The sequence below is a fragment of the Dermacentor andersoni genome, chromosome 9 (genome assembly GCF_023375885.2).
Source record: "Dermacentor andersoni chromosome 9, qqDerAnde1_hic_scaffold, whole genome shotgun sequence".
In the NCBI taxonomy this organism is placed as follows: Eukaryota; Metazoa; Arthropoda; class Arachnida; order Ixodida; family Ixodidae; genus Dermacentor; species Dermacentor andersoni.
The window spans coordinates 93,913,672-94,202,029 of NC_092822.1; the positions used below are offsets into that span (position 1 = coordinate 93,913,672).

At 47.2% G+C, this 288,358-nt stretch overlaps 2 protein-coding genes, 2 non-coding genes and 1 pseudogene across 9 annotated transcripts; 3 read left to right on the forward strand and 2 right to left on the reverse strand.

Moving 5' to 3' along the window:
• Positions 1–82,947: 82,947 nt before the first annotated feature.
• On the reverse strand, positions 82,948–219,176 carry mahj (LisH and WD40 domain-containing protein mahjong). 6 transcript variants are annotated; one of them, XM_055069298.2, is made up of 34 exons: positions 218,798–219,176; positions 213,492–213,701; positions 207,968–208,044; positions 202,755–202,828; positions 202,508–202,615; positions 196,559–196,747; positions 190,175–190,393; positions 188,032–188,208; positions 184,239–184,397; positions 175,293–175,333; positions 173,860–174,267; positions 170,270–170,647; positions 164,714–164,816; positions 160,145–160,264; positions 159,422–159,493; positions 158,052–158,133; positions 154,152–154,291; positions 153,559–153,640; positions 152,553–152,668; positions 149,236–149,328; positions 147,908–148,203; positions 145,209–145,346; positions 142,680–142,746; positions 140,102–140,173; positions 133,276–133,332; positions 132,452–132,534; positions 131,888–132,185; positions 127,612–127,813; positions 120,029–120,102; positions 117,256–117,348; positions 103,994–104,057; positions 103,774–103,794; positions 95,897–96,027; positions 82,948–83,106 (listed from the first exon to the last, which is right to left on the reverse strand). In XM_055069298.2, the coding sequence occupies exons 2-34, from the start codon at positions 213,668–213,670 to the stop codon at positions 83,098–83,100; spliced, it is 4,422 nt and encodes a 1,473-aa protein (XP_054925273.1). In that variant the 5' UTR covers positions 213,671–213,701; positions 218,798–219,176; the 3' UTR covers positions 82,948–83,097. The 6 variants fall into 6 exon arrangements, with proteins under 6 accessions (XP_054925273.1, XP_050032227.1, XP_054925272.1 ...); XM_050176270.3 differs by lacking the exon at positions 82,948–83,106 and adding an exon at positions 94,050–94,305 and having other exon boundaries at positions 218,798–219,175; XM_055069301.2 differs by lacking the exon at positions 82,948–83,106 and adding an exon at positions 103,050–103,117 and having other exon boundaries at positions 95,942–96,027.
• LOC140213176 (piggyBac transposable element-derived protein 4-like) lies at positions 136,780–138,188 on the forward strand (annotated as a pseudogene).
• On the reverse strand, positions 208,820–209,002 carry LOC126528670 (U2 spliceosomal RNA). Its single transcript, XR_011890317.1, has one exon. It is a non-coding gene; the product is annotated as a U2 spliceosomal RNA (small nuclear RNA).
• Positions 219,177–248,037: 28,861 nt separating the features above from the next.
• On the forward strand, positions 248,038–248,250 carry LOC126528687 (small nucleolar RNA U3). Its single transcript, XR_007599076.2, has one exon. It is a non-coding gene; the product is annotated as a small nucleolar RNA U3 (small nucleolar RNA).
• Positions 248,251–256,391: 8,141 nt separating this feature from the next.
• LOC126527871 (uncharacterized) lies at positions 256,392–276,382 on the forward strand. The gene is made up of 6 exons (XM_072284570.1): positions 256,392–256,409; positions 257,981–258,099; positions 264,864–264,904; positions 267,990–268,075; positions 269,309–269,441; positions 271,863–276,382. Exons 1-6 carry the CDS (start codon positions 256,392–256,394, stop codon positions 275,468–275,470), a joined length of 4,005 nt encoding a protein of 1,334 aa, XP_072140671.1. The 3' UTR covers positions 275,471–276,382.
• Positions 276,383–288,358: the final 11,976 nt, after the last annotated feature.

The window sequence follows — 288,358 nt, forward strand, 5'->3', positions numbered from 1 at the left end:
CGCGTTTAGACATGCTGAATTCACTAATGTTTGATCAGCTTCAGTTGAGACAGCACTGCACTGTTTCCTTTTTTGTTTCTCTTTCAAGCTGTTTCATGTTAACACACCAACTCACTGAGCTGTTCCTAGTTTTGCGTACCCAGACATCTAACCACTTTCATGGGATGATCTGCGTGATAGCGCAGTCTCAACATTTGGACCAATATCCCGAAAGTAGTGAAGCCAAAAAAAAATTTGAGCTGATTCCGAAGGTCATCATCACCATCATCAGCCTGATTACGCCCACTGCAGGGCAAAGGCCTCTCCCATACTTCTCCAACTACGCTGGTCATGTACTAATTGTGGCCATGTCGTCGCTGCAAACTTCTTAATCTTATCCGCCCACCTAACTTTTTGCCGCCCCCTGCTCCGCTTCACTTCCATTGGAATCCAGTCCGTAACTAATAATGACCAACGGTTATCTTCCCTCCTCATTACATGTACTGCCCATGCCCATTTTTTTTTCTTGATTTCAACTAAGATGTCATTAACTCGCCTTTGTTCCCTCACCCAATCTGCTCCTTTCTTATCCCTTAGTGTTACACACAGCATTCTTCTTTCCATAGCTCGTTGCGTCGTCCTCAATTTAAGTAGAACCCTTTTCGTAAGCCTCCAGGTTTCTGCCCCGTAGGTGAGTACTGGTAAGACACAGCCATTATACGCTTTTCTCTTGAGGGATAATGGCAACCTGCTGTTCATGATCTCAGAATGCCTGCCAAACGCACCCCAGCCCATTCTTATTCCTCCGATTATTTCCGACTCATGATCTGGATCCGCGATCACTACCTGCCCTAAGTAGATGTATTCCCTTACCACTTCCAGTGCCTCGCTACCTATTGTAAACTGCTGTTCTCTTCCGTGACTGTTAAACATTACTTTAGTTTTCTGCAGATTAATTTTTAGACCTACCTTTCTGCTTTGCCGGTCCAGGTCAGTGAGCAAGCATTGCAATTGGTCCCCCGAGTTACTAAGCAACGCATTATCATCAGCGAATCGCAAGGTACTAAGGTATTCTCCATTACCTTTTATCCCCAATTCTTCCCAATCCAGGTCTCTGAATACCTCCTGTAAACACGCTGTGAATAGCATTGGAGAGATCGTGTCTCCCTGCCTGACGCCTTTCTTTATTGCGATTTTGTTGCTTCCTTTAAGGAGGACTACGGTGGCTGTGGAGCCGCTATAAGTATCTTTCAGTATTTTTACATACGGCTCGTCTACACTCTGATTCCGTAATGCCTCCATGACAGCTGAGGTTTCAACAGAATCAAACGCTTTCTCGTAATCAATGAAAGCTATATATAGGGGTTGGTTATATTCCGCACATTTCTCTATCACCTGATTGATAGTGTGAATATGGTCTATTGTTGAGTAGCCTTTATGGAATTCCTGCCTGGTCCTTTGCTGGACAGAAGCCTAAGGTGTTCCTGATTCTATTTGCGATTACCTTAGTAAATACTTTGTAGGCAATGGACCATAAGCTGATCAGTCTATAATTTTTCAAGTCTTTGTCGTCCCCTTTCTTATCGATTAGGATTATGTTAGCGTTCTTCCAAGATTCCGGTACGCTCGAGGTCATGAGGCATTGCGTATACAGGGTGGCCAGTTTCTCTGGAACAATCTGCCCACCATCCTTCAACAAATCTGCTGTTACCTGATCCTCCCCAGCTGCCTTCCCCCTTTGCATAGCTCCCAAGGCTTTCTTTACTTCTTCCGGCGTTACTTGTGGGATTTCGAATTCCTCTAGACTATTCTCTCTTCCATTATCGTTGTGTGTGCCACTGGTACTGTATAAATATCTACAGAACTCCTCAGCCACTTGAACTATCTCATCCATATTAGTAATAATATTGCCGGCTTTGCCTCTTAACGCATACATCTGATTCTTGCCTATTCCTAGTTTCTTCTTCATTGCTTTCAGGTTTCCGCCGTTTCTGAGAGCATGTTCAATTCTATCCATATTATAGTTCCTTATGTCAGTGGTCTTACGCTTGTTGATTAACTTAGAAAATTCTGCCAGTTCTATTCTAGCTGTAGGGTTTGAGGCTTTCATACACTGGCGTTTCTTCATCATATCTTTCGTCTCCTGCGATACCTTACTGGTATCCTGTCTAACGGAGTTACCACCGACTTCTATTGCACACTCCTTAATGATGCCCATAAGATTGTCGTTCATTGCTTCAACACTATGGTCCTCTTCCTGGGTTAAAGCCGAATACCTGTTCTGTAGCTTGATACGGAATTCCTCTAGTTTCCCTCTTACCGCTAACTCATTGATCGGCTCCTTATGTACCAGTTTCTTCCGTTCCCTCCTCAGGTCTAGGCTTATTCGAGTTCTTACCATCCTATGGTCACTGCAGCGCACCTTGCCGAGCACGTCCGCATCTTGTATGATGCCAGGGTTAGCGCAGAGTTTAAAGTCTATTTCATTTCTAGTCTCACCGTTCGGGCTCCTCCACGTCCACTTTCGGCTATCTCGCTTCCGGAAGAAGGTATTCATTATCCGCATATTATTCTGTTCCGCAAAACCTACTAATAGCTCTCCCCTGCTGTTCCTAGTGCTTGTAGCGGCCTAGGAATGCGGCTGTAGCGGCCGGGATTTGAACCCGTGACCGCGTGCTTTACAGCGCAACGCCATAACTGATAAACTACCACAGCGGGTGGCTTGCATAGTTATCAGATATTAATTCTGCCCGATTTTTTAGAAAATATAATATTTACAACCTTAGCAGTAGAAACAAATGCATATTTGCAACAGTTTGTATTCACAAATGGACGGCATCACTAGAGCACAGCCAACTTGTGTAACATCATTGCGGCACTGTCCCGGCTCCTTTCTCCCGATCTGTCGGTCAAGTCATCTCCCTACGCGGCAAGAAGGTTAGGGGCCGGCCACAATTTTATTCTTCTTATTCAGTCGTATTCGCTTTGTATCTACCCACTCGAGGGATGTAAAGGGCTGAATATACGACGTAAGCGTGCGCACTGGAACTTCCTTCGGCGTATTTATTTTGTCCCCGTTGTTGGACATCTCGCTGACCAGTTCCACACCGCACATTATGTTTGAATTAGTTTGTCTCATGTTCCTTTCCACCCTCTATATGTACACCACATATTTGTACCATAACCATTATTCGTATGTATAGTATAACACAGGCTGCTTTTTTCAAGCGAAGGTTGTATTCGCTCACAGGTTTTGGTGGCGATATGTTCACGCAAAAAACTCAGTTAATCCCCGAGCAGAGCAGCTGCGGGAAAGGGCACTTTGATAAGTATACAGCTGCGCCGACACCGGAGCGTGAGTCACTAGCAAGCATTCCAGCTGTATAGGTGCACGCTGACGCCAAGCGCGCAACCAGTCAGAGCCATTTCCTTTCCACCCGAAAGGGAAAGGGAAAGAAAGGATTTCGCACGCGCTGTGCCGCCTTCCTTTCCGTTCAGTTCATTGTCGGACAACGGATGAGGTGGTCACGCGTTGTGCGTTCCCCTGAGGAACTGGCAGCCTTCGGCGAGCGGCGGCGAGAAGTCGCCCGTGAAAGCACTCGCCGTCGGCGCACCGATCTATCCGTTAAGGCCTAAATATAGCCCGACGTAGCGTGAGCGCACGCGCAAGTTACATATCGTTGGCGAGAACAACAGCGTCTATTGTTCGACCGGTGGTTCGATGCACTGGGGTCGCCCTCGTGCCGATACTATGAATGCGCCTTTAGAGCCACCCGAGACCAGACAATCCGACAACAACGAGAACTTCACGAGCTGAGTGAGTGGAAGGCCGAAGCAATCCGGCACCGTTACTTGCCGGTTACTTGACCGTGACGAAGGTCAGGTGTAGGCAGGACAAGCTTGGCCCATCCCCCCCCCCCCCCCCTTTTTTTAGTAGGGGAAGAGTTGCTCGTTTTCTTAAGCTGCCTGTGGCATGCACCACAATTCTAACACTTGATCTAAATTACTCCATGAGGCGGCCATTAAATCTATGAGAAATAGAAATGCTAGATTGAACAATTATTTAATCACAATTTGAAAGAATAAGCTTACGGTACATATTTTAATCTACGAATTGTAACTAGTGGCTATGCAAGGCATATCGACTTCTGATTATTTCTGTATACTGAGCCAGTTTCGAGCGAATACTTTTTAAAGTGTATCAAGAAATGCATGAGCGTTGCAGTGACTTAGAAATCACGACCTCGTGTTATGCAGCGCAATGACATAACTACTAAACTACTACGGCAGGCAGCTTAGATAGTCATCAGAGCTTATTTCTGCCTGATTTTTTTAAAGTAATACATTTACAACAATAGCAGTAAAATATAAGGGATAATTAAAGCAGACGAGTTACGAACGACTGGGTTCACTAGGGTACAACCAAATTCTGTGACGTTATCACAGCACTATCCCGCCTCATTTCTGCCAGTCTGTTGGTGAAGTCGTCCCTCTAGCCACAGGCAGGATGGGTGCTCGCCGCAGTTTTCTTCGTCTTATTCAGTCTTCTTCGCTTTGTAACTACCCGCTACAAGACAACCGGAAGTAGACGGCACGATGTTCCACCATGACGCAGAACCAGAGAAGGCAGAGCTTGAACCCGTTCATTCGGGGAGTTGAGGAGAAAAAGCTAGCAATGGAGGAAGGTGACATCAAATCGTCTGTAGCTCCCCTAATATCAGACGATTCGCACAAATTGTGGTGCGAATGATTTACTGTAACTGTAACCTACACTTCTTCAAAGTTTTTGCGAACCATTTCAGGGAAGCCTTAATTGAAAAAGTCATATTAAAAGGCCACAGCAGTGGTCTTTCCGGCTAGGTGCCTGGATGAGGGGAATTGTTTCGTCCTTAATAGGTGCAGCTTAGCCGTCGCATATAGGTCTGCAGTTTCAGCATTTTCTCTTAGAAGGATCCATTCGTTTAGTGAACCGAAGTGTAACAACAGGGAATATTTTGCGGGAGCTTGACGGAGCATCTGTCGACACCCGTGGCGTCCTCAGAATTCGTTTTAAGTCGACATATCTTGCATACTCACTAGCTACTATTTGTAGCTTGAAATATCTGCCATGAAGTAATTAACTTAACAAAATAGTGTAAATATTTTATTACTCAGTTAAGCATTTCCATTTCTTGCTGAAATAATGACCCCTTCATCAAGTAATTTATATCGATGCTTAGAATTCTACTATCTCCCACTGACAATTTTTAAAAATTTGGGGCAGCTCAAGAAAAGCCCTCTTATGTATATACTATAGTAATCATGCTTATGAATGTGCAGGCCTCTTTGCTTTCCAGCTTTACAACGCTTCCCGAGTGTAGATATACACTGTATAACCTCCTCACTAATAACCGTTATGGAGCCCGGTAAGATTGTCGATAAATAATCACCTTGTTCAAGACGAAAATGATCACGTTCACAAGTGCAGAGAGCTGCGTCATCCCACCCTGGAGAAATCCTCCCTCACGGCACACATTCACCAATATGCCAAATGCTCCTACCGAAGCTGGAGGACTAGACACTTTCTCGACCGCATACGATTCGGTATAGATCTTGTTCACTCACGCATAGGTGCAAGCAGGACTCCGTACACATGTGTGCGTAACGAGGCGACCATCACCAACCTCTTGAAGGCTTCGATGTTCTCCCTGAGAGTCTGTCCATCGCCTGCCCCGATGGAGATGTAGGTCCTCGTGTCTTCTTCCATCTTGGCCACGGCCAGGCGCTGGATATCTGCTACTGTGGTGACTGCCATGACCCGAGCTGTCGCAATTTCTTGATAGTTTGTCTTGCTGCAGTTGAAAGCAATTTACCACTGCAATGTTGCCTAAGCCAACCGCCTTCATCAGTGTGACCCACTTATGTCAGTCTCGGACTACACGTTTCTCTTTTGTTGCGAGACAGGAGTTTAGTTACATATGAGTATGAGTGTGGAGTAAGCAAATTATGAGGGAAGTATGCCTGAAAATTATTAGTAGCAGGGGAATAATCGGCAGAAGATTCTTGAGGACCTCGGAGGCCTCCAGAAATTCCTACATTACCAAACAGCACTCGAACAGTAGCGCGCGAAGAGAATATTTGCGCACGAGCACAACCACAGCTTGCGGAAACGCTTTATTATCTGGCTGAAGTTCTTGCGCTAACCCCCGAGCGTTTCGGACGAAACTATAGCCTTTTGAAATCGCGAAAATTTCCAGAAAGGGGCCACGTTAGCAAAGAACATATCTTGCGCAGCTGAACAGCAAAACACCCATACAACCATACACTAAAGCGCCTGCTTTTGTTTATTTCAAACAGCGTGTTTGTAAACTACATAAGTGCACTTACCAAATTTAAGTTTTCGAAAAATAACTGGTCTAACAAAGTATAACTTTCTTGATTTTGGTCCAACAAGGTGTTTCTCAGGCCGGAGCTTCACGTCTCCTGCTGTAGCCAAGCAGGAGCTTGAGACAAGAGGGCAACTGTTTCCTTCGCAACCATTATATAGCTTGGTTTCCGCTAGCAATAATGATGCAGGACAATAAACTGCTGCGTGGAATAGGGTGTTCCTTGCAGTTCCCTGTAACGTGTGGTGAGGGAAGTCAAATATTTTTTTCTGTTCGGGTATGCTGCGACAGCGAGAAAAGGATAGGGCGAAAGATAAGGGGTTCGGTTGTTGCTAGAAGTATGACTGAACTGTTAATTACGGACAATAACTTCTGCATATCGCTTATGCAGATGCGTGACGAAGAACGGCTACATGCATTTGTTCAACGATAATATGCCGTATATCCAACCGTGTGGCTAAAAAGAAAGTGCAGGGGCGGCAAGAACAGAAAAGAACTGTTCATCATTTCCAGTCGCCGTCTTCCTGTGAGCCTCTGCCTTGGTTAGTTTCCTAAGCACTCGACTCGTATTACTTATCGCGACTATCAGATCGGTGCCAAGAAGCGCTCACGCAAGCGACGGTCTCTACCACATATTTTCGACTGCCACAGGTTTACTGTTCTGGCGCTATTGATTTTGGCACTCTCTTGTGATGTCATTACCGCGTCGCCTCTAAGGTTCGTAGCGACTGGTCTGTTACATTGCCTAGCTTCAGGGTTTGTGCATTTAGTGGAATTTCGACTTCACCGGATAAGATCGGTGGTGCACAGCGGGGGACCGAGTTGCTAGTTTAAACAAGATGTCCCGCATTCATCCGTGTGATTTGCGCGTTCACAGCGATGACACGTGTCCCCCCTCTCTTCTTTATCGTGCTGGTCTAGCAATGCCAGGGTCGGTTCGACTGAAGTCGTTACAGACAGGTATCGCTCGAAAAGTAACTGAAGAGAAGGATGAAAGGAAACATACTAACGAGTACAACGTCCAATTTCAATCGGTGTTGAAATTTCGAGTTTATTTCTCTATTCAGGATATTCTCTTTTTGCAAGTATCCTCCCTTGGATCTTCTCGCGTGAACGCTCGCTGAGTCGTGGAGTATTTTCTGCTTGTTTCGAGCTGATTATCTTGATAAATTTTCTGCATGCTGTGCTACGTTTAATTTGTCTGACTCTTGAAAAATGTTTTAAGCAAGAACTAAACCCCGTTTTGTAATTCCATCTGACTATTGGAAAATGCCCCCACAGTGGCTCTTATACGCTATAGTTTAAATAAAGCAGAACAAGAACAAAACAACATATGCATATTTGTAAGAAAAAATGAATATGTTTACGAAGGTTTCCTGTTCAACTGAATGACGCCGTTGGTGCAAGTCGATCCACTTACCGATGGTGCCGTTTCGCATGAACAGAGTGTTCTGATATGTTTAGTGGGTATGTGGCAAACAAGTGCGCATAGCTCTGTCATGAGCGAAAGCTTTTCGTCCCTGCTATTAATACGCCTGATGTTTTAAACGCAAGCTATATGGAATACTCAGTATATACAAAGCCGAGCTATTGCCATGGTAGCAGCTGCATTTAATGACAGCTGTCTCGCTATGTTCATAGCCAGACAGGAAACGACGCCAGGAGAATTTTCGCCGTTTTACAGGCCAGTTGGTTCTCGTTCGTAGGCTTTGGGCAACACAGAGTCAAATGACAAAGCAATAAGCCCCAAAACAAAGTACCTGTTTTCCTAAAACCAAGTCTTTATTCTTTTCTTTGCCGAGTACGTTCCTAACCTCTAATGTATGCCGATCTCGGAGATAGCACAGTCTGCGTATTTGGGCTGATATATGCTGCTGGGGCCACTGGCGACCGTGATGGTGTGAATACTTATGTGTATGTTTAAATAAATAAGTTTGTTTGTCAGCCGCATTCGAATAGGAGCCCCCTACTAGAATTATTACGCCACGGGCACTTTTCCCATTTTAGAGGCAGCCTTCTGTTCAGATCGCAGTTTTCGTAGTTCCGGCATGCAAAAAACCAAATGTTAATTGAAACGAACGCATCGTCATACATCCAGTTGTTGACCAATCCCGAACACACTGTAGTCAATAAATTTATGCAGCGCGATGCTCCTCCAACTTCCATCGCGCGAGGAGTGGCGCCATAGAGTGCCGTGGGCAGTCAATCCGCCCCATTCTCATCCCAAACTTGCTGAGAATGACTTTGTCCTTCGTCGACTACAACTGGAAGTTGCATCGTCTTGCAACATTTTTGTAATTCTAGTTATTGGCGCATTGCCAGCGTAGCTTCAATAAAAGTTCATTTTGACCGTCCCACTAGAACATTCTCCCGTTTTTCAACATTGACCTTGAACACAAGATTCATGTGCATATTCAACGTTCCACTAGTATGTATGTTAATGATGAACTCGTACGTGAACCGTATGACATTTCGTATCGCAATGAACCACATTTCAATCTGGGCTTTGCTACGCCTCGCACTAACGCGTACCTTGATTATTTCAAAACCCGCACCAGCAGCGGATGCAGCCGCTTTCGCTGCATCCCAGTGGCGCTGCCGCATTCAGAAATGTAGTTTCGAAAATTTTCGGTTTGTGATTTAGGCATAATTTATTACTTTATTCACTTTATTGTCACATTATCTACCTCAACGCAAAAGTGCGGTAAAAACTGTTCTCGTAGTACCACCAGAGTAGTTTGGCCTATCTCCTGCACTAGACGCGGGCCATCTTTTAAAGTCATCATCATCATCATCACACCAATATAACCACCATCATCATCATCACCGTAATTCGTTCGCGCAGATTTTGCTAGAGTCGCTTAATATTAAAGGACTCTGGTTGCGCATTCAAACTGCGAAAGAGCAAATTCTTGAAGAGGGCAGCTTAACTGATGGAGGAGAAAACAGTTCCATTGGCCGCTGGTGCGGAGTATGAAGAAATCAAGGTACGCTCTAGGGCGACACGTAGAAGCAGAGACATTGAAGCGATGTTCGCTGCGATAAGAAATGCAAGTGTGTTCCAGTATGGGTTGGTTTTTAACAGACAAATGCGGTTACATTTATGACGCGATTATAAAACGGAAGGGTTAAAGGAGGAATGTGATGCGCGCACGTGGTTGATCGGTTGTGAGAAAATGAAATAACACTCATGTTTGCCATGCATGAAATACCGTCGCGCCATATTTCAAGCTACAGCTAAATAATAGCGCAGTTAAATATTAAAAACAAATAACAGGCATTCGTAAATGAATTGACTATACAATATGGTAATCCCGAACATTCTGATCGAAATAAAAAGCCAATTAACAAAAGCGACTCTCAAAGATAGCTCCGCCAACTCTGAATCGATCAACGCGTGTCTGAGTGTGAGTGAGCCTGAGGTGTCAGTGAGTGCACATGAATCCAAGCGAGTTTCAGTGAAGTGGCGTGAGTGGGCGTGAATCTTAGTGAGTACATTTTAACTGGAGTTTTCGTTGGTTTGAGTACGTCGCAATACATATGCGATTCTCTATTTTCGTGTCCAGGCAACTACATGCGACAACGACTCCGCATGATCTCTAGTCAATGTAACTGTGTAGGCCGTTTATTCATAGAGGCCTCCACATAGATGGACGGATGCATGCTTTGACCATCCTCGTTGGAACGCGGCGGTGAGTTGTGCCACCAAGATTTTTTTTTCGTTATGTTGCCTAATGTTTTCCCTATTTTTAAACAATGAAAAGATTCCCAGCATCACACTTTCTGAAGCAAGATTGCGAACTTTGTTTTTGCACGTTTCCGCTGTTTGTATGGTATGGTAAAACTTTATTGAAGTCCGGCAGATCGTGAGTCTTCACGAAGCGGGCCGCTTTCACGTGGGAACCAGAAGGCCAAGCCTTTCGGCCGCATAGTGGGCCTGCTAGACAGCCCAGACCTGGTTACCCAGAAGAGGGCTGCGGTGAACCGCCTCCCATCTGGCCGAGCTGTTATCGATGATAGAGCGTAGCCGGTCACACCGCCAGAGCATGTGTTCTAACGTGGCTATTTCTCCACAGTCGCGGCAAGTATGGTGTAAGTATATAGATAGATTTTATGTAAGAGCGACGAATTGGGATACGCATTCGTTTGTAGTAGACGGAGCGTTATTGCTTGAGCTCTATTGAGCCGCGAATGAGAAACAAAGTATGTTCTACGGCTGAGATAGCAGTGTTTAGTAACCTCGTTGTAGGTGGAGGACGCGTCCCTGTTCTCTGGGGAGTCGGCTCCCGAGTGGTCGATGGTAGCGCGGTGGGCAAGTTCACGCGCAGACCCGTGAGCCGACTCGTTTAGGTTGAGAGGAGCACCCTTTATCTGACCCTGATGTGCGGGAAACCAGTGACCTGGACATCACCTCCGATGGTCCTCCACGGACCCGATCTGCCCAAGTGGGGCGGCCTTCCTTGTGAACGACCTGCTGCTGCTGTCCCCTGGCTCCGGATCTTGACCTGGATCGGCTTCTGGGCTTGAAGAGAACCATGGAAGCAGATCGTCTCCTGGAGCGACCACGGGAACGGCTCCGGGATAAACTCCTGGAACGGTGGCGACCCGTACACCGCGATCTGGAGTGACGGTGACCTCCCTCGGGGGCTGGTTGCTGGTCTCCCTACTTTTCTGTCACGAAACCTACAATCGGCTTTTACTAATCTCCAATGCGGACGTGTTTCATTTCTCCTTGCAAATCCGTGATGCCAAGAGCTTCACAGAGGCCGGCGGAGCCAGAGCCCACTGCTCAGTAGATATATTCACATTCTAATACAATATTGTCACGTGGTCATGACGGCAAAGAACACAGTAGCAATACTGTGAAAGGGTAAACTAGCTTTTATTGGGCGAACCTGTGCCCACAAAACAGGCTACACTTAAAGCACAACGAGAGCGGCGAACACAGTCGGCGATCGTCGAAAATCTGCTCAGCGGGTCTAGCGCGTCGGCTTTTATAGAGCAGTCATCGAATGTTCCAGACTAAACGTTGGGACCCGCATGCCTTCTACAAAGATCTACACCATTCGTGTCAAGCGATCAAATCAGATAACACAAGGTTCGAAGACAACAGACAGCGGATAGAAGCATCGATAACTATCCAGAAACTTCGGATACATGCATGCGCGTCCCGCGCTGTGCGATAACATTTGTTAGGCGGCAAAACGTGTCGCCCGATAAAGACAAGCACACGTGTCAATACCCCCCTCTTAAAAAGCATCGACCCAATGCTGCAAACAAACGAAAGTAATAAATAAGCACTCGTAGCAAAGAAAAAACAAAAACAAAATAAGGAAAGTTCGTTAGCGTCCGTAAAACGGTTTAAGACGCACCACGTGGACCACTTCAGGTCGTGCGCGACGTCGCTGTGAATGCGAAATGCCGTCTGGCACGACCTCATAGTCCAGTGCGCCAATACGTCGGATGACCTTGTAGGGTGCGAAATAGCGTCGCAATATTTTCTCACTCAGTCCTCGTCGGCGTATCGGGGTCCATACCCAAACACGGTCGCCGGGCTGGTACTCGACGAAGCGTCGTCGGAGGTTGTAGTGTCGGCTGTCGGTCCTCTGCTGGTTCTTGATTCGCAGGCGGGCGAGCTGTCGGGCTTCTTCGGCGCGCTGGAGATAGGTAGCGACGTCAAGATTCTCTTCGTCAGTTACGTGCGGCAGCATGGCGTCGAGCGTCGTCGTCGGGTTCCTGCCGTAAACCAGCTTAAACGGCGTGATCTGTGTTGTTTCTTGCACTGCCGTGTTGTAAGCGAAGGTTACATACGGCAGGACCGCATCCCAGGTCTTGTGCTCGACGTCGACGTACATTGCTAGCATGTCGGCGAGGGTCTTGTTCAGGCGCTCCGTGAGACCATTCGTCTGCGGATGGTAGGCAGTTGTCCTCCTGTGGCTCGTCTGGCTGTACTGCAGAATGGCTTGGGTGAGCTCTGCTGTAAAAGCCGTTCCTCTGTCGGTGATGAGGACTTCTGGAGCACCATGTCGCAGCAGGATGTTCTCGACGAAAAATTTCGCCACTTCGGCTGCGCTGCCTTTCGGTAGAGCTTTAGTTTCAGCGAAGCGGGTGAGATAGTCCGTCGCCACGACGATCCACTTATTTCCGGAAGTCGATGTCGGAAACGGTCCCAACAAGTCCATCCCGATGTGCTGAAAAGGTCGGTGAGGAGGCTTGATCGGCTGTAGTAATCCCGCTGGCCTTGTCGGTGGTGTCTTGCGTCGCTGACAGTCTCGGCATGTCTTGACGTAACGGGCGACATCGGCGGTTAGGTGCGGCCAGTAATACTTTTCTTGTATCCTCGATAGCGTTCTGCAGAAACCGAGGTGCCCAGCGGTCGGATCGTCATGTAGGGCGTGCAGTACTTCTGGACGCAGCGCCGACGGAACAACAAGAAGGTAGTTGACGCGGACTGGTGAGAAGTTCTTCTTCACGAGTAGGTTGTTTTGAAGCGTGAACGAAGATAATCCACGCTTAAATTCCCTAGGGACAACGTCGGTGTGCCCTTCCAAATACTTGACTAGGGCTTTTAGCTCCGGGTCCCCTCGTTGTTGTTCGGCGAAGTCTTCCGCGCTTATTATGCCAAGGAAGGCGTCGTCATCCTCGTCATCTTGCCGCGGCGGGTCAATGGGGGCGCGTGATAGGCAATCGGCATCTGAGTGTTTTCGTCCGGACTTGTATGTTACAGTGATGTCATATTCTTGTAGTTTGAGGCTCCACCGTGCCAGCCGTCCTGAAGGGTCCTTTAAGTTAGCTAGCCAACACAACGCGTGATGGTCGCTGACCACTTTGAATGGCCTGCCATATAGGTAAGGGCGAAATTTCGCTGTAGCCCAAACGATGGCGAGGCATTCCTTTTCGGTTGTAGAATAATTGCCTTCCGCTTTTGACAACGACCGGCTAGCGTAAGCTATCACGTGTTCATGTCCATCTTTTCTCTGGACTAGGACGGCACCGAGGCCTAGGCTACTGGCGTCAGTGTGAATTTCGGTATCGGCGTGCTCGTCGAAGTGCGCAAGTACGGGCGGCGACTGCATGCGTCGTTTGAGTTCTTGAAATGCGTCGGCCTGCGGCGTTTCTCACTTGAACTCGACATCACATTTGGTTAGATGTGTTAGCGGCTCCGCGATGCGTGAAAAGTCCTTGACAAAGCGCCTGTAGTAGGCACACATGCCAAGGAATCTACGCACTGCCTTCTTGTCGATGGGCTGCGGGAACTTTGCGATGGCAGCTGTCTTCTGCGGGTCGGGGCGGACTCCAGATTTGCTGATGACGTGGCCTAAAAATAGAAGCTCCTGGTAAGCGAAGTGGCACTTTTCCGGCTTCAGAGTAAGTCCTGATGACATGATGGCCTCTAGTACTGTTGCAAGCCGCCTAAGGTGATCGTCGAAATTGCCGGCGAAGACAACGACGTCATCCAAGTAAACGAGACAGGTCTGCCACTTCAATCCTGCTAAAACCGTGTCCATCACCCGTTGGAACGTTGCGGGCGCCGAGCACAGTCCAAATGGCATAACCTTGAACTCGTAGAGGCCGTCCGGGGTGATGAAGGCGGTCTTTTCGCGATCTCTTTCGTCGACTTCTATTTGCCAATAGCCAGACTTGAGGTCCATCGACGAGAAGTATTTAGCGTTGCAGAGCCGATCCAATGCGTCGTCTATCCGTGGGAGGGGGTATACGTCCTTCTTCGTGATCTTGTTCAGACGACGATAATCGACGCATAAACGTAGGGTTCCGTCCTTTTTCTTCACCAGGACAACAGGGGACGCCCACGGGCTTTTCGACGGCTGGATGATGTCGTCGCGCAGCATTTCGTCGGCTTGTTCTCTGATAGCTTCACGTTCTCGCGGCGAGACTCGGTAAGGGCTCTGGCGGAGTGGTCGAGTGCACTCCTCAGTGATTATGCGATACTTGGCGACTGGTGTTTGTCGAATCCTCGATGATGTCGAAAAGCAGGCTTTGTATCGTCGGAGCAGACTTCTGAGCTGTTGCTGCTTGCCCATGGGGAGACTTGGATTAATGTCGTAGTTTGGTTCGGGAACCATGGTCGTCGGGGCAGATGCGGCGGAATCCGAGAGGAAAAACGCATTACTGGTTTCCAGAATTTCCTCAATGTACCCGATCGTCGTGTCCTTGTTGATGTGCTTGAACTCCTGGCTGAAGTTTGTCAGCAACACTTCAGTTTTCCCTCCATGCAGTCGAGCGATCCCTCTTGCGACGCAAATTTCACGGTCTAGCAGTAGACGTTGGTCGCCTTCGATGACTCCTTCTACGTCAGCGGGTGTTTCTGTGCCGACCGAAATGACAATGCTGGAGCGAGGCGGGATGCTCACTTGATCTTCGAGCACACTCAAGGCGTGGCGACTACGAGGGCTCTCCGGCGGTGTCGCTTTATCTTCCGACAGCGTTATAGACTTCGACTGCAGGTCGATGATTGCGCCGTGTTGGTTCAGGAAGTCCATACCGAGAATGACGTCTCGTGAACACTGTTGGAGGATAACGAAGGTGGCAGGGTAAGTCCGGTCATGAATGGTTATTCTTGCCGTGCATATTCCAGTCGGCGTGATGAGGTGTCCTCCAGCGGTCCGAATTTGAGGGCCTTCCCATGCAGTCTTAACCTTCTTCAACTGGGCGGCGATGTGTCCACTCATGACGGAGTAATCAGCGCCTGTGTCCACTAAGGCGGTAACAGCGTGGCCGTCGAGAAGCACGTCGAGGTCGGTGGTTCTTTGTCTGGCGTTGCAGTTAGGCCTTGGCGTCGGATCACGGCTGCGTCGTGTTGAACTGAAGCTGGAACGTCGCGTCGTCAAGTCGTCTTTCGTCGGTATAGTCTTGGCTTCCTGACTTCGTCGGGACGGCGGCGGGTCCTTATTATGTCGTCGAGGTGGTTCCTTCGTCATTTCCGTCGGCGGCGGAGGATCTTCGTCAGTTCGACGAACAGCAACCGCACCTCCATCGGTTGCTGCTTTTAGTTTTCCGGATATGGGGTCGCAGACCGGCCCCGGGCTGGGCCAGTGTATGGTCGGCGCTGCGGCGACAGGTAACGGCCTGGTGACGGCGAACGGGACGGTCGTCGAGGGCTCCACTGAGTGGCGGCGAGGTAGTCGGCGATATCGCGAGGTCGTTCGCCAATCTGTGGTCGCGGCGCGTTCACGGCGAACCCTCGGAGTCCCATCTCCCGGTATGGGCATCGGCGGTAGATGTGCCCGGCTTCTCCGCAGTGATAGCAAAGCGGGCGATGGTCAGGGGCGCGCCAAACGTCAGTCTTCCTTGGAATGCCGCGTGGGGTGACGGGTTGGCGTGCTGGCGGCGGGGTTGGTGGTGGACGACGGAACTGTGCCGTCACTGGGCCCTGCCGTGGACGCGGAGGGGGAACGTGACGGCGGGCTACAGCGGCGTATGTCATCGCCTGCGGCTGAGGCTGCGGCGATTCAGGGGCTACTCCGAGTTTTTGTTGGAGCTCCTCACGTACGGCGTCGGCAATCGAAGCCACTTGAGGCTGCGATGACGGGAACAGCTTTTGTAGTTCCTCCCGCACGACCGCTCGGATAGTCTCGCGCAGGTCGTCGCTGGCCAGTGACTGAATTCCTATGTAGTTGGTAGAGTTCGTGCGGCGGTTGAATTGCCGGTTCCGCATTTCGAGTGTCTTCTCGATGCTGGTGGCCTCGCGAAGAAACTCTTCTACGGTCTTCGGTGGACTTCGTATCATTGCGCCGAAAAGTTCTTCCTTCACGCCACGCATGAGAAGGTGGACTTTCTTCTCTTCGGGCATATCCGGGTAGGCGTGGCGGAACAGGCGGTTCATTTCTTCCGTGAATATGGCGACGTTCTCGTTAGGTAGCTGCACTCGGGCGTCCAGCATGGCTTCGGCCCTTTCCTTGCGCACGACGCTCGTAAAGGTGCGCAGGAAGCTGCTACGGAACAGGTCCCACGTTGTCAAGGTCGATTCCCTGTTCTCAAACCAAGTTCTGGCGGCGTCTTCTAAGGCGAAGTAGACATGCCGCAGCTTGTCGTCGGAGTCCCAGTTGTTGAACGTCGCGATGCGTTCGTAGGTCTCCAACCATGATTCCGGGTCTTCAGTCGCTGCTCCATGGAAGGTCGGTGGGTCCCGAGGTTGTTGCAGGACAACGGGGGACGCTGGGGCAGCCATTGGGGTTGTCTTGGCCACGATCTTCTTTGTCTTCGCAGGTAGAAGTCCGTGTTCCGGGGGCAGCTGTTGTAGACGACGGCTTACTCGATGGTCCGTGACTACGTTGGTGCTCTCTTTACGGTCCGGGCTTGGATCACGGCTTGTCGGGGGCGTCCGGTACATGGACCAAAAGCACCTCCACCAGATGTCACGTGGTCGTGACGGCAAAGAACACAGTAGCAATACTGTGGAAGGGTAAACTAGCTTTTATTGGGCGAACCTGTGCCCACAAAACAGGCTACACTTAAAGCACAACGAGAGCGGCGAACACAGTCGGCGATCGTCGAAAATCTGCTCAGCGGGTCTAGCGCGTCGGCTTTTATAGAACAGTCATCGAATGTTCCAGACTAAACGTTGGGACCCGCATGCCTTCTACAAAGATCTACACCATTCGTGTCAAGCGATGAAATCAGATAACACAAGGTTCGAAGACAACAGACAGCGGATAGAAGCATCGATAACTATCCAGAAACTTCGGATACATGCATGCGCGTCCCGCGCTGTGCGATAACATTTGTTAGGCGGCAAAACGTGTCGCCCGATAAAGACAAGCACACGTGTGAATATGTTCCATCATTTCTTGCTGACGCCGCCCCAGCTGCGTGGGCCGCCGGGGACCTTCTCCGTAGCCGTCACCGTCGCCGCCGCTGGCAGGCGTCTGTCAAAATTTTAGAGTTGGAAGACCAGTTCTGGGCCGTCCAGCAAGTCAAAGATGCCGCCCGAGTTTAATGAATTGGAGCCCCTACCTGACGCCGCCACAACCGACACTACCGGAGCATTCTTTTTAATAAACTTTATTTTCTTCTTCTGTCGTTTCCCTATCTATACCGCAGCCAAGTACGGGCTCCTTCTTCCTTGGTGCATCTGGATTTATAACTGAGCAATCTAGAGAGCCCTGATCTCGCTCGGAAAAGTAAACAGTATCTCTTAGAGGTATGATAAATTGTTTCTTTCCTGATTTAATTTTTACCTCTTAGGTAGCTACTAATAGCCGGTTCCATTTCCATTGCCGCTGACCTGGAGATTGTCTCAGCCTGTTTAAAACTCTTCGTAGCCATGTTATTATACCGGTCGCATGCTTGCTGGTAAGCTTCCTAGTTCTTTTTCTCCACTGTGAGTCAACGTTTATCCTCTACAAATACTTCAACGCTATCGGAACCCATTTAATTTCTTTCATATTCCTCAGTGGCTTCACGTACTCCCACAGCCGCTGATAACGCTCAGCCATGATTGGCACAGCCACGAGAAATTATCGCATATCGTAGCTACTGCTGCAGCCGGTTGTTCGATGACCTCCTATAAACTGACACCACGGAAATTTCGCGGAGAATGTATGAAAAAATGGCAAGAAAGAAACTAGAAGGCAAAATCTGCACCCTAACACAAAGGTCGGCGCCTTGCTATTTGAGACTCGAGCTGGTTGTTGCCTAAGGGCGAAACCATACCGGAGAAAATATTCGCAACACGGTGAGGCATGTGTCTGCTGCAAATATCGGAAGATGGTGGCTAAGACCACATGATATAGCTCCTGCTGTGATGTCTGTATTATCAAAATTTGTCACAAGAAGGCCTAGCAGTGTTTTATTGTATTTCGTAATGCGGGTCGGTAATGTGATTGCATTATCGCAACCGTTTGATGTAATCAGCATTTTCATGTTTCTCTGTTCGTTAGAATTTGCTAACATGTCTATATTACAGTGGCTGGCTGACGTGACAGAGTAGCTATTTGCAGAAACAAAATCGAGAAACTGCTCGTAAAATAAAAAAAAGCTCGACATATTACCATCTGGAGTCCGGTGACAAACAGAAATCACATGCTTATTTACACGAACTGACAATATTTCAAAATCATCACATAGCACAGGTAAAGAAAGAAGCAATTCACAGTTTACATTCGGCTTCATCAATAGCATGACTCCGCCACCACGACGATTTTTCGGATTTAAGCGGAAGGATTGATAACATGAAAACCGAAAGTTATCCTGATCGTCTTTGCACCAAGTTTCAGTTAACATGACAGCGTCGAACAAAAAAAGAAATACTAGAGATAAGACAATCCATTTCTGCTTCCTTGTTGCAAAGTGAGCGAACGTTTAAATGAAGGCATTTTAGTGAATTTTGGTCCTGGTTCGTTGCAACTGCGTTTACATCCTTTGTAAGAAGGTAGTTGTCATTAGCCATTTCAAACTACGACAGCAAATTTAAAACCCATTTGTTGGAAACATTGGAATGTGCTGTGACGGAAGGTCACGCACACTGCGCACGACAAATGCCGACTGGCCATCTGTTTTGGGCATGAAGACCTTTCCACTCCTGTGCGAGACATACTGATATGCATTTTGTTTTGCCCAGTCCTTCGCCAGTCGCAACAGGTGTCGGTTATGACTAGTCATATTTTCCATAATGGCACTGTTGCTCTTTTCGTCCCTCAGTTTATTCCTTTTCTCGAGCCACTCATATCTGACAGCTTGCATGGTGCGTCTAACGATTATTCCTAGGATCTTATCGGGCTTTGCAGGTAGCCCGTGAACTGCAACGACATCTGCGCTCGAAAGACTTCAAACTCCTATCGTGTCAGCCACAGAGTTTACTTTATCTAGCAGATTTTCAGGTTTGGTGGACTGAATGCCATGCAATTGAAGGTTCAGCTTTCTGCACCTCCATTCAAGATCATTGACTTCCTTTCGCAACGTTTCGTTTTCTTTTTTTTTTGCCCTTTCTCTCCAAAATTTCCAATCTCTTTTGAATATCCTTTGTGCTTTTTTTCCTGCGTAGTTAGCCTTTCTAGAACTTCGTCATACTTTTCTGACATTAGCTCTACAGTTGTTTCAATGCTGGCTACAGTTTCTTTAAGCAGCATCATCTCGTCAAATTTTCCATTTATAGTAAAGAGTAGGGCTTTAACGTCGGCGATCTCGTCACCTGCCAGCTTTGCACCTTGATTGTCTCCTTTGCTGTACCCATTTTCGCATGTGGGGCATGCCCATTTCTGCTTGGCTGACTCCAATTTACTTTTGTACTGCTTTACGGTCAGCCCAGCACGGGGTTCCGAGATGGTACAATTGGTTGCATACATTTGGCAGAGATTTCCTCGCGCGTAAACTTGCTATCGCATGCGCAACAAAAGTCTGTCGATATCGTGCGTTACAGACAGCAGTTTCCAAGCAAAACAACAAGAAAGGACGATAGTAGTATACTAGGGCGGCCGCAGTGGCAGCAAGCAGCACATATTGATGTAAGCAATCACAAGAAACGACACCAACCTGCGAAAAAGCAGAGCGGCGTTCAAGCGGTGGTCTTTCGTGCTACCGCTGCCACCGAGTGCTGGGAGATCCGAGCAGCCCGTCTTTTATCTTGAAAGATGGTCGCTTGTCGTGCCGCGGGTGGTTGCGGGCAGTCCGCAGATCTGGGCAGTTCTGCCGCACTTGCGCAGTCGGGTTCCCTCGTCACCACCAGCGCGGGCAACTAAGCCGCGGTGGAGGCGAAACATGGCGAAACTGCGAAAAAGCAGAGCGGCGTTCAAGCGGTGGTCTTAAAAAAAAGACCACCGCTTGAAGAGACTGCCATTGCCGCCGAGTTTCTCCCCTTCACTGTTATTGTTTTCTTCGCGAGTGATGGCGGCCTTGCAGCCATGAACAGCTGCTGCCCATTTGCTACGCTGACTTTCAGTTCGAATTTTTTTTTATGCGCAGCGATGAGCGGTGATGTTAGCGATACCAGCGACGCCGCAGCGTCCGAGCGGCGAGGCACGTTCTATACGATGACGAAGTTAGAAAATAAAATGGTTAGTTAAGAAATGCGGCCTATTAACACGTGCCGTTCGGTGCAGAGAGCTCTATGTTACGCACAGCGGCTTCTGCAGAAGTATGGTGCTTCACTTTTGCGAAGCAATGTAGCTATTCCTTAAGCGGTACACATGTAATATTTGCGGTATGGCAATAATGCGCGCTCTCTTAACCTCTGTAGGAGGCTATGTGCACTCGAACGTTGTTGGGTATTTTGTACTGCGCTGAAGATACGCGTTTTCATGTTTTAATTGCGTATGGAGTCCTTACCGTAGAAAGCATCTTGTTTCTTGGCATTTAGAATAGTGCTTCCTTGACTTTAGATCAAACAAATATGCATTACGCGAAGCAACGCAGTATCTCCATTCTGAAGCTTTGAAGGCTCCAGTATTGGTTATACGAAGGAACGTAGCGTCTACGTTCAATTGATTTCAAGCCTCCAGTATCGCTTACCTTCTGCCTGTCATACTACGTATTGCAGGAATGGCCACTGTTTCCTCAATATACATTCTACAGCCAAAAGACATCATGCGTATTCAAGGACAAAGTTCCAAGTATCAGAAGACGATTGCAAGGCTTCGAAGACAGCAGGTCAAGAATCCCAACACAAAGTGCTTAATTGCAGCTGTTTAATGACGGACGCACTGTCTTACAGATTCGAGATGAGCATGTTGGTGCGTGCCGAATGATTTTTGTAGCCATTTTATTTCGATACGCAACCATTCACATAATTTTTACCTTAATTCACCCACCTTCGCAGAAGTACAAGAAAAAGCGTCATATTCTTTCTATCTAAAACAATCCCATATTGAGCGAATTAATTCCTGGCGTGTCTGTGCAGTATATTTTGTATTTTTTTGTTTTTATTACCTGGATAGCTGCAACAGATCTTGTGTATGTTTTTCTTGTGTAATGTTATTGCCATCAGGCCATTCATTTCCCGCTATTTGCCATTAAACTGGTGTCACACGCGCACACTCGATCGCGATCAAGCCCGATCCGGACCTAAATTCTCGACTGCAATTTGCTCCCTCGCCCAGCTTGCGCAAGATAACCAATCGCGACCGAGAAATTCAAATCGGATCGGGCTTGGTCGCGATTAAAAAGTGCGCCGTGTGACACCCGCATTACTTGCATTTCGCAGTTTCTTCCCATTTTCATGTATCTGCTTCTTACAATCTTGCTGCAATAAATTGTCTGCTATTTTCGTGTTTCTGGCTGTGCAGCTAGTTGATTTATATTTCAATAACAAGGCACATTTATTTATGATACTCCTTCTGGCGTGACTTACTAGACGTTCAATATCACAAGCGATAAAGTTCTACTTCAACAGTTGGCATGATTGTTGGTCTAAGTTACAGCATGAAACAGCAAATATAAATTTAAATAAAACTAGCATAAACTGAAACACCTTTGCGCCATCGTCGTCGAAACATTTAAACAGCGGCGCAAGCGCCTGCATCAGTACCTGCATCAGTGCCGCTTCAGAAATAGCTACATTCTTTCGCAAAAGTGAAGCACCATACTTTTTCAGAAGCCGCTGCGCGTAGCATAAAGCTCTCTGCACGGAATGGCATGTGTTAATAGGCCGCATTTCTTAACTAACCATTTTACTTTCTAACTTCGTCATTGTATCGAACGTGCCTCGCAGCTCAGACGCTGCCGCGTCGCTGTTATCGCTAACATCACCGCTCAGTGCTGCGCATAAAAAAAAAAAAAAAAATTCGAAATGAAAGTCAGCGTAGCAAATGGGCAGCAGCTGTTCATGGCTGCAAGGCCGCCGTCACTCGTTAATGCGGCAAACAGTGACATGGCGAAATACGAAGAGAATAAGGCTTTAACAGCGTACAAAAGAACTTCATGTGGCCTCACCATGAAGCGGCGACGAAGCAGTAATGCCAGACGCTGGCCGAAGAACCCAACATCGATCCTCGGGCGCAGTTTACGGAAAGAGCCCGGGGTCGGAGCCTGGCTAGGTTTCGCACGTGTTGGGTCGTGCCGCCTGTCAAGCTGCTAGCCGCAGCCGCAGCTACAGCCACATTTCTCTTGATGTGCTCTGCCACCTAGCGGAATCGGCGAAGCTCCATAGCTCGGCCGCGAAGCGGCACGAGTGTCCAGTCTTGTCGTTTACTATGTTACTCTATGGGCCAGACATTGTTCGCCGCTAATCCTGTCGTGGTTCTTACGTTCAACGCACATGGCGCAGGTTAAGGCAAGCAGTGACGACGTGACGAAAAAACGCTGCGGTTCTTATCTATGGTGGGCTGGCCTGGAGGACACTGATGCAAGCCACCGTTCGAATGTAATTATAATAGGCGCGTTAGTGACTTTTGTTGGCGGAAAGTCGGCGATAAAAAAAAATACGAGTCACCAGAAGATACAGTCGCCAGAGCATTGCATCATTGGTTTCACGTCCGTATGACTGCATTACATCAGACAGATCTAAACGTCGTAGCACAAAAATTGTTTCGCTGACTGCAATGGTGTAATGCCTGAGCAACGAACCTTGATTTTCTGTCGTGTTTTTGCTGTTGCATAGTGCGACGTAACAGTAGCCGTCGAACGCGGTTCCACAGGCTGCTTTGTCATTCACGTGAAATGTTGCATAAAGTGGTTCCTTTTTTACGGTGAAGCTGTTTACCTCTAGCTCCAGTACGCATCCCCCGCATGCGTTTCCAGGGGGTGTACCCTGGCCGCCTTATGTCGGTGACGTGGGCAGGAATGCGTGCGACCGGGGGGCCGACCGATGGCGGAGCTGGAGCAAGCTTCAAGCACTCCGCCAGCAACTTCCAAAAGTAAGTTTACAACCTGGAGTCCAGAATGAACCGCTTAAATGAGGCATCGCCAGAGAAACAATATATATATATATATATATATATATATATATATATATGAAAGTGCACACTTAGAGTAGAAAGTTGTCCTTCGGGCGCTTTATTTGTTTTCAATCCTGTTTGAAGAATAATGAGAGGGAGAAAGAGTGTGGCAACGGTCCCTGCGCACATGACCGGGGCGTCTGTGCATCCGTCACGCTTAGTCACTGATGCATCGTTTGCCACTTCCTTCGTTTTTTACCTTCTAGCGATACCGCACCACATCACGCCGCTCGCTGCACGTGCGCGAAGTTGTCCCTCCGCGATGGCACCCAGCTGAGGCTACGCGCCGTAGTGTCCCATTCAATAATGGACACCAGTTGCATTCGAGAGCTCCGTCGAATGACCGTGCGACGCAGATAATTTCGCGCACGACATGTCGAATAAACTGGCACGCAGAAGCGAAGAAGCGCAACTTACTTGACTCTGCCAGCAACAGCAGTGTTGCCCAGGGTGACCACCCGTCCCGCGACACGCGGCCGCCGCCGCTAGCGTCAAGAAATTGGGCTCGTCTCGCACGTCGGAGGTCCCTGTTCGATTCCCACCCATACTGAAATTCACCAAATTTTATTTTCGAAGCCATTATTCTATCTTGTTTACCGGAACCTGCATGAGAAATTCGACGCCAGTCCGAGCATTTTCTGACGTGTTTTTATCATTATTACCATCATTATGTCACGCCGATCACGCCGACGTATTTTCGCGTAATGGGTCATATAATAATTTCCCATTAAAAATGACATTCACACTACGTAAGCGAAGCATTGGACATATCAATGCCGCACAAAATGCCAGCGCCTTTCTTTTTTTTTTTTTCTTCTGCTAAGCAAAAGTAAGTTGATGCAAAGCAACATTCATGCGAGAGCACTCTGTGCAAATCCCGCGAAAATCCGTCGTAGGCCGTGTGACCGAAACATGGTACGAAAAATGGCCGACCACGCAAAGAGTAAATACACGCCAGAAGATTCCCAGATTGACGTCAAATTTCTCAGGGACGTTCCTGAAAATAACGTAAATTAACGGCTCCTAAAATAAAATTTGGCACATTTCGGCCTAGTGGGAAGTGAGCTTGGGCCGCCGGGGTGCGAAACGAGCGCTCTTCCGCATCGCCACAGCGGCTCCACGGATGCGGCTTACAAAAGGTTGCCTTTAGAGCTCGCGTCATTCGGCCCGTGATGGCCCAGCCAATGGGGAGGAGGTGGCACACATCAAGCGTGTATAAAATGAGCGCATTCATGACGTTCCCGGGTGAACAAGTGGTTTGTGATTTCGCATTCCCACAAATGAGTAGTCTCAAGCGTCTGCCGAATTTTCTCGAGTTTACAGCGGTTAATCATCTTCAAGACATTTCGCGCGTCTCTACATCTCACGCGTCAAAGTAGAACGAAATCCTTTCCGACAGCGCCAGACACGCTGTCAGCAGAAACGGCATGCTGCGTTCGTCACGAAGGAGAACGCCACACGGCAGCCATGCTGTAGACGTGGCGACGAGCGATGCTGGAATGCGATGCCACCAGAACGAAACGGGCGAAACTATTAGCGCTGAGCCCGTGGCCCCGGAGCAGGCCAACGTTACTAGATTATTTTCAGTTGTCAAACTCCGCCGCGACACCTGGCCCCTTTCTGTCGCGCCCGCGGGGCGTCGCGCGCGACACTGTCGGCCCGAAGGCGGGCGGTGCGAGCAACGTTTGTGCGGTCGGACAGAGACGCTGATGCGTGCAGCAACATGGCACGTTTTGCTCGTGTTTCTTATTTGTGTGTCAGGAAAATGCTGCTTGTCTTGTGAGCAAACATGCCTGCAATGAAACAATGAAACGGCAATGAAACCAGAAAAACCACGAGAAACAAAGTGATAGCTAGGGAGGGTGCAGCGCCCTTCCTAACTATCACTTTGTCAGTTTTTACTCCTGTTTTTTTGTTTGTGTTAATAAAACCTTGCAAGCATTCTACGACGAAATAGTGTACCAGACCACCGCCTTTCAACTTCGTGCGCATTTCCTGAGGGCTATAAACTTGTTAAACTAATCATTTCAGGTCATCAAAGATTTTTTGGAACTGCTAAACTTGACAGAACAGAACGCAGTTCAAAAGAACCTGAAGCTTTTTGCATCATAAGAAACGACAGAGTCGCTGCGAGTAACTCTGATGTCGAGTTTAAACACTGTCGATAATCTGCTGCGTCAAGGTTCGCTCTATGTTTTGACAGCCAAGTTAAATCAAGATCCATTGGAGGTACACTGTTCACATTTGTTGCGACTGCATTCACATTACACTGTTTGCTAGGAAATTCACCCACTCATGTTTTTTCAGTGACACTTTGGACTAGTGCGTTCCTTCGGTGGAGGTGAGTCCCATCCAACTATAAACAACTTCACGCAGATATTCCGCCTTCTAAGCCTGTATACACCTGTTAAAAGCTTGTATACACCTGGCGCTACGTGGGAGTGTGGAAGGTGTGCCAGGCTCTGTGCTCGTCGGCGTCAACGACACAATCAAGCAGACCAGAGAAGCCTGCAAGTCAAAACATAGTCTTCGCAATGCCATTGAGGCGACGTTGATAAGTTGCGTGGAGCCAAGCAGCTCACCAGAACGTGCTCGCAATGAGCACATTTATGCTCGAGGAAACAGAGGACATTATCTGTGTGGATATGTCATTCATAAAGTCAGAAAGGGCCCACCATGTGATCTATGCATAGCGGACATAAGCTCTGAAATCCCAGCAGTTGGCTGCGACAGTTACTTAATTGAGTACAGAAGTCTCAAGCAAGGTTCCTTAAAGTACCCGACGCCGAAGATGCTGGGCTTTATGATGACAGCTAACAGAAGTGTGTCAGCTTCCCTGGATGAGGCAGGCCTTTACGGAGAGATCTTTTGGAAGGTTTTAGATGATCTAGAGGGGTGCTACCTCCCTCTTCTTGGTTGTGCAGAGCATATGTCCGCGTTCACGTGCAAAGTACTGAATTTCTTCATTGTTATGCAGATCCATTTTTACTCCAGGGATACAAACTGTCAACTAGAAAGCAGTAGCTGTAGCAACCAAGAAAGCGCATCTTTTGTGAATATCGATGCAGCATGCTTAGATTCATCAATCCGGCGTTGTACCGGTCCTATTCTTTTTTTCATGCGTACATAAAACAACATGCCACAAACGAAAGGCTTCGCTCTCCTCTTCATTCACCTATTAGCTGCTTTTTATAGAGTGCACAATGTATAAAGCCTATTCTTTGAATATTTAGCGCCACGAAAAGCAGCAATAGAAAAAAAAAAACTGGCATTGAGTCGGCGGCGCGCTGCTGCCTTGGGAATCTTCCGTAGCCAACCGGGCCAACCGTGGCGGCAGCGCCACCTCGCGAGAGGAGACGGCAGAGGGTCACGTTCGCGCGCCGCTCCCAGGCGGAGTTTTATAACTGAAAAGTATCTAGTAGCGGTGGGAGCAGGCATCATCCCAGAGGCCGCGCCGAGCCTCAGCTACTTCCAATCCATAACTACAGATGGCGGTAGTTGCCTGCTTGGTCTATGGTCTCCGTGGTCTATGGTAACTTGGCTCGGCCTCCGAGAGGAGACGAGACACATCGAGGCTGTGCCTGGCGAACGTAGTCTGCCAGGCACAGAAAACGGACATGACTCGGAGGAACATGGTTATCGTTAAAATAATATCGCGGGCACGCAACAGCGTGGGCGGTGCGGAGAAAACAGCTAGCAGTGTACTAACTCCGTGGCTATCAGACGCACGAAACCTGCTCGTAGATACACGGGAACAGCGCAAGGGCTCTATTCTCGACACCGTATTGGAATGAAAACACTGAGAGGGAGCGTCACATGACTCCGATAGCCTCGGCCATAGAGTTACTATACTGACTCTAGAGGACAAGCTACCCATAGGGCCCATGCATTGAAATCGGGAACCGCAAGAGCGCCGCCATGTTGCTACGCGCCGAGGTTGCCAGCTCCTGAGACGCTTGCTAGACTTGGTGACAGTAGTCAGTTTTAATCCGGCAACAGTAGCAGCGTAGCAGCATCATAGCAGCATGGCGTCTCGCTTGTAGTGTCGTGATGTGTGCGTGCAGCCGTGTGTTTGGGCTTATAAGTTGGTTCTTTATTCTATGTTGCGGGACGGTGTGCGTGTGGTCCATGTTGGCCGTACAGGTGGCAGTTAGGCAACCGAGGGATGATCCTGTTGAAGTTTCCGGCGGTATGCGGTTTTCAGCGGTCACGCCTGTTGCAGGAGTGTCACTCGACGAGTTTACGAGCTCGAAGCTGTAGTCAGATTCCTCGTTGGCGTTCCGTAATTCTCTTCGCACGGGCGCGGTATGTTGCAAAAGCCGCTTTCGCGATCTAGCGTCGCGACGCTAGATCGGGTTTTTTTATTATTATAAGTACTGATCCAGCTGTAGGGCACATGTAACCGACAAACGGAAGTCTCAGGAGAGCACCTGAAATTATAATAAAGCAGGCGGCGCAGGAACTCCAGGGCGCCCAAGGGACAGTGGGGGGATCAAAGCTCGAAGCAGAACGGTACGTAGGTTGGGGCCGCCGAGACAGGTGTGTGCCAGGCAGTGTTCACACGGACAGCTCCCCTGGCACGCGCTGCAGTGCCTCGCAAGGTCGAGATATCTTAAAGGCACCTGCGCCCATGATCTTTCTTTTGCCTCGGTGCAGTGAGCACGATTAACGAGAATAATATGGAGGGCATCCGGTGCAGTCGTGTGTGCGTCATGGCAAATGTAGCTCGCGTCGCCTGGCGTGTGTAGTAATATCAGAGTTGGTTGTATGAACTTTATGCATAATACGCTTTGTTACGGTACCTTAGCGGAATGGGTCTAGAGGGCGGTGTTGGTATATTTTTTCGTACCGCCCTAATCCTATACCCCCCCACTACAAACACACACACATACCCCCCCCCCTTTTTTTTTTCTTATGTATACATAAAATTCCTTGCCATGACGGATCATAGCCTCCTTTATTTTTGAAAAATAGAGGAGGCTATGGACGGATTGACCAGTTCAAGTTGTCAGCTTGGCAGTAACTGTCATAGGAATCACTGTAACAAACACAATTCCACGATCGGATTGTTTACTTTCATTTTTTGTTGTATAACACTGAGGACTACATAGAACTTTATTTTGTATATGTGAGAGAAGTATGTGGATATCACGAACTTAAGCCAATGTGCCATACACAGAAAAAGCAGCTGCTACAACATGAACTGCATTGAGGGCCACACAACACGTACGTAATTAAAGGTGCAAAATATAGGGGGAAGCTTCAAAATACGCTCTGTAGCACTGCAAAGTATAACATATATTGTATGTGTACAATAAATGTTCAAAAAAACAATGCATCAATGTCCCATTTGCCTTCAAGTTTATTATCAAGTTCAAGTTTACTCTAGTTTATTATGAGCATATGTACAACAGGAATCTACTGACACACCCGCAGTCAAGGTGGCTGTTTGAGGTATGCTGGCTGCCTCAGTGTAAGAAAAAGAAATTGGGTGAATGTCGACACCAGTGCCACTGCTTCTTGCCTCTACCTGCACGTGCCTCCGTGGCATCTTTGTGCACAAGTGTGCTGGCGTGGCGTAGGAGTCATCCGAGAGAAAGAGTATCGTTTACATGGAGAAGTGGCTGTTCACATTGCCTGTCGCTTTCCCTCAAATGTTTCCTTGGTGACTAGGGTGACACATCTGCAGTTAAGGTGGCTGTTCGAGCTGTGTTGGCTGCCTAAACGAAAGAAAAAGAAAGAAATTAGATGAATGTCAATACCAGTGCTATTGCTTCTTGCCTCTTACCTGCATTTGCCTCCACGGCCTCTTGGCTTGCGGAGTCTGTATGAGGGAGCTGCTGTGGCTAGGCGTAGGCATTGTCTAAGCAAAAAGAAAAGGCCATTCAAATGGGGAATTATGGAAATAAATGCCGTTATGTCTGCTTCTTGCACTCTTCTTGCCTAAAAGTTTTCAAACATAGTGTCCAGTACACACCAGCACTTTGACTGCGTCTGCTTTTTACCTGCAGGTGTTGCTGCGAGATCCTTAGTATGGCTGCGTGCAGCATTGTTACACTTGGTGGAGGCATTTGAAGTGGTAGCCAAAAATATAAAGAATCATCCTTGTCTGCATGAATGCTTTCAATTTCTAAATGCAGTGGTAACTATCACTATTAGTGCAAGGCCCCCCACATCTATGCGGCAAGTGCCATAGCTCGAAACGGAATTTTTCCTTTAGTGTTTCACAAGGCGTCTGATATGTCTACATTAGATGTGATGTGTTTGTTTTTATTTATCCCAGTGTGGAGAGAGCATCAATAAATTGTTTTTTTATTATTGCATGTCTTGTTGTTTGGTTTATTTCTGAATTTGCAGAAAAACAACGCATTTCCTGACCCATTGTTTGACATCCCCTCACTCGCATAATTTTGCAGAGTATTCTACCTATATTGACTTGCTTGACCTCCACTAAAGAGTCTTGCATTTTTAAATACGACTCTTTCCTTAAAATCATTCGACACTTCTCATAATTTCTGTACCTTGGGCTTCTGATACTCTGCATTCACCATTTTTGCTTGTTTCTGACTAGAAATGTCTTCTTTAATTTAGAGCTTAAATTTTACCTTTGGAACACACGGAAGGGCTTGCCATTGCAATCTGCATCAAAGGGAAACATGTTTCATTAAACATTTGCAAAATCCAATTGAAGATTGATGAATGCAGCTTGCAGTGTGATATGACTAAATGAGCCATAAAAGTAACTCATCTCACTTGATAAATGAAAGCACATATTAGTGTGATGTACAAGATACGTTACACTAACGTGGTGGGTTCTCTTGCTTATACAGCAAAATAATCGGTGCGCGAGAAAAAAATTATTTTTGCATACCCCTTGTACACACTGATTTAAGGAAAATGAGGTGGAGCTGTCAACATGATCTACTTATTTTACCTGCGAGTATGGTCAACAGAAATGTGTCCCAGCTGCTTACGTGGTACTTGAGATTATGTCAGTATTGCATATGTGCCTGTTGTCTAAAATATTTGAATTTTGAAAATCCTCGCAGGGATCTGATGTGCATATCTACAGTTTATGGATACATGTAAAAGACTCAGCATCAAGTGCAAGTGAACGGTCCCACAGGCCCGGAGTCGATCATGCAAATAGATTCGCTGCACAAATCTGTGACCAGAAAAGATATTCCACATGAAATAGCATGCAAGGAAGTGTTGAAAATATTGCACAGTTAATAAAACGCCTACGCTATTAATATGTGGGTTGATGCACTGGTTATGCAAAACGGAGGTGAGGCGTGCAGAAGAGTATTTACAAGCAAACAATACGAGCGCCGCCCACTTCTCTACTCTTGTGTCCTGTCTGCACGCCTCACCTCTGTTTTGCATAATGCATCCTTACCAACTAGCTCGGCTTTCTGTCGTTCTAAGTCTCGATGCACTCGATTTCGTCCGCATTAGGCACTCACCTCTTGATTACTTCGTGGCACAGAAATACTCGGCATCACGCTGTTTTTCTGCTGTGGCCTTTGTAGAAGCATGATTGTTCAAAGAGCAACAATTAAACAGATTCTTTGAGTTGCTTGTGGCTTTGCCAGTACAATCCCGGTGCGCTGGTCCGCCTGTCCAGCAATTTCCTACTGAAGGGAAACCTGCAAATAAAAACACCGCTCCGCATGTAGAAAAATGCTCTACTGTGACGCTTCTCAAACGATTGTGATGCACCACAAGAGCTGCCTACTCGCGTGATATTCTCAACAAGGAGATACATTCGTTTACTTACATGCGAAGGTATACGCCAGAGTACTTCGGGGCTTCGGTGGCACATAAGGTACGAGTGTACCATAGCGTCCGATGTCGACATGCGATCGCATGTCAAACCTAAACTGTACTAAACTACTACGCATCCAAAACACAGATTCGAAACCGAAACTCGCGTCATCCTTTATTGCATGAATGCGTACATCGTAATTTACATAAGTCACGGACTTAGCGTTCGCTTTCTGTAAACTTGATATTAACGTACCACCTTCATAAAGCCATCAGGTAGGCGTTTTTAGATGACAAAGTATAAGGTGACTTGTAGTTGTTTTCAGCTCTTTCAATAGTAATTGCGCTGGCCACATTGACCAGTAGCAACAGGGCGGCGCCCTAGAGGTTCCCGCTTTTCTGGCCCAGCTTTTCCTCTAGAGTTGTTCTACTAACTCTATGGCCTCGGCGAGCCAGTCTCCTCTGACGCCGCCAGTGTTGCCAGGTCGGACAACACGGCGTAGCCCAAAGCTAGAGAAACTGTAACCCAAATGTAGCCAAACACAAAAAGGAGCAAAACAAATTTGTAGCCAAATATAGCCATTGTTATTTTCAGTTTTATCTGTATATAAATTTTTACATTATACCACGGTAATCTCTTTTTGTACAACCCGTCGTAAAAAAAATATGTCCGTGATGCCGTGATGGTCGACGCTCTCAATTTGCAACAGCTACATGATGCTTGCACAAAAAAAAATTAAATTCTGGGGTTTTACGTGCCAAAACCACTTTCTGATTATGAGGCACGCCGTAGTGGAGGACTCCGGAAATTTCGACCACCTGGGATACTTTAACGTGCACCTAAATCTAAGTACACGGGTGTTTTCGCATTTCGCCCCCATTGAAATGCGGCCGCCGTGGCCGGCATTCGATCCCGTGACCTCGTGCTCAGCAGCCCAACACCATAGCCACTGAGCAGATGCCTGCACACAGAAAACTTTTTTGTTGGCCCTGGAAACTCAAGTTCCAGCGAATCGCTGCTGAGGGAGAACCTATCGAAATGAATCTAAAATGTAAGCACGAACAAAAAAACTCGGAGGATGCTTGAGGACAACTGGCAAGAAAGTGTTGTGAGATGATGATGGAAATGAACTGATCATGATTTACGTGATAGAAATAGGCACGTTGTTCGGGATTGAAGTAGGGATTATAATTTTAAATTGGCAAAGAAAATGTCAAAGGCCAGTAAGTGGCGAGGCCTGGCAATGAAATCTTGGTAGTTCGGATGTAGTCTATGAGATCACTGTAAGTCGGCTGTTATTAAGTACAAGATAATTATTGCTTAAAATTGCAGTTGCTGTAATATTAGACACTTGCGCTTTATTCTATGCTTCGTAAATCAAAACCACACGCATGGCTACGGCAACACGCTGAACTGCGTATCACGTGTAAAATCGTCGTTTCGTTTTAGATCCGATTGGTTTCGCTTTGGCTGTTTAAACACCAAAGCAGTTGGACAGGAAACAATGAAAACACGTAGCTATTACCACAGAAGTACTTAACAATTCGGAAAACATGAATCGCAGGAACGTCGAATCGCTAGATAAAATACTTTGTCACAATTACGGCCGCACTTGTCTGCCTCCCACTAATGCCGGCGTAGAATCACTATCGCGCTCACCTATCACTGCATTCAGCAAACTGAGAGTGAAAGACTACATCCTCACTGCAGATAAAAACATTCTAATAAAAATGTTCCACGGCGTTTTCCGCGTTACCACTTCTTGATAACACACTCTGACCGGTGAACTTCCCATTGCATTAAATACAGGTACCATGATAATTGGTTCTCAGCTCTTTAATGTTCACATTTAAGAGTGGAACGTGATAGCACTCAAAGATCCCTGACTGCTTCTGACGCTTCCCGGCAACTGCAGCTTATGCAACCTTAATGTTTACCTGCAAACGCTGGAGGAAAACAATATGCACGAAGGCGAGCTTTCTGGTTCTTTTTCTTTCATTCCATTCGCACGGCAGGCGCCGCCGCTGCCACGGAGGCGAGTGCCATCTGGATGGTGTTGTATGGAACCGAGGGGGGCGCACCGCTCCTACTTGGCAGTAAGCGCTTGTCCTCGTTTTTTCCTGTGTCCCATTTCCCGCTTCGCGCTGCACGACACATTCTCATGGAAAACCAACAAGCCCAAATCATTGCCCTCCTATTAAGACGTCGAACGGCAGCTGGAAAAGGGGTTTGTGTTCGAGGTTCCGCGTAACAAAAATATGTTTTCTCGTATATTCAAATTACAATTCGACGCTACCATTCTGTAGGTTGAGTGTAGGTCGTACTTTACGAATTTTCTGACGCGTTTAACTTTGAGAAAATCAATTATTTCAGTAATGCATATCGCCAGCCAAAGGCCTACGTCATTCGGGATCATTTTTCTCACACAGACAACGGCGCCGACGCAGGATGTTTTGCGACACGGGGCCCTTAACGCTATCGCGTTCAAGTTCATTTCGCACGCAAAGGAAAATAGCAGTATAAAGCTTACCGTGAGATACGCGGACTAGGTCGAAAGCTGTGCCCAGCGCGATACTTCAACGAGACACCTTCGCCATGGACGCACTGGAGCGTGTCACCTACCCGTGCTTCCCTTCTTTCATGCCGGCGCCACGATCACCCGACTTTATTGCTCTCCGTTTCTGAGCTTAACCATGTTAGTACAGTGTACTGTGGAACACCCTCCACTCCCAGGCTCATCCCGATGCCCGGTGATTGGGTGTCGCGATAAGACGAAGATGAAAGGGCATTGCTGGCGAAAATGTTAGCATGGTGAAGCGCGGTGTAAATTTAAGTGCGTCAAGGATAGAACCATCGGCTCAGAGAACGATACACTGAGGGGGAGGGGAGCGGGGCATTTCGCGCACACACACCAAGACGCGCTGCCGGCTCAGCCAGCTAAAACATAGCCTTCGAAATTTGTTTTACCGTATGAGAGTCACCTCTCGAGCGTGGATTAAGGTGCCACTCATAGCCTAAACAAAGCCAAGTCGCAGATTTTCAGTAGCCCAAATATAGACCGTTTTTTCGTAGGCGCCGCCATATTGTGAACGCAGTGGCGCCGCCTATGAGCAGCGCCATACTGGCTTGGGTGAAAGCGGTCGTTTGCATAGCAGGTATACGCTCGGCGGCAGGTTCTGGCGTTTGTTTTCGTGGTCGTGAGGTCTGTTTAGTATGACGCGCGTCTTCTACATGGTAAACGGTTCTCTGAGACTTGCTGAAGTGGTTTAAGGCGTCATGGCCGGAATTTCTGCTGGCGTTGAGGTGTACGGAACACGCAGCGCGATGGTGTGCTCGCATATTTGAGCCTACAATCAGCCTCGGAGATCAATTGTGTATTTCTAAATGTTCCAATCACTAATGTGACCTTATTGCAGTATTATCCTCTATTTCTAAGCTGCGGTTTAGGAGCCATAAAACATACGCGACGATCGTAACAGCATGGGTACTGTTCTGCTACGATAGGAGCTGTGCTGTTTGACAAGCGTTCAAACTGTTCACTGTAGGTTACATTGCGTGACTACTTGGTTGGATGGATGAGGTTTCCACCCATTAATAAAATAGTTTTGGCTAGTAATAGCAGCATACCTTACAGTCTGAATTAAGCTTGTCCAGCAAAGCGACCGTTTACGAACGGCGCGAGCGTCCTAAGCAGTAGTAGGTGCTGGATTACAGATATCTTTGTTCTGTATAGCGCATGGTCCAAGCATGCGGCATCAGCGGTTATATATTTACAAACGTTGTGCGGCGTTAGCCCGTTTTCTCTTGCTTTTTCGGGAAAGAGGATGATAACCGAATTTTTTTTTTTTTCGGTTGTGTTCGTTCAGTTCTCTACGACGCACTCACACGTATTACGGAAATTTTGCGCTCAAAAATAGCCATCGCATTCTTTTTATGCGAACTCTCTCATATATTATGGCTGTATACAGGCCAAAAAGGCAATGCCGAAGCACACAGCTTATATGTGTATCGTGCTGGCTCACCAACCGCAGTGGTCGCTGTGTTGAGCAGCGCCATGGGCCTCATGCAGCAAGGCTAGCGTAGACATATGGTAATTTCAAGCATACTAGACTTGAAATGCGTGAGAACGATGCCAGTGTATCAAAAATATTTGATAGCGCCTGCCGCTCAGATGTTTCGTGGTTGCCTTAGGTTGGCCGTGCACGAGCATGCGCTCTTATGTTTTATGTTTTACTGCCTACGCCAATCCATCAGACAGTGAGCTGATTTACCATTTAATGTTGGTAATACAGAGACGTCGGTTTTCTTTGTTGGATTAAAATCGATATAAGCAAAATAGTAAACAACACATACACGCACCGCGACTGATAATGCTCGTACACCGCGGCTGATTATGCGTGTCACATTTTTGCGCCCCCAAGACATATTTCTGCCTACAGTAGTTACCGATGCACCGAAAGGCTTCCCTGACGACCTTGTATCAACGAACATGGCGTAAATTTCACAAAGTAAGATCTAAAACATCTCGAAATCGTTCCGCAGCACGCGACAGCAATACTTTCAAGCAGCGCCGCGCCGGATCGCCCAAGCCAGAGAGGAGGAAAGGCTCTCCGCGCGCCCTTTCCTCCTCGCCCGATGAAACGGTCTATAGCGACGTGGCCAACTCGCCCAAGTCGACGCCAAATTTTTTTTTTTCTGTAGCCCAATTTGGCTATATATAGCCAAACCTGGCAACACTGTGACACGCCGCCCTCTCGCTCTCCGAGGCGTGCATGTCGTACAAAAATCCCTCACGTGACCTGATCCTAGGTGCCTAGGGACAGAATCGTTTAGGGATTTTTGAGAAGGCATGATCGTGGCGCCGAGCGACGCCGTGGCGTGTTCGTTCTCGGCGTGATCGTTCTCTGGCCAGCGCGGACCGCGCGTTGTTCAATGTTGCTTAGGTGATTGTGCTTGCGTTGCTTGTGTGTTGGTTGTAGGTTCTGTGTTACTTGGCGGAAAGCCGCGAGTAGTGGTGGTGCGACAGTGCGGCTTTCGCCTCGGTGAGCTCTGGCAGTATAGAATCTGCGTTGTGTGACCCGTGCTTCCTTGACAATTGAAATGTCGAAGTGGCCTAGCACCTCGGCATCGAAGTTCTGCGAACCGCGATGCCGTGGCGCGCGTTGAATTTCTGGCCCACGCGGACCGCTGGTCGTGTGTCTCCGCAGTGGGCTCAGTATTTGTTGGCTAAAAGTCGTGCAGCAGTAGTGGTGTGGCATTCTTAGATCGCATTTTACATCATCGGCGGCTGCGGAACTCGCCGTCCTCCGTGCTGCTCTAGAATTCGTGACTGAAGATATCGTAATGTACCTAGAATAGTACGTATATTTCCAATTATATGTACGTACCTTATTTTGGCTAATAACAATAGCAGCAAAAACTTTCTGATTCACCCTCGTAAGTAAAGGTTATTTTGAAGCGTGAATGAAGCCCGAGAGAAACCACCCGCCCAGTCGCGCAGATTCTTTGTTCGCGTGTGTGTGTCTGTATTTTACGGGCTTTCTTTCAGGCTTGTAAATACTTTAATGTAGCGCGCATAGAGTAAAAGGAAGATGAATCGCGAATTTTTAATGACGGTCTACAGTTTTCAGATTGCCAATCGCGCTGAATATAATAGTCTAGAAGTTAACTAATAATAACAGTTACTAATTATGTAATTAGGCGAAATACAAGAATTCTGGCTCGCTTCAAGCGACACGAAACAACATTACCTTGGTTCGGTTTTGGCAAATAACTTAAGAGCATACAACAATTTGAAAGAAAGAAAACAGAAGTATCAACATTACAACTATGCGACTCATCATTGAAAAAAAAAAGATATAATTTTGTAAGCTGCACCAAATATTTCATCGAACCATACCATATTCATGTAACATAAACCTATCTGAAATCTGCTACTAGGCTGTGAGTAGGGACTTTTAGAAAACCCTCGTTAAAATTGGAACAGCTTTACGGACTCTGTAAACTAGTATATCATATTGACGCACTTTTGACGCTCTAATACATGTATTTTACAGACCTGCGACGTCCGTTTTTGTTACAGAACTAAATATTTGTGGTTTTTGGGCTTCTATATTTTGCTAGGCTTGTCGATTAAAAGAATTGAAAAATATTCAAAGGCAAAAATGAAATGTCAATAAAGTTTAGATTTCAGTTTTAAATGTAACAAGCTTAGGGCAATTCGTATAGCAGTTGTCACATAAAAGCATTTCTTTTTTACTTGACGTGTGTTTGAACGACAAAATCGCCCCTGTGCTAAAGCCTCTTTTTAAACAGCCACTGTTCCATTAGTTGCTAAGCGGAGGAAGTGCTGCTAGGTTTTGTACGTAATAACAGAAACTATCAAAAACGGCGCCATCCAAATGTGCAGCGAACCTATAGGAGTGCCAGCCCACAAGTAACATGTCGCTTTGATGTTACGCAATAGCTTTCACGAGAGAACGATAATACCAAGTAACCAGTTCACCCTGCTACTTCTTACCCTCACAGGCCAAAGGCAACGACATTTGACATCAGGTAAGTCGGCACAGCGAAACACGATAGTGCGAACACGACAGCGTCACCGGAAGTTACGACTCGATAGGGTGACAACTGAATAAAGCAGACCCGGGCTCTGCGAATTACGCAAGTGCTCCAGGCTGCAAGCGTGCGCGTACGAAGGCTGCGTGCAAAGTACGCTCTTGCAAGCCACGTGACATGTCTTCGACAGGGAGCAACGATAGCGAGTACGCTGTCGTTTGAGGGCCTGTTCATACACATCTCAGGTTCTGTTTTTGTTTTGTTTTTCACCATAAACTCACCTTTCCTCTGCGAGGTAACGTTTTCGAGGCTGATGAACCCCATGGGCCAGTTAAGGAACACATTCTTCACGAAAAATAACTCCGTGTTTATTCAGTTGATGTGCCGGTTTGCCACGCCAGCTCATCAAAGGCTGACACCCATCGTTGGTCGTATCTGCAATGTTATTTTTCTTTCTTGGTAACGGTCTAGAAAAGTTGTAGAATTCGGTTTTCTTTAGTCGGCTTCGCGGCAGTAATGTTCTAGTGCGCGATGAGTATTATGAAAAAATTGCGCTGAAGAATATTAACAGCGGAAAGATGCTACAGTATGGGACATGAATGTAGTCCTAAGTTATCTACATGTGCGGACACTTTCACTAAAGCCAAGTACTTGGGTTAAGGAGTTGAGAAGCATTAAAATCAAACGACTCTCTGTTAGGACCGTGGTTTATCCAGTTTCCCATCAAGCACGGGGTATCTCCACATATAAGCTGAGGCGGCCGTTGTAAAAAACAAGAAAGTCCGCGAAATACTCGCAGGAATTTTTGAGCGACTTTCACCAATGCCTTTTGACCAGTAGTGTATTCATGCATGTGCAGGCAGGCATTGACAGCACAATCGGCAGAAGATATCACTTTCGATTTCACACGGCAACCACGCAACCCGGAATACCGCCGTAGTCAACCACGACATCGACGCGCCATTTCAGAAGCTGCATTCGATCAAATACCAGACAACCTTGCTCTATGTTTGACGTCGCCATTGACGCTTAGCTGGGGCCCAAAGTGCACCCAATGTGAATTCATCACGCACGTGCGAGGATTTCTGGCTGGTATCGTATTAGCTGGGGCCATGGGGGAACGAAAACATAGGAAAGGTCCCAGCCAGCCGGGACAATTGGAGAGACTGTGGCGGAAGTCGCGTAGAGTTTTTCGCAAAGGAGCATGGGGAGCGCTATGCCAAACATCCTCGTTGTTATGACAATCATACTTATAGATATCTCAGTACTGGGGCCCTATAACGTAAAACTATTCCAATATGTTTCTATTCCAATCTCCTGACGTCAAATTTGCGTAACCACCAACGCAAGCACCGGGCGGTCACCCGCAGGGTTGTGTGAACAGACCAAAAAAAACGCTCTCCTCGTTCATAGGTGGTCCATTTTGTTTGCTTGAAAAACGAATAACATTGCCTACACTGAGCGGCTTGTCATATCTAATTGGCTGACAAGAGGCGAGGAGAATGCTCAAGTGGAGAGGGATTCGATGGGGACCAGCCACTGCACTGAAAGTCGATAACCGGATGAAGAGGGTGGTGCCGGCGTCTACGATTGGTCGGCTTTCCCTTACTTAACTTGCGGTGGCTGGTCGAAAATCACGGCGGCATGCAACGGAAGCTCAAGAATGACGCTAAAACGGACCCTCAGCAAGGAAGAGTTGGCAGAATGAGGGGGTAATCGTGCCAAAAGTGCTCGAAAACGTTACACGGCCACGCGAGAAGCTTTATTATACGCAAATACACCCATGCTCTCCGGCAGGTGCGAGTAACCAGCGTCTTAGAGATCGGCGGCAGCCATCTTTTATTCCTTTCGGAACGGGGCAACCTGAGGCTATACCAAAGAAAATTCAGTTTTGTTCGGCATATTAATGCATCTTTATCGCGTACACGTCACTTTGACGCGGTGAGTTCTTGCGGTTTTGTGACGTCGCGTGACAGGCAGGTGAAGTGGGTGCAGCCCGAAAACTTTTTACCAATAGCCGATGGCTAATGGCGAAAAGGGGTCGAATCAGAAATAACTGTTTTTCTTTTTTCTATCAAATCATGCATAATCAGTGTGTACACATCATATCAGATGGGGAGATATCGCGGTTTTCGTGACGTCGCGTGACAAACAGGTGAAGTGCGGGTGGTCGAAAAAAGTTTTTGACCAATCGTGGAGGGCTGATAGCAGAATTGGAATAGAAAAGTTTGGAATAGATTTACGTTATAGCGCCCCTGCTCTCGGCCTCTGAAGAGTGAGGAAAAGATTTTCATTTAGAATCTTTAACGAAGTTTGTTCAGTTCGCGAGACGAGCTGTGTTTGGTGTGTCTTCGAGTGTGAATGCGAGCTAGGAACTCATAATCACGGTGCGAATCTACGTCGCTTTCTTAAACGTGTCACGTAAAAACACGGGAACGTGTCTGCTTCACTAAAACGATTAACTAAGTTTCGTAGGAACTGTTTTGACACTCTCGAAGTAGTAAAGGCCAGGCGCAGAAGACAAGGACTCAACAAGAAGAACACAGACAACAGGACCGGCGTCGGTCCTGTCGTTTGTGTTCTTCTTGAGTCCTGGTCTTCTGCGCCTTGCCTTTACTACTTCAAGCATGAACCAACTAGCCCAAGCAAGAGTTTTATTTGACACGCGTTAACTGCTCACACTTCCGACGGCGCGTAGCAACGCAAGGTCACAGCTCGCGCCCATGAGCTCGAGAGACCTGATTGGAGATGTAAAAGGAGATGACACACCAAGATGGCTGTCCTTCCAGCTTCAAGAACGGTACGTCAGGGCCTCTCCTCGCCGTTTCCTTGCTCCATGGTTGGAACAAATGGCTTAGCTGGTTTGTTTCAGTCTGCCGCATTTTCCTTAGCTCGTAAGAAATTGCAGAATGGCCCCTTCTATTTTTTCATATACTTCACCCCAAAATCCAACACTATTGCAGCTAAGCTAAAAGGAAAACGCAGAATAATGCAGCGTATTAAAGGGCCCCTCATCAGGTCTATCGATGCGGAAATGACAAGTACAGCGAATATAATGAGCGCCAGCAATCGTAGCTGCAAAGTGTTACCTCTGCTCGCCGCAAGAAAGAGAGGAAATTTCAAACCCTGTTCGCGGCCTCCACGCTCCCAGCCAGAGTCGACGTCAATCGCACAACTGCGCCTACGTAGTTCGCCGTGCTGTGACGTGGCTCACAGTCGCAGGTGACTTTCAGAATTTTGCAATTTATATTTGATGTGTTCCTTCATTAGATGCATCAAAGTGTGGAGAAAAAAAAATTATGCTTATCCACGCACTGTAGGAATCGATGTAAGGGAAGCTTTCAGCGCTGAATACTTTGACTGACAATAATTACGGGGGATGTTGACGGCTGAAGCTCAATTCCCTCAGCGTTTAGGCTAACACGTGAGCGGTGAGTTAATGTTAAACGTTACCTTGCGTGCACCACTACTGTTTGTTTGCGTAGTACACAGAACACGCAGGAAGAGGTGCTTGCTGGAGGCGTTGTTGTGCGCCATATTTCATAACCTATGAGAGGGTGGAGCGTGGTCATTTCCTTAAATGGCACATCGCATTGTGGCAGAAGTATCAAACTTGAATGGAATTACGGGGCTGTACTTGCCAAAATTACACCAGGATTATAAAGCACGCCGGAGTGGCGGACTCCGGAATAATTTCGACACTGTGAAGTTCTTTAATGTGTCCCTAAATCTAAGTGCACGTGCGTTTTCTATTTAGCCCCCGTCGAAATGCGGCTGCCGCGATTGGGATCAAATCCATGACCTCTAAAAATGTCATAGCCACACAGCTATCGGGGCAGGTACGGAAGTGTCGGTTTGATGGTAGACCACTTCCGTAGTGTCTCCTGGACCCTGCGGTGCGCTTTAATTAATGCGGCTCTTCTTCTGCACGCACTGCGTAAGTTGCCTGCTTGACATATTTGCGTGGCGTTTATTTTCCAGAAATAGCACCAACGTACTGTACGGAATCTTGAACGTAAGCTTATACTGTTTCCCCGGAAGCGCTGTCGTGTAGTAGTGGGGTTCCCTTGCCTCCTCACGTCACCTACCGCGCCCCCTCTCTTATATGGGAACTGCTTCTTCTCTTCCCTCTCCGTCTTCAGTTCTATCTGCGTCCGCTCTCCCCTCGCACGTTACTAGAAAGGGAAGCGCTGCAGTTTCTGCAGTGCTTCTGGGGGGAGTCACGGATAATTACAGCTGTCAAGCAGCTAATTGTGGCGACGGCCAGGGAGGACCAGAGGGCATTCTGCACATTTGACGCGGTGGGGTGCAACCGAGTTTCTCCCGTCGCCTTTCCTCTGTTACTCGTGCCTGTCATCGATATACACGCTCTGAACCACCCCCCGACGCGATGTGCACGACAGCAGCCCGCGTCAGCAGCAGCAGTGGGAAAGTCGAAGGAAGAGCCAAGCAAAGCTTCGCTTCAATAATAAAACTTTCTCCTTGTTTTACTTGATATCATAGCAAGAAGGATGTACTTCCGCCTCGTCTGTTTGTTGCCAAGTGCAGTCGGGGGCGCATAGAGAGACACTATGTAACTTTCTACCGCGTTCCAGCGCGCTATCATGCTCTGTCATCGGCTTGCGTCTGTCTCAACGACAGTTGGTGTAACACTCACTGATACCGCTCTACCAGGGTGTTGTGAAAATCTTCCGCTGCGCGAAACGAAACAAACGAAACCGTTGGTGTTGACAGACCGTAAGCGGAAGTTCAACGCGCAGCAAAAAAAAATCAAATGCAAAAAAGACAGCGGGGAACGTCTGGGAACGTGATCCTCCAGCTGCGGTAATGGCGAACACAGGGAAGGAATAACGCAGTGGATGCTAGACGGAAGCAAGCGGAGATGGCTTCTATGCTGGTGGTGACGCTCGCCTCCGGAAATCATGGACCTGTTGCACTGACGTGTTTCTTCCTCGGATTTTCTTTAACCCTTACCTCTCTGTCCTCTTTCTAACATCTATCTCAAAATCCCAGTGTACGGCAGCAAACCGCAGACTAACATCTGGTGAACCTCCCTGCCTTTCCTCTTGTTCTTCTCTCTCTCTGCTATTATAGAAACAATAGGAAAAAACATTCAACTGAGTCCATTAATAGCAAAGATAGATATATTTAATTGCCACGAACCTACGACTTCAACGATCTCACGAGGCTAAGCGCCGCCCCCAACATAGACATTCTCTGCACTCCACTACGCAGCCGGATGATCGCTTGAAGAATGCGTCACGGGCTTCGACTTCTTGTTTTTATCTCCTTAGCAATTTTTCACGAGCGAAGCACTTCGGCTGAAGGTCTCGAGCGCGAGCTCCTGCGTTTGTCACGTTTTGCGCAGTAGATATTTTGCGCGCTCTGCCCGACAACATTTGATTAGCGGTATATGTCAGTGCCATAACCCTGAGCACAATGACAGGCGCGATAGGATGGAAGAGCAGGACAGCAACACTGCAACACAGTAGACACCTGGGCGATAATAGCTTTTGTTGTCAGGTTCGGTATTGAACACATCTGTTTTTTGCGAGCCTTTTGTTAGGAATGAATTCATATAAGTCAAGCAAAGAAATTTTTGTGGAGGTTCCTACGTATCTACAATACCTTAAGATAGGCCTTGTGCAACGTCCAGGAACAGCTGCACTTGCAGTTGGCCATTTGAGCGTCACATATGATATAGCATGCAGAAACGGTCAGAGGAATCACATATTGCAACGTACCTCAGTGAAAGGCAAACTTATGCACGCAGTGGCAGTAGGCTTAACTTACTATTGACTATTGTGTAACCCTAGTGCAGGAACGCAGGAAGAGCAGCAACAAATTTTGAAGCAATAGTACACCTGCCTGTGATTGAAAACAGAACGTCCATAATCAGGTTTTCATTTATGCTTTATTGCTATTTTATTTGATGTGCTCGGCACTTCTAGGTGAGTACCAGTAGGAATGTCCCGTTGCGTTCTGCACCTATCCAGCAAAATGCACAGCGCACGTCGCCACACCGCCCGCAATGGAAAGAAGGTATGCAGGCCACGTGCATTCTCCATTTCTCGATGCCCGCGAGGCCCTTCTGCGTTGCAAATGCAGGGTTCGAGTAGACTTGGCTTCGACTGGTTAAACGCCCCATGACATCACATTGCGCTTGGGCAAGACTCAGCGTGGCTAACTGCCTCGAGTATTAGGCACTTGCATTGATCGCGAGTCTTGCCCGAAGCACTGACCACGGCGTCTAGAAGCGAGTCACTGGAGGAAAGAAGCCGAAGGGCCCGCATTGAGCAGTCGTCTACATTGCCATACAACACGCGCCTCACTGCGCTGCTAAGTGGGGTCCGATTCCTGTTCAGGGCGCTCAGAAGTGGGTACATATCGGCCTGTGTTTTGCACTCGTCGAACTCGAGCGTCAGAAACACAAAGTTTTCCTCCAAAGAGCGTGCCAGTATGCGCGGAGCTTCTTGTGGCAGCTCGTTAATCCTAAACTTCAGTCGGTGCAAGGTGCGGTTGGCTTTCAGGACGGCTTGAACAGCCTTTACCTCTCGGTATTTGCCGATTACCACGTCGAACTCAGCTTCGCGTATGCTTTTGTTGCGAGCCATACAGGCAATGATTTCGCACGGACAAGTAGCGGAATCACCAAAAGGACGAAAGACAAGCTTCTTCAGAGATCGTGTGTCTTCTATGAAACGCACCAGCGGATTGACAACATAATTGAAACCGGCCTTGAAAGACATGTACACGACGAGTTCACTTAGCGATGAGCTGCTCGTGCGTAGCGCGGAAAGCCATTCGATGATTGGTTCCGTGTATGCTAGATCGTTCCAGCGAACGCAAGCGGAAGGGCAGTAGCGGTGTTCTCGCTTCAGACACGATGCCCATTGCTTGAGTACTCGGGGGTTCCACGCCACTTGCAATCGAGCGAACACGTCTGCCGTGAGGGGTAAGGGCGGTTTCCAACATCCATCGAATGGAACGTTGCCTAGCCGTACACACTCCACTGTACTATTTCGACAAAGGGCTTCCACAAAGCTAGACACAGCGTCAGACTTGAATTTGCCGTGCGTCAGGTCGAGCAACTTTATGGTAATGTTGCGCCCCAGGACCTTGGCTAGCGCGGCAGCTCCGGCGCATTTTATCGGGTTCCTCCGAAGAAAGACTTCTTCAAGCGCATCGTTGCCTCGAAGAATGTCGGCGAGAACGAGCGCACATTTGTTAGTAAAGCCCACATTGGTCAGCTTGAGACAGCGAAGGGTTTTGTTAACGTGAAGCGCCCGTAGGCCGTCTGGGAGACTGTAGCGCTCACGGTACTGCGAATCTTCAAGCGACAACTCCTTCAACGCGTTGTTGCTTGCCAGGGACCCTATTATGATACCGACAGTGTCGTCGTCCAGGTGCTTCACGGCCAACTCCCGCAACGTGGTATTGCCCTTCAACGCAGCGGCGAGAAGAACAGAATGTGCCTGCGTGAACGGCGTATCACTCGACACTTCGAGTGAGCTCAGGCTTTGAGACGCAGCTAGCGCGCCAAACACTTTTCGCGCCAACCTCTCCGACATGTCGCCGAGTACGAGGTGGCGCAGGTTGCTAGGGCTTCTAATTCCTTGAACGAGGCTGTCGACTGCGGCGCGGTCGGGTACGAGGGGCGTCACATCCAAGCACTCGAGTCGAGGAGACATATCGCAGATGACACGGGCCAAAACTGCACAGCTACTTTTTTCGTGCGAGTATCTGCCGTGTGAATGACCTTGAATTTCGACGAGACCCTTGTTGGCCGACAGCGCTTTGCTCAGCGCAGCAGGGAAGTAGCGCAAGATGACAGCCTCGCAGTCTAGGACCAGTCGCTCGATGCAGACGTGGTACCTGAGAAGCCAATACACCAAGCAGGAAGGCTCCACAATTGAGGAAACAATAATTCGCTTGTATTCAGAAGGATCTCGTAGGCATTTCAACGTGAACGCGCTGGGAGCGTGTTCGAAGACCTGCACATTAACTCTCCTGAGGACTTCGTTTAGAGCGACCAGTTGCCCCGTCGTCCAACATGTCGTACTGCCGACGATGTTGCCGCAGGGTTTGTTCAGGTCCGCGCCTCTGGTCTTAAGCTTCTTCAGTAGCGTCTGAAATCTTGCCAGAAACCGGGCGGAATCCAAGGACTGGATTGTACATACCAAGTCGCGGAGGCGACTAGACACGGACTCCATCTCGTCAGCTGGCCTGAAATGAAAACAGTTGTAGTTTAATGCACCGAAGCTTGCGCCACTGTTTAGGAAGATGCGCTCGCGGTACAGCTCTTTCTGTTAAGCGAAAAATGATCGCGATGGGGTCGTGTGCGACAAAAACGGGACAGTCGGTTGTCTGGGCAGTATGAAGAATATTGGTCCGAAAAGGCACAGGGGGCATTTTTCGAGGGTGATCCCCGTGTGCTTTTGCATATCATTCAGATCAATTCATCTCGTGATGGCCTCACGGTTAACATTGCCTAGTTGCAGGTACAATTTATTGCATGCATTGGTAAGGCGCCATAAATGTGGACAATTAAAAAACAAAAACAATTTTCTTGAGCAATACGTCAGGTTGTGTCAGACATTACAGTAGGATGTAGGCAGCATGCCTTCCCAAATTAAGCTTTGAAATCTCGTTGCAGAAAATCGCACGAGAACGAACTATTTTTCGCGGAGAGATCAGGTCAGGAAACAGGAAAGCTGTGATAAGGCAGTCCGATAGTGAAGATTGTGACTCCAATGTCATTCGCTCCCTTAAAGCGCTCATCACCGAAAACTATGACGCATCGCCGGTATAAGGTCAGCACTCTAAGGAAAAAAGGAGTGACCCTAGCTCCATTAAGGGAGAAACGGCGGCGCCCCCTATGTTCGTCTTTAAATGGAGCAAATTTCCTCCCTCATGCATGGAAGCAACGGTTTCCCCCTTCCAAAGCCAAGATGGCCGACTCCAGGCAAGCGAAGCGGAGGATGCTGCTACGTCTACGAACTGTGCTAGTTCGCAGTCGGAAAACGCACGCGTGATAAGCAAAATGTACGTTACTGATATTTGCAAAAATAAAAAGAAAGACAATCTCGCTAAATTTTCCTTGGCGCATACGAGGAACCAGGTTTAAGTAGTACACGATATTGAAGCTATGCCCTCCGCTCGACTGCCACGCTTATCGCCCACCGTTCACGGCCGGCTGATCGTGTTAATAATGCGGGCGGAGGGTCGCTGTAACCACTGTCGAAGTGCGAAAAGGAATGGCATCGCAAGAACGTCGCGGTGTTGAACTTACGTAAATATAGGGATATCCATCCATACATCAATCCGTCGGAAACACACACACACACTTATGTAAAAACACACTTAGCGCCACCTGGAGAAGCTTCACATTACTAAACTGTATAGATACTGCGCGGGGGGATAGATTGCGCTAACGGCTAACGACAAAAAAAAAAAAGCTACCGTTCCATATTGCGCTTTCCGTTCGGCAAAGTCACAACAGAGCAACACGTTCAACACAACATAACACGTTCACAGACATACTATGCACAACAAAGCAACACGAAGCACTTTCACTGATACTGCGGAGAAGAAAGCAACCACAACACACAACAAACGGCACATACACAAGCACTGCGCGAGCTGCCAACATCCATATGCCTTGGAACTTTCTTATGCAGTCATGATGTGGCAGTCAGTGACTCGCTTATACGTAATACAGCATTAAATTTTGATAGAATACTTGTATGGGTATAGTCCCCTGATATGGCATGGCAAATCCATGCCATAATTGTTAATATAAAACCGCTCTGTAATGAATGCTTTTGAATAGGGACTTTCAATTATCAACACGGGAGCGACGGCGATGTGAGCCTTTCACTACGAAGCCGTTGCGCACGCCACTTCAACAACCGCTAGCGTTCACAAAATCCATCCTGTTGAGATCGCTTCAACGTCTTCTCGCTTGATTTCGTACAGGTATGGCCAACAATCCGCGGCGTCCGCACGTCGCTGCAAAGCGGGTACGTGCGAGTCGGCGCACGGTATGACAGCTCCTACCGGCGGCCAGACTCGAGGCCGGGCGCGTAGTGTAGGAGTGAATCTGTCCGGGACGCTGAAGCCACCGCTTTCGAGCGAAGTTTCGAAATCATGTTTCCCTCCCTGTCCACAGGCTAAATATATTCTGCTACGTCGAGGACGTCGTTCCCTGCTAAAGGCTGAGCCGCTGTGTGGGATTTGTAAAGATATTGAAAAAGAAGGGACGTAAATATTAGCATATATCATCCAAGGAGGCTATGATACGAGTTACTCGCCGTGATGTGAGGATGTACATAAGAGAACCAAGAATTACTCACCGCGGTAGGCGTGACTTGCCCCTCTCGCCATTGACGATATCAGAAGGCTAAATGCTGGTGTGTGTTGCGTTATATACATCTCCAGGAGAGTTGTGGTAAGGAAGATGATTGCGATACAGTCTACTATAGCTACATCTACTGTAACGATAGCACAAATACAGTGGCTGAAGCGTAACCGTCCCGACAAGTGACCGGGAAGGACAGCTCTGACTCTGGAGTGTGCCGTTTATCTCCGAGCGCCTCTACTGCAAAGCTGCGTCTGCGCCGCGCTGTACCCGCGCTTTCTGCTAGAGTTGCTAGAAGTGGTTGCATTCTGTACCGACGTTCCAGTTCGATAGTGTCCTGGCCCCTACAGATTTCTAGACTCCCGGCAATCGACACAGTGCACAATGCTACCGTACCCATGTGTGTCCCATTAGCTTCGTCTAAAGTAATGTTTAACAGCCTCCGAAGAGAACAGCAGTTTACGATAGGTAGCGAGGCACTGCAAGTGGTAAGGGTATACATCTACTTAGTGCAGGTAGTGACGGCGGTTCCGGATCATGAGACGGAAATAATCAGAAGAATAAGAATGGGCTGGGGTGCGTTTGGCAGGCATTCTCAGATCATGAACAGCAGGTTGCCATTATCCCTCAAGACGAAAGTGTATAACAGCTGTGTCTTACAACTACTCACGTACGGGGCAGAAACCTGGACGCTTACGAAAAGGGTTCTGCTTAAATTCAGGACGACGCAACGAGCTACGGAAAGAAGAATGATGGGTGTAACGTTAAGGGATAAGAAAAGAGCAGATTGGGAGAGGGAACAAACGCGAGTTAATTACATCTTAGTTGAATGAAATCAAGAAAAAGAAATGGGTATGGCCAGGACATGTAATGAGGAGGGAAGATAACAAATGGTCACTAAGGGTTGCGGACTAGATTCCAAAGGAAGGGAAGCGTAGCAGGGGGCGGCAGTTAGTTAGGTGGGCGGATGAGATTACGAAGTTTGCAGGAGAACATGGCCACAATTAGCACATGACCGGGGTTGTCGGAGAAGTATGGGAGAGGCCTTTGCCCTGCAGTGGGTGTAACCAGGCTGATGATAATGATGATGATGATGATGATGATGATTCTTATATCACAGCTACCGTTCGAGCTAGACGTTTGACACTGATCGTCGCTTGTCATGAAAGGTTCAGACCTCAGGTTGTGCTACTTAGCATTACTTTCCGTCGAAAAGAAGTTATTGCAGCCGATGGTCGGGTTTCCGGCGGCGGTGACGAAAGATACGCACGCAAGGAAGAAACGTTCCTACTCTTTCGATTGCCACAAGAGGGCGCGACAGGTGAAGTGCGTGTGAAGGAGGAACACAATGGCCTGAAGGAGGAAAACGACTAGTTCCTCCTTTCTCGCTCCCGTTTTTTAAGAGTGAGGAATGCTTCGCTGTATGCGGTGTGGCTAGACTCCGTCAAGAAACGACAAAGGAGTAAACAGTATACTGATGCGACATTTCCCATTTATGCCCGTAATCTGTTATACTGCTACACCAGTCGTCACGCCATGACACATCAAATTTCCCCCCTTGTGAAAAGAACGCGAGAATCATCCGTAAGAAGGTTGTGTTAGGCAAATTATTTTGCTTGCATTCGAGTTTTCCGTGTGTGCGTGGTATTTCATGTTCGATTGATCGAATTTAAAAGAAATAAATTGAAATTTTTTTGTCGTACAGCTTTCAAATTACACAAAAAGCAAGCACTGAATTAGTTTATCGCTTCGCAACAAGATACTCTTTAAAATAATTTTTCCTAACTCAGCGCGGTGATCTTTAGGTCAGAAAATTAAGGCTAAAGGACTGAACGTTTTCCGTGCGGTATATCAATATGGCGACTTCACAGACTTCGTCTTTCTCTTGCTCTCTCTGTGAATTTTTTTATTTGGGTCATTACGCTAGTAAGAGCTACAGAAACTTGCTAAGTTAATTCTTCCGTACTTTTAGAATACAGCATGAGATTTGCTTTCGAAATTTTCGACGTCAACTAGAGCTGGCGCTCCCCCCCCCCCCCCCCCGCCATATTTAGCAAGCTTGTACATGGAATGAAACATCTCTCTTCGTATTGCAGGGGAGTTAACTACCTATTCAGCTCCATTTGTATTTAGTACGTACTGAAAATGATGGTAAACTACCTAAGCTCAATATCACCAGTAGCTATGCAGTGGCGTACCTAACCGTGCCTGTGTGCGGGGCTGGGTTGGTCTCGCGAGGAAGTCTGATCGCAAGCAAACGATGGATAAATGTGTACGTAGTCCCATAGCTGTATAGAAGACAAGTAATTTTCTTTTTCACTCCGGCATCTGTGATATGCTTTCTCTCTCTGTCGTTGGTCTCTGCTGACCACATTGCCCGCTGCTAGCTGAGCGTCATTCAGGTGTCGGCAGACTGAGCCAGCCTTCTACAGCGCAAGGCATCTGTGCGGCTGGCAGTAACTTCTTTCTCATCCTTCTCTGTATATGTCATGTATTTAAAAAGACTCACGAACGACCACTTCATGGGAAATTCAGTACAAGAGAAATCCAAAACAGTGCGCTCTTTCGCCTCTCCTGTTGCGTCGATGTGGCTGTCGCCAATGAGGTGACAGCTATATGGGCGCGACAATGACAGCCTGTCTCTAACGATACCCACATGACCTTTTCTTCTTGAGGTGAAGCTTCACCATAATACCGGTCTTCTAAACAGTCGAACCATCCCAACAACTAGTCGCACCAGAATTACATGTGTACCGACATATTTTCGATAGTTCATTATATTCATGTGAAGTGATGGTCACAGGCCTGTAAATACTAGAAAATGTACTGGCCGACGTTACTGGGCCCTGAATATTTAAGAATATATTAGCTTTAAGGCAACTCATTCCGGCTTCGTTTGCAAAGGGTTTCCTGTGTCGAAACTTGGTGAAGCAGATAGCGATCAATTCAGACCAGGGCACTGCAGCATTTTACACTCGCTCAGGCTCGCACGGCCCTGTGCAATGCTGTTACATTGGGCTCTGCACAACGAGCATAGGAGTTCATCGAAGTGAGTGCCAATGAAAACCCCTTTATCCTGGAAAGTAGCGACACTACTCTGCGCGTGGGTTTTCGTGCTTGGTTCTCCTGGGAATTCACTGTCGTACGAGCAGGTGCGCTGCGCACGGCACGCTTTTTGTGCCACCTGCCGCTGCCGATGAAACAAATCACGCGCTTGTTACTTCTGCCGTTTCAAGCGTTCGTGTGGAAATAATCGCCTGATGACACTGCCGCGACTATGGTAAATTTTCGATAGATTTTGTGACGAATAGTTTCACAAAAGTCTGCCGGAAACTAGTGGAAGTGCTCTAAAAAACGTCTATCGCGATGCACCTAAGCGACTTGCTCTCCATGGCTGCACAGCTTTGGCCATCTGTGGCGCGGTAGAGTACCCTATGAGGAAAACTTAAGCAGTGTACAGAATTCGTCCCTCCATTTCATATGCGAGGCTTTGAAAAACTTGCCAAGCATAAGCAAGAATAGGCGTTATTGTTCTTACGCTAAATTCACTTAAATCGAGTGCACCGAAAGCACCGTGGCCAACGCCACTGGCGAGACGTATTCCGGGCTTGCCTGAAGATCTATAAAATCGGAGGACACTAAGCATTCATGAGTAGCGATGCAAAATGCGGCAGTATTGATGTCCAATTAAGTTAAGAACTCCTCGCGGGAAAGCGAGCGGGTTGAGACGCTTAGCCAATGCCTATTAGATAGCACATAACCACGAGTCCATTATTTAAAGAATCGCCAGGTCTTTGTGCGCAGGAGCGAGAACAAGCGGGTGCCAGATGTGAAGTATAGGGGCTGCACCTCAGCGCATTTCCCAAACTGACATAGCACTGAGGGTGGGGCCGCGGCCGAGCAATAGTACTGAGGGTGTGCCGCGGCCTACTGAAAAACACGTGAAGTGGAGGAACCCTTGCAGAAAACAGACGCCTATTAGTTTCATTGCTTCTGCAACAGCAGTTTCTTCAAGTACACCTGCGATTTGCCGCAGAGTGCCGGGCCAATCCTGGTCCAGCGTGGACATCTTTTGCTTCAGACCATGTTAAGAGCAGTTACAGAGCTCAACGTCACATTTACTCGGATGGCTCCGTTACGCCTACATCAACTGCAAGTGATGTATGGATTCCGTTTGCTAGTGTCACCACCTCTGCCACTTTCACTCACAGCAATTGCGGCCACTGCAACCACGCTGCCGACCACTATTATTTACATCATCGACCAGAAAGCTGAGTCTTTGGCCATATTAGCCTGTTCAATAGAGATGCCGCAGTCCTTGAAGTCGCCACGCATGCAGGAACAACTCGGTCATGGACGTCAGACGCCTACGCAATAAAGCCTGCGAACTGCATCGCAGCGTTGTGCTGCAATGCTTACCAGCCCACTTTGTAATACAACGAAACGTCCAGGCTCACTATGCTGCCAAAGCTGGACACAAAACGTCCAGAGAAATGGTCCCGATACCTTTATCGAGAAAAGGCGTGTCGGCACTGGCATCTGCACACGCTTGGGGACTCCAGCGATCCCTGTGGGCAGATGCCAGCTTGCAGAACTGCATCCCTATACAAAATAATTCCATCCTGTGACTTTTACATGCCGCGAAGCATCAACAGACAAGACCAAGCATCCCTTCACCGCATACTACTAAACGTGTCCTACAGGTGTAAAGTTTAACTCACGGACTTGCCAATGTGCTCTGAATGTAACGTCCTGCAACATATGTTCCGCGCCATTGTTGCCGCTACGCGTCAGAGAGTCTTTGAAGGTGGGATTTCACCTTCAACGGGACTCGAGCTTCGCACTACAGCAGATTCTTGGCCCATGGCAAAGCAGCACCTGTGCGTTACAGGCCACGAAAGTGCTGCTGATGTTATTGCGGGGCACGAGCCTTAACGAACCCTTGTAACTAAATCTATATAGTGTATATATCAAGGTGTGTCTATGCGACTGTATGTGCTGTTAAATTTTTATCACTGCGCAGATTATTATGATCCACTTCCATCGACTAATGGAGAAGACGACAACAGGCTGGACATTGCGCGTCTTCAGCCATTCTGGCCATCCATGTAGATAGTCTCTGCTTACTATCGTGCTTTACTTTCACCTATTTGACGCCCAGTCACACATAGATGACTGTTTATCCTCTCGACCTTCCAGACACCGTCGAGCACAATACTGGTGACTTCATCATGGTTATTTCAAATCTGGCCATCATTCGCGCTGAACAGAAAAGCGACGACACGTTACGAGCTATATAATAGGCCGCCTCCATTCTCGTCAGCCCGACCCATCGCTCCGTCTCCTTGAGCTTCACGACGGTATTCTTTAGCTTGAAAGTAACACTCTCGATGGCCCGGAGGTTCTGCATGTTCCCCCAAGCACCCTATTGCTACCGTTGTCAAAGCAGTCCAGTCCAAAGATGCCCCAGTCGCTGACAGTCTTGGAGTATCCCGTTTATACGACCGTGTGCACCACCGGTTTTTCTGGCCTGGTCTGTGTCGATCTGTTTGACGCTACGTTGCTGCGTGGGACCTTCGTCAGTGACGTAAACCGCCCTCGGCATTACCTGGAGGCCTTTCTACAGCGTTGGTCTCAACCTCATCAGCCTATTCCCTACGCTTGCTTCAGGAAACAAGTGAGCCGCAGTAGAGACCCACCAAGTCACGCACTATGCTTTCACACGAGTTTCGCCGACTAGTTGCGCAACTGAATTCGTCGATTTCCTACTTCAGGACTTTATCCTTCATCATGGTGCCCTTAGGCAACTGCTAACAGACCGAGGCTGCTACTTCTTGACTAAAGTTCTCAAAGACCTCCTCCGTTTCTGTTCTCTCGAGCACAAACTCCGTACAGCCTACCACCCGCAGACCGACAGGCTCAACGAGATGCTGAACCACTCCTCGACCGATATGCTGGCGATGTGAGGACCTGGGACAGCACTTAGCGATACCTCATGTTCGCGTACAGCTCATCCCGTCTCTACAGCGCCAATTTTTCGCCATTTTAGTCACTGTTAGGCGACCACCAAACTTTACTTTCTGATACGTTACTTCCTGCTGTCGTACAACATAACACAGAGTATGCCCACGCTGCTGCCATGCGAACCTTCCTCGCAATTCAAATCGTTCGTGTACGACTATCCGACTCGCAATAGTATCAGGGAAACTGCTGTGACCGCAGTCATCGACCCACCTGCTTTTCAGCGGGATCTCTTGTATACTTCCCTGGACACCATCTCGTCGTGTAGGTCTTTGTAAAAAGCTTTTGTCTCGTTACACTGAACCTTATAAGGCTTTACGGCGACTTAATTGGTTACCTGAACCATGAAATCGTGCCACTGGACAGTTCTTCACCATCTACCCTCTCCTCTCGTGACGTCGTGCACGTATCCCCGGTTGCAGCCATACTTTTCCGCCACCTCCTCCTTGTGTAATTAGCGCCGCGATGGTGGTCCAGCCGCCGGGGCGGTTAGATGTTACGAGCCACCTCTTTGGACTAGCGAAGATGATGACGATTGCCGGGACGTTGCGCGTGTTCAGCCATCTTGGCAATGCCTGTATACAGCGATATAGCAAATTGTTGGCGTGATTGTGACTCGCGAGTGGTACAGCGCAGCCGCCGCAGCAGTCATCTCTGCGAAGCGGCTCGCCTGGCTAACGTGTTTTCTCATCGCTACCAAAGGCGACGGGAAAGCTATTTGTATTACGTATGAGCAAGGTAAATGTGCAGACGTTGATTGCCTGGATGAATATAGGTGCGTTATTACGAGCTGCAGACCGATCGCAAGGGCCGTCGGCTTCGGATCCGACGGCCATTGAGTTAGGCCTAGACGGTTGCCTAGCTATCGACAGCTCGCCTGGATTGCGCGTTCACTACCGTCGGCGTCAATAAGCGGCAGAATCGGTCCGAGTTCGTGCGTGCCCCTGGACGCTGAGAATGGACCCCATTAAAGAGCAGGCAGATTTGCCCGTTTCATTTCGAGAGTGCCAGGTATACACAAAACCCACCGAGCTTAGAGTTGACCTTCCACCAAGACCAAGTACTCTCAAGTCTGATGCTGTGCCAACTTTTACCCGACCTTGTGTTTTGCTCCAGAATATGCTTCCTTCCCGAAGCGCCTTCGACGAATAGTTCATACTACTTGTACCGATGAGTGCGCATATTGATAGCTGTCGCTTGCTGAACTTTCCGTGTAGCTGCTTTGTAGCAGATCGACAGAAAAGTGGTTGGCTACGTCTAATGGGGCGTCGGCTGTCGCCTGCGGGAAATAGTCGCCGCCGGACGACGAAAATGAGGACGACGATGATGGCGAGGACATCGCAAAGCACGTGCAGGCGTGCGCACTTCATAGTTCCGTGCGATCACGTGTCCAGCGGTGTTCAAAATCCTTCTTTTATCCTCCCGCTGCCTTCTGAAACCGAGAACTTGGACTGGTCGCTACATACAAGACTCTGAGACCTGTTGCACTCTGAAGCCATTGATGTTTCGTGCCATGATTACTCGGTCATTAGCTACTGATTGCAGCAGAAAAAAAAGAGATGGAAACTTTTTTGTCTCAGTACTCCTTTAACAGAGGCGACCGATAAATTGGTGCGGAGATCCTTATCTTTTCCGCAACAAACCGCAAGAAGCATAAAAACGCAAAAACATACCCAGAGCAAGAAGTGTCAAGCTTCCATGTCTTCCAAACTGGCACAAAAGTTACGAAGGGGAACGAGACACAAGGGAGCGCTCAGTCGCCACTAAAATATTCTCCAAAGATATATGCCTTAATAATAATGCGAAAGTAAAAAAGAACAAACACACTGGTAGAAAAGAAACGCTAGCGACATATTTTACACGCGTAGATGTGCAGGCAGTGCACTGTTGCGTTCCGCTATAATTCTCGGAACAGTCTGGCTTGCAAAAATTCTACGATTCTTCGTGCAAATTTGCCTACATACTTTAGGAGAAGTAAAGTGCTCTCGCCGTAGGGAACGGCGTGTTTCGAAGGGGGCGAAGTGTTTTCTTTTAATGCTTCGGAGCCCTTGCATTTGCCACATGACATCTCATTTTCCTCGTGGAATTGTAAACAGCCCTAGCCATTTTTACGGCCTGCTGCTGCATTGAAGAGAGCAGCAGCCAGGCATTCTTGCCGCAAACGCAGCTCACTTAACTTGCAAAACGCACGTGCGCTGTCGCAGCGCGATCAATACGTTGCAGGCGAATGGCGGCCAGATAAGAAGTAAAAAATAGCTGAACACGACGTCTCCTTGACGACAGAGTCAGCTAATAGGGCGATTTCATGCGCCGCGGCCAATCAGCGCCCCGGAAGCACTGACTCAGCGACAGCGATGAGAAAAGAAGACAGCGCCGCGGGTGAGGGAGCGACGGCAATGATCTATGGTGTCTGTCGCTACTTTACAGAATACGATTTGACGTTTTGCTCATACGTGACAACGACAACAAGCGCTCTCACAGTGCTCTCAGAGAACCATCTCAATGCACCATAGGTACACCAGCCTGTTTGCACTGCACCCATGTTGGAATGCGGCTCAGAACTTAATCTGCCAACCTACACTAAAAAAGTAAACTACTTAAACGAACTCAACTGGGGGGGTATATTTGACTCACCGAGTATCGTTCCTCTGCAACGCTTCGTTTGCGTCTGCGGTCTTAGCTCCTGGCGCGACGCCGGCTTCGGGTGGGGCCCCCTCGGCATCAGACTGCTCCGTGCTCGCCTCGGGAGATGTAGACTGCAACTGCGAGAAGTTCTGCTGTATCGTGGAGTTAGCGGACGTGTCAAATCTCTGCTGCTGATGGTGGAGCAGAGAATCCGGCACCGCAGGGAGATCGTTGAGACGATACAGCCCAAAGATGGGTTGGCCGTTCGCGTGGAGTCCGACAGCACAGCCACCGCAGGCTGTGCTGCTGTGTAGGTCTGACTGCGGCGCCATCATCTGGTAGTCTGAAGACATCGGAGGCGTGATATTGTGGTCGTTCACGCTCTGCGCCTGGGTGGATTGAATGCGCTGCTGTGCCATCGTGCCATAACAGTCGGTATGCTGCATCTGCTGCACTCTCAGCTCGCCGGGAACTTGAATTTGGTGATGCTGCTGGTGCTGTTGCTTCTGATCGTATTGACTCGTTTGGCCACTCACGCTGTCCTGCTGCTGGGCTGTCATTGAACTCGGCGCGCTCTGTTGCTGGCTTGAAATGTCAGTAGGCTGCTCATGAGCCGACTGAGTGGGCTGGATGTGTGTCGTGGCAAAATGTAACATGGCCTCGTGATGAAACAGCGTGGCCAGGGAGGGAAGGTACGTGTGCGGCTCATGGGCCGGCCACTCAGGAATATGCAGCTCCTGAATGACGGGCGATGGCATCATGGCCTGCTGGGTCACCATCGCGGTCTCGGAACTGGCCAGAGTCTTCGACGGGGTCGCAGCCGATGCGTGGGAAGGGGTCGTCATGTGGTGGCTGCTCATCCCAGGCTGCTGGAAATCCTGCGGCAACTGAAGGCCGCTTTCTGCAGCGAAGGCACTGGGTGCAAACCCTCGTGAGGTCGCGGACGTTGAGGCAGAACGCAGGTCGTAGCTCGCGACATCGATCGACTGGTGCGAGTCTCTGGCAGGCATGAACACGTGCCGATGGTAGGGATGCTGGTAAGGCGATCCGGCCGTCGAGGAAGGGGCAGTCCCTGAGTCGCCCCCGTGAATGACGGTGGCCGTAGGAGCAGCTGGCTGGTGGAACGAGTTGTTGCACTGGTTGGTCCAAGGAGCTGGTGGCGGCATGGCCTGGGATAAGCCGGAGCTGGGAAAATCGGGGAACATCTCGGAAGACGCTGGTTTGGCGCCCCTGCTGTAGCTGCTCTCAAGGAGTCTTCTGCACGACACAAAAACCGAGACTCCCGCAGTGAGAATAGCAGATGTCAAAAACACGAGCACAGCGATGAAACTGTGCACTCATTGTACAGCCAAAGCAAGTAAGAGTTAAGTAAGGAACCTGCAAACCTAATGACATTTCGACACTGCACCGATACCCACAATTCAGCACAGAATCAAGAGCATTGGTAAGAGGGAAAAGAAAAACGTCGTCACAAAATATCTTTCACTGTCACGGAAAAAAAGAGTGATTCACTACCTGAGCTTTTTAACAGACCGCTTCTTGACTGCAAGAGTCAGCTATAGAGCCAGCATCATTTTTTTACGAACACTGAAATCATTTCATCACTACCTTATCGTAAGATTCATATTGCTTAACGTATGCGATATTCGTCTAATTCGTAAATCCAATCTGTTTTATTGATTTTTTGCATGTTGAAATGATGCTAGTCAAACCAAATTTAATGTTACTGGCATTGTTGTCACGCTTTCAAGTGTAGTAAAATTTGTTACGTCTACAGTTGCCTCCTCTATGAGGCTGATGTCCTCGCCCAACACAACGATCACTGTGGTTGAAACCAACATGATACATATATGCTTCGTTCTTCTGCATTGCCTTCATAGCTTGCTAGGCATATTAGCCGAAGGGCTTCGCATGTAAAGAATACGACGGCGATTTGGGAGGACACAACTTTCGCAAAATAGGTGAGTTCTTTGCAGACCACTGAACGAAAAACACTAAAGAAATATAATACGCAAAAAGCAGCCTTGATTTCCTTCTCTTGCAAGAAAAACAAAAAGGAAAAAGAAAAACACCGACTAACGCCGCCATGAGGCCTAGCATGGCCAAGCTGTTTGCTTAGACTATGGGTTCTATGGGGTGTCCCACCTATCATTCATCTCGCACTATCTTGACCACACGGGACTCATTCGGACCCTTCAATTCCTGAAACTGAAAGGATTCGCGAGTAACGCTTTAGATACGCCGATGTGTTACGCTGCAGATGTATTGCAGAGGCACCCACTCGATCTTAATGGTTTTGTTTGGGGGTTTCACGTGCCAAAGTGACTCAGGCTATGAGAGATGCCGTAATGGAGGCATGAAGGACTCTGGAAATTTCGACCACCTGGGGTTCTTTGACGTGTACTAACATCGCACAGCAAACGGGCGCCTTGTCTTTCGCCTCCATCGAAAAGCGGCCACCGCGGCCGGGAGGCCATATCCCTCATCCTTGGGCACAACAATCTGGCGCCCTAACACTGCACCACCACGGCGTAAAATTGCATTCTGTCAGCCGTAGTCACGTTCGACTGGCGTTTAATGAGCTAAACCATTGCTTGCAACAACATCACTGAAAGGCCGACGCGTTGCGTGCACGGCAGGCCTGCGTCCTTGCGTATGCTCGAAGCCAGCGGCGCGTACCATGCATCGCATTACGGCCAACAGCGCCACCTACGCCAGGCTTGAAATGGAGGAGCGGCTTCCATCCGCCGTTGGCGTCACCTCTCCCTTCTAGCCACCATAGACTAGCATAAAATAACGAATAACGCATTGTTGTGATCGGCTGTTCGATCCTCCTGGCGAGCCTGGGACTTCGAGCCGGAGCTGCGCCTGCTGAGCGGCCAAGGCCTCTTCAATGGGCACCGATGAGCTGCCCCCTTTCGAGCCGGTGTACAGGCTGTTGTGATCGGCCGTTCACCCCGCGACACCCCTCGGTCACGGCTCGCACGATTACGGTGAAAGGGCCGACAGCCTCGACAAGATGATTCTCGACGCGGATGAATTATGACTAGCGCGAGAATACTTTTCATGAGAGGTTTCAGAAATTAGCACTGATACGGCTGCCACCTGTCAGGTGCACAAACTGGCGTGTCCAAGCCAGCTACGCGCTCAGTGCGATGATGCTTGAACGTGTGTCCAACAGAATTTCTTCCCCATATTTTTTTAGAAAAATGTTATCGGTTCGTGTGAGGCACGTGTCCGCTGCTGAAGTCAAGGTCACTAGTTCTACACGAGGCCGTGCCGGCCGCATTTTGATGACGGCGATCTGCAAAATTACCCTTGTTTGAAGCATTGCGAACCCTGGGCGACATGACAAAGGAAGCAGATGTGGTGAAATATGCGCGAATCATATTCTACTAACAAGATTGTGGAGCCGATGGCTTGTTTCCTGCCTGATTATGTGAAATTGGGCAAGAACACCGCCAAGCGACCTAGCCTCATATATATATATGATATATATATATATATATATATATATATATATATCGTGGACAAGTTGCGCCGACGTGTCATAGTGTATTGCACTAACAAATGGTCATAGCTTCTAGTGTGCGAGCTAGGAGTCCTTAGATTATGGTACGATTTGAAAACTCTCGACTTGATCCATGTTACCAACGGAAGAAAAATCGTAAAATTCAGACGTTCCGCACCCCGTTTCTGTTCGCTTCATTTGAAAAGCATCCGTTGGGATATTGAATTCGGGCTTCTTATTTATCTCATTAAAAAAACGCAGCTTAGTATCTTGAGGACCTTAATGTCAGATAGGTCCAAGTAGGAGCAGAATTCTGAATGTTGCATTATTTCGTTCGTATCAATAGGAAAACTAATAAAGGCACATCAGTTTGCGCCCTAAATGAAAATTTAACGATATAATTTCTCCTGTATTTAGCTTCTTTTACAGTAAATTTGCCGCAAGCAGAAGTTGATATATATGTCAATATTCAAAATCAAATTGGCCAGAAGGTAAAAACTACACATTATTTTGCTACAGCAAGGCAACAGATAAATATGTCCTAAAGCTAGAGGAAGCTGCAATGCAGTAAGTGCCGCAGATACTTAGGTCACAACTGAGACAGCAAAAACCGTGTATGTTGCTTGTTCTAGGACATTTATTTGTAGACTATATAAGTCCACTTGTTTATAATGAGTATATTTAGAATGATCAAGAAATAAGCTCTTTACTTATATATACTGCAACGTTATAATCCCAGTAGAACAGCCACCATGGTTGCTCCAATAGTGCTGAAAACCGAGGGCTCGTGGGGCCAAAGTGGGACCGCCAATTTAACAGTAGATTGTTGCGATGTATTTGGTGATTTCTTGATATTCGAAAATACCAATGTTTCTCTTGGAATACGGATAACTAGTGAAGCATTTTTCTTCGCATTGTAAACTTCGAACATTCGCCAACCACTTTAAAGAGATTGTTCCCTTAAAGGGCCCCTCACCAGGTCTCGCCACTTTGAGCTGACAAGCACAGGGCATACATTGCGCGATAACAATCGTGTCTGCAAAGTATTACATCGCTACACGCCGCGGGAAGACCTGAAATGTAAAATCGAACGCCGTTTCCCCCTTTACCTCGCGTCCGCCGCGCTCCAAGCCGGAGGATGACGTACACGTGTTTGCACTCTGACCGGGCTCGTGGTGACACGTCACTTCAATAATTCAAGGCATCATCTGATATTTATGTAATATCTTGCTTGAACAGGCGAATTAAAGCCTAGAGAAACAATAAATGTCTGCATGTTTTTTGTTTTGATTCGCACAGCAACAAAAGAGATGCACTTCCGTTTCGTCTGCTTGTTGCCATGTCGTGCAGTCATGCGTGCAGACACCGAAACTATGTCGTTTTCTACCGCATTCCAGCGCGGTATCATGCTCAGTGATCCGCGTGTCTGCCTCAGTATTCGTGTAGCACTGACTTATACCGTTAGTCAGGTGTGCTCGTGCACAGTGCGCAAAGTCCTGCACTGCGCGGCACGAGACAATCGCAATGGCTCGCACGTGAGGCCTTCAGGGAAAGCGCGCCGCAAAAAAAAAAAAAGAAAGAACGAGGAGAAAAAAAATTATGCATATCCCAAGCACTATGGGATTCGATGCAAGCGAAGCTTTCTGTGCTGGTTGCTTCTATTGACGACAATTAGAGATGATGTTGATGTCGAAAGCTTAATGTCAAGGTTTAGTCTACAAACGAGTGTGGCGAGTAAATGTTAAACGTTACCTTTTGTGCACCACTGATGTTTGATTGCGTATTACACAGAACACACAGGGAGAGGTGTTTTTGTTGAGGCGTTGTTGTGCGCCACATTTCATGAACTCTGAGAGGGTTGAGCATTGTCAGTGCATCACACTGCACATCGCATCGTGGCAGACGTATTCAACTTGAATTGGGTTATGGGGCTGTACGTGCCAAACCAGAATCACATTATTAGGGACGCCGTAGTGGCGGACTCCGGATTAATTTTGACACCATGATGTTCTTTACATGTCCGAAAGAAGAACTGCACGTGCTTTTTTTTAGTTCGCCCACGTCGAAATGCGGCTGTCGCGGTCCGGATAAAATCCGCGACCTGTAGCAATGTCGTGGCCGCAAAGCTACATCGGCAGGCACAGAAGTGTTGATCCGATGGTCGACCGCTTCCATAGTGTCACCACGCTCTTCGGTGCACATTAAACTATGCGGCTCTGCTTCCGCACGCCCGGCGTAATTTTCCGCTTGACATGTTTGCATGGCGTTAATTTTTCAGAAATAGCAGGAACGTACTGTACCGTGCCTAAAACTTGAGCTTATCCACGTCAGCCCTCCCCCTAACTTGTATGCGAACTGGCACTTCTCCTCCCTCCTCCCTATAGCTCTATTTACGTGCCCCCTGGACTGGCGCGTTCGTGGAAAAGGAAACAATGCAGTTTCTCCAATGCTTTTGAGGGGAGTCACGGATAATTACACCTGGCAAGATGCTAATGTGACGAAGCTTAGGGAGCTGCAGAGGGCATAATGCGCATTCGACGGGGTAGGGTGCATGCCAGTTTGCCCAACACCCTCTAGAGAAGTTAAGGCCTTGTGGTTGACCCTCTCCCCTTGAGCCACGTCACGCAGAAGAGGCCAACATAGAAGCTCCGTGCAGCGCGCTGCGAATGTAATAGCGCCGCGCACGTGTTAAAAACAAGCGCGGAAGATATACAATAGTTAACTCTGGCTATTCGAAGAAGACCGAGGCGACGACGGCGGCTAGAATTCTACTAGTTCCAAGAGCCGTGCCCCTCCTCGAATAGCTTGGCGGTTAAACAAGTCCCGGCATGCTCGGCCATGCTACCGCATGCTTCCGCACGCACATTTTTTTTTTCTAGAGGTGACCTTTGCATGCAGTCTCAACACGTGTGCTGTGCTTGCGATTGTGTGTACCGCGAGTCTTCATTCCCCCGGAATGTGGAGTGCCATGCCAAGGTAGGCCTAATAAGTGCTGCGTGCCCAATTGCCGGAGCAATTACAAATCGGGGGAGAAAAATCACGTCTTCAAGTTTCCGCAAGATGAAGAAGCCCAGAGTGCCTGGATTAGGGCGATACCACGTGCAGATTTCATTGTATCGCCGCACTCCAGGGTAATATGTTCAGCACTTCTTTAAATAGTTACTTTTGAAAAATACGGGAAGGTTATTTGCTCAATTACAGAAAGTTCCTTTAAATCAGGAATGTTAGAATAAAATTTAGAACAACTTTTAACTTCCTTCTAGGTTTCTGAACTTCACTTCATTGAGGCCGACATCGTGCGGGAGTTCCCTAACCTCGACGACTTTACAAGGCACACCGTCACTGCACCGCTCTCACGCCTGCGTCTTCGTCCAGGCGCAGTCCCATCAAAGTTTTCTCAATGTCCACCTTATCTTTCGAAGCCAAGCACCTCGAGGGACGATTCTGATTCCAATCGCATGCATCTTGAAGCTGCTTCTTTGAAGAAAGCGCGTGAAGCGTCTGCTGAAGCCTTCAGCAAGGAGAAGGAAGCAGATAAGATTCTAAACCTAGAAGACCTGATGCAATTTATAACAAGCAAAAAGTCTACATTTAGGAATAGGAATTTACTAATCTGCCAAACCAACGTCGTTTAGTCACTGACCTCACGCTTGAACTGCTCGTCAGTGATGATTCCTCAGAGTTCGACGCTTGCGAGACACAAATGTCAATTTGTGTTAAGGCAACTTTTGCTGTGTAGCACGAATATTTTATTGAAGAACTACTGCTGCAAGATTAATGACAAAATATTGAATGCCAATGCTAATGCAAGCAAGAGAAAAGCTGAAACTCTGCGCAATAAGGCAGCTGTTTCCTTGTAAATAGCTGCACGAATGTATTATATTCTGTTTCTATACTTATTCGAGTTGTTGTAAATTAGCGCACTGTGGTAATTAGTGCGTCGACAGCGAAATTATTCATTTAAGCATAATCTAGATTGCAATAAGTACATGTGTCCCCAATTATATTGTTCATGCGCAATTGCGAAGCTAATAGAGGGCGTTACGTTCATCATTGCCGCGCCATAAAAACCATGATGTGTGGGGTATAATAAATAATAATAATTATAATGCACAAACAACGTACATTACAAAGACGAAAAACCCGCCGTGGTTGCTCAGTGGCTATGGTGTTGGGCTGCTGAGCACGAGGTCGCGGGATCGAATCCCGGCCACGGCGGCCGCATTTCGATGGGGGCGAAATGCGAAGACACCCGTGTACTTATATTTAGGTGCACGTTAAAGAACCCCAGGTGGTCAAAATTTCCGGAGTCCTCTACTACGGCGTGCCTCATAATCAGAAAGTGGTTTTGGCACGTAAAACCCCAAATATTATTATTATTATTATTACAAAGACGAAAAAGCGCGACGCTATAAAAACCTGCTGGAATCAATACCTGCACATGTTTTACAAAGCAGTTTTGTATCTGTGCCTCTAAATAAATGCTTTGTAAGGTGCCTGCTGCTCATTCCGCAGTTTAGACTGAAGAGACAGTGTGCAGTGGTCAGCAAAAGCATATGGCTGCTAGGTGAACCAAGCCACGATCCCTTCATTCAACCCCTATCCCCGAGCGTGCCGATGGCCTGTTCTCCGGGACGTCACTCGCCAAGCACTCAGGCCTTCTTGACTAGGAGGTGTTGGTTTGCCGAGCCAATATCCCTCTCCAATTCCCTCTGACCCCCTCTTCACCACCACCCTCCCCTCCCCCCCCCCCCCCCCCCCCCGACGCGGTGTGCCGATATCAGCAGCAGCAAAAGGAAATTCGAAGGAAGAGGCACAGGAAATTTTGAAAAGGTAGGCTAGGCCCGTGACGTATGCATCACGCGATTCTCGAGGTCCGGTATGGGAGAACGCAAGGAAGGGTTTTTTTAGGCTTGTATCGCAGCTCAGGACGACCAAACAAAGGAAGGTGGAATGGGCAATGAAAATGGACGCAGAACAGGGTCGGCGCTAACTTCCAACTGATGGTTTATTTTGTGACTCAGATGCCTACTCATACACTCCGCGAACCATGTGACATGAAGAGAAAACAACACAACAAAAGTAACCACGTGAAAAAACATATTATGACAGCCTGTGGCGACAGTCTTGTACTGCCGCAACAGGCTTCCCGAAAAACGCACTGTTTACCGGAGACTTCTTAATTTGTCAAGGTGTGATCCGTGTCCCCGGTGGTTCATGCGGCAAACCTCTCTACGCTTTTCGTTGCTGATAGCCCTTGCTGTTTTCTGGCAGCGATGCTTGATCAGCCGAGGAATGGAGAACCTAAGCTGGACAACTTTCTGATCGCACGGCTTGTTTCTTGCGTGACTCTTGCGGCCAAACACTGAACACTCGAACATAATGCCGCCACTTTCTTTTTCACGCACAAACCATAGTAGACTTTCTCTTAAATAGGCAAGCACCTACGGCAAGAAGCACCACCTCTTGCGCGTTAACGCATGGTCCACTGATTAAATCTGCACGGTGGCTTCCGCAATACGCATCACAAGTTCGAGCAAGATATTGTGGCAGTGTGTCTCTTTCACTGCGGAAATGACACGAAGAGCAATATGGCGCGCCGGCCCTGTTGATTCCGCCGCCGTCTCGCGGATAGAGCTTATTGCATTCGTTGTGCATGCAGCATAATAAAGGAAAATAAAAATAAATATGCATTCACTGCACAGCAAGTGATGACAAAGTAAGACTGCACTTACCCGACCTCGTGAAAACGGCAGCACGTGAAAGATGAAAATGACGAGGAAATGATCTTCACGGGAACTCCACAATCACAGGTGGAAAACCTTCAGGACCGGCGAGGGCAAGCTACATGGCGTCATTCGAGGTTTACATCGTTTGCACTCAGAGGCAACATGAGTCGCGTCGCACCACCGCGCACGACGACCTGGCACCTGCTAAGGCATGAGCTGGTGAGCGAGAAAATATACAAAAATAATCCCTAACCGCGAGAGGGCGCATGGGTGATGTTCTATTGTGGCGCCATCTTGCAAAAGCAAGCAAAAGCAGCCACCTGCAGCGACAACACCTTCGAGATTCGCACAGATTCACACGACGGACGAAATCCTTCTTTTTCGCGACGGACTGCGCATCACGTGACTACGCGTTACGGATTTGTGCCGTCCGCGCGTCGTCCGCGACCCCAACGGACAGAAAATGCCGAGCTATTTTTCGCATGCGGATTTTGGGGGTCGAATGCTGCGGATTTAGCCTAGCATGCTCTACAGTCTGGCATCAAGCGCGGCTTTGGGACCTTTCTGAAACAGCTTCATCGCTGCTGACACCATTCGTGTCCAATTCGGACAAACTAACCGTCATTGCGGCCAACCATCGTTTCCTTTCGATCTCCATTTTCATTCAGAGTGATAACACCTATGCCAAAGTCTTTGTTACACCGATGGTGCCATCTAGAGTGAGTAAAAACAAGCAATTATATTAACTTACGGCCACTGAGATCCGCCCGGGCCGCCGCAACATCTTCGAGGCCATGTTCAGCCAATACCGCCACTCTAAGCCTACACGCCGAGAATCTGAGTATTGCTTTCGGAAACGATCTCCACTCATCACGAATACATTGCTGTCGAAGCTTCTGGACACAAATTTCAACCAAATACAATCCTCAGTTTGAAAGTTACGGGCCACACAGTGGACGACGACGACTTGACAGGATCGAGGCGGACGGCAGTCGCTTCGGACGTAGCCGCCATCTTTATTTTTGCGGCGCGGTCGTCTACTCAGTCCGTCCGTCGTCAGGATGCGCTTCGCAGCCGGACGGGCGGCGGAATAAGCGTCCGCGGCACAGATTTGCGCGGAGCCGTCCGTCGTGTGGATACACCAGAAACAGCCTCTATTCGATTGTGGCCTCTGAGGCAACCCTCTGGCAGGCTCTGGGCCAGCGTTGGTGCCACCAGACAGAGATGTGCATGGGGAAGGAATGGCTGTAAGCATGAATTTTCTTACATTCGCTAGCACGAGGTGACAGCCCGAGCATTATGTGCACGTGGCAGATGATGCGTTGCTTGAAAATATCAATCGCAATGCAAAATGAGCAGCTGATACATCAGAGACAGCAAAGCTGCATAAGCCAGCTCTCACGCCCTACCTAAGTACTAGCAGCCTATTTTCTGCATTTCCTTAGAGCTGGTTCATATTCCAAGGTGCCGGCGCGTTCTGACCAACATGCGAGCGATACTGCCTTGTTCGCTGAAGCCACAGCAGCTGTACAAGTTCCTAGCTGACCAGCAATATAGAACCGATACAACACGTCAGACACACAATATTTCGGATTACTTGACTGGTGATCCTAAATTAAGCATGTCAGCAAGACAGATATACCTAGTTAATATGGCGCTTAGAATTAATCGGTACACATTAGTTTGCATTGCTGCTTTCTATGTATTGACAACAAGATTTCTTGCTTTGTCGAAATTTTTATCGTTTAATACATGATTTCTCCCTGTGTCCAGCTTTGTGATGCGTGAAATCACGTGAAATTTCATAGTTTTGAAATCTTTCTTTTTATTTTTGTATATTGAACTAGGTTCGTCTTGCCTTCTGCAAAGTTATGTATTTTTCTAGAAGCCGCCTTTTAGCTTCGAACTGCGAAGCCTTGTAACATTAGGGGGCTGAGCCTGTTTCAAGCTGCGTTTCCAGCTTTTATTTGGTTCTTTCTTTACTTGTCAGAAATAAATCACGCTTCAAAAACCTCGAGAGCCCGCTCGCACAACCATACACTTCTGGCAACCGTGTCATCAGATGCTGGACGTATCATGAGCGCAGCCCAAGTTTGCCGAACTACCCGGACACCTTTTGTGCTTTCGACGGTGGTGTTCATGACGAATTCCTTGTGTCGCCTAAGGCCTGTCCACATTCCGGGAGAGTGGAACACTTCTGCTTGTCCTGGGTGAAAGGTCCCCTCTGCTCAGATCCCTCCAGTCATCGCCTTTCCCTAACGTGTCAAAGGGTGGGCCTTTTCAGCTGTCATAGGGTCTCTGCCCAGCCATGAAACGTGTGCAGGTAAAGCAGCTTTTGAGTCGTCGTATACCTTCGACCTCTCTAACCATATGCGTGCAGTTTGTCTTTTTCCTCTGAACAAATCACTGCAGTGACCATAGACAGATTCAACTAAGTTTGCAGTGAAGCCCTGCCCACGCCATCATAACCGCCAGCGACTCTTTCTCCGCGAGGTTGCAAATACGCCGTACTTCAAACTTTCCATATTATCTAAATTTGGCGTTAACTACAAAAAGAGTTGTATTCGCTTTATTTTATGTGTTTTCACCCGTGTATTACAGTGGAACGGTGAAAGGCTAAATCTTGCAAAACACTTGCGGCGCAAAATCCCAGCCTGTGCCACACATCTTCACAAGAAGGAAAAGCCACCATTTGTCACAGTTTTGTAGAACACTGCGAAAACTGTTAAGTTTTGCAATAGACGTTTATATTGAATAATAATAATTATTATTATCGTTTACTGCATCACAAAAAAAATTTTACCTGCACAAATGTATTCGGGGCTTAGTTTCCAACATGGACGTCTCTCCTCCGGAAGCCTTTCTCGCTGAGCGCGATTATGCGAATACCGTTCCTGCTTCATCGAGCTCGCCTCCGTCGACTTTGCCGTCATCAGGTACGCCTCAGACGTGCCAGGCTTCTCCGACAACGCCCATTCAGTTGTTCAAACCAGGGAATGTCCTCTGCAGTGGCGCTCAGCAAATATTGCAACCGGTGTGAGCTTAGGTAAAGTTGTTGATGTCAGGCTCACTGCAAAAAAAAAAAAAGAAAACGACGAACTACAGACGCCGCCGCAGAAGCGGCCCAAAGGTGAAGGCTGCAAGAGGCGCCAGATACTTACGACAGCTTCCCAGTGACGGCACTAAGAAATTGATCTCACGAATTTTTCCGCTGCAACGAAATCCCAGCCGTGCATAATATCGCATAATCGCATCCGCATACCTAGATAATCTGCCGACCCTCCAGCCGTGCGCGATCCGCCGCCACCTCCTGGATATCTCCTTGGAGAGCGAGAAACGCGGGAGAAATTACTTGCTCATCGAGCGCGAAGACTTGTTGCGGGGGGAGCACAACTATCTTTATGAGATTGCTCGGTACAAGAATTAAGGGCGCAAGATACGATATATTGATGAAACGTGGGCCACTGCTGGCCACACGGTGAGTAAGGTCTGGGCGGATATGGCAGTTAAGTCGCCACGCGGCGCGGACTAGCGCGGCTTATCAACGGGGCTCAAGCAGCCGTCGGGAAAAGGACATTGGTGGATCCACACGACGGACGAAATCCGTCTTTTTCGCGACGGACTGCGCATCACGTGACTACGCGTCACGGATTTGTGCCGTCCGCGCGTCGTCCGCGACCCCCACGGACGGAAAATGCCGAGCTATTTTTCGCATCCGGATTTTGGGGGTCGAATGCTGCGGATTTAGCCTAGCGTGCTCTACAGTCTGGCAACAAGCGCGGCTTTGGGATCTTTCTGAAACAGCTTCATCGCTGCTGACACCATTCGTGTCCATTTGGGACAAAACAACAGCCATTGCGGCCAACCATCGTTTCCTTTCGATCTCCATTTTCATTCAGAGTGAAAACACCTATGACAAAGTCTTTGTTACACTGATGGCGCCATCTAGAGTGAGTAGAAACAAGCAATTATATTAACTCACGGCCGCCTCGATCACGCGCGCACGAGCCCCGCCGTGCGCGCGTGATCGAGGCGGCCGTGCGGCTGCGGCCGCGCGCGACCGCGCGAGTCGGGGCCAAGGAGGATATATAAAGCCTGCTGGAGTGGAAGCCGCCTATACGCGCCTATGGGCAAGGGTGAAGCCGCGCCGAACGGCCGGCGGCCATCTTACCAGAGGCAAAAGGCAACGGCGCAACCGCGCCTGTCCGCGCTTCTACTTTTTCGCGCTGCTCATGAAGGCGCTAGCATTCAGAAACCAATGAAAACAAGTGCTTCTGGTTGTAAACGGTTATCTCCCATCAACTGTAGCAGCCAACTGGCGTGAAGAAGGCTATTTAACTGCTGAAATATTAAGGAGAAAAGCATAGCGCAGCCGCGCTTTTTCGCGTTTACAAAGCAACGCTAACGAGCGGTTCTAGTATTAAACGTCTATTTTTCTTCAACCAGAGGGAAACTGGCATGTACAAGGCAGTTTGCCAGTTCAAATATTAAGCAGAAAAGCTTAGCACTGCCGCGCTCGTGCTTTTCCGCGCTGCGGATGACGTTGCTCGCATTTACAGAGCAACAAAAACGAGTGGTTCTAGTTATATCCATTTATTTTCCATCAGCTAGCAGAAAACTGGCATGTAAAAGGCAGTGTAACTGTACAAATATTAAGGAGAAAAGCGTAATGCAGCTGCGCTCGCGCTTTTTCGCTTTGCTGATGCAGCTGCTCCCATTTAGAAAGGAATGCAAATGTGTGGTTCTAGTTGCAGTCGTTTATTTACCATCAACCAGCAGCCAACTGATACGCAGAAGGAAGTTCAAATGAGCAGATATTAAGGAGAAAGTCTCATATACAGTCAAGAACACCATGACAAACACCCTACTGGTGATTGAAAATAATCACCCTCGACAAAAGTGGTCTCACTTTGTTTTTGATCAGTTCACAGTTTCGTTCTTTCGTCATGTGGTGTATTCTCACTTTTATATATTCTTCAGCGATTTTTTGCACAAAATATAAATATAGTTATCAAGTGGATCAAGATCAAGGATGTGGTCCTCCAGTTTCTGGAACCAGTCTTCATGCTTGCGGCCTGGACGCTTCCTTTTCACCTGAAATAGACGCCATATGTACATCTGATGAGTCTCAAGTCAGAGAAAAATAAGAGCAGTTGTAAAGCTATGCCTCGTTTGCTACCAAAACTTACTGCTTCATAAAGGTGGATGTATGGTATTTTCAAATTTTGCTTAAGCATCTTTTCAAATCATTAGCCTGTTTATTTTGTTTAGCATCTGAGCTTGCATATTAATTAGATCTCTTTACGTCACCACCGACGCGCGCTTACTGAACAGATTTGCAGACTGGAGCCGCATCTCCAGCCTACGGTTCTGAGTAGCAGTTTTCGTACTTTTTATCCTATGAAAATGAAAAAAAAAAATTGAAGCTGTGCAAAATCTAGGCGCAATAGCGGTCTCTATCCAATGTCATGGTTACAGTTTAGCTGAGGCGACCCTGCCAGACGGCAAATTTGGTGTAATTTTCATAGAATGTCATTCAAAGGTAATGCCTTTCATTAGCTGTGACAATGGTAAATTTAATGACATTAGTTGAAAACGACATCCGCGGTCTAATGAGCTCGAGAAACTCAGTCGCATTTCTCGCTTTTGCAGCTGGCAGGGCACACAGTGTTGATTTTTATCCGGCTTATCACAGTCACTTCTTCTCAACGAAAACGAGACCGCCACAAATACATCGCGCGACGTTCTAACATACTCGCGGGCTTCTGTAGATGCTCCGGAAACGCAGGGAACACAGAAGGAACACTACCCGCACGCAGTCGTGTTGTCTGTCCGGTGCGGTCGAAGCACTCCGGCGCGAAATGCACACAGCAAAGGCGATCTACATCTTTCGCATGCCACCTTTCACGGCGAACAGCCCACTCCCACAGGCTCCGCAGCTCCGGATCTTTTGGAAACCTGTCGGCAATTCCAGGACTATTAGTCGTTGCGCACACACACACAACTTATCAGTTGACATCCATCGGCAACGCGAGCGTAGTGGCTCAATGAACGTGTTCTCGTGTACTTACAGGTGAAACGTGAGGCCACAACGCTTCTTCAGCCTGTTCGCACATCCGTAGGCAACGCAAGAGGCAACCATAATCAAATCGATGGTGTTTACATGCCCCTCACATCAAATTGCACTGCATACCAACTCACGAAAACAGCAGCGAGAGCCGGTGCCGCCGGCGCCGAGCGCGCTTTCTGCCTCTGGTAAGATGGCGGACGGAGGCTTCAGTCGGAGCGCGCTCTCTCCACTCCAGCAATTTTTATATATCCTCCTTGGTCGGGGCCCAGCTTTTCCTCCGGCTGTCGTGACGTCACGTCACGTGGTTGCGCTAAAGGTCAATGGTGGCTGCCCGGCCGCGCCCAAGGGCTGAACTGAGTGATTGCAATATGCAACGCATAAAAGATTAGGGCAGCCCCTCTGCCCAGGAATATGAACCCAGAGCCCGAAATCGACCGAAGACTTGCTCAAACCAAAGCATTCCTCCGATAGGCAGCCGCTTCCGGAAAAGCATGCTGCTTTATGGACGTCGCCAAATATCCTGGCAGACGAGTCTATGTAGCAGCGGTGGTCAACAAAAACTGCACAGTCATCAACGCGTGCACGGTGCGCACTGATAGACCTGAGGTGGCCGAGCTGGTGGCCATCAGCCTTGCACTCCAGAAGACGATAAAAGCTTGATATACTGGGACTCCAAGACGGCAATTCTGTCCTTCAGAACAGGGAATATATTCGCGACCGTCGGCAGGATACTCGGTAATCGACAACTCAACCCGCACTACATCTATTGGTTCCCGGCACACATGGGACCATTAGAAGGGCCGCTCCCTAACCTCAACGAGACGGCACACGAGGCCGCACGAGACCTAACTCACTGTGCGAGCCCGGACTCCCTCTCGGCAGGATGGGTGAGCGAGCGCGACCCCCTCGTTACTTACAACGATATCGCCCAGAACTACAGGTTAAAGAGAACCACGCCGTTGCCGCACAAAGCACCCAATAAAGCACAAGAAGTCACATAATGGCAGCCTCAGACTGGCACCTACCCATGCCCGGCCTTCCTGCACAATTTTCCGGGCGAGCTCCCTCACAATGCGTGTTGCTTTTGTTAAGATATAGCTAGCCTTGCTCACATGCTCTGGGGTTACCGCCTGGCAACGGGGGCCAGGATCACCAAGGAAGAGTGGGACCGAGCTCTACGCAGCTCGGAACTTGAAGCACAGCTCTGGGCTGTCCATCGGGCCCGCGACGCGGCGGAGGGGCATGGCCTCTGTCCAGGCGTGGGAGCGACCCAAAACGCGCTAATCGCTCTCACCGACGGACCTAAAGAAAGTTATTCATCCATCCATCCATCCATCCATCCATCCATGTCAGCATCAACATCAGCTTGCCTGCGATATGTTGTGATATCTCCAAGCTTGAAGCGGTCTTCAATTAGTTCTGCGACAGCATGCTTGTTCTTCGCCTGAATAAACTAGAGCTGTTTTGTGATTGGATGGTGCATTTTTCTGTATGAGCGTTTCCTAGAATTTTTATGCGTGAATTAAATTCAACTTTTTCGAACAGAAATGCTATTTTTTTAATAATAAAAGGTGAAACGCAGACACATCAATTTAGAGCAGAAGTATTTCTTTCGGTATAATTATGTACCACACCTCTACTTCCCAGTGCTAAAAACACAGTTAACTATCAGGGGCAAAAGATCTGTTCGATCGAAACACAAGATCACTAATTCTCATTTAATAAAGTTGTTTGAATAGCCTGACGATTTTCAGAGCCTGACAGCGAAGAAGCTTACCAAAAGTGAAATGCTGCAGTATGAGTAGTTCCCAGAAACAGCAAAATGTTGCCGAAAAAATTGAAGTTGTCGAAAAAGGAAGAAAAAAACTGTTGAAGAACTTCTTTGGCGTAGAGACAGGTAAAAGAGACCGCTGCAAAAAAACTTTTGGTTGTAGCTGGTTGTAGCTTAAAAGATACAAATGCTACTCTCTACACTGCAAAAGAACACTGAATGACAGACTAAAAGCAAAACCGAAGATGTCATGTCTATTTCCGTCGCAAGACCGTAAAAAAAGCTTGCATTACTTTTTGTCTAATTCTTGGACGTCAAACGCTACACACCTGATGTCCAATCAAAGACCGTCAGGTAAGTTTTATAGCAGTCGTCACTCTGTAATAGAGCTAGTTCTTCCCATGCGAATACCAAATCAACAAACCTGGAACTTTCAGCTATTTTTTACGAATGCGCAAATTTTCCTCCCGAAACGTTACGCTCACTCGAACCTCGTATTTTCATCTAACAGAAATCTGTTGCTAATAACAGAAACATGGCTAACTGCAGGCATCACTGACACTGAAGTTCTCACAGATTTGCCGGGTTTCCATGTCTACTATAAAGATCGGACATGTGCGGTCTGAAGTGGTGCACGTCTTGCACTGAATGAAGAGCTATATTGCTCTCTTGTAAGCATTTTGTCTTAAAATCATGTGGCTCATATGTCATGCCTTGCCTCAGTCTGTTGTTGGAGGCGTTCTCATCAGCTTCTCCATAACACATCTGATTTTGCGCACCAACCTTATGAAGTCCTGAGTAAGGTTACATTACTGCATCCTACTGCGCGCATCTTGTTATCAGTGGACTTTATTTCGCCGCAGATAAATTGCAATACCCATACGAATAGATTCAGGGGAACACTTCGATTAAGAGAACATGCTGGCTTCACAAAGGAGATCAGATTCATGTCGTCAACCAGTTAACTGAGAAATCTGCGGAGTACAATCAATCTCTCTATATGGCTTTCATAGATTATTAGAATGCATTTGATTCAGTAGAGATGGCGGAAGTCATAGAGGCATTGCGTAATCAAGGAATACAGGAGGCATACGTGAATATTTTGGGAAATATATTCAGATTCCGCAAACACCTACCTTGGTTCGCTAAATAAAAGTGGAAAATTACGTTTCAAGAAATGGGTCATGTACGGAGACATGGTCTCTCCAATGCTATTCATTGCATGCCCCGGAAAAGTATTCAAGATATTAGACTGGGGAGGCTTAAGAGTGACGATCAACGGCGAATATCTTAGCAACCTTCGGTTTGCACATGACATTGTCCTTTTCAGTATCACTGTGGATAAATTGCAACAAATGATCGACGACCTTAACTAAGGAAGTGTAAAAGTAGGGTGGAAGATTACCGTGCAGATGTCAGGTAATGTTCAGTAGCCTGGCAAAAAAACAAGCATTCAGGATTGCCCGTGAGCTTCTAGAAGGCGTACAGAAGTTCGTTTATCCAGGTGAATTATTCAGAGAGGACCCTGATCAAGAGAAGGAAATTTGCAAGAGAATAAACGTGTGTTGGTATGCCTATGGCAGGTATTACGAAATGCTGACGGAGAGCACACCGCAGTCGTTGTAAAGAAAAGTACACATTCATTGCGTTCTACCGTTTCCAACGCATGGAGCGAAAACTTCGGGTCTAACAAAAAACCTCGAGAACAAGCGAAGGACAGTGCGAAGAGTGAAAAACTGGAAACAGTTAGGCTTGAAGTTACCAGGCAGGAAAGGAACCATGTGGACCAGAGAGTGAACGGGGATAGGCAATATTGTAGTTGACGTGAAGGGGGGGATCGAGCTGAGCAGGCCATATAATGCGTAGGGTAATTGTGTAACTGGTGGATCATTAGAATTGCATAATTTGTGCCAAGTGAATGGAAGCGCAGTCAAGGACGGCAGAAAATTAGGTGCTGTAATCAAATATGGAACTATGCAAGCGCTAATTCGGGTCAGCTAATGCAAGGGAGATAATTGGGCGTCGCTGGAAGGCCTTCGTCCTGCAGTGGACATAAAAATAGGCTCATCATGATGATGACCAGTGCTACCTTAATTGTAGACAATACGGCAGCGAGGGTCTTTATAGATATCTGTCTGAGCTTCAGTTTAACGCAGACTACAAAAGAACCTACGTGAATTACACAAGAGACTTCCGTCATCTTGGATCTCGCGCTGTCTTCTCAACCCGAAAACTATCATCGGTAACGCATCTTTGAGAAATCAGCGAACATAAGGTGGTTCACGTATCTTTCAACTTCGAAACAGTACGAGGAGAATTGTGCAAAAAAAGAAATCGGCACCTGGACAATGAAGGCAACTATAAAGGAGTTAGCAAAGAACTGCACTCTTTCTTCCCATTTCTAAAAGCACTTTTCAAGTTCACTTTCTTGAAGAAAATTGTGCTCTCTGGACAAACCAATCAGGATGAAACACATAATTGCCCTTACGCTCTCGCCGTAGTCTTACATTACGACTTTGGCGCTGACAACAGTGCAGCCATAGCGCAGGAACACAGAAAGTACGCCAAAAGACACTGAGCAAATAGTGTACGTGTTTCTTTGTGTATAAAAGCATAACAGGCCATAATTAGTACCATTCCATTTATACTTTGTTGCAACATTATAGCCTGCTCAACATTTCCGCATTAGTAGCGGTCACGGTGTAGGACAGAAAGGAGCCCCGACACGGGTGCTACTCGAAATGTCGCGCACATGTTTTCTCTTTTGCTGTAGCCCTTCGCACACTTCAATTAATTTTCTGTCAGTCTTCTGCAGAAGCGGCGCATCAGGTGCCACGAAGACAGAAAAAGTCTCCCGTCCTTTGCCGTAAGCGGATGTACCGCGGAGCACAGAACGTTTCATCAGTTACTGTTCTGTTTCGATTTTTCAAGCACGAGTATTAACACAATCTGTTCCATCGGGCATGATTAAACATACCGCACGCATAATAAACAAAGCGCACAGCACAAAGAGTACGCATCACACAAGCTTCACTTTAGCGCCGAGAGAAAGAGAGAGAGAGAGAAAAAGAGTATTTCTTGTTGATGAAGTGAGGTCACTTCCTCCTAATTAGGTGCTTTTAGTTCCGGGCCCACGTTCGGACGGGAAAAATGACACGCCGAATCGCCTGCGGGACTTATAGAAATGATACGTAAGCATTTGCTGCAAATCACGTGCTGTTTCGCCGTCGTATGCTGCTGTGTCTTGTATAACTGCGGGAAGCAGCGCGAAATAACTGTCAAACGGAGAAGCGTGGTTGAAACACGGAAAGGTTAACAAGGACCAGCAGGATGGGGGGCTTTTTTAGGACCCACGGTTCCGTGAGCAGTCTTACCGTGCCTGGTCCGGACTTCATCCTCGTTTGCTGAAAAGTAGCCGGCGGTTATCTGTCTTTTCTAAACTTTATTGTTTCTTTCTTATTTCTTTTCTTAAAAAGTGTGGTTATTGACAAGGTGATGTCTGTTAATCTCCGGGCCTGAGGGATACCCTCTGGTCTGCTTCCATTTCGCCGCAAGATCTACCAGGGGAATTCTTGCTTCGCAGTGGAAACTGCAGCGTTCCTTGTGGCTTTGGTACCTACGAAAGGAGGAGTTATTCGTATGAAGAACTCCAAGGACATTCAATCTGAGCTTCCAGAAGTCTCGTTGCACTTCCAGCACATAGCCTAGGTCCAATAGTTTGGCCGTGGGTAGATCCTCTGTTGTTGACCACACCAGGCCCGCTTGCAGGACCTGCTGAAATGCACTAACTTTGCTGCACAGCCGATGAGCTCCATCGTCGCTCCTCCTCTAGTTTGCTGCAAAGGCCTAGACCGCCATGTGGACCTATGCTTAACTCTATCCGAAATCCTAATATCTTCAGGAGCAGGTGTAGTAGGATTGTAGACAATGAGAGGGTCGCGACATAAACAATCATAGTAACATTTGCAGGGATGGTTCGCTCATCAGGGACAAAGGCATGGCCATTAATATAGAGGGTTGAACCCTTATCTTTACCACCACTACCATGTCCAGGGCTGGTGGAACAGACAGCTCTAATTATTGACGATCAAGTGCCCGTTGTGGTTTATGCCGGGAAAGCCATACTGCAGACGATTGCACGTCTCTGGATCAGACATACTGTTTGTGCAATGCAAATCATGCTGCCGACTACAACTCCCTGGAAAGATTGAAAGAGGCCCAGGTCATCGAACTAATTGACATGAGGCGGTGCTCTTGTCGAGATGGTATTGCATAAGTTCAGAACAGGGCGCATGGTTATCTTGGTGTCGGATCCCGTCAGTCAGTTGGAAGGAACTCGTCATTTTCACAGACAAGTGCAACAGTAATAAAAAAAGCTATTAAGAAAACATTAGGAAGGATTCTACTAGGCCTATATGACTCTTTGGTTACAGTAACATCCACACAATTGTCTTGTGTGTCTCAGAGAATAACAACCAGTGTACAAAATTCGGCCGCCTTATTTACAAAGTCACCTGATTGTCACATTGATCTTCCCTCTAACAGTTTGGATTTCGCAAGACATTCGACATCAATACAGTTTGATCATGAATGCCGTTCGGATTCAGATTCTCTGGGCAATCGAGATGTAGATATCGACACTCGAGTTCCTAAACGCACAAGATAGCCAAACAAGAAAGTGCCTAATTCTTCTAACTCTAAGACAAAAACGTGTGCACAAGAATCACTTACGAGGACTGACTTTCTAAAAGACAGTATCCTGTACCACGCAATTGCGGCTGCTTGTCCATCGTCAACATAGGGAGCCTAAGAATACTCCAGCGTAACTGCCGATCAATACTTTCTGCCGCTACAGATTTATTATATTTGGTCTCCCAACAATTTCCAGACGTTATAATTATACAAGAAACTAGTTTGTCCGCTGACGAAGACCTTTATTTAAACTACAAGTGTTTTCGATTGGATAGACCTTCCCGAGGTGGTGGATTAGATTTTTTTTCATTTCGTCTAAATTCTGTCATAAAGAAAAACAATTTCACATCATACTCTATCATCCGATTGTTATATCCTAATATTACAAATAATTATTCTGGGTTGCGCCCGCTCTCTATAATTACCTCGTACTATACTGCTGGGTTGGAAGACGTAGGCTCGCTCGATGTCGCAGTGGCCTATGGCAAAAAGAACATATTGTTTGCAGGAGACCTCAACTCACATCATGCGTCATGGGGATTCCGCAATGACACATCTGGAAAACGTTTATGGGATTGAATTAATGTCAACAATTTCCCATGTTTGAATGCTAAAGTTTGCACATTTATGCATTCGTGGTGCGGTTTCTCCTAGATATGAGACTTGCTACCTTAGGTGTTTCCATCTCCTCTTCTGCCATGGTCGATGCCGCCACTAGTAGTGAACACCACCTGATTGCCATTGATATTAACAACCCCCTTATTTCATTAAATGAGCATACTTAAAAGGAAGAGGTCTGGACACCGACCAAAAATGGTTTAAAAGAGTTATTTACGTTTCGGCTCCCCCACGGGAGCCTTGTTCACAATGAAAGAAGCGGCAGAGCTGGCGCCCCTTCTTATGTGCGTCCCAAAACATGATTAAGGCACCTGGCATACATGGGCGGCAGATTGCCTTCGTTGCGATTAAGAGTGTGCGCCGTGGTTTGGATGATTAGGGACTCAAGATCAAGACGCGAAGAATGATTTCGCTCCTTGGCAATCACACGAGATTTCTCCCAGTTAATCTTATCTGATGTGGCTGCGCAGTGTTCGGCCAAGGCATTTGATGCAACGTGTCGTTTCTGGACGTCATTCATGTGCTGCTTAAGTCTTGTTTTGAAGTTGCCGGTTTCACCGACGTAGACATACCGACAGTCCGCACACGGAATGACATACACCACGCCTGGGAACTTGTCCTTTTCCAAAGGGTCTTTCACATGCCCGAGCTCGTGTCTAAGTTTCCGGGAGGGCACGTGCGCAGCCTGCACGTCATATGACCGCAGGACGCGTGCAAGAGTCTCGCTTATGCCGGGGACGTACGGAATCGAAGCCCGTCTTTTAGGGGGTCCAGGCTGGGTGGGTGCTGTGTGAGCCAGCTGGCGCCCTACTGAGTCAATGACGTACTCAGGGTATCCACAAGCCATTAATTCCCTCCGCACAAGTGCATTGTCTGCCATGTGGTCTTCGGCTGTTGTGCACACGTTTTTTGCCCGACGAAGAAGAGAGCCGACAACAGACCTCTTTTGCGAAGCAGGGTTCACCGATCTGTAGTTTAGGTAGCGGCCCGTGTGAGTGTGCTTCCTAAACACCTTGAATAACAGGTTTGGCCCATCTCGCTGCACAAGGGTGTCCAGGAACGGCAGTTGCCCTTCAGATTCCACTTCAACGGTGAACTTGATTGCTGCTTGTATATTGTTTAGGTGATCCGTGAAAGGGTCAAGGTTTTTCCTTTGCAAAATGCTGAAACAGTCGTCGACATATCTGAGGAAGACTTTAGGTGCCGGTGTAAACGACGACAACGCTTGAGCTTCGATAGCCTCCATTGTTAGGTTAGCTACTGTGACCGAAATCGACGCACCCATTGCTGCTCCGTGTACTTGCCGATAAAATTTCTTCTGGAACGTGAAGTACGTATTTGATAGGCAAAATTTTAGTAGCCTGCCTAGGTCAGGCACATCGATGGGGGATCTGTCAGGCAACGTCGGGTCTTCGTCAAGGGCGGCGACGCAAACTTCCACGGCCATGTCTATTGGTACGCTTGTAAACAGTGAGACCACGGCAAAAGAAACTAAGACTTCGTCGGGGTGGACGCTTGTCCCTTTAACCTTTTCAATGAAGTCGTACGTGTTGCGTATGTGCGTGGCACGTTTTCCAACGAGTGGCGAAATGATTCTGTGAAGAAAATTTGACAGCTTGTGGAGCGGCGAACGTGTGAAGTCCACAATGGGGCGCAGGGGAACATCGGGCTTGTGCACTTTCGGTAGGCCGTATATTGCTGGGGCAGATCCATTGCGGCAAATCAGTCTGTAGTGCAACTGCTTGTGCTGAGGCGGCACCATACGGAACACGTCGGCGAGCAGTTTCTGCAGATCCCTCTGAAGATTGGGTGTCGGGTCTCTTGCGACGCTGGCGTACGTGTGAACGTCACTCAATAGCAAGCACATTTTTTCGATGTATTTGCTCCTGTCTAGAAGAACGGTAGCGTTCCCCTTGTCGGCGGGAAGTACGACAATATCCCGGTTCTCCTGCAACCTCTTGACGGCATCACGTTCTTGCTTGCACAAGGTGTCCACGGTGGGTTGGGCGTGCAACTTCGACAATACGTTTACAACGCGTGTCCGAGCCTCGTCACGGTGGGATTGGTCGACCAAGTTCACAGCGCACTCAGCGGCGCATATTACTTTCTTCGTGTCCGTTGCAGGTCCCGTGTTGAAGTTGAGACCAAGACTTAGAACTGCCACCTAGGTAGGCTTAGATGTGCCTGACCTAGGTAGGCTACTAAAATTTTGCCTATCAAATACGTATTTCACGTTCCAGAAGAAATTTTATCGGCAAGTACACGGAGCAGCAATGGGTGCGTCGATTTCGGTCACAGTAGCTAACCTAACAATGGAGGCTATCGAAGCTCAAGCGTTGTCGTCGTTTACACCGGCACCTAAAGTCTTCCTCAGATATGTCGACGACTGTTTCAGCATTTTGCAAAGGAAAAACCTTGACCCTTTCACGGCTCACCTAAACAATATACAAGCAGCAATCAAGTTCACCATTGAAGTGGAATCTGAAGGGCAACTGCCGTTCCTGGACACCCTTGTGCAGCGAGATGGGCCAAACCTGTTATTCAAGGTGTTTAGGAAGCACACTCACACGCGCCGCTACCTAAACTACAGATCGGTGCACCCTGCTTCGCAAAAGAGGTCTGTTGTCGGCTCTCTTCTTCGTCGGGCAAAAAACGTGTGCACAACAGCCGAAGACCACGTGGCGGACAATGCACTTGTGCGGAGGGAATTAATGGCTTGTGGATACCCTGAGTACGTCATTGACTCAGTAGGGCGCCAGCTGGCTCGCACAGCACCCACCCAGCCTGGACCCCCTAAAAGACGGGCTTCGATTCCGTATGTCCCCGGCATAAGCGAGACTCTTGCACGCGTCCTGCGGTCATATGACGCGCAGGCTGCGCACGTGCCCTCCCGGAAACTTAGACACGAGCTCGTGCATGCGAAAGACCCTTTGGAAAAGGACAAGTTCCCAGGCGTGGTGTATGTCATTCCGTGTGCGGACTGTCGGTATGTCTACGTCGGTGAAACCGGCAACTTCAAAACAAGACTTAAGCAACACATGAATTACGTCCAAAAACGACACGTTGCATCGAATGCCTTAGCCGAACACTGCGCAGCCACATCACATAAGATTAACTGGGAGAAATCTCGTGTGATTGCCAAGGAACGAAATCATTCTTCGCGTCTTTATCTTGAGTCCCTAATCATCCAAACCACGGCGCACACTCTTAATCGCAACGAAGGCAATCTGCCGCCCATGTATGCCAGGTGCCTTAATCATGTTTTGAGACGCACATAAAAAGGGGCGCCAGCTCTGCCGCTTCTTTCATTGTGAATAAGGCTCCCGTGGGGGAGCCGAAACGTAAATAACTATTTAAAACCATTTTTGGTCGGTGTCCAGACCTCTTCCTTTTAAGTATGCATCATCCCGACCAGACAGGCTTCCGTCATACTCCCAACTTCAACAGTGAAAGACAATCGAACAGTGAATGTGTGTTGTGCTTTTCAAGCGAGTTCATTGCAAAACAGTGTAATCTAGACTTGAGTGTTCGGTTGTTATAGAGTGCTGCCCTTTAGCATGAATTTTTTTAATGCTGTCATCTCTGTTCATTTGTGTTCATGGACAATAAAAATTGTAGACAAAGCTATACCTTGCCTCAGTTTTGACAGTGACAAGCACCTGATCAAGGAGTATTTAAAAAGACTTGCCTAGGACTTAATTGGCACATGTTTAACGTAGTTAGTGCAAAAATAAACTGTTGTGTGTAGGCTAGTTTGTTCTTGAACATGGAAGCCAAGTTGTGCTGCATAGCTGATACAAAATACTCCTAAATGAAAATGCCAAGGCACTCAAGATGGTGCACAATCATCTTCTGTGTTTCGTATGAACTATGCAGTGCAAGTTGGTATCATAGCAGGTGAGTGTAATGCATCTGCAAAAAAAGTAAAAGAAGTTATAGCTTATATGCTGCACTGGCCTGTTACATATACAATACCTGATTTGCAAGAAAATAAATATGTATAATCAGTCTTTTATTGCCACAACCACTACAGCAATATATACGTCTGATTTTCCATCTTAGACAATAGTGTAATATTTAGATAGAGGTAGAGATGCTCCTGATGACTTGATGGTAGTGTGAATGCACGCAGCTGGTACATCTAATGGACCTGTACAAGAGAGGGGAAAAACGCAGGTGAAGTACAAAGGATTAAAAAGAATCTGCAACTTGCACTCTGAGATGAACATGTCACTGTGACAACCTGAATGCTGTTGTTTCGCATTTTCTTAGCCTGTTGGTCAGCGGGCACAAGTGCCTGTCTTGCATGAAGCTGCTTAGCGCAGCTTCATGACATGAGTTTTCTCTATCCGCCACCCGAGAACGCGCTCCGTAGCGGTCAGGCTCCGCCGAGAGACTTGCGGCAACAGGAAGATAATGGGGCAATGTCAGTAGATTTTGGTTGCTAAAGCAGTATCAGACCGATGGCAAGCAAATTTTGTAACACCGTTGAATATCCGAAATAGTTGCTGCTACTTAGAAGCAGATTGACCATGTTTTCAAATTGAATAATACAAAGTGAGCCTGCCCACATTAAAGCTTCAACCACAAGAAACACGTTCCTGGCGGATTGTTGACGCCAGCTGGTGTCGTCAAGAACGATGAGGTGCTGGGCGTGATGCTCTAGCTGCTGAATTGTGCTTACGTCAAATCAAATAGCCGGCCAAAAATATGTTGGGAACTTGTTCCTTGTGGTTGGGCCTTAGCAATCCCGACGCCGCAGGCAACCATAAAGCAGTTGCACAGCTGCCCATGGATCTAAGTTAATGCATTGATAATGAACGAATCAACCTCTTAACAGCATTGTAGCACACAGGCATATTGCTAACGGGGCTCTGGAACAATAAAAGTTTCACATCACCGGTTTGTGTCAGTGCTTACTGGTAGCTTGTAGATACACTGAAACCCGATTATAACAAACTGGCCCATGCACTAAAAATAGGTTCGTTATATCAGGTAATTCTTTAAATCCAAAACCGCCTATAACGAAGGGAAATAAACTTTTGTATTGTGTTTGTCCTACACAAATTTGTTGTCCTCAGTGGAAAAATTAAGTCAGAGTTACCTGCATTTTTGTAAACAAAACCACGCATAGTAGACAGCAATCTTTACTTTAGCCTTAAACAGCTTGCCAGTCACTAAAAATAGAGACTTGATAGGAGCTTGCTTGAAGTACACTGCTGGTATCTTTCCGAGTACTCTAACACTTAGGCACAATTTAAAAAAAAGTACGAAAAAGATGCCTCTGTTACAAGTGAGTGTTTTGCATGAGTATCAGTCAGGAAGTTTTGTGTGTGCAATATACAGGATAATTCACTTTACGCTGGTTTGTTATAGTCAGGTTTGTCTAAAGCTGTACAAAGAGAAAAATGCTACGTACTACAAGTGTGGATTTTTTCCTTGGCAGCAGCCAAACATGAGTTAGAGCACACAATTACTTTTTTATCCATATTATCTGGTAAAAGGTGAAAGCATGCCCTGAGAAAGGTTTTTGAACAATATGCACAAGAAATGTCCAGTACTTTTCTGCCATACAGCGGTTGCCTGCATACACAATGCAACTCTTAAATACAATCTTTTGGCCGCACACGAATAGTGGGGGAGCTTGTGAGTGGAAAATCTTCCATGTTGCCTTTTTGTATGCATTTCAGCAAATGTCTGCGCAGCATACTCTGACTAAGGTTTAAATTTTCTGGTCTCCGATCTGATGCTAAATAATACATATTTGCAATTGCCAACAAGCCACAGTCAAGCGTGTTGCACTGGTTTTGTGCCTCTTTAGTGCAAAATGTTCAGCGTTGGTGACTGCAATTTTAGAATGTGACAGATTTGCCCAATGGCATCAGAAGGAGTACCTTGGTCAATTGAGTCATATACAAAGACTTGGTTTTCATCAGCGTCAACATTGGTTACCGCAAGCCAGTGATCGGGGTTTCGGACATGCAATATTTGAATAAAAGGGCTTTTTACTTTAGTACATAGTAAACGATGACCAAGTAGCACATCTTGAAAGCCATCCCAGTGAGCAAACTTTTCATGAATTAAGTATTGTGCTACGTTAATCACGCTGTCTGATATTGAGGCGCACTGTACAGAAGCATTTAAATCGACATCTGAAAGAGAGTAGCGTTTGCAGACATTTAACATGTCTGCTGTCACCATTGCAAGGCTTACCATTTGCAAAAGCAAATGGTAAGCAAATGGCAAAAACTTGCGCTTAACAGCTTTGACTTTCCTTGGCCGTCCTCTTCTTGTTTTTACCAAAGGTACAACAAGTTTTGTACTATTCGAATGTCTGCAACTGCTTGTAGCACTCATTTGGGGTAACGGAGCTGGTGTACCTTGTAAGCTAACTCTAATTTGATTACTAGGAAAGGTGGTTAAGTTTCTGAAGAATGCCTCGCATGATGCAAGTTTTTCCATTAGCTCCTTCTCACCACAATTAGAAAATACATTAGCCACAGTCTTGGACATTTCACAAAGCCTCTTGTAGGTGTAAGAATACTTTTCTTGAGCAGTCTCGAGCTTGACAGATGGCAGCAGCTGAATGCTGCTTGTCACCACTGGTGTGGCACTTGAGGCCATGCAGCTGTCACTCAGGAAATGATCCTTACACCACCTGTCCGGTATGCATGCTTTGTCAAAAAGGCCTTGCTGGGCAAAATGGCGAGTTGCTATAATGTGTGCACAAGGCAAACTGTACTGATTATAAAAAGCACACATGCAACGCGTCAGGCATAATGAAACACTGTGCTCAGAACTTGCCGAAGCCACTACATAAGAATTAGCAGTGGAAGTAACCAGATAAACAACTTCTTTAAACCGTTCATACTGCTCAAGTACTTTACTTGTAGCCTCAGAAGTGCAATTACGGGCCAAGTCTAGTTGAAATGGCTCACTGACATCATTTACATTTAGATTCAGCTTCATTTCCTTCAACTTAGAAAATTTTAGAGATAAGAAATCCTTCTCAATATAACTTACTAATGCTTCTATGACTTGAACCAAATGCATGCTTGAAGTGAGGTAACTTTTAATCTTTTGATTGTGACACTCAATGCGATTATTCGTGTTATTACCAAATGTAGGAAGTTTCTGCCGATATGCATGTACCCAAATTCCTTTACAGGAGTGCCTGTTCTGCATGTAATAAGAAATAAAATCTTTAGAAGCCATAGCTTCGATCTCAGCAAGCCTTTCTAAGTAGTCCTGCACAGTGAAGGAATAAACAATTTTTTTTTAAGAGAGGGAGTAACAGATCACACTGGAGTCTAGCTTTCTCATTGACTTTTTTGCTGAAAGCATTGCAGCACATGCCATGTACACAACAACATTTCAGAATTAGGATGAATCTTGGTCAAAATGCGTAGCTCGTTCATGTCTTTATCTATCATGCCTACTCTGCAAGCAGACACAATGAACGGGTTAAACTCTGCAAACTTGGCGAACATAGCCTGCACAATTTCAGTCGTTTCATTTCGCAAAAAGGCATAACACACAGGTCTCCCACGACCTCCACCATCTTCAACCAATATAGAGTACAAGATATAGCCGTCACTGTTTACTTTATATGTTCCGTCAATAAATAAAATCTCTGGATACTTTTCTAAAATCTCACGCATGTGCGTTGTCTGAAGAAGCACAAATTGCAGGTTATTTCTTTGATTCTTTTCATAGTGAATGACCCAGTTTGGATTATTTGCTAACAAGGTGTCTATTTATTCTAAAACCATTTCTCCGTGAGCCTGCTCGTTGCGAATAGGAATAGAAAACCTTTGCTTGTAATTTCTAACATCTTTTGTAGCTAATTTCTTGCCCGTTTTCTGTACAACCAAATTTTTAAAATACTTTGGGCCAATATTACATTTGGCAAAATCAAAGAATTCTACCTTCTCTGCATCATTCAGAAGCCTGCTTTGAGGATACAAGTCATAATACTTCGACGCGTGATTATGCTTAGTTTGCAGCTTGGTTACTTTGTAGTGAAGAGTAGGTGATTTGCACAGGCCTACTGAAACTGCCATTTCACAACCAGTACCATTGTATGCCTGCTTGGGTCGCTTTCCTGTGGCTCTTGGTTTTATAGCACGACCATGAACACAGCTATATGAAATCCTCATATACTCAAACTCTTTAGGTTCTGTTGCAAATGCACTTCTGTGAGACCTATTTATTGTGACTATGTGCTTGCCCTCCCTGCACCATTCATCAAAGCTTTGCGTAAAAGAAATAAAATTATCAAATGTCGCATTTAAATAAACTTTGCTGCCTCCACCATGCAATAAAGTGACAGTGTTAGGAATTCTGGTTGTGTTAGCACCAGCTCCTTTACAAACAGCCTGGGCATCAGAGCCGTGGTTGCTCAGTGGCTATGGTGTTGGGCTGCTGAGCACGAGGTCGCGGGATCGAATCCCGGCCACGGCGGCCGCATTTCGATGGGGGTGAAATGCGGAAACACCCGTGTACTTAGATTTAGGTGCACGTTAAAGAACCCCAGGTGGTCGAAATTTCCGGAGCCCCGCACTACGGCGTGCCTCATAATTAGAAAGTGGTTTTGGCACGTAAAACCCCATAATTAAAAAATTAAAATTAAGAGCTGGCAGTCCTGCAGCTGGATGTCGAAGCAGTCTCACAACACCTACGTCGCGTGGGAGCAATGCACGCAGCTTTGTTAGAAAGACAACACGAACGCCGGAGAACGCTGGCGTTCGTGTCGTCTTTTCGTCCATGTTCAATTGTGCGCTGGAACGATGTTTCATAATGCTAATCACAGCCAAGTAGCCCAGCTGTCCATACTTTGCAGGGGGAATGTAAACATGGCCGCAATAGAGACTAGTAAGAGGCGACTGGAAGATTGGTGGAAGTAGATAAACAACAAAAACTGAGACGTACAAAAACAAAGTTCACAATAGGGGGTCAGAAAATTTGGTTATGGGAATTCATTGCGGCTTTTTTTTATAACCTAGGTAGGACATAAAGCAGTATAATAGCAAGAGCTTGGTGGCGCAACCCACTGCCCCGTTCCAAAGGAGACGCTCATAACATCCATCTATATGCCGAAGAACCGCCATGTTTCGAACGTATAAGCTTTCATCATAGCTTTCATGGAAGCTTCGCTACCAGTATATTTACCTTGCAGATTGTCCGCGCCACCCAATATATCGCGAAATGAAAAACGCGTATTGACCCTTTTTGCGGCCATCCCGTGAGCGCTAGCATGTTTTATCACGTGGTGACGCGACCAATTGCTTGCTTCAACTCAGGCACGTACCCAGGATTTTTTTTCGGGGGGGGGGCCCACCACCTCCACAGCCTCCATCATCATCATCATCATCATCATCATCATCATCATCATCATCATCAGCCTGTTTTATATCCACTGCAGGACAAAGGCCTCTCCCTGCGATCTTCAATTACCCCTGTCCTGCTCCAACCGATTCCAACTAGCGCCCGCGAATTTCCTAACTTCATCGCTCCGCCTAGTGTTTTGTCGTCCTCGATTGCGTTTCCCTTCTCTTGGTACCCATTCTGTAACCCTAATGGTCCAACGGTTATCTAACCGGCGCATTATATGACCTGCCCAGCTACATTTTTTCCTCTTGATGTCAATTAGAATATCGTCTATACCCGTTCGCTCTCTGATCCAAACCGCTCTCTTTCTCTCTTAACGTTATGCCTAGCAATCTTCGTTCGATCGCTCTTTGCGCGGCCCTTAACTTGCTCTCAAGTCTCTGCCCCATATGTCAGCACTGGCAAAATGCACTGGCAAAATGCACTGGCAAAATGCACTGATTGCACACCTTACTTTCCAATAATAATGGTAAGCTTCCTGTCAGGAGCTGGCAATGTCTGCCGTATGCGATCCAACCTATTTTTATTCTTCTGTGAATTTCCTTCTCATGATCAGGGTTCCCTGTGATTAATTGACCTAGGTAAACGTACTCCTTCACAGTCTCTAGTGGCCGACTGGCGATCCTGATCTCTTGTTCCTTTGCCCGGCTATTTATCATTATCTTCAACTTCTGCATATTAATATTCAACCCCACTCTTACACTCTCTCTGTTAAGGTCTCCAATCATTTGTTGTAGCTCGTCTGCATTGTTGTTGAATAGAACAATGTCATCGGCAAACCGAAGGTTGCTGAGATATTTGCCGTCGATCTTTACTCCTAAGCCTTCCCAGTTTAATAGCTTGAATTCTTCTAAGCACGCAGTGAATAGCTTTGGAGAAATTGTGTCTCCCTGTCTGACCCCTTTCTCTATAGGTATCTCCCTGCTTTTCTTGTGTAGAATTAAGGTAGCTGTAGAACCTCTGTAGATATTCTTACGCGAAGGACGAGTCAGTAAGACGAGAAACTATTTACAGATTATATTTACAACAACGGTTGCAGCTCTTACCGGTTAGATTCACAGCGCGAGCCCAGTTCGTTCTTCCTCCTCTTTTCTGGAGTGATGGCGCCTACGCGCCTCGTTCAAACAAACAAATACCACACGCACGTAGCAATATTTTCCAAGCTTTTTACGTAAGCGTTCTGTACTCCTTGATTACGTAGTGCCTCTACGATTGCTGGTATCTCTACTGAATCAAATGCCTTTTCGTAATCTATATAAGCCACATAGAGAGGCTTATTGTACTCTGCAGATTTCGCGATAACCTGATTGATGACATGGATGTGATCCATTGTAGAGTATCCCTTCCTGAAGCCAGCCTGTTCTCTTGGTTGACTAAAGTCCAGTGTTTGGAGATTATTTTGGTAAATATTTTATATAATACTGGGACTAAGCTAATGGTCCCATAATTTGTCAATTCTTTAACGTCTCCTTTTTTGTGGATTAGTATAATGTCTGCATTCTTCCAGTTTTCTGGGACCCTTGCAGTCGATAGACACTTCGTATAAAGAGCAGCCAGTTTTCCAAGCATTATGTCTCCTCCATCTTTGATTAAATCGACTGTTATTCCACCTTCTCCTCCCGCTCTTCATCGTTTCATGTCTTGCAGGGCCCTTCTGACCTCATCGCTAGTTATAGGAGAGTTTCTGTACCCTGTTCATTACTGTTTCTAAGTGAGGTATCGTGACTCCTCTGGGTACTGTATAAAGGTCAGCTTAGAATTTTTCCGCTGCTTTTGCTATACCTTCGAGATTGCTGATGATATTATCCTTCTTATTTTTTAGTGCATACATCATGGTTTGTCCTATGCCAGGTTTCTTTTTTACTGATTTCAGGCTGCGTTCATTTTTTACGGCTTCTTCAGTCTTTCTCATGTTATAGTTTCGAATATCAGTTATTTTCGCCTTGTTGATCAGTTTTGGCAGTTCCGCGAGTTGCGTAGCGCTGTGCGGCCGCCAGTCCCATAGAACCGCGTAGAGCGCAGGAATCTGCGATTCTAGACGTACTGCGCTCACCGCGAAAGGTGAGCGCAGTACTCCACATAAGCACAGCAGAGAAGTGGCTACGTGAGGCGGTTCGACCGATAACTGTAGAAGCGTCATTCAAAACAAGTAATTGTTCTCCACTTCCGGCGGCGTTTTCTCTACTTCCTTTTTAAATAAAAAGATGTTGATCCATAACTATTCTCATAAACGACGGTTAACTTTTTTATTATTCGCTTTTGCTTGCAGTTTGGTTGTTGCCTTGGCTCTCTCCCTTAGTAGATCGCTTAATTTCTCAATTCCTTGCGATTTTTGTTTCCAGTTGCCAATTTTGCACGAAAAGTGCTATACAATTAGGGAAAAGCAGACGATGTAAGGGCGACATTCATCTTGCTTATGGGCTTAAGGGTTATTGCAGGGTTTCATGATCGACGCTCTTTCACATTATTTTATTTCCCACCTTATCTAACCCATATCACGTGTATATGGTTCCGGGCATCTGCCAGCGTCGCGGCGAGCCGTAACTCAAGAAAATAATGAAGCAAAGGGATAAGTTAAACGCAATTCGCGTTTTCTCCCGCCGCAACTCGTTCCATGAGAGTACAGACCAGCTGAGTAACAGCCGCATCCCTCTCCTGGTCCCAGGATCAGCCTAAACAAAGAAGGTTGAACTAACAAAAGCAACAGCTATGCGCGCGACGGTTGAATAGATGGTGACAACTGAACGCATCTCGAGTTAATCGCGCGGGTGCGGAATCTATGAGAAAACTGTCCTTCACATTACAAGAGATGCCGATAACTACCGCCATCTAAAAGGAGTGAAAAAGGCAGCATAATGCTGACCGATGAACAGCTGCCAAGTCTCAACATTGATCTGGCGGCGCTTTAGGAATGTGTGAGGAGTGGTGGCGTGGGTGGGGAGGGGGGGGGGGTATGCCACATGATTTCGGGGGGGGGCCCGGGCCCCCCCGGGCCCCCCCTTGGGTACGTGCCTGCTTCAACTGCTTCCGCGTTTACAATGGGCGTGTATGACGCCGGTGCGGCTTCGCAAGCCTGCGTTTCGGGAGATATCGTAGGCGGTGACTGGGTGGACGACACGAAGCTTTGGCCACAGCTTGAGACATGCAAAAGCGCCTTGGGAGCTGATTACGCTATGTTCAAACTTCGCGAGCAGCGCATATGGTGCTTACTTTAAAAGCGAGGCTGAATATGTATTCCAAGCTATCCAAACTTTCCACTCATGAATTGAATCGGAATTAGTCCGCTTTGCTATTCGTTCTTTATTTGGCAAATATTTTGAAGCAGCGGGTTGTCACATTCATAGCTCAGTAAATTTCCTTGGTGCGCTCACTATGCGATTTGTCTAATCACTCGTGGGTGTGCACAGTTCCCACATTTGTTCTTGCTGCGCGGAATGCTTGAAACGTAGCCATTTTGTACATTATAACAGCTTGTAACAAAGATGAATTATCGCTAGTAATGCGCTTACTCTTGTGGACGTAAGATTTCGTGCCACTCGAGGTAGATACGTGTAGATACTGTGCGCGAAACGTACCGACAGGAAGCGGCGCTACTCGCGTGCAATTTTGCCGACGTTCGGGGGCTGAAACACTTTGAAGGTAAGCGATACAACGATGGGCAAATTTCTGTATCCTCGAAGAAAGTCGTACATCTCCAAGTGCCGGTATTACGCACGGACAGTTGCAGCAACGGTCCGCGAACTTGGCTACACAGACTCATTCCATTCCTCATTATGCCAGTGACTATTTTTTTTTTTTTTTTTGCAGCCGACCACAGCTCACGCCTTCAATCCACACGATTTAATCCGGCATGACTGGAGCACAGTGCGTTAGCGAAAACTCAGTTGAATTTCCGGCAGCTGATCGCACAGAAGCAAGGTGGAAGTGGTGGTGGTTTCGTATTTGCGCGCTGTCGCCGAGGCAACGTGCGGCGCATAAAACCCATTTTTCAACGCATTTTTCAAAAGTAGCGCCATTCTTAGATCTTTCCGCCATCCCGCTCACCCTGGCGCGTCCTCCTCCACGCCTCCTGTCGCCCAGCCTCCTCCGCTTCCCCATTGGCCTAACTGTGTCACGTGGAGGCAGGCGCCGCGCTTTTGTATATTTTTTCTTTCCAGCGCGGAGCTGGCACCGCGCTTTTGTATATTTTTTTTATTTCTAGCGCGCGCCGACCTCCATTGTTGGGCCTGCGCGACGAAAGTACGACAGGCGGACTGACGGAGTGCGTTAGCGTAATAGAATGTGTAGGGCCGAGAACTTACACCTTGTCATTATTTCGTATTACTGACGGCGCCTCCAGGGCACCAAAGCGGCAACGGGAACACCAAAGCTAGAACCAGGGCTGGATGGGGCTCGCCGAAGCCTGCGCATGCCAAGGGGGTATAAGATCGTGGACAGCCAATTTTGTATGCGAACACTCCCTGCGACGCCGGCATTATTGTAATGTTACGTGCTCTTCAGAGGCCTCCGTTAGCCATTACATGTGTCCTCCTGGAGCAGTACTTGTAAAAAAAAATTCCAGCTGCGCACACAGCCGGAATGGCTGTGTGCGGTCAGCAATCTCACGCGCCGGCCGAACAAAAGTATCCTGCAGGTACGTAAATGAACCTACGAAGCCACGTACACATACTTTCACGCTGTCAACACCTGAAACTTTGGTAATTACGCGCGTGTTTGAGTACACCGCGTGCTTGCGTCATGTTTCAACAACACGAACTCTCAACGTCGCGCGCTTTACGCCTTAAATACGCCTTGAATCTATATTTCTTCCGCAATTCCAACACGAAATTCTAAAGGCCAGTTACCGACCGACGAAGAAAGATCTCGATTGAAAAAACTGCTCCGCAGGGCACGAACCAACTTTTCTGCGGATTTCCTCCCGTAGCGTGTTAGCCGTCGTCTGCTACGGCAGGCCCACCACCGGCGGCGCCACCGTCGAGGCCGCGCCGAGCGGAGGAGGAGGGAAGTGAATGGCGCTACTTTGGGAGATTAAGGGGCTTTACCGGCGCACCGCCGATAGCGCCATCTCGTTTCTCTAGAACAAACTGCTCTGTGTAAAGGGAGAATAGAGCTGTGCTCAATTTTCGCACTACGGAGCATCATCATAGTTCGTGAATTTTTCGGGCTTTTGTAAAAGAGCTGTGTGCTTTGTTGTAACACACCTCTGCAAGACGTCATCACCACAGTTCTTGCTTTACAAATTCTGGTACACATCTGTGCACTACTGTCTCCACAATTCTAAAGCTTTCTAACCAATTCTATGTAATGCAAGTTGCCATGGCAGGGCATAATCAATCTATGTGAGGCAAAATGACGTACGCGAAAGCGAGCCTATCGACCACATTTATTATGTGTACCCATGGGCCCCAACTGATAAACTTATATCAAAACAAAATTTACCACGATGAAACATATGCGAGGCAGTATGGCACCTTTATGTTATGAGATATTCACTTTTACTTTGGAAACATGAAAGCCTACACACTATGTGTGGGCTGGCGTGCGCAATTCTGGAACCTCACCTCTTTCATGTCCTCGCCTGTCGGCAGGCTATGACTATCGATCTTCTGAATTATTTATGACCCACCCAGGGGGCCATGAAGTCGTGTGCCATTCTGTGAAAAACACAATTAGTCTGACAAAGAAAGCAGGCCTCTGCAAGGATTGAGTAAAAAAGATGGTTTAATCACTTTCAAGAACAGATATTTGCATGGTGTTCCGAGACAAGTGACAGGCACGCCGTGAACTCAGTTTCGTTCGTGCACAAGGAACACACGCACGCAGTTTTCCGTCAGTCCATTCGACACCCGACATAATGGCAATGTGCGGGTCATAATTCATTTATTCACCACGACGCCACCGCTCCACCCATCCACGGCAAGCCACGGCGCACATCTTCGCTGCTTCGTCACCTCGCCAGCTGCAGTTGGGGAAAACTTTTTGCTCAACAGGAAAAGGAAGAAACAAATAAAGCAGAACAGATGCAGGCAACACAACAGAAGAACAGGTAAAAAAAAAAGGCAGAAGGGGAAATACAGTCGAACGCCTCTACAACAAAATGACCTATATCGTGAAGGGTTCTTTATTTATGTCTGAGCCGAATTCCTATCTTTCATACGTACTGTGAAGATCACTACAACGAAGACTATTACAATGAATCTGCCTGTACAACGAAGGAACTGAGGTGTCCCGACGTCCAATTTGTCGCTTTACAACAAAAGCATCTCCTTAGAGTTCACATGTGAACAGCGAACGCACGTGACGGTGAGTGTTGCAAGTACTGCTGCATAGCTCCAGGCATTGCTCAACTTGCATGCAACCTGTTTTAACGCAGAAGCAGTTGTTTTGGCTAATGAATACATCGCAGTTGATGATGTAATGACCTGCTTTGAAATAATGAAGGACGACATGGTTGGGCCATCAAAGACAGGAAAAGAGGTAAAAGTCCACGAAGGCAGCAGTGATGAAGAGCCTACAGAAGAACCAGGAATCTCGACAAGGTAGGCAATAGTGACATTCGACGTTGTGCAGCTGTACCTTGCATCGCTCCTAGGCTTTGCCGCAAAGCGTGCTGTAAACTTCAATGCCATAAGGTCCACAGCAGTTGCACATTCCTCTGAATAAAGTGTATGGAAGAAAGCTACGGACTAGTTTAATTAAGCGTACTCTGAATCAATTATGAATAATATTTTCTTTTTGCTAAACTTGCCCAGCCTGCTATGGACACGCTGTGTGCTTTACAACAAACTGCAAGACTAATGATTTCGCAGTGCCCAAGCATTTTGTTATAAAGGCATTTGACTGTACCTACAATTTTGTCAATCTAACGCTCGCACAAGCTTGCTTCAGCCCAGCGAGCGAGATTCTGTCAGCATGCAATGTAACAAATTATAAATTAAGAAAGCACGCAACAGGGAAATGTGTGGGCTGGTGGGAAGGAAATGGCAACAAGCAAAATGGGAGTGTACATGCACGTGGCCGGGGAGCGCATGAGGCAATTAGTGGCCAGCTGGTAAACACAGCTCGCACGGCAGCCTGTGCTGCCAACATAAAAAAACGGGAGCATGGTGCATGGAACTTGGGAAAGAGAGGGGGGGCGGGAGAGGAGGCCTAAAGAATTCAAGGGGGCTGGATAGAGGAGAATGAAAAAAATCTTGTCTTCGGTACTTGCGCAGACATGAACATCACGGCATACGTCGGACGCCGAGTCCTGTCGACGCGTCACGAGAAAAACACGAGCGTGTTGCCGCACACTGACGGTCCATCACCGCAGCTCGTAATCTTGCATTACAAAAAGATGGGAAGAGAAATCAATCACAGTGAGCAGACTGTCCTCTCTGCCAGTCGGCCATAGTCACGTTGTAGTATCTTACAAATCTATATAAATTAAAAGACAGTTTTCTTTTTTTTCTCTCTCTCTTCTCTTCACACTCCGCGAAACACCGGGTTTGCAGCTGCGGCCATGACTTGTGGCACTTCCAAGCTCAGATTTCGTTCAGCGCAAAAAGTACCTGGTCTTCGTCCGAATCATCCGAATCGTCCGAATCATCGGGTCCATCCTCGCTCACGTCCGAGAGGCTGAACGCCACATCATCACCATCGTCATCTTCGTTATCATGCTCGTCGGCTTCCATGTCTTCCACTGAGTTGTGAACCAAAATGGATGGGGGAGGGGGGAACAGGAAAGAAACAAGAACATGTAAGATTGGGCAGGTATTTAACAAATGGCAAAGTGAAAAATTCAACAGGCTTACAGGAACAAGTGGCAGGTTTCATCTGGCCAATACAGAGCAAAGAATTGAAGAAATACCACATTACATAATGTTTCCCTCAACATCCTCTTTCTTTTTCCATTGCCTTTGCTACGCAATGGATTTAGGCACCTGAGAAGATGCACATTAATTAACACTCATTATTCCAAGCACCTCGCTTATTGCATCTGCCAAAATGTGCTGATTGGATAAGAGTGCCATAGACAATAGACATAAAAAGAAAAGCGGCGGTTAAGGTGCTAAAGTGGGGTCCATCCAAGCACCAAGGTGAAAGGCTAGACATTTAACTGGGGCTGCATTCCTGAGTGATCACTTTCTGGCGTACTTTCACTTTCTGCCTGATGCAATATCTGGTGCAATGTCTCACTGGAGTTATCAGCATTCTGTCGGCCAGCTTAGCCAGCTAGCAGCATCATTCTCTGAAAGTGACATCACCAAAATTGATCAACCCAGAATGCCATTCCTGCTTCATCACTACAGTCGATAAGTAGTGGATTGCAAGAAACCACAACAGGTGATGACAATAACAAAATACAGTGGCATGCAAAGGGACTGTGCACAAGTGCACTCGGTGCAGGAAATTTGGTGTCCAACGCAACTATAGTAACAACGCCAACATTGGGTCTCCCAACACATTTCCACTGCATGCTACATCTGCTGTGACAGTGCAACGTCAACGAAACTTTGCTTCTTGAACGGTCCCCTTCTCCGCAACTAGGCTACCCCACGCAGTTCTATTATCTCCTCAAGTTTCGTTTATTACCAGTTGCAAAATTTTTCAACACAGCAAATGCCAACTGCTGTCAGCGCTTTACACCGCCCACGTTGTTAACCACTTCCGAGCCATTGATGAGCAGGGTTCATATTTGTGTTTCTGGTAAAAGCGGCCCATGACGAGCTCAGCTCATTGACAGTATTTTTACTCCGTTGCAATTTTTATTTTCTCTTTGGCAATACATGTACTTCTTTTTTGTATGATACGTTTCACTTTTTGCAATTAATTGCTAGAAATTTAACTAATAAATGCTTCAATATTGTATACATTGCCTTTGTAAATGATTTCACATTAAAGAAATTTCTGGTCAGATTTCAGCATAATAGCATGTCACGGAAGTGGTTAATGCAACGCTTAAATAAAGGAGAAAAATAGAGAGACTAACTAAGCACCACCTCAATAACATTATTAGCAGCCAATAGATGCAAGTTTGGCCCAACGGCGGACGTGGCCTTCAGATGGGCATAAATTACTTATCGTGGCTCCCAACTTCAAAGCTGAAGAAAGAACCTTAGCACTGAAGTGAACATTTCAGTAAAATCCCCTGAAATGGACTCAAAACAAAAGCAACACTCAAGTTTTCCCTGTTCTGCAAGCAATCTAAATATTTTCAACCCTTATGGCTGTTGCTGCCAACTGCAACAAAACAGCAGTGCAAAGCGCTGTGCAATGTTAAGGAACAATATGTTTGCACAAGAAAACATGTCTGCAGAACAACAGGACACTGTACAATGACGGCAGGAAAATTTTATGAACAAGCACCCGATTGTAAGCTTACTACAGTTTCACTGTGGGGTTTGAAACAAGACATTTTTTTTTTCCTTAGTGGAGACTCACTATGTACGGCAGTGAAGGAATTGTGAGATAATGAAAAATAAGCTCATTAACCCTTTCTCTCTAGAAGATGAGTTGAATTTGTTTAGCATTTATACTTGCTGATAATGCAGAACTCAAAATCAGGCCATCATAAATAGCCTAGACTGTTCGTAGTTTTGAAAATGGCTCAAGGTCATCTGCCGCTCCGTATTCCACTGCCTTATGGTATCACAATATGATGGTGACTATTCAACATCCTTTGAGCGTAATATTGAATAGTATTTCTTGCAATTCGTTCATGTTGCATTTGTACGATTCCCACCCAGTAACAGCCCATAAGGGTTTAAAGGGACCCTGAAACGATTTTGATGATTTTCTACAAACCTACTGAGTCGTCTGAGTAGGTCCTTCTGATCATTAATTGACGCGTCTAAGTGCTCTGTGTAAAGCATGTAAATTATTATAAGGTTTTAAAAATGCACATCGCTGCCGATCGCAGCACACTGCGCGGCGGAATTTTAAGCCACCCCTACCCATATGATGCAAATCACCCATATGACATCAGTGGGGCGAGCTATCCGATTGGCTGACCAGGGCGCGTGATCGATAATTTTTCCAACATTATGGTAAACAAATGATGTTCATAATAGTTCGAATGCTAGTTAATTTGTTTTTATAAAAAGAAAGTAGCATAAAGGGAATGCACAAGAACAATTTTTCAGTACACTTAAGCACTTCCGGCACACAGCAAGTGTCGTCTGCTTGTGTTACAACGTGCTCTGTCTTTGACGAGAGCTCCGCCGTCGGTGTCGGTCTGTCTTTTCGCGAGTGCTACGATTCAACTTTGTTGCATTGTGGACTGCAAACGTAGTGACTGGCAATATGGCAAGCTGCGACATCGTGTCCCTCTGCAAGCCAGTAGACGAGCGGACTGGCTGCAGCGCATCGGACTGCCGCTATCCGATAGGCACCAGAACTTGCGCAATTGCGGCCGTCATTTTATACTGGAAGATTACTAACGCAATAGCGTTTCGCGAGTCCAGTATAAGGGTAAACCCAAGCGCAAGGGGACAGTGCCTGGCCGTGTCCCCTTGCGTGTTGTTTCAGGGGATGAACAGAAGCGCAAATGTGAATGGTCTGCATGGTGCAGCCACCTGGTGGCATAGAGCGCAACCAGACATAGTAGCAGTAACAAAATGTATTCTTCTCTGCTGCTGGTGTAAATTTTTCGCAGGAGTGTAATCATTAACACATTGTTTTTGTAAATGTTTAAAATGTTTTACACTTGTTTAGAGCAATATTAACTCTTTCTTTGGCTGGTTAAGCTCTGCGCCAACGGATGGCTGGACCGTGGAGACCGATCAGGCAGCTCACATACATCTACGCTAAAGTTCCTTCATCAGCTTGAGTTTATGCCTTCACCGTTCTGTCGAAACGTTCTGTTAGTGTGTGATTACCGGAATACCAGACACGTTCGGCGCTACGACAAAATGCTCACAATGCACGCTGCTTTGATAGCTCTCGCTTGGGGTCGACGGCCAAGCGGCTAGCGGAGAGGTTTCGCGCGGGCGGGAGCGGGCTCCAAAACAAGCGGAAGTGGACGATGTGATGTCGCATCGTGACGCAAAGCCAATGAAGGCGGAGCTTAGGCGCGATGGCTCGGCGAACGAGTTGAGGAGCAAAAGCATGGCAAGGGAGGAGGGTAACTTGTAATGACTTGTAGCTCCATTAATATGTAATGCTTCACTTAAATTGTGGTCCGAATGTTCTACTTAAGCTGTACCCTAAGCGTCTACAAAATTTGTCCGAACCGTTTCAGGGGCCCTTTAACGTATTGTGAATAAATAAAATGAACACCAGATGGCACAAGTAACCTCTCTTCAAGGACAACTTCTCGATGAAGGCATTTCTTCTTGTTACTGCATGTGCTAGGCTTGACATGGAAGATGCTCCCCTACTGTAACACAGACGTAGACAATACCATATTTATGTGCATTAAACACACACGCACAAAAGGCCTTCTATGGAACAAGTAGCTGCTGCTTTCACAGGAGCCTTCCATAACTTCTGCAAGACATAACAATGGATACATTCCTTTTTTTTGTAAAAAGGTACATTTGCACTGAAAGCAAAAGGTGAACCGTGCCCTTTTCGTTGCAACCTTAACACATTGCTTTTACAAACTTGACAGAGTCATTTGTCGAAGTAAAATGTTCTTTTTTTCCCTACAAGTTGCTGTAATTTCTTTACTGGTCCTTAAAGGGTTAATTAACCAAAGTTCCCAAATGACGTACCAAAACTAAGGGCTTAGATGTGCATGCAAATGTGCTGCTTAAGCCACGCAATGCTCAAGACATGCCGATTTATGCCAGAAATCCTAGCACTAGCATCCATTTCGATGTGTACAATGTTCCATGGCACACATTAGTAATTCACAAGGTTCACCAGAAAGGCTACTCTGTACAGTGTGGGAAAGTGCTGTGCGGGATCTGAGTAGGTACATTTCACCGCACCAGGGAATAGGTTGTGTCAAAACTGGCGCTAGGTTAAAGACAGACAGACCCGAGCCTTGGCTAGTTTTAATTCTGCATGCAATTACATGTGCACTGAAGTTCTAGATCAGAGGGCTCACTGGAAAATTTTATCAGCGATTATCACACAACTCCAAAGAAATGCAGTGGTTTATGTCTTAAAGATAAAACTTCAGTGCACTAGCATTAAGAACATAATCACTTAGTTTTCACTGAAAGACACTGTATGAGAGACATTACGCTTCACAGCAGGCCTGGCAACTATATGCCACAACAAAAAGTATCCTGCGATACCAATTAAGACAACATTGCACAATAAAATTTGCTCAGGCTAACTCCCTAGATTATTCTTGGGTTTAGATAAGAAAGCAACAGCAGAAGAGATTTGAGACAGCATGTGTAACGAGTCCCTTTCCATTGTGCTCAATGGCCTTATGTCATGGTTTTATCATACTTTTGGTCCATTTGCATTGCACTAGTGACGCAAGTTCATATTCACAATTGGCATCTTCGACAAGTGTGCTCAGTAGGTGGCAGTACGGGCCTCAACTAGCCACAGTGCTGCAACGGTGCAACTTGGCGATTCCGGCGACAAACACGTGCTGGGGAAACACCTTTTGCCTTACACACTTCAGGTAAACGTTTAATAGACTTCACATAGAGTGCTTCACTTTATTATGAAACGGAATCAGTAAATGTCATTGCGAATCTGAAGGACCAAGGTTTCGACGACTACTGCGTTACTGCGAGACACTGCCCACCAACAAGATGTCACCCAGCCCATTTATCAAGCAAAGTACGAACTTCTCGAAAGCAGGTTTCATATGTGCGTTAGAGGCAACATGCAACAGCCACACAGGGCATTCCGTTCGTTGAATGCCGAAAGAATGTGTTCGCTCGCCACATGCCCTAAACACACGCCATTTCTCACGTTGACAAAGGATATTGTTTGTCGGCTGCCCTTGGCAATTCTCCGCACTTGGATGCTGAAGCTTTTGCCCCTGCCTTGACGCCAAATCACAACACACATAGCTCTCCCAGAAAGGTGACACGGTACACGTAACAAGCACACACAAGACAGACACCCACACATCGAAGCAGTTTGCAGAGTCTCATTCTCAGAGCTGCAGCTGCTGAAAAGACAAAGCACCTTCTCTGCATGCAACATGCACACGGTGTGCACATTGTAGCCCACATTTAAGGGGGTCTCCGATGCACGCAACTCGTTACGAGTCCTGCAGAACATTGCGCGCACAGCGCACTGACGTGCTGCGGCACACTGCGGAACTGCGGCACATATCGCAGTAGTTCAATCAAAGTGGCAGCGCTGCCCTCCAGTCGTTAGAGAGTAGAGAGCAGTGGGAGTCGAGCCTGTTTGTGGACACCAGGATTAGCGCAGCCTCAACAGGTACAGTGAATGAAGCGGCCAGTTAGACCGTTTGCTTCGTTTTTCTTTGTGTCCTGAATGCAAATCCCCTGTGTTGGCGGCATCACGTGTTGTACAGCTTGTGTGCGACAAGGGTATCGTGATTTTTACTGGTACTAAAGTGTCTTTTGCCACAGAGAGAAATCCAGAGGGGTAATCGAAATGTGTAGCATGGCTTCATTCCCCCCTCTTTTTTTTATTCGGGTCTACTAGTCGCCTATCGCCCCATAGGAATTGGGCAGTGTCCGCAACAAATGCTCTTCACTCCCAAGAGGAGCAACATAAAATGCTTTAATAAAGAACATCCCACGTTAAAAGATACTAGTGACTTGCCAGACTTCATCCTTTCTGTCACATTAGAGAAAAGGGTTAGCAAAACAGCTACTCGCTACGTTTGCATGCTTGACCCACAAAGAAAATGTACGGTATGCATTTGACAGTTAACACATCTAGGAAGCCTTGTAAGACAGTTTACGTACTACCCCAATTTACTTAACTAGACAGTATATACACTCAAAAACCTATAAACCTTAACTCTTACGACACACACACACACACACACACGCTCTCTCTCTCTCTCGCAGCATAGCAATGTTTGCTAAGCTGTGCTCATTGTCACGGGCACGATAGCTACTCTACAATCCGTGCCATACATTCATGTCAGAAGCTTCTGGCTTTCAAAAGGTTGCGTGCGTAACCTTTTCAAATGGATATCCATTAAACCAATCATTCCGATATCAATTCGTTGTGGCATTAAATGGAATCTCATCTTACATGCAAAATAATTGGAGACTTCAGTATAGCAACACCTCGGAGAAAATCTGTGCCATTTAGATAAAACAATTAACAAGCAGACATGACAACCACATGAAAGCCTAGCTGCCACTTCGTTATCCTATCGCATGCATTGTCCTCACATTTCTCACAGAGTTTCCACACAATTCTAATATCGTTACAGCACTGTATAGTCCAGTCAAAAGCCATGTTGAAGCAAAGCTACTGAAGTCTTTCCATACCGTATGTATGGCAGGTTAACACATAATACATAGCAGAGCTCATATAGCTGCACAACTATACGGTATGGGGTGACTTGTTGCCCAAACGCTACGGTGACACAAGGCATGCCACACATTTGCGCAAGAGCGCTTCTTTTGTGGGCTATACGACTTAACAATGGTAGAACTTTTGAGCACAGGTGAAATGAACGAGTGCAAAAAATACTGGGATTTTCTTAAGTTGTTTTAATTCCTTTGAAACTGCAACTGCCAATGTGAGCCGACATGAGGATGGTGGCTGGTGCTAAGTGAGTCGTCCAAGATGATGAGGAAAGAAACGAAGCCGCACCTTCAATGCATGCCGTGTCTTGACTCAATATAAGGTCACCTCAGCGACCAACTGAATCAGTGAGCTGTCTTCTTTCGAGGTTTCCGCCAGCATGCAAGAAGAAAAATGATACTACTCTAGCCATCCAGTATCAACGCGCCTCCTCATATAAAGCTTAAGAAGCAAACACTAGCGATATCCATGCGTGACTGGACAAATCGTGGCTATTAAGCAAAGTGCCCAGTATTGAAAGCGCGATACTGATGGCATGAACTTTGCAAGCAAACGTTCAGGCACAGCCACTGCCAGTGGGAACACGGGAGCTGTGGTATGGCTCCGCACAGAGCCCCACCCCCGACGCCTCACGAAGACTTCTGGTGCAGGCGTAATCGAAGCGACTGGCGAAAAGTCAGGCGAATTGTCTGTTATAGTGAGCTGTGTGCCAAGCCTTCACGAGGCGCGGGGAGTGGCACCCCACGAGACGCTGTCACCCCCGCATTCCCGCTAGCAGTGGCCATGCCTGTACGTTCATTTGCACACTAACACTTGCATCCGGGTTTTATTTGGGTGCGAAAACGTCCAGGGGCTCTAGGACTTGCGTCCCGAATACTTCTACAAAACCCTGGCTGCTACTCCATGTCTAAATGTGCTCTTTTTTTTTCCAATATCAATTCACTCAACTCATTCATCTGCAGAAGCCATCAAATGAGATTCGTAGCAACTGGCTTGGCCAGCACTCACTTACCGTCTTCATCTTCACCGGAGTCTTTTCATTTACAATGAAAAAAGAAACAAAACAGAAAATAAATCCTGGTTGCACATTTGTTTGCAACATCTAAAGCGGCACTTCTGATTGCTTAAGAACTTGAAAGGGATGTTTGGGTGTTCGTGGCAAATGTTTTTTTCTTTTCCGTAAGCCGCCAGATGTTGCTGCAACATGCTGCCAGATTTTGGCATGAACTCACCGTCGTCGTCGTCCTCATCGGTGTCCTCTTCACCCATATTGTCAGACTCGTCGTCATCTGCATCCTGGAAAAGTAGTCAACAAGACCAGCTCACCGCAGTGCAATATATGATGTCCAGCAATAAACGACTGTACAATGTATAACATGGGTAATAAACACAAGATAAATGGAGGGCCCCATGGTATACTTATGTGAACTTCAGGACCCCATTGTTCCTTTCAAAAGTGAAACTTTCTTTAAGCAGAAAAGACCCGACATGTCTGAAGATTTAAATGGTCCAAGATGCAAGATGCATAATTTTTGCTGCCTTCTCCTTGTAATGTTGACATACACATAAAAATCCAGTAATTTTATTAACTAATTATAGGCTTGTGTAAACTTGCGCATTTCCATAAGCTGCTGCACCAATGCTGGAACTTGCAACAATGAGCCAGCCTATAAGACATCGAGCACTTTTATTTGACAATTTCCTGCAATCTCACAACAGCCACTGGTCCAAGACCACTTAGAACTCGTGCCATACGCAAGCCTTATTTTAGCTGCAAGCTAAAAGTAATTCTGCTGCTGCTGCTGACAACACTGCTTCTGCCGTAACCCTGCTGAGCCGAAGAAAAAAAAAGAAAAAACACTGACCACTAACAGCACGTAGCTGGCGATAGTGACCCATGCAGTAACTAGCAGCTGTAGAAACAGCATGCTCTGCACCTCCGGCACAGGCGCGTTTGAATGAACGCCTGTGCAGACGACAAAGGGTCGACAAAAAAAAATGAGGCAATGAATCTCTCTCTTTTTCTCTCTCCACACACAGGGAGCAACGAAATTGTGATGAACATCAGGTTTTCCTAAACACAAGACACGCGGCGAAGATGGGGAAGCTGCGCAAGCGGTGGTCGTGGCAGCAGTGGCGGCAGCGGCAGCAGCGCCCATGAAGCTGAAGAGAGCGGCCGCAGAGGGAAGTGAGCGCTGGTAAAGGACAGCCGAAAAACACTGGCGTTCGCGTGAGGAAGACGCAATTTCGTGACAGATAAAGAAATTATTTCTTGCGTTCCTCAAGAGTGCGGTGAAAAGCAAGCAGTTGTGTTTAGATTCCTCTCCGACTTCGTGCTTTGTGTACCAAAGCTGCCCAAGACAACTCCCGAGGCACATGCACGGGTAAGCCAGAACAAGGCTTTGACCAAGTAGCTTCTTCGGACGGGTTACAGTACAATAAAGGTGAACTTAAAGCTGGGATAAGACCAGACAGCACGATCGTGTTGTGCCTTGCTGCAGTTTATCCATTCCACATTTATCAACAGCACTGCGAGGAAGATAAAGCTCTGGCACATCCCCACCTTCCCCTCATCTGTGTGTTTGCAGTATTGCTAGTAAAATTCCAAGGGCGTCAAAATTATTGTAGAGTCCTCCTCTACAGCAACTCCCATACCCTGTGTGCAGCTTTTAGACGTAGAACCCAATCACTGAATAAATAAAGTTTCTGCGCTGGTTATGATATGCAGTTTTCTTCCATCAGTCTTAAGAATAAATTATCAGATATTTTAGCCAAAAGCACATTAAGCGAAACCAAAAGTCACCCAACACTGCTGTTGTCATTGCATATTCAAGTGCTGAGTGACTTTGAGACCTGCACACTTTTCTCCAGACAAATGTGACACGTGGGCAACAGCTGTATGAAAAGAGGCCCCACAAATGCCTTCAGCCATAGATAGATTTTCATACCAAGTTTGCGGAAGACACAAATCTAGATCAAATTAGTCAGTCACCATCAATATTGCTTTTAGTTTTTCTACAGTTTTACATGGCTTCGCTGAAAAAGCACAATACCGTTCTTTGGTTGCTCAATGCGGTTAAATTGCGCTATGTATGAGGCAGCCTCACAATGCTACAGCTCACACAGTATTTCTTTAGAGCATGAAGCACATTTATTTGTATGCTCTTGTCTCCATTGTCGTGCCTGAACAGATTACAACATGCACGTCGACCAACTCACCCGCAAATCTATCTTGCAGCAGGTAAGTACCTAACATTTACAATAGTGTTACGTTATTAAGGCGAATGTGTTAAGTGGCTAATTGCAATGGCTCATACCCCCCCCCCCCCCAAAAAAAAGTTCGCTGTCTGGTCCAATGGTACAAAACCTATCATCATCAGTAATATCTTATACCCCCCTAAGCAAGCGAAAAACGCAATGGCTCATCCCTCTCGTAATGCAGAGGCTACAAGCACTCAGCAAAATGAAGCCTAGAGTACATACATTCATTGGAATCATGCATATAAGGCACAGAAACACAGCATATAGTCATGTTGTACAAAAAAAAGACCACATGACTTTCTCAATGGCTCATAAACCCATAAACAATGGCTCATACCCCTGTAAGCAAGCAAACAATGCAGTGGCTTATACCCTCACAAGGCTGAGGCGACAAGCACTCCGCAAACTGAAGCGAACAGTGCATGCAATCATTGGAATCACCTGTACAGCACACAGAACAGCATACATTTCCATCTCCTGCTGAAAGGATGCAACAAAGTCGAAGAGAAACGTCGCTGGCGCGAGTATGGACTGACCCCTCTATAAGGGCGTGCAAAGGTAAGCATGAACCTAAGCATCGAAAACTAACTCAAGCACCAATACTGGGAAAGCAGCAATGCGACGATGCGGGACAGTGCATTACCGAGTGTGCAGCAGGCATTCGCCTTAACGTGTTACAGGAGTGCAACACGCTGCTGAATTATTAATATTGTTACGTAGGAAGACGCAGACGAAAAGCTATGTACAAATATATTTACAAGAAAAATACGCTGCGCTTGGCCAAGAGGCAACAGCCCGCGCTAGCTTCTAATCGTCGTCGTCGTCTTCACACTGCTGGCCTTTCGTGATCGCGCATATTGTGCCGTAGCACTACCCCCGGCTGCAAAAGCGCCGTCCCGGAGCGACTAAAGATCGGACTCGGAAGCAGTGTAGTAGGCCTTGAGCCTACTGACGTGTACGACATCACTAGATGCCACAGGAGAGGACGAGGTTGAGGCCACAGGAGCAATTTCGTAAGTCACAGGCGTCACCTGGCGCAGCACGCGGTAGGGCCCTGTGTATCGCGAAAGGAGCTTCTCTGAAAGTCCGACGTGACGAGAGGGCGACCACAGGAGCACGAGCGCACCAGGTGAAAACTGTACGTCACGATGGCGGGCGTTGTACTGACACTGCTGAGTGGTCTGTGAGGCCGTCAGTCGAGCACGGGCAAGCTGGCGTGCATGGTCAGCGAGGGCGATGGCGTCGCGCGCATACTCGCTTGTTGAGACCGCAGCAGGAGGAAGTCCCGTGTCTAGGGGCAAGGTAGGTTCGCGACCGTACAGTAGATAAAAGGGAGAAAATCCGGCGGTGTCGTGCCGGGAAGAATTGTACGCAAATGTTACGTAAGGAAGGGCAATGTCCCAGTCGTGGTGGTCCTTGGAAACGTACTTGGCCAGCATATCGGTAAGAGTACGGTTTAACCGCTCTGTCAGGCCATTGGTTTGAGGATGGTATGAAGTAGTCAGTTTGTGTTGAATGGAGCAGGAACGCACAATGTCAGCGATAACTTTCGAGAGGAAGTTTCGACCACGGTCAGTAAGCAGCTGTCGCGGGGCGCCATGAAGCAAGATAATGTCACGCAAGAGAAAGTCCGCGACGTCAGTGGCGCAGCTGGTAGGGAGAGCCCGAGTGATAGCGTATCGGGTGGCGTAATCAGTCGCGACGGCTACCCATTTGTTCCCAGAAGATGACGTGGGAAAGGGACCGAGCAGGTCTAATCCAACACGAAAGAACGGTTCCACAGGGACGGTGATCGGCTGGAGATGACCGGCAGGTAGCACCTGAGGTGTCTTCCGACGCTGGCAGGGATCACAGGCAGCAACATAGCGTCGAACGGAGCGAGCGAGACCAGGCCAATAGAAGCGGCGGCGGACGCGGTCGTACGTGCGGGTTACCCCAAGATGTCCTGAAGTGGGTGCGTCATGCATCTCAAAGAGCACAGTCTGTCGTAGCTGTTTTGGCACAACAAGAAGAAGGTCAGAGCCGTCAGGGAGGAAGTTCCTTCGATACAGAATGCCACCCTGGAGGACATATCGGCGAACGGATGCGTCGGTAGGTGTAGAGCGCAGACGCTCGATAAGTGCTCGCAGCGATAGGTCTCGGTACTGCTCATCGGCGATGTTACCGAAGGCAGAGACAGAGAAAATGCCGTTGGCGCTACTACTGTCGGCGTCGTCAGGCTCGTCGACCGGGTAGCGAGACAGGCAGTCAGCGTCCTTGTGTAGTCGGCCAGATTTATAGGTGACAGTATACGAATATTCTTGGAGGCGTAAGGCCCAGCGACCAAGTCTTCCTGTAGGATCTTTCAGTGAGCATAACCAGCAAAGCGCGTGATGGTCTGTGACAACGGAAAAGGATCGGCCATATAAGTATGGGCGGAATTTCGCAACCGCCCAAACTAGGGCCAGACACTCACGCTCAGTGATGGAATAGTTGCGCTCCGCGGGTGAGAGGAGCCTACTGGCGTAAGCGATAACACGGTCGTGGCCACGCTGGCGTTGTGCCAGTACTGCTCCAATTCCGTGACCGCTGGCATCAGTACGGACTTCGGTAGGCGCAGAAGGATCGAAATGGGCCAAAACGGGAGGCGTTGTGAGAATGTCGATTAGATGAGAGAATGCAGAGGCCTCGTTATCGCCCCACTGGAAAGGAGCGTCTTTTTTCAAAAGGTCGGTTAGTGGTCGTGCTATGGCGGCGAAATTTCTCACGAAACGGCGGAAGTACGAACAAAGGCCGATGAAGCTGCGCACATCCTTGACACACTTCGGAACAGGGAAGTGCGTAACAGCATGGATCTTGCCTGGGTCCGGTTGCACGCCGTTCGCTCAACGAGATGTCCAAGGACGGTAATCTGGCGACGGCCGAATTGGCACTTCGATGCGTTGAGTTGCAGACCGGCTTGCCGAAAAACGTCCAGGACTGCTGAGAGGCGCTCGAGGTGCGTAGCGAACGTTGGGGAGAATACGATAACGTCGTCCAAGTAGCACAGGCACGTGGACCATTTGAAACCGTGAAGAAGGGAGTCCATCATGCGTTCAAAAGTGGCAGGGGCGTTACATAGACCGAACGGCATCACTTTGAATTGATAAAGACCGTCGGGTGTGACAAAAGCAGTCTTCTCGCGGTCGAGATCGTCCACGGCAATCTGCCAGTAGCCGGAGCGAAGGTCAATAGAAGAGAAATAGCGAGCACCGTGGAGGCAGTCAAGGGCGTCATCAATCCGAGGTAGGGGATACACGTCCTTTTTGGTAACCCTGTTAAGGTGCCGATAATCCACGCAAAAGCGCCATGAGCCATCCTTCTTTTTGACCAGTACTACAGGTGACGCCCATGGACTATATGATGGTTCAATAATGTTCTTGGCAAGCATTTTGCGAACTTCTGCGTGAATAACTTGACGCTCAGCTGGTGACACTCGATACGGGCGGCGATGAACAGGAGGGGCATCGCCGGTATTAATGCGATGTTTGACAGCTGTAGTTTGGGCTAAAGGACGATCGTTAAAGTCAAAAATATCGTGGTAGGAAAACAGAACGCGGTAGAGTTCACGAGCGTGCTCGGAGGGCAAGTCGGGGGCAATCATTTTCCGTAAGTCAGCGATGGTACAATTTGCCGACTGCGATGGTAGAGGAGTATCGGATGAAGTGTCGTCTACTGCAATGGATGCTACTGAGTGATCCTCGAATGAACAAAGCTGGGCCAAAGACATCCCACGTGGCAGCACTTGTGTCGTCAAGCCAAAGTTGACCACTGGCAGGCAGACGCAATTCGCCGTAATAGATAAAACTGTATGGGGTACTGTGATCCCATGTGTAAGGAGGACGTCTTGCATAGGAGCCGCGATGTAGTGACCGTCGGGGACTGGTGGGGATGACACTAGGTCAACGTAGGTCAGTGCCGAAGGTGGCAAGCGAACAAAGTCGGCGGAACTGAGGCGACTGGGGTGTGGTTCAGCAGGATCCAGAACAGGCAGGTCAAGGCGGAGAGTACTGGCGGAACAATCGATGAGAGCAGAATGTGCGGAAAGGAAGTCTAAGCCGAGGATGATGTCGTGGGGACAGTGGGCGATGACTGTGAATAGCACGATTGTGGAGCGATCGGCGAAGGAGACGCGGGCGGTACACATACCAATTACGGGGGCTGTTCCGCCATCGGCGACACGGACAACAGGCGTCGTGGCGGGCGTGATAATTTTCTTGAGCCGGTTACGAAGGTCAGCGCTCATTACGGACAAATGCGCCCCAGTGTCTATGAGAGCAGACACAGAAACACCGTCGACTTGCACGTCAAGAAGGTTCAGATGAGTGGGCAAAGTCAGTAGAGGATTTGGCGGCGTAGGGAGCAATGCAGCGTCACCTCGAGGCGCTGCATCGTCTAGTTTTCCGGCTGGGAGCGGCGTCCGAAGGGAGTCGGCGAATAGGAGCGACGGGGCTGGGGAGAGCGAGATTGTCGTCGTTGGGGCGAAGGCGAACGAGAATAGGGGCGGTTCGTTGCAGGAGAATCAGTGGCGGCATTATCGGAGCGTGCGGCATAGGGACGAGAAGGGCCACCTGAGGGGCGAGAGTAGGCAGTATAAGTAGGCCGGCTCGGGGAACTCCAGCGACTACGACAGTGCCGAGAAATGTGCCCGATTCGATGGCAGTGGAAACAAATAGGCTTGTCGTCAGCAGTGCGCCATTCAGATGGGTTGCGGAAACGTGGTGGGTAAGAAGATGCGGGACGGGGCGAAATCGAAGAAGCCGGGCGGGTATTAGGGCGATGGGCCGAGCAGATGGTGTGAAGACCCATGTTTTCAAACTCCTGGCGGACAACTGCCTGGATCAGTGAGACCGTGACTGCAGATGTGTTGGTGGGACTGGAGTCGAAGGCAGCCGGATAGGCGGCCTCGATCTCACGCCGGACGATCCTGGTAACATCGGCAGTGTTGTTGGGACGAGGAGCGTCGGCACAGGAAGATGTCGCTGGGGTGTTGGGCAGACGGGCAAACTGCTGGTCAATACGTCGGCTTTTGGCGAGTTCCAGGCGGCGGCACTCTCTTATAACAGCATCCACCGTGGCTACGTTGTTGCAAACGAGCAAGTTGAAGGCGTCATCGGCAATGCCTTTGAGGATGTGGGAAACCTTGTCTGACTCAGTCATGTGGGTGTCAACTTTGCGGCACAGAGCCAAGACGTCCTGAATGTACGTGACATAGGGCTCTGTTGACGTCTGCACACGGCCGGAAAGCGCCTTCTGCGCGGCAAGTTGTTGACCGTAGGGGTTGCCGAACAAGTCTCTAAGCTGTGTCTTAAGTGAATCCCAACTGGTGAGCTCATCTTCGTGCGTGCGATACCAAACTCGAGGTGTGCCACCGAGGTAAAAGACTACGTTGGCGAGCATAATAGTAGGGTCCCACCGGTTATTGCGGCTGACGTGTTCATACAGGCTGATCCAGTCATCGACGTCTTCCCCATCTTGGCCCGAGAATACGCCAGGATCACGGGGAGCGGGGAGAGTGATGTAGGTCGTCGAAGTGGCAGCAGGTGTCGGAGCCGGCGGAGTCGGGTTGTCGTCGCCGGGAGCCATGAAGGAAGGCTCGACGTACCGTCCACTGCGAAGCTCCGTGACGAGGTACAGGGAACGTCCACCTCCACCAGATATGTTACGTAGGAAGACGCAGACGAAAAGCTATGTACAAATATATTTACAAGGAAAATACGCTGCGCTTGGCCAAGAGGCAACAGCCCGCGCTAGCTTCTAATCGTCGTCGTCGTCTTCACACTGCTGGCCTTTCGTGATCGCGCATATTGTGCCGTAGCAATATAGAAATACACTTTTAAGTAAATTACAATGCATAAATTAACCCTGACCGATATAAGAGCAAGCAGGTTACTAAATATAGGTGACGTTTGGCAACCAAACCTCCCAATTCCCTTTTTTTTTTGCATTCCAAGCAATGGTTTCTGTAATTTGAAAACTATGAAATGGTAGTGATTAGGAGCTGAATGGAAACAGGTATGACTATTCAGTGAATATGTGATGACCCACAGGGTTAATACGAGATCTGTTATTCATGCATTGCAGACAAGGCTAGACAAAGGAGATCCATTCAACTGCACGTCCCACACATAATCATTTTCATTTATGTTTAAGGTCACAAGGCTATGCAATTCCCTCTGTCAAGGTCTTCCCAGCATATCCAGTTACACACTTCTTCACACAGCATCGGCGTGCATCACAGCTTCGTGCACCTGCAACGATTCTTAAGGTCCTTCTTCAGTCTTGTACCTCCAAACTTATTAGTTCACGAAGCAAAAAGATATTCTAAATATTGAATGCCATCATTCGTGTTCACTCAATTTACTTGCAAACACTGCAGTATTTTTATTTTTATTTACCATTCTATAACCCTAATTTTCCTCGTTGCGTATTTACTACTGACACTTGCTATAATATCTCCTAGTACACGAGTTATGGGCATCTACCTGCACGTGCTTACATGTATCCTTTCGTGCCGGTAATAAGCTTTCATAGGACAGGCACTAGAGCTCATGTGTATCTGATCCAAGTCCCTTTTCTAGCGTCGTGTGCAATGTCAAAATGATGTATCACCCCAACCAACTCACTCGAACATTCGATTAATATGCAAATCCAGACCGATGAGGTGGTTTAAATGAATCCAACTACAGAAGACTTCCATTATTTCGACTCAGTTTGATTCAATTTTTGGATTCATTTGATCCTGGCCGAAGGTGCCAGCTGGTACCCATGTATTTCTATGGGCCCAAACTATTGTTATTTTTATAATAAAATGGGCCTTCGCCGAATAACTCGAACTTGACCAGTCGGCATGCGCGTGTCTGACCCCTATGCTGACCCCAACAGCGACCCTTTAGTGTAAGCATAAGTCTCGACAGAGCTAAGGGGACAGAGTACGCATTCAACAGCCGTCATCTCTCATTGAAAATGCCCATTTTTGGCCCGCCCTGGGGAGATTTTATATCAATAACCGTAGCTCGCAATGTTTGATGATGGCATTTACACGAATTCAACAGGTGCCTTTTCTTAAAACAAAAGTTGGTCCAGAAATTGCCTGCTTGGTGCACACTGACACGAAACCGAAGCCAAAACAAGCTTTCGCAACGTTTGTATGCTTTGCCGCATAACGAGGACGTATTGCGGCGAAGCTGACTTTAGGAAACCAGCCGCCAATGTCCAATAATTTTAAGGTGAAGGCCTTTCTAGGCTCATGGTGAAGTTCGTGTCAGCAGACCTGACTGCTGGAGTGTCTGCCGAAGCGTCATCACGCCATACGAAGACAGATTAAATAATGAAAAATTATTGATAGTGGCAGTTAGTGAATGATAATGTTATAATAGAGATTGGTAGAGGTTAATAATGACTAGTAATGACTAATAATGCCTACTAATGGCTTTTAATAACTACTGATGATTCTGAAATGACCTATATGTCTAACTACGTCTTGTAATGACCACAATTGTTACAAATGTCTAGTGATGAGTAATAAGGACTAATATTGACTACGGTATAACCAATATGTCTAACGATGGCTTGTAATGACCACAGCTGATTACAAATGACTAAAAATGCATACTAGTGAGCAGTAATGACTAATAATGACTGAAATGACTTGTGATGACTACGAAATGACCAATACGTCTACCGACGAATTGTAACGGCTCCATTAGAAATGACTAAAGATGCTTAGTAATGACCAGTAATGACTAATAATGACAGAAATGACTTGTAATGAGTGCTGATGACTATGACACGACCAACATGTCTAACAACAACTTGTAATGACCACAATTCTGTAACGAAGAAGAGTAGCCTGCCTGCGCCACAGCACCATCGCTACCGCTACCGCTACCGGCATGAGCTCGTGGTTGCTGTCTTTCGCCGAACGCTTGTGACGGCTACCCGTTCGCGCCTGTTGCTAATAAATCTCTTAGCAAGTGGTGGAGGTGCTGGGTTTCGACCACCCTGGAACTTCGGAGTCGCACTCTACCCCCCATCATGCCCGACGACGCACGCACTCCTCCAGCTCCTCCAACGGCACCGGCCACCTTGGTTTGTGCCAGTGCCTTGCGTCAGCGAGATCCTCCTATCTTTTCCGGCACAGATGACAAAGACGTTGAAGATTGGATCTCGTCTTATGAGCAAGTGAGTGCCCATAACCAGTGGGACGACGTCCCACTGGTTCGGCGCCCGAAAGCTCACTATTCTTGGCCATGTTGTATCACGAGACGGCGTCCTTCCGGATCCAGCCAAGCTCCACGCTGTCACTGACTTTCCGCAACCAAAGAAGTTAAAGGAGCTTCAAAGTTTCCTTGGTTTATGCTCATACTTCCGACGTTTCATTCGAAATTTCGCTTCCATAAGTGCACCCCTGACAGCCCTTCTAAGCGGCGACAAAGAACTTTCCGCTTGGTCACCCGCCTGTGATGACGCCTTCACAAAATTACGCCACCTGCTAACCTCGCCACCTATCCTCCGCCACTTCGATCCTGCAGTGCCCACAGAGGTCCACACCGATGCCAGCGGCGTCGGACTTGGCGCCGTGCTCGCGCAACGAAAAGCGGGGTTTGATGAATATGTCGTTGCCTACGAGAGCCAAACTCTGACAAAGGCGGAGGCTAATTACTCTGTTACAAAGAAAGAGTGTTTAGCCATTATTTGGGCCCTTGGAAAATTCCGTCCTTATTTGTATGGTCACCCTTTCGATGTCGTCACTGATCATCACGCCCTTTGTTGGCTGTCTACCCTTAAGGACCCATCTGGCCGACTTGCTCGCTGGGCCCTTAAGCTACAGGAGTACGACATCCGCGTTCTCTATCGTTCCGGCTGCAAACACACAGACGCTGACGCCCTTTCTCGCTCACTGCTCTCCGCTGACTGCGCTTGCCTATCCGCCCTTGAGCCCACAGTTCCATCTCATGCACTGCACAACATGCTGTCGGAGCAGCGCAAGGATCCCTGGATCAGTGCTCTCATCAGCATCCTTTCTGATCCATCCACCTCTTCACCATCTCGCGCGCTTCGGCGCCAGGCTACCCACTTCTGCATTTGCAACGGCCTTCTTTATCGTCGTAATTACCTCTCTGATGGTCACAAGTGGCTTCTCGTGATACCCGGCAATTTCCGTGACCTTATCTGCGCACTTTCCACGCAGACCCTCAGTGCACACATACCGGCCTCTTCAAGACCTATGCTCGACTACCATCCGATTTTATTGGCGCGGCACGTATAACTACGTCAGAAAGTTCATTCGCTCCTGTGCTCAGTGCCAACGCCGAAAATTACCTCCCGGACAAGTCCACCTGTCACAACCCCTTCCCTGCCCTTTGATCGTGTTGGTATAGACATCTACGGACCGCTACCCTCCACTCCAGCAGGCAACCGCTAGATTATTGTTGCAGTGGATCACTTGACCCGCTATGCTGAAACAGCTGCTCTGCCGACTGCCACCGCCCGCGACGTTGCATCGTTTCTGTTACGACATTTCGTTCTTCGCCACGGTGCCCCTCGCGAACTTCTGAGCGATAGAGGCCGCGCCTTTCTTTCCGATGCTTTGAAGGTGCTACTCGACGAATGCCGAATCGTTCACCGCACCAGTACAGCGTACCATGCGCAAACTAACGGCGTGACCGAGCGCTTCAACCGTACTCTTGGCGATATGCTCTCCATGTACGTCGCCTCTGATCATTAAAACTGGGACCAAGTTCTCCCTTTCGTGACGTATGCGTACAATACTGCAGCCCAAGCAACTACTGGTTTTTTCCCCTTACTTTCTCCTATACGGACGAGAACCTTCTACTACTCTCGATACCATTCTGTCATATACACCTGACGCCTCCGAAAGTACTCCGCTATCTGAAGCTGCTCGTCATGCTGAGGAATGCCGCCAGCTTGCCCGCTCTTTTTCCACCGAGGACCAGTGGCAGCAGCAATCCCATCAACCTGTCGGCCGTTCTGCACCAACTTTTTTGCCTGGCTCTCTCGTATGGCTTCGGGTACCCACTACTACACCCGGCCTCTCCTCAAAACTTGTCGCAAGGTACCTAGGACCCTACCGCGTTCTGGAGCAAACGTCCTCCGTCAATTACATCATAGAGCCCCTCACGCCATCGACGGACCTATGCCATCGCGGCCGCGAACTTGTCCAAGTCTCTCGCATTAAGCCTTACTACGACCCAATAGTAGTCTCTTCGCCTTAAGTCGCCAGGATGGCGCCTTTTTCTGCGGAGGGCGATTGTAACGAAGAAGAGTAGCCTGCCTGCGCCACAGCACCATCGCTACCGGCATGAGCTCGTGGTTGCTGTCTTTCGCCGAACGCTTGTGACGGCTACCCGTTCGTGCCCGTTGCTAATAAATCTCTTAGCAATTCATTAGAAGTGACTAAAAATGCTTAGTAGTGAGCTGTAATGACTAAAAGAAAGAAGAGAAAGAGAAGAGGCAAAGAAAGAGGCAAATGATAATAGGAGGAAGAGTAGCTTTCGCCGTTTGCCTTTTAGAGAGATCTTAAGAGACCCTGTAACTTTTTCTTGCCGAAAATGGGTGTGCGTCAGGTTTGTACTTTGTTTAGAAGCTTTAATGTCATTTCTACGTTAGTTAACCACTTTGGACACATAGAAAGTGGGTGTGAGTTTGATTCGGGGGAATGTTAGAATCGGGTAAGTACAGCCAAATAAATCAGTGGTGTAATTTGGCATTCTTCCCGCATGTTGTTTAATTTGACCCACCGTACAATGAACAAATTCTGGGGTCTTGCATAACAAAGCCACAATTTGATTATGAGGCACGTCCTAGTGGGGGACTCCAGATTAATTCTGACCACCAGGGGATCTCCAACGTGCCCCCAATGCACGGGACACGGGCGTTATTGTATTTTGCCCATATCGAAATGCAGCCGCCGCTGCCGGATTTGATCCCACGGCGTTGTGCTTTTCAGGGCAACACCACAGCCACTGAGCCACCGCAGCTGGTGACCTGCCGGATAATCCGACCTTATTTTGTCGGTCCTGCCCGGGTCGAATTAAGGAAAGTCAACTGCCCAGCCCACTGCTGCCGCATTGGCCGTAGAGCAGCACGCGCCACCATGCACACAGACACACTGGCACCAGATTTTCCTCTAAAGTTCCCGGCCTTTGCCAGAGCCACCACTGCCGAGAGAGCATAAAGCCGGGCCGCTCACCTCGTCGTCGTCCTCCTCTCGTTGCCGACCGACCTCGTAGAGACGACAGATGCTCTCCGAGCTGCTCATCGTGGCATCCCTGGTGCCCTGGTTCTGCGCCAAAAATTACGCCGACAAAATAATTTGGCCCAATCGTCGTAACGGTAGCAAACGGCACAGCACAGAGAGTCTCGAATGCTCGATACGGTCACAAAATGTGCAGCCGAATGCGAAACTTGGAGGCACACGAAAACTGCCAAGCTTGAATTTCCTTGCAACTTTGCTGCTCAGCCTGGAATTAATTGAGCGACGTAGTTACACTATGGCGAGGTATTTCTTGCACTGTCTTTAACTGAGGACACATGTGTTGGGCGAGATGGAACATTGTGTGCGCTGCTCAGGAGGCGAGAGCTCAGAATACAGCTATCCCTGAAACATTACTATTGCTATGTACAGCGTGCACTTCAAACACGGACAAAGAAGAGAGACGAAACGCCATTTCAGAGGCACACATAATCAATAAATGCGGTGAGAGGTGCATAAGCCAGGCATCACTTGTACTACACAAGAAAAAATGTTTTTTTTTATAAGCGTCGAATCGTTAACCGTTTGAGGGTCGATTTCTTTCGCCATATGCGACCGCCCAGGGTCGACTCCAATTCTTCTTGGGGACTTATTTCGTAAAATATTTAATGCAGCTTTTCTAGGGTGACCATAAAGTGAGAAAAAAATATTTTGCATTGGTATATATATGCACTCTTCATTCATGAATAACAACAATAAAAAAAGAAATAAGATTATAAGAATGAAAAATTTGATGCATTTTTACACACATAGTTCAAGGCCTTGAAAATGCGCACACGAGAATATTTCGCAGGACCGAAATGTTCCCACTCTTACACTAACTTGTACATCCATAGCGTAATCGAACTGCGTAAGTGCACGCACTCAAGAAAACCGTGTGGTTCTGCGCCCGTCAAAAAAGCACAATGCGTGAAAAACTTCCGTTAATCTTCATCTTATCGCCAACCAGAGGCTATTAGTTTTCGCGAATGTCAAAAAAAAAAAGAAGCAACGGTAATGCATGCACGGCGGCATCCTTCCTATGCGCACCCCTGTGAGCACTAAACGAGCGAGAAAGAGGCGGTCGTCCTTTGAGCAATTAGTAACGAGATAGCTATCAGTTTTGCAAGTGCAAGAAGCCAAAACCGCGCCCGGAACAAAACCCGAACCGCTGTCCGATCGCGTGTGCGGTAGTATATAGACGCGCGGAAGCAAACTAGCTCTAAAACAAACCATGCAACGAAAACCGAGAGAGGGAGAGCGTGAAAAAATTACCTGTATTCCCACATAGTGGCAGCACGTGACAGAAAACGAAAAGTTACGAAATTGGCGCCCTTTTTAAACATACAGACAGCGCCGTAAATGTACGGTATCGACCATTTTTGGACTTGTTCGTGGCGCCGTACATTTACATCACTGACCGTCAATGGGTTAAATTATGAACGGTCTCCCCACACAAACTGTCCTTCTCTGACGCGAGCGCCCAGTGAACTTTCACCACTCTTTACCCACTAATTCATGTGAAAGATACAATGGGCGCTGCTGTGCGGCGCATCATGTGAATTGTCTTCCAAGTCCCACGGTGCATCACTGTGCAGTCCAACTAAGGCTTTGCTGTGTAACTAAGGCTTTGCTGTGTTCAATTGTGTTGCGGGCATTTCTGAAGTGATGTTTGTGTAATAACTTTGATGGATGTTATGGACAACGATGCCACAGTGTTACATTATTTTGCGACAGCAGTTCGAAGTAACGGTGAATAAAGCCATGCAAGCAACACACTTTTTCGCATTGCTTCCAGTTTTTATGGTCATAATTCCTGTTGGTATAGTAATTTCCAGAGTAAGCAGTTCTTGTCTTTTTCTGAGAGACCGAAAGTCCCCACGCACTATTCATGGTTGCATTATTTACGTGCAAATACAGTAATTACACTCTATTTTAGTACACAACATTACTGAGCTGGTTAACACAGCGTGCCACAAACTATGTGTTTAGCATCCCGAACAACTTCCCGGTCACATGTTCAAGCCAGAGCTAGCGTGATGAAGTTCACTGTGTACGTTCTTCTACAGTTTATGTGTTTTCAGAAAAATTGATGCCACTCTTCCATCCTGCCTAGAACTTCTTATTGTAACAGAGACGACAACTGAAACACAAGTCAGAAATGCTACACAGACATAAAAAACATACATCAAACATTTCCAATTGACACCCGAACTTTACAATGCGTAATCGTTCATTAATTTTTAAATATTACAATCTTGAACGCAGTGCTCAAGCTTTCTTTTTAGTAATTCTCTCGTTAAGGTATACTTTTTTTAATTTTGCACTGAGACCCCAACATGGTTATATCAGCCTGACATCACAAGTTTCTAAGACTTCATTTTTGTTTGCTTGTTTGATATTTGGGCTGTTGTAACCCATTAAGAGCTTACAATTTGGCCTGTTTTCACTGATGAAAAATTAACTAAGCTCAAGCAGACGCCATCAAAATCCCCAACATCATACTGAGCCCCAGTGCAGGTACTTCCGAAACGGCACGCAAAGTTTTTCATTCTTTTGCATCTTTTCTGGCTTACCAAACCTCTTACTACAGCAAGTGCAGATTCCTTCTGGCCTTGTAGAAGGGTAACTTAATGTGCAAATTGTTTTTCTCTTCAGTGTCCATTTAAACAGCCTGTACTCTAACTTAGCACGGCTGTTTCACATTCTTTAAGGCATTCGCTTTGCTTACCTCCACAACAGCTAGGAAGTAGTCCGACTCATCAGGCTTGAGATCGTAGATGTTGCGCTTGATGTCGATTGTTGCTGGAGAACAAAAAAAATATTTTGCAATGAAAAAGGTCAAGAGAAGCAAAGAGGTTGCTACAAGTACTGTACACAAACCTAACGTGCACTTATTTTCCAAGAAAATTGCCTGCACACTATGATCAGATACAAAACCAAGACCGCGCTGGCGACGTTGGCAACAGCCCCACCGTCAGAAGCAGCATCATCGCCATTACACGATGGTGACCGAGCAAGTTTCCATGAGAGGTGCTGTGAGGTCATTTTGTTTTCGACTACGATCTGGAGCAGAATTCTTGGTAAATCGCTTTCGGAGAAACTATCACTTTTGCGAGATTTCACGTGACTCGGCACCAGATGCATCGGCATGTACTGCCGCCATCAGTTCCGGTGCTGCGCCAACCTCACCATCTGCGTCCAGTGCCAGGAACTTTCTTGGCCACATACTTGAAAAAGTCCGATGCAAAGTCACATTAAGTCCTGTGAAAGTGATTGTATAGTATCACTAAAAGTGATCACTTGAGAATACCACCTTGGTATGGTTGGTATCTGTGGCGAATGAAGTGCAAGTTGCAACGACAACATGCCACATTCTAATGAATACTCAGTTTTAAAAAAAAAGTTTCCCTTCTGTGAAGTTAAATTGTGAATATCTAGCTTTTCCTGGACACCAACGTGGAGGGCAAGCCATATTTTTCTGTTATAAATTGGACTTTTATTACATTCAAATGTACTTTCATTTTCTTAGTTAGATTCAGCGGCGCATTAGAATGTATGGTAATATAAGAGGCTAAAAAGTCATCTCTACAGTCATCCTGTCACGTGCACACACCACTAAAATGTTTACTTTCCACTTTGTTTCAAAATAATGCACTACTGTATTTTCCCCATGTATTACCTGCAGCGTAAGATAGGTAACTAGAGGTATGGGCTCATGTGAATGCTGCCTCACAGAAAGGCTTAGTGAGCACTGCATCACGGCATCATGCACAAAGCGTCATGCCATAATGCACTTGAACAATGGCCTTCAAATAATTCATACTGGACTGTACACATAAACATTTAAGCTTTCTTGCACACAGCTATTTGCATGAACAATATGCATAATGCTTCTTTCTATTTTCCAAGGGTTTTCATTGGGTCTTATTGCAAATGCTCCACAACGTTTATACAGTCGACTTCCATTAGTTTGACCCTGACTTGACCAACGAAATTGGTCGAATTATCCAGCAGGTCGAATTAAACAAAATGCAGAAAAAGTAACACCAAAACACACTGCTAATTAATTTGGCCATATTTGCCTGATTACAACGTGCCTCGAAATCAAACGCGCGTACATTTTCGAGGTGCCTAATGCAAAAATGACATTAAAGCTGCTAAGCGAAGTAGAAATCCAATGTGCACCAGATATTTTAGCAAGAAAAGTTGTTGCCCAATGGTGGTCGGTTTTCTAAAATCGGCTTCGCCACTTTCACATTTTTTAATATGCTTCGCCGCAATGCTTTCGTGTTATGCGGTAAAGTATAAGAACACTGGGAAGGAGGTTTTGGTTTCGTATCCTATTGCAATGTGCAGGCAATTGACCCAAATTTCTTAGAGAGACCCTCACCAGGTCTGGCCGTTTGAGCTGACAAGCGCAGAGCATACACTTCGTGATAAGTATCGTATCTGCAAAGTATTACATCGCTACGCCATTTTCCCTTCTCGCGGCGTCACGAGAATGTGACGCCTGCGGCAAAAAGGACGTTCCACGTCCGCCGCCAAGGTCTGTGAGTGGTGGCGCTGGCTAACACTCCCAGGGTTCTACTAGGACACATAAATACCCAAGAAAGTGGACGGGGAAACAGCGCCGCGGTAGCTCAATTGGTAGAGCATCGCACGCGAAATGCGAAGGTTGTGGGTTCGGTTCCCCCCTGCGGCAAGTTGTTTTTTCATCCACTTTAATTTCTATTAATTTATCGTTTCTTTATTTCATTTATTAAGCACAAGTAATTTCCCATATGTTGTCCTTGGTGTCAGTGTTTGTTGGCTTCTTATAACAAGGCAATAACTGTTATTCGTGTAATATGCTGCTTGAATAGATGAACTAACACTTACAGAAACAATAGAATACACAAACCAAATGTCTGCACGCTTTTGTTTTACTTCACACCACAGCAAGCGAGATGTATTTGCGTTTCATCTTCTTGTTCCCACGGTCATGCAGTCGTGCGTGCAGGCATTGAAACTATGCAATTTTCTACCGTGTTCCAGCGAAGGATCATGCTCTGTGATCCGCTTGTGTCTGCCTCAGTGTTCGTGTAGCACAGACTTATACCGCTAGTCAGGTGTCCTCGTGCGCAGCGTGCAAAATCATGCGCTGCGCTAAACGAGACAATCACAACAGCTTGCGCGTGCAGTCGTCAGTGGAAGTGTCACGTGATCACGTCAGTGCGTCACGTGATCCTCGAGGTCCAGCATGGGAGCACGCAGGGAAGCAATTTCGCTTGCGGAGGCTAGACGAAGCACTAGAGTGTGACTTGCTTTGCAGTGAAGCTCGTCTCCTGAACTCACGGGTTTGCAGCACTGGAATACTTCTATCTCTGCTATTAATGAGCAGATTCGAAATTTTTTTTGCGGAGGGCGCTCCCAAGAGGACACATAGCAACTTCCAGCGTATAAAAAAAAAATTTGCTATGGGGTCTGGTGAGGGGCGCTTAAAAAAAATAAAAATAACGTCTGTTAGAATCGGGTAAATACTGTAATCGGACACTGTGAGCTATGGTTACTGCTCGGAAAACTTCTCAAGGTGGGTTGAAAATGGGCACTTTCAATGAGATATGACTTGTGTTCAACGCATTCACTGTCCATTAAACTCTGCCGAGACAGATGTTGTCACTTAAGAGGAAGCTTTAGCTCGAGTGCTCCTATCTAAATACATGTAAAAGGAGATTTCGTTTTTCCCAGCAACCACTGCACCAAATTTGACGAGGTTTGTTGCATTTAAAAGAAAAACTTAAAATCTAGTGACTGTTGGTTTCGAATTTCTGAGTTAGGTGGTCAATGTTTTATTAAAAATCGGCAAAATTCCAAAATTTCCAAAAAAACGAAACTATCAAGTTTACAACATTGTACCTCAACAAAGAAAAAGGATAATACAATTCTGTGAATTGCATCTAATGGCGTATCTAAAGCAGACAAAATTGATATGTTACACATGAATACAAAAGAATTTAATAATATGGAAATAAAGCTTTTGCAGAACTCAACGTAACAAATTCACGTAAGATGTAAAATGACATATCGAATTTGTCCGCTTTGAGTGATCTACTCGATGCCGTTTACAAAACCATGATATATATTCTTGATGCAGAGCTATGAATTTGCAAACGTCGTCATTCTATTTTTTTCAAACAGTCAAATATTTGAAAACCGTTTTAACAAACTTCAGGCATTAAATCGAAATTCCACTTCCAACAGTCACTAGAATTTAATGTTCTCTTTCAAATGCAACAAATTTCATTAGAATCTGTCCTGGGGTTCTCAGAAAAACGTTTTTGCATTTTACATGTACAGTCGAACCTCGATATAACGAAGTCCAATTTGCAGCCGAAAATTTCGTTAAATTGCGAGTTTCGTTAAGTCGAGGTTCGCATGTTTCAGCAGTCCAAATAAAGATGCAGGTTCTTGGAACACTCCAGGCGTATGGCACCATGTAGATAGCAAAATTACAAAGATAACCAATAAACCCCGGAACTAATAACACAACCAAGAGCGTGATGCCCGATAGCCAGTGGGTACGAACGCATTTTTCTCCATTACGCGTACGGTGGAGAGCAGGTCTGCAGCAAGCGCTGCACCTAGTGCTCATAGTTGCCACTAGATGTGGCCATCAGTGCCATCATCATCATCATTTGTCATCACTAAAAAAAAAAATTCCTTTGACAAAGACATGGCAACCTGTGGTGCAAAGTAAAAAAAAAATATGCACATACAAGAGCTATCAACTTGAATATTCTTTCGAAGAAAACTGGAAGTAGTATTAACTTGGTGGATCCATGAGGCCACCACTTACCATTAGAGCGCTTAACGCTCGCAGCCATCGGATGATACCTCGCTCAGTAAAGCAATGACGACGTTGATTCATGAACGCTGGAATATTTTATTTAACTTCCCGCAGAGCAATTCTATGCAAGTCATATGGAAGCGAAGAACTCCGTCAGCTTCATCTGCCGCTTTTAACCCTTTCGCTGTTGGACCTTTCTGGCCGTGACGCACCCCCAGTGTCGGCTTGGTTTCAGGGAGCGAGCATAACAGAGAATGAACATAGCAATTTATTTTTGATTATGATTGGTATACAAATAACATAGTCAATGCAATATGCACATTTTAATGTTCTGCAGCTGTTATTAGTAAACATCATCATCATCATCAGCCTGACTATAACATCCGTTCAACATCCGAATCTGACGATGCGGAACTCATCTCTTCGTCGCGTTAGACGCTGTCCGAGTCCAAATCCGAGCTCGGCTCGTATTCTGAATCGTAAGAGCCACCGCTCCAATGAACAGACGAAAGTCTCGAGCTGCTCAGCTATCCGAAAGTAACCGCGCGCAGGGAGGATGCGCTTTCAGTCGCCCGCGCAACGGAGATAAATGGGACGTTGTGTTATCAAGAAGAGGGAGATGGAAAACGGCTAAAACAAAGTTTGAAGGGCTTTACGTTTACTGCTGCAAGTCGGAAGCGAGGGTCCAGCGAGAGAGCGAAAGCAGCAATCGAGTCACTCTTTTCGGAGAGGCAACGGCGGCGCGTGCGCCTGAACTTGACGCGCCGTAGCAGACACACCAACAGAAGAAAATAAAAACCTTCAAACCGGCGGAGATGGCAGAACAACCCTTGAACCCATAACTACACGCGCGCGACGCATGATCCAGCGAACGCGGAGCCACCGCGCCACTCGGCAAAAAGAGAGGGGGGCGTGGCAGTCGCACCGTACTCTTCAATACGTGTACTAACACAGGCCGGGGCGAAAATACGAACTTGTAGGAAGAGTCAACAGATGGCGTGGCCAAGTCCGGGAGCGCCAGCTTTGCGCTCAGGCGCGAAATTTTGAACGCGCGATAGAGAACGTACCGGTACGTCAGTGACACTGTGGGGGGGAAGCGCGATGACGTACCGGTACGTCAGTGACAGCGAAAGGGTTAATAAGTGTCGGGGTTGTAAGGCGCTCGTAGGTTGACGGCTGCTAAGGCTTGCTCTTGCGAGTGCACGCCTGCATACGTGCGTAAGGGATCCAGCGCATCCATGACTTGCTTCGGTGTAGCTATGCTGCTTGCCGCCTGGAGTTCTTCGTCCAAGTCGTCGTCCTGCATTTCTGTATCTGTGACGCTCTGGATTATTGCGTCATCGTCCAGCTCTTCAGTTATCACAGCGCAAGCATCGCTGAAGACAAAGTCCTCGAGTGTCACGTTGCTTGGAGCACCTCCCTGATCGCAGAGCAGCTGCCATGAGTCAACGACATCTGTTGTGTACGCCATACTTTTGTCACAGTCATTGTACTCACGGCGGAGCAGGGCCTTAAAATTAAGGCGAAGGTCCGGGCTTGTTTCATGACCATGTCGCACTTCACTGGCAGGGACCGATCACGCATTTCAGCGACATATGCCCCAAGCTTAGCCTACAGCTCCAGAAAGCGTCCAGACTTCTGCACGTGGGAAATTTGTCACTTGCCGTCACAGGTAAAAATTACGCTTCGCTGCAGTCGCCACTCTCGTACCACCCGTTTGTGATTTGTTTCTTCGGCGTAAGGGATGGAAACCCTCTTGAACGCTGCTGTGAATGAGTGCTGAACGATTAGTGGGCCTGGAGCACTCATGACCACTGGGGAAGCATAGAAGTAGCACGTAGCCGGCAATCAAGTGGAACGCGTCAAACCATGCCAATGCCTCTCAACAGAGAAAGAAACTCGCGAGCGGTGTCTGCTCTTCCATGAACTACCGATACTGCCCGCAAGCGCCGCCGTTCTGAGGGTGCCACCACAAATGGGAACAGCGGCGCTTCCATCAACTATCGACATCCCCATGAGTGTTGGATGCACTGTAAAACTCTAAAAAATGTTGAAAAACCCTTCGAAAAGCGAACAAACACGCGGGATAGTGAAAAGATACGGGTAGGGCCATAGAGCAAACATAAAATTGTAACAATGTTGTAGCTCCCGTTGGTCTCACTTTTTTGGCGGGGCCATGTTTTGGTTTCGATTGTAAGTCGACCCCCCAACTTCAGACTTTCAAATTTAAAAAAACGTGGCCGACTTACGATGGTGTAAATACAGTAACCAACTGAGAAAACGTGCCCAATGACCGCTGTTCGTAAACTTACTTCCGGTTGGCACTTTCCCGTTCCAACAGGCCGGTGACGTCATAGCGTGACACGTTCCGAAACTTCTGAAGCACTCCGGCTAGCACTACAGGAGCGCTTCCGCTGCGGGTTTCATACGTACACGATAGATAGCGCAGCGGCACGTTCTGCTCGATGTATTGAAGCGCGCCAGGAAAATTTGAGCATTAAAGGGCGCATGCAAATTGCTGTATGCCCGGCTAAAGTTTTCGTCTGCCTGTCAAGGAGGCTCCTGGTACGTGCATGCGATGCGCGAGGACTTCGTTAAATCGGAAGTACAGTATAAAGTGACCTCGTTAAATCGCGAAAAAGAATAAATGGTTTTCAATGGTGCAGAGATTGGGAAAAATAAAAAGTGCGTTATTTCGAGAATTTCGTTAAATTGAGGTTCGTTATATCGAGGCTCAACTGTATTTGAATAGGCCGCATCAGAGTTGGGCCCGAGCTAAAGCTTCCTCTTAAGGGATCGCTGTTGGGGTCGGTGTAGTGGTCAGGCAGGTGCGTGCTGATTGGTGAAGTTCAACTTAGTTGGCGAAGGCAAATTTTAGGATCGAAATAAAGAAAGCCTCGTCCGACAGAAATACACGGGCACCAGCCAGGACTTTAGGCAGACACCGAACTAAGCTAGAGATCGAGTTAACTGGTGTCAAATTACCGGAACTCTAGTGTTATCATGCTTATGCTTCGAAACTTATATTTAACATTTTTCATAACTCGTAATTATGCCAAACTAGCGATTAATATAATAAGCTAACCTCATAAAATACTCAGAGCAACTAGTGGTGACTTATACAACATTCAATCGCCTATGATGCGCTACTTAGCCAAGACCTTCTAATTTTGCATGTTTGCACAGAAATTGCGAAGTTCGCGTGTTCGCAATGGCAACACCAAAAACAATGACGCTGTCTATACTTTATTTTCTTGTACCACAGTGGCCAAACGACAACTGAAATTTTGCCAGACACCACAATATAAGACAAATGTAAAGTTTTCCTTTTTTGAAAAGGATTAGTGGAAAACGACCGGTATTCTGGTTATCATGGCATTCATTACTGCTTCTGTAGCTTTTATATAGTGGCATACTTGCCTGAACCTGCTCTTGCCCCGGCATAGAAAAACACTGCGACCACTAAACAAACTCAAGAGGCTCACCTATGGAGGAGTAGTCCGACGCATGGAAGGTTCTGAATGAAGAGCTAAAAAGCCGTGCCGAGTCATCGTCATCCTCGGTGAGCACAGCGCCATACAACACATCGCCGGCACCGTTGAAGGTCACCTGGCACTGGTCCAGAGCCGGCACCGTGTGCAGGAGCCGGAAAGTCCGCAAGTCCCACACTTCAGAGTTCGAAATCACCTAGTATGGGAATTGAGCACATTTTCATTTTGCACGACGATGCAGATGAACACACATAAAAATATTACTGGCATTTCAAAGTACCCTCAAAGGCCATCTTTCCTAGTTATTCCATAAGAGGGGGGCCATAGATTCAACAAAATGATGTATACAGTTGACCCAACCTATAACAATACCGGTTCAAACAACATATCAGATGTAACAATGAGCTGTGTGAACTTTTGCCTATGGTCAATGGTAAGATAAGCTGCTTACTGCAATGTTCCCATCGTGTTATTGGTTTTAACGATCATGTCTGGCTGCTGGGTGTCTGGAAAATCCTGGAAAAGTAAAAGAAAAATGCAAGCCGCACCCACCTGCATGTGGCAAGCTTGCACCTCACCGTGCCACGCCTTCCACACTTCCGAAACACAACTGGCAGGGGTGGAAGGGAGACGGGCGTACCGCGCGGCTTGGCGGAGTGCACACAGGCAAGTGCAGCAAACTCAAGACCTTTCTTGTTTCTTTTCCAGCTACTCGCGCCTCCGCAGACACCCAGTAACCATATTTATCGGAGCAATGTAGTGAGTGGTTTATTTTACCATAGAACACAAATGCTCACGGGCATGGCGGTTATAAGTGAGCTTGATCATGCTTTTTTTTTTTGCACGAGCCGGCTATAACACTATTTTATTATATTGTCAAATCTCGTAAATTCAAACACACAACTTGAGCTTTCAGTTTATTCAAACTGATGCTGTGGTCCCATCAAAGTTATGTGTATTCCAATGAATGAAAATGTCCGGAAATTTGAACGCACAAGCATTTGCGATGGTTAATTCGAACATACTGCACTCCAACAATACTCTAAGCAGCATACCAAATCACGCGGCGGCGCCTCCAACTAGCAGATCCGCTCGCAGCTGTAGCCACACTGCAGCAGCAACGCTAGGTCTAGCTACTTCGACATTCATTACCAAGCTTCTTGCTGTACGGTACCATGCTTTTCATTGAAACAATTTGTTAACAATGGCGCTGACTGCGCCTTTGTATTCCTCGCCAGTAGTTTCGGAGCGCGGAAAGTATGGCACGTTGCATAATGCCGGTTCTCGAATGTCAGCTTCGCCCCAATACAGAAATGTTACGCGGGGAAGCATACCAAAAGTTAGAAAGGGCAATTGTCACGGGACATGGCATGTTTCCTTTATTTACACATGCGCTCACCCGCCGTCTCCTATCACAGTACGAGCACCAATACGCCTAGTAAGTGTACTGGCAGGCCCCTAGAGCTATTTCGGACGTGCCTTTGGCGATTTGGGCCCTTGGGGGCAGTAAAAGGCAGGCAATAATTTTTTCGCACTGCCTGATTTTCCGGGTGTTTTCTCAGCCCTTATTGAGTCTGAAAAACCAGACGCTGACTGTAATTTGTAAATACGTGTGAATAAGCCTTCTGGAATTTCCCACTTATGTCTTAACTCAGCACACACATGCCACTGCAGGTAAGTCCTCCATTCAATTCGCTTCCTTTAATTTTGAACTTCTTATAATACGAACAAATTTTCAGGCCCCTTTGAGAATGATTGAGATTCGACTGTAGCCCTGGAATTTCATTGGCACTTGAGTATTATCATAAGTGGGTTTGACTGTAGAAACATATTCAAAGGCAAGGCACTACATGAAACAAACAGGGGCAAAAAGTAATTTTCATGTTAATCAACAGTGCCATACTGGTTAAAGTGAAACAAGCATCAAACGCACAAATAAGCGTGAAAAAATTCTAATAAATGCAAAGAACATGTTTCCTTAAAGTTTCCTTGAAGAAGAATTATCATTTTCTCAATGTTTCCATGTGAAGTAGCATGGGCAACCTGACTGGCAATCCACCATTATAAGCACAGTGCCTTAACAAAAGAGAAATAGACATTTGCCATCAAACCAATGTACTGTAAGCTTCTGTAGCTTGCTGTCCGTGTATGTTCTGCATTTCAATGTCACACTTTTTGAAGTCCTTACAGTCACCAACCAATAATTTGGACACACTTCACTCTCAAAAAAGTTTGCAGCCTTTGCAAATTACCTTGTCCAGCAACAATATTCATCATGTTTTGCACACGTTTCCTCGTTTCCTTTCTTTAACGTTACACGCCTCCCTACTTCCACTCCAGTCTAGTCAATCCAGTAGTCACTGACTGCGCCCAAACCACAGAACAAGCGAAATTACTAAGTCATAATGGGTGCATTTGCGATTTGCGCGATTTGTCGTGCAAGTTCCATTCTGCTCTTATCAATCACCATTCATGGCCGGCCGATCCCATTGATAACGTAGATGGAGCGTTGCTCTAGCCACTGACGAAGTGTGAAAAGCATGAAAAGCAATAGCACAAATGGCATCGCGCGAGAATTGCAACCACAGACTGTCTAGGCCAAAGGCAAGCGTGTGTGTGGGACGTTCACTTTTGAAGATACTATCCCCATGACTAGCGCCAGATGCCTCAAGAGGCGGCAGAGTTTTCGTACTGTGATAAGATAGCGTGCTTGGCACTGTGCAAAGAATGCCGTTACTCATAGATGCTGATGCGACTTGCGCTAGTCTTGCGAAATTGAAAGTATCCCGAAATGTGAGAATCCGAGAATACGGCACACTGTTTCTGGCCACCTGAGGAATAAAGTCCCCTATTTTCTGGCAAATCCAGCATTTGGACTCCCGATCATTCGGATGTTTGATGATCCCCGTCGAGTCCAAATTATCGGTCGGCAATTGTACATTCGAACTTCGATATAACCCGAATATGCAAAGTGAATTAAAAATTTTTCTCGACAATATCAGCATGTAACAAACACACGGTTGTAATGAATGTCGGATATAGTGAAGGTATTTTAATGCTGCCTGGGATTTTGTTTTTATCAAGGTTCGATTGTATAGTGCCATGTTGCAGCCTCCCGTTTAGGGTGCTGGGACAAAGTAGAGCCACCACACTAAGCAGCTTTTATCTTGCCGTATCTACCACTTGCAAACAGAAATGTACCAATGCAGCAAATGCATGAAACTCTGACGGCAAACTCTTAACACTTGTGTGACGGCTCACACTTAACACCGAGAAAACAAAGTATACTTTCTTTCACTCGAGAAGAAAGAATATTAGCTGTGATAATTTATTTTTAACCTTAAACGGTACGTATTTGCTTAATGTCCCTCACATCAAGTACTTGGGTGTAGTCTTTGAATCGGACATGCATTGGAAGCAACAAATTAAACATGTTTACTCTAAATTAGCTTATGGCTGGCATATTTTATTAAGGGCAAGGGAATGTTTTAGTGCACCGATTTTACGCATATTTTACGATTTTTCGCGTTTGTCCATAGTCGTTTATGTTACTGCCTAGAGACATGGGGCGGTACTTATAAAACATATTTAGAATCAATTTTACGCTTGCAGAAACGTGCCGTTCGTACCATAACCTTCGCAAAGACAACCGACCCTAGTCGACCACTCTTTCAAGAACTGCGAATATTACCGGTATCAGTTGCATACAAACTAAAGATACCTCAAATAATAAACACAGTAATAAGAACTAATGATCCCTTTCCTCTTACACTGTTTAGATCGTCGCTGAGACAAACAAGAGCTGCCGCTAATAATAGATTTAACCTACCGCTTTGTCGTAACACTTACGGTCAAAGGCTATTAGAGTACAATGGTGCTCAGATATGGAATGAGATTCCCGATGACATCAAACTCAAACATAATTTTTCGGCCTTATTGAAAAACATTTTTCTTGTCTGTCCAGAACTGTGGGACTAAATACCTTTGTGTTTGGTTTTGTATATTCGTAAACCTATTTTTTGTTGTTTTTCAGAATATGTATGCACTTTACATATTTGCAATACCGTTATTGTAGTATCTCACGTCTTTTTGTACATGTAGTTTGAATGTCTGCCATTCCTTTAATGAATATCATGTATTTGAACCTTTCACTAGCCGAGCTGGCTATGGGTCCAATCATATTTTGTTGTATTGGTGTCATAAAATAATATGATGATGATGAAAAAAAAAAGGAACAATCGAGGAGCCAAACACGTGCAAGCCTAGGCACCTCAAGTCCATTGGGGTGGAAGACACCGTTGACATGGGGGTTGAACTTGTCGAACTTGTGCAGGGGCGACACCGAGCGCACGTCCCAGAGCACGCCATCCGAGAGCACCAGCTCGTCGGTCGGGTTGAAGGTGGCCCGGTTGCGGGTGTAGTGGTTCGACAGGTCGGCGTCGCGCAGCGTCGAGAGCAGGGCCCCCGTGGACGTGTCGTAGATGTGGGCCGTCTCGTGCCTCGTGCCCAGCACCCGGTCCAGCGACTGCTTGCCGAACTCCACATAGTAGTCGTCGTCAAATGTAAGCCTGCGGCAGACACAGCGTGGAACCTGAGCTCAAGCTCACCACCGAAGCCAAACACTTTAGTTTCCAATCGCGTCACTAATGAGGAGCAGCAAAAATCACAGTACACACAACGATTCCTGTCACTCAGTTGTTCACTGCCCCAGACCAGCTGATTCTAGTGACAGCACCGGTGGAATGCCCCTCAAACGACTGACAAGGTGCGAAAAGAAAGATAATTGCAGTAGAATTGTTGCACCGTTCAAACCCTGGTACGATCAGTGACTCACTTCTGGTCGAAGACATCTGTGAAGCTCCACAACGATGACAGTGGTCTCCGCCACGCAGATGAGGTGAGCAAGAATTTCCCGTCCTGCAAGACGAAAAAGTGTCACACTGCTGAGAACTGCCACAATCAATGGCAACTGTGGGGAATGCCAACCCTACAGGATGAAGGTTGGTGGAAGGTAGCCGAATTTCAGCTCCCTCACAGCTTTTCTAGTGTCTACTCACAGCTCAAAGCAGGCTACTCGGTTTGGTAGCCCCTACAGAATACTAACCGCAGCTTTCGCCAAACCAAGCAGTTTTCATTAAACCCATGCACTACTTGCCATTTTTGCAAGCTACACCTGTGTTTCTTCAGCAGGGATGCGACCAAGTCACAAGAAAGGCAATGTTAAAAGCGAAAACAAGGGACATCACCTCAAAGGTAAGCTGACCAAGGCAACAAAGTAAACAAAATTGCAAGAAAATATCGGTGCAGAAAGATGGGAATGACAAGAAAACACACACAAGCGCTGCTCCAAGCCTAATTTATTTTACTCACAGCCAATGCTGAAGTGCAACTGAAAAAAATCTTATAATTAACTTGCACAACTGATTCCCTAAGACCAAACACTACAGGCAGACACACACTATGTTATCTCGTTAAAAGTCAAACCAAGTGATGGTCTGCTAACACATTTATTGCCCGATCTTTTATCATTTCAGCTTTTATAATTCTGCATGTATGCTGAGAATAATTTTCGCATTTTAATTAAATAAGGAAATTGCACTATCCAACCCCACCCCCTCCCAAGTCATGGCAGAAACAGAGTGACCAATGCCCACTGACCTTTGATGGCTGGCAGTGTGTGAGTTCCGACTCGTGGCACGAGTAAGTTGCTTCCTCCTGCAAACCAGAAACACTCGTTATCCTACAGCCTGAGAAACTTCCTGCGCATAGTTAACGACAGCCCTCCTCCTATTGCAAAGATTCTGCAAAAAACATTTAAAAGTTGCTACAGTTGGATATATCATGGATATATCGAACTCAAAGGGGATGGCGGAATAGTTCAATATACAGTAGAGCCTCGTTATAACAAACTTCAATGTAATGAAATTCTCAAAATAACGAACTATTTAACTTTTCATAACCTTTTGTTCATAGAACACCATGCATGTAGAAACTCAATATAACGAAGTGTGTTTGTATGCAATATCGCATTGTGCGAAGTGTGGTTGTATGCAAGTCGAAACCCACGATAACGAAATCCTGTGACAATAAAGTATTTTCATATCTCCGGCGAATGTGCATAGGATTCAATGCATTTTGTACCCCTCAACAACGAAATGTCGCTATACTACAATCCTGCATCAATGAAATTTGCCGGAAATTAACCCTCCATATTACCTACTCGCGCAAGGCTAGCATGCTCCAAAACGTGCTCAAATGTGATTGCTCTGCATTAAAACTGTGTAAAATACCACCGCACTACATTTGCGTAGGTGCTGCTAGTTTTGTTTATAAAAACAATCAAGCGCCGGAAGCGATTGTGTGTGATGGAAATGCGTCATGGCCGCGATCTTGTTTATTGTTTGCCTGTTTGAAGCCGCACGCATGTTGATACCGGCCCGTGACGATGCTTTCAGCACACCTAGTTGAGTGCATAATGTGCACCTCGGAGAGAAAAATGCAGCATAAAATGAGGAAATCCACGTCCCACCGACGTGGAATGGTTTATGATGCTTGAGATGGTGGTCGCAGTATGGAGTGCCACGCATCTGGCTGTGATTGAGCGATCGTCCGGGAAAACGCATCCCTTGCTTCAAGAATGCTGGTTTGGTGCCACCTGACAGGCATTGTGTGCAGATTCGGCACCGACGTAGATTTGTGCGAAGGAGCCGTAATCTCAATCGATCGCCTTCGTGTGTACGAGATACGACCACTTTCGCGCTTGGCACAGGACGTGTCAGCATCTACGGGCGGCAGCGTGCACTGTAGATGTGCTGCTGCTCTGCGTACGGTGCAGTTATGCAAGATCCCACAAAAGTGACCGTCCCTCCGAAAGCAAACGACCGAGAATACTGCTCCATGGCAGTACTGCCACTGCTGATGATCGACGCATGCGGCGCACTTTGTACTGTCGGCAATGCGGTTCTATACCCCCAGGCAAAGCTTGCCAATGTAGGCTAGCGGAATTTCGACAGTTTCGTTCTGTGACGCATTACCTATCTGTGGTGTCTCATTTCGCAACAACAAAATTCTCGCAAAAGCAAATTTTTTCCTCGTTCCCCGCCCATTTGGTTATTGCGAGGTTCAACTGTAGAGTGAAATCTGTCTTTCACCGCAAAGGAACGCTAAGACAATAAATGGAAACTTCTGAGAACGCAGAGGGTCAAATGACAATTACAAGTGGCTGCCTGCAAACATACTTCTCAAATAGCGTGCGGCGCGACAAAAGTGACCACCGAAATGGAGCCACATCATGTTTCGTATAAAGTCCAAGTGCAATAAGGTCCTACTGCACCCTGCACACTTTGTGCTTTAGGTGCGAGTGAAGGTGTGCAAGGGTGAGACAGGAAAGATGGTGGCTTCATGAGTGCCGCCTTCCCGCAAGAGCAAAGGCAAAGAGAGGGAGGAGGGCGAGCTCACGGTAACACAATCAAGCGAGTGCCAGGGGTGGGGAAGGGGGAAGTAAGCTGGCGTGTGTTGCGACTTCTGGCGCACGTCTCGGCTGTGACTGCGCGTGGCTATAAGCATAGCTGAGCACATACACAGCTGCGCACCCTGCTTTAGCGGTAATCTGCTGCATTTGCAAAGAGTGGGCGTGCCAAGACGGCGTGGCATCGTGCAAGCGGTCTTCCCGCGCTTCTAGTACTGGAAGTTGCGTAATCTCGACTTTCGGCGACTCGATGGAGCGAGAGGCAGACGAAGCATTCACTCGCGGCTGCCGGCGCTTTTAGTGATAGCTTCGTCCCAGTGCGGGCAGTGCTATCAGTCACGGGGGTGAAGTGCATGCATGCGAAAGCGTGGCTGACTTCGCTTAATTCGTACCGCCAATGTGAAGATATCGTAGACTTGGCATGAAAAAGTATCATTTGTAGCCGACTCGCAAATTCATCAAAATGAATTGTTTTCTCATTCAAGCTTGTTTTTTCAATTGCCCGATAGTTCGGAAAATTCTGTGGCCCCTTTTCGTGCAAGAAAAATCGATCGGGAACTGCAATTATTTGCATAAAAGGTTGAATTTCAATACAATGAAATTTCCAAATAATGAAGCAAATTGCCGATTTTACCTACTTCGTTATATCGAAGTATAACTGTATCAATAATTCTAAATATAAAATGCATCTATCTGGAACTTATTTGAGCACATCTCAGCCAGTTTCCCAAGGTTGTAAGAAACGGGAGCTTATTGAGGCCATGTCAAATGCACGAAATTATTTTTTTTTTGCACAGAAATGTTGCAAATTGGAATGCTGTTCACAATGCTAAGCTTAAAAGCCCACGTCAACTGGACGCAAGACCACGGTGTGCTTTGCACGCTTAGAAGCGCTTGTTGTGCGTTTCATTAAAAATAAGGTAGAAATGGACGCACCGTGGAAGCAAACTAGCCTGTATGGGTACGCGCCACGCTGCCATGAGTGCACTGGTACTGTGAAACATGCGCAAACTTGCTCGGCCGCACTACACTACCAACACGCCGTTTAATTCCTTACCGCGCCATAGAGCATCGATCACCATGGATCGATGGTTTTGAATGCCCCGCCAAAAATAAAACTCCGCGGTTACGGACATGTGGCACCATCTGGCCAGTAATAGAAGAACTACTGCGCACTTTCTATGTTTTTTTTTGCGTTTTAGCGCGAAGGCTCCTGCAAGAAAAAAAAAAAGCAGCAGAGAAGGTTGCGAGGAGTTTTCCCAACATGCCGCCGAAAACGCGTCGCGCGCCGCTGAAAAAGAAGTATTCTCAAAGTGATTCCGCTGCTTCTGATGCTAATATTATCGATATGAGCAGTAGTGAGGAGTCCGTAGAGGAGGTTGGATCATCGGATTTCGACTCAGGCAGTGATGATTCCTCTACACAGCCCGGACCTTCAACTAGCGTGGCAAGGTAAGCATAGTTTCGGATGTCAGTGTTGTTATATGATGCGCGTGCTTTGTAAATGACAACACCTGTTTACGTTTTTCTTTTAGGGTGTGAACTACACACGGAGGCGATATTTTGCCAAACACGCCGTGCCTGCCGAGTCAGGTTTTCACCGAATCGCGCACCTGGCGTACACCTGGACGTGACGTGCCGGAGTGAGATGCGGAGGTTTCTTGGTGCACTGGACATGTTCATGATGTTTTTTACCGCTGAAATGATTTCCACTTTCTGTGCACACACGAACAAGTATGCGTGGATGAAAATTTTTGAGAAACCAAGCTATGCTCAGCCAGATGGCTCCTGGCTAGAGGTCACGCCCCCTGAGATGTAGCGCTTCATTGCGCTATTGATTTACATGGGCATCGTGCAACTTCCTAGACTCCACTTGTATTGGAACACTGGAACAATCTACGGCGGTCTACTCCCAGGGAAGATCATGAGCAGGAAGCGTTTCTTCTCCCTGCTTGCTTTTTTGCATGTCTCGGACCCTGAGGATGACAGTGCTCCTTCAGCTGGCAAACTGCGGAAGGTACTCCCACTACTTCGAGAGATCAACGAGGCGTCGGCACGATTTTTTCAGCCACGGGAAGCCATTTCAGTCGATGAAAGGATGGTGAAATCCAAAGCACGCTGGGGAATCAGGCAATATATTCGGGACAAGGTGACGAAGTGGGGCTACAAATTGTGGGTTTTAGCTGAGTCAGAAACTGGATACACCTTACAGTTCTTCGTTTACACGGGCAAGCGGGAGAGACCGGGACCGCATGGATTGGCTTTTGATGAAGTGGGTAAGCTTTGTAATAAATATTTAGGACAGGGATACAAAATTTACATGGACAATTTTTATACTTCGAAGCACCTTTTCGAACACCTCCTTCAGTGCAAAACGCTGACACGTGGAACAACGAGAAAAGATCGTCGAGGCTTCCCTGGCGATCTGAAAGATCCAAAATGGGAAAAGAAAGCTGAATGTGGAGACATTCGTTGGATCAGGGAAGGAAACGTCTTGTTTCTTCAGTGGAAGGACCGTAAGGCTGTAAGTCTTATGAGCACCATTCATACAGCCAATGAACATGTGCCTGCAAAGAGACGTACAAAAGTGGGCAACAAGTGGAGCGAGAGGACCATAAGAAAGCCCTTGTTGGTACATGAGTACAATGTAGGTATGCTGGGCGTTGACAAATCTGACCAAATCATTGGAATGTACAACGTGCTTCGTAAATGTGTGCGCTGGTGGAAAACACTCTTTTTCCACTGCATAGATATTGCTTGTGTAAATAGTTTTATTCTATTTCAAGAGCATCGGAAAGGGCACCCCGATATTGCTGAGCTACGGCTGAGTGCCCGCTTTGACAAACTTTCTTTCCGAGAGATGCTCATCAAGCAAATTTTGAATCTTGATGATGATCAACCGGCCAGCATCTCTTATCTGCCACCCGACTGGGTTCGCCACAAGCCTGAGAAGGTTAACAACCGAAGGAACTGTAAGCAGTGGTATGAGAAAACCAAGAAAGAAGTGAAGACAAATGTTTTTTGCAGCACCTGTGAAGCGCACCTTTGTTTTACGACTACGCGTAACTGTTTCGCCGATTGGCACATGCGTCATGGGCACTGAGTTCAAAGGTCGCTTGTAAATATAATTTTTTACCTAGAGTGCTCAGATTTTCAGGAAGTGTACCCGAGTTCATGGACAATCATTTGTATATCCCAGTTTTTTTTTTCTTCTATGTGTGGTGAAGTGTAGTGGCAATTTTGTGTCTTCGCATGTATGTTTTCCTTACTTTTCTTCAGCTTTCAGAGATAAAATATGAAAAAATGCCGCAGTGATTACTTTGTATGTTATTACATTGGAAAGGCAAAACAATCAGCTACATTTTCATATATAACAATCCATTGTACAACAAAATTTTCCCAAGAAAAAAAATAATATGTAGACACATAGCAAGAACGGCCGTTTTCTGCGGTAAGGAAAGAGTTAAACGAGCCTTTGTGGTACGTGGACAACGCGCCAGACAGACGGTTGTGTCAGGTTTCGAAAGCACTCATTGTTGCTTCTCCACCGCCCTTTAAAAAAGTCCATGCACCTCTGCTTGGATACCACTCAGCTGCTCTGACTCCTCGTGGCTAGTTCGTCCCTTCGTTCTCGGCCTTTCCCCTTCGGACCCTGCTTCGGTGAGTGCCAACACTACACACGTGCTGCTAGATTCAAAAGTGGATTTCGGCTCGCAGAACACCCGAGTCTCACTAGCGTGTAACCATGCAAGCAGAAACTAAATGTGTCGAGCACAAACTTGGGAATCGCACAGAGTTCAGTCTTGCACGCTGCTGTCGCAAATTCATTTCTGCGAAGTGCGAATGTGGCGTATGGTGGCTTCGTTAAATTCATACTGTAGTACAAAGATCCGTCCGTCCATGTGGGGGTTGAGCTCAGATTCGTCTTGGCTGCTCACGAAATCCTAAAATACCACTCGCGGGAAGCCCTCGTCTACAAGAACACAAACCCGGCGGCGCAGCATCTCCAGTTCGGCATCCCATGCCCGGCGCCACCCAGGAGTTTCATCCACGCTTACTTGTGCGATGCCTATCGAACTGGGAGGCCATTTGCGTTCTTGAAGCACAGTGGAGATCTGCTCTTGCTGATAACCAACGGCCGCAGCTTGCATGAGGCATCCACGGGCACAGCGAGCTAAACTGAGAGCACCCTGCTCGTTATTATTCCTTCAAGCCCCTGTTTGACAGCATGTGCCAAAACAGTGGCAATTAAAATTCATTGGCGCATAGGTATTTCCAACAATGTGAGAAGTGATAGCATTACCATCAGTAGAAGTGCACTTGCATGGGCGCGGTGCAGCGCAGTGCAGCATTTGATATATCGAATGTCGTGGTAATGCGAGTTCAACGTATGCACAGTATGTTGCTACACCTTTGCATGCGATTTTCAAGGGGATTTTACAACTGTTCTATATAGACAACAATTCGATATATTCGAGTATTATATATTCGTGAGTGACTGTATTACCCCCTAAAAAATATTTTTACAGAAATTAAAAAGCAACTATGAAGAAATTAAAAAAAGGAGAGCATTGGATATAGTTGGGAATCATTTTTAAGAGGGGCAGCTTCAATATTCTGGCAGCAATGCCGTGAATGCAAGAAAGCCAGATCCGAGACACCTGCTAACGTCAATGTTAAAACGACCGCTGGAAATGTCCAGAAGAATACCACAGATTTCACAACAGATGCACCAGGAGAGTTGTTCAAACAGTCATGCCACAACATTATTATCAGAGACAGGAACTGCAAATGAGTGTTGCCGTTACACTAACGATTAAAATTTTGCTAAAACAGTATTCAGAACTTGTTAGCGTGCACTACATGTTCTCATGAAAGGGCTAAAATATCATTAAGAAATCAAAGAATGTACAATAAAACCTAGAACTAATCTTTTACTACAATCGAGTTATTGGTGCTGGAGAAGCCAAGATTTTGTTTAAGTGGCAGCTCTGATGGTCAGGCTTTCAAACTCACCAGGCCTGTGTAGAGATTGTAGACATGCAGCTCCCCGACCAGGGTGCCAAGGAACAGATACTGGGAGCCAGCCTGCAGCAGGAACAAGATGTTCAAGACGGATAAATGAAAAATTCACAAAGAACCAAGTTTTTGACGAATAGAATTTGACCTTGCACCAGTGTTAGCGAGATGGATGGCTCATGCTTTAGCCAAATAGCATCGTGGCCAAATAATACATAAACACATGAATTACAGCGCCTCTTATAAGTAATACCTTGAGAACGAAACTTTGTACACTTACGCATTCAGCTTTCAAGAGTGCGCAGGCTTCAAATCAAACATACACAAGACAAACTCGTACTGACACCACATGCAAAGTGGCAAAAGGTGGGAATGAAAGAATGCATTCTAGTTAGGCTTACCTAGTTTGCACTTAATTTAGTCACGGCAATGCATGTTCATGCATCAATGCATGTTCACAAAACTTAGTAGCTACGCAATACAGTCAAGCCTAGATGTAATGGACACTGTTATAAGAAACAGGGTTCATGCTGGTGTATATGACAAAAATTCAAGGGTTTTTAAGGACTTTCAAGGTCCTGTGTGTGGATTTTCAAGGACCACATGCAGGGCCATAATTATACATGCGTGTATAATTATGGAATACGTACTGTGTCCCGTGACAATTGCCCCGTCCCATGCTTGTTAAGCTTCACCGCAATACTTCACGTACGCTTCACCGCGTAACATCGCTGTGCTGAGGCGCAGCTGCCTTTCAGGACCCAGCATTATGCAACGCCCCATGCTTTATAAGCTTCAAAGCCATACGCGAGGATTACAGATGCGGAGTTGGTGCAATTTCTGACAGCAGCGAATTCTTTCAATGAAAAACACGGCACCAAATGGCAATAATGTTAATAGCGAATGTCAAAGCAGCAAAGCATAGCGTTGCCGCGGTGGTAGCTACGGCTGCCAGCGGATTGGCGTGCGAAAGCGCTGGTTTATTCGAGGCGGCGAGATAATCAAAACGGCAGTGCTGGCTTTGATTAATGCCATTTGGGACCTGCGGTAGGCAAAAACTCCGGAAAATCGGACAGCGAAGGGTTCTTGCGTCTGAAATTACAGACTTTCTTGTACATCGACTCTATGGGACGCGTGGTCAAGCCTCAAAGCCGTCCGCGCTATCAGGCAATTCACAACAATCGGGCGTCCGAAAAATCGGTTGTTGACTGTACACAGGCAACTCCTCCAGCCAACGACACGGCGTCAAAGACAATTCGTAACGAGTCCTCTCTTTTACTCGAGCCAGCAGTAGGTCGCGACTTTCGTTCCCTTTCAATAAAATGACAGCAAATTTTCCTTGATTGAAGCACAAATTCTTGAGTTTTCCCCGAGTTTTACCAGACAATTCAAAATGCCTGAGAATTCCCGTTTTTTTTAAACAAGATCGCAGCGGGAATTCAGGCGGGTTGCAATTTTCTCAAATACAATCACTGGAAGTTTATTAAGAATAAAAATTTATGAAATTCAAGGTTTTTCAAGGATCTCCGAAATTCCAGGACTTTTCAAGGCCTTGAAAACGATCTTTTCAAATTCAAGGGTTTTCAAGGGTTTCAAGGACCCGCACGAATCCTGAAGAAAGCAAATAAAAATTTGCCAACGAATGCGAAATTTGAGCGCCGCTCTATCTGTGCTTTAATTTCACAACATATTGGCTGGCACTGACAATCTGTCTCGTACGGCGCATTGTAAATGGAGTGAAGTGTGACATGACTGCCTCGCTAATTGAGAGATCATAAAGCAGCATGTGGGTGACGTGCGGGTGTGATTCACAGCAGCTGCCGCAGACAGACCTCCACTCATGCAGCGCTTTGTTTCCACATATGGCATGGTTTTCAAATTGGGTTCCGCGGAACCCACGGGTTTCTCATTTCTGCTGAATACAAGATATAAACCATACGATTGATATGTTTTTTAATGAGAACATCTAAATTACAGGAAACTCATGGCAAGTCGAATGTACGTGAGCGCATGACAGTGTGCAGAAAACTGCGAGTCTTTGAGAGATACGAGGTATACGAACATCGCTTTGATAAATTAAAGTGCAATGTTGCCCATGATGCCTTTGTGCACACCTGTTGAAATGTTATAATCATCAAAGTCTAAGCATGCTATCGCATACTTGGAAAGTTAGCGGTGATAAGTTCTGCCTTTCCTTTATTGGCACTGCCATCATACCTAGCCCTATACCTACATGAAAACAGCCAATTTTTATGTGTCACGATAACTATGAAACATTCAATGAACCCTACTTTGGTACTTTGACATTAATTTAGCATCAAATTGAAGCAACTTACAAGCATTTCCCGCCTTTCAAACTCACGAAGTGCGAGGTAAGGTTCCTACAACTTAAGAAAGATACTACCAGTACTCCTCTGGCAGTACTCATTGTACTGCCAGTACAATGTGTTGGAGGCCTTTGCCAGTACTCCTCCGACGGCAAAGGCCTCCAATACATTGTATGGCGGATCGGTGCCAAAACACATGCAGCGACTTCAAATGTCCCAAAAAGCAAGAAGGAAAAGAGGGAACTCACTGAAAACGCACAGCAAGAGTAGCTGCTTGTGCCATCAGGGTCTCGGAAGGTCCGCACCGAACGAAACCTGCAATGCAAAATGGTTGCGTGTGGTCAAAACTGCACACGTCACGTTTCGTATTGAAAGACGAGTTGAAGATTTAGGATTTCAATTAATGTGCACATCAGTACAGCAGACTTCCACTGATTCGACTCCGGTTAACTTGATTTCTCTGTCACTTCAATCCCGACCCAAGGTCCCGGCTGGCAACCATACCAACGGGCCAAAACATTCATTATTTCGACCCTAAAATTGGCCTGTACCGGATAATTCGCACTTGACCAGTCAGCATGCAAGGGCATGACCCCTATGGTCACCCTTATAGCGAGTGGCAGCGTCTTTCTCGACCTAGCATAGTGTGCAGTGAATACAGCCAATCTGGCATATATCAAACTTGGATATATCAAAGTATTGCCTATACCAAACAGTCGTAAACTCCCCTTGAAAATTCCATCCAAAAGTATAGCGATGTTCTACAAGTACACATCGAACTCCCGTTCAATGCCACATTCGTTATATCGAATGCTGCACATTTGGCGAAGCTTGTTACTCTTGTGGAATCAGTAAGTGCTGCTGCTCAAGAGTGAAGCAAGGCACCAAGCCAACAGCGACCAATTAAGCTTGCCTTCCCACGGACGGTATACTATGCATGGTATTTTGCAAACGTATTGACTTGGGCAGGCAAGGAACTTCATTTTGTAAACAATCAAATAAAATTTTGTAGCCTAACGAGAACAAGGATGTGCGCCTGGGCGCAAGACAGACATAAAATTACAAATGAGCCAGAACAATTCCCGCCATCAGGCACAAGACAAAAAGTGATGCCAAATGTCTTATGTGCGTTCCAAATGAGGGATGTGCTTTGATATGCTTTACCGCACAAGACAAAATGTGTATTATGCCCAATAACAATGCTAGAAGCTCGACAAGCGACTATGAGTCTATGAATGGCGCCAAGATGGGATGCCTCTGTACGGTGTTCATAAATATGGTGAGAACAACGTTCGTACCATCCCGTACACCCACTTTCATTGTGAGGTGATTTGTCCGCTTACCCTGTGTCGTGAAGCCTCCGCGAATAGATATGAGTTGATTCAGAGTAAAAGCATAACTTTTGTTGGCAATACCTGGCTGACCTTTCGAAGCACTACCCTTTACTGCCTCGAATGGCTCAAATCACAACAGAAATGTCCCAAATAGCTCTGAAGGCCTGCCATTACTATTATTAGGCATATCGGCACTTGTGCTGTGACAGGAGAAGGCGGGTGCATGCATGTAAAATTAAGAAATACATACTATGCATGCGACAATTGCCTCTTCCCACTCTTGGCATGCTTCACCGCAATACCTCGCGTACGCTTCCCCGCGTAACACTGCCATATTGAGGCGAAGCCGACTTTCGGGAACTGTCATTATGCAACGCGTCATGCTGCCTGAGCTTCAAAGTCATTGGCGAGGATTACAAAGGAGGAGTCGGCACTATTGCTAACAGCGGTGAATAGTTTTAATGAAAAACACGGCAGCATACAGCAAGAAACTTGGCAGCGAACGTCGAAGTAGCTAGGCCTAACGCTGCCACGGCGGTGGCTACGGCTGCCAGCGGATCTGCGTGTGAGAGCGTCTGTTCGAGGCGGTTTTGGAACTGCGGCCATGGCAAAAAGTCCAGAAAATCGGACGGCGAAGGATTTTTGCGTCCGAAATTTGAGATGCTCTTATGCACTGACTCTATGGTGTAGGTGGCGGTGCTGCGACGGCGTCCAAATTATCAGGCATGTCCAAAACATCGGGCATCCGGAAAGTCGGTCGTTGACTGTAGTTGCATAACCCTATTGAAGACATTTTATTGCCATGAAAATGTGAAAATACCGCACTTTCGCGCAGCTGGTGCAAATGGCACTTGAGTGGCATTTGAGGAGCAGGCAAGTCGAATTGTAGCAAAATGGCGCAGTTGGACTACTACTGTGCAATAAAACCAACTAGCAAAACAACAAAATGGTAGCACAGCTTGGTCACTTGATGTGGCTTTGTCTAGCTCCATGATGGCAACGGTGATATAAACAAGGCAGCCAGCCGTTGGTGGCTATGGACATGCCACATTGCAATCGCTTAGCCACACTCTCAAACGACAATAGTATTTATGTAGGATTGTTTCCTGATAGACGTGTCCAAGGCAAAGCTCCTATGCAGAGTTTATTACTTCGAATATTCGAAGGTCACCCCAAATCCCTGTTTTCAAGGAATTCAAGGAGTACGCTTATTTTCAAGGATTTTTAAGGGCCCTTGAATCTTTTCTTTCTTTTTTTCAAATTCAAGGGCCTTCAAGCATTCCAAGGAGGTGTATGAACGAACCTTGGAGGTAACTTTGGCAGCCCGTTCGAAGCTCTTCTAGTGCTTGTTTTGACACAAAATTTGGAGGATACATTTTTTAATGAAGTATTTCTTGGTAACAAAATTGGAAAAAAGTTTTTTGAAGGTGATTTCCTACTCACCGACTGTACACAAACTTGCGGTGAAGCTTGGCACCGTCGAATCCGCCGGCCGGGGGAAACACCTGGCAGCGCTGCAGCCTGGCCGCCATGCTCGTGGGTGCAGCATTCCGGTACTGCGGTTCTGGACACCGGTGTGGTCTGCGCAAATGCATGCACACTCAATCGCAGACTGACAGCACTACAACAGGTGTCTCAAATTACTGTCAGGGGTCAGGTCGCTATCATGCCATGTAGCAAAATGCATGACTAAAGACCAGTGTGAAAGGCCACAGAAGAAAGAAAAGGAATGAATACACACGAGTGCTCGTGTTCTGTCCACGTCCTTTGGAGTACGGCAATTAATTTGTCGGTCTGCTGAAATATCCACAACTGAAAAATCACTCCAGCGTATCAGAAAATGCTACTACAGGCTATGCATTGTTTTCTGTGCTTACATCGGAGCAGTGAGTCATCAAACTCACCGTAGCATATGTGATACATTGATATATGGTACGACATATAGCATATATTACATGACAGAGTAGATCACATAGCTCTCTCTGCAGGTCCCTCTGACAATAACAGCATTCTCTCTTTTCTTGCTCTATCTAATCACGCCTTAGCAAAAAAATTGTGTTTCTTTACATTATTGGCCCTAAACAACGAAAATGATGTTATATTTAAACCAAACCAATTACATATTTAAAATCACAGCAAGAAGGCTTAAAAGCAATGTAATGTTCCATTGATATCGATTAAAAAAAAGTAATTTAATACCAGTGCCTCCCCTAAAGGAGCACTGAAAGAAAATTTGTGTCTTGCTGTCATTTGTTTATTGGATAGTTGTCAACCCAGCAATTATGCTATGGACACAATTCCTCAATGCAACAAATAACTAAGTTACCTTCTCATGCAACTAGTTTAAGACGTGTGCCAAGTGCGGGATGGCTTTGGACATGCAAGAGGAGAATTATATTTTTGTGAGCAAAACAATGCGTGGCAGTCTCATGGTACCAGGCCTGACACATACCCATATACTACAGGGTGTGCCATAAATACCGTCACAAGGTTTATGTCCAATATTCCGGTGGAGAATAAAAAAAAAGAAGAGACATTTAAGGAAGCTTTTTGTAGGGTATTCGCCCAATATAATTGAAATGCAACACAAAACACGAGGTGGGACTGGGATCAGGACAGCAAATGAGGCTCTAGAATATCGTTAAGTGTCACCGTGGACCTTTGCGTCTTCTGTAACAAAAACAACAAGAATGTGGCCCATAGTGGTTTATTTCGACTCAAACCATGACAGACTCCCGATGGGAGTTTAGAAAACTGTCCAACTAGCTGCATCACAAAACAAACCAGCATGAAACGCGGTCAAAATACGGAAGGTTGAAGAAACAATGCAAAGAAATGCTAAAAATTAGACGCACGATGATCGACTGGGGCGTGTGACAGTAATTATGGAGCACCCTGCATGACAATGCTGCCGAAAGGAAAGTCCATTTGGCACTTGACAACATAGACACGGAGAGTGGGTTTCCTTGCTTTTCCAAGAGAAGTGAACAATTGGATGGGCCACTACGTACAGCTTTTGACAGCATGGTCATTGTATGGCCTTCAATTACAACTACCATACCGAGCCGACGGGTGCACTGTTGAATTGCGATAGCACATGACCACCGTCTCGCGGATATGTGAATACTCTCCTTTCTCACGCCAGAAGCCGAGCTATACGTGACGTTTATATTGAACAGGTTGCACAAAAGGTGCTGTAATGATTTATAGTGATCGAGGAATTAAGGCTCCAGTTCATTTTGTCCATTCAAGATTTAGTTTCACTCCATTTCTTGCATCTTCAGGATTATGAAAAGCATACAGCCACAGAATGAATTGAGAATTTTAAATATTTCAGTGAGTTTTTGCAAGTTTATTGATCAGGTGATTAAACCCAGGGGATCCCCGAATGGCACCTTAGGGTACTGATCGGTCAGAACAAAACCAACCCCATCTTGTTTGTCCCCATGCACTTTCACAAGTTATTGATTTAGAGAAGAAATTTTGCAGGTCACTTTGCAGTTAACGAAGGCATTGTGTGCTACGTACACACTTCGACAGTCTGCCAGAGACCGACGTGCAGTAGCATGCAAGACTCCTCACTCAGAGGAGTGCCATTCATTCCTGCTCGTTAGGGCGGTTTGTAACACATGAGTGGGAATCAGCTCTCAAGTTCTGCAAGCTCAGAGCCACATCAAAATTTAGCAGCGTCTACTTGGTCCACTCTTGTTGCTGACGGATGCTGATATTGGCCACTTAAACGACATAACGCGGGACGCGTTCCCGCGTGATGTGTGGGTCAGGCACATGAATGTGGACACCTGGCAGTTTCCATACAAACTCATTAATTCCTAATGCACTGTGTCGATTTCTACCTCATCCAGGATAAAAACGTGCGACAGGCATTTTGATGTGCACATGGGGTACTGCTCATTTGGATGAAGTTACCATTTAGGCTTAGCGTTGAGATCTACATATTGAAGACCATTTCGCAGCACGATTGACTTCGGACACCTGTTTGAAAAGAACACTTTGCTTGTGCGACAACCGCATTTATGATGCACGGTGCCTAGGGTGGTAATGCAGCGCGTCCCATAGATGGCTTGCGGAGCGGCACAGAAAGTAAATTGTTTCGACCGTACACCAGTTCATGCGGTACTCACACAAACAGCTCAAAGGGAGGGCAGGCCACCACAGGGTTCTTGCATAGGGCGTGCTGGTTCCGGAGGTACTCCTTGACGATCATGTCTAGCGACAGCGAGTGCGGCGGGTGCGAGGTGGGCATGGTGGATCCCGTCGACGTGTACGACAGCCGCTTGAGCACCGGCGACGGCTGGTACGTGCCGCTGCGCTTCTGGAGCGCCGGCATCGACGGCGAGGGGGCAGGCGTCATCGCGTGGTTCTGCAGCTGCCGTGGGACGATGCTCGAGTCACCGCGGATGGGGGTCACGGCACCGTTCTGCGCGCAAGACAGGCACCGGTGAACCACAAGGATAATTATCGCAGGCACCTCACCTTTTCTGTGCATGTTGCCAGGCAGTCATGCTAAAGAAATCTCCATGCTTACAGCAAACCACGCAACACGTTGCCACAGGGTATCAAAGTGTTTAGGGTGTGGACTGTGGCACGATTAGTGCACCAGCCGAACTGTGAACATTGAATTCGTAAAAACATGCTGACACGATGCCGAGGGGACAGAAGGGGAAAAGACGCTGTAGCAAACATTTTATTTAATGTCTGCCTTGAGCATATTTCTTCACACAGATACATTCGCACTTTATTAACGATGAATCGCCTTTACATGCCGAACACAAGCAGCGGCAAACTTGGAACAGCAATGACTGAGGAGCGCCAGATTGTTTTCTAGATCAAAGTGACTTAAAAAGTGACTTCAGTGACTTTGCTATTCCCAATTTCACATGCTTCACGAACTTGTCTGGAGCAGGTACCCCCGTTGCATCCTTTCACCATCAGATGATTTACAATACAAGGTTCAAAGACCGACAGGCAAGACCTTTCTTGAACACAATTTGTTCTTCTAAAAGTTGATGCAACATTCGTTAAATTGTAAAATGAACACTAATTGGTAGAGTAGGGAGGGGGTGCAGGAATCGGATCGTGAAAATCGAAAGAAAAATCTACACTGAAATTTTGTTAAATAGTCAATTATACATTTTATTTTCAGCGCAAATAATGGCCATCTCTTCATGTAATCAAACTCAATGAGCAGATTTTTGCCATGACTCACAGACGACTTCTAAAAAATTCTGTTAATGTTAAAAAAAGAGAAAAAAAAGCCATCCTGTATACCTTTTGTTCACATGTGACTATTTTCTGGTTACGCATGCGAGAGGTGAGAGAAGTCTCCCTGGCCTTCATAGCGTAGCCTGTTACATATTTATGAGATGCGATTGTAACTTAGCCTGTCCGTATGTAGCATCAAGAGTGAATAATCAATAGCATTGTGAGGGCTATTGAACCGCAGCCTCACCCTGTTCAGACAGGTCACCGATGGAATCTTCTCCGCCGACGAGTTGGGTGTCAGGGAGGCAGAACCCAATGATCCTGACCGTAGTGGCCGGACCTGGAAGCAAAGTAGCAGAGGACACAGTGAAAGCTTGCCGACTCACATTTCACACAATGTAAGGAAGCGCTGGAATCATACAAGTGTCATTTGCTGGCTGGACAGACAAAATGATACAGCAGACCCTTGGTATATATGGAACAAAATGATCGAGACAGAAAGCAAAAAAGAAAAACCAAACAGAAGCAGTAACTTGATGAGAGCAGATGCACAATGAAAGTTATGACAATGGCAGCCCACCAGTGTTGTTGTAATGCTGCCTAAGTAAACAAAAAGTTGCTTCTAAGCAATCTCAATTTGGTGATGGGCAATCTTGTCTACATGGCGAAAAAAAAGGCAAAAACAATTCTAACGTTTCAGTTCTAAACTAATTATGACAGCAGATACTCTGCCAACAAGCACCCTTGTTGGATAACAAAAGGGATCAAAAAATTTTGCATAACTGCAGGCAGATTGTCACTATTAGTGACTGCAATTCCTTGCCTTTCCTTTAACTGCCGATCTTCCATAGGAACAAATTTTGAGATCCCCGATATTCTTTACAAACGTTAACGAACCATCTAATCGCATTTCCTCCCCAATAAAGCTACATGCAGACAACTGCGAAATTTAACTGATTTAATGTGATTCTAACTGATACTGGCTCTCTGCAATCTGATATTGATAGTAACATTTCTTCTTAGAGTAAGTGACTAATGCAATTTAACACCTGTTAAATTGTGTAGATTTTTTAGCACTTTCCTTCACATCTTTAGTAATCTTCTAAGTGACAATCTACTTAACCAAGTTCCACTAATGCAAGCTGTTTGCTACAAACACTTCAGCCGTCCCCATTCCTGAAAACTTCTCCTGGCAAACCCACACTGAAAATATTAGAAATGCCAACCATACACTTGGGTATATTTGCTGCAACTTTTTACTGGCTCCTTACGACATGAAACTCCTCTAAAGAACCTTATAGTAAACTAAACTCGAACGCGTATTGTCACTATGGTAACCTTGAGTAATTTAATTTACAGTAAATAGTACTTAAGCAATGCAAAACCATTCCAAACAAAAATGTTCCATTTGCACTATTTACTCTTACTTACTCCCGCACTTCTACTATTGGCCAAGTGAAAACAAGTCCTGACCTACCCAGTATATTGCTGCCTAGTATGTCGCTATGTGGAAAGATATCGCATCTTTCTTCTGCAAAATATGCCACATCAACTCAATGGGGTACTGTTTCGAGCCCACCATTCTACCATACTTACTCGAATAATAAATCCACTTTTCTTCCAGAAAAGTTGAAGTCAATTTGGGGGGAGGATTCATTATGCAGGAAAAAAGAGTTGCCAGATAACAATAAAATCACAATTGATTTCTTGTGGGTCGGTGGAGAGTGCTGAATGAATGCTGGAGGGCCAAATGCAGTCACAATGCGTCACTAAAAGCCCTCGATTTCACTGTACAGTAAACAACTGGCTTTTCGGAAGCCCAATTTTTTTTTAACATCAGATCATTCAGACGCTTTCGTGGCACCGCCAGTGCCCCATTGCACCAGTGTATAAGAATGTCTGAAATTTCGGACACTGAAACCCTTCAACGTCCGACTTTTTGGACTTTTTGCCATGACTGTAGCCACCATCGTGGCAACACCAGGCTTAGCAGCTTTGACATTCGCTACCTAGCTTCCTGCTGTTTGGTGCTGTATTTTTCACTTAAAGAAGTCGCTGCTGTCAGCAATGGCGCCGACACTACCTCTGTCATCGTCGTCGATGGCTTCAAAGCACGGCAAGAGTACTGCATAATACATTGCATAATGCCAGCTCCTTAAAGTCAGTTTTACCGCAATACGGCAGTGTTAGGCGGTGAAGCATACTATGTACTGCGGTGAAGCATACCAGAAATGGAAAGGGACCACTGTCCTGGGACACAATTACGGCACATTCACACCGAAAGCGGAGCGCCTAAGCAGCCAAGCGGATTTTCAACGTGGTGAGGCGGCCTAGCAAGCTGGCCTGTTCAGACCAGTCGGCTTGCCTGGCTGCCCGCACCGCTGAAGAGGTGGCGGGCAGCCTTCTCATCTAGTGCTTTCACGGCACACGTGTCGCCATGCCGTGGCACCGGTTGTCCGACCTCACCACGCGTGCACCGCCATCGTCTCCGCGCCACAATCGTCTGGTGCTCTGATTGGCTGCAGCAAAGTGGAGAGCTCTGGCAGGCGGAAAAAAAATCAGTCTGCGAGCGATCGGGCTCGCCACCTTGTTTTCCGGCCAGCTTTTACCCGCCCGGCGAGGAGGTTTACCTGCTTTTCACTTGCCTACTTCCTGCTTTGGCCGCTTCTCCTTCCGTGCGAACGTGCCATTGGGGCTGCCAACCTTGCCGAATTTATTAGGGCAGTCCTGACTTTTGAGTAAATGTTCTGTCTACCGACTAGACCTAGTTGGGAATGCCAAATGTCTCGACTATCACTTTATTTTCTTTACTCGACAATAATAAATAGGCTAGATTCCATTTTTATACCTGACAGCTGGATTGCAATTTTTTTTGTTCTGTTGCATTGTCATAAGCATGGTAAAAGCAGCATTGTTTTTGTCGTGGTCCTAGTTATGTTGTAGGCCCTACTGGTCACAGCACATCTACCTGTATTGACAGCTAGGTTAGTCAGGCAGTTATACTGCACCTTCCTTATTGTAAATATGACACGGCAGGATTAAAAAAGAAGAGGCAAAGGTTCATCGACTTTCTATGTAGACTAGCGGCTTGTGGCCCTGACAGAGTTGGTCGTTGTTGGCTACCCCCCTTCCTCTTCCCCGATCCCGACTTCGTCCACTCAAGAGTTGGTGACCCTAGGCACAGTATGCCTTCCCCAAATACACATTCATGCACATACCGTCTCCTGTACGCCGATACACATGCTAAGTGTGCTGGAAGGCCTTCAGACCTACTTCAGACGTGCCAGTGCTGATTTGGGTCCCTGGGGGCAGTAAAAGGCATGCACCTGTTTTTTTCTTTTCGGACTGCTAGACCTCTAGGATGTTTTCGTGGCCCCTAGGTAACGCCAGCACCCATGCACCCCAAGTATCGCGCTTGAATCGCCAAGCACTGTACTTTTTGCTTTGTTCTTGAAGCTTTTAAATGTCTGCTGCTATAATTTTGTGATGCAAGCACAGTAACCTCAAATTATCACATGCCTCAACCAAGTGCTACACTAGCCAACAGAAGATGAAGCAACTCACTGTTCGTGGGGTGCAGACAGTGTTGGCCGACCACTGGGGCTGTGCCGAGCTACCACACGTGGGCCGTGCAGGTAGTCCCGCCTCTTTTTGCAGCAAGGCCGCAGTGTCCGTCAAACCTGCAAAAGTAGATTGAAATTTTCTGCTATGCATCAAAATTCATTAAAGTCTGACAGTCGCATACCGTCAAAAAATTTGTTTTTGCAACCATTTTTAATGACAGTGGCGATAATGTTGGTTGTGACAGCAGGCTGTTGCTAATGCTGCAAAACGCAATTTCTGATTGTAACGCTCACACAATTTTCAGATCAATTTTCGGATCAATTTTCTTAGAGAAAAAATGCCCGCAATAGGATCAGACAAGTACTAATCATTGGTTGTGAGCTGCCATTCTCCCTTCTAAATCAGCTGGAAATCGCCGTTTTTTGTGCAATAAGTAGTATCTTTGATGCATTCACCGCTCCCTAGTGCAGTGAGAACAGTGACGCCACAATATATGGAGTCACTATTAGGGTCAAGTACATGCAGGCCGACCAGTTAAGTACAAATTGCACAGTGCAGGCCAATTTCAGGATTAGCATAAATGTTTCAAACTGTAGATATATGGGCACCAGGCGGGGCCTTCGGTCATGGTCAACTTAACCGTAAAATTTAATTAGACTCAAGTAACCGAAGCGTATTGTAAGAGAAAACAATCTGAAATGTATGTCACACTTCTGCACGAGAGCTGGGGTTTTGGCATGAAATAAATAAGTTAAAAAAAGTTGACCTGAATTTTTTCTTGTATTAATTAACCCTCTTGAGCAAAATTAATGAACATAGAGCTCTGCAAAAATTTTTAAAATCTAAATCGTTTCAATATGGTTGTTTTTCTTTAGTGTCCCTGTGAAAGAACCAAAAGCCCTGCATGCATCACACACACATCTCATCGCAAAATAGTTTGCTGCTTGATGCAGAGAGAGCAGCAGTTCAATGCAGTAAAAGCACTGGGGGGGGGGCAACGACCCACCTTTGGCTTGGAGGTGCTGGTATATGAGCTGCAGGAGGTCCTTCTCGCGGTAGCTGATCTTCGTCTGTGCCACCACTTCAGACTGCAACGGGAGACAACAAGCAACACGTGTGCAACCTCTGAAGTGCAGGCCATCGATGAAATAAACAGCCGACAGCTGACTATGGTCCGGAAACTACAAAGCGTACATCGTTGCACTTCTAGAAGTCGGTAGTTTTTTTTTTTTTTTTTGTTCTTGCATATTTCAGATTGCAAACATTATCAGGTTATCGGTCGGCAGTAAAAGTGCCGTATTGTATCTGAAATTTCTGGAATGTTGTCATATTCTCTAGCCACGGCTGCTGGATAGAAAAAAAAGAAAAAGCTGAGGGTGCAACTACGGCTCTCACATTCGTTCCCCTTGCAGCCCGCGTGATGCGGCAGGCTGCACCTTTTTTTTTTTGATCCAGCGGCCGTGCTCTAGCAAAAGAACTTCATCCACTTGGATTATGCACACAATGTGCATAGTGTTGTACATTCTCAAAGGTGTGCAAGCACTAGTGATTCCTCTGGAATGTACAAACGTGCCAGCACGCATGTACGCATGGACACACCTTGTTGATCTTGGCCAATGAGGACTCCATCCCAGGGCTCAGGGGTGCCCCGGTCACCCTCTCCACCAGTTCGATGCACGAGGTGCAGAACTTGGCATGCTCCTGCCGCTTGTCTTGGAGGACAGGCTCTCGCATAAGCACTGCAACCACGAGAGAGAAGTAAAAGACGAGAGAAAATGACGAATTTCAAGAGTGTGCTTTCTGTGCGTTCCTTTTTCCTCTAAAGATGGCAAAAACAACCTTTTGGCAAAAGCAGGGCACAAATCATTCTAATATTGCCAGAAAGTATCAAGTGCCAGAAGGTTTCATTTCTCAGTACAATTTTGCATAATTGTCGCAGCAATCGTATCAGGCAATCGCTTTCCTGGACTTATAAAGGAGAGAAAGAACCAAACATTACAATTTTCTGCGAAGAGAATGCCTGAAGACAACTCCCCATTGCTCCTAGATAAACAGAAAAGAAAAATGAAAGTGACTGCATGGAAGCAACAACCCCCAACTGAACATTTATTGGGTTCAGTGTCCCAAAGTAATACAAGGGCTGCAAAAGATGCCATAGTGGAAAAAGTAAAATAAATAAATAAAATAACCGTCAAAACAGACATAAAATACTGGGCAACTTGACTCTTCCTTGTATTATTATTAACGAAGCGCTTTATGTCTTGTATAATGATTTGCTCTTTATACTGTGTAAAATTTTTGAAGCTTCCCTTAACCAATGCCCCTTCTTCGGGCCTGTAAGGTACTTTGAATAAATAAATAAGAGATGAGGCAAGGTTTGGGGATAGCAAAAAGTTTCAGCTGTGTACACAGTCGATCCTACTTGTAACAATATTCAAGTGCGACGAAAATTCCATTGTTTTAACCGATAGTTGTTATAACCGGGTTGCATGAAAAAAAAAAAAAAAAAATAGGGGGATGGCAGGGCTGCTGTGAGAAAACCATAATGGCGGGGAGGCCAGTGTCCCTCCCCACCACCTTCCTACGTCCGGCTGCTGATTGTGGTCACTTGTTAACTGTTTCCTGGGCATTCCGATTGTGTGTAACAAGCCGCGGCTGTCGGCGTTAAAGAATGGCACTGGTATAACAACTGCAAAGAGGGGTCACAGGTGGCAAGCGATATGCGAGCTCCGCCGAGGCATCGCTTTGGTGGCCCCAAAAGGGGCCTTTAAAAAAATGCGAGAAGGTTGCTGCGGCAGCCTGTCAGCTTGCGAAATCTGAGGTGAGATCCCCACAAGCGCCATGCCACGTACTTCTCACTGGCTTGCACGAGAAAGCCCCATGTCCATCAGCCTTGCATGCTTTATGCGAAGCTTGCCGACATCCTTCTCCAAGGCATACAAGTGCTCCACGTGATGCAACAGAAGGTCCCTCCCGAAAACGAAGCACCGGAGGGACTGAATTATCTGCTGGGCATTTTGTGAGGACAACGTTGAGGCAGCCTGCCCTACCACGACATCGCTTTTATCGTTGCCATTGCTATCCGATGCAAGCACATTCGCAACGATCGTCTCATCAGTTAGAAGCACTTCGTTGCCAAATCTACAGCCGTGCGCTTTCTTTTCACCAGCAATGTCGTCCATTGTTGATGATCCACGGGCCGATCAGCCATCTTCCGTGATGGCGGCGAGTCAAACGAGGCTGAGAAACCATGCGGCCAGGAACAATTTCAACATAATCAACAAAGACGACCACGAGTGATTAAGCTGTTTGCAGAACTGTGCTGGATGAGGAGACAGCGAGCAATCTGGGAGCAGCGCAGTTGACGTGGTCCATTCGTGTTTCGGAGGGTGGCACGGCATAGAGCTATGGGCGCAGCCCATTCCCGTTCGGAGGGGTGGAAGGGTGACGGGAGAGAGGTGTGGGAGAAGGCTGGAAAATGAGTGTGCGGCGGCTGCTGGGGCCGCGGGCCATCATCAGAGGCTCGAATCTCTCGTTTCTTTTTTCTTTTTCTTTTTTTTTCTTTTCAAGGAGATTGCATTTTACTACCTTTCGGCACGGACACCCAGCAGCCGGACTTCATCTCCATAACCGATTGTGCGGCATTGGGGAATTGTAGTAAGCAGGTTATTTCACCACGGTAAACATACAAAAGTTGACAGTGCAGCAGCTCCTCACTGTTATAACCGATATATCGTTAAAACCAGTATCGTTATAAGTGGGTTCGACTGTAATACAATTGAGGCATACTCAGTGAAAACATTTATTTAGATCGAACTCCGCGCTTCAATCATTGTTACCCTTGGTTATTCACCATCAGAAAAAAAAAAGGAACTGAAATAGACCTAGCACTTCCGAAGAAATCAGCAAGCGAAGCAAAGTAGGAAGCAAGAAAAAATTCTAAAATAACGGCTCTCAAAGTTGGCCCTCATACTTTAGTTCACTGAAAGGCACCAGGGTTATACACTCGAACCTCATTATGACAAAGTTGAAGGGGGCACTGAAATTACTTCGTTATTTGCTTCAGTATATCCGTTATTGCCATTTAGAACTGCAATATATGCACATTGGGGTGCACAATTGTAAACATGGACCTTAGAAGACAGCTTTGAGGGCCGCAGAACCGTTACGTGGACACATGTGGGATGTAATTTTAATAAAACAGAAAAGAATCTTCGGCGTGTGCAATCCAAAAGTTCTTGGCAACCAATGCTACAGCCCTTTGATATCTCCCCTGTGTTCCAATGTGGTGATCTTTCGCTTCTGCTTTCCACTTGGCTCATTGTGGTTGAACAGCACGTGGAACAAAACACAGTGCTCCACTGTGTGACTGAAAAGGCAAGCGGACTTCGCCGCCACGGCTTGGCTCGGCCGGCTCGTGGCCTCTGAGAATGCACTGCTGCCAATGCCATCTCGGAGGCCGTGCCCAGGTGCCAGCCTGCGCGGCGCACCACAGAAAGGGTGAGAAACGAATGCGCAAATATTGCACACCACCGCGCATAGCCAAGCCGTGCGTGCAAGAAGCCAAGTCGTGCAAGGTGCAAGTGCGGCCTGGACGTGACCGCCAATATTGTGCCAGGGAGATCTCGAAGGCCAGGCCAACGTGCCAGCGATCGAACGATTATTCTAGACGAAAACTCTAGAGACAACTCTAGAGAAGCTCCCTGCATAACACCCGTGCACTGAAATCTGTAACCCCAAGGGCACCGCCGCCATGTTGATACTCTGTGCAGGCGTACAGGCACAGACGATGAGATGCGAATCAGACAAGACGAGCAATCAATGCAGTCCCCAGCCTCCCTCAGTATGGTGGTGCCATCCAGTTCAGGCGCTTGCAAACACATCCTTTTACATATTATAAATGTCACATAAACGATCAACAAATAGTCGAAAAACTTTGGTCAAAAGTATATAGAATGAACTTCACACATTATCCATATGTATGTGCTATGAGAAAATGCTTGTTTCTGCATATTTTGATTCATGTTAGTATTATGCAAATGGGAGGTAGCAATATCATGGTATCTTTGCAGTTGCCCCTTCTTTTGCCTGACTTTTCCTCTAGAGTCAGTATAGTAACACTACAATGAACCGACAGCAACCTTCGCAAACACGTGCCCTGTTGCCACTTCGTCATGGCGATGACAGCCTGTCTGATGGCAGCAGGCTGTTGCCAATGCTGTATCGCCAATGCTGTGTTGCCAATGCTGCTGGATAGATACGAAAGCATTTGTTAAATGATTCAGTAATTCTGTAGAGAACAGAGCCAACCACTGGCGCAGTAGTAAGTACAGTACATATGGGGGCTCCATACAAAGCAATTGCAAGTGAGCTACTTGCTAAGAAGACAGCAGCAGCAAGCATGGTCAACAAAATCGGAGGAAGGTTACCCTAGAAAATTTCGCTTTGATAAGCAGAAGTCGTCACTCTGCTGGCAACCACACGGGCTATGTTGCTCACCTTGAAGCTGCCCACTGGTGAAGAGGGGGAGTTTGCTGATGATTTGCTTCACTGTGCTACAGCGCGCCAAGCCACACAGTGCCTGTAATGAACAAGAAACAATGCACACAAATAACCAACGAGGTAATTATAGGACACACAGTACAGTTGGGAACAAAAGTCTAGAGAACGCAGCATCAGCAAAAAATTTATATTGCTTCCAACACAGGTAGAACCAGTTAGAACCACCTCAATTTGACTTCTGCGATATTCAATATCTTTAAATATTCAAAGGACCATTAGGCTGTATCGTTCAAAATTCAGTATTCAAAGTTTTCAAAGTTCAATAAACTCTCGTTAACTCAAGCTCTGATATCTTGAAATATCAGCGCAGTCGGAAGTATCTTTCTCGCCACTGCAAATTCCAATTCACAGTGCAAACAAATTGGCATGCCTTGTGGTTGCGCAATCTCAACTCATGCATTTTTTTTCTCCTTATATTGCAAAGCTTTTGTACCCGACTCCAGATATCTTGACGTCTCGACTGCGAGAATACCAGAGAAATACTACCCAAAGAATTCCATACTTTGCATCTGCGACAACGAAAAGCAGTTAAAAAGAAATTCTGCAGACACTGCAAATTCCAATTAACAGCGCAAACAAATTGGCGTGATTTGTGGTTGTGCAATCTCTTGCAGGAGGAGCCCTGACATCGACTCCCGGAGAAGCCTCTCTATCTGCACTTTTATCACTTGGAGCCCTAGTGCACCTCTGCACATTCCGCTGCGACCACAGAGTTCAGGTCAGAAAGACCAACCGTGGTGTTCAAAACTCTGCAGTGATTGCTGGAGCAGGAAACACGTCATGGCCATCGTGCTTTGGGAAGTGCCCCGTCGCACACAAGTTGCCTAGACAACGAGGCAGCGTCGCTTGCAGTTGCTTTTCACATGGCAGCAGTGGGCCACTTCGGTCATCCCCTTCTGGCTACCCCCAGGCTGCCAGAGCACCTTATTTTTTCTCGGGTTGCTGTGCCCGCGGCAGCACATGCCAAGCTCACCGGTCGCTGCCATGCCGGTAGCATGTTTACATTTATCCTATGGCCAGTTGCCCCGACGTTCGATTTTGCAAACTTCGGGCAGCTTTTGGTTGTCTCCTCCATGGTTTTGGGATCCCAGCCCAGGTGACTTCCTGTCTGGACCGGAACTAGCTGGCTGCCGTCTAGGTGCCAGCGGACTGCCAGAACTGAGAAAATCTAAGAGGCCCAGTGAATGAGTGTGCTGGCACCTGGACGGCTGGATGTAGTGTGGCCACATGCCACACTACATCCAACAGAATACGGTGATTTCACTAGCAACATACAACTGCTTAACACACATTGTGACAGGACTTACTTTACAAGCGAGGGCACGCATGGAATCTGCGTCGGTGATGGGGCTCTTTACAGTCAGCAGATTCAGCAACACCTGCATGGAGTTAAAAACATTGTTCTCATATCCCTTCTGCTGAGAAAATGTTGACTTCAGTATCATAGCCTGAACAGCTGCAGCGGACAACGGATTTCCATCAATTAGGACAAATACTCAAAGTTTGGTCGTCCTGCTATTTCAGACTCGTCCTGAAGCAGCTTAGGCCAAGCGTAGAGCTTAAGTACTGTCTTAATAGTAACCAGTATGAAATGGCTTGTCACACACAGATGGGAGCTAAACCAGTTCAGCTGCAGCCTTTCCAGGCCTGCTTGAATACCCACAGGTTTATCTTGATTACAAGTGCACATATGATTACCATCGTGAGTACGCACTCACCTAAGCTACAGATAACCAAGACTGCTGGTACTCTACGGCACCGAAGTGGGTATTGGTGAAGGGGGAAACAGCATTCAATGAACATCAGTGATGTGGCAGTGCAGATGGTAGACACATCTCAAAAGCCTTTGGCACAACACCTCGACCTTGCTGGCCAAAGTGTCATGCCGTTGGCTTCCGCGGGTACTAGCACTGAACTTCCCTCCACAAAACTGTGTAGCGTCCAAAGGATCAGTACAGCGCATTCCCGACAGCGGGTAACCGCAGAATTTAGTGCCGTCTTTCAGATTGCGGAGGTCAATTTGCTCGTACCATGATGCCGTTGTTGGCCCGGACGCAGTTCCACATCTTGCTCAGCAAGTCCTCGCCGCTCTTGACTGCAGCCCGCTTCCGCACGCTGCCCGACACAACTCGTCCGACGCTGCCTCCTAACTGTTGCCGGAGGAAAGGGAAGCACGCATTCATGCAAACAAAGACATTTCAGTGCCCTTCATTGCACCAAATCAAGATACAGTTGACTTCTGTTTGTTTCATATTGACTGACTAGATTAAAACACTGCATTAGTTTAGGCTATTTATTCAAAACTTAACATTTCACTGGAAGAACAGTGTTCCCAGTGCATAATTAAGACCAACGACCACACAGTTTTTGCCGACTTCTAATGCCCTTGACACTAATGCCCTTAGGGTTGAAAATTGAACCCAAAGCCAATTACTGACCGTAACAGGGTGTCTACCAAGTCAACAATTTCAAGTTCCCTGAGTTCTCCAGGTTTTCCCTGAGTGACACAGAACTTTATTTTATGTCAAGACAGGCTGACACCACATCAGTCGATGCTGTCTCGCAAGTAAGCATTTGAAGAAAATAAAAAAAAAAAACTAATCCAGCTTGAATAATAAGTAGTATTGTTTATCTTATTCAAAATAGAAAATTGAAGGGAGGGGATAGTAAAACGCGGAGCAAATATCTTCAAAAAAGAAAAATGGTAAATGTTATTGCAAATTGAGTTGAACATTTTCAAGAATGAATAAAAATAGATGGATGCAAAAGCAAATATTTTCAAAAATGAGCTATTTCTATCAAGTGATAGCAAATTCATTGGTATTAGGCCTGAACTTTGCCATGAGCGAGATTTTCTCAGCAGCTGAAAAGTCCGCCTCAACTGTCCTCGCATACTCTCAGCCCATGCACAATGCCTCTGTTTTGTGTTTCACTGCTTTCAAGAGTTTATTTTGGTTTGGATGAGGGTCACCTGCATCTTTCCGTCAGCCAACACTTTGCTTTTTGAGCTCAAGCTCCTTCAAAGTAGAGGCAGCACAGTTTCTTTCCCAATCATTCCTGAATGCGACGGTCATTTCAGTTCTTGTCCTCGTGCTGCTGCACGTTCGCCCCACGGACCATTTGAGGCATCCTCTTGGTCAGTTGTACAGTCAACATCCAATTTTTCGGACTCCCCAGGGGCCACGAAAACGTCCGAAAAATCAAATCGGGCAGTTTGAAAAAATTTACTTTTACTGCCCCTAAGGGCTCGAATCCTTACAGGCATGTCCGAAAAAACTCTGTACACCTATTAGGCATATTGGTGCTTGTACTATGACAGGAGAAAGTGGGTGCACGCGTGTATAATTATGGAATACATACTGTGTCCCGTGACAATTGCTCCTTCCCACACTTGTTAAGTTTCACCGCAAAACTTCATGCATGCTTTGCCGCGTAATATCCCTGTGCCGAGGCGAAGCTGTCATTCGGGAACCGGCATTATGCTACGCGCCATACCTTCTAAGCTTCGAAGCCAATCGTGAGGATTACGAAGGCGAAGTCGGTGCCATTACTGACAGCAGCGAATTCTTTCAATGAAAAACAGAGCACTGAATGGCAAGAACTTTAATAGCGAACATTGAAGCAGCTAGCCTTGCATTGCCGCGGTCGTGGCTATGGCTGCCAGCGGATCTGCGTGCGAGAGCGATGGTTCGAGGCGGCAAGATAATAAAAACGGCGGTGTTGGCTTTGATCAATGCTGTTTCGGACCTGCGGTCATGGCAATAAGTCCGGAAAATCGGACAGCCGAGGGTTCTTGCATCTGAAATTACAGATGTTCTTATACATTGACTCTATGGGGCACATGGTGGTGCCATGAAGCCGTCCGAATTATCGGGCATTTCCCTAAAATGGGGCATCCAGAAAATCGGTCGTTGACTGTACACTGGCAACTCCTCCAGCCGACGACACGGCGTCAAAGACATTTCGTTACGATTCCCCTCTTTTACTCGAGCCAGCACTACGACGACTTTCATTCCCTTTCAATAAAATGACGGCTAATTTTTCCTGATCATAGCACAAGTTCCCCCGAGTTTTTTCCGACTATTCAAAATCCCTGAGAACTCCCGGTTTTCTCGGTTGATAGACACCCTGGTAACTTGTCTTTGGCAGTGGGAGCAATGCAACTTTGTCTGAAGGAGTGCGACTTGTCACTGGCAATATTTGTACAACCTCCCATGAGCACAGTTTGGGATTGGGGGTCAAAGGGTTAAAAATGGAAAGGGCCCACTGTCACAGAACATAGTATGCGCCCTTTTAAACAAATATGCATGCAAAACTGTATCAGATGTTGCTGTGCTGACTTTGGGCCTTTCTTGCTGTTACTTGTTTGCGGCTTGCATTTTTTTTTTTTTTTTACCACGGTTACTTGACAAAAGTATTAACAGGGTTCTACTGTATAGACAAGGGAAAACAAAGCACATATTTCCGTGTGATTCCTCCTACAATTTTCATACTATAATTTGCTGATATATTTTAAGAACATAGTACATGACAGACATTGAGAAATTAAATCCAAAAATCCCACAAACTCAAACCAACTTCTACCCAAGCCAAAACGTTAACCCTTCTACTTTTTAATATTTATGTAGTAATGTTAGCATTGTGTCATAAAATGCAATGTCCGATCTGTTCTTTTGCCTTTGATTTTTTTTAAATACTTTGTGAAGTCGCTACAGTTGGTCTGTCAAGTATTTGCTGTGAGCTCAGGAATATGTTTTTCTGTACTAAAACCTATATACAGTAGAACCATGTTCATACATATTGAAAAAAAAAAACATGAGAAGAAACATACTAATTGGGAAAACATAGGATCCAAAGTGACTAAAAAAAAAAATGAGTTGCCTCTCCCATAATCGAGAGTAGATGTAAGCATGAAGTGGCAATCGGCAAAGCAGAATGGTTGCAGATGATACTAGTCATAATCTTAAAATGAGTGCCGCATGTTTGCAACGGCACACCTCACCACACCCCACCACACCGCGCCATACTGTGCACAGGTCCACATGGACGCTGCCCAGCTAGAAGAAGGGAAACCGGCTGAAGGAGACACGACAGGCAGCAAAAGGTGTCAGGGAGACAGAGCGCACTGCCCAGCTAGAGGAAGAAAAATGCCTGAAGAAGGCGCGACCAAACGTCTCAGCAAATCTCAATTCTTGCTCCGTGATCTCGACGCAAGAGGTTACGTCTTGGGCCACCACTGAGCAAAGAGCTGGCTTCACCGAGCGTTTGCTTGCCAAGGCTGGCTGCGTGACGTAATGCTCTTTCCTAAATTTTTCCTTCCTCCTTGGAGGCAAAGCCGTGCATCAGACTCTTCCGGCGCCACGCCATGCCGCAGCTCGGCGAGCGCAGTAGATCTGCAACAAATTCCATTTCCCAGTGCATGGTGCCCTATATCTGCCTTTTGAACGTCGCTATTGGAAATGACAGAAGCAATAGTTTTGTAACTTGTTTGGGCTGTAACTAGCATATGTATAGTGGTCCTGTACAAGGGGTTGGGGGCCAGAGACACCATTTTCTTAAGTTTTGACTGGTTGTTTGAATGATCTCGTTTTGTTCTTGCAACTTGCCCAGATAACAGTTCTTGCTTTTGGCTGAAGGTCACTTGACGGTCGCCGACAACGGGAGCTAAAAGCCTTCCACGCTTGGAATTTCAGAGTCAACTATCGTTGACATCGTTATAATGCGAAGCATGTCGCAGATCGCTGCGGCGCGAGAAGCCGATGCGCGTCGAGCTGGTGGAGCTTCGGCGGCCTGAGACATGTTTTGTTATTTTCCTACTACGCAGTGTTTAAAGACGGCCGTGGTAAACTGGAGCGAAACTGAGCTAGTGGGCAACGCCGGATGTGGCCGAAGCGAAACGTCATGCCCACATTCATGCCCACATCGTACCGGCGGCAGCAGGCAATGGTGGCACGTTTGGATGACATCAATGGCACTACACACCACACGCTGCGAAACAGATAGGTGAAGGTGCGCATCGCAATAGGTTTGGCGGCGATAGCTGTGAATGTGGTGTGTGATGACCCTGGCAGAGATTTGCCGGCAACAGAATAAGAAACTGTGCGCGCCGTCGTTCTCACATGAGACGGGCAGCTGTATACTGTTTTCAATTGCACGTGCCTCAAGCCTTTTTTCTGTTCACATGGGATCTAGCAGCCAGAAAACGTATCATACAATCGCAGTTTGGCAATGTACTGAACACTGCTGCCGAAAAATCATGTTTTCCGGGATAGTATGAATTGGTAAAAAATGAGCGTAACACTATTGGGCCATTTTTTGTGCTCTGGATTGCAAACGTTGGCGCCGGGTAAACGTACGTAATGGGAACGCATCAAAAAGGTTCTACTGTATATTAAAATTCCATAGTCAGTATTTTACACTATATACGCTGTACAACTCTAATTCGCTTTCAGCTGAAGGCACATGGACGAGTGAGAGTCGGTAAACCAACACAGTAAAGTACTTGTCTTTTACCACATTTTTCCAAAGTAACAACTACAAAGGCCCGAGATTACCGACACAACAAGATGCATACAAATGAAAGCCACTGGCTTGCTCACCCTCGACATGGGCCCACAGACACAGTTGATGACGACGTTGAGGGCCGACCTCTGGACATCGGGGTCAGCAACAATTTCCCCATCAGCTGCAGCTAATATAACACTGGAAAAACAGAGCGTGGTTGCAATATAATATAAACACAATGTCTCCGTCTGCAAAACTTGAATTTACACTGTCAGCCCAAACAACCCAGCATTTTAGGAGCCACTCGCCAAGTCTCGGCATTCCAAAGTGACAAGTGCAGATCGCACAGCTACAATAAACCGACGTAGCATGTACAAAACAGCTGAAAATTAAAAACCTGCGAGCCTTTCCATCGAGAAGGGCCGCTCACTTCAACATCTGAAATAACATCACAGGTGTAGCACTTCTATGTCATAGGTGTAAGTGCCAGTAATACTGAAATAACCAGCAGCAGTGTCGAAAACTTGGGCATTCCTGCGATATGGAGCGTATTGTTACGGAGCAGTGGGGCATGGTGTTGAATACAAACCGACTATGAACAAATAATATAATCAGGTGAGAATAACTTGCAGCTGGTTCGGGCAGCCATCTTGCGCATGTAGAGTTGGTACAGTTTGTAAATACCCTGTAAGTAAACCTCGGCTTCACCAATTCTGCACAGTGGCAGAATAAAACAACCTCTGGAATGCAAGGCGCAACAGGAGAGAACAAAAGGGGTCGGCGGAGAAAGCAAAAGTCGTGATGCGAACTTTATGTGGGCCCCCGTCTCCAACACAGTAGAGGGCAACAAAGGAATGTCACCAGCGGACACTGTTTGAGGAAATGGGAGAGTGCTTCGGCTGTGGAGAGGGTATCTCACTTCCTCGCACCATGACCTTCCAAAACTTCATTTGCTTCTATCTCAGCTATTACTGAACCCTGTAAAAAAAATTCTTGCACTCCCTGCATGGTGCTTAACAAGTTCTAGAGTTCTAGTGTATAAGCGAATTTCCCGACAGGGCTCAGAGAGGAGCACTTCAATTTCAGGCTTGGAGTTTTCACTACCGTATTTACTCGCATAATTTGCACACTTCTTTTTTCGATTTTAGAGCTCCGAAAAAGGGGTGCGCAGATTACGTGGAGATGTCGCGAACACATCCGAAATGATGTGCAAGACATAGCAACGACCGCGATATATACCTTAAAAAGAAAAATTATAGCGCAAACGAAGGGTACCTGTTTAACAGAATTATCACATACTTTACCCAGCCAGATCTGGTCATGCATGGTCTATTCGGAATCACTGGTGGAGAGGTCCAAATAAAAATCCGTTTGTGATCTTCAGCTTGAAGATCGCGAACGGCGGTTGTTTTCGGCCACCGGCTGTCATGGCAAGCATAACCGTGCAGTGTTCCTTTTCACAGCTGGTTGTCTTTATAGGAACGAACGAGACGCCTTTCTCGCTCACTACTGCGTTAGGTGGAATATCAAAGGTCAACAGTGTTTCGTCTGTGTTCCCAATCTGGGACATGTCGAGGTTTCCAGTTTCGCATAGCCCAATCACAAAACGGTGAAACAGAACAACCTTCTCCTCGTAATCATGTGGCAACCGCTGGCAGAGGCTTGGTCTCTGTCTGAGAGACAGCTGATGGCATCTCTTGAAACGCGGCACCCACCCCCTGCTTGCCTTGAACGACGAAGCAGGGACCTTTTTCTCCTGCGCTATCTTTCTTGCCCCGAACTTCAGCATCTTTGGAACGCTCTCCTTCTAGGTCTTGTATTTACAAGCGAACTCTTCTGCTTTCTCCAGTACCGAACGTGACTCGCATTCACGCTGAAGTGCTTGGTGGCAGCACGGTTCCTGTTTTCTTTGGCAAACTCTATAAGAGTGAGCTTGAATTTCGCCAAATAGTTATTGTAGCCCATCTCAAGCGAACAGCGAAAACACGACTGGCTGATGGCAAAACCTAAATTTTCTAAATCAACAAAAGATGCGCTGCAGCGCAGACGTAGAGAATGAGGGGCCACGTGGGTACAAGTTGGCGCAACTGGCCCTCGCGCGCGTCCGACGCAGAAAATAGTCCGTGCCGTGTTGCGTGCATGCATTCTCATGGCGGGAGAGAAAGGGAGATGGAGGCAAACGCTCGAGCAGTTCCGAAAACCGGTGAACAGGTTCGCGTGTTCGGGTACGATCCAGTGTAGTTTGGGGGCTTCCGGAGAAAAGAACGAAGTCCTCGTAAGAAGGCACTTCACACTCGCAGCCCGTCATGTGTATGACTGCACTCGCCTGCGCGGCAAGGAGCGCGGCCGTCCAAAGTCTCTCCGTGGGCGCGCCAGCAAGCTAGCTGGGGCAGGACGAGGAGCACAAAATATGCGAGAAAATTTTTTTCTTGTAAAGCTGGCTAAATATTAGGGGTGCACAAATTATACGGGTAAATACGGTATGATGTGACTAAGTCATTAAATCACTGCACCCCCCCCCAACCCCCAACCTGTTTGGCACTATCCTTTACGCTCCCACTGCTAAAAGATGGGTCAGCAAAGGGGACCAAGTGGCCATCTACTTTGCAGCTTGCCTTGTACTAAATCTTTCCACAGTCAAGAAAACCATCATACCAATGTATCGTGGGGTGTCTGTGCATTTTGATTTCAGGGGCCACAACAGGCAGCATCGTAGCAGATCAGGACAGCAATGAACACATTTCCAAGGAATTGTGCTCGAGAAGATGGCGTTGCCCAACACGAAACCTCCGGTGCTGTTGTAGTAAACGAGTCCAGTATCGTAGAAGTTACTAAAGTCAGCTGATCTCTTTTCCATCTATTTTTTCCAGACTGTTAAACTGTTGGTCTAAACCACGGTAGCAGGAGAAGTGCACTGATGCAAACGTTCCACTGCAATTCACAAAGTGTGATGATGCAGCCCCGAAAACAGGCTACTGAGGGCCACAGTTGAGCCCCTGTGTTGAGACACGATGCTCACCACCACACTCGTGATGCAGTGGATTCGCGCGAGGTTGTTTCAGATTGTTGCTTCACCACTGATGCTTGCAACAGGGTTTGTACAAGCCTCCAAGACACAAATTAAACCATATTCAAAAAATTTCAAGGCTCCGTCAAAGCTTTTTCAAGGGTGCAGAGCATCATCCCATGCAGCAGTTATTTATTATAACATTTCCAAAACACCATGGTTATACATGTACTTAGCTGCAATGAAGTCGGCAAAATCGCCACTTTACTATGTCACATTAAAATTTCGTTAATAGTGAACTTGGGCTTTATACGCAAAGAAGTGCAGTCTTGCACAGAAGCGGCCATAAAGCTTTTCGCATAATCATGCAATCTGAAAAGAAAGAAAGAATTTCACTGAGGAAAAGAAAGTCATTTTATTGAATTTTAGAGTCTGCAACCAAAGATACGATTTTGAACCGTGTCGACATCTTTACATCGACAGAACGAAAGGAAGCCTGCGAAGCTTTCATGTTCACTCCGCCACAGCAGCTGATAGAGTCGCCCTCGATGAGATGACACTATGGGCCACCTTCGCTAGCCAAAATCATTGCACCTTTCACAGATTATCTCCAAGATAAGGTGAGAGGGCCACGAAAAAAAAAACACAATGTGAGCTGCTGCACCCGTTTTTGTGCAGTGCATGCAACGTGGCACGAGTTTACCGCGTTGCCAGCCTCACATGCCTTTCTCCCGTCTCCCTTCCACTCCTCCGAAATGAGAGTCTGACAGTGCCGATTGCGAAGGGGTGGAAGGAGAGAGGTCAGAGAGGGTGCGATAGCGACAAAGGCGGGCCATGCAGGGCGTGCAGATCAAAGGCGTGGGGGTAGCATTCACGCAGGTGCGACGGCTCTCTTTTTTTTCTTCTTTCGTATTTTACTGCAACATTTATTTTTTTCTAAAATGGGAAGTTTGCTGGATCCATGCCGGTCTGCCATAGAAGGCAAGTCACGAAATTGACCTTTGACTGCATTACTCAAGAAATTCAGGTGTTTTCAACGAAAAAAATAAACAAGGATTGCAGGATGTTCGAGGACCTTGAAAACGAAATTTTCAATTTCAGGGGTATTTTTCAAGGGTTTCAAGGAACTGTGCAAGTGTGCTGCAAATAATGCTGCAAGTTCTGATGCACATCTACTCTGACGCTGTAGAAATGGGTGCATTTTTAATTACTGCATCCACGTAGATTCAGCATGCAACACTTAAGATGCATGAACTTCACTAGAATACTTTATGAGGGTATGGTATGACCAATAATTTGTTTAACAAGCTTCTACCATACAAACTCAAGACGCCATTAACAAACGCGAATTTTTTTTAATGAATAGGTCAAGTGCAGCACAAACGTGGGCATGAAATGTGTAAAGCATCATTATTATCCAGATAATTCCATTGATGAATCGTTCTTGAAATGAAAACTACCGTAAAAACCGGACTAGAGGTCGGACCGGAATATAGGTCGATCCCCCAACTAACGAATTCTAAAAATGAAAGAAATATTTTTCAATGGCAAACGTACCGAAAGACACCCTTACCTTGAAACAAATGCAACTCATGCACAATAGTGACAGTATTTACTTAAATGCTGCTTGCATGTGCACCTGGCCAATTTCTAACAGTATCGCGCGACTATCGACCCGCGTGCTTGTCAGCACCTTATTAACGGCGCTGAGCGGTGAAACAAACGACATACGCGCATGTGTACATGTGCGCTTACTTTTGCTATTTCGCCGCTCTGTGCCATGATGATAAAGTGCTGACAAACACGCGGGTCGATGGTCGCGCTATACTGTTAAAAATTGGCCGGGTGTACAATACACAGAAGGGCAAGAAGTGCGCAAGCGCTACTCCGAACCAGAGCAACGCCTTTGATCAGAGTCGTATGAACTAGAGCTGGATGACGAGTGCTTCTCGCTGCCCAGTCCAGAGGCATGCGCGATCTCTACCGCTTTCAAACGTATGCCTTCGGCAGTCACAGGCAGCGATCTTACACGCAGCTCTCGGACGAACTCCGCAACCTTGTCTTCCAGTTCTGCGGTCCGCCCACGGAATGACGTTTTCTGTTGGTTTGCTGCTTCTGCCTCTGCCAGTACCGAATTCTCTTTTCGGATACTCCAAATTAGTGCTGTACTCTTTTCGGATACTCCAAATTAGTGCTGCGGGTACTCAATCACCTTCTTCTTGAAGGCGTCGGTGAATTGCCGTCGGCTTCCGCTCATTTTGAAACAAAATGTGAAAAAGCAGCCTTTAACCAATATAACTTTGTGACAATATAAACGCGAATTGGCGGTGCCACAATGTCGCCGCGCCGCGCTACTGCTGATGGCGATGGCAAAGGCCGCTCTTTACTTCATCCGCCCATTGTTGCAAGACTTCCGTAGTTTTTCCACCAATGTCCGGTATATAAGACGAGGGTCAACCTTCCGCAATGTTTTTTTTTAAAAAAAGTTCGACTTATATTCCAGTTTTTATGGTAGAAGCTGTTTGTGCGACTGCAGAAAAGGGTTAGCACTTGTACTAACACCTTACCAAGTAGCACACCCACATGAGAAGGACGGTTCTCTTTTTCTTTTTGAAACAATAAAATAGGAAGCCGTTCTAGTCACCTCATGCCGGCAGCAGATCGGACCTGCCCCGAAGGCAGGGCCACGTTCTGGCACAGGGCGATCTGGGCCCGGGGCACCACCGAGCAGACGGCGAGCACGTCGAGGGCGGCGCGCACCGTGTCCGCCTTGCCGGAGTGGTTCCAGTCGTAGGAGAGCGCCACCGTCTGCAGCAGCAGAGACACCCCGCCCAACCGCACCAGGTCTTCGACGGGGGTCCAGCGCGCCCGCGCGGGCAGCAGCTCCAGCAGCGTCCACATGTTTTCCGACACTGCCTCGATCGTGAAGCGCGACGCCCTGCACCGGTAGCCGGGCACTGCTGACACCACTGTTGACGCCGTCATGGCGGTGGCGCCAGATGATGACCACGGCTCGAGACTCCTGAGGGCATAGAAATCCAAGCAAGGCAAAGGAGTCACTATGCTTCGTTCAGAGGGACACTGAAGTCAAATAGTAAGTCAAGCTAAAATCAATCAATCAATCAATCAATCAATCAATCAATCAATTCTTTATTTCCCACAGCAGGTGGGGGTCCCTCAGACAAAAAGTGGGTGGAAACCACTTGAAAGTGCCCGAGGGCCCATGTAAATGACAACGGTTTTACGGACCAGATGTGTAATAATGTATGCCAGCACAATACAGTGATAAAGGAAGTCAGTAAAAAGAATAACACAATAAAGAATGAACACTACAAGTGCAACAAAGAAAATTATTCAATGAACACATACATTCAGGAAATCTTTAGTACAATATGCGAACATAACATGTTTAATGTGAACACAAATGACAAAATAACACAAAGATAAACACAATGCATAAAGCTAACAATCATCATTTCAATGATAATATGGCAACATAAAATAAGGACAATAACCAAGAATTAAAAATTATTCCCTCATTACAAGGCACCTGCCGGCGCTGCATGTACGTGAGTCACTGTGTTGTATGCATATTTCAGATAATCTTGTAAAAAAACACTCAAAATTTTAATTAGCAGAATAAATAAAAATAAACTAAACATATACACATGATTTATACTAATTATTTTATAACGAGAAAACAACGTGTATGTAGAGTTAGTGCACGGGATGTTCGCAGTGTACTGAAGTGATCTTTTTTTCTGTAACAGAAGAATGGCTTCCATGTTACGCAAAGTTGTGGTGCCCCAGACAAGGAAGCAATAATTTATGTGGGTAGCAAAGAGTGCATGATAAATTTGGAGTTTAGCTTGTTCTGGAAGTGACAGAACGCCAGCTGCATGTGATAATGATTTAATCAACGATTCAATATGGCACGCCCGTGCTATGTCAGTACAAAAAGTGACAGCCAAAATTTTGTCTGTCACTTACGTCAACAGGCATGCGTTCAAGCTCATTGCCACAGTGCATGCGGCAATGTGGCCCTGTGCGGGTTTTCACACCGAATATATAGAACATTAAAAAAATAATATGGTGGATATTTGATTTGTGAATCGAATAATTGGAACGTTCGCTATGTGATTCTATTCTGTGATACCTAAGTACAGTGAACTCTCTTTAAACAGAACCTAGAGGGACCAGGGACATTAGTTCCATTTACATTTTACAATTACCTTTTACAATTTACTACTGTAAATTCCATTTACAGTAGAACCTCATTAAACTGTACCCGCTTAAACAGCAGTTTCGTTTTAAAAGTAGTGCAGTCAAATCCCCGACTCAGCAGTTATTGAACAAAATGTGTTTTGTATCCGCATAAACCGTACCAGCTTATTGCGTACGTGTCGGTTAACACGTACTGTTTCCACTTTTCGTCTCGCAAACATGGCCTCCAAGCGCCCTGTGCGTTCGCGCATGAAGCCACATCAACATCATTTCGACGCCGTGCCAGAGAGCGTTGTGGCGTCGTGCAAGCAAGGACTCGCGTCATGCCGAAGCTCGGATAAAGAAGACGCCGGGAGCTCAGCATAGAAAAAAAATTAGACATTGTCCGTGCTATCGAACGTCACACGAAGAAGTCGGTGATGGCACACGACAGGGATCTGCTGTTGACTACGGTGTGCGACATTTGGAATGCAAAGAGATGTCGGCTACGAGGTTCGACTTTTCGCCATCGTTGCCTCTGTTATTGCCGAAGTGTCGACTGGCGACAGTGATGAGGACGACACGGAAGGCGACAGAACGGGCGATTCAGGCCCAACAGTGGCAGAAGCTGCGCGTTACGTCAGCCTCATGAATGCAATCATCACGAAGAGAACAGCACCCGGCAATGAAAAAGGCACCCCGGGACTTCTGCAGCACTACCGCGTGCATGCATGTAGAATAAGTAACACCAACGAGGAATCTGCCATGCGAGTGTTTGCCGAGAAGAGGGGGCTGGCTGAAAAGCTGGCACGCAGCTTCAGTAAGTCTGAGGCCGCTGTCATCGTGCTAGGCCGCCGCGGCATCAAACGAAAATACTAACATTTTTGTCGCGCGAAGTGAATAAATACTGCATGTTTCTTTCCCCCCTTCATCGCACTCTCTCCGAGTTCCGTGTTCCGTTTTCAACAGGTAAGTGGCCGATCTCATGCTATTTCGGTTTAAACAGTGCTACCGTTTAGTACATATTTTTTCCGAACTCCGGTCAACTACGGTTTAACGAGGTTTCACTGTACTGAGAGACAAAGTTGAATACAATTGCATGATTACAAAACGAACCAACCATGAGAACGGTGTTCCATTTATGGGGCAGTTCTGTTCAAGTGATTTCCGTTTATCCCGATTCCACTGTATTCACACACTCCTAGTTTTTAGCATGCCACACACAAGCGTCCTTATGAATGTGTGGTTAGGCGCAGCTAGGCGTGGACTCCGAGGTTGCGATCTCAGAGGGTGTGCCTAGCTTTGCCAGCTATGTGACGTGATAAGAAAGAAGAGCTGCTTGTGCATGGACACTACGTGTGCTGCTATGCACGTGCTGTGAAAAACCAGTGTTGCTCAACGGTGTATTCGACGCGGGAATATTGAACTGCCGCGCCGAATTAGTAGTGTGGAACCCTGCAGAAAGTGATATGCTCGGTGCGAAACAGTTGGTATTTTGGTTTCGAAGACAAATCTAGTCTGTTATATCCATTGGCAGAGGAATCTTACTTTGTTAAAATAAGGTTTTAAATACATGGATCGCCATGAAGATTTCAAGAGGCATTGCATTTGCTTCGATATATGGTCTCGTTACAGTGAGGCTTAAGCGTGCATACTATGCCCCATGACACTCGCCGCTCTTCTCTCTCGGTAAGCTTCACTGCAACATATTGCATACGCCTGATGGCGTAACTCTACGGTATTGCGACGAAGATGGCTTCCCAAAACAGGGCGTTATGCAGGGCGTTATGCAACACTCAACCTTTGCCACACTTTCCAGGCTTAGAAGCCATCAGCAAGTATGACAAAGGTGAAGTTGGCCCCATCGCTGACAGTGGCTAATTCTTTCAATTATCAACATGGCACCAAACAACTGAAAGCTCAGTAGCGAACGTCGAAGCAGCTAAGTCTGCGATAGCAACCAAGCATACGGAGGGCCGCTAAAAAAGAAACTATCGCTGCTAAACAAGACATGCGAACGTTGATGCATACCTTGACGCAGAAGGAGTCGTCGTGGAGGCAGACTGCGAAGGTGGAGGGGAAGACGACAAGCTCACGCTGACGCCACTGGAACTGGCGGTGGCGTTGCGGGCATGCGACCTCCGCAGGTGGTCTGCCTTGTGTGCCAGGTGCGCTTCGAAGTAGCGTTTGAGGGCCGCGCAGACGTGCCGCGCCGTCTGGCGGCTGGCGAACACTTGGTCATCCGAAGGAGACGCCGAGTCGTTGCTGCTGCCGCGGACAAAGACGTCGAGGGTGCTCATTACGTTGAGGAGCTTGCGTAGCCCATCCTGCTGGTCGAACAGCTCCAGCAGTGACCGGAAGGGGAATGCCAGGCCAAAGAACATGGTCGCGTGACAACGGCTGGAATCGTGGGATCGCTCCAATAGCCACAGGGCATACCTGCATCGCCCAGGCAGATGCCAATCAGAATCAATTATTCCACAAGAGAATGGGATTATATATTCAAAGAATTTCAAGCGACTTTGATTGTCCGAGTCTAGCCTTGAGGCTGTTGTTATTCTGTCCTACCAACTAGCCTAAACACGCACACTGCATGAAAGTGTCAGATGTGCCCTACAGCTCAGATGGTCGTTGCTTTAGACGATAGCTTCTTACATTGAAACAAAGCTGGGTCAGTTCATAATAGTTTAATATTTTCATGGAAGAGTGTGACAGATGGAAACACACTGTTCCGCAGGAACAATAGTTAACAAATTGTTCATCGATAGAACATCAGAAATAAAAGCCACTAGGAAAACACATTATTACGCTTTTACGTAATGATGTCCTCTCGATAAACCTAGATAAATTAGCCAGTGCTTATTCTGCGCAGTTGCTTTGCGTTTCCATCTTCCACATTGTCCAGCCAAGAGTGCCCCAAGGTTCAAAGATCCAGGGACATCACATAAACTGAAAAGCGCTGTGAACTGAACTGATATCTTCAGAGCATCAGATCTTCAGTGGGGAACTACAACGATACAACTTATTGCAACCACGCAATTACACCTGACAAGCACCTGCCATTGCTACAACTGCAAAAGGAGTCTACAGAAGTCTACTCAAATCCTGATCAGTTTAAGTTTCCTTAAATGCTGGCCGCCAAAATGAAGCACTGCCCAGAGGTGCAGGGTTTCACATAGGAAAAGAAAACCGTGAACTAATTACAGTGGAATCTTAATCTTGCAATTTGATCTGTAAAGCGCTGACTTTCAAGTACAGGCCATCACAAAGACTTCTAAGAGGAAAGAAGTGCAACTTGAGAAAATGTTGAAGGTCCCCTTTATTAATGCTGCTTCTGCACAATATCCTGCTGCACAGGTCTAACTAAAGCTAATCAATCAAAGTGTTTTCCTTTTTGGTCTGCTAATTTCTGCGCTTAGGTATACTTAAATTGAAGAAAGAGAGAGAAAGAAAAAGGTACTTACGCAACCAAGTCAGCCAGGACAGACTGTGGAAGCATGCAAACCTATGAGGGAAAGAATGAAAGGACTCGTTAACAAACATCACCTTGCAAGGAGTAAAAACTTGCTTGATTACATATTGTCAAAACTCAACGTCTGTATTTTATTCGTTTGCATAGTTATCTTTTTACAGCGCAGCTCCTGAGTGCCTCTTCCCGCATTGAGCATGGGCATTCCCGGCCTAACCGAGCGAACGAATGCAGCAGATGAAAGCGCGAATGCGGAGTGGAGCAGGGGATGAAAAAGGCGGCCAGAGCACAGTAAGCGCGAGGATGAAAGCAGGCGAGGAGAGTGCAGCGCAAGCATGAGGTGCAAAACGGAGGAGGAGGTGGGTATGGCGAAAGTGTTTTAAAAACACAGTGCCGCGCAAGCTATGTGTCCGCTGCTATGACCGCTACAAGATGGGGCTACAGTAGCATGCCTTCGTCCGTTCGTCGATGACTCCTTTATCTTTCCTCGGTTGCTACATTTCAACAGCTAACAAATGTTAAACGTTATCCCTCGACACAGGTCGTGCCTGCATGCAACAGAAGTCGTGCCTGAAGTATCGGAAGCCTGCGTCCGACAACGACTGCACTCTGTGCAAGATGGCTCTGTCACACTAAGCGCTTTTGCGGTCTGGATGTTGTGAATAGCAGCCTATCTTATTTTTTGTGTGGACTGATATGATGAGAAATCAAGTGTTCCCACAACGATGCATTTTGTGATCGTTGGTGGTTGTTTTTGAAGTGCCGTGTATGCGACGGCTTTGCCTGGTGACACTTTCAGCAGCGGCGGTCCGCTTCCATGGTCAACCCAACAGGCTCTTCTCTAGCTGGCGGGGGCATTACGTGGCGCAGGCCGTTGCAGTAAGCTTGCCACTAGTGTCATCATCAGCTTATTTACGTCTCCTGCAGGACGAAGGCCTCTCCTGCAATCTCCAATGACCCATGTGCTGCGCCCACCGATTCCAACTTGAGCATGAAAATTTCCTAATAATTTAACTGCCATTAGTGTTTCTGCTCTTTAAGATAAAGCGCACTTCTGCACAGGTGACAAGAAATAGCTGCGTGCACTGCACTGCCGCAAGCACGCATCGCTGCAGCAAAGCACATTGTACAGTGAAATCTCGTTACTACGAACCCCACATTAAATAACTTTTCAGATTAACAAACCTTTCAGATATCCGCAGCCGACTTCTTATGATTTCCATGTAAAAACATTTCAGTACTATGGGCTTCAGAATACCGAGCTTCTCTGAATAATGATCGTTATTAAGTTTCCGTGTCACGTTAACAATGACTCTGTACTACGAGCTAATATTCCGAAATCTGGGGATTCTTATATTTCCGTGGATCTTTCACAGCAGCCGAAACAGCAGGCTAGCAGACGACAAGGCGTAGAAAGTGGAGGCCGCAGCGCAGCCCGAGATGGCATTCCGTAAAAGGAAGAGAATATTTTTGTAATCTATTCTGGAGGCATCGACGTATCGGGTTTTGCGAGCGCATGCTCCACCCAGGCAAGTGTTGCCCAGCAACGGAGGCACTCCTCGGCCTTCCTTCTGCGCACGCCTCTTTCTTTCGCGCTTCTGTCTGTGGCCGTACTGGCCGTACTAGCTGTGCGTGCGGAGAAATGTAACCTCCGTACTCGCGGGGATACCACATAGTCGCACTTTCTGGATGGTGCTGCTTACGTGTGCTTGCGCTTTGGAATAGTTCAGATGTCCGCCTCGAGTGAGACAGCTGCAGTGTCCAGGACAAGAAATGTGAAAACAAACAAGAAACATTGCACTTTGGAGGCGACATAGACCTTTCTTATTGTCAGTAGTTTTTTCAGCGTCAGTGTCTGCTTTGCATATGTCGCTCTTACTACAGTGCAGTCCACTTATAACGATATCGAGAAAGACGAAAAATATGATCGTTATAACCGATGATCGCTATATCTGGACTGCAGTTACCAAAAAAAAAATTTAAACGCGTTTGCGCTCTTTACCTTTGCAGCTCTGAACTCGAATTCGCTACTTGCTCTAAAGAATAGATGATGTATACAGTAGGCCGTGAAAAACAAACTTTATTTCTAGCGCCAATGACCGTGTCAAGGATTAGGCGCGCCGAAATAGTCCGAAATCTGCACTTGCTTTTGCGGCAGCTTCAGCTTCACAACCGCGGTGTGCATGGATTCCAGCTGCTGCGCGAACACTGGCGGCAATCCTTTAGCATGCATAAAATCAATTAAGGAGTCGATCGACGACAGTGCACTTTGCGTGGACATCGTGGTCGGGGTCAAGGAGCCACTGTCGATCTCGTTGTCACTGTCGCTGATGCCGTCGCCACCGTCGCACAACTTTGCGTCTGTCGAGACAGCACATCTTCGGCGATCGCCTCGTCGGTGACCTCATCGCAGAACGAGGCAGCACTGTCTGCAGTCAAAAACTCCTCCTTCGACACACCACCTGTGTCACCAGTAGGAACGAGCTCCCAGAGCTCGGTTATGTCAGCGACTTCCACCGGGTCGGTCTCAGCGGGTTGGGGAAGTTCGTCCTTACGCACAAAGCCCGCCTTCTTGAAGCAATTGGTGATGAACCACTGGTAAAGCGCCTCTTCAACATCGGCGTACAAAGGGTCTCTAACCCCTTTTCCGCTGATCGGAATGGCCGCTGATAGCTACTGCCTTCACAATCGCGGTGCTCCCGGTTTTCAAGATGGTTGATATCGTTAACTGGACGAGCTCATACTTCTTCACGAGGGCGCTCACCTTGAAGCCGCATCGAGAGTCCTGCAAAATATCCACCTTCGTGTCAAGCGACACAGCTTTGCGCTTTGTCGGCGCTATCTTCGAACTGGGTTGAACCGTTGGTTGCACGCAGCTTCGGTGGAGTCAACCTGCTATCGCGAGATGGATGGATGGATGGATGTTATGAGCGTCCCCTTTGGAACGGGGCGGTGGCTTGCGCCACCAAGCTCTTGCTACTATGCTGCTTAATATCCTACCTAGGTTAACCAATGAAAAAACAAAAAAAACCCACTATGAACTACCACGTCCAAATTTTCTGATACCCTATTGCGAACTGTGCTTTTGTACGCCTCCGTCTTTTGTCGTTTCCCTACTTTTCTTCCACCAATCCTCCAATCGCCTCTTGCTGATGTCTATTGCGGACCTGTTTGCTTTACCACTGCTCCCGCTGAACCCAAGGGCTTCAAGGAGGCCAGTGCCTAAATCGACTGCTGGATAGACGTCTTCACATTCTAATAAAATATGCTCCATCGTTTCCCTAGCTTTACCGCAGCAAGCACATGCTTCTTCTTCCTTCTTATATCTCGCTTTATAGGTGCGTGTTCTAAGGCATCCCGATCTCACTTCGAAAAGTAATGAGCTTCCCTTTGAGTTATCATAAATGGTTTCTTTCCTAATTTCGTTTTTTCCCCTTAAGTAGTTACTCATGGCAGGTTTCTTTTCCATTGCCGCCACCCATGAGATTAATTCAGCCTCTCTGACTTTCCGCTTGACCTTTGTTGCTGTGTTGCCCACCCCACAGGCCACATACTTGCTGGTAAGCTTCCTAGTTCTTTTCCTCCACTGTGACTCTATGTTTTGCCTGTACAGATACCTGAACACTCTCCCAGCCCATTTACTTTCCTCCATATTTCTCAGCCGTTCTTCATACTCAATTTTACTGCGAGCTTCTTTTACTTCGAAACTAGTCCAGCCCATATCCCCTTGCACAGCTTCATTTGTAGTCTTCCCGTGCGCGCCCAATGCGAGGCGACCCACTGACCTTTGGTTCCCGTCGAGTCCTGATTGTACCCCTGATTTAAAGCAAACAATCGCATTTCCAAAAGTAAGTCCTGGAACCATTACCCCTTTCCACATACCTCGGAGGACCTCGTACCTATTGTATCCCCATAGCGCTCTGTGCTTCATTATGGCTGCATTTCTCTTCCCCTTGACTGTTATGGTTTTTTCCTGTGTTTCCATATATCCGTTGCCTTCGTTTATCCATATACCAAGGTATTTATATTCTGTTACCCGAGGTATTTCTTGGCCCTGTATCTCCACTGTCGGTTCACTGTTTTCATTGAATACAATAACACCTGATTTTCTAACACTAAATTTCAAACCTAAATTGTTGCCTTCCTGTCCACAGATATTAGCCAGACGTTGCAAATCACTTTGCTTGTTTGCGAGCAACACAATGTCGCGGGACGGGCGCCACCGCGCCGCTTTGCTTGTCGCTTCTTTTTTTCTTTCTCTCTCTATCGGAGCGACTGTGGCCGACGCGCATGTTACGCGCATAAAGCAGCTAGCGCCATCTTGTGGCGCGCTGCGCCAACGTTGGCTGCGCCTACTCGTGCGCGGGTGGGGCGAGACGCGCTGCGCGGTAATGGCGGCAGATACGAACTTACGGAGGTAAACATCGCCTCGTCTCGACATCGTTCGTTTCAGGGAACTAAGCAACGCAAACGTTACGATTATTTGGCACGGAAAACGCCGTCCAGACTGCAAAATTTTGATCGTTATATCCGATATGCGGTGAATAACCTATCGTTATAAATGGTTTTTTTCCCCATAGACCTAATGCATAAAATGACACTCTCATGTCGACCCATCGTTATAACCGATATATCGTTATATGTGGTATCGTTATAAGTGGACTGCACTGTATACGGTGCTTCAAGGGTGCGTAGCAGCGGAATCTATGGAAAATAGCAACATCGCAAGCCGAGATCCAATGGCGACGTTATCGTGGATAGTTCAAACGGTAACAGCTTATGAACTGATGGGTCGATGGGCAGAATGGTTAATTTGGAGGATTTCACGATAACGACCTTCCAGAATAACTACCGTATTTATTAGAATCTAGGCCGATAGTTTTTTTCAAATAATCATATTCCAAACTCTAGAGTCAGCTTAGATTCGAGAATTAAAAAAAACGCTCCAGTTTTTCATTGAAACTGCTAAATATGGTGCATAGCTAGTGCCAACTAGAAAAATCAGTATCGCAGCCGCTACTAGCCATGCCAGTAGCCAACCGTACACAAGCGAGGTCGCCATTTTGACCTGTGTCGTGTCGGCCGTATCAGTGTGCAGCGTGGTGTTATCGCAATGGCACCAAGCAGGAGATGCCACTTCAGTGCCAGGTACTTTAATCGTGCACGCCTTTAAATAGGTGCAGCATATCTAATGCGCTTGACGGTACCGAAGATAGTGCACTGTTTGAAGGTGACAGTGACAAGGAACACAGCGACGAGTCTAGCAGCGACAACGACGTTGAATGAGCTCTGCACGTTCAGATTCAATAAATGCTGTTTGCATTTTGTGAACGCCGTCCTTGCTTTTTTGTTTGGCCTACATTCGAGGTAATATTTCTTTTTTGTTGTTGTTGGCTTCGGACTTTAGGGTGACGGCTTAGTATAGGGGTTGGCCTAGATTCGAGTACATACAGTAACGATTTTAGGTGGTCCAGTGTAATCGTTATATCAAGATGACTATACTTACACAATATAGCCAAAATTTGCTAAAAAATTTGTCTGCTGTAGTCGATGGTCCCTTATAGCCGGGTCACTGAAAACGAAATTCGTTGCATGAATAATATACCGTAAAAACCCGCGTATAATAAGAGTTTTCTTCCCTATTATTAGCGTCCCAAATTTTTGCCTCGTACTGTATGGGGATCCGAACAAAAATTTCCGTCAGAAATTTGGGCTAGAAGTTTTTGGTTTTGTTATTGCTGCATGGCTATGGCTTGACTTCATTATTGCTGCATGGCTACGGCTTGGCTTCATTACTGCTGCGCGACTACAGCATTGTTTCTTTACTGTTGAGTGCGCACCTTGGCAGCCCAAGTGCAAACTATGCTTCGTGAAGTGAACGAAAACAGTACTCGGCTGCTTTCAAGAGAAAGGTTATTTTAGCCGCACAGGACATTGGCAACAGTGCGGCCAGGAGGCAGTTTGGCGACAACAAGGAAAGCATTCGCGGGTGGCGTCGACAGAACAAAGCCCTTTTCGCGGCCCGGAGAGTGGGACATTCCCGGAAATTGAACTCGCCCTGACGGAGTTCGCACGCCAACAGTGAGTTGCGCATCTAGCTGTGAGCGTGGACCTTATGCAGGCAAAAGCTAAGGAGCTTGCAAGGAAAGAGGGCTACCGAGCTCGACCTTCAAAGCGAGCAAGCGCTGGATTCATCGCTACATGTGTCGTGCTGGTTTTTCCTTACGCCGCCGAACTTCGATTTCACAAAAGCTGCCCGAATCATTCAAAGAGCTGCTTGTGGCTTTCCAGCGCCTCGCTATTTCGATGCACAAGTACAAGAACTTCCAGCTAGGGCAAACCGGCAATGCTGACCAAACACTGATTTATCTGTACATGCCATCGCCCCTCACCATGCACGAAAAGGGCTCTAAACAAGTTTATGTCCGGTGCACTGGCGATGAGAAAATGCGAGTTACCATCACGTTGTTGTGCACGGCAGACGGATGCAAGCTCCCGCCCTATGTTGTCTTCAAGCGCAAGGCAGTGTCTAAAGGTGAGGAGCTGCCAAAAATGTGGCCGTGAGATGCCATGAGAAAGGCTGGATGAACGAGAATATTGTGGTCGACTGGATAAAGTCCGTCTGGTGTAGGTGGCCCGGCGCACTGTTGTCGTTCCCGTCCATTCTCGAGCAGGACGCCTTTCGTTGCCATTTGGCCGATTCAGTGAAGAGGCTGTCGCGCAAATCCGGCACTGAACTCGTCATTATCCTGGGTGGGATGACGTCTTAGCTGCAGCCTTTAGATGTTTGCGTGAACAAGCCGTTCAAGGACGCGGTCAAGTGGTGTTATGCAGATTTGATGCGCTCAGGTGAGCCTGCACTGTCGCCGACCGGGCAGCTGCAGCGGGCTTCGCCAGCCGCGCTATGCAAGTGGATTGTGGGCGCATGGGCCAGCATTCGAGAGGACCTTGCGTGCTGCGCTTTCAAGAAGTGCAGCATCTCGAACACACTCGATGGCACAGAGGACGAGTACCTCTGGGAAGATACGTCCGACAAGGAACTATCTGAAGAGAGCGCAGCTGAGGACGACAGCGATTGAAGTGCGGAGAGCAATTTAAATAAATGTTTTCCTCGAGTTTTCCTAGCTCATATTATGCGCGGAAAAAACTTTTTTTTTTTCGATTTCGCGTCCCAAGAATTTCCCCTCGTACTACGTGAAACCTCGTTAAAACGTAGTTGGCCACAGGTCGGAAAAAGTACGTACTAAACGGTAGTACTGCGTAACCGAAATAGCCTGAGATCGCCCACTTACCTGTCAAAAACGGAACTCGGAGAGTGTGCGATGAAAGGGGAAAAAAGATGCAGTGTTTATTCACTTCGCGCAACAAAAGTGTTATTTTCGTTTGATGCCACGGCGGCCTAGCAGCGACGACAGTGACCTGAAACTTACTGAAGCTGCGTGCCAGCTTTTCAGCCAGCCCCCTCTTCTCGGCAAACACTCGCATGGCAGATTCCTTGTTGGTGCTACGTATTCTCCGCGCATGCGCGCGGTAGCGCTGCAGAAGTCGCGGAACGCCTTTTTCATTGCCGGGTGCTGTTCTCTTCGCGATGATTGCATTCATGAGGCTGACGTAACGCGCAGCTTCTGCCACTGTCGGGCCTGAATTGCCCGTGCTGTCGCTTTTCGTGTCGTCCTCATCACTGTCGCTAGTCGACACTTCGGCAACAACAGAGGCAACGATGGCGAAAAGTCGAACCTCGTAGCTGACATCTCTTCACGGTCGCAGCAGCGCTGCCGAGCAACTTCGCATTCCAAATGCCACACACCATAGTCAACAGCAGATCCCTGTCATGTGCTAGCGCCGACTTCTTCGTGTCACGTTCGATAGCACGAACGATGTCTAATTTTTCTTCTATGCTGAGCACCCCGTGTCTTCTTTATCCAAGCTTCGGCATGACACGACTCCTCGCTTGCACGATGTCACAACGCTCTCTGGCACAGCACTGATATGATGGTGATGTTGATGTGGCTTCACGCGCAAACGTACAGGTGCTTGGAGGCCGTTCCGATCTCTGAGGCTTGTTGTTCTGCTGGGCCGCCCGATGGAGACGACGCACCGCCGTGTTTGCTTGACGAAAAGTGGAAACACTATGTGCTAACCGACATGTACGCAATAAGCTGGTACGGTTTATGTGGATACAAAACAAATTATGGTCAATGGCCGCTGAGTAGGGGATTTGACCTTACTACTTTTAAAACTGAACTACTGTTTAAGCGGGTACGTTTTAACGAGGTTTTACTGTATATGTGGGTTCGCATTATATGCGGGTTTTTACGGTACGCAGACCAAACTAAGTGAGAAGATTGGTGCGTTATATCCGAAAGTATGTTGTATGCAGATCCGGTGTAATGGGCATGGACTGTATTAGAGGAATGTTCAGTAAACAAACAAAACCGATTTATCGCAAGACATCTTGCAAGGCAATGTTGAATTTTTTCAGTCAGTGATTGCGGCAATGGAGGCGGGAAGGCAGTGCTGATCGGTGCTGGTTCTTGGCACAAGAGAGTCACGGTACAAATTATAGTGACAAGTTTGTAGGCACACCTTGTAACGGTGGTCATTGCAGGATGATACCTAGCATGTAGCTAGGGGGGTGGGAAAAGATTGCGTTTTAGCAGGATTGTAACGATAAACTTTATCATAACGACTGATTCATGAAAATTTGCGGAGGATTGAGCAATCCGGATAACAAAATGTGATCTTTGTAAAATATCTGAGCAAGAACAGAGCAGCAGTAGATGCAAGATCTTTTTTTTCGCAATTTTAAGGGAAAAAGATGCAGGTCTCTGCCTGGTATATACCGCTCCTGCTTCTGTCGTCTGGTTGGACAACTTGACGTGCAACCTTCAGTGCACCGCATGGAGTTGGCTCTACAAGGTATACAGTGGTACCTGCTCACCCTTTCCATGGCATCCTCGGAGTAGGCCAGGTAGTACAGGCAGATAGAGACACCTGTCGCGGCCACTGACGGCCGATGCACCTCCAGCAGACGCTGCAGGCCTCCCACGGCGATGAACTCCAGGGCAAATTTCTTGTGGCACAGCAAGGCAGCCAGGTACTGCACGAGGAATGACGAGAACACAGAAAAGCCTCAATGACGTGACGCCCTGGTCCCCGTGACGCAGCCTGTCTCGTTTCATTTCCGGCTTGCCTCGGCTACGAGCCGTGGCGATGGCAACTTGGTCACCAAGACCGAAACTATGGATTTACGTGGTTCCTAATTTATATTCACTCGTTCCAAACACTCCAAAAAATTCTGCACACTGAAATGTGAATAGTCGCAAATATCAACTAGTGCAGTATCCAACTGAATGTTCAAAATATAGTGAATATTCGCACAAGCCTAGTCTTCTAACAGGAACGCAAGCCTTTGCTCTAAGCAGAGGCGACTTACTTACTATTTCAGAAATGCGATCTGCCAACTTGTCTTGGTCAGGTATTTTCTGCTGGCACCCGCTTGGACCTGTACCTACTGCGAACAAGCTGGATATGTCTACATGGTGCTGCTACATAACTTCCTGAGAGAAGCAGAGTTCGCCCACATAAAAAAACATCAACATTCAATAAAATCAAGCTGTCTTCAGTTCGCTACTTTCCTTGCTGCATTCAACTGGTTACATTAACTTTATTGTGCCCATAGCACGAATCAGACACTGCTGACTGGCAATACGGATCACAAAATCTCATAATAACTGATAAGCAGTGGTCTGCAACAGCAGCAGAAATAAATAAGAACTATAGCTATCCAATTATAAGGTGGTCATAATTGTAAGGCTAGCACGCAGTTAGAGGACTCCAGAAAGAAAAAGAACAACAACTTCCACACTAATACTTTCAAACCTTGATCTAACGAAGCTGTACTTGCGGTTACAAACTTCGTTAAATTGCAAATTTAGCTAATTCAAGGTTTTGAAGTTTAAGCAGTCAAAATAATTTCACAAATTCTTGGGACATTCCTGGCAGATCGTGTCTTGTCAGTAAGCACTTATAAGCAAATAGTTAAATAATAAATTAATAATAATAGTTAATAACAACTTATAAGCAAATAGCTTATAGGTTGTGCCATACTATTGCGAATGTGCGTGTCAGCGCAAGCAGTGCGCATAGTGCCGAGAGCGATGCAACAGCGGGGCTAACGGCGTCTGAGACTTGTGCGCATTGCGTCGAGCGGCGGCGCAAATCTTGGACACCATGGCCAACTGCGCTTAGTTCCCGCAACCATCCTCAGATGGCGGCTCAAATACAAAAGACAAGATAAGAAATGGATATTCCCCCCTAGAAAACAAAAATTCAGTTTTCCCAGAAAGGTGGAACATTGACGGCGATAGCCGCGTACTAACAACTACACAAAGTATGAGGTTTGTAGATTTATCGGCATCACGCACGCTCAGGTGAGCCTGAACAGGTCTCACCTGATGGCCACACACACTTGCCATCACAACGCGAGCAAATGCTTTGCACCGTGTCTCGGAAACTGGAGATTACGTGACTGCCAACACAATGTGGACGGGAACACAATGCGCATCAAGGCACCGACCATCTTGACTCAACCGGCGTGCACAGGAAACAGTGCACCCCGGTGTTTTCACGCGAGATGGGTGGGCAAGTATAACGGGGAAGCTGCTGAGGTGGGCAGCTGTTCTCGATCATATGCCCCTTGCACATTTTCTCGCTTATACAGTAGTCAACGGGGAAGTCGAAAAATTCCAACTTGATGGATGCTCTGGAGTCCATATGGAATGCACGGTCAGGGTTCCCGTAGAGCTAACAAACTTGTGCAACCAATTTTTGCAGACGAATTTAGGCCCCAAAGTTCGATTTCCCGCACTAAATTGCTCGTTCTGAGCCACGCTACCTGATCTCAGAGGCTGCCATGCTGGATTTTCCGTTGGCTTGGCTTCCAGTGGCCCGCTCTATAGCCTTCAAGATAGGGAGGCGCACGTTATGAATAAAGGCCTGCCATCTTCCGGTCTCGGAGGCCATGCCCACTCTTCCTTGGCTGACTAAATAACCCAGGGGATGGTACTTTTTCTGTTTACAGCGAAGCTATATATATGGCTAGGGTTTCAAGCATTCTTGTTCTCCATGAACAAAACCTATCATCATTAGTGGCTCATATCCCCGTAAGCATTCATACTCCCATAAGCAAGAAAAAAATGCAGCGGCTCATAATCCCGCAAGGCAGAGGCTACAACCACTGAGCAAAGTGAAGTAAATAGTTTTGAAGTTCTTTCCAATCACGCATACAACATACAGAACAGCATGTCGAAAAATGTCATCATCAATGGCTCATACCCCTGTGAGCAATGGCTCATAGCAAAATATGCAATGACTCATAGTGACGTAAGGTTCATGGCTACACACTTTGCGTGAATTATCTGCACTGACATTACCCCTGTTGTCGTTGTTGGTGATATCAATGTGGATCTGTCGGTACCCAAAAGGGAGCGGTTCATGTGTTCCGTGTTGCAGACATATACCTTGCGATGCCACACTGAGTCGGCCCAACCGACCACCCAGTGGCATACGTGCATCGACTTGACATTACCAAAGAATGCGATTGCAGTTGCGAGTAAAATAGTGACCACCGCTCAAGACAATAAATGAGTTTGTACCTTTGTTCCAAATTATGTGTCACCTCCGTGTCATGTACTAAACAGCTTCGCTGGTCAACCACCTTTATAGAGTGGAATGGCTCACGATGTTTTTTTGTTTCTTATTTTTTTGCGGTCAGCACTCTCATCCCAATCACCTAATGCAGGATCTGTATTTTTTTTCTTTTTCTGAAGTTTTTGTTGCTATTTTGCACGTGGTGTGTCCACTGAGCTGGTGATTCCCGGAGACATTGCATCTGTGTGCGTGTGTGTGCGATTTCGTATTTAGGCGATCGGCGCCATCTCCTGTGTCTTTGCATAAGCCAAGTGGTGCAAAAAAACGTGGCTTGTTTCTCTATCTTCATGGCAAACTCCATTGGCGGAGATCACCAACGCGGTGACGTTTTGTCAACTGTATACGGAGACCACGTCACTCTTGCGCAAATCCAAGCGTCTGATCACCTCGAAGCGTAGGCAAGGCACTATTAGTGATCTTTTTTAAGCCGCTCTAAGCCTAGTATTCTTTTTTTTTTTGGCTAATGTGTTTTCGTACTGTGATTTTTCTGACCATTTTTCGGTCCCCGCGATGTCTGGAAAATCAGTCAGCGACTGCACTGGATATAGTGGTGAGAAAACATAAGATACGATCGCAGTTTTGCAATGCACTTCACATTGGTGCCATAAGATGGCATTTTCCGGGAATGTATGAACCTGTGAAAGAAAGTCTAACTGTACTGGGTAATTTCTTGTGTTCTCAATCGTGAACGTTGGTGCCGGGAAGCCACATGTAACAGGATTGCATCAACAAGGCTCTACTGTACTTGAATAGACACAGCATTTGTCTCAATACTCTTGCTTTTGAAGACAGCATTTCCTTTCTACCAGAGGGCTACTGAAAAGACAATATGCCGATTTGTTTTTCCAGATGTTAGTAACTTAAAATACTATTTAATGAGTGGAGTAACTACATATGCCGAGAACAGTAATGAAGACGGAAACGGCAACCTATATTTTTTTATTTGATTACTTTGAGTAAATGGTTTAGACACAGGAAGGACCCGCACAACCAACCCCGCTGTGCACTACAGTGCAGCCCACCTTGAGCGCCTCGAAGGCCAGCCGGACGTCGCGGTTCTCCTTGAGGTTGGCATAGTGCAGCAGCAGGTGTAGCGTCTTGGCCTCCAGCACGGCCCCCAGCAGTTCCTGGTACTCGCCCAGTGGGGTCAGGTACTGGAGGATCAGCCGCTGCTGCATCTCCACTGTCAGGGGAAACACCTGCGCGCACAATTAAAGCAGGAGACAAACACTTCAATTTCCTCGTCAGATACAACATGCAATCAGCGTGCCAACGAGTTTTAAATATGTGCTAGATTCCAACAGTCGGTCACCTTTCAAAGTACCTTTCCAACGGCCACCTCTGAAATGTGTCGCGTTGCATGAGACGCCATGTACCGTGCGTATGTAGGTAATATCTTGCTTGCCCAATTGGAGGGCTAGAGCTTCAGCTTTCGCCATCGGTGTAGGCCCAATCACGGGGAGGTTCGCAAGTCTCGCATTTTTCAGCCATTGAAGAAGCGCACTTTCCAGATTAGGTACCTGAAATCGCGGCTGCGCTTTCAATGGGACAAGCAGCTCTTCTCAAAGCCATCCATTAGGGCTTCCTTGTTCTTCAGCACAGTTGAGAAAGTTGTGGTACAGCAAATTGCTTTGCAATTTCACACTTCCACAGGACTTCCACACTTCCTCCCTTTTCTACCTCGCGTATCAAAAGAAATGTTTGCTCAGAGCTAAGCTCAGCCACTTTCGCGTCGGCACTGGACGTGCCATTTCCAACCGAAGAGTTCGAAAGCACTTGCCAAGCACACGTACAGAAGCAATAAACAGACTACACTTTCGCAAATCCTGCATCGGCCGATGGACGTGCGCACACAAGCATAGAAGAATTAGTGTGTCCGGGGGTTTGGGTCACTGGACGTGCCGAGAACACAAAAGGAGGCGCACACGGCTCTTGCTAGTTTGTTCTAAGCAGAGCAAACTCATGCAATGCTTCGAGTAATCCCTTTTAAATACATGCATGTAGGTCAAGACTGGGTAAATTTTCAATAAAGCGACAAATTGAGTAAGGCAGCCGTGAGGGCTTACGGTATTTTGCTTTTGATGTTTCGCTGATATGGTCGTCCTCAGTGTCCCCTGAAAGCGGGAATTAGCGAAGTTTAGCCGATGCAGTAGTTGCCAACCATGCTTCGAATGCAGAGAGAGTTGTAAAGGCTGCATTTACGGTTTGCCGTGCAAGTTATGGCACATCCAGTGCTTTCTCTTTATCTTTCTTTTTTCACTTGCATGTTAAGAAGTCACACAGGCCCAGGTGACTTAAACAGCTTTAAGTGAGGCAAACTCCCTCCACGACGTCTGCATTAAGGAGGGTCGTGATTGAGGTAAGTGCCGGGCAATGAATGTCACAAAGAAATCCCATTATGTCGACAGGGGATGAACATATGTTGCATGCATTGACTCTATTTTCATCTATTCATAGTGATAGCTTGACCACGATGATGACCACTGACTGGTACCAAGCGACTGAGTGGTGAACAGCAACAGGTTGATAAACTGCAATCGCATTCTCGGACAGTGACTTTCGAACATGCTTTTACTTTTGCATTACTAGCACCAAATACATTAATGGGCGATGGCATTCGTGGCACTGTGATAAGACAGCATCCTTGACGTTGTGCCAAGAATGCCATTGCTCACAGTCTGGCACCAGTCACGCAAAATCTCACAAAAATGGAGGTATCCCCAGAAGTGATCATCCAAGAATATGGCAAACTTGCTTGGTCCACTTGCGAAATAGTCACTCATCCTCTGGCAAATCGAATATTTTAGACTCCCGATTATTTGGACTTTTCAGCAGCCCCCATCGAGAACTAAATCAGGCACTGCACATTTATGACAAGTACAATGGGCTAACCTTGGCCCATTGTGTTACCACTGTAGGCAAATATTATAGTAAATTCAAGATGATTTGTGCCTCCCAATAGGTGGGTGCCCAATTGCGCACTCCAGCAATGGTTCATTTTGAGTAACAAGAACAGGTCTCGAAAGCTATGCTTTTGGAGGCTGCACGGGGCCAGAAAGTGTTTGCGGAGCCAGAAACACTACATGATCGCACATTTTAGACACCACTACAGGCACGAGCGCCCAACTGACAACATACGCAACTTAGCTAGCCAGTGGTACTTGCCTGTTGCGAGCCGATCATGAGAGGCTCCAGCTCGGCCCAGCTGCTGTTGGAACACTCGCTGATCAGGGGCGTCTCCGAGGGGCTCTTGTGTGGCGGCCCCTGCTGCTGCTGCAACGCTGTCGCCTGCTGCGGTGTGGACAGCGGGCCATCTGTGGCTGCGCCATTGAGGTGGCAGAAGGGCCGCTCCGGCGGGCGGCACACGACTTCTTCGGGGGTCACCTGCCAACACGAGAAGGGTTTCAAAGAGTAAACTTTAATCGCAGAGCCAAGGTGCCGGCGTACAAGCAGAGAGCAAGCATGGGCGCCAACGACAACAGGAAAAAGGAACAGTTACGAAATGCAGCTCCCGGCCTACTAACTACCTCTTTTATCCTTTCTTTAAATTTTAGAGTTTTGTGTGGCGAAACCATGATTTGTTCACAAGGCATGGTACATGGGCATTTTTGCATTTCACCCACAGTGAAATGCGGCATCGGCAGCCAGAATTTGATATTGCGCCCTCAGGCTTAACAGCGCAACGCCATAGCCACCACGGCAGGTGTCATAACTACCTCAGAACGAGGTCCATGATATGGCTTGCAGAAGACTCCTAAGCCGCAAAGAGGAATGAGCCCTGAGGAGTGAATTCAGAAGGAATCTGAAAGGCCGTTGTTTGACCTACGACTACCGGAACACGGCATGGAGTTGAGATTGCAGGACTGGTTCCCTGTTCCCCTTGAAAAGGCAGCGACTGTGCTACAAATTCTTTATTTTCTTTTAAGACGTGAACAACGCCCCATTCTTGTAAATGACTTCAGTGGAACCTCATTGATACGCTCCTCACTACTGCATTTTCCCAGCTGCTACATCGTGTATTCGTGGTCCCGCCCTAAATATCATACACTATCATGTATCATGTTCCCCTTGATTCATCGCCATTCTGCAATCTTCTTGCATGTTACATTACATTTAAACATAGTGATCCCATAAATGTAGTGTTGCAACCAGCCGGTACATTGCAACAAGCGACCAAACTTTGCAATAGGCGACCGAAGTTGCACAAGCATTTTTGCAAAGTTTGGTCGCTTAGCAATAAGCGATTGAACTTGCACAAGCCATGTGCAGCATGAGCAAATCAGGAGAAAAAATACACAGAGAAGTTGGCGAAGCCCCCGAAGAAGTGTGCATCTGTTAAAACCTACCTGGAACCATGCACATGGGCCAGGTCTACCGAGCGCAAGGATACATTTATTTTGGGCCCGGCAAGGGCCTTATACGCATTGCATAATCGCCAGTTTTCTTTAGTCAGCTTCAACGCCATGCAGCTGCGGTATGCCGTGAAACGTGCACAGAATATTGTGGCAAAACATTTTAAGAGTTGAATGGCGTCACTGTCAAGGAACAGCGTACCTTTCCCTTAATTATACACACACACACCGTCACTCATCCTAATATTAGTGCCTAGACTTTGAATAACTACTGGTAGCCATTCAGAGCTATTTCCTGACACTGCTGTGGCGAATTGCAGCCTTCCTCAAAGGTTGCGTTTCCCGGCTGCTACTGCAAAAACAAATGGACGTGCTGGTGGCAGACATAAGCACTAGTATGCAGGCGGCCCTGGACAGGATAGAACGCCAAATAGAGGGCCTTCGAATGGGGATTGTGGAGCAAGTCAAATCATGTATAGAGTGCACGTTCGCACGCATGCAAGTTCCTCAGCTTAGCGTTACCCGATCAAAGCTCTCGGCCGCAACCTTCAAAAGTGGGCACCCGGCGCCCGCATCCCTATGCACGACCTCCTGCTTCCTCTCACGATGATGATGGCGCCGCGTAACGCGGAGCCACCAGTGGTGTGGTAGTGGAATTGTAGGGGATTTCGCCAAAAATTAGGTTCCCTGCAGCAGTATATCGCCACATCCACGAACCCTCCCGACGTCATCCTCTTGAAGGAACTCAATTGCACCCCTTCTTTATCCGGCTACAGCACGCTCTCGGGTGTCTCTCATCTTGTGGGAGCATTAGTTTCAAAACATGTTACATGTTGCATGCATACGACTAGCACTGACATCCCTCATCAAATACTGGAAATAATTATGCAAAGTAAACGCAGCAAGAGTCTGTTTATACTCAATGTATACAGTTCCCCCCGTTTGCGAACGCACTGCTTTCAGCAGCTACTAACAGAATTTGATAGTTTTGGACGGGTTTGTGTGGTGGCCGGCGACTTTAATGCTCCGCATACTGCATGACGTTAAATCACAGGCTAAAGGGACCCGCTTACGGAATGCCATCTGTAAACATGAGATACACACTGCTTACCGACCCAGAGCACCCCACTTGTATAGGCAACAGCGTATCTCATGACACTTGCCCTGCCCTTACCTTTGTGCGCAATACTGGCCCAGTCGTTGCGCACAGGTCTTTAGAGGAACACCCTGGTAGTGATCACTACATTGTGGCGACTACCTTGTCATTACGGGGTGCGCGCAAGCACGAGCGAAATGTACGTATAACGGATTGGGCGACATTCAGGGAACACCGCCAGGACCCACCTGAGGGCCAGGGGTATGAACGCTGACTTGACTCTCTCACACAAGATCTAGAGGCCATCACGTGCATACTGAGTGCCGCAACCGAGACACCAGACATAGACCCGCATTTACTTCATCTTTGGAACGCCCGCAGAGGGTTGACACGGCGACAGAGACAACAACGCCTCAACTGCAAACTTAGGAAACGTATAGATAAAATTACACGGGAGTCCCAGGAGCATGCAGAGACCCTTACGAGGAATAACTGACGAGGAATAACTGATGAGGATTTTGCGATCGCCTCTCAGGCACATTGAGCACAGCAAAAAACGTGGTCGATTCTTCGCTCACTCACAGACCCCACCACAACAAAGGGAAAAACATTTCAACAGCTGCACATCCTAACGCACGAGTACAGGGACTACGCCTCGACACTCCTCGGGGAGCTAGAGAAGCATTTAATACCCACAGGCCCGCCGCCGCAGTACCCTGACTATCCTTATGTAGGCGAGGCGAACGAATTGCTCGATGCAGACATCACATCTGACGAGGTGCGGGTGGTCTTACAAGACCTGCGCTGCGACACGGCACCGGGAGCCGACCACATCCGATTCGCCACCCTTCGTAACCTCGCTGACGCAGATATTAACCATCTCACCCATATATTTAATGATTATTGGCACAAGGGCACGCTTCCCCAAGCATGGTGACACGCCGACAACACACTGATCCCCAAACCGGGCAAACCTGTAAAGGTTGAAAACTTACGGCCCATCTCCCTAACATCCTGCATTGTCAAGCTCATGGAGCATGTACTCTTGCAGCATCTGCAGGCCTTTCTCGAAGAAAAATCCTTCTTTTCTCACTCTCAATTCGGATATCAAGCTCTGTCTGCCAAAGATGTGGTTTTACAATTGCGGGAGGAATTCATAGGACCTCCATCGTGTGCCCAAACGAGAGCACTGATTGCCTTAGACCTAAAAGGGGGCATTCGATAATGTTGAACATGACCTCAACCTTCGCAATGTTGCACATTCGCACTGTGGAAGTCGTATGTATAACTATATCCGCGCATTTCTTCAAGATCACACACCTACCATAGGAATGGGACCGCATCGATCCAGTACAATTCGCCTTGTAGGACATGGGACACCCCAGGGCTCAGTTCTTTCCCCTACTTTATTCAATATTGCGCTCGCAGGGCTCCCACGGCTACTCGACCAGATCCCTGATGTCGCCCACGCTATTTATGCGGACGACATTACTATTTGGTCGACACGGGATTCCGACCGAGCCATTCAGCACCAACTGCAGCAAGCAGTCGACACAGTCTCCGAGTACGCGAGAAAATGCGGCTTAAGATGTGCTCCGCAAAAGTTGGAGCCCCCGCAGCCGTTCCTTTACTCCCCCTGTTACTGCGCATGTGGATGGCATACCCATACCACAGGTTAATCGTACTCGCATCCTCGGCCTACACGTCCAAGCAGATGGCAGGTCTAAAGTGTTGCTCTTCTATCCAGACAGATTAAGCAAATTCTGGCCATGATCCGGAGGGTCTCGCACAGGCACTCGGGCCTTTGAGAAGAGGACCCGCTGCGCTTGGTGGAGGCATGCGTGATCAGCCGGCTTACATACCGTCTCCCATTTCAACGGTTGACCCTAGTTGACCCTAGGCGAGCTGCTAGAGGCACATTGGGTCAGCCATCGCCAGCGCCTCCTACTCACTCCTACTGGCCACCATCTCCTCACACGGCTAGGATACTCTGTCCCACCCCTTGAGTCTGAACTCCATCCAACGATCTTGTTGTCCGCGATACGCCAAGCACTAAGTATTCATCCATTGCCATGTAATATGCACACCGAGCATGACAAAGGACGGCGCAATGCCCGTGTACGATACCTTGGCCGCATGCTTGCAAACACCCCGGAAACGCATGCTTTATACACGGACACATCACGCCCTCAAGAGGGCTACACCTCGGTAGGTTTGGATGGCACCGAATCCCTGAGAGACTCTGCTGCCATGCGTGGAACAAATGCCGCTTACGGAGAAATTCTCAGTGTTGCTCTTGCGATTCGATACGCCATCCCTGTTCCCGAGGAAGTGTATATATTGATGGACTCACAACAGGTGGGCCGGGCGTTCCTATCAGGACATGGCATCCCGAGAGCGGGGCACCAAATTCTCAAACAGATCCCACAAAATGCACGAGCCAAACCTCTCCGCATCCACTTACTCTGGGCCCCTGGTCATACCTCGCTTCCGGGTAACGAACCCGCACATGCGGTTGCCCGAGAAATTTTTCTCCGGGTTGGCTCGGCCTGGCGAGGCGACTAGTTCAGGGTGGGGGGATCCCTTGCTCCGTCACAAAGACATACTCCGTCATTAAACACGCATTCGTCGCAGCCACGCCGCACCACCGCCGTCCTTCTCACGGGAGGAAGTAGTGGCATTACGCCTGTTACAAACCGCAACTTTCCCAAATCTTATCTCTCTCAATAAATTCCACCCACACTGTTATGCAGATCGTTGCCCTGGCTGTGGCAGCTCGCCCACAATCTTCCACGTCACGATTGAGTGCACTGCAAACCTCTTTCCTCCCTTGCCACCTCTCCTTTACCCCCTACGCAACAAAGAGCTGTGGGACGATGCCCTCCGCGACGCACCTCCCGAGGTCCTCCGAGCTATGATACAACGGGCTCGAAACATCGCCGGAATCTTCTTGTGGACCCGGGACTGAGGGTTCCTCCCACACCTCTCTCTCCACAGTCGCTGTGGCAAAGAGTAGTTTTGTTTTGACTCGGTATGCTCGTTGGCCACAAGCCTTCAAAACTGCCTAGTCGCAATCCACGATTGTGTCGATAGCAGCCGTAGTTTTGTCTGCACCAGTTGTGGCAAACAGCAGTTTTGTTTTGAATCAGTGTAAAGCTGTCGAGGATGAAGAACACTAGCTACATCGCAATGGACGGATGATCTGTCGGCGACCGGCTCACTGGCAAAAAAGTAATCGGGACGTGTGCGCAGCAGTGAAAAGCGTGTTTCTGATGGAGACGCACACCACGGCCATGCTGCAAAGAAAGTCAAGAGGCTTTCACCACTGCGAGAGCTAATCAGTCGCGAGATGACGAGGACTGCAGCTTCCACACTACTTTTCTGCAAGATAGGAACAGGATTTGCTTATTCATTCAGTAAATAAAAGCGTGTTGATGTAGGAAGAATCTGTTTATTGTTCTCAATAGCCTCAATAATTTGGACATTCGGTTAACTCAGACATTTCTGGGGGTGCCGTAAATTCCAATTTAACGAAGTCTTACTGTACTACTATGACTAGAATAGTAATAATAAAAATTATGAATGCCACATGACATTTGGGCATGAACCAAGCGTGCGATGCCACAAACCAGGTGGCCACAAACGAAATTGATGTCGACTCGAGCGAAGATGCAATTTTAGTTGCCAACTCCCGACAAAATGCTGCTGGTAACAAGCAGTCATGGAAATCTCGCCGTGAATGCTTTTGCACTTGTAGACCTTATCGGCAATTGAGCACGACATCAGCAGCAGACCACGGATCCACAAACGGTCCCCTCCACATCCGAAAAGTCTGCTGGGTGCTGGCCGCAAAATTCGGCAATAGCGACTTGAAATAACACATGTTGGAGGTGTGTGGGTGTAGCTAGGTGGCTTTCTGAGTGGAGCTGCTCGAATTGAATTGTTGGAAACTGTATGTATTCAAAGTGAGAAAACGAAACAAAATTTTCGTATCAATTGCCGAGCTCTTATGCGAGCCTATGTAGCGGAAGTTTCAATAAATGCAACCAGCGCAGCCGGAGGGGGAAAGGAGTCGACGGACCGCAAGGACTGTGCACTTGCCTGTGCAAGCTCCCAGAGCCGCCGCAGCATGGCCGGCACCAGGCGGGCGTTGGCCTCCCGGTAGTTGGCCGCAATGTCCTGCACCTCCATGGCAGCTGCCAGCAGGCCCGTGGCGTACGCATGCAGTAGCGGGGGCGTGCTCTCCGACTCAGCCCACTGGAGAAGCCGGCTCACCAGCCCTTCCGTGTCCTGCAAGGACGGGCAAAGTCCAGAATGATCGCACAACCCTGTAGACAGGCGAGGCATTGGGTTCATAGCAGTTTTTGGGAATCTTGGGAATACCGTTGCACAACATTGTGTTCCCTCTATATGACAAATAAATACCCCCTCCCTCCCCCCGCTTTCTTTCAAACACTGACTTCCCTCAGCCTATTCTGCATACCAGCTTCATCTCTTCCTCCTCCCCTATGAAGGGTGGGGGACAGTGAGCTACGTGTGCATAAAAATGCTGCTAAGCAGTTGCTGCCCAGAAGAAGTTGCTGCCCCCTTGTTGAAATGTTGGCGCCAGCAATATTTCTTGTTCAACTACTGTTAATCACAGCAAATTTTAATTTTATTAATAGGCAATGGCATGGGATAGAGTACATTACATTACATGCCCGCAATGCTGCACAGAAAAAAAGAAGAAAAGAAAGAAGGAAAACATTAATTCACACAAGATGGAAATGAAAAGCAACAAATAATAAAACACAAAGCTATGTCGCAGTGTGTGCAAAAAACGTTCTGAAGTAGGCACCTTCTCATTCATATAAAATGCTCAGACCTGTTAACAAGTAAGTGAGCAACAGCTATCCACGTGAAACTGAGGTAAGGCTCAAACCAGATACAAATTCAAAGTTGCAAATAAGTAACACGGCCAATTTATCACACATGCACATACTTTTGAATTCACAGACTCTTGCTGATTACATTTATCTGTCCAAAAGGGCTCTAGTCTACAGCAAGAAAACTGACACAGGCCCACACGTTCTCCTATACATTGGGGGTTATATACTCGAACCTCATTATAGCAAAATAATGGATATAACAAAGTGCAGTCAACGACTGATTTTCTGGATGGCTGATTTTTTGGACATGCCCAATAATTTGAATGCCTTCGCGGCACCGCCATGTACCCCACATAGTCAATGTATAAGAACATTGGAAATTTCGGACACAAAAAACTTTCGCCGTGCGAGTTTCCATACTTCTTGCCATGACTGCAGGTCCGAAACGGCATAAATCAAAGCCACCACTGCCACCATTTTGATTCTCTTGCCGCCCGAACCGGCACTCTCTCACGCAGATCCACTGGCAGTCGTAGCCACCACTGCAGCAACGCTAGACCTAGCTACTTCGACGTTCGCTACAAAGCTTCTTTCCATTCTGTGCAGTCTTTTCCTATGAAACAATTCACCACTGGTAGCAATGGCGCCGACTCCACCTTTTTGATCCTCACAAATGGCTTCAAAGCTCGGAAAGCACGACGCATTGCATAATGCTGGTTCCCAGAAGTGAGCTTTGCCTCAGTACACTGGTGTTAAGTGAGAAAGCATACAAGAATGAAAAGGGGGAAATGTCACGGGACAGAATATGTGTTTCCTAATTATCCACCTATGCGCCCACCATCTATTGTACTACGAGCACCGATATGCCCAATTAGTGTACTGGCAAGCCTTAAGATCTATTTCGGATGTGCCTGTGGCGACTTGAGCCCTTGGGGGCAGTAAAAGGCACGAATTCATTTCTTTTTCTGACGTTTTCGTGGCCCCTAGGGAATACAAAAGATCAGACATTGACTGTAAATGAAATTCCCCTCGATATTCCCATAGAGATTTGTGTATTTAAAATCTTGTTTTAAGAAGTAAAATTGCCCTGCCAATAGATATAATGAACTAAATTTGTCTCCAAGCCAAAAATATCCCCCCATTGCGTGCCAAGTATATTGCTCTTCGCAGGATTAGGCACTCATTTGCCACTGCAGTTAAAAAATTCTGCATCCTCGCATCGAATAAGCTGTCGAGCAACACAGGTCTTTCTCACCACCGTGTGTGGCTACGCACAAGCAGCGGCTCACTATCGCACTCCTTCACTGACCTCTTTCTACTGCGGTGCAGCTGGGCATGGCCTCCGAGATCTCCCCGCCCCAATCATGGAGGCCCCGCTTAGCTGTGTGTGCCTGTCTGCGCGAGTCATGCCAAGGTGCACAGTGGCACGAAAGATCAGTGCACTCGCTCTTCTCTTTCCCTGTGGCGCGCCACACAGGCAGGAACAGTTGGGAGTGGCCTCCGAGATCTGTGCTCGACACACTCTCGGAGGTCACGCTCAGGCCATACCAACGCGGCGATTGATTAGTGCATTTGCTTCTCTCTTTCTGGAGAGTGCCGGGGAGGCTGACAGATGGGTGTGTCCTCCACGAGTGCATTGGCACCGGTGCATTGTAGGAGGGCCAAGCCGGCAGAGTTGGGCCAGGGCAGTACTTGCCTCCTCAATCACGCACTGGAGCACTGTGTTCTGTGCCTCGTGTTGTTCGACCACGACGAGCCAAGTGAAAAGTGGAAGTACAATATTGTCACAATGGAAAAGAAGGCAGCTATACAAAGGCTGTCGCATCAGGTGCTCAGAAGTGGCGCGCTGCACATGCCGAAGATTCTTTTGTTGTTTTATTAAATTTACACTGCACAGGTAGCCATGTGACGGTTCCGCGAGTCACAAAACCATCTTATTTCCATGTTAACAATTGTGCACCCCAATGGGCACGCACTGCAGTAAATGCCAATAATGGATGTAACATACAGTCGACTCCCGTTCAAAGTTCACGGCAACCATGAGAAACCTCAAATGAAACGAATTCCCAATAAAACCCAAGGAAGAAAAATGGAGATTTTTATTAGTTTGAAAGCTGAATGTCAATGAAAAAAATTTTGTAATTGCCGTCTGCTTCTGCTTGGACAATCTTGCTGTGGAAAGTAAATTTTGCAGACTGTAGATGTGTCCGAGTGCTTTGTCTGCTTGTTCTCTGCACCAAAAAAAAAAAAGAATTTGCGTGAGAGCAAGGCCCGCAGCTATGCCAGCAGCCTACCATTGTGACTCAGTTTCACACTGTCGTCGATGTCACTTTCGTTACTAGCCTCGCGGGGCCAAACAACCTCAATGATTTTCAATGTCCATCAGCAAACCGCACATCTCGACTGCACTGTCCATGGCAATGTACTCTTCGAAACGGACATCACCGAGAGCTGCTCCAAGACCATTGTCGTCAAGCTTCACCTGTTTGTGCTTCCTCTGTCGCACAAGACGAATCATCCCCTGAAGCACTTGCAACGATGTCACAAGCCCTGACAATGTTGGCAATGGCTTCCTGTTTAACGCGACCCCAAGCTCACACTGGCATGTGGATGGCACTGAGAAGGCTCACCTCGTACTGAGTGGAGTTGTCTATGCACCTATGCACGATATCACCCACTCGAGAAGACGTTTTTCTGTACAGCTTCACATTTTTTTATAATTCCCTGGTCCATGGGTTGCAACACAAATGTCGCGTTGGCTGGTAAGTAAGCGAGGCGGATGGCACTAGAGGCCGGCACATTCATATGGGTACTGCACTGGTCCCCAAGAAACAATACCTTCCGGTTTGATGACACGAACTTGCAATCCAGTTTTTGCAGCCAGGCTTCAAAATGTCCGACATCATCCATGCCTTCCTGTTAGCTGCGTAGTCCACAGGAAGTGTTTTGATGCCTTTAAGACATATAGGCATAGCGGCCTTTTCGATCACCAGCAGGCGACATCGTTCAGTGCCAGTCATGTCGGCCAGCAATCAAAACAGACACCCTGTCCTTACTACGCTGTCCTCCAGCACAAGCATGTCCTCGAATGTCACGAGACTTCTCCAATAACATCCGATAAAGAAGTGCAGTCTCATCGGCATTGAAGATGTCTTCTTGTGGATATTCGTTTATGTAACTCGTGAAGCTTTTCTTTCTTCCACGTCGTACATGTTTCCTGGTTGAATGACGCCTTCTCTCCACACACTCTTTTAAAAACCAGGTCACGACGATGCTTGAAGCGTGTCAGCCATTCATTGGAAGAAACAAAGTTGTCGATCCCTAGCGTCGCTGCAAGGGACAAGGCTTTCATTGCGATGACATCACCAGTGAGAGGAAGTCAGTTGCTTTGGGCTTCCTTAATCCAAAGGAGCAGCGCTTACTCTAACTTCAGGTAGGCATGGGTGTGCATTCTCTTTTGTGACATGTTGAATTGATCGTCCTCAAGAGCATCCAGTATCAAGCGCTTGTTATTGATAAACTTTGAGAGGCTGTTAGGCTTGATGCTGTATTTCCGTGCAATGTCTTGCTTGGCGGTGCCTTCTTTCTCAACTTCTTTCAAAATCTTCACTTTTGTTGCGAGCGCAAAAGAAATGCGGCATGCGGAAACACCAGTGGAAAGAACCCAATGCGCACCAACTTGATGAAAGACGCGGAGACGAAGATGCCAACATGCTGCTTATGCCGGGCTTGACATTTAATCTTGCCACTTTGTGAGCAGTGAGGCTGTGGTCAGTTGCAATGCCGACGATACCACTGCGACACACAAAGATGCTTCTGCGCTCGGTTCAATCTTGATGCTTCGTGAGCGGTGGTGCTGCGGTCAGCTGCGATGCGACGATACTATTATGAAACATTACGATCACCTCGAGGCTTTCGATTGAAAAATAACTTCTAATTAACTGATATTTTAGACTTCTAACTTCCAGTTACCGAGCATTTTTTTTACATAGGATTGCATGCAGAAGTGACGGGACCCTCACTTCCAATTAACCGACAATTCCAATTAAGTAACTTCAATTTATCTGGAGTCAACTGTAGTAATGAATATAACCAAGTATTTTTGGCTCCCATTGCAATTTTGTTATAGCAAGGTTCGAGAGTACATGACAAAGCTGTTCTTAGTGAGCATGCTATCCATCGCCTCACATGAGGAACAAATTGCATATTTTTCTCCTGCGTGCACAAGCCAAAGATAAGCTTATGATTTAGCTATGCTGCCGCAATTCATTTTCTCGTTGCCTTGATTTTTTCTTTTTTAACACTGTACAAGCTTGTGCAGCCCTTTAATGAAACTAATTCATTAGCAGCGTTCTTGTTCCCTTTCCATCGTCCCTGTCAAATGTTGCACTGACCATAGAGTAAGTCTATTTGGTCATTAAGGATCCCACTGCAACGAGTGACAAAATGCGTTACTAAGCTGTGGCGTAAACAAGATACCCTAGCTGTGACATCTTTACGGCCAGGCAACGAGAGTTCAACTCACGTTTGTGGTTAACAACACAATGTTGCTAACTGCTCTGCTATAGGCAACAAAACTAAAATAAGTGTCTGCTGTTGCAAGAGTTCAGCTCTTCCACCCTGAAATGCTTATGTAGACAAAGTATACCAGGCAGTCGGCTGTAGAGCTGCCAACCGTACCGAATTCAGCGGGACGGCCCCGACTTTTGAGTAAATGTTCAGAGTTCCAACTTGACTCAGTTGGAATGGCCAAATGTCTCGATTTATAATTTTTGCACTGAATAACAATCAATAAGCGAGATCGCATTTTTATAACACCTGGCAGCTTGGTTGCAGATTCTCCTCTTTTGTCTTCTTTTGCATTATTTATTTATTTATTTATTTATTTATTTGGTATACCTACATCGCCTGTACGGCATTATCATAAAGGCCGTTTCGTTTTATTCATGGTTATAGTTCTGTTGTAGGCCTTAACCATTCACAGCACCTCTACCTATATTAGTAGCCACATTAGCCAGGCAACTACTGCATCTTTCTTGTAGATTGCAACACGGTAGGACTAAATAGTTTGATGCGCAGATTGGCGGCTCCTGGCACTGACATGGTCAATTGCTGCTGGCACCCCTAGTCGATGGCGAATTCGACAAGAGCAGCAAGTATAATGCAATTCTGTGAAAGGTACCTGGAACACGACGGATGTCTCCAGTCCCGGCAGGATGTCCAGGAGAAGACGACAGGCGATGGTGCTTAGGTTACCGCCCTCACGGCTGAGCACATAATTGTTCACCAACTGCGGGAGTAATGCAGGTAAAAACACAAGCAGGAATTTATGGCTTCAGGAGTACCGTGAGTGCCACTGAAATTTTCAAACCCTTTGAAAGTTCCCTTTATAAACATTTCCTAATGCCCTTTCATGGAAATATGCTTACCTTGTTCATGAATTCGTCGTTCTTGAAGAGCGCTTTGAGTAGATGGCCTAGGGTACAGTCAGGGTGGGCACGGCCTGCCGGTGGTGAAAATGCAACAGTTACGATTTCATAACAGAACTACAAGGTTATCGTTATTACTGCAGCAGGCAACTTCACTGTTCCTTGTTTCTAACTGAAATTTTTAAAAAATGGAGGATTGAGGAACAAGAAAAAACTGCGTATGTACCAGCCTAAATGCACCTTCAACCACTTTTGGCTGTGGTCACAAGTGACACAAGCCTTAGTCTCAATCTTGACATAACCTTGACATTTTCTCCAAACGGCATGTGATTGAGAAACCAGCTATCTAATTGGCTATGTTCAGATTCAGGCATGTGTTATTTTAAATATACAAGAAACATCCTCAAAGTTCGATATGGAAACAAAAATAGGTTCTGCAATGAGCTTTACCTATCACACTGGTGTCTACATAAGTGGTTCCTGGAGTACGTTATGGACGAAAGTGTAGTGCCTTATAGATATAAGACGCTACATGAGGCGCTCAAAAACCGAAGTCCCATCTCTACCAGGTGAAGTGACTACGTTTGCTGATAACACTGATAACAGTGTCTCAGGCATTATCAGCTTCAAAATGCAACAGGAACTCAGGGCTATGCTTCCACGAGGAGCAAGCTTCTAGAGTCAACAAGCTAAATCTTCTCAGCAATGATCTGCAGCATTCTTTTATTCGGAACGGATGCTTAAGCAAAAAACAGTTTGGGTTCTACTAGTGGATTTCTCTTCCACAGTACCAACAAAGCTGTTCGTTGGGCACACCCAGCCCAGCGATTGACAGAGGTCACACAACGAACCGCAACTGGCGACCAGTGTTCACACTGGCTACAATGCGCCACAATGAAATGTCTAGCGAGTGGTGCCATTCAAGGCAGCTCACAGCACCATTGCCACGTAAATTAAGCAGTCCTGATTGGCTCTGCAGCTTTGTGACTGAAAAATTTAGCAGCGAGCGAGTGAACAAAAACAGTAGCTTTTTGACCAAAGCGAGTATATGTGACCAGTTAGTTGCTTTCCGACTAGACCGTGCAACCTACAGGAGCAGCTGGTGTGAATGAGCCCGCATTGTAACAGTAGGCGTGGTAAGACAGAAAACAAGGATTAATAAAGAAAACAGGCAATGGTACACACAATGTGCCACACAATGTGCAACTGCTACATGTCGGGACACCTTGTGGAGTACAACGGAACTGCAATGCAGAGTTTGTACGTATCGATGCCACGCAGCGTGCATGTCAATTTCATGCGATTTATTCAGGTACACCATGTATATATTCTTTAGCATTCTTGTACACATCTCCCTAAACTTCTTTTTATTGCTCAAGCTTTCTTTAACTGCCTTGAACCGCTACATCTGCATCTGGTACATGGCATTCTACCAGGTGCAATAATATGAAACCGCAATGCGAAATGTGCACATATTGATGCTGCGCTGCGTACATGTCACATCCCGTGTCTCCTCGTGCGCTAGGATGCATTTAGAGGACATTTCTCTGCTGCAAGCTAGCAAGTGCTGGTGTGGATCAGTGGTAGAGTAGCTGGCAGCCACCTAGAGGGCCGGGTTTGATCCCAGCAGGAACTGGGTCTTTTTTTTCCCTCATTGCCGGCGATAGCTGTTATGGACACCGACGGTGGTTGCAGACACCATCGCCACACAAAACGGCTGTTGGAATGAGCCCGCAACAGCTTACGCTGCAAAACAATTTTATTTTACTGTCGAAATTCATCTTTCCGCCGTGCCCGGTAATTGAGACACTTTCGAGACTCCGTCTTTGTCTGAAAAGAAAAATCTATCTGCTGCTGTGTCTACTTTTCAGGGAAAACACGGGGAAGGTGGGAGACGGAAATTCAAGACGATGAGCAAAACAAGAACTAGGTGAAAGCACGAGCCAACGTCTCGACAAGTGGACTTCGTCAAACTTTTAGCACACAAAGTGAGCCAAAGAGTGGCAATGTGCACAGATTCAATTCAGACCGCACATGGATGCCAAGCAGCCAGAGAAAAAGGCTTCTCCGTCGCCTAGGCAAGACCCGCAAGGCCGCTGCGCCAGCATGCTGCCGCCACATTTCCGCTCCATTCCTTCTTTGGTCACTTGATCCGCGTCTCCTTTTCTTTTTCCCTTCGCATTGCCCTTGTGGCACTGCCCTTGACGGGCGCACCTCATTAAGAAGTGTGCTTCGCTGGCCTGCTTCACTGCGGGATTTTCCGGCAACCACATTATAATTGGTATTTCGTCTCATGCAGCTCCAGTAAACTAGAATGGGGGAGTGGGTCCGGCAGATGCCTCGGCAAGCGCCATGGATGATGCAAAAAACACTGAATTGCGGCGGTGCTGCCGTTGTCTCATCCTGAAAGCTCTGGCTGTTTCGGCAATGCCCTTCAGCTGAGGCGAGCTCACGGGCTGAGCAACGACGACAGGCGATGCACCGTCGTTGTTGCGATATGCATCATTTGTGTCGCTCTTTTTCCATTTCATTGAATACAAAGGGGTGGTGAATATAATCACTGTTTTTGCCACTGAGTATCAAAACTAGAGCCAGCAGAGTCAAATGCCTGTCAAAGCTCCCTGCAGCTGCGGTAGGGTTTCCGACAAGACAAGCGCCCGGATTGCCATAGTCATCAGAGGAAATCATAAATACCATATTTACTAGAATCTAACACGCACTCTTTTTTCCGATAAAATGGGTCCAAAAATTGCTTGCGCATTAGAATTGAGTACGACCCTAAATCTGTGTAACCATATCGTCATCGGCAATTCAAAATGGTCGCCTCGTAAGCGCTCAGAGCCTAGCTGCCGTAGCTTTCTCCATGTGTTGTGTAGTACGTGTGCTTAGGCAGTGCTTCCTTTGGCTCAGCTTAGTGCACCCTCTGTCTTCCCGTTTTCTGCGTTTCCTCTAGCAGTGAGGAAGTGCCGAGTGCAAAGACATGCTGTGTTCATCACAATGCCGCAATTAAAAGGAAAGCAATCCTATGAGCGGAGACGGACGGAAATCCGGCCAAATCACGGGCGTTCAGAGTTCCTGAAACTTGAGTGTAGGATTGGCGCAAACAAGAGAGGCGTTCTACACTGGTGGCTGTGACGTACGGGGCAGCTGCGTGGCCGCTATATTGAAAGCGATCTGCGATGGAGACAAGAGTCTACGCATCTAGGCGCACCATGCTGTGTTCTCGTCACTTAGTTTCGTGTCAAAGCGAGAGGTTGCACAAAGGTCAATTCCCTCGCTCCTGCTACCGCACTTCCTCGCTCCAGCGTTTACAGTTTCCGCGGTCACTGAGTGAGATGTGTTCATGTTTGCCTGTGCACGCATGACTCCATGCTTGTCAATTTAGTTAGTAGGCGAATGCTTACAAGCTTATACGGCTGATGAAACCACTATCCTTACTTTTCGTAGAGCTGTCTACTAATTTGCTACCGTAATCGACGCTTTGTCTTTCGGGCGAAACTGCAACTTTTTTATTTATGGCAACTTTAGTACATTGGCAGTAAATCTTTTGTTTTTTCCAAATGAGAGAAAGTTGTATTTCTGTATGAAAGAATGAGGTGCGTGTTACTGTAAAGGACCTTTCTTTTTTTAGTCCCGTAAAATCCAAATTAATAATGCTTTACTGTGCTCAAAGGAGAGTTGGCACTAATTCTAAGACACCTTGTGATGAAATGTAATAAGTGCCACCATGTGATAAGCACCTGAAAACTCATTCTTTCTCAGCATGCCTTAGTTGCAATGCTGTCTTGGCTCATACAATTGCACCCAGTTTGGACCACAAGGCTTTCATGGCACCATCAAGGTAACCTGCCCAATGCCACCAATGGCCCCAAATGTGTTGTGTGCTATGCATAGCCTCTCTATTAGGGGGGTGGGGTTCCTTAGTGTTTCATGGAGCTTAGCAGGGTTCCTTGGTAGCAACATGCTTGAGAACCCCTGCTATAAGCTGCTACATTATAAGTGGTCTGAGCTGTATGTTGTATTGTGATTGAATGATTCTTTATTGGCTTATCACATATACATGTGATGGGAGGCGAAGGGAAAAGCCATTCAAGGATGGATTGAGGGAGTCCTTCACCTCCATACTGGCAAAGACAACAGCAGAGGCAAACACATTTTGTTCACATGGTTGTATACTTCAACAAAACCATCATATTAAACACAACATTGTCATAAACTTTGACAAAACCATAAAATTCAAGCCAAAGACTGTTTCAAGAACATTTACTGTGCCACAACAGCACAAACACGAATAAATACTTCGAAATCCATGATGCCACTGACGTTCCAGCACGGGTGGTTTTCATCATCATCATCATCATCATGATCGGCCTACTTTATGCCCACTGCAGGACGAAGGTCTCTCCCTGCGATCTCCAATTAGCCCTGTCTTGCACCAACTGGTTCCAACTAGTGCTCGCGAATTTCCTAATTTCATTGCTGCACCTAGTCTTCTGCTGCCCTCGACTGTGTTTCCCTTCTCTTAATACCCATTCTGTAACCCTAATGGTCCAACGGTTGCCTAACCTGCGCATTACATGATCTGCCCAGCTCCATCTTTTCTCTTAATGTCAATTAGAATATCAGCTATACCCGCTTGCTCTCTGATCCAAACCACTCTCTTTCTGTCTCTTAACGCTATGCCTAGCATTCTTCGTTCCATCACTCTTTGAGTGGTCCTTCACTTATTCTCAAGCTTCTTTGACAGACTCCAAGTCTGTGCCCTATATGTAAGCACCGGTAAAATGCACTGATTGTAGACCTTCCTTTTCAATGATAATGGCAAGCTTCCAGTCAGGAGCTGACAATATCTGCCGTATGCGATCCAACCCATTTTTATTCTTTCATGAATTTCCTTCTGATGATCAGGGTTTCCTGTGACTAATTGACCTAGGTAAATGAAGTCCTTCATAGACTCTAGAGGCTCATTGGCGATTCTGAATTCTTGTTCTCTTGCCCGGCTATTCATCATTATCTTTGTCTTAACCCAACACAAACAGAAAAAAAAAAAAGGTCTGGCTTTATTTTCCTTTACTCGTAACCAACCTCTACCACGAAATTGACGAAAATAGAGGTTCTGCGTCACCAACCATGGGCTTACTCTCCCCAGAAGGGCAACAACACATTCCACAATGTGGAATTTGAAAAATGGCAATTGTTGGCTGCCCACTTACTCGGATGCCGGTCGTCGAATGGGTCCGGATCCATCTTGAGGTATGCCTCGGTCTCTTTCTCGACAAGCTCTGCGATGCTGCCAGAGTCCAGAGAAAACAGAACAATCTTGTGATGGCCATTTCGGGCAAGCTTCATGTTACTGCCAAGTGTTAAACATTTTGCTCAGAGTTGCCTTTATATTTTCTAACAAGCACTAGCCAACAATCCAAGACAACAAGGTATCGGTCACACCTACTGACCTGCCACATGTCAATCATGCCTCGAGCACACGCTTTATGTAAAGAATGTGCTACCTAAGCAGAGCAAGAGAAATAATATGTTGACAGCTATGAGAAGGCAGCCTTGCAAGGACACCTACAAACTACAGCAATAGGTAACAAAGTTACAACCCCTTCAAACTATAAAAAAACTGCAGGAGGGTCTTAAACTTTAACAGCTTGCATTTTTTTTTTCCTGTATATATGTTCGTTTGAATAAAACTTCTTTGTCTGTGCCCATATATTGCCTTTCTTGTCCTATTATGTAACGCTCTTCCAAAAGTCTTAAAGACTAAAAAAAATGCAAGTGTGCCAGTAAAGAAAAAGGTGAGCAAGAAGCATGCTGCTTCGTAAATGGCTAAACGTCGCTGGGTTACATTAAGGAACAACAGCTTCAGGTATATCATTCCACTCATCCATTATTGCGAGAAAGGTCCCCCATTAAAAACACTAGGGCAACTAGGCATAGGCTGATCCATGGGGTTAAATGTCCCAAAGAAACGGAGGGGGCTACAGTAGATGCCACAGTGGAAATATTTTACAGCGAAACTGTTTATGGCTAGGATTCTGTGCATTCTTGTTCTGCGTGTGCAAAAACCGTGGGCCGATCCCGAAGATAGTGCAATACTGGGCCGACCCGCGGCAGAGGTGAAGCAGGCTTCAAGTACTCCACCAACTTGCAAAAAAAAGCACTATCTTGGATCCAAATACAACTCGTATCAGATATTAAGCAGGTAAGAACAGATACATTTTGACCAACACCGGCCATGTAAACGTCTGCACCGCCCTCTCTTTATCAGTGTTCCAAATGCTTACGTATCTCCTTTCCTCCCACTCTGCCGTGGTGGTGGTGGTCCTGTCAAAACGTAGCATGTGTATAGTTTCCTCCGGCTCCTCGGGACGGCTCTCGCATTGTCCACGCGAATGTGTATAAAAATCATGGTAAATGAGTTCGTACTTTCGTTCATTATTCTGTGTCACTTCTGTGTCATGTGCTAAACAGCTTCACTGGTCATCCATCTTCAAAAAGTAGAATGGCTCATGATTTTTTTTACTTATTCCGAAAGTTCTGAATGTGGCACATAAAATGAAGGGCAAGGTAAAGGTTGAAGACACGACATGTACGCCGATTACAACTGAGGGTTCACTCAAACCTGTCGAAAAATAAAACAGCAATGCAGAAGAAAAGACTATGCCCCCCGCAGATGTCACTGTACGTTTTTCCCAATCATAAAATGCACACTTGTCCAAGTACTTTTTTTCCTTTGGCGACCAGAGAATAAAACAGCCTGACTCTGTGCATTTCCTGTAGCATGTCTTTAGGCCACTTCTCTTCACTACTTGAAAGTGAATTACAGCCTCACAATCTCGAACATTCTAATATTCTTTTTCTCGCGTATTCATATATATACATTTTACTACCGGTGACAAGTAAGTGATTCATTCTCATGGTTGCAAATGAGCTAATTGTATGCCTTGCAGCCAGATATTGGATGCTCTTTGCTTTGTAATGTCTTCCCGGCTCCATCCTTCTATTTGAGTCTGCAACAGCTTTGACTACTGTATCACTCTCGGTTATTAGCGAAAAGCTTTTTGCTCATGCTGACTTTCACAATGCTGTCATTGACATCGCATACATAATAAATTTTTCGACTGTTCGCCCTCCTGTTATAAACCCTATTGGGATTGACAGTATGCGTAAATAAATAAGAATCTGTGAAAGCACGACTAATACCAGCTAGATCTAGCGATTTAAGATCATGGTCATGCCGCGACATAAAGGGACAGCTGACGCACAAGTTACCCGCTAGCTGGGTATGATAGGTTTCAATGAAGTGGGTCGCGATGCAGGCTTGCTGGTAATCATGCATGCTTGCCAACCTGAGAACCTCGGAATTTGCAAAAATGTTAGGGGTGTATGAATATTTTAAACTTTCAAATAATGAAACGATTAGTGTCCTATTTGATGCATTCTTCAAATCAAATAGTCCCTATTCGCAAATGCAAATATTTTTACATTTCACAACGTCAACTGCACCCAAATACGTATAAAATTGCAGCAAAAGTACAGCAAGTTCCCACCCCCTCGGCCATAGTATACACTCGAACCTCGTTATAAAGATGTTTAAGGGGGAGCCACAATTACTCTGCAACTATATCTGCAACTTCGTTATATCCGTTATTGCCACTTAATGCAATACATGCCAAATGGGGTGCACAATTCTAAAGATGGAAATAAGAAGACGTCTTTTCGGCCCACAGGACCGTTACACGGCCACGCAGGCGATGAAATTTGAATAAAATAACACAAGAATATCCGGCGTGTGCAACACATGACGACACGTGTTCCACTGTGGTGGTCTGTCGCGTTCGCTTTCCACTTGGCACGTCGCGGTCAATTGGTACGTGGAACACAACACAGCGCTGCGCAATCAAGGAGCCAAGCGAATTTCAATGCTCCGGCTTGGCCCAGCCGGCTCATGGCCTCCGAGATTGTACCGATGCCAATGCGATCTCGGAGGCCATGCCCAGCTGCACCTGCCTCCACGGCGCGCCATGCAATAGAAGTAAATGTACTAATCTTTCGCACCGTAGCATGCCTTTCACTCTGCCGCGCGTCTCACGTAGCCAGGCACGCACAAGAAAGAGAGGTCAGTGAAAAAGTGCGGTAGTGAGCTGCTCCTTGTGCGCAGGTGTGCAGCTGTGCGCAGCTGTGAGAAAGATCAGTGCTGCTCGACGATGTATTCGACGTGGAAATGCGGGAGTATTGATCTGTCACGGCAAACGAGTGCCGAACCCCGCGGAAGGCGATGTACTCGGCGCGCAGCGGTCGGGAATTTTTTTGCCTTGGAGACGAATCTAGTTCGTTATATCTATTGCAGGACAATTTCACTTCGTTAAAAGGAGATATTAAATACATGAATCACTATGGGGATTTCAAGGGGAATTTCATTTACTGCGTTATGTTCATTATTTCATTACATCCGGTTTTGTTAAAACAAGGTTCGAGTGTAGACATAAAACATGACAATTTGCGTAGTGGAGTCAGGCTTTGTCACTTAGGTAGCCATGCTTGCTTTACAGCAATCATTCACAGTCTCCGAAGAGCCCTGTGCATGTGATAAACGACTTGTTTGCCCCTAGTCCTCCATTTGTGCTTTTAATAAACCATGCTTCATAATGTACTATGCAATGACAGAAACTTGTGAACATTACTGGGATGTAAACACTATATTATATTAATTGTGCTAACAGCTGTTCATTATTCGAAAAGTACTCAACATTCAATTCGACTCGATTCGCTTCTGGCGCTATTCGATTCGTATTCGATTCATTCTCAAAAACCACTATCCAGACACCCCTAAAAAATGTCGTAGGAACCAAGAAGGCGTAGAGGGAAGCGGGAGATGGATAAATAGCGTGGGTTTTATAGCCAAGCTGTTACGCTCTAGTTGGTCGGCATTTTGCATGTCTGCATCTGTCAACAGAAATATGGGCCGATACAGGAGGCAAGTGCCAGGAGCAGTGGTGAGTGCCCCACATAAGGCAGTCAGCAAAGTGAAGCGAACAGTGCACACATTCTCCGGAATCATGCACACAACATACAGAACAGCATACACGTATGTTTCAATAAAGAACAAGCACAAAACAATCATGTAACTGCATAATTGATAAGACACTTCTGGTGATGTGAAGCACATAGCGCTCCTCCCCCCCTCCCCTACATTCCATGGAGAAGATTACTGCTGTGCAGTAGGCTGCGTTGACGGCAGTTTCCGATGTGGGGAGTGACGTCACCGGCCCTTAGTACATAAAAGAACCAGCCTTGCAACTGTTTTCAATGTCGGTACAGCACCGCTACGAGTGGCAACGTGCTGTAAAAATAACCATTACCACCACTACTATAAAATAGCATTACTATCATTACGCTAAAGCCATCAAGAATCGCATGCCTCTCTCAGCAGTCGTAGTGCAGTTTTCAACAGCTTTGGTGGACATTCACTTTCACAGGGATTGGGATGGTGAGTCAATATTTAAAAAATATATATATCATGCCCTGAATACACAGTTTTTGTGGGATACACATACGCGCTTTATTAACCTTTAGATGCAGTGTACGCGGAGCAAATTTGGAACAGCAGAGACTGACAAGTTAGACTGACAAGTTACGAACTGTTCTCGATGACAGGGACTTTTCAGTGACTTCCTAAAGAAAACTTGGACACAGATGAGCAAAGCATTTTTGAGAACATATTTCTAGTAACTAACACTTGCTAAACTTGGCGCAATGTTCATAAATTTGTAAAACAAGCTCAAATTCGTAAACTCTCGGAAATCAGAGAGTTGGTAGATCACATCAAGGCGAGTCACAGCACGAGAACCACAAGATCACAAGGAGAGGCAGCTGACACATGGCACTACTTTCAACAACATGGTTTGTGATACAGTAGTCGTTGCTGTACAAGATTGACTTGGTGTTGGAAATAAACTCTGGATGACGGTAGTTCTGCAAGTGTTGAATGAATGTGCCTTGTCGTGTCCTTGTAGCTTTCATGCTACAACTCGCCTTGACTCAGCGATCTAGCTTGCCCACTAGTCAAGGTTATGCCGGGTAGCAAAACACGCAGACTTGGTACACATGTCCCGTCTTCCATGTTCAGCCTGTCCATTGTTTTGCATGCCTTTTCTGGGATAAATTGGGATGGACTTGCCCAGCTCACTACTCTTATTCTCGCCACCTCGGCTGCTAATATGAACCCAATGCTCTGCACATAAGCATTTTTGGACTCTGCCCCCTAGTTTGGCTAAAAGGTTGACGTGCAAACCAAGGCATGTCAACAGAGCCAACAGGGCCACTTGGTACAGGGCTATTTTTAAAAATGCAAAAATGCTCCTGCACTTAGATTTAGGTGCCCATTAAAGAACCCCAGGTGGTCAAAATTAATCCAGAGTCTCCCACTACAATGTGCCTCATAATCAGATCATGGTATTGACCTTCGAAATCCCACAGTTCTGATTCATTAATTTGAATATTTTATTTATTCATCTCTAAAACCTTGAGTAATCACTGTTGATCACTGTCTCGAACCAGCCCTCTTAAGCAGCCTAAATTAACGAGTAGTTAGACTTCCAAGTGTTCAGTCTTCCAAATAAAACCTTTGTAGCACTGTATTACACCTGGCTGCTACTTAGCTTTTTTTTTCCCCGTGTTTCGTCTACTCTTGCATCACTGTATGCAATGCCCAGTTGAGATGATAATGCATACCTCGTGAGCACAGGGATGGGGTCAGCTCCAGTCCCATTCTGGGACTCCCATTGCTCGAGCAGCCGGAAGAGTTCGGAAACAGAGTCCAGAGTCCGGATGGAGTCGGTCGAGGCCCCTCCACTGCTGCCTACCCCATTGGCTGCTGTGGCGGCTGCCGCTGCTGGTGCTGCCGGCTCCATGGCTAGGGCGGAAAACCCAAGCCACTGGACACTGCAAGGGCATGGGAGGGCAGCACGGCCAAGATCAGACCACAAGACAACAGTAGCAGGCCAAGGCAAAAAGCACTGGGGGATTTAAAAAGGCAGTAAGAGAAAAAAGCAGCACTAATTAAATTTAGACTAGTAAAGTAGTCTCAAAACTCTACTTGCATTAATTAGGTGGGCAATAGTTCATTATTATTGGGCAAAATGAAGGCTATACCCCATTTTAAGGAAGAAAAAGAAAAAGATGTGCAGAAACTATTGATCACGATTGTTAACGTAAGTGAATAGCAGAGTGTTCCTAGAAAAATATTCACTTCATGAAGAGAATGATGCACTCATAGGCGTGTATAAGTTGCAGTGAAGACATTTAGGTAGCATTTCATGTTTTATTGCATAATTTTATCTTAACTAGCACAGCGGTAGCAGTGACGAAGCATTCTCCTACAGCCCTGAAGCTGTCATAGGAGAGGTGGGGGGAAGAAAAGGAGGGAAACGCCTTCGAAGTACTGCATCTAAATGTTCAGCCATCCCCTAGCTCTCGTTCAACAGCCTCTGCGTCTCAAAAAGCTATAATAATTGGCATTCAGCAATGAATGTGTCCCGTAAGTGAGTTACACCAGAGAACATTGTTTGCATCAGCACCTTTGTATCGGCAGTCCAACTATTACTAACCAGCACAAAAATGAGCCAGAAAGCTTTAAAGTTAGCATTGAAGCTAGTTGTGTCAATACGTCAATGTAACATCAAGAATTTCCAAGTGCTTTCTCATATTCTCACAGGGAGGTGGAGGCTTGAAGCAATCAGCAATAGTTAAAAGAGAAAATCTATGCCAATGTCACATGGGGCACTTTAAATTGCGATTGAGCTCAATCCAGGTCTGTTTTCTCAATCGTGATTGGCTCCTTAGTGCAAGATGTGGAAGGGAGCCAATCACAATTGAGAAATCCCACCCCGACTAGGCTCGAGTGCAATCAAAAGTAACCTGTGTGACTGTGCTATTAGGCTGGAGTCAAACGGATGAAGACAAGTCCAGCAAAACTTGTTGCTTGGCGAGCTGGTGCTTAGATGCAACGATGTAGCTGGCACGACCAAGGAATGTGGACGAGAATGACACAGACAAGAACAAATGCCACTACCAACTGAAGTTTATTTCAAAATAAGCTTCAGTTGGTAGTAATGTTTGTTCGCGTCTGTTTTCATCTGTCCACTTTCTTCACGCTGGCTATACCACTGGCATTGCAGACGAGCTCCTTTGTCAAAAACATGGGCTCCAGCCTGACATATTTGTTGTTTGACCACCATTATTCTTTCCCCACATCTGAGGCATTTTAGCGCAGGAAAATTCACGAAAACTTGCTCAACTGGGCCTTTGGTTCCTCTAGAGTGCAGTGTGATTCTCCTTTCTCAATAAACAATTAGCTACACCCACAATGTGCACTGTCAAAATGCATGAAGGCATGAAGCGCTTCTGCAGAAACTTCAAAGGTTCCAATGGCACCAAGTGCCTTTCATTTTGGTGCCTTTTGTGGCTGACCTAGTTCATGTCACGATAAGCACAGCCATTTTATACCTGCAGAAGTGTGATTTACTGATACAGCATAGTGTTCTTTCTTAGTTTCTCAACGAAGAGGTCATCAGGTGGTATTTTAAACATTCAGAGATTCAAATCCTGTCATGTTTTCCTACGTCCAAAACCCCAATTTCAGATGTCAATGACTGATATTAACTGAAATATCTTTATTTTAAATCTTGGATACAAACCTTGATAACATACAACTGAGCCAAAAAGATATGACATCACAGATGGCTCTGTGTATACTTGTACATGGCTCGTGGAAAAAGCAAGTACACCACGAGTCTGACAGGCCTGATGTGTTGAATGAGTGTGAATATTTGAGAAAACTCGGTGCTACATGTGAGATAATGAGTAACCGAGAGATACAAAAGTTGAAACATGTGTTTACTGTGACTAAGAACACAACTTTTTTTCAATTTAATTGCGCATCAGAGGTTTCACTGTGCTGCTTTGGTTAGCAAAGTCCAATGACAGCAGCATTTTTTATTTAACATGAATTACTTCTTGGTGAAAAAATCCATGTAAAATTCTTGTAATCAAAGGTGATAGTTTAGTATCTTAAATTGGCCAAGAGCATTGCTTTTGCTGAGAACTGAGCATTTGTAAGCAAGAAAATGGCCCAAACGTAGGAAACTACTGGCAGCATCCCTGTGAAGATATGGTATCAGATCTCACGATGACAATAATGAAACAAAGGAACAGCTCACCAACAAAATGCTGGTGCAATGTTGTTTTTGTTGACGGAGTGACCCCTTTCAGGTGCTTTGTACCCAGTAGTGTACAGCAACATGGTGCATCAAGAGCGAAAGCATTGATAAAAGTATGACACTAAAAATGCGCTGCATACTTATTGAAGCACTTATTGGAACTGTGCTACAATTTTGAGTAACGTGTGAAAAATGTTTCAGTAAAATGAGTGGGAGGGTAGACGGTTGGGTGTTCTTGCTCAATGCGAGTATGCTGTATGTAGCGGGATCACTTCTTTCACCGTTTTTAACAAGTTTTTGCACTAGGCATTATTGTTCAAGTGACTGGATAAGTGCTTTTCAAGCCTCCTATAAACACAATGATGTTCTCATGTTTGACGTACCTGTAGTGAGTTTTCACCTGTAGTTCACATCCTGTAAACTTGGTAAAACTCACTAAAGAACTGAAAATTGTTAATCTACACTACAGCTGTATGCTTTTTACGATTCTGAAGACACAAATTAATTGGAACCTGAAAGGGCTAGGTAATACACAAACCCAGTACATCACCCTAAAGGGATGCAAACGTGATGTGACTGGCTAAATAACAAATAGATTGGCCTAAATCGAGGCAATCAATTTGCTGGCTGTCCAAAGGCAAGGCATCCATATTGGATGACTGGAAAACACTGACAACCAGTTATGTGTTTCAAGTGTTCATAAACTGGTTCCTCTGCACGACAACTGCGACTCTCCAGCAGGAGACACGTTCAGAACAGTTGCCAACCTTTCTCCCCATATACTCCCAGTAAGGGTTGTTATCTCTCATATTCAAACAAATTAATCTTCAACGCTTTTGAACAGTAAATGCAAGAATTCATTACGAATCAAATAGAAAGTACTATTTGATTCGTATTTGAGATTTCTTATATTGCAGACATCTAATGCTATGTTATGCATTGTTAGTAAATTACATTTCTTCGACAGCACAGTTTTATAAGCTGGAAAAGACACGAAAGAGGCAATGCTGCCATCAAGGTTTCGCAGCAGCTCGCTGACACATCATAGATTTTGACAGCATCCTAGTCATGTCAATAGAAGTGTCATTGAAGAAAGTCTGTTGCATTCTAAAGGAACAAAAGGCTCAATCGAGCAAATTTTTGGACACTTGACCGTGTGAAAAACACGCAAAATATAAGAAAATGGTCTGCCTGAAGTCCGTGGTCACACACGCAGCTTCTGCTGAAGCCTGTAGATGCAGTTCAAAGGTTGCAACTACTTCGTGCCAAGAACTCAAACTCTTAAATTGACTGTTACAGTACCCGCTGGTGCGGACAAGTATAGGGAGAAAGGTTTCTAGCACAGTCACCATTGTCATCAAACCTTAAAACTAGCAAAAAAAAAATTTTTTTAACCCCTCCCAACTGCAAGGTGCACTCATACCCATCCAGATGAAGATATTCACACTGATATGTCACTGCCGCAGACCAATGAGGCGATCTACCACAAATGTTCAGGTAGTAACACTGAGGAATGTTTCACCTGCTCCTGAAGTTTCTTAAAGGTATTAATCTATTCAGTGGATAGTTACATTTAGCAGGATGCTAAATGTCCCCAATTGCATGATGCAGCTGATATTCTCATTGGGTACGGGGGGTATCTTGCAAGGAGTAATAGCATTGTATCAAACAAAATTTTGATTCAATGAGGATTAAAAGTTAAAATGCCCACTTCACTTCTATGGACTGATGGCATTAAAAAGACTGATTTGTGCATCTTGTTACAGTGCCAGACGAAAACGACCATTGTCGAAGCAGATGCCGTCTGCAACTAGCTTTAGCGCAATACTAAGAACTGTTAAACATAGCTGCTGCATTCACATGGGTCTTCCTGGTTCTTATATTGAGTGCGGTCAACGTGCAACGGCTACCCGCGACCTAAGGTGCGCGTACTCTTACAAATGATGCAGACGACGAGACACAAACCCACTGGAGTACAGCTAAATTTTAACTTCGCAGGACTATGATTAGGTAAATTTAGCAGCCAAACAAGGGTTCGAGTGTTTTATCGAAGACTGTGTGTCCCACGAGGAAGCTAGCGATAAGAAACTACTGAATCACAAACACCCAATCGTCTGGCTATAAGACGACGTTCAGCGGAGCTAGGACGCCAGCTCTGTCGTGCTTACGGCTACTGCAGAGCCAAAGTACAGACGTCTCATCCAGCGGAAAGTTTCCGGATTCTGCTAAAGGTAGTGAAGGTTTAAATCAGTAGCTTTGAGATGAGCAAACGCGCCGACTTTACAGGCTCACGGGTCGCTAGCCGGGAGATCCACCTGAGGATCGCTATCGCAGCTTGTTTACGGCACACCACTACACCGTTGTCGCTTTGCCCTCCTCCGCTGAAGAGTCGAGGAGCAGAGTGAGACTAAGTCAAGGGCGGTTAAACTGAACCCCCCCCCCCGCCCCCGATTTTTCAAGGCAAAAGGGAAAACTCGGGGCTCACCAGAATGAATGAGGGGGGGCCGAACCAGCTGACGACAGGAACTTGGAAACGAGAGCTTTCGGCTACCGTTGGATTGGTTTGTAGGCTTTCGCGACCGCGCGCGGCGAGAACGCGTTATCAAATGGGTCGCGGCCGGCGATGTGTCACGGCGAAAGAACAGCAATAAACAAGTTTGCCGGACAGCGCTGCACTTAACCCTAGCGCATTGTCGGCGCGCAGAAACAGTGTCTTCTGCTGCGCCGTCCGGACATGCAAGACGTCTGCAACAAGCACTTCAGCAGTTCGCTCATTCTACAAGCGCCGCTTCTTACGCATCCTACGCAGTTGCTACTCACCCGGGTCAGTGGGAAATAGAATCCCCGGCTCTTTTAAGCGGCGAGGAAGACGACGAATTGACCAAAAGCACGTTCACGCACACCGCGAGCCCTTCGCTCGCCGCACCACTGCACACCACGGTCGCTGCCACGTGCTTGGCTTCACTTGGAATCCAACGGGAGGCGCAGCAATCGTACACACTTTCTGCTTCAGGTCTGATGGCGTGACAAACGGGAAACGTTAATCTCTGACGCGTCACCAACGTTCTCGAAGCGTCGTACGTAATGTGGTACGCGCACAGTACCCGTATCCTTGGGGTGTGCACCGACACCCGACCGGCTCGGCACGGCCACAGAATACGCCTTGTTTTTTCTTATTTGCGTCGCAAAAGGCAGCGCCGCCATGATGAATTCTACGCGCATGCTCGTGTTTCGCCATCTTTTTGAGTAAAGAAAGAAGTTATTTACCAAAGTTTGCGTTTATATTACGTTTATTTTTGCTTTAGTTCGATAAAAGATAATGCTCTTTTTGCTTAAGGTAAGCTAAACTGCGAAAAAGTCGTACTTGTGGTGTTTGTGGCTTACAGACAACGTCGAGAGATGGCACCCAACATATTCTGAAAACGCGGGATATTTGAATGTTTATTGAAACGTATTGCACAGATGAGCTGCATATGCCATACGTAACAAGTCCAGGCAAGGTCCAGGACACTCCAGCACCAGTGCCGTAGCAATTGGAGGGGGGGTGCAAGAGGCCAGTGGGGGGGTGTCATGTCACAAGTACTATGTCTGTGTCAGCGGAACGGAATTTTATAAAAAAAAAAAGTCAATTTTGTAAGGATATTTCCCGACATTTTATGAAGTTATGTGTCTTTGTGATTACTAGGAACTCGGTAGCGTGAAAAATATGGCTGATAAGTAATAACCATATCTTGAATATTCCCTTAATTAGTACTTATAGAGGAAGCACTTCAATTCGAGAATTGAGGACTCAAAGTCATATTATTAACTCAACAAAAACTTCTTAAACAAAATTGTTTTGGGTGCTACAGCCTACAGTACTTTGGCACTGCGGGCGGCGCCCAGTATGGCAGCAGCAGCGAAAGAAATATGAAATAGTGGACCATGTAGTGACGTTGATCCCCCAATCCTCTCCATAGCGAGTGCAGACCAACAGTAGTGCAAGCTTTCGCTGGCACGGGCTTCATCGCGTCCTTTTCTTTCTTTCTTCTTTTTTTTTTTTTTTTTTTTTTTTTTTTTGTTATGGTGACGCCAAGAATCGCTGCGAAGCGTGCTATATCCTGTTCCCAATCTTGTGGTGGTACCGCAGCTCGGATAATGACGTTTGTCCGTATGGCAGCAAATAAAAACAATGCTTTATTGATCAGAATGAAGAGAACTCGTAATTGTCATAGCATTGGCGCCCATGCAACAGGGAGGCGGGTGGCGTTTTCTGTTTTTCTAATATGGTGGGGAGATCAGCGTCACCGACACACAATTTAATTTTCGTTTTCGTTCAGGGCTGCCCGCAGCCAAAATACTGCGCGCCATAGTACCTACGACAATTTTTGTGAAGTTGTTGTTGGGCAAGATATGAATGTCGGGCTTCAATTTTGCAAATGCAATATCGCCGCTAAAATTGGTAATTAAAACTTTATAAAGATATTTTTTGTTACTTGTGACGTGAGCCATATTTTCCACGATGCTGCATTTGTATTGGCTGCCAAGCCTTACAGTCTGACAGAAGATGTGCACATGCGTTTATCACAAGTTATCAGTGCAGCTCCCTCTGTTACTTGGCGCAGAAAAAACAGCGTGTATACCTGCTGCATTCGCGATCTCTGGGAAAGAAAGCGAAGGAGAGGGGGACCCGGGGGACGTTCGCGGCATCCAAGGCGGCTGTAGTGGTGCTGAAACCCGGAACTTGTCGATATCCTCGCCTTCCTTGACTACGCCCGGGAAAGGGGGGGGGGGGGAGGGAGTGACAGAAGACCTATGGGCCCCGGGTGACAGACGACCTAGCTACGCCACTGTCCAGCGCTATTTGTTTGAGTGGCCGGGACTTTCAAAAGAAAGCAACTTTTTTGTCTCACGCACTCCAGCGTATAGGCTGTCTACATGTTAGTGTGAATGACATGGTATATCCTCGTGGGCACCTCGTGAACGGCCCCGCCCGTATGGATCACGGGCTGCTGGCTTATGTCCTATTCCGCCTCGCTTTGTGCACAGTCTTGATCCCCCGCCCCGTGCTGCTATCTCTCAACGGTGACCAACTTTCCTAAAAGAAGACGCTCGGACGGAGCATTTGCCGACATGTCTTGCAAGGCTAGATCAGCCTACATCTAACAACGTTCGCCCTCATTTCATTGGCCGACGTAGATCACGCGAGCAAGTTTAAAACCTTCAACGTAAACGTTTTGATTTCAAAATAAGCATGGGTGCGGACGGTTGCTTTCTACGACTGGCTTTCACGTTGATCCGGCCATACTCCACTGTCAAGTACTATCGTCAATCGAAATCGTTGGATTAATGATCCTGACGAATTGTATTTATTTTTTTCTTGTGGGGGGGGGGGGGGGGGGAGGGGTGATAGCAATTATGCGGGCACTTGAGGCACGTTCTGTAGGCAGCACCGCCGTCGCTGTGCTGTCATAGCATCAAAGTTGCATGTGCGGCCCGTCTGTAGAGGTTCAGAAAGTGTCTGAAAACAAGGCAATGCGTTCGGCCGCAAGACTGACGAAGCGAAGTGGACGATGCCGTGGCACGCTTAAAAACAAAAAAGCACCAAGTAACGACAAACTTTGGAGTCTCATCGACACATCTTGTACCCCAGGGAGACGGGAAAGCTCAACATACCACTGTGAACGAGGGCACTTCACCTTGGCAAGTCACGGGTTCATCTTCGCGACGCGCCGCACCACATGTGAGAAGGAAGCGATTGCAGTGTCCATCGGTAAATTAGCCAGCATTCCGGGCACATTGCGTGCGTGCTTTATTATTTTAGGCAATATGTGCAAAATAAAGGACGTGATCAGCCGTTACGAGCCGCGACAGCACATCCAAGGCGTAGCGCATGCGCGCTTGTGCCTTCTCGTGTCCTTTGTTCCCTGTCCGCGCTACAACTCGCTTGTTTCAAGGTGAACAGGGAACAAACCCCCATCGCCCATCTCTTTTACACCAAACACCAAGGCAATGCGCTGCGATGTCTGGAACCGCAGAGTGGCAAAGAGCGGCAAGCAAGTGCACGTCTTCCATTGGTGGGATGAATTAAAGAATATGGGCTACCTAAACATACCTATACGCACATACCTAAAGTGCCATTGCCAGAGGCTTGTCACCCACATCATTTGAGATTTCCTTCCTCGACCTTATCACGTGAAATTTTACTGGGGCTAATAACGTACTGCATGATTGTTGGCGCGGACCGTGCACGACCTTTAATTCATACTTTCGCTTTATTTCAAAATGGCTAGAGCCTTATCTGCCGCGCCCCGGCCGAAGAAACACGTCGCGTTTGGTGATGGAAACAAGCTGTGATAGCTGCTGTCTTAGCGTAGATAAAGTGCACAGATGGTTCTTCTTTTTTTTCGCTAATACTATCACTACAATAGCGAATTGGTAACGTGAGTGCAAAGATTTAAAGGAGTCTTTTGTTTCGTCCCAGTCGCCATGTCTTTTTCTAATGAGCAGAAGGACAACATGATCCACACACAATCAGCACAACACAATCGCGGCACATGGCAACAAGAGGAAGGCTGCATACATACATACATACATACATATATATATATATATATATATATATATATATATATATATATCAGTCATGGAAGTCTGGCGGTAGACCAAAGGCATCGACTATCATCAGAAATCATTAAAACCTGAGACAAACAGGCAGCGTCAAGAAACAGCGGCGGAGGACTCCATCTTTGAGTCCTAGCCTCCCACGGATGTTCTAGCATTTGTGATCTCATGATATAGCGTGCGGGACGTGGCCACCCAGGTACCGATTTCCAAGTCATCAGTTTGGACGATTCTAAATGACGGCCCTTCACCCGTGCCACCTTAACCAGCCCCAATGCTTGGAAGATAGGGACCAGTAATATCGTCTAGATTTCTCGAACTGGGTCTCACAAGAGCCGACGACTCACTGGACTTTTTGAGCAACATCATGTGCACAGATGAAGGCAATTTTCGCAGAAACGCCTAGGTAAATTTGCACAATGCCCACTATCGGATCCAATCCCCTAAGGTAAAGCGCAATCGGCACCAGTACCAGAGGTCGCTCAATGTGTGGTAGGAATTTACGCCGGTGATGCTATAATCGGTCCTGCTTTCTTCGATCACGCACTGATTGGACAGCGTTACGTGAACGAAATTCTAGCAGTAGTGGTGGATGAGTTTCTCAGCGAAGTCCCGCTGCCACGTCTTCCATTTCTGAGATATTAGGAATATGGGGCACCCGTACATAGCAGCAGCCGAGCACGAAACTAGCTGGGTGCGACTTTTCATGCAACAGATTGGAAGCACGGGCCTGTTAACATAGAGAAAGAAATGCTGTCATGTTGCCGGCTAGGTCACCTGACCTCTCTCCAGTCGATTTCTTTCTTTGGGGTTATGTGAAAGATCGTGCTTACATGATCGAGACGAACGTCAGGTTAGTTCAAGGCAAGGATAACGGATGTCTGCCGTAGAATTTTGGCGTCGGTCATCAAGGAAGCCTGTGAAGATGTGATAAAATGTACTCATACTGCGTCAAAAGGAGACCTATTCGAACACGTCCTCTGGGCAGCAGCTGGTGTTCAACGGAGCTTACTAATTCATAGATAATAACAACACACTGAAATATTATATATATATATTTTTCTTTGTGCGGACATCCTGATTGCCAATTCGGCTGGTTTAGAAGTGGTATATTTACTTTCTTGAACACATCGATTTTGCCTTTTCTCTACACGTTCATCGCTTCCCGGTCTGTTTATTTTGGTTTTATTTTTTGGCATGAACCTCTTTTGGCAGCACATATACACTTTCGTGAAAAATAAAACGGTCACTTTAATTTGGCTTTCGTCCGAAGGAAGTTTTTGGCGCAAAATATAGCTTTGCGCGCACTCTTTCGATGCTGTGCGAGCAAAGCCGGGATTTTGAAACATTTTATGCCTATTCCATTGCTTTTCGCATTTCGTGCGTGGTCAGAGCGGCGCTTCGGCCCCGTTATCAAGGGGCTTTTGTTATCAATGTGATCAGTCGGCCTGGAGAGACGGATGATAAGCGTGACGTAGAAATGAGACGAAGAAATTGCTGTGAAGCCGCGGAACCTGCTGTTGCTGCTCCTTCCATACCATTATCAGGGTTATGCGCTGTCTCTTCGAGTTTGCGACAGGCAAGGCTGTTGCTTTCAATCAGCTTATTTGAGGGCGCTGCTTTATGATGCCGGTGCATGGGAGCGCACTCACGTGGTATTTTTCGTACTTCGTGAGGTTTCTTTAAAAATTGTATGCAAGTAGTGCGTCGCTGAAAACACCGCTGTCAGACGTCATTCTGGGCTGCCTAGAAGTGCCTCATTGACACTTTGAAAATTTGGACAGTACTTCTCGAGTTAGATAATCAATTGCAATTACCGAATTAAATATCAATAACGAAATAATTACTGGAGGCTGCTCCACTGTACTGGAAACAAGGTGCACTAGGTTTTCGTCGAGAAACGCAACTGCTCTTTTTTACGTCTTGGTGCGTGATAGCTGGGGAACACTGTATAATTCACTCAGTAACCGAAATGAGGCCAAGCCGGATTCACTCAAAATCAGAATCAGCAGCAGTCACGCGCAGCAGCGCTTATAGTCGGACTCACAGAATAAGAAAAGAGAGACAGGCTGCAGTTTCGCCGGAAAGGCGAAGCAGTAATGATAGCCAAGTATGTGAGAATTACACGAAGGAAGATTAAACCACCGAGAGAACACAGGCTGTGAAATTGAACTGTCTCCTACTACGAGGTCTTGTATGTACTCAAATAATGCCGTCACTTCAGCGCTGAATTCTTCGAGGGCACACGAAGTTTCTTCAAGTGCGAGAATTATATGTATATATATGGGGTTCGGAAAGCTGGTCGGCTCCCCCCCCCCCCCCACCCCCTTGCAGAAATGAAAACTCTCCGCCTATGCATCTTTCCGAGTTATTTTGTTAAGGCTATAGCCTTAAAACGGTTGCACCATTTGGGGTGTATATTTGTCCCACTACGATAATCGTCATCTGATTTGCTTGCGTTTCCTTTCTTGAAAACTCGGCGCTCGCTACTTTCCTGTCGAGAATGCTGCGTCACACTGATAACGCGCATGCCGTTCGTTACTGGGAAGTGCCGGGCTCGCAGCGTTAACGAAAGGAAACGCGGGCAACACAGATGGCGATTATCGTTGTGGGACAAGATACGCCCCAGAGGGTGTACAATTTTTTAAGAGTGCTTATAAGGAAGTCCGACGCGGAGTCGAATCGATCCATCCCTCATCTTAACAGGAATAACTGGAGACGCCCAGGGGCTATCCGAAGGCTGAAAGACTTGAGCAAGGCTTGAGAAAGGCTTGAGCCCGTCAGTTATACTTGATCGTCGATAACACGGCGCTCCGTGGCGGATACACGATACGGTCTTTGTCGCATTGGCGCACTGGCACCCGTGTCGATGCCACGATAAGCAGTTGACGGGCGGCCCAAGGATACAAGCTGGCAGTCGAAATAAGAAAGGAAATTGCCGAGAAGGCGTAGAAGCTGGGTGCGCTGGGAAACAGTCAACGTGTCCGCGATGGGGCTATTTAGAGCATCGGGCGAAGTCGGCTCTTGCGCGGGGTCACAGACCACTCCGGCGACCTCATGAGTGGGGATGGAACCAGTTGGCATCTCAACATAAAAATTGTAACAGCGCAAACACCTCCCCGGTGTCTCGTCCTTGGTACTCTGTGGTGGCATGTGTTTGCGCTGTTACAATTTTTATGTCAAGTATGCACCAACTCGCCCATAATGAAGGTTTAATGACATCTCAACGATGGCAGGAGGGTTGACGCACTGGACGCGACCAACACACTCCCCACGAAGCAAAAGTGAGGGGACATGACAGTTGGTTGGAGACGAGAAGTCGGCACAAGATACCGGCACGTATACGATAGCTGGCAAAACCGGTGGGAGTGTCTGGCTGGCGACGTCAGGTATGACGGACGACAGAGTGTGGCTGCGTTGTCCAGGGTGGTCGAAAACTGCAGCAAACTCCACCAAAACCTAAAGCGAGCGAAGGACAGGACACGAGGGCAGCAAGCAGCGTTTCAGTCAGAGCCACCCAGACAATCTCGAACTGGCACCTCTCCGGACAACTGGTGATGTGGTTAGCATTCTTCTTTACTACTATATATATATATATATATATATATATAGTAGTATATATATAGTAGTATAGTATAGTATATATATAGTATATATAGTATATATATATATATATATATATATATATATATATATATATATATATATATATATATATATATATATATATATATTGAATTACTGCTCTCGAGATTACACACTTTGACGCAGCGAACTGAGTTCAACGAACTCACTCGCCTTGAACTGCTCCCTACAGCGAGCTCTGTCGCGAAACTTTTCCGTGTGACAGCCTGCGAATGACACAAGCGGCGAGGTGTGCACAAGCTCAAAGATAGATTAAATTAAGTTAACACAGCAAGCTGGGCGAGTCGGTGACTGAACATATTCCTAGGGACGGGCAGCGCAACCTGGACGAAGGGCAAAAGCAAGTGCGCGATACGAGCGCAGACTAACAAGTGGCTTATTTTTTTTTTCAAAAAAGTGATTACTTTCCTATCTTTATCGGGTGACCACGTTTCGCCCGATAAAGATAGGCAAATGCACGTGTCAATATACAGACAATGTGATCGTGTGATGAAGTGATGCGTACAAGTGGTGAAAGCGTGTCAGCCTATATCTTGCCATTCAGGAACTGCGTTTCTTTATTATGCAGATATATTGGATTATTATAGATATTAGATATATTAGATATTAGATTAGTTCAAGTTTGTCGGTCTGGCATCGCATTATTTGTCCGCTTCGGGCTTCGGGCTGGAAACCCTTTCCGTCTGCCGCGTTCTTTCTAACGTGGTCCGACTCTGTTGACAATGAAGTGCATGGTCAAGTTAAAAAAAGTGTTTTAATGTAAATAACCTTGCGTTGCGTTTCAAGTGTTGTGGAAATAATTTTTATTTTGTGCAAAAAAAAAATTATTCTCAACACGAAAGCGCAAATGCATGCGCAGCCCGCAATCTACAAGGGGACCAGAACCTTGGTTTCCGGCTGCCCGTTAAGATGCGGAAATGTCTGAGCACGTCAATTGCATGACCCCGCAGAGGCGTCTGCGGCAGGAGGCGTTTGGTGTGTTGCGGCACCACGTACCCGAGCACATGGGGGTCGGACACTCCCGCGTATAGCCGGGCATGGCTTAGCCGTGTCCGGGGAAAGGGGGATCCTGGAGGTTGAGGCGACGCCGGGTGCTTGGATCTTTAAGGTCCCCCCCGGTGGGGGCAACACACTTCTTTGGCCTCGGCTTCACTACACGGCACCCCCGGACTGACCCACCCGGGGGAAATCGGTAGTTGCCTTTCCCTTCCTTTCTCTCCAATCTTCGTCTTTCACTTTCAATATTTTCTGTCCTCTCTTCACTTCTTTTTACTTCCGCTATTCTTCGCTGCGGGGGTTAACCTTGTGTGTTAAAATAGTTACCATGGTTAATTATAGCGGGAAGGTGGAGTCGGCGTCCGCAGGGCTAGTTCTTTACAAGGCCTGCGGCGTCACCTTGTTGGGCTCCACGGTGGGCGGCTGGCGTTACTGTAGAAAACTGATGATTTCATATGGAGAGTTGTTTTCTCAAACTGATAAACGATGGTGCACCGGAGCATTGCAAGCTTTTGGCCGCCAACGTCAGAACTTTCCAAGGTACCATGTGATACGTTCTAGAAAAACCAGAAAAGAGCGTGAGAGTGATCTTATATTTCCTTGTAGCGAAATGTCTGTGTGATTCTATAGGCCCAGGTTACAAAGCTGCGAAGCTAGCTTGTGGTGACCTCATTTTAGAAGTTCATGATAAGAAGCAATACGAAAAGCTACAGAACCTTGTCTCTTTTGGGAACATTCCAGTTACCGTGACCCTACAGCGAACTATCAACACCATCCGCGGCGTTATTTTCAATGAAGATACGATGGAGCTGACCGAGGCCGAACTTTTGGTAGGCTGGAAAGAGCAAAATGTGACCAATGCGGAACTTATTAGGATGTGGCACGACGGGAAAAAAATAAAGACAAATCACCTTATTGTTACCTTCGACTCAAGTGTGCGCCCCGAGACAATCGCAGCCGCATATGTCGAGATCCGGCTCAGACTGTATGTACCGAACCCTCTGCGACGCTTTAAGTGCCAGCGATTAGGTCACAGTCCACAGAACTGCCGAGGCTGCCAAACTTGTGCAAAATGCAATGCTCGCAAACACTCCTCTCAACTATGTTGTACCAGAACTGCTTAATTGTTGACCCAGTTGGTGCTTGCTAAAAGACATGTTTTTTAGAGCGCAAGTTAAAACACACACAAAAGGAAGACACATAAAGAAGACAACAATGGTGGCACTTCCAACTGATTTAATTTGGGCTCTGATCCATGAATGTATATACGACACGTTGCCCACAACATAAAGCAGCAGAAGCAGAGGCAAGGAAATCCCATCCAAAAATGAGCTGGTGGAAGCATGGCGACAGCACAGCAAACTGTATGTGGTGGACAATGCCGTCGATCATTGCACGCACAGTACAAAACGCGGAAGGGCGGATAGAGTCCCCTTGAGCTGAAATAGGAGAGTCCCCTTGAGATGAAAAGCCAAGAGTTTGAAGTTCCTCGCTGATAATCGCCCGAATCATTACACGCAGGTCAGGGTCAGCCGTAGAACGGTGTTGGCAGTCCGGCTGCAAGCGTGCGGACTCGAGCTCGTCGAGGCGCGGGCACGTCAAGACGGCGTCAGCGACTGTAGCCGGGTTCCTCACGGCTAGCGCGTTGAAGGTTACAGCCCCAATGCCTTTAAGAATATAACGCACCCTGTCCGACTCAGCCATAGCATCACTGACACGGCGACCGAGTGCAGGCACATCGTCGGTGTACGATGTGTAGGACTCACCGTAGTGTTGTTTGCGAGCATCCAGAGTTTTCTTCGCAAGGGCGGAGCGAACGGCCGGCGTTCCAAATATTTGTCGAAGCTGCCGCTTGAAGGTGGTCCAATTGGAGAAATCAGTCTCATCGTTGAAAAACCAGGTCTTCGCCACACCCGTCAGATAGAACGAGACACGGCGGAGCTTGGGTAGGTCATCCCACCGATTAGTAGAGCTTACGCGCTCGTAATCGTCTAGTCAGTCTTCAACATCTTCACCGCGAAGACCAGCGAACAGAGGGGGATCAAGCTGCTGGCCACTGATGATCAGAGAAGGTGCGGCCTGCGGTGTAGAGATGGTTACAGTAAAAGGGCCAGACTGCTCGTCCTGTGACATGCTGGTGGACAGTCGGCAGAAGCGGCAACCTGAGCGAAGCTCCAGGGAGTATGCCTGGCGAGCAGAGAACGGGGGACCAAGAAGCTCCTCCACCACTTGTGATGCCACAATATACATACACGCATGCGCAGGCTGTTCACAACTCTACGTTATCCAGCGGTCAAACAATCTCGTTTCCGATTTGTAGAGCAAGATAGATGTATCGCTAATGCAACTTGAACCTTCTTTTTTATATAGTAAGCTTCCATTAGGTCACGCGCTGTTTGATTTCTACTTCTGCCAAGAATCTTAATCTCAGAAAAAGGTGTTTTGCACATGCAGGCCTTGCAGTGCGCTGGCAAATGTGCCACGCCATCTTTCATTACTCCTCTCAAAACTGTGAAAACTCTCTCCCCTGGGTGAACTGTGATGGGGAGCATGCTGCATACTCGCGGTCATGCCCATCATGGAAAAAAGAAAAAAGAAATTGTGACAACAAAAGCAAAAGAAAACATATAATTTAAGGAAGAACGCAAGCGCGTGTCCTACCTGCCTAAAGTCAGCTTTGCCGAAGTGGCGCGTCAGGGGGCAGCGCCACAAGGCCCGCAACGGTCGCCGGCGCCTGTCCGGCCCACGCAGAGTGAGCCCGCAGGGATGCCATCTGTCCCCTCACACTCGATGTAAAAAAAAAGGGGGGGGGGAATCAAGGCTTGACTACTTGTCAAGGGGCCACTGACCAAACGAGGTGGGGTTTCCCCTCCCGACGACAATGTTAAGCCTTATCCATAAAAAAAAAATAAAAGAAATCACATTCATTACTTATTTCTCTTCCTCTTCCCTATCTATCTTAATATGCTTCTCAATTTACTAATTATTTCTGCCTAGTTCTTACATTCCAGATCTTCCTCAGAGAAGACCCAGCCAACTCAACCCAGACTCACTTAAAGACCCAGGTGCCATCATATCCTATAGAAAAGCCCACTGCTATACAAGCCCAACCACTAGTGACAACACAATTTTGAAACCATCACATTTGTAACTGATGATCAAGACTTAAAATAGGACTAACAACTGTATTCACTCAATAAATCCCACTTTGCCGTCCGTTCCCTGGTTCTGGTTTCGCCTGGTGGTAGATCTCTCCCCCTTTTTTTTCTTTTTTAATAAATTCCACTTGGCATACGCCCTCATCTTTATTTTACTATCGGTTTAAGCCTGTTATACTTAGTGGCACAGGCTGGAGCACCTTTCTTTTATATTTCTCTTTTAGCTCCCAAATAATATATGTCCCCTTGGAGGCTGCAGCCAGCGCTGCTTTGCGGTTCCAGAAGATGGGGCCGTTGACCTCCGGGCTGGTGGCCTCAAGGGTATCGTCCATTGAGACGAAGCCTTCTCGTCAAACACAGCGCTCGCAAAAGCGCGTGTCCAGCGCCTCACAAGAGGCGATGTACGTAACACCGATTGTGACGGCGCATCCAGCGCCTATGGAGCGGCACAATTCTATCGACCGCTCCAGAAAAGACAAACTTCGTGTCATGGTGCCTGGAAAAGGCCCCGTGACCTCAATTTTGTTTCTCCAACACGCAGCATTCATACTTCTGTAGTGCAAACACAAATACTACAATGTAACGTTAGAGGACTTCTCTATAACCTTGACGAAGTCAGAGAACTCCTCCATAGCTACAATCCAAAGGTGCTGTGTGTTCAAGAGACGCGCCTGAAGCCTACGAATACAAACTTTCTCCGATAATACACAATTTTTTGGAAAGATCGTGACTATGCTAACGCCTCGTCCGGTGGTGTAGCCATCATATTTGATAAGAATGCAGCATGTCACTTTTTTGAACATCAGACGCATCTTGAGGCAGTCGCCGCACAAGCAGTCATATTTAACAAGTTAGTTACAACCTGCTCGGTATATGTACCACTTAATCAACAACAGCAATAAATAAAGATTTCTATTGCCTAGTGGATGAGCTTCCTGAACCCTACATGATCATGGGTGATTTCACTGACTACATTAGTCTCTCACGGGTAGTGCCCGGTGTGTCACTAGAGGTCGAATCGTCGAAAATGTTCTGGTAAACTCTAGTGCAGGCCTTTTTAACAAAAGAGAACCCACATATTTTAACTTCCCGCATAACTCGTACTCATCCATTGATTCGAGCTCGAGCCAGAACCCAGACCCGGAAACGAAACGAGCCGCAACAAGGCGAGCTGGGCAAATGCGGTTGCCTCCCCTCCCCTCACGTTGTCTGATGAGGAACTTGGGGCTGAGAACGAAAGGCTCAAACAAGAAATACAAAAACTTGGAGGGCAGACGGCAGCAAACGACCCAGGGAACTCTAGAACACTGCAGGTACCCTCAGCGCAGGTGATGGAGGAGTACAACCCTCCCCCGCCGCCGTAAGGTAGTGCGACTAAGTTGCTCCCTCGCATGTCAGAAATCGAGCGAGGAGCGTCAGGCGGCGGCGTGGCGTTGGCAGCTGCACCCTCGGTAAGGGAACGAGCATACGCGGACGTAGTTACAAAGAATTTCAGTACATGGATGGAAAACATAGAAAAGCGAATGCAGGAGGAAATCGCGAAAATGGAATCTCGCATGCTACCAATCCTACAAGCTAGCATAGAAAGAATTGAAGAGACGCTAAGCAAAAGAAATCGAGGAGAACTTACAAAGAATGACAGAGCGGATAATAGATAAAATGTTAGAGCCGCATCTGTCAAAACTCAAAGCTTGAGAGATTAAGATCGACCGTAAGTTACAGGAATTACGGGAACGTTCGCGCACGAAGACACCCAGATTGACAGGTAAAATGGTTTGCAGGCAGATTGCGTCTGATGACACGCTTGACTTGAGTATAGAACAACAAGGACTGACCTCTTCCAGTTCGCTACATGGCTCGTCAAACTAAGTTGCCAATATTACAATGGAACTGCAGGGGTTTTAAACGTAAGCGAGAATCCTTGCCTGAGGACTCTCTAGTTGAGAAGCCGGATGTAATCGCCTTGCAAGACGTTAACTTGGAAGCTAAACTCAGGCCGCAGAGTATACGCATCAAACTAACACTTCGACCTGCATACTACTACCTAAGGACAGTATTGCTTCAACAATATATAGACCTTGAACTCAATGCTGAAATAGAGCATGTGTTTATTCGTAGTCGTCCTAGCACTCGCTAGGACGTCCGAAACACAGGACAGCAGTCTTTGACTACATCTTTCAGAAAGCGGAGCAAGCTGCAAACTCCGCGCCAATTTTAATGCGTACTGCTTTCTCTGGGATTACAACGAGAACTTAAAATGCAGGAAATTGGTAGCAGAAATATCGCATATGTGGCTCTTGCTATTCTGACGGACCCGCAGCGTCCTACGAGAATAAGCAATAGCGTTTAAATTAAATTAAATTATGGGGTTTTACGTGCCAAAACCACTTTCTGATTATGAGGCACGCCGTAGTGGAGGACTCCGAAAATTTCGACCACCTGGGGTTCTTTAACGTGCACCTAAATCTAAGTACACGGGTGTTTTCGCATTTCGCCCCCATCGAAATACGGCCGCCGTGGCCGGGATTCGATCCCGCGACCTCGTGCTCAGCAGCCCAAGACCATAGCCACTGAGCAACCACGGCGGGTAAGCAATAGCGTTTCAAGCGATACATTCCCCGATTTAACGCTAGTCAAGAATGTATGCAGTAATCACCATATACTCCGACTTTGCCTGGACAATAACAAGCATCGTAAACACAGGGGACAAGCCCGGCTTGCTAACTGGTCGCTTGTCCAAGGCTCCTCAACTCAACTCACTTGTCAAAGAATACTTGAAATGGGCTGAATCACAGCTAGCTGGCAGATAGAGAGTCACGAGAACGCTGCAGACGTCAAAAGATGTCCTGCTAGTCGACAACCACCTGCTCCACCTAAGGGAGGCCAGGAGAGGCCTTACCACAAGATGGCAGAAGCAAAAACACTATCGCAAGCTTAAAATCAAAGTCGCTGAAATCACACAAGCAGAGGAATACACGTGGACCTTGGCCAAGAACAACTGGCTAATCAAGTGCAAATCGTGGAGGGGCGGGCTTGTCGTCAAGTCCGCGTGGAGTCTCCTGCGATGCCTCATCGACCCCAGCAAGACTAAGAGAGAGCAGCAGCGGAACCTCAAGAGAGCACTCCACGTCTATGCACGTACGGATGAGCAGCTGGTCGCAGCCCTGACGAGTAAATACATCTGTACAACCGAAGCTGACGAGCCTGTGTTGCAGTATCAAGACAAGAATAAACCAGAACTCGACAGAGACTTCGAAGTCGAAGAAATACAGGCGGTGCTATACTAACCATGACAAGAGGTACGGTGCCAGGACCTGACGAAATTATGCTCGCTCTGCTCGCCCACATGAACACGAAGATGCTAGGCCACCTAGCGGATTACATCAATAGGTGCTGGAGAGCTGGCAAACTGCCCCTGGTGTCGAAATCGGCGGACGTCAGCTTTACCACTAAGCCGGGCAAAGAGTAAAATCTTAACAACCTCCGTCCGAGAACGCTCACGTCATGTGCCGGCAAGCTGATGGAGACAGCAGTCCACGCCAGGCTTCCAGTGTATTTGGAGGAAAATGATTACCTGTCCCACATCATGTTCGGCTCAGGGTGCGCCTATCCACGCAAGACGTATCTGTTGCAGATCAAGATGGAAGTTATTGACCCGCCCAACAAACTATCTAGCTATCTTAGCCCTGGACATCAAGGATGCTTTGGATAACATGAAACGCTCAAAGATCATGGACAACCTGCAGAAGACGCAGTGTGGAAGAAGATGCAGTGTGGCGAAAGTACTGAGAGTTTCTACACGACAGACAAGCTCATGTAAAAATTGGAGATATTAGGTACTTACCAATCCTTATGGGCACTAAGGGTACGCCACAAGGAGCAGTCCTCTTTCCTCTGCTCTTCAATATTGGCCTTATGAATTTGCCAGAATAGCTCGATCGCACAGAATGAATTCGGCACGCCCTCTGTGCATATGACATCACTGTCTATATAGGTGATGAAGGGCAGTCTGGGGCGGATGGAAGAGGCGTTTTAAGAGGCTGCTTCGACCAAAAATATGCAGATGAGCGCGGGCTACGCTTCTATCCGGAAGAATCGGCACTTATAATCATGCGCAGACGAGAAGATGAAGCCCCGGTCAAAATTATGGCGCCCAATGCCGCGATCCCTGAAGTGAAGACAGAGCGTATCGTGGGGCTGCTGGTTAACAACGAGCGTGCCAACGCAGCAATGATTACTAAACTCCGTACAGTATGCGAACAAGTAATGTGAATGATCACTCGTATCACCAATAGGACGAGAGGGATGATGGAGAACGACACTCTTTGGTTGGTCCAAGCCTTTATACTCAGCCGAATTATGTGCGTGGCTCCGTGCCTTCGGATGAGGAGGTGCGATTTAAATCATTCCGATGTCACGCTTAGAGCAGCATATAAGAAGGCGCTAGGACTGTTGGTCAAAAAATCTACAGATCGCTTGCTGCAGTTGGGGGTGCACAATACAACAGATGATCTAATTGAGCACCACCTATTAAGCCAATATGCCAAATTGGCAGGAACAAGAACAAGAAGCAAGGTGCTGGAGGACTTGAATATCAGCTGTCCTTACTATACGGCAAGACAAGACATTCCGAAGGCGTGGAGGAGCAAGTTCTAGACACTGCCCATAACATGATCAAGCAAGGAGGAGGGCAAGAGCCAAGAAGATGGATCAGATCTATTCTAAATTAGAGGGAGACTTCTTCGTGGATGCTGCGGGTCCGGTAGGAGTGGTCTCCACAACATTAGTGGTGCATCAAAGGCAGACGGTCAATGGACTTTCTGTTCGGCGCGGGGATCGCCATGTCCACTTCGCATCCTAATTCCAAATACATAATGACGGACTCGCTAACTGCATACAGAAATTGCATGCGGGCCGCATTGTGCCGCTAGCTTGCAGGATGCTGAAGCAATCTGGGGTCTTCGCTTCGCGCAAAGAGCTGATTCGGGTGCCAGGTCATCACGGTGTAGAGGGAAATGAACGTGCACACTGCGCCGCCCGAGCATTCTCCACCAGGATCTCTCCTCCGCGCTCACTGAAGACTCGGACTTCCCATTGACGTTAGTAACTTATGCAGATGTATTACAGAACTTGCGCTTATCGCGACAATAATACCCGGGCCCGGCCAAGGAATTAGATAAAGCAGAAGAATGCCACTTACGGAGATTACAAATCATGCCATTTAATAACCCAGTCAAGCTACATACTATCGAGCCACAATCCTTTTCAGTCGATTGTAAATTCTGCCGGCAGAAAGCAGATTTGTACCATGTGGTATGAGCCTGCCAGGCTAATAGTACCTTAGACGCTACACAACAGCCAACGTGGGAAGTATGGGAGGCAGCCCTGTCCAGCTCAACCCTTGAGGGACAGCAAGCCCTCGTGGAAAGAGCCAGGACAGCGGTCTTAGCCAACGGAATTCGGGAATAAGAATCCGACCACCCTTCTCCTCACTTTTCCTTTTCCTGTCAATAAAACGCTTTCATCATCATCCTCGTGCGTCTCCTTGGATGTTGCCGGTGCAGTGCACTGGCGAGGACGACTGTTGGCGAGATTGTGCGCGCTGGCCATGCCCATGCGCGAGTTTGTTTACGCTCCGACGCTGCCCGCCGGCGCGGTGAACCAGGTGAAGCAGTGGGCACTGTGATTGTGATAGGAATGAGTCACTGTGAAAGAACCACCGTGATGGTGATAGAAACACACACAGAGGCACGTAAAGCAACTTGAAATGCTCCAAGAAACGCTGACAAACGCTGCACAAAGATTGTGCGTGGTGGTGGTGGTAAACATTTATTACTTGAGCCTTTTTACAACATTACATGTGAGGGGGCTCAGGAGCGCGTAGGGTGTCCGGGAGTTTGTGAACCTCGGCGACCCTCAGAGCCCAGTCCACCAGCCGTATTTGGTCGGCTGTGTTGGAGCTAGACACCGCGGTCTCCCATCCCTCGACGTCGGTGAGTTGCCACTCAGAGGGTGGCTGGAGCTCAGGGCATAAGAACATTATGTGATGGAAGTTGGCTCTAGGCGCGCCGCAGAGCGTACATTCCTGTCGATATAGGCCTGGATGAACCAGGTCGAGAAAAGCTGGAGAAAGAAAAGTTTGTGCCTGAAGCTGGCGCCAGGTGCTTTGTTGGAATTTTGTTAAAGATTTATCTGGAGGAGGATATCTCAACCGCATTTCGCGGTAGTGGAGGGTGATCTCGTGATATTCGACCAATCGGTTTCTGGCGTTATCCAGGTCATCGGACGGCGTGGCTCGGTTGACGGCTACTCGAACGATAGAATGGGCCATCTCATTGCCTGGATGGCCTGCGTGCGCGGGCATCCAGATGAGCTTAATTGGTCTGAGGGGGGTCTGATGATTGAGAATTTTCAGTGCCGGTTCATGAACTCGGCCTTTCGAGTAGTTGCGGATTGCAGTTTTGGAATCGCTAAGGATAACCTCGGTAGCGGTGGTTGAGATGGCCAGCGCTATGGCAGCCTCCTCGGCCTCTATGGACGTGCGCGCCTGTATTGTGGCAGCTGTGATGTAACCAAGTTGATGTGACACTGCACTTACGGCATAGGCTGATTTCTGTGGGTAGCTAGCGGCGTCCACACACACAGTGAGGTGGTCGTGTTGGTGTTGTTTGTAGAGGGCTTTTGCCCTGGTCTGCCTGCGTGCCTCGTGATGCACGGGGTGCATGTTTTTAGGCAGGGGGAGAATAGTGATGCAGTTTTGTATGTCCGATGGTAAAGGACATGTCTGATGGGCCTTGGAAGTCGGAATTAGTCCTAGTATGTCCAGGATGTGCCGACCTGTGGTGGTAGAGGACAGCCTCTCAATTTAGGCTGTGCGATGGGCTTCCGTGAGCTCATCAAATGTGTTATGTACCCCCATGCGAAGGAGGCGCTCGTTTGGCGTGTGCCTGGGGAGGTTAAGTGCTGTCTTATACGCTTGACGTATAAGGGCATCCATATTTTCCGTTTCCGCCCGGTTGAGATGTAGGTATGGAAGCGAGTATAGTACTCTGCTTATGACAAAGGCCTGCACTAACTTTCTCAAGTCATGCTCCCTCATCCCATTCTGTCTATTGGCTATCCGCTTAATCAGGCGCATAGTGTGATGTACTGGTGAGTTTGTTCAAGGTCGCCGTATGTCTGCCGTTGTTCTGCTTGACCATGCCAAGCACTCGTAGCTGTGTGACCTCTGGAATGGAGTACGTCCTCATGTGGATACGGATGCTGGGGTTTGGAGTTGGGTCTGTGCGACTCTTCGGGGGGTGAATAACAAGAAGTTCCGACTTGGTGGGGGAGCACGCGAGACCTATTGCCATAGCCCGCTCCACCACCACATCGGCCCCTGCTTGTAAGGTCGCCTCCATGTCGCCTATGCTGCCTCTAGTGGTCCACAAGGTAATATCATCTGCATACAGGGAGTGCGAGTGGTTGGGACTATTTGCCAGGTCTCTGGCCATGGGAATGAGAGTAAGGTTGAAGAGGAGCGGCGAGAGCACTGACCCTTACGGTGTGCCTCTGCTACCCAGTTGGACCTTGTCTGTTGTCAGTTCTCCCACAGTAAGGACCGCAGTCCTGGCCTGTAGGACGGCTGTGACATATGCGTGAGTTCTCCCGCCTACGTGTAGATCGGATAAGGCGTTCAGCACTGCGGTATGTTCCACATTGTCAAAGGCCTTGGTCAGGTCGAGTGCTAGTATGGCTCTTGTGCGTTTGGCATGCCGGGGGTGCCGGACTTCTTCAGAGAGCTGAAGCATGACGTCTTGCGTCGATAGATGCCCGCGGAAGCCAACCATTGTGTGAGGGAAGAGATTATATGTTTGCATATGCTGTTGGAGTCTTTCTAGTATGACATGTTCGAAGAGCTTACCTAGACATGAAGTGAGTGAAATTGGATGTAGGTTTTTTAGATCTAGCGGCTTGCCTGGCTTGGGAATAAAGGTTATCTTTGTATGGGTCCACTGTGGTGGGAAGGTTACTGCGGCCCAGTGCGAGTTGTGCGCACGCCTTAGACAATGTTGCCATCGCTGCCGAAAGCCGGGTCGCTCCGTTTTCAACAACGCTGAAAGCATTCATGCCGAAAGTGGACATGGCCACAGCGAAAAAGGAAGAAGACGGCGCGATGATGAAGCCATGGGTTGAGGCCACAACAATAACGACGACACGGTAAGTTTTCGTTACAGTTCAAAGTGCATATTTTCGAGAACGCAAGTACGACCAGTCAAGACTTGCGCCGGAAACGCTACGCGGCGCATGCACTTGCCTAAAATGACTTGGAATGCTTTATGTAACCGCGCAAACGACAACGGACGAAGAAGGAAACACACAGGTCCGTTGTCGTTTGCGCGGTTACACAATGCATTCCAATATCGACCACAAACTAGCCCGCAGCTGTCCCCGTTAAATATCAAATGATTTGGTGGATTGAGAAGCACGCATATAATTACAGATGTGCGCCAAAATTCAATGCCATTTCGCTCAGAGAAGAAGGATGACCAGCGAAGCTGTGAGTGTGAGTCCCTTAATTAGTGGCGAATTGGACCTCAGCCGCAGGTAGGCCCGGTTTTCCAATATCATCGGTATCGGCCCCCGTATGGGGAGTGTTTAACACCTGCTTCACATCCTCCGCGGGTCGGCCCGGCATTGCACTGTCTTTGAGATGGGCCCACACATAAAAAATTGGTTTGGCTATGTCCACGGAGACGAGATCCACCAGAACCTAGCCATAAACAGCTTCGCTGTAATAAGCCTTCAAACTATGCTTCAAACCGTACAAACCTGCTGCCACTCGCAAGGCTTTGCATTCGCGGGAGGAGTAAGACGGTACGCAATCAATAGAGGAAAAACACTGTGTCACGCTTTATTAGAATAAAGGTAGTCCAAGGAGGAAAATCTACTAAAACACAGAACTCGATGTGATCCCTAAAGGTTATGAAAAAAGGGGCAATGTCTCATGGCTTCAACGCAATGCATCGGTGTAATGCATGGAAGCATACAGTATATTGCAGTGACAGGAAGTGAGAACTGGCTCGCGTACTAGTGTAACATTATTATTATTATTATTATTATTATTATTATTATTATTATTATTATCTGAGGTGTCCGCCTGAGGTATCCGCACCGCAGATAAGCCTACATTGTATTGAAGTGAAGCGAAGGGAGGCTTTGTGCCCAGTGCTTCACCAGGTTGACCACGCCGGAAGCCAGCGTTGGAGCGTAAACTCGCGCATGGGCATGGCAAGCGCGCAATCTCGAATCGTCCACGTCATCACACTGTGCCAGCAACATCCAAGGAGGCGCACGAGGAAGACTTGTGGACGACGCAGGCCATCAACCCACAGACACGTGACCTCACACCGCAATGCCGCACGCCTAGAGATAAACGCGTAGAAATCGAGCAAAGTAGCTTCTCCGTAGTGCCTAGGCAAAGTCCGTCATTCCAAGAGCAAATTCCCCCGGATTCCCCCTCTTGCGTACCCCTCGTACTCGCGCCTGCGCACAAACGGCTGGCGATTCCTGAAGTTTGACACTGGTCTTTGCAGCTTGCCGGACGACCTTGTTCAGCTAAATGTTAGCATGTTGATCAGCGTGTTTTCGGCTAGCTTGCGTATATGCGTTTGTGCAGCATGATTTCATGCGTGTTTGTACGTGCGGGCATGTTGTGTGCACAGTTTGTGTGCATGTTTGCGTTTGGGCCTGTTTGTGTGTCTGCAAGCGCATGAGTGTCTGTCCACGTGTTTGTGCGTGTCTGTGTTAGTGGTTCGTGTGTGCCTGCTTTCTGCGAGTACACATCTGCGTGTGTGCTCGTGGCTGTTTATGTTCGTACTTGTATGTTTGTATGTTTCTGCGTGTGCGTGCGTGCGCCTATTGTCACGTGGTGGTGACGTTAAGAACACAGTAGCAATACTGTGAAACGCAAAACTAGACTTTATTGGGCGAACCTGTGCCCACAAAACAGGCTACACTTATAGCACAACGAAAGCAGCGAACACAGTCGGCGATCGTCGGAAATCTGATCAGCGAGGCAAGCGCGTCGGCTTTTATACAGCGGTTGTCGAATGTTCCAGACTAATCGTTCGGACCCGCGCGCCTTCCACAATGTTCTACACCATTCGCGTCACACGATGAAATCAGATAACACCACGTTCGGCGACAACAGACAGCCGGGTAGAAGCATCGATAACTTTCCAAAAACTTCGGATACATGCAGGCGCGTCCCGCGCTGTGCGATTAGATTTGTTAGGTGGCGAAACGTGGTCGCCCGATAAAGATAAGTACACGTGTCAATACCCCCCTCTTAAAAAGCATCGACCCGATGCTGCAAACAAACGAAGTTAATAAACAAAAGCACTCGTAGCAAAGAAAAGAACAAAAATGACGAAGTTCGTCAGCGTCCGTAAAAGGGTTTAAGGCGCACCACGTGGACCACTTCAGATCGTGCGCGGCGCCGCTGTGAATGCGAAATGCCGTCTGGCACGACCTCATAATCCAGAGCGCCAATACGTCGGATGACCTTGTAGGGTCCGAAATAGCGTCGGAGTAGCTTCTCACTGAGTCCTCGTCGGCGTATCGGAGTCCAGACCCAAACACGGTCGCCAGGCTGGTACTTGACGAAGCGTCGTCGGAGGTTGTAGTGTCGGCTGTCGGTCCTCTGCTGGCTCTTGATTCGCAAGCGTGCGAGCTGTCGGGCTTCTTCGGCGCGCTGGAGATAGCTAGCGACGTCAACATTCTCTTCGTCAGTTACGTGCGGAAGCATGGCGTCAAGCGTCGTCGTCGGGTTCCTGCCGTAGACCAGCTTGAACGGCGTGATCTGTGTTGTTTCTTGCACCACCGTGTTGTACGCAAAGGTTACGTACGGCAGGACCGCGTCCCACGTCTTGTGTTCGACGTCGACGTACATTGCTAGCATGTCGGCGAGGGTCTTGTTCAGGCGCTCCGTGAGACCATTCGTCTGCGGATGGTAGGCAGTTGTCCTCCTGTGGCTTGTCTGGCTGTACTGCAGAATGGCTTGGGTGAGCTCTGCTGTAAAAGCCGTTCCTCTGTCGGTGATGAGGACTTCTGGGGCACCATGTCGCAGCAGGATGTTTTCGACGAAAAATTTCGCCACTTCGGCTGCGCTGCCTTTTGGTAGAGCTTTAGTTTCAGCAAAGCGGGTGAGATAGTCCGTCGCCACGACGATCCACTTATTCCCGGATGTTGACATCGGAAACGGCCCCAACAAATCCATCCCAATCTGCTGGAATGGTCGGCGAGGAGGTTCGATCGGCTGTAGTAATCCAGCTGGCCTTGTCGGTGGTGTCTTGCGTCGTTGACAATCTCGGCATGTCTTGACGTAACGGGCAACGTCGGCGGTCAGACGCGGCCAGTAATACCTTTCCTGTATTCTCGACAGCGTACGGGAGAATCCGAGGTGCCCAGCGGTTGGATCGTCGTGTAGGGCGTGCAGTATCTCTGGACGCAGCGCTGACGGTACAACAAGGAGGTAGCTGGCGCGGAGTGGTGAGAAGTTCTTCTTCACGAGTAGGTTGTTTTGAAGCGTGAACGAAGATAATCCGCGCTTAAATGCCCTAGGGACAACGTCGGTGTGCCCTTCCAAATACTCGACTAGGGCTTTTAGCTCCGGGTCCCCTCGTTGTTGTTCGGCGAAGTCTTCCGCGCTTATTATGCCAAGGAAGGCGTCGTCATCCTCGTCATCTTGCGGCGGTGGGTCTATGGGGGCGCGGGATAGGCAATCGGCATCTGAGTGTTTTCTTCCGGACTTGTATGTTACAGTGATGTCGTATTCTTGTAGTCTGAGGCTCCACCGCGCCAGCCGTCCTGAAGGGTCCTTTAAGTTAGCTAGCCAACACAACGCGTGATGGTCGCTGACCACTTTGAATGGCCTGCCATAGAGGTAAGGGCGAAATTTCGCTGTAGCCCAAACGATGGCGAGACATTCCTTTTCGGTTGTAGAATAATTGCCTTCCGCTTTTGACAACGACCGGCTAGCGTAAGCTATCACGTGTTCATGTCCATCTTTTCTCTGGACTAGGACGGCACCGAGGCCTAGGCTACTGGCGTCAGTGTGTATTTCGGTATCGGCGTGCTCGTCGAAGTGCGCAAGTACGGGCGGCGACTGCATGCGTTGTTTGAGTTCTTCAAATGCGCCGGCCTGCGGCGTTTCCCACTTGAACTTGACGTCACATTTAGTTAGCTTTGTCAGCGGCTCAGCGATGCGTGAGAAGTCCTTGACAAAGCGCCTATAGTAGGCACACATGCCAAGGAATCTGCGCACTGCCTTCTTGTCGGTTGGCTGCGGGAACTTTGCGATGGCAGCTGTCTTCTGTGGGTCGGGGCGTACTCCTGATTTGCTGATCACGTGGCCTAGGAACAAAAGCTCATCGTAAGCGAAACGGCACTTTTCCGGCTTCAGAGTGAGCCCTGATAACTTGATGGCTTCTAACACTGTCGAGAGCCGCCTAAGGTGATCGTCGAAATTTCCGGCGAAGACAACGACGTCATCCAGGTAAACAAGGCACGTCTGCCACTTCAGTCCGGCTAACACCGTGTCCATGACGCGCTGAAACGTTGCAGGCGCCGAGCACAGTCCGAATGGCATGACTTTGAACTCGTAGAGGCCGTCTGGCGTGATGAAGGCAGTCTTTTCGCGATCCCTCTCGTCGACTTCTATTTGCCAGTAGCCAGACTTTAGGTCCATCGACGAGAAGTATTTAGCGTTGCAGAGCCGATCCAATGCGTCGTCTATCCGTGGAAGGGGGTACACATCCTTCTTCGTGATCTTGTTCAGTCGACGATAATCGACGCAGAAGCGTAGGGTTCCGTCCTTTTTCTTTACCAGGACTACAGGAGAGGCCCATGGGCTTTTCGACGGCTGGACGATGTCGTCGCGCAGCATTTCGTCGACTTGTTGTCTTATAGCTTCGCGTTCTCGCGTCGAAACTCGGTAAGGGCTCTGGCGTAGTGGTCGAGCGCACTCTTCGGTTATTATGCGATGCTTTGCGACTGGTGTTTGTCGAATCCTCGATGACGTTGAAAAGCAGTCTTTGTATCGTCGAAGCAGACTTCTGAGCTGTTGCTGCTTAATCACAGTGAGACTTGGATTTATGTCGAAGTCTGGCTCGGGAACTACGGTCGTCGGGGTAGATGCAACAGAATCCGAGAGGACAAAGGCATCGCTGGTTTCCTGAATTTCCTCGATGTATGCGATCGTCGTGCCCTTGTTGATGTGCTTGAACTCCTTGCTGAAGTTTGTCAGCAACACTTTCGTGTTTCCTCCGTGCAGTCGAGCGATCCCTCTTGCGACGCAAATTTCGCGGTCGAGCAGTAGATGTTGGTCGCCCTCGATGACGCCTTCTACGTCAGCGGGTGTTTCAGTGCCGACGGAAATAATAATGCTGGAGCGCGGCGGGATGCTCACTTGATCTTCGAGCACACTCAAGGCGTGGTGACTACGAGGGCTTTCCGGCGGCATCGCTTTATCTTCCGACAGCGTTATTGACTTCGACTTCAGGTCGATGATTGCGCCGTGTTGGTCCAGGAAGTCCATGCCGAGAATGACGTCTCGTGAACACTGTTGGAGGATAACGAAGGTGACAGGGTAAGTCCGGTCGTGAATGGTAATTCTTGCCGTGCACATTCCGGTCGGCGTAATCAGGTGTCCTCCAGCGGTCCGAATTTGAGGGCCTTCCCATGCAGTCTTAACCTTCTTCAACTGGACAGCGATGTGTCCACTCATGACTGAGTAATCGGCGCCTGTGTCGACTAAGGCGGTGACTGCGTGGCCGTCTAGAAGCACGTCGAGGTCGGTGGTTCTTTGTCTTGCGTTGCAGTTGGGTCTTGGCGTCGGATCACGGCTGCGTCGTGTTGAACTGAAGCTGTTACGTCGCGTCATTAAGTCGTCTTTCGGCGGTGTAGTCTTGGCTTTCTGACTTCCTCGGGACGGCGGTGTGTCGTTAGTATGTCGTCGAGATGGTTTCTTCGGCGTCTTCGTCGGCGGCGGAGGATCTTCGTCAGTTCGACGAACAGCAACCGCACCTCCATCGGTTGCTGCCTTTAGTTTTCCGGATATGGGCTCGCTGACCGGCCCCGGGCTGGGCCAGTGTAAGGTCGGCGCTGCGGCGACAGGTAGCGGCCTGGTGATGGCGAACGCGACGGTCGTCGAGAGCTCCACTGAGTAGCGGCGAGGTAGTCGGCGATATCCCGGGGGCGTTCACCTTGCTGCGGGCGCGGAGCGTTCACGGCGAAACCTCGCAGTCCCATCTCCCGGTATGGACATCGTCGGTAGACGTGACCCGCTTCTCCACAGTGGTAGCACAGCGGGCGGTGGTCAGGAGCGCGCCATACGTCTGTCTTCCTCGGGTAGCTGCGCTGGGCGACGGGTGGGCGTGCCGGCGGCGGGGGTGATCGACGGAATTGGGGCGTTACAGGGCGCTGTCGCGGTCGCGGAGGAGGACCTTGACGGCGTGCGACGGCGGCGTAGGTCATCGCTTCTGGCTGGGGTTGCGGTAATTGAGGTTGCACCTCCGGAACCCCAAGCGACCGCTGAACCTCATCTTTGACGATGTCAGCGATCGAGGCCACTTGAGGCTGCGACGACGGGAAGATCTTCTGGAGCTCCTCTCGTACGACTGCCCTGATAGCCTCGCGCAGGTCGTCGGAGGCCAGCGATTGAACGCCGGCATAGTTTGTACAGTTGGTGCGGCGGTCGAATTGCCGGTTTCGCATCTCGAGTGTCTTCTCGATGCTAGTGGCCTCGCGAAGAAACTCGTCGACGGTCTTCGGTGGGCTTCGTACCATACCGGCGAAAAGTTCCTCCTTTACACCACGCATCAGTAGCCGGACTTTCTTTTCCTCGGACATTTCCGGGTCGGCGTGGCGGAATAGGCGGCTCATTTCTTCCGTGAAGATGGTAACGTTCTCGTTTGGTAGCTGCACTCGGGCGTCCAGCATAGCTTCAGCCCTTTCCTTGCGCACGACGCTTGTAAAGGTGCGCAGGAAGCCGCTACGGAACAGGTCCCACGTTGTCAAGGTCGATTCCCTGTTCTCAAACCAAGTTCTGGCGGCGTCTTCTAAAGCGAAGTAGACATGCCGCAGCTTGTCGTCGGAGTCCCAGTTGTTGAACGTCGCGATGCGTTCGTAGGTCTCCAGCCATGATTCCGGGTCTTCAGTCGCTGCTCCATGGAAGGTTGGTGGGTCCCGAGGTTGTTGTAGGATAACGGGGGACGCTGGGGCAGCCATTGGGGTTGTTTTGACCACGATCTTCTTTGTCGACTCAGGTAGAAGTCCGTGCTCTGGGGGCAGTCCTTGAAGTCTGCGGCTAGCACGCTGGTCTTGGGCGATGTTGGTTTTGTCCTCGGGCTTCGGGCTTGGATCGCGGCTTTGCGGGGGCGTTCGGTACATGAACGCACTAGCACCTCCACCAGATGTCACGTGGTGGTGACGTTAAGAACACAGTAGCAATACTGTGAAACGCAAAACTAGACTTTATTGGGCGAACCTGTGCCCACAAAACAGGCTACACTTATAGCACAACGAAAGCAGCGAACACAGTCGGCGATCGTCGGAAATCTGATCAGCGAGGCAAGCGCGTCGGCTTTTATACAGCGGTTGTCGAATGTTCCAGACTAATCGTTCGGACCCGCGCGCCTTCCACAATGTTCTACACCATTCGCGTCACACGATGAAATCAGATAACACCACGTTCGGCGACAACAGACAGCCGGGTAGAAGCATCGATAACTTTCCAAAAACTTCGGATACATGCAGGCGCGTCCCGCGCTGTGCGATTAGATTTGTTAGGTGGCGAAACGTGGTCGCCCGATAAAGATAAGTACACGTGTCACTATTTTAGACCGCGGCTCTCGGGCGCCCGTTCCTGGGGTGAACGTCGGCGTCCTTTGGCGTAACCGCGCGAACGCGCTCGTGACACTGCTCGCGCATTCATCGTCGACGTCTTCCACAGCTGGCTCTGATGGCACTCGTCATGCAGCAGCGTTCCTACATTGTCCCTTCCTCGGCGAAGACACTGACGGCACCGGCCCACTGCCAGTTGGTGCGGCGATTTCGGTTTCAAGTTCTTTGCCTCAATACATTGAGAAATGAAATTTGGCAATTGGCGAACTTAAATGTGGGGGTGGGCCAACTTGAAATTTAGGGATCAGCCAACTTAAATTTGGGGGCGGGTTAACTGGAAATTTGGACTTGGGCCAACTAAAATTTGAGGGAGGCGCACCATTTAATCTGGGGGTGGGCCAACTCGAAATTCGGGGGTGGCCTAACTGGAATTTGGGGGTGCGCCAACCTAAATTGTGGAGTGGGAGAAGTGAAATTTGGGGGCGGGCTAACTTGAAATTTAAGAGTGGCCCAAATGAAATTTGGTGGTGGGCCTACTTAAAAATTAGGGGGGGGGGCAACCTAAATTTCTAGGTGGGCCAACTGAAATTTTGAGGTGGGCCGACTTGAAATTTAGACGTGGGCCAACTAAAATTTGATGGAGGCCCAACTCTTAATTTGGGGGTGTGCCAACTCGAAATTCAGGGTTGGCCTAAATGAAATTTGGGGTTGGCCACCTTGAAAGTCGGGGGTGGGCCAACGTAAATTGTGGGGTGGGAGAAGTGAAATTTGGGGGTTGGCTAACTTGAAATTTAAGAGTGGCCCAACTGAAATTTGGTGGTGGGCCAACTTAAAAATTAGGGGTGAGCCAACCTAAATTTTCAGGTGGGCCAACTGAAATTTTGAGGTGGGCCGACTTAAAATTTAGACGTGGGCCAACTAAAATTTGAGGGAGGCCCAACTCTTAATTTGGGGGTGGGCCAACTCGAAATTCAGGGGTGGCCTAACTGAAATTTGGGGTTGGCCAACTTGAAAGTCGGGGGTGGGCCAACCTAAATTGTGGGGTGGGAGAAGTGAAATTTGGGGGTTGGCTAACTTGAAATTTATGAGTGGCCCAACTGAAATTTGGTGGTGGGCCAACAGAAATTTGGGGGTGGGCCGACTTGAAGTTTGGATGTAGGCTAACTAAAATTTGGGGAGGGGCCAACTTAAAATTTAGTCGTGGCCTAACTGGAATTTGCATGTGGGCCAAATGAAATTTGGGGGCGGGCCAACATGAAATTTGGACGTAGGCTAACTAAAATTTGGGGCTGGGCCAACTTAAAATTTAAGGGCGGCCTAACTGAAATTTGAGGGTGGGCTAACTTGAAATTCGGGTGTGGCCTTCGTGAATTTGGAGATAAGCCCAATGAAATTGGGGGGGGGGGGGGGGGTATGCTTATGCATACTTAGAGAACTGTAGGGGAGTTCCTGCATACTTTTTTTACGACCGTCGTTCGTGGAGTCGTTGCTTCAGCGGTTTTAAACGACCGCAATTTCAATCTCGATTTGTATAAAGCGCCGCATGCAAGATTGGCTCCACTGTTTGCTGAATATATTAGGTAAATCTTGGTAAAAGCAGTTTTTAGGATAAAAGACATGTGCTCCGGGCAGAGGGTTGCTCTAAAGTTTATTGATATTAAGTCATATCTAAAAAAAAAGTTACTTTTTCTTGAAACAAAGAAGTTTGTGACCTTGTGCAACGTGCTTACACAGTTTATGTGAGGTGCTGTCGTCAGATACATGAAGGCTAAGATCGTGCTTCATAGGATCATTTCTATAGTACGATCGCCGAGACGCATCCGCGATCTCGGAGCACACTCGACCACGATGAGGAGTCGAGGGTCTCCGCCTGAGCGCGAAGCCGGCATCGGAGCTTAGGGTTCTGACCCGGGTTCATGCCATTGATGACCGTTCCCGCGGCACTTGTGGCCGATGGGAGGGCGGAGACCCAGTCTGAGTGGGCGGGTCTTGTCATTAAAGGGAATTCGAAGAGTCTGTCGAATTCAATCAGACGCTCGTATACGGATGCGGGAACCTTGTAAAATATGTCGCTAAAATTTTGTTTTTCTTTTTTTAATTAGGAGCGACGTATTCGTCGGTTAAAATTGCGCTGTAGTTCCGCCCCCCGTCGGATGCCGCGCGCTGCTGCTGACGATGCGAGCGGAGACCGGAAACCGTGGTGTTGCGACGTCAACACTAGTGTTCCGTTCCTTCGCAGTCTCCGCGACCGTGCCTGACCGTGCTTGTTTCTGCGTGCGTGCCATCGTAATCTGCTTCGATTGACCCTGCATTCCTTTGTTGGTGCGTCTGCGTGTATGTAGAGTGGTAGTCAACGTGCGCAGCATCAACTGAAGTGGTGGGCCGATCATGCCGGCTTTCTGTGCAGCCTACGGTTGCACGAACACCAGCGGCCGTGACGATGTTGTCTTCCATTACTTCCCACAAGCGCAAAAAGATCGGAGCAAGGAAAACAAAGACGGCACGAGTGCGGACTGACTGATGATAACTGGTGTTGGAAGACCTTATGAATAGACGAACTCGCCCAAACCTGGATTTTGATTTACTGCGAGCTCCTTCGTGTTAGCACGCTGAACGGAAGGTGCATGTTTATCTCCCGCCCTTGACGCAGGTTTCGTCGCAAAGCGCCGCGAATTTTCTATTTGCACGTGTGTTGTGAAACAGCCTGCATGCAGCTACCATAACGCAGTGCAAATGTAGAGTTTGCATGTGCTGGAAAGCCGGCGCACGCCAGGACGCTACGCTCCCCCCTTCTGTCGCGCATAGCGAGAAACCGACCGTCTCACGTAGCCGACGGAATTCACCGCCTTTACGACTTCGGTTACGAGTAGTGTGCGGATGGCGCACAGATGAAGGTCACTACACGTACTGCATGAACCGGGAAGCTTTTCACGCGTTTAAACCGTCTTTGTAGATTGCCGACAGCTTTGGACAGCGCACAAATGCCGACGATCGCATCCCCGCTTACGTTCCACGAGGAGGCATGCAGGAACACAACACTACAGTTACACTACACTACCGGAAACGAGCTCACTAGAACGGCGAAAGATCGGCGAAAGATCGGCGAAAGATCGGCGAGATCACTAGATCGCTTTGCAGAAAACATACTCACCAAAGAGCATTTCCAACACGAGGAGATCCCAAGACTTCGCTTTCGTTCGCGTCGAAAGCACTGCTCGCACAAGCATCGTTTGCTTCTTCGAGAAGCTGGCTCTTCGCAATCGGCTCGTACATGTAGGGAGTAACGCCGAACTCCTCAGAAAAACGCAGTCTCTCTAAATTTTCCATTACCGTCTCAGAAAAACAGCACCAAACTACCTGGCACCGCGCTTCATGTGTAGCGGCAGCGGTCGGTTCGGACGAACACTAGTGTTGACGTCACGAGGCGCCCGACCAATCACAGGCGGAAACGAGACGCGCGAGCTGGGCGTGTCCGCTGCTGCACTTTTCGTCGAAATAAAATATATTTGCGCTTTCTTTCGCTCAATTTCGATACGATATTTGAATTCGGAGGGTTGAAAACCATTATGTAGAGATGTTCACTCATTTTTTCTGGAAAACCTTTCAGCTTCCCTTTAATTTGTGTGCGTGAGCGTTTGTCTGTGTGTGTTTTCTCCGCATGTGCGTGTGCCTTCGTCTTTGTATGCTTTTGTGTGTTAGAGCGTCTTAGTGCGCATATGCATATTTAGTCGTGTATGAGTACACGTTTTTACTCCATGCCGTCGCCAGAAATCATATACCAGCGAAAAACCTTTTCCAAATTAAGTGCTTCCGTTCACATCATTTAAACAGGGACTCGTGAATACACCTTCCGCTAAAGTGCCCATTTACGTATTTAAAAGTTTCTTGCGAATATATTGTGAAACCAAATACTTCCTTTTACGAAATGGTAGTGACTACAGTGACGGGGCCCGGCTGCATTGAAGTTTCATTCTGTTATGCTCCATTTGGTTATACAAAAGCGGGAATTAAGAATCGTGACGCACTCGAGAACCGGTACACCTGCAGCAGGCCACTGTTCAATCAACTAAACATATTGCGATTCGATATTATGCGTGAGAATAAAACAGGTAGCTGCGTAAACAGAGTTGTGAAACGTAATCATCCTTTCCCTGTGTCCATATTTTTTCCATCATCGCGTGCTGCCAGAAGTGCCGATGGAAATTTCAACCTGCCTCCTGTACATAACGTATATGGGAAAAGTCTATTTGAATTTGTTGGAGTTACGACATGGAACGACATACCCTCTAAAATACGATACACAAAATTTCGACAAAGCACTATTTATTAACTCTAAACAACTGATCTTGTGCCTGTATTCTTGCTTGGCGTTCTGTTGTTTGCGGTTTGATAATTTTTGTAACTGGTGATAATTTTTATGCATGCCGCAAAAGAATTCCTTTGTTTTCTGTTTTTAATGCGCTAATGTATTGCATTCAACCCCTGTATTGATCCCCCTATGCTTGTACCGAATGTATATTTATTTCGCATATCCGGACCCATCCACTAGCCTGTGGCTATTGGGTCGAACAGTCTTTTGCGTATGCACTGTAACACCTACGATGATGATAATAATAAAGAAAGAGGGAAAGAAAGTTCATTAGAATGGAAAGGGAACGGTAAAAAGCACATTAAAAAATTGCATGGCATATGTTCATGCTTGTGCAGCACGAGACAATGAATATTGGGAAATGCGGTTGTTCGCTTGAAATCAGGGGTACAATCAGGACCAATGGAAACAAAAGGTCAGTGGGACGCCTCGCATTGGGCGCTCATGGGAAGACTACAAATGAAGCTGTGCAAGGTGATATGGTCTGCACAAGTTTTGAAGTGAGGGAAGCTCACAGCAAAATTGAGTATGAGGAACGACTGAGGAATAAGGAAGAAAGTAAATGGGTTGGGAGAGTGTTTAGGTATTTGTACAGGAGTAACATTGATTGACAGTGGAGGAAAAGAACCACGAAGCTTACCAGCACGTATGCCGCCTCTATGGTGAGCAACTCAGCAACAAAGGACGTCAAGCGGAAAGTCAGAGAGGCTTAGATAATCTCATGGGTGGCGGCAATGGAAAAGAAACCTACCATGAGTAACTACTTGAGAGGAAAAAACGTAATCAGGAGAGAAACAGTTTATGATAACTCAGAGGGAAACTCATTACTTTTCGAAGCGAGATCAGCATGCTTTAGAACACGCCTCTGTAAAGCGAGAACGAAGAAGAAGCATGTGCTTGCTGCGGTAAAGCTAGGGAAATGATGGAGCATGTTTTATTAGAATGTGAAGATGTCTGGCCAGTGGTCGATTTAGGCACCACTGGCACAGCACATCAAAAAGAGTACAGCGTTCCAATTCCGCTTTCGAGGACTGACGCTGCAAGGCAGTTTCGACACCTGGCACGCAGTCTCACAGTGACCGAGTGGAACTCTCCAAACTTGCGACTTACACGACTGCATCGACTAAACCCCTCCCTGCAACTCCGACCTCCACTTGGACTTCCTCGACGTGAAGCTACGCTTCTCTGTCGCCTTTGGTTAGGAGTTGCCTTCCCAAAGGCATACTCTACATTAATTGGAGTGACTGACGGTGCAGCATACGATGTCTGTGGCACCGAAGAAAACATCGACCACCTGCTGTGCCACTGTCCAAGATATGCCCTAGACAGACAAGAACTTGCCAAAGCTTTCCAAAAACTGGACAATCGGCCGCTTTCTGTGCAGGTGCTGCTGGAACACCGCCCCATCGCCCGTTGGCCCATAAAGCGGTGAAGGCGCTTTTGTGTTTCTTAAGGACGACGGGTTTGTGCGACCATCTGTGACTATCAATGCAATTTCTGTAAAACCACACGCGTCAGCGAACTTGCCGCAATTTCCTTCTTTCCTTCCCTCCTCTCTCTCCCTGTGATCTTTGTTTTCCCCTTTCCCATTGCCCCGGTGTAGGGTAGCCAACCGGACGTTATTCTGGTTAAACTCCCTGCCTTCTACTTTTCTCTTTCCTCCTCCCCCACTGGCCTCCTGAAGCCCTTGGGTTCAGCGAGAGCAGGGGGAAAGTAAACATATCTACAATGGGGGGGGGGGGGGGGGAGACGTACAAAAAGAAAGTTCACAACAGGGGATCAGAACATTTCGTTATGGGAATTCGCCACGGGTTTTTTTTTTCTTTTTTTACCTAGGTACGACATTAGGCAGTATGATAGCAAGAGCTTGGTGGCGTAACCCACCGCCCCGTTCCAAAGGGGGGGCTCATAACATCCATCCATCCATCCTCTTATGTCCAGGAAAGTTTGGTAAGCTTCCATTTTGGCGCAACCGAAGTGCTGTTCCCTGGGATGCAAGCTGGCAACCTCATACGCAGAAGCGAAAAGGCCCAGCCGCTGAGCCATTGCACAGAGACGACGACGACGAAGCGGGGAATTTAAGTCTAGTATTTTGTTTGTTCTTGTACGTTTTTTTTTTTTATCTCTCTTTCGTTATATTTTTTCTCATCGAATAAGTAGCACTTCAAAAGATTAGGTGAACGTTTCAGCACGCAATTCTTGGCCAATCCCCCAGCGTGGGTATGAGCCATAACATGAGGCCATCATCATCATCATCATCAAGTGAACCAGCGGTCCAAGGCCTGTTCTTGCCTGACTGTTCTTGCCTCGCAGGGTTTTGGCCAAGAATTGAGTAGCTGTTATTTTTTTTTTCTTCTATCGCTTGTAAACAGTTTAGCTAGTCTCATTATTATTTAGCTAATCAGACCACGCAGATGTCCTTTTCTTCGCCAGGGCCAGGGGCATTCCCCTGGTCCGCTTCTCTTCCTCCGCAGGAGTTACCTGTGGATCTGTTTCTACGAAGCGGCATCACATCAGTTCCTGTGGCTCTCGTTCCGACCAATAACGGAGTCATACGGATGAAGAATCCGAAAGCGATTCAGGCGGAATTGCGATCGGCGACGGCCCATTTCCAGAACATCACTGAGGTCCGCCAGTTTGGAAGAGGTGGAGTCTTCTGCTTTTCGGCAGACCAGTCCTGTGTACAAGACCTGTTAAACTGTTCGCTGTTTGCCGCCAATCCGGTGAGCGCATTTATTCCTCCCCACTTGGCATGTGTGAAAGGGCTTGTCCGCGGCGTCGACGTGAACATGACACCGACAGAGGTATTAGAGATGCTTTCACCCGCGGGTGTAATTTCAGTTTATCGGTGTGGACGTGTGGTCGAGAAAAACAGGATCCCTACTGAGTCGATCATAGCCACATTTGCAGGGACAAATCGACCCTCAGAGATAAAGGCATGGCCTCTAATCTACAGAGTGGAACCTCTGTCCCCTCGTCCCCTCCAATGTGTGAAATGCTGGCGCTACGGACACACGGTAAAAGGATGTAGATCTGCTTCCAGGTGCCGAATTTGTGGACAAGAGCACAATGCTAGCGAGTGTAAGAGCAAGGAAGAAAGGTGCTGCCTCTGCAATGACGCCCACTCTGCTGATTATTCTAATTGCTCAGCCAAGGCACGGGAAATTGAAATTCTGGAAATCGTTGAACGAAGACGATGTTCACGTAGAGAAGCCGTAGCGGAAATTCATTCTAGGACACAGGGTTACGCCGGCGTCACAGCCCGCCAGGTGACAGCAACGGATACGTCTCTTTCACATTCTATTGCTAATGCCATTGAAAGGGCAATGGAAAAATCTATGGAGCGCCTAGCTGGAAACCTTTGTGAGTCCCTGACACAACTTCTAACTAGCCAGATGGCGCACATATTTGGAACAACAACAGCAGTTGGTATAACTTCTCGAACTACTGAGTGTCAACGTACTTCAAACGAGGAAGTAACCGCCAATTGCACGTCGCAAGATGCCCAAATTGTAATCCCACCTGTCGCTGTTAACCAGACCCAATGCACAGGCTCCAACGATAACACAGAGGGCGCAGAGGAAATGGACATGGATCCTCGATCGTTAAAACAATGTAGGTCCCCTTTGTCTAAAAAAGCTACGACTCTAACTCAGGCAAAGACAAAAAAGTATCAGAAAGACAGCCTTACAAAGGAAGATTTATTAAAGGAAAACATTTTAGGTAAGGCAGTTACTGAGTCCATACTTACGCAACCATAGGTCTCCTCAATATTCTTCATTGGAATTGCCGATCAATTTACTCCGCAGCAACAGATTTATTGTATCTATCTTCGAAATTTTCCCCGGATATTATTGCTTTGCAAGAAACATGGCTTTCAGCTCATCAATGTTTTCAATTGGCTAACTATCACTCTTTCCGACTGGACCGTCCATCGAAGGGCGGAGGTTTAGCTTTCTTTATCAATAACAGAATTAGCCTTAAAGCAAAGATTTCATATAAACATATGTCCCCCGAAAGCGAAATTTTCGCATTAGATATAACTATACCAGGGTGTCTACCTTTCTCTTTAGTAAACGTATACTTCCCGGCGGGTGTACAGAACACTCGATGTTTGAATTCAGCAGTGACTTCATGGTGTAAGGACAAAATTCTGGTTGGAGATTTCAACTCCCATCACACGTGCTGGGGCTTTCGAACTGACCAATGTGGCAAACGCTTGTGGGATTGGACAATAGATAATAATCTGTCTTGTCTGAACTCTAGAATTCCTACATATATTTGTAAACAGTCCCGCTCCGCATTGGATTTAAGTTTCGTAAGTTCGTCCTTCACTAACTCATCCTGGACAGCCTTGGACTGTGCAACCAACAGTGACCACTTTCCAATAATGGTTGAAATTGCTTGCCCGATTATGTCATCGTGCTCCCAGGTACGCGTATTTGTAGGTTATAATAAATTTAAATCCGATCTTAAGGTACATTTGGCTTCGCATTCCGAAGAGCAGGAAGACACCAAGGCTATGAAACTTTGTGCGGTAATTAAAAGAACATACAAAAAGGCTGAATTCAGTGTTACATCTACAAAGCAAACATCTTATAACCCTTGGTGGAATGCAGACTGCACGCGAGGCCACCGACGCCGACAGGCAGCTTGGAAGCAGCTCCTCTACAACCAGTGCCCCAAAAATTGGTCTGATTACAAGTTTTATGCTGCTGTCTTTAAACGTACAGTTGCTAAAGCTAAAGAGGATTATGATAGGAAACACTATGATTTCCTTTCTAAATCTAAAAACAAAAAACCGCTGTTTAGATATATGAGATCTCGGAAAATTCTGCCATCGCCAGCTAATATTGATTATGTCAATCTGTCTCCCGATGAAATGAGAAAATCTCTCGAACTCCTTGCTAAAGGCTTGGAGAGTAGATTCACGTCATCGATGTCGTAAAATTTGCAAAAATTAGCCCCATCCTTAGTGTATACTGAAGTTTCATTGCCAGAATTATCTCAAGTGATTCGAACCTTACCATTGTCAGCCCCTGGTCCTGATGGAATTACCGTTCACATGATAAAAATTTTATTTGATCTATCTCCTGGAGACCTTCTAAACGTTATACACTATTCCTTACACAAAGCCTGGATACCTTACGATTGGAAAGTAGCTAAAGTAATCCCGATACCTAAAAAACAAGGACAAGGTTATAACATAGAAAACATCAGACCTATTTCTCTTACTTCTAATATGGTCAAACTCATAGAGAGGGTATTACACTGCCGCATTACTATCTGGATGACGGATAATTTAATATTAAGTCCAAATCAAATAGGCTTTAGAGCTAATTGCTCAATATGGTGTGCCCATGCTGATTTAGAGAGCCGCATCCAACCTGCCCGGAAAAGGAGAGGATATTCTGCTTTGATGAAATTAGATATAGCTAAAGCTTATGACAGCGTCGAACATTCAATTCTACTAGATATTCTGCAGCGTCGTAATTTTCCCTATTATATAACCGCATGGGTGGCAGAATTTTTGCGATCAAGAGAATTTTATTGCTTTAAGGACGGATGTTCTTCGTCTAAATTCAGACAAACTCGCGGAGATCCCCAAGGATCTGTCCTATCCCCAATGTTGTTTAATATATTAATTAGCTCTATCCCCACTTGTCAGGACGTGCACGTTTACGTGTATGCAGATGACATTGCATTCTTTGCTAATAAAGCCTCTGGTTCTTTTGTAGCGTGAGGCTCTACGCCTATGTCTGGGACTCCCCAGGTTTGTGGCTATTAATGTTATCTACCAAGAAGCGCGCCTTCCAACATTGCCCTGCAGATTTCGCATCTTAACAGTTCAAGCATTTCTGAAATTTTACAGCTTGCCGCTTAGACGATCTGAATACGCATTCATTGATGATCCAAATTCCTTCTTCCTTGCTCATTGGCCTCGATTTCACACTGCACAGATCATATTTGTTCAAAAAGAATTAGATCGCCTGAATGTGAACATTCGAGAGGTAATTCCGTCAACCGAATCACATCAGAATATTAAGATAGATTTTGATGACATATTCCCCCCCAACTCTAAGTATCAATCTGCCACTTTTTTAAATAACCTGTTGCAAGATTACCTAGCACACGTGCAAACAAATAACATAATAGCTACAGACGCTTCAGTGAACAACGAAAAGGCGGGCGTAGGCATCTTCTCGCTTCGGCTTGGCTGGTCATTCTCCTTGAGACTGCCAGACTTCACACCTGTTTTTGAAGCCGAGCTTTTAGCAATTCCTTTAGCGCTTCGGAAACTCCCGTCGAACTCAATAAGTGCAGTTATTATAACAGATTCCCTTTCGGTCTGTACTTCGCTTACGGCTTCACCCAATTCGCCACCACTAAAGACGTTTCTAACATTAGTTCCTCCGCAGTTGAATTCTCTAAAACTATTATGGGTACATGGACATTGTGGCTTACATTCAAATGAAATGGCAGACGCATTAGCGCGAGCATCCCTGAGTGGACCTATAATGCCTGTTCTTCCTTTGGTGGCTCACATAACAGCAATCAGATATAGAAAATATTCAATTCATAGAGATGTCAGTGAATCAATAACGACATGGACGGAATATCAGCACCTCAGATTTCCGTGGAAGATCCAGTGGTGTCCATCAAGACAATCAGAAGTAGCGATCACGAGATTACGCTGCCGTGTCCCTCCATTAAACCTATATTTACACAGGACTGGTCTGACGCTATCGCCTCTGTGCCCATACTGCCAAGAATCAGAATCACTAGATCATTATTTTTTGGTATGTCGACGATACAAATTGTTAAGAAAAAGACACCTAGAACTTCCGTTCGCAAAATTAGGGTTAAAATTATCACCAGAAATCATACTATCTTTCAGTGCGTCAGTTATAGGGGTCAGCCACAGGGACGTATTTGATGCCGTTTGCAGTTACATACAGTCAACAAAACAAATAACTTTTTAAGTTTTGTCTTGTATTTTGTTTGTTTTTGTATGTTTTCTTATCTCTCTTTCGTTATATTTTTTTTCTCATCGAATAAGTGGCACTTCAAAAAGAATAGGTGAACGTTTCAGCACGCAATTCTTGGCCAATCCCCCAGTGTGGGTATGAGCCATAACATGAGGCCATCATCATCATCATCATCATCATCAAGGCGGTGCAGCTCATGCCGATCTGAGCGAGGAAGGTGCGCGTGACAGCATCCGGAAGAACGCGGCGAGCGCCCGGCGTGCAGGGCGTGGTGGGAGCTGAACACCCAGGCCCAAGCTCGCTCTGGGCTCCCGCTTCGATCAAGGTGCCACATCTAGGTGTTCCCTTCATCCAGGGACTGGCCAACGTGAAGAAGGGACGCCACATCGTCTCCAGCACCGTGGCCAAGCTCGGCAACGAACTCGACACTTCACGGGCCTCGGTCGACGCAGCCTGGACGACAGCTTATAAAGGGTAATAACCGGCTCACTATCACGCAGCCAATGAGGTGATCACTAGTCACTCACATGATGTCATCATGGTTCTCATACAACCAGCACTTCATTTGATAAGCATGCCGGCAGTTTAGGATAGTGCATGCGTGAGAAGCGTGGTGACGTCACGAGAGTCACTAGTGATCACGTCAACTTGAGTCAATGATAGGGAGCAGGTTTTTAAGCTTTGAAAGCGATTTCCTTCGATATGTTAGTAGGCAGGTTAGAAGTTGACCAAATCCTAGATGACCTAGTGACCTAATCATGTCACTCAAGAATAAGCTGTTACATTCTCAGAACCATTTCGTTTGATATGCATGTTGGAAGCATAAGAATGTATGCAAGACACAAGCCTAATGAGCTATATTGAATCGCTTAGTGATTATGTCAGGTGCCTGAGTAATCGTGAGCTAGTTTTTACCCTTGCGAACGATGTGATCGATGTGCAAGACTATAGGGAAGGAAATTACATGTCATGATCGCAACCCAATTCGCGTAATATCCCTCACGATTCTGACTCACTTATGTGGGTCACTCTTGTCACTCGGAAATGCGACTCGAAAAGGAGGAAATGAGCGAGCTGTATAACACACGAAAATGTTTCTGAAGCAGCTTTGACGACACCGGTAGCGCGGAAACTGCTCCCATAGTGCTGACGTCAAAATAGTGATCACATCAATGAATAGACGGCATTCATGACGCCTGTTACCTCTTCTGCAAGAATTACTTGTTTCTCAATCAATGTCCAACAGGATTAAATTGACTGGCACTGGGATTAAAATGTGTGGCACTTGGATTAAAATGGCTGGCGCAAGGATTAAATGAGTTGGCACGCGGATTAATTCGGATGGCGCTGGGATAAAATGTGGTGGCGCCTGGATTAAATTATTGGCACTTTGATTAAAAATGCTGGCGCTCAGATTAAATTGGCTGGCACCTGGATTATTTTCAATGGCGTTTGGATTAAACTGAGCGGTAAAAGCTGCAGGTCAGCGTAGACGATTTTTATCCACTACTGCGCAAGACAAACACAGGTCTTCCTCCTCGTCGCATTACCAGGCAAATTCTTTCCAATGGCAGTTATAAGTTCCCCAGGGCATTGTCGCAAAGGGCTGGGTTATTCTAGTTTGCGTTCTATGCTTCGCTTTTGCTTGTCCTCGTGAGAATATATGTTCTTAATGTAATGCATTCTTCTCCGGATGCACTCCCTTTTCTTGCGGGTGTCTCGCTGCTTAAGTACGCGAATCTCGATGATAGTGCAGCTATGTTTTTATTTTTTTTGAGCGATTCTGCTGTGACAGCCCTCAAAATTAGGGTGCCATATGGATGATTGGGTATGTGAACTGCTGCCAGTGGATAAGTGCCAAATGGCTTTAATTTGCTTTCAATATTCTTTTATCCTATCATTTTAAACGTTCTATTTGTTATTGTAAACATAAAAACTGCAGCATATTGTCCTGGCCTGATCATTCACTACACAACATTTGCATTATGCATAGAGCCGTTGTCTACAAATGATGAATGGTTCGCATTATCTTAAAGTCAACTGCACTCGACTCTGCCCCCATATTTTTGTTCCCTCCGTAAAACTGCAGAGAGCATCATTTTTCTTTTTTTTAATCTGAATTTATGAAGCACCATTAACATGAGATGACTAGCTTTGTCGCGGCTACGGAACAGTATATTTAAAGTAGATAAGACAGAAATGTTGGGCCGCTCTAAAGGAGATTTAGTTTGTAGGAATAGCTCTTCGTGAGATGTAACTAACACATCACGTTTGTTACCTTTAGTCGATCTAGAAAATGCTCTTTATAAAATTTCCATTTTGATTGGTACTCCGTTACGCACTTGTAAGCCTTCGATACGCTTCGATCTTCTTTAACTGTTCTGACAACGTCTGTTGAAAGTATTCTGGTTATAAATTTAAGCATTGAAAATTTCTGGAAATTAGCTCTCTGTGGGATATGCAAGTGATCTTATTCAGGTCAGTATAGCTGTTGCCTATGCAGTGGCATAGCTAGGTCGTCTGGCACCCGGGGCCGCTGCGTATGGCGCGTCTGATTCCTGCCGCTCGGGGCCCTGCATTCAAGGTGATTCGCGGCGGATACAGACTTTAGGCGTAACGAGGAGCTCCGTGTGCGCTATGTTCTCGGCGCTTAGTTCGCATTGGAGCGAGAGGCAGCACGAAAGGCAAATCGCTCGCTGCCGCTCTTACTCATCCCAGTGTTTCGATAGCGATTGCCCGCGGCCATCCAATGAGATTAGTTCATGTTTGTCGGTGCGCGCGTGGCACCATGCTTGTTAATTTTGTTAAGCGCGCACGACCGCTAATTCAACTGCCCTTACTTCATATATTGCTGCCTAATAATTTGCTATCGCAATCGATTTGCCTTTCGGGCGAAACTGCGACTTAATATGGTGACTGGAAGAAGCGCCAATGATTCTTGCGTTGGTTATCGATGTTTTCCGCCGAGCAGGCTTTGTGGTAATTTTGTTTGTGTGGGGCAGACCACTATCTTAAGATAGCGCAACCGAAACATTTGTAACGTTGTAAGTGTAACAACGATGACCGCTATCTTAAGATATCGTAACCGAAGCATTTGCAACGTTGTAAGTGTAACAACGCTGAACTTGTTATATACCAGCCCTTATTGTTCTCCAAACTATCTAAAAAACGAAAATTGTCTCCACACGACATAAGCCGATCATGTATAAGAAACTTTTACTGGTTTTCCAGAAAGAAAGCTTCGCTGTCGAAGAAACATTCATCCTGGCGCGAGACTCGAAGGCCGTCGAGTGCCTTTCCGGGCCGGTTCCTCTGTCGTCTCAGCTATCCAGGAGGGTACTCGATCACGTACCGTGGTCAAGTTGGTTGACAACTGTAAACAGGCAGACATATCAGCGCAGCGTTTGATACTCGGACAAGGACGAAGTTTGTGTGGGCTTCCGTTGTAACTTCGGCTATAAAACAATTAATTGTGGGGTTTTCCGTGCCAAAACCACTTTCTGATTACGAGGCACGCCGTAGTGGAGGACTGCAGAAATGTCGACCACCCGAGGCCGCATTTCGCCTTCATCGAAATGCGACCGCCGTGGCCGGGATTCGATCCCGCGACCTCGTACTCAGCCCCACCGCCATAGCCACTGAGCAAGCACGGTGGGGGCCTCCGGCTATAGTGTCGGGTGGGTGATACATTTTGTAATGCAGTTAGCATTATTAGCCTACTTGAGCCAATCTCTCGCGCACTCAGTCTGTCTGTCTGCTTGGCTGTGTACTTGACCCCGCTCTTAATTTAAACAAACGCCTCTGAAACTTCCTTTAGTCATCTCGCCACCGTAATCATGCTATCTACGCTCAATCGTGATCATAGGCTGTCATTTCATTGCGCTGTGACACAGCCATTGTCATGCATTCGTTGACATACCGTCGTCGGGATGCCGCTATGCTTGCCATATTGTCGTCATCCCTGCTTCGCAATCCGACCATCGTCTTGCTGTCGGCTTCACGTCATCGTCCTCATACGCTCTTTGTCGGCTTATCTATTCATGCCGTAATGGGAATGTGTGGGATCGCTTGTTTTTTAACGGAACATAGTTAGTCACGCAGTAGCAAACCATATTCTTAAAATGAATCCAGGCTGTGTTTACATCGATGGACGGGTCGGAGGTTATTTCAGTAAAAGCTTGAAATTCGAGCGCAAGGTGGGTTAGTATGCTGGCGTCATCCGCCTTCTCGAAGTTGGGTACCATAGACGTATTACAAGGCGTTCTTAATGAGCAGTCCAGAGGCAACAAGCATAGCGGTATGTTGTGATCTGAAATGCCTTCAATAATTTCTGTCTGTGCTTGGTGCCCTGAAAAATGATCGCTGATTAGTATAAGGTCAAGGATATTGTTTGCGGAAGCTTGCTTACGCGTCGGTTCTAGGATTATTTGGTGAAGGTTAAATGATAACATTAGGTCAAACAGAATTTCTGAAGAAGATGATGCGTGATGCATAGTTATCCAGTCCACGTCTGGAAGGTTAGTCTCCCATAAGGATGATTCTAGAGTTGTTAGCATATCGGTGTAGAAACTCATGAATGGCAGAAATGCTCTCATCACCCGAAGAGGGGCTTCTATAGAAGCAACCCACACAAATAGTAGTACTGTTACAAAGAATCCTGCAAAACACGCTTTCAGCACCTGACACATCGGGCAGTAAAACAAATGGAAGGTTTTTCTTAATCACAAGAGCCACGCCACCACCACGGGAACTCCGATCTTTTCGAATGACTGAATAGTTAGGTGGAATGATTTCATGGTTGGAAACATCCGGTGAAAGCCACGTTTCCGTGACGGCGACTATATCAGGTTCGCGATCAGTTAACAGGTTTTCGAAAGATTCTATTTTGTTTAGTAAGCTTCTTGCATTTACATTTATGATTGTTAGTTGTCTTATCGAGCTCTTCTCCGCGTCATTGGCTGGCCATTTATTTTGCTTGATTCCGCTTCGTTTTCTTTAAGGGGTACTTTGTCATTGGTTTCTTCGTCCCAAACAAAGGCGCGACTGTTAATGTACAGTTTGTCGAAGGCAAGGGAGACTTTGTCGTGTTTGTCGCGATTTTCTTTGGCACTATTCCAGTTTCTTTCTAATGTCTCGTATGTTAGGAGAAAAATCTTCCCCGATGGCAAATTTTGAACCTTTAAGTTTAAAACCTTTCTTCAATATTGCCGATTTGTCGCGGGAATTTAGAAGTTTAAAAATTACCGGCCTAGTCTTTTTCTTTTGCGGTCTGCCCAACCGGTGTATGCGTTCTATGGTAACTGCAGGGTCCAGCTCTAGGATATCTTGTATGATATCTCCGCTAACTATCTGCTCAAGACTGTCGCTTGCTTCATCTTCTGATTCCTGTATGCCATAAACAATTAAGTTAGCTCTCCTGCTTCTATTCTCAAGGTCATCGATTTTTTGTTCCATTGTTTCTATTACGCGACACATGCGGGAAATCTCGGTCTGACAAGATTGTACTTTATTTTCTAGAAGTGCAATGGCATCTAATTTGGTCCCTATATCTGCAAGACGTTCTTCCTTTATTTCTTTGGCATCAGCAGCAATTTCCTTTAGTTGCCTAACGATGTCCTTTAGTTCAGGGCCGGGGTTTGTTTCGACTCTCCCGATAACAGTAGCAACTTCCACAGAAACACAGCCATATCAAACACCCCGTGACATAGCTGCGGGCACGGCAGCACCACCAAAAAACGGTTGCTAGTGCGGAAGCATTTTCCAAAAGGCCTTCTCACCTGCACAACGAAGATGAGGGGATTAGTGCACCGCATGCTAGTAGTGCCGCCGTGCCCACTGCCGATGTAGTGCCCGTGCGGGATATATATGGTCCACTCTTGTGGTGGCGCTCGCAGCGGCTTATGCGCCGAACAGTCTGCGCATGTTGCCGTCTCAAGGTGACTTGGTCGATGAAGGTCTGATGATGTCAGCGTATCCCACACGTGGACGAGCGCTTCATTCACCGGTGGGGTGACAAAGGTTATCCCGGGATGGTCGATGCTGCTCTTGGTGCCATAAAAACACAGACCAAGGGCGAGCTGCACAACGAAGATGAGGGGATTAGTGCACCGCATGCTAGTAGTGCCGCCGTGCCCACCGCGTTTGTCGCCATTGTTGTCGTGCTGCGAAACCCATGAAAGGCCGCGCGGGAGCCGATCGGCTTTATATGGCAGAGTTGGGTAAAGGGCAATTATGCCTCTCGATTAGATGCGGGCGGTGAAATGAGGACATGCGCAGTGCAGCGTGGGAACAGGCTTAGTGCAGCCGCGCACTTGGATTGTTGCCATGTCTCGATGCAGCGGGAGGGCGTGATTTTGCGTTCACTACTGTTTCTACGGCGGATATGTTTGTGGGTACAAAAAATTGAATCGCTATTCCGGCCTGGCAAAATGGGATGTCCAGAAGCTGTTGAAAACCGCCACAACTGCTGAGGGCGGTTTGCAATGTTATATACCAGATGCCACATTTATGTGTGGCGTAAGGCTCAAATTACATGTCAGTGCGGCCGCATAAAGCGTTTGTATGCAGTGCGCCGGTAGCCGTTACGGTCACTGAACAGTTCTGTAATTTTGTTTCAGTTTCCGTAGTAATGAGTTAATCTTCGTATATTTTGTTGCAGGAGCCGGCGCCATGGATGTGCAAGCAGCCGCTGTGAAATTCAGCTGGTAGCATCCACTAACTTGTTTCATCATGAGAGCAAATAACGCTGCTTCTGCAATGGTGTTACGGGGATAGATGCAAACAAGAGGAAGCATACGTAAAATATACAATTGAATACCAATAACTGACTAAAGAACGAGAGTTGGCGACAGCTAAGAAATTGTCGCCGTCAGTTGCAGAACAGATTGGCCTCTTCTTCATAAATAGTGCTGATCCGTGGCAAAGCTCGTTTTACCGACTGCATAGAACTTCGGAAATAAATTTTCAACAGAAACAGAGTGATCCTTCAGATCACAGCTAGTCGTTGGACAATGGTAACAAAAAGAAATATTAAAATAAAGAAGTTTTATTTGTTGAGCACAGCTTTCAAAGCCCAGTTTGTCTGGGCGGGCAGTCAGGGTGAAGGGGTGATCTTTTCGGAGTGACAGTCGATACGAGACCTTCTATTTATTCTCAAGTACATGCAATCGACAAGACCTTGAATAGGAAGACAATGTTTTGCTTTTCCGTCATGACACCGCTTTTCTCTTTCTTTTCAGCTCCACGCTGGACCTATTCCTCATCGTGGTCGTCGTCGTGGGTAAACTATATTTTGTTTATGCACTCATTTGTGTAGTTGGCTACGGTTAGTGGAACAAAACAATGACCGCTAAATACCTAGCCTAATGTTATATATGTTCTACGCATCGCTTTGAGTCACCGTGGCTTTAGTATTTCAGGTGTACCATTGCTGGCGGGAGGGTATTACATATTTCCAATTGAGATATTGACAATGTACAACAAAGACACAGATATTTGGAACCGGCTGTGGTTGCTTAGTGGATATGGTGTTGGGCCGCTAAGTACGACATTGCAGGATCAAATCCTGGCCACAGCGGCCGCATTTCGATGGGGGCGAAGTGCAAAGACACCCTTGTACATATATTTATGTGCACGTTAAAGAACCTCAAGTGGTACAAGGCAATCTGGAGTCCACCACTATGGCGTGCCTCATAATCAGATAGTGGTTTTTGCACGCAAAACCCAATTAATTTTTTTAAAGCAGACATCGAGATTCAGGCATGTGTAGATGTATTCTAACCTGCAAATTGATCTCAAGCCATGTTCTCGTGATGCAAATACATAAATCTTTAGAAGGATCGACATTTGTGCGAGTTGGTACTGGTTGAACATCTTGAAGGGGCAGCGCAATATAGTGAAGAAAGAAGGCAGGAACATGTTGCACAACTCAGTTCGATCCGTTAAATTGTGTTAACTTTACCTTGTGCAGTGTGTAATGTCTTGTAGTCTTTGATCATCTTTTACCAAAGTGACGACAATATTTTCGTGCGATTTTGATGCTTTCTAGCTAGACCACTCACAAGCTACGCCGAAATCAGAATACCAAATCACGCAAAGAAACAGCGTTGTGGTGCGTGCAACTGCGCCACTCGTGAAGATGAAAACGATGTTAATTGCATTCTCGGGTTTTACGTGCCAGAACTGCAATAGGATTATGAGGCACGCCGTGGTGGTGTGCTCACGTATAATTTTGACTACCTAGGGCTATTTAACGTGCAATCAAAGCACGGTACGTGGGCATTTTGGCATTTCATCCCCAGCAGAACGCATCCACTGTGGTCACGATTGAGTGCATGCCGTCGGGCTTAGCAGCGCAACGCTACAGCCACTATGTCACCACGGTGGGTGAAGGCAATGTATGATGCTCGTTGGGGGAATAATTGTGGCCATCAGTGTATTTATAGATGTATATGTAAATAAATTCACGAATTCCATGCCACTTTTTTCATAGTGGAACGTATGCTTTCTTGCAGACTTTCGAAGAATTAGCAGATACCACGCACCAAATAGCCCTGATAATGGAATATTCCAAATGTTCGGCATTCCAAGGAAAAGATTTGGGATGCTGAACTAAAATACGGCTTGCTACATTTCCTTGAATTGAACAATGTCTCTTATATTCAGCGACTTCTATATCATTAATGGCAGTGGCTTGTCAAGGGAAATTTATGCGTTATGCCTGCATTTTAGTAGGTAAATTCAAGTTGGCCCAGAGCTAGAACTTCCTCTTAAGTTTTGATTGCAACAGTAGAACTCCACACTCTCAACAGGATATACGACGTCTCGGGGTGGAGCAGTGAAGCTTTTGCATTGTTGTCTTTCAAACCACGATATGCGTTTAGCTGCCTTTATTGGTGGCCGTCGAGTAACTTTGAGCCAAAAGCCAGAGCTGTTATCAAGACGAGAATATCCGGGCATTCAAACGAGAGCAAAACGAGATCATCCGGGCAACCAATCAAAACATTAAAATGCAGTCTCTGGCCCCGAACCCTTTATACAGGACCCCATTACATATGCCAGTTACTGCCCAAACAAAATATTATAAATATTGCTTCCGAGTTCTTATCTTATCTTATCTTATCGCTCAAGCTGTAAGTCCTAGTGTGCTGAACTGTTATTTGTCATTTCCAATGGCAGCGTTCAAAAGACAGCTACAGAATACCATATACACACTTCCTTGCCATCTTTTGGCGATGAGTGGTGAACGCCAGCAGCCCGCGAGCGGCGCGGCGCGGGTTTTGCATTACCTCAAGAGATGGCGCCACGCTGTGTGGCGTTTCGTTCAGGCGCTTCTGCATGGAGCGATGGCTTTGCGGTTCTAGTGCTGTGCTGCGAAGCACGAGGTGGCGATATGAGATGCTGGCCGCGGTGACGGCATTTCAGTGGTGGCGAAATGCAAAAACACCGGCGCCACGTGCAATGGGGGTACGGTAAACATCTCCTGGTGGTCAAAATTAATCCGGAGTCCCCCATTACGGCGTGCCTCATAATAATATCATGGTTTTGGCGCGTAGGACTATAGAATTCATTCTTATTCTATCTGGGCAGTACACCCTGTCGCCCTGGGGGCTTTCGCTGCCTGTCGTGTATCGTTGAGCCGGTTTTCTTTTTCTCGCTGGGTAGCGTCCATATGGCCCAGTGCGGATGTAGAACGCTCCATAAATAAGCATGCCGCTTAGTGCACTACAAGACAGGCGTCGGCCCGAAACCCTGGCTTGCGTGCTGAAGAACTTGTCGTTGGTCAAATAAGTGGCGTTCATGTATCATTGTGATAATGCATCGCTTCTATTTGAGTTCAATATATGCATACATATATATAGATATAATAAGCACCTGAACAAAATATCATTTCAAAATTATTTATGAATGGTTAACGAAATGCACTGTAGATTTGTTATGTGACAAAGTATTGGAGGAAATAAATAGCCAAGTCTGTCCGTATTGCTGTCGACACTATCAGTAGAAATCTTATCTGCCTACACGCTAGTATAAAGGTACCTTATTTCCAGAATCATCACGATTTCGCAAAGTGGCCCTCGGACTCAAGAGCCTGATAGTGACAGGAAGATCTCGAACGTCGAGATCACCGATGCAGCACGTATTATTTAATTAAGCCGCGGACGAACAACCTAAATTAGGGAAAATATTGTGAGCACCTCTCATTCCCAATTTTGTCTCGAATAAAGCCATATTTTTGCATGAAACATACCTTGCGAGATTTCTACAAAGGTCATTTGGCACTCGACAGAGATTGAATATAATATAGGCGCTTCGATTTGAGAATGCTGACTTTGTTGATGTAATGCTTTTTCTCTCATGTGCAGTGCTCCTCACTATTGTGCTTTTGGCCATCACGATCTGGCTGCTGTGGAACATTCTTAACATGCTCCACGGCAACAACGCACAATATGTAAGTATCCAATCTTTTCTATGCCCTCCGAACGAAAAATTTGTCAGTCGCGTGAGAGAACGAATGGGTGATCACCCCGTAACCAAGCAAAAAAATGCAATAGCTCCCACCCACGTAAGCCAGAGCCTACAAGCGCTCAGCAAAGTGAAGCGAACAGTGCATACATTCATTGGAATCACCCATACAATGCACAGAACATATGTTCCAATAAAGAACAATCTCAAAACAACAACTCAAACCTCAAAACAACAACTCAAAATCTCTGAAGTACTTGACTCGTCGGGACAAGTTGATATGCTCTTTTTAGATTTTAGCAAAGCGTTCGATAAGGTACCCCACGGAAAATTAATCTAGAAGCTCGAGTGCATTGCGCTCTAAAAACAAAGAGTTCCGGGCACTCTCTGCAAGACGTTCTTCCTTTATTTCTTTGGTATCAGCAGCAATTTCCTTTAGTTGCCTAACGATGTCCTTTAGTTCAGGGACGTGTTCACTGCACGTTCGTGCAGTGCTCGTGCAGTGGAAGACAGACGGAAGAAGTGGTATAGTAATTAGGTTGCATCATCATCAGCCGTGTGCGCATTGCTACGGGCGCTGCTTAATGGGAGTCACGACACTTTCTGAGGAAGTAACGCAGTGTCACGTGACACCTCCATATAATCACAAGAAGTAAATGTATAGAGGTCGCGTAACAGTGTTGCATTGCGAAACCTATTTCTATACACGTGGCCCAAAAAGCGGTAGGCCCGAGTTAACAGTAACACTTGCTGATGATTAAAATTAGCGCAACAAAAAAAAAATGCACTCAGGTGCGTTGTCTTTTTTTGCAAGCCTAACAATTAATTATTCTTAACAGTAACCCACGCAGTGTAACTGCGTTGACGCATGGCTCGATGGAGGACCGGCTAGATATACCATTCGTATACATGAAGGTTATAAGGTTATATCGGCCAGTACTTTCACAGCAACCTCTTTGCATAAATGTATCGGCTTCGTTAAGCGATAGTTCTATTCTTTTGACTCACGATTCCTATATAGTGTTCTTCATCTATCCATGTAATAGAACAGATGTCCGCTTTAGTCAACCTATTTCGGAACGCATAGAAAAGGTAGCAGACGACTTGGAAGTCAAAATAGTCGAGTCCGCCGGAGTTACGTATTATCCGACCGACACCACGTGCCGGCGGCACGCGATCTCACTCGTGGCATTCGTTCCCGTGCCTCCCCGCCCTGTAGGTGGACTACTGGAGCCTGGGCGTCCTCCTCTACACGCTGGTGTACGGCGCCATGCCCTTCGACGGCAGCAACTTCAAGCGGCTCGTGCGTCAAATCTCCGAGGCGGACTACTACGAACCGAAGTGGAAGTCTGGTCAGTATTTATTACTATACCTTTACGCGATAATGGCGAGTAGGCTTCTATTGTCTGCAGAGACGCCGCCTGTATATAGAACGCGGAAGCGATCGCCGCCGTGTAACCACGCCTCGGCGTTGCGCATCAATTGCCCATCAATTTCGCGTTACCTTAACAGGCTTCCAAACGGACGTAAAGAAGAGGAAGGGCGAGGTGCGGTAAGGGAAGCGGGAAGTGTTTTCGTCGAGGACGTTCAGGTGCGGCTATCTGCACGAAGGCGGCGAAAACAATTTGCGAGTGCGTCGAAAAGCACGGCACGCGCTCAACGATCAATGCTGCCGTATACGCGGGGCAAGTGCGCAGATCGCAGCTTTCTCGCTTGGCATGTAGGTCGTAAGTTTCTAAAAATCGTTGTGGCTCCCTTTCATCGGGCAGTGCGTCGAGCAGTGCGCGGGCAGTGGGCAGCCTCATTTTGTCACACAATGTGTTCCCGTTAATGTTGATGAGCCTAATGCGTCGTAGAGACGAAAGCGTTTCAGGCAGACTATTCGTACCGACTGTTACATCAATAACTACGCCGGGTATACGTGACTACTTGCTAAATCGCTGGCTCGTTCCCCCCTCAAATCGTCATTGTAGGTCGTCATTGTAGAAAAAAAAAAAAAAAAAAAAAACGTTTTGGATCCCTTTCATCGGGCAGTGCGTCGAGCAGTGCGCGGGCAGCTGCTATAGCCTCATTTTGTCACACAATTTACTCCGGTTAATATTGGTGAGCCTAATGCGTCTTGGACACGATAGCGTTTCAGACAGACTATTCATACTGACTGTTACGTCAGTAACTACGCCGGGTATGCGCGATTCTACCTGCTAAACCGCTGGCTTGTTCCCCCTCAAATTACACATGGTGCTAGCACTTTGGAGCAAGTTCGGTTTAAAACGACGCCTGGGGGCGTATGTTTGATAGTCTTGGCCTTAATTAGTCACAGGGTGGGGTGCCAGCTGCGGCGGCGTTCGTTTCCGCTGCGGCCGAACGGTGGCGTCGACACGTTTTACGTGGAGCCGCCACAGACGACACCCATTCTTTTATTTACTGTGAAGTTAACCGAACGAAGTGGGGTAAGTAACGCTATTAAACCAAACTCGCTGCAAAATGCTACGTCTCGGTGAAATCTTAGCGCGAATGAGTGAGCGGTTTAACTAAGGGAGTCATATACACCCCGGACTGCACAGGAACGAGTAGTACCCCACATAACTTTATCATGAAATTCACAGCGAGGCAGATCAGACAATCCTAAATTCATCTTTATCAGCAAATGGCCACACGGGGCTTAGAGTGGCAAATGAGCATTAGCCTAAGAAAAAGTCTGAATGATAATTACACGCAAAAAAGAAGCAGTTATACCCTTTGTATACAGCATTAATGGCCATAACTTATCCACTGTTACAGAATACAAATACCTTGGTTTAGTAATTACGTCGGACCTTAGGTGGAATAGCCATGTAGCTCACATTAAGAAAAAAGCCATGAAGAAGCTCGGATACCTGAAGAGGACCTTGGCTAAATATACAAGTAATATAAAGCTATTAGCATACAAGACTTTCATCAGACCATTGTTAGCGTGCCCTACTCCTGTCTGGGACCCTTATACCCAAGCAAGCATAAATATTATTGAAATGGTACAGCGGAAATCAGTCAGGTTTATTTTTAATTCCTACCGCCGTCATACATCAGTTAGCGCTCTTTTACAGGAGGCGAACCTGGAAACCCTAGAGGTAAGACGGTATCGAGAGAGACTCAAAATGCTATATTTAATTCATCGGGAGCATGTAAAGCTAGATAAAAAATTGTATATTACCCCATGTAGCCGGCGCCCAACGCGTCCCTTACATTCATTCAGGTTAGACGAGTATTCGCACCATACCACTTTATTTAAGCAGTCGTTTTTCCCCCGAACCATCCATGACTGGAACGCCCTGCCTGAAAACGTTCTTCAAACTCAACCTTATCGTCCTTTGTGCACGCTCTCATTAATCTATGACCCGAAACGTTCCCCACGATCTCTGTCCTATTCCATATACTATGTGATACAGATCATATCATGTTAAGGGAACCCTTATTTTTTGTGCATAAGCCATTGTGCAAATATGTGCTGTATTGCAGAATTTTTTTATATTGTTGTTTATTGCTGTTTCTTTTTTTTTTCATTATAACAAGATGACGCTTTGCTTGTTTCCACCCTTTTCTTCTTTTTTTACTTTTTTACTTTTTTTCTTTCTTGTGTTTCACATGTTATTAGGTTGTTAAACCCTTTATGTTTATCCCACTCCTGCCTAGGGCCGATAAAACAGGCTGGCAGTACGAAATAAATAAATAAATAAATAAAATTCACACTGTCTCCCCCTCCTCCCCCCCCCCCCCCTCTTTCCTCTACTGCGCAGACGCGTCGGGGCTGATCCGTCGCCTCCTGACCGTGGACCCCGCCAAGCGAGCTACGGTCATCGACATATGCCAGGACCGCTGGGTCAACCAGGGCTTCGACCATTCCTTGCTGCAGCTCGCCGAAGACATGTCCAACCTGACGCTCGTGCGGCTCGACCTGCTGCTGGCGCTGGCGCCGGCCTCGCCGACGCCCGAAGAAGCGGCGTTCGACAAGGCGGCGAACCCGCCGGACGGCGCAGAGAAGAGCGACAGCTTCGACTTCCAGCCGGCCGTGGAGGCGGCGGCCGAACAGGAGGAGGCGCTCAAGAACGACGACTCGGCCGACTTCATACCGGCCGCGCTGGCGGCCGAGCTCGAGGGCCAGAACATCAAGCGCCAGTGTTCCACCGACGGCGGCAGCCTGATGAGGATGTCGAGCGTCTCCCACAAGAACAAGAAGGTGCGTACGTCCGACTCGTCTAGGAGGTCCAGCGTGGGGCTCCTGGGAGGACCCTTCGTGCACGACGACGAGGAGTTCGACGACGAGCAGCCGCAGAAACCGCCCGCCGAGAGCGAGGTTCGAGACGAATCCGGCGCGAAGGAGAATGACGACGCAGCGGCGCCGACTCGACAGGATGAAGGGGACGTCCAGGAAGCCACGGAAGCCCCCGAAAGCCCGGAGAGACCGATGGAGCACGGAGAGGCGACGGCCAACAGCGAAGCGGCCCCGAAAAGGGAGGAACAGCCGCCCCGGAAGGACGACGCGGACAAACCAGCCGCGCAGGCCGACGCGGCGCCCAAGGACGTGACCACGCAGGCGGAAGCGATCGCCGTTGCCGCCCCCGCTGGGACAGCCGAGACCGCCGCCGAGGAGCAGCCACCGTCGGTGGCGCCGGTGCTGGCACAACGAGGCTCGGGAGTGCGCTGCCCCGGCAAGATAGTCATTCCAAAGTGCCTGAGCTCGCAGGCGTCGCCGGCGACGAATTCGGCGTCTCCAAAGTTCAAGGACACCAAGAAACCGCCACTCCCGCAGACGCCGAAGTCGGCCGCCGTAGAACCGCCCAGTCTCGTTACTACGGAACCGACTGCCGCAGCGGCGGAAGAGTCCGCCGCACCGGAGAAAGTGGGACACAAGAGAGTCATTCCCGTGCCTAAACGGCCCAAGAGTAAGGGTCCGCTCAGCGCCAGCCCCAGGGAAAGGGAGGACATCGCGTTCCCCGCAGCCGCAAGCGAAGCTCAGTCCGACAAGTCGCCGTCCGTGGAGAGGAAGCGAGACGCGGCAGCTTCCAGGGGCATCCTGCGCAGGAGCGCGTCCAAGCCGCAACGCGAGCTGTCCACGGAAGAGGGCAGCAAGGAACCGGAAGTAGACAACGTTCTCCAGAGCACGGCGGAGATCACGCTCAGTAACCGGAAGAAAGCCGAGCAAGAGCAGAATCAGTCTTCCGCCCTGTGGAACAACGCGACTCCGGGCACGCCGGAAGAGGAAATTCCCGAACCGGACGGCCCGCCGAGAAGACCTTCTCCGGAAGGTTCCTCCGCGGACGAGCACGCCAGGCTGGTCGCGGACTCGCCCGTGCGCAGCTACAAGAAGTTCACGTTCGGCAAGGACGGCACGTGCATCACGGAGAGTGGCCGCGTCTACGCGCAGCCAAAGTCGGACGGCTCGTGGACGACCGTGGAGAAGAAGACCAAGATCACGCGCAGGCCCAGCAACGCGACCAGCGTGGACGAAGAGGTGGTGCGCACTCCGGGCCCGCCGCCCAAGGACCAACTGACGGTGCCGCGGTCGGCCAGCGGCAGCTCGTCCGAGTCGACCGACATCTTCAACCACATGTTCCCCGACTGGCGCACCTCGAGTCCGTTCGGTAACCTCATGCGAATGAAGAGCTCGATCAAGAAGCTGAACAAGGGCTCCCTGTTTCGCGGCGCGGACCCGTTCACCGGCATGGAGACGTTCCGACGAGAGCGGACGCCCGAGAAGCGGGCCCGCGAGTGGGGCAGACGTGGCGGCGGCGGTCAGGGGTCGACGTCGACCGACAGGGACTCCTCGGACGAAGACGACTTCGACCTGCACTTCGACCACTCACACCCGCAAGCTCTGTTCCAGTTCATGCGCAACATGAGCCGCGATTTCCGCAACCACTGCAAGAGCTTCCTGCCCGCATCCACCTCTCCATTCTCGAGGTCCGGCAAGGAGCCGTCGTCGCAGTCCTCTCGGCCCCAGAGGGAGACCTTGCTTCGGTTCGTGGTCGACAAGCCGTCGAAAGCGACCGGTAGCGAGCCCGGAACGCCGCACACCCGCGCCATGGGCGGAGATCCCTTCTCCAAGCGGTCGTCGGGAGTCTGGGACCCCGTCGACAAGGCGTCGCTCTTCGGCACGCTGCGCAGGAACAGGTTTCAGGACCTGCCCGGACGTCACCACGGCGACCGCGGCACGTCGCTGGACCGCGGCGCTGGCAACCCCGACTTCTGGGGCGTCCACCAGGACCCGGAAAGAACGCGACACCGAGTCGGAAAGTGGCTGCACCTGTCCAACGACAACGGCAACCCGCAGCAGTCGCGCGGCGACGAAGGCGCCCCGCGGTGCCAACAGAAGTACAACCGCTCGCAGAGCGACAAGTTCAACCTGGGCGAGGAAAGCCGACCCGTCTACCAGAGCGAGATCAGCGTGGAGAGCAACAGGACGGCGCCTCCGGGCGCGCCCTGCAGCCGCTCCCTGAGCGTCGACGAGCGCGGTGGCGGCCGCAGGCCCCTGGTCCGGATGCAGGTGTCCATCAACAACCGGAGCAGCAACCCGAACGCGCACATCGTCATCACCACGTCGCCGAGCACGGTGCGCACCGAGTGCGGGCTCTGGCCCCAGGACGAGCGCCGAGACGAGGGCGACTCTCCGGGCGCCGACTCGTCGCTCCTGGAAGCGCTGCAGACGCGCGGACTCCGAAGCCTGCTGTCGCAGCGCAGCGGCTCCCTGGCGCGCGAAGTGAGCCCGAGGCGGGGCGGCGGCGAGCCGCCGGACCGCCCAGCGCAGGCCGAGCGAGGTAAGCCTGCGGCCGGATCGAGCCTTGCCCCGCCCGAGACACCTGCATGCTGCATGGACACTAACTCTGCTAAGGAGCCCGCGCCCCCCAGCACGCAACAGCGGCCCAAAATCATCCCCATTTCGGTAGAACGGAGCACGAGCGACGCCAGCGTGCCCAGCCCCGGCTCGCGCAGTCCGGGAGAAGAGAGCGTCCAGGAGCGAATCCATCGGAAAAGCTTCTACCCGCGCTTCCACGACGACCCCAGGGCGGCCGCCAGGCGCCGCTCCGCGCTTTGGGACACAGAGTACTCGGGCCTCTGGAGCCAGGAGCTCAGAGACCGGGACGACGCCGCGCTCCTGAGGAAGTCTCGAAGCCTGTGGGACAACCACGTCCGAGAGCCTAGAAGCCGGTCTGTCGCCAGAACCGCGGGGGCCGCCCCGTTGTCGGTTGCGCCCCAGCAAGCTAGCCGACACGGCCACTTGTGGGACCTCAGCTTCGACGACGACGCGGGCATTCCGGGCTGCAGCGGAAACGGCAGCAACCACCGCTGCAACAGGAATGAGTCCAAGGACTTTGATAGCCTCGAAAGTGATGGGCCTCCGTCCTAGGAACTTGAGCATGGCGTGTGTGTTAATTAAATTGGTGGGAGCTCCTCCCGCATAGTGTCGCATGGCGTTGCGTGGCGCACAAGGCAATGCAAGCTGCTCACAGAAGCGCTAGTCTTTCTTTTTTTTTTCTTCCCTGCTCTCCTCTTCGACCGACATTCGGTCTATGCACTCAGTTTTCGGCATACTGTGGCTGGGAACCAATGCTGGACCATGTAATGGCCGCTAGCTGCTGTGACTGGAGCTCAATGCACCAGGTCCAAGAGGGCTCCCTTAAACTTAGGGAAAGCGAACAAAATAGTTGTGTTTTTGTACCAAAGCAATGTGTGAGTGCGAAGAGCGACGCATTTAGAGCTTGCACCTAGCAGTTACGTATCGCCCCAGGGTAAATCCGTGCTCGCAGACTCCGTGTCATGATATGCTGATGTGGCGTGCACTGTTGGTACGCCCTAACACAGTCATGTTCTTTTTTTTTAATCAGTGGCATGCTGGTCATTTATGAGAAATATTTCATAAGAATGGCATTCTGCACTGGCTCGGATATGTGAGCAGAAAAACTTTTGTACTTTGATATCAAAATGCTTCATTTCTGCCATCAACAAAGTTGTCATAATGTGGTGTTCAGCAACACAACGATCATGTTTTTTTTTTAATGAGCGATAATGCGCATCGTTACAGTGCTGTCTTGCAGTGTGCAAGCTTTGTTAGGTTATGCACCACTGTTAATTTGCGCAGAAGCAAACATCCACTTACATTGCATACATATCTGCTTTCTTGCCCGCAATGTTTGTAATGCTCAAACTCTCATGTCAGTCACCGAGTCCCTAAATGCATATCTGATTTGTAGCTTGAAGCTCATTTATACCCATTTTGGGCTTTGCACCTGTAGTGCAGATTTCTTTCGCGTGCGTTTTCATAAGCATGTCGAAATTAGAGCGCATAATTTACTATTTCCTTCAACCATTTTCGAGAAGACTCTTCAGAAATTTAGGCTTCAGCATCAGTTGGAGATATTTGGGGAAAAGCAGTGTTGTGTTATGTTAAGTACAGATAGTATTTAACACATCTATCACTAGGAGCTCTTATGAAGGTCATCATCATCATCATCATCATCATCATCATCATCAGCCTAGTTACGCCCACTGCAGGGCAAAGGCCTCTCCCATACTTCTCCAACTACCCCGGTCATGTACTAATTGTGGCCATGTTGTCCCTGCAAACGTCTTAATGTCATCTGCCCACCTAACTTTCTGCCGCCCCCTGCTACGCTTCCCTTCTCTTGGAATCCAGTCCGTAGCTCGTAGTGACCATCGGTTATCTTCCCTCCTCATTACATGTCCGGCCCATGCCCATTTCTTTTTCTTGATTTCAACTAAGATGTCGTTTACCCGCGTTTGTTGCCTCACCCAATCTGCTCTTTTCTTATCCCTTAACGTTACACCCATCATTCTTCTTTCCATAGCTCGTTGCGTCGTTCTCAATTTCAGCAGAACCCTTTTCGTAAGCCTCCAGGTTTCTGCCCCATATGTGAGTACTGGTAACACACAGCTGTTGTACACTTTCCTTTTGAGGGATAGTGGCAACCTACTGTTCATGATTTGAGAATGCCTGCCAAACGCACCCCAACCCATTCTTATTCTTCTGGTTATTTCAGTCTCATGATCCGGATCCGTGGTCACTACCTGCCCTAAGTAGATGTATTCCCTTACCACTTCCAGTGTTTCGCTACCTATCGTAAACTGCTGTTCTCTTCCGAGACTGTTAAACAGTACTTTAGTTTTCTGCAGATTAATTTTCAGACCCACCCTTCTGCCTTGCCTCTCCAGGTCAGTGAGCATGCATTGCAATTGGTCTCCTGAGTTACTAAGCAAGGCAATATCATCAGCGAATCGCAAGTTGCTAAGGTATTCTCCATCAACTTTTATCCCCAATTCTTCCCACTCCAGGCCTCTGAATACCTCCTGTAAACATGCTGTGAATAGCATTGGAGATATCGTATCTCCCTGTCTGACGCCTTTCTTTATAGGGATTTTGTTGCTTTCTTTGTGGAGGACTACGGTGGCTGTGGAGCCGCTATAGATATCTTCCAGTATTTTTACATATGGCTCATCTACACCCTGATTCCGTAATGCCTCCATGACTGCTGAGGTTTCGACTGAATCAAACGCTTTCTCGTAATCAATGAAAGCTATATATAAGGGTTGGTTATATTCTGCACATTTCTCTATCACTTGATTGATAGTGTGAATATGGTCTATTGTTGAGTAGCCTTTACGGAATCCTGCCTGGTCCTTTGGTTGACAGAAGTCTAAGGTGTTCCTGATTCTATTTGCGATTACCTTAGTAAATACTTTGTAGGCAACGGACAGTAAGCTGATCGGTCTATAATTTTTCAAGTCTTTGGCGTCCCCTTTCTTATGGATTAGGATTATGTTAGCGTTCTTCCAAGATTCCGGTACGCTCGAGGTTATGAGGCATTGCGTATACAGGGTGGCCAGTTTCTCTAGAACAATCTGACCACCATCCTTCAACAAATCTGCTGTTACCTGATCCTCCCCAGCTGCCTTCCCCCTTTGCATAGCTCCTAAGGCTTTCTTTACTTCTTCTGGCGTTACCTGTGGGATTTCGAATTCCTCTAGGCTATTCTCTCTTCCACTATCGTCGTGGGTGCCACTGGTACTGTATAAATCTCTATAGAACTCCTCAGCCACTTGAACTATCTCGTTCATATTAGTAACGATATTGCCGGCTTTGTCTCTTAACGCACACATCTGATTCTTGCCTATTCCTAGTTTCTTCTTCACTGTTTTTAGGCTTCCTCCGTTCCTGAGAGCCTGTTCAATTCTATCCATATTATAGTTCCTGATGTCCGCTGTCTTACGCTTGTTGATTAACTTAGAAAGTTCTGCCAGTTCTATTCTAGCTGTAGGATTAGAGGCTTTCATACATTGGCGTTTCTTGATCAGATCTTTTGTCTCCTGCGATAGCTTACTGGTTTCCTGTCTAACGGCGTTACCGCCGACTTCTATTGCGCACTCCTTAATGATGCCCATGAGATTGTCGTTCATTGCTTCAACACTAAGGTCCTCTTCCTGAGTTAAAGCCGAATACCTGTTCTGTAGTTTGATCCGGAATTCCTCTAGTTTCCCTCTTACCGCTAACTCATTGATTGGCTTCTTGTGTACCAGTTTCTTTCGTTCCCTCCTCAAGTCTAGGCTAATTCGAGTTCTTACCATCCTGTGGTCACTGCAGCGTACCTTGCCGAGCACGTCTACATCTTGAATGATGCCAGGGTTCGCGCAGAGTATGAAGTCGATTTCATTTCTAGTCTCACCATTCGGGCTCCTCCACGTCCACTTTCGGCTAACCCGCTTGCGGAAAAATGTATTCATTATACGCATATTATTCTGTTCTGCAAACTCTACTAATAATTCTCCTCTGCTATTCCTAGAGCCTATGCCATATTCCCCCACTGACTTGTCTCCAGCCTGCTTCTTGCCTACCCTGGCATTGAAGTCGCCCATCAGTATAGTGTATTTTGTTTTGACTTTACCCATCGCCGATTCTACGTCTTCATAAAAGCTTTCGACTTCCTGGTCATCATGACTAGATGTAGGAACGTAGACCTGTACAACCTTCATTTTGTACCTCTTATTAAGTTTCACAACAAGACATGCCACCCTCTCGTTAATGCTATAGAATTCCTGTATGTTACCAGCTATTTCCTTATTAATCAGGAATCCGACTCCTAGTTCTCGTCTCTCCGCTAAGCCCCGGTAACACAGTACATGCCCGCTTTTTAGCACTGTATATGCTTCTTTTGTCCTCCTAACCTCACTGAGCCCTATTATATCCCATTTACTACCCTCTAATTCCTCCAATAACACTGCTAGACTCGCCTCACTAGATAGCGTTCTAACGTTAAACGTTGCCAGGTTCAGATTCCAATGGCGGCCTGTCCGGAGCCAGGTATTCTTAGCACCCTCTGCAGCGTCACAGATCTGACCGCCGCCGTGGTCTGTTGTTTCGCGGCTGCTGGGGACTGAGGGCCGGGGTTCGATTGTTGTATTCATATAGGAGGTTGTGGCCAAGTACTGCACCAGGGTGGCCAATCCTGCTCTGGTGAGAGAGTGCGTTACCGGTTCTGGTCACCGGGATGAGGCCGCACTCCAGGCCTGTTTGTGCAATTTTCTCAACACACGGTTTTTTTTTTTTTTTTTGTATTTTCCGGTGGAGAATAGCGCGGCACCGGGATTTGAATCACGGTCCTCTTGCACTGGAGACGGATACTCTACCGTCCCCGTAGGAGTTAAATTAAAAATTAATTTATGGGGTTTTACGTGACAAAACCACTTTCTGATTATGCACGCCGTAGTGGAGGACTCAGAAAATTTCGACCACCTGGGGTTCTTTAACGTGCACCTAATTCTAAGTACACGGGTGTTTTCGCATTTCGCCCCCATCGAAATGCGGCCGCCGTGGTCGGGGTCCGATCCCGCGACCTCGTGCTCAGCAGTCTAACACCATAACCACTGAGCAACCACGGCGGGTCCCGCAGGAGTTGTACGCCTCATTTAACCTACAGTGGTGCCCTACTTGGTCAGTCAAGGTGGACCAATCTGAGCTCGGTTATACCGCATGAATGGCACTCGGCTAGAGAACCTGGTATTTATGACCTGCACATGTGAGTGTGAGGCCATACCCCAGGCAGCACACCAGCATTGGTCCAACCATGGCCCAATGCTGGCAGAAATTGGTACCAATGTTGGACCAATGTTGGCATATTGGCAAAGTGCAACCCAATCCAATGTTGGCCCAGCGTTAAAGCCAAGATTGGACCAATGTTATGCCAATGCAGCAGCCATTGTGCTGCCAGCGTAGGACCAGCGTTAAAGCCAAGATTGGACCAATGTTATGCCAATGCAGCAGCCATCGTAGGACCAGCGTTAAAGCCAAGATTGGACCAATGTTCTGCCAATGCAGCAGCCATCGTGCTGCCAGCGTAGGACCAGTGTTGAGCCATATCGTTGCCATTATTAATGCCAGCTTTGAGCCAATGCCCTTTGCATGACGAATATTCTAGATATGCTGGCTTTAGAGCACGCACACATTCTTACCGCAAACATTTTGCTAGCGGCATTTTTTGTAGCAATTGTCCCCTTACCGTCTTCCTCAATAGTAGCTAGGAAAGCTCGACAAAAAGATGTCAAGAAGCAGAAGTCATATATGCTTGCAAATAATAATAAAAGAATACTGAAATTGACGTTTATGACAATTTATTTGCGAATAAATTTTCACAAACAGGCATTTTCCGTGGACCTAGATGGGTGACGCTCGGTTATCTTCAAACAGTTTATTTACAGGCACTGCCCTCAGGATAGGAATTGGGCAAGGTGCCGAGGACGGTGGGCTGGCCAGGGGTTTCAGGGCAAGGAGCTGACGTCGGTAGGCAGGTTGGTCAGTGCTTGGATTTCGGCGGGCTGATCAGGCCCCACGAGGACCACGATAACGCCGTGGTTTCGTTGATATTGCTACCCTATCCCATAGCGACTTCACCATTACTTGGAGGAAATGCTTGCACTGTAAAATAAAAAGAAACATTATCAGAGATGTTGGTATGACAAATGTATGTGGCAGCGTTTTCATTTGAAAAATCGCCATACTGCAACAATATTATAAGTCTGATCAGAGAGTTCGAAGGGGTGAATCAAGAAACTTTCTTGCAAGAGATTTGTCAGGTAACACTTCTTAATATTTCGACATATATGGCATATCTTGTACAAGGTGCAACGTAATATTTAGAACAGACATAAAATGCACAGGATCCGTCCGCCTTGTTTACAGCCCACACCTAGTCAGCGTAGCACTTTATAATTGAAAAATTGCAGCAAAACCTGCTACAGCACAAAAAGCTTAGTTTCAGACTGTGTAGACACAATGCGATCTTCGTGCGAAATTTTTAATGTGGAAACCGAGAAGTTCCGTCAGGAAACACCAGTAAAAGAGGCATTTATTATACGAAAAGAAAGAAATACTGTCGGCTGGAAATGATGCTTGACCTAGAACAGTGAGAAGAAGCGTGGTTCCTCGGTATCACTAGCAGGATCAGGCCGCGCGCGTGGCTTGATAAAATCATAGTCCTGGAATTTGGGTGAAATTCACAGAGATTTACACGTGGTTCTACTCCGAGCACTATTCAAAGGCTGCAAATAAAAAGAGCTATGTAATTACAGGCACTCTACATTAGCCAGGCCTGTTTCAGTAATATATATACCGCGTGATATTGCTTGGGTGATATTGCTCCTTATAAAACTTATAACATGCGCAAAACAAATGCACTCACCATTGTAAGATCCATGCTCCATGCGATGTGTATCCGAGTTCATCCCACATCGAAGACGGTGGCCACGAGCGCCGACTTTTTTTCTGGTTGTTGTTTCGCCTATATTAATTCTAACACTCACGAAAATTCGTGGCCACTTTGCTGTGTATTTCAAGATGCAGGCTTCTCAGTAGGAATGACGACCGCAAGCGAGAATTTTTCACGATAGGAGTGCGCTGACAAACACGGACAAGACGGCAAGCACTCAGGCGGTGTTGCACCCAGTCGGCGTGCTAGCGATGCATAGAAGGAAAGAGTGAAAGGAAAGGGTGAATGAAGAAAACGGTGTAAACGCCACTTTCCCCCACTGGACCTAGCCCGACCGCGTTCCTTCGGCGGCAGCGACGGAGGGAGACAAGGAGGACAATAGTGACCCCACTGCTTTTCCCCGTATTCTGAGAGCAGCCAATTCGACACAGCAGCTTATAGCTGTGCTTGGCTGATAGCTTTGAACAGGCTCACGTGGGTGTGTGGAGGAGGACGAAAAGTTAGGCGGAAAAAAAAAATCCGGAATGCGCCGTGCCAACTACAGGCAAAGACAAGAGGAAAAGCCAAAACGTGCAATAATTTTTTTTTTCTGCCAGGGGCATTCATACAAGGAGCTTACTAAACATGCACGAAAAAACAAATATATTGGAATAGGAGCATGATGATTATGTCACCGCAACATGCCATGCATGCTAAACAAACAAGCAAAAGTTTCACTAATACATATGCGCTCCATCTCGATGCAATATAAAACGGTTCCATCAACTCTGTGGCACTGTAATGATCGATTCCCCTCGGAATCCTGATCATCCAAAGCCGCGGAGCGTACATGCAAAATATACAATGCGCAGACAAATTCGCAATACCGTTGCTTCTTATGGAAAGCTCATGTTCCCATGCACGATCAATAAAGCAGCGGCTAATTTTATGCGACTTCCCCTGCTTGCTACGTGGTGCACTGGCTTTTCTCTTTAGGGGGCGCATTTCGCTGAACGCGAAGTACAAAAATGGCGGTGTACCATGCATGGAGTTGACACGGGAGATCATATTTCTGGTTCCTGCGCAGTGTGCCTGTGATCAGTGCATTAGTTTTTAAAACACGTTGTTCAATATCAGCAAGTCGTAGAGCACTAAAAACCGACAATGGGAAAATTGGCTTATTACGGGCCAATGTCCTCCAATGAAAGCCAACTATTAACCCATATTGGCAAATCCGTTCGAAAGTCGGTCCAATAATTCCCGCCTTGTTGAACGGCAGTGCCAATATTGTTTACTCACTGTGTAATGTGGGCCAACATTGGATCTCTATCAGAATGGCACAGCCAATATTGTTTACTGACTGTGTAATGTGGGCCAACATTGGATCTCTATCAGAATGGCACAGCCAATATTGTTTACTGACTGTGTATTGTGGGCCAACGTTGGATCTCTATCAGAATGGCACAGCCAATATTCGCGCTACGCTGTTAACCTTAGGCCATCATTGGGCCAGGATTCAGAATGGCACTGCCAATATTGGAACCACGCTGTTAATCTTGGGCCGTCATTGGGCCAGGAAGTGCCAATATGTTTCCAACGTTGGCCCGACCTGACGTGCCGCCTGGGACATATTTGAAGATATATATATTTCTTTCTTTTTTTTTTTAGGAGGGTTCCCGTACAGTGATAAAATAAAGGAAAAGACATTAAAAGAAAGAAAAAAAAAGAAAGAAAAAGGGGCGGAAAAAAAAAAGGAACCTAACAGGTGATTTGAACTCGTGACCCTTCGATGTTGCCCGGAAAGAAAGCTCAGTCGGTTGGTTCGTCAGGGCCCAGGCTACTTTCAAGCGCCACAGCTCCTGCTCCGAGCCTCACACTTACGTGGAAAGAGACTCATGTTGTCCGCGGTAGTCGGTTTTTGCCGAGTAGTTGGAAGGCATACTTTCTTGGAAAAATGGCCGCCCGAGGAGAAGAGCGAACTCGAGCGGCATTAGAGACTAGGAAAACTGCCCTGAAATATTTAGACTTGAGGGAAAGCTTCGTTAACAAACTATAACACGGCAATCAGCACTCGAATACGACGAGAGAAATTACTGAGACGTGGAAAATTGCCTTGAAAAAAAATCTGGTTTGCTAGACAAATGCTTGTGTGTATTGAACCTCTTAAAAGATGAGGGGTGAAATATGCGCTCACCGAGAGGGCATCTTCAGCACGAGACATCCCCAAGGCACCTTACAGAGATGTGGAGAGCTTCGCGGCCGGAACGAAGCTCCCTCTCCGCCGGCCAAGAGGGGGAAACGCGCTTTCCGATCGCTCAAGGTTGCGCGGACAAAGCATAATTCTAGCGTCTAGGAAAAGCTTAACCAGGTGCGATGGCGGCACGCATGGCGTGGGAAGCTAGCCGCCAGAATAACTATACCAAGGACTGCTGCTGATGAGGGCGAAATACCTTCGTGTAATTATAATAACCCTAATAGGACTACTTTCGAAAAAAAAAAGGAAACGGCCCAGAGGGCTATACTACGAGAGCTATGACTGATAGTTTTCTATATATATATATATATATATATATATATATATATATATATATATATATCATCTCATCTATGGAATCGCATGCGCGCGCTGTTTCTTTGTCTCTGCGTGTAGTACAGTTAAGAGAGCCAGTTTAAGGGCGGAGAAGAAGAAAGAAGAGAAAAGCAAAAAAACTGCAGCGCCGTGGTTTTAAAGCGCACCCGTGGTAGAGAAACGGAATGCGATATAAGCGTGCGTAGCCATGATACGCACACGACAAACTGCCTTAAAATATTTAGACTTGAGGGAAAGCTTCGTTAGCAAACGATAGCACGGCAATCAGCACTCGAATATAATTATAACCCTAATACTAATTGTAAATATTCATCTCATCTATGGGATCTAATGCGCGCGCTGTTGCTTTGTCTCTGCGTGTAGTAGTTGAGAGAGCCAGTTTAAGGGCGGAGTAGTTGGAAGGCATACTTTATAGGAAAAATGGCCGCTCAAGGAGAAGAGCGAACTCGAGCGGCTTTAGAGGCTAGGAAAACTGCCTTAAAATATTTAGACTTGAGGGAAAGCTTCGTTAACAAACTATAACACGGCAATCAGCACTCGAATACGACGAGAGAAATTACTGAGACGTGGAAAATTGCCTTGAAAAAAAATCTGGTTTGCTAGACAAATGCTTGTATGTATTGAACCTCTTAAAAGATGAGGGGTGAAATATGCGCTCACCGAGAGGGCATCTTCAGCACGAGACATCCCCAAGGCACCTTACAGAGATGTGGAGAGCTTCGCGGCCGGAACGAAGCTCCCTCTCCGCCGGCCAAGAGGGGGAAACGCGCTTTCCGATCGCTCAAGGTTGCGCGGACAAAGCATAATTCTAGCGTCTAGGAAAAGCTTAACCAGGTGCGATGGCGGCACGCATGGCGTGGGAAGCTAGCCGCCAGAATAACTATACCAAGGACTGCTGCTGATGAGGGCGAAATACCTTCGTGTAATTATAATAACCCTAATAGGACTACTTTCGAAAAAAAAAGGAAACGGCCCAGAGGGCTATACTACGAGAGCTATGACTGATAGTTTTCTATATATATATATATATATATATATATATATATATATATATATATATATATATATATATATATATATATATATATATATTCATCTCATCTATGGAATCGCATGCGCGCGCTGTTTCTTTGTCTCTGCGTGTAGTACAGTTAAGAGAGCCAGTTTAAGGGCAGAGAAGAAGAAAGAAGAGAAAAGCAAAAAAACTGCAGCGCCGTGGTTTTAAAGCGCACCCGTGGTAGAGAAACGGAATGCGATATAAGCGTGCGTAGCCATGATACGCACACGACAAACTGCCTTAAAATATTTAGACTTGAGGGAAAGCTTCGTTAGCAAACGATAGCACGGCAATCAGCACTCGAATATAATTATAACCCTAACACTAATTGTAAATATTCATCTCATCTATGGGATCTAATGCGCGCGCTGTTGCTTTGTCTCTGCGTGTAGTAGTTGAGAGAGCCAGTTTAAGGGCGGAGTAGTTGGAAGGCATACATTATAGGAAAAATGGCCGCTCAAGGAGAAGAGCGAACTCGAGCGGCTTTAGAGGCTAGGAAAACTGCCTTAAAATATTTAGACTTGAGGGAAAACTTCGTTAACAAACTATAACACGGCAATCAGCACTCGAATACGACGAGAGAAATTACTGAGACGTGGAAAATTGCCTTGAAAAAAAATCTGGTTTGCTAGACAAATGCTTGTATGTATTGAACCTCTTAAAAGATGAGGGGTGAAATATGCGCTCACCGAGAGGGCATCTTCAGCACGAGACATCCCCAAGGCACCTTACAGAGATGTGGAGAGCTTCGCGGCCGGAACGAAGCTCCCTCTCCGCCGGCCAAGAGGGGGAAACGCGCTTTCCGATCGCTCAAGGTTGCGCGGACAAAGCATAATTCTAGCGTCTAGGAAAAGCTTAACCAGGTGCGATGGCGGCACGCATGGCGTGGGAAGCTAGCCGCCAGAATAACTATACCAAGGACTGCTGCTGATGAGGGCGAAATACCTTCGTGTAATTATAATAACCCTAATAGGACTACTTTCGAAAAAAAAAAGGAAACGGCCCAGAGGGCTATACTACGAGAGCTATGACTGATAGTTTTCTATATATATATATATATATATATATATATATATATATATATATATATATATATATTCATCTCATCTATGGAATCGCATGCGCGCGCTGTTTCTTTGTCTCTGCGTGTAGTACAGTTAAGAGAGCCAGTTTAAGGGCGGAGAAGAAGAAAGAAGAGAAAAGCAAAAAAACTGCAGCGCCGTGGTTTTAAAGCGCACCCGTGGTAGAGAAACGGAATGCGATATAAGCGTGCGTAGCCATGATACGCACACGACAAACTGCCTTAAAATATTTAGACTTGAGGGAAAGCTTCGTTAGCAAACGATAGCACGGCAATCAGCACTCCAATATAATTATAACCCTAATACTAATTGTAAATATTCATCTCATCTATGGGATCTAATGCGCGCGCTGTTGCTTTGTCTCTGCGTGTAGTAGTTGAGAGAGCCAGTTTAAGGGCGGAGTAGTTGGAAGGCATACTTTATAGGAAAAATGGCCGCTCAAGGAGAAGAGCGAACTCGAGCGGCTTTAGAGGCTAGGAAAACTGCCTTAAAATATTTAGACTTGAGGGAAAGCTTCGTTAACAAACTATAACACGGCAATCAGCATTCGAATACGACGAGAGAAATTACTGAGACGTGGAAAATTGCCTTGAAAAAAAATCTGGTTTGCTAGACAAATGCTTGTATGTATTGAACCTCTTAAAAGATGAGGGGTGAAATATGCGCTCACCGAGAGGGCATCTTCAGCACGAGACATCCCCATGACTAGTGTTAAATATTTATGCACCTTTGGCAATGTCCTCAAGATTTTTAAGGGCGAGCAGTATAAGAAATGCATGATGCGTCATAACTCATTCATGCTTTCAAATTGCAAGTTCGGACTTTAGACTTTGCTGTCTAGATAATAAACGAGACGATTGCCCTTTATAGTACTTTGTAATATTGTCACGTGGTGGTGACGTAGAAGAACACAGTAGCAATACTGTGAACGAGAAAACTAACTTTTATTGGGCGAACTTGTGCCCACAAAACAGGCTACACTTATAGCACAACGAAAGCGGCGAACACAGTCGGCGATCGTCGGAAATCTGATCAGCGGGTCAAGCGCGTCGGCTTTTATACAGGATCGTCGAATGTTCCAGACTAATCGTTGGGACCCGCGTGCCTTCCACAAAGTTCTACACCATTCGAGTCAGGCGAATAAATCAGATAACAGAAGGTTCGTCGACAACAGACTGTGGATAGAAGCATCGATAACTTTCCAGAAACTTCGGATACATGCAAGCGCGTCCCGCGCTGTGCGATAAGATTTGTTAGGCGGCGAAACGTGGTCGCCCGATAAATATAAGTACACGTGTCAATACCCCCCTCTTAAAAAGCATCGTCCCGATGCTACAAATATAAGAGAGCGACACACAAAAGGACACAAGTAACAAAACAACGAAAAGAAATCAAGTCTAAAAGTCAGTTACGCGAAGTCCCAAAGTTCGTCAACGCTGGTGGTACGGCTTGAGTCGCACAACGTGGACAATTTCAGGTCGTGAGCGACGCCGCTGTGACAGCGAAATGCCGTCTGGCACGACCTCATAGTCCAGTACGCCAATACGTCGGATGATCTTGTACGGTCCGAAATAGCGACGCAAGAGCTTCTCGCTCAGTCCTCGTCGGCGTATAGGGGTCCAAACCCAAACACGGTCACCGGGCTGGTACTCGATAAAGCGTCGTCGGAGGTTGTAGCGTCGGCTGTCGGTCCTCTGCTGGGTCTTGATCCGGAGGCGGGCGAGCTGTCGGGCTTCTTCGGCGCGCTGGAGATAGGTAGCGACGTCAAGATTCTCTTCATCAGTTACGTGCGGCAGCATGGCGTCGAGCGTGG

Coding starts and splice junctions, on each gene's coding strand:
- LOC126527871 (XM_072284570.1), top strand. Junction 258,100..264,863: donor TGGACGACAGCTTATAAAGG/GTAATAACCGGC, acceptor CTTTCTTTTCAG/CTCCACGCTGGACCTATTCC. Junction 269,442..271,862: donor CGAACCGAAGTGGAAGTCTG/GTCAGTATTTAT, acceptor TCTACTGCGCAG/ACGCGTCGGGGCTGATCCGT.
- mahj (XM_055069297.2), bottom strand. CDS start 213,670: ATGGAGCCGGCAGCACCAGCAGCGGCAGCCGCCACAGCAGCCAATGGG. Junction 152,669..153,558: donor CCAGCACCTCCAAGCCAAAG/GTGGGTCGTTGC, acceptor CTACTTTTGCAG/GTTTGACGGACACTGCGGCC. Junction 132,535..133,275: donor CACACTGCCAGCCATCAAAG/GTCAGTGGGCAT, acceptor TTCGTCTTGCAG/GACGGGAAATTCTTGCTCAC.